The sequence below is a fragment of the Loxodonta africana genome, chromosome 15, assembly GCF_030014295.1.
Source record: "Loxodonta africana isolate mLoxAfr1 chromosome 15, mLoxAfr1.hap2, whole genome shotgun sequence".
Lineage (NCBI taxonomy): Eukaryota > Metazoa > Chordata > Mammalia > Proboscidea > Elephantidae > Loxodonta > Loxodonta africana.
In genome coordinates, this window is record NC_087356.1 from 1662982 (window position 1) to 1946500 (window position 283519).

At 48.9% G+C, this 283519-nt stretch overlaps 6 protein-coding genes and 1 long non-coding RNA gene across 14 annotated transcripts; 5 read left to right on the plus strand and 2 right to left on the minus strand.

Annotated features, from left to right (window-relative positions):
* The first annotated feature begins 842 nt into the window (after positions 1-842).
* On the plus strand, positions 843-13498 carry LOC100661584 (zinc finger protein 2-like). Of its 2 annotated transcripts, none has more exons than XM_010601351.3 (5): positions 843-928; positions 5859-5943; positions 6687-6813; positions 10274-10387; positions 11839-13498. In XM_010601351.3, exons 2-5 carry the CDS (start codon positions 5911-5913, stop codon positions 12852-12854), a joined length of 1290 nt encoding a protein of 429 aa, XP_010599653.1. In that variant the 5' UTR covers positions 843-928; positions 5859-5910; the 3' UTR covers positions 12855-13498. The 2 variants fall into 2 exon arrangements, with proteins under 2 accessions (XP_010599653.1, XP_010599652.1); XM_010601350.3 differs by lacking the exon at positions 843-928 and adding an exon at positions 936-1608.
* Positions 13499-22384: 8886 nt separating this feature from the next.
* On the minus strand, positions 22385-34999 carry LOC111748586 (uncharacterized). The gene is made up of 3 exons (XR_010317881.1): positions 33622-34999; positions 33451-33535; positions 22385-33214 (listed from the first exon to the last, which is right to left on the minus strand). It is a non-coding gene; the product is annotated as an uncharacterized LOC111748586 (long non-coding RNA).
* A 252-nt stretch (positions 35000-35251) lies between these two features.
* On the plus strand, positions 35252-50536 carry ZNF892 (zinc finger protein 892). 4 transcript variants are annotated; one of them, XM_064268395.1, is made up of 5 exons: positions 35252-35411; positions 36831-36919; positions 41118-41223; positions 41703-41789; positions 43931-50535. In XM_064268395.1, the coding sequence occupies exons 1-5, from the start codon at positions 35375-35377 to the stop codon at positions 45199-45201; spliced, it is 1590 nt and encodes a 529-aa protein (XP_064124465.1). In that variant the 5' UTR covers positions 35252-35374; the 3' UTR covers positions 45202-50535. The 4 variants fall into 4 exon arrangements, with proteins under 4 accessions (XP_064124465.1, XP_064124466.1, XP_064124467.1 ...); XM_064268396.1 differs by having other exon boundaries at positions 35287-35411; positions 36757-36919; XM_064268397.1 differs by having other exon boundaries at positions 35287-35411; positions 36774-36919.
* A 41640-nt stretch (positions 50537-92176) lies between these two features.
* PROM2 (prominin 2) lies at positions 92177-108213 on the plus strand. Its single transcript, XM_010601371.3, has 23 exons — positions 92177-92495; positions 93222-93271; positions 93714-93922; positions 94020-94140; positions 94413-94476; positions 94766-94855; positions 95097-95296; positions 95683-95757; positions 96597-96660; positions 96912-97071; positions 97419-97571; positions 98431-98554; positions 99122-99213; positions 99326-99410; positions 100090-100236; positions 101263-101334; positions 102324-102416; positions 102926-102979; positions 103306-103386; positions 103601-103669; positions 105042-105131; positions 105366-105472; positions 105791-108213. Exons 1-23 carry the CDS (start codon positions 92177-92179, stop codon positions 105852-105854), a joined length of 2583 nt encoding a protein of 860 aa, XP_010599673.1. The 3' UTR covers positions 105855-108213.
* Positions 108214-128707: 20494 nt separating this feature from the next.
* KCNIP3 (potassium voltage-gated channel interacting protein 3) lies at positions 128708-214423 on the plus strand. Of its 2 annotated transcripts, none has more exons than XM_010601352.3 (8): positions 128708-128949; positions 202629-202753; positions 203122-203191; positions 203482-203552; positions 211925-212032; positions 212700-212804; positions 213569-213631; positions 214376-214423. In XM_010601352.3, the coding sequence occupies exons 1-8, from the start codon at positions 128790-128792 to the stop codon at positions 214421-214423; spliced, it is 750 nt and encodes a 249-aa protein (XP_010599654.2). In that variant the 5' UTR covers positions 128708-128789. The 2 variants fall into 2 exon arrangements, with proteins under 2 accessions (XP_010599654.2, XP_003422044.1); XM_003421996.1 differs by lacking the exon at positions 128708-128949 and adding an exon at positions 176465-176567.
* A 24965-nt stretch (positions 214424-239388) lies between these two features.
* LOC100656830 (fumarylacetoacetate hydrolase domain-containing protein 2B) lies at positions 239389-247408 on the plus strand. 3 transcript variants are annotated; one of them, XM_023541100.2, is made up of 8 exons: positions 239389-239566; positions 241424-241671; positions 243075-243291; positions 245046-245102; positions 245383-245545; positions 246623-246731; positions 246871-246958; positions 247096-247408. In XM_023541100.2, the coding sequence occupies exons 2-8, from the start codon at positions 241430-241432 to the stop codon at positions 247156-247158; spliced, it is 939 nt and encodes a 312-aa protein (XP_023396868.1). In that variant the 5' UTR covers positions 239389-239566; positions 241424-241429; the 3' UTR covers positions 247159-247408. The 3 variants fall into 3 exon arrangements, with proteins under 3 accessions (XP_023396868.1, XP_003422045.1, XP_023396866.1); XM_003421997.4 differs by having other exon boundaries at positions 239392-239566; positions 245043-245102; XM_023541098.2 differs by lacking the exon at positions 239389-239566 and having other exon boundaries at positions 239682-241671; positions 245043-245102.
* On the minus strand, positions 247324-259548 carry GPAT2 (glycerol-3-phosphate acyltransferase 2, mitochondrial). The gene is made up of 21 exons (XM_064268399.1): positions 257636-259548; positions 257375-257488; positions 256263-256336; positions 255747-255851; positions 255340-255468; positions 253109-253208; positions 252599-252732; positions 252202-252301; positions 251891-252103; positions 251436-251558; positions 251168-251250; positions 250667-250785; positions 249967-250037; positions 249633-249891; positions 249393-249541; positions 249064-249141; positions 248748-248876; positions 248544-248664; positions 248324-248389; positions 248072-248127; positions 247324-247722 (listed from the first exon to the last, which is right to left on the minus strand). The coding sequence occupies exons 1-21, from the start codon at positions 257702-257704 to the stop codon at positions 247606-247608; spliced, it is 2409 nt and encodes an 802-aa protein (XP_064124469.1). The 5' UTR covers positions 257705-259548; the 3' UTR covers positions 247324-247605.
* Between the last annotated feature and the right edge of the window lie 23971 nt (positions 259549-283519).

Sequence of the window (283519 nt, forward strand, 5' to 3'; positions counted from 1 at the left end):
TGACACAGCGGCTCCAACGATGGGATCAAAATAATGATGGGTGAGGATGGCGCAGAACTGGGCGGTGTTTCTTTCTGTGGAATATAGTGTCTCTCTGAGTCTGAATCGACTTGATCACACCTAACAACAAATAATTCTGAGTAGTCTGGCTTTGATGAAAGGGAATGACAGCTGGAGAGGGATGTGAGACAGGAAAGGTTTCTTTAAGGATGGAAGAGATGAACATTTCCATCAGAATGTCTATAGGTGCAGAGGATGGAAAATGCAACCCCACACCCTGCTTAAGCCTGAAGGAATTTATTGACTTACACAATTGCGAAGTGCAAGTGTAACTCTTTGCTTTTACAATAAAGAGAGAATAAAGGCAAATTTGTAGATTTGATTACAGGAAGTTGTGGGACGTGAAGGTGGAGACGAGCAGCAGAGACGGTCTAAGAGAGCTGGGTAGAAAGCTGCCTAGAAAGCAGAGGCATGGGTGCCAGTGTGGAGGGCCCAGCTGGGACAGGCGAACAGTTTCAGCTTTTCTCTCGTAGGCTTTCCTCCATTTTTACTATAAATGTCCCGGTTTCATCATTCAAGCTGCTTCCCTGAGTACCCCGTTCCTACGCTAAGTGAGGCAGGCCCGCAGGGGACATGGACTAGGAGTCCGCCGCCACTTCGGAAGCCTTCTAGGAACCGTAGTTTCCCCCGAGGCCTTCTGGGAGTCGTAGTTTTCCCCGAAGCCTTCTGGGAGTCGTAGTTTTCCCCGAAGCCTTCTGGGAATCGTAGTTTTCCCCGAAGCCTTCTGGGAATCGTAGTTTCCCCCGAAGCCTTCTGGGAGTCGTAGTTCCCCCCGTAGCCTTCTGGGAATTGCGGTTTTCCGAGGGCGGCTCGCTCATGCGTTCTGCAGTTTCTGAGTCCTGGGAACGCGAGCCGTGTGGCGCCCGAGGTGAGGACAGAGGGCTAGGTGTGGTGGGTCCGGCGGCCAGAGGGGAAGGTCGAGGAAGGGACGTAGGGAAGGCATGCGCAACGCGGCCGCGTGAGGATGGAACCGAAACGGGGTTGTTGCGAGCTGCTCCCGGCCGCCGCGCCTGTCGGCCTCGGTCTGGGGCTGAGGGCGGGCGCCCCAGCGTAGCCGGAAGGCCGGGTGCGACCGCCGTAGCCCGCCCTCGGGCCCTCTGCTGACCTCCGGGTGTGAGCTGACGGCTTTGGGGTGCAGGGCCGCGCTCCCCACGCCTGGCCTGGACCCTGGGGCGGCGCGTTCCCCGCCCAGCCTCCCCGCCCCCGAGGCCGGGGGCTCAGTGGACCCCGAGGACCGACCCCGGTGAGGCCCGAGCGCTGCTCACCCGTCTTGCCCCGCAAGCGCTTCGGATGGCCGGGGCCAGGGTTTCATCCCTTCCCACCGACAGCGGCAGCTGACCAGAGCCTCCCTCCTCTCTGTGCGGCTTTCCGACACCAGCCAGACCTTCCTGCAAAACTTGGCATTTCGATTTGTCTGCAAAAGTTTCCTGAGCGAACGGGAAGCTAGCAGTGTTGGTGTGAGGCGAGCAAAGCTTGGCTCCCAAGATTCGTCAGCTACTTGGAGAGAAAGCAGCGACACGACAACTGTTGTATGAGACAGTATATATGGTAGGTGACTGACTCAAATTTGAAGGTTCAAAGAAGACAATGAATGACTGATTGTTTCCTGATATTTACACAAATGGGAGTTAATTGGAAAAGAGCTTAGAGCCTCGAGAAAGAGCTTAGCCTGTGTGGGTTTTTTCAGGAAATTTGCTTATGGGGCTCGCCTTGAAACATCCATAACTTATTTTCATAACACTGGTAGTCAGATCAGTATTTCATGTTTCCTTCTCACTGCCAACTGGTTTTTTCTGCTTCTCAGATGGCATGACAGAATATGGCTCTTGGGGGATTCCAAGTTTACATGCCCTCAAGTGGCATCTGCTGGGAAAAAGACTGACCTCTTTTTCATGGTTCCACTTCCAAAATTCCAGGGGAGGTACTCTAATTGGGTCAGATACCAATCAGCTTTGGCCAGAAAGTAGACTCAGTTTTTACTAATGTGTGAATGGAGAAAGAGTATTTCCTGAAAAGGAGTGAAGTATTGGCAGAGCTCAAGAGGCAGATCAGTAGCTGCAACTTTGCTGCATATTACTCGCCTTGAAATCCTGCTTTTAAGGAAACTACATGGTCCCCTTCTCAGCACTGCTCCTGTTCGTGCTCACGGCCACCGCTGATTAAGCAAGAGGTGGAAACATGACCTGAGGTCATTGCCCTCTAAATGGCTAACAGTTAATAAGTATCTCTTGAGAATTCCAAGCAGGAGTGGTCTGCTATGGTAAATTGGTGGTGGACGTTGGATCAGTTAGTCCGGGAGAACTAGGGGATAGAGACCTCACTGAGCCTTGTCACTGCAGAGAAGAACAAGAACATGCCACTCCAGATGGATGGAGAAATCAAGACCCATGTAGCTCGTGATGGCTGTAAAGAATAGCCTTGGTTCAAGCCCAGTTCCCACGTGGTCATTCTCAGGCACTTGCCCTGCATGCACGCACAAAGCGTAAATATAATTTTGCCCTGGCTGTTCTAAACGTTCACAATGGCACATCCAGATTATTTGTCTAGAGATCTTAAGGAGCAAAAAATAAACGTGTAACACACCACTGTCCCCTCAGTATCCAAAGGGGCACACAAGACTGTTGGAAAAGGAATACAGTCTGATTGGTAGTAGATTACAACCATAGTTGGAATCCAGAACGTGGTGCCAAATAAGATATATCCCATTGGATGGCATAGCAGTCCACGTAGAGCAGCCTCAGATGGACACTGATGGGTCCGTTTGCCCCTAATTCCTTTCCCTCCTTCCATTTCTACTCTTTGTCCCACCCTCTTGGGTCTTGACTCTATCTTGCAACAGCCTTTGTGATAAAATCCCAAGAGAACATTGTTCTGGCATTCCATGTGGGCAGCTGGGGAGACCACTGTTCCTGGGTCCACTCCTGGAAAGGTCTTTCAGATTCCCACAGTAACGTTTCTGTCAGACGAACAGACCTTTCCATGGAGAGTATTATCACCTCTAATGGCTTCCAGATGCTATCCTGTCATAAAGTTGTTTCCATATGAGGCCCAAAGATGAGTAAAACTGGAGAGGAGAAGGCGGTTGAGGTTTTCTATCCTGTCCCATATATTCTTACCCTGGAGCCCTAGTTCTTTGATAATACTGTATCTCCTATAGTCCTCTGTGATGCTAGCCAATGCTACAAGGGCAGAGGCCAGTCATTCTATCCTACGTGGCCCTGCTGCCCTTTTCTTTTGCTGAAGGAGCAATTGCATTTAATCTTGGACTGACCATCGCATAGCTGGTTATCTTTTTGAGTGCAGCCTTCTAGTTACCCAGAAACTCTTAAAAAATGGCCCTAGCAAAGAAATTTCTAATGTCTGCTTCTGATTTCCCTTTCTTGGCTAGATGTGACCCAGTCAATTTCTTGAGCCTATACGTGGAACCTTTGGCACCAAGCATGAATTAGGGCAGGAAACACTAGTCGAGGCCACAAATGTCAGGAGGCCTGATATAGTTTGCTTATCGTGTCTTTACAGTGCCCTTTGTACCCTAAAAATAACCTTTCACTTACCTGAGCTGACTCGTGTGTGATCATGTAGTCCTGTCCTTAGAGCTGAATGAAACTTAGCTAACAGTCACCTATTTTACTTTTTTATGATTGACCTTGATTTCAAAGGATGGCTTAAGAAGACAAAGTATTATAATGGAATCTGCAAAGACCTCAAGTTAGAAAACCAAAATGGAAGAACATGCTTGGCATTTCTCAAACGGAAAGAACTGAAGAGAAAATTCAAGTCTTGAGTTGCAATACTGAAGGATTCTATGGGCACAATATTGAACAATGCAGGAAGCTTCAAAAGAAGTTGGAAGGAATACAGAGTCACTGTACCAAAAAGAACTGGACAACATTCAGCCATTTCAGGAGGTAACATATGATCAAGAACTGATGGTACTGAAGGAAGAATCCAAACCAGACTGAAGGCACTGACAAAAAACAAGGCTCCAGGAATTGATGGAATACCAACTGAAATGTTTCAGCAAATGGATGCAATGCTGGAAGCATTCACTTGTTTATGCTAAGAAATTTGGAAGACGTCTACCTGGTCACCCAACTGGAAGAGATCCATGTATGTGCCCGTTCCAAAGAAAGATGATCCACCAGAATGTAGAAATTATTGAACCACGTCATTAATATAACACATAAGTAAAATTTTGCTGAAGATAATTAAAAAGCGGTTGCTGCAGTACATCAACAGGGAACTGCCAAAAATTAAAGCCAGATTCAGAAGAGGATGTGGAATGATCCTCTGACATCAGGGTGACTGCTGATGTCAGAGGGATCCTGGCTGAAAGCAGAATACCAGAAAGATTTTTACATGTGTTATATTAACTACGCAAAGGCATTTGACTGTGTGGATCATAACAAATTGTGGATAACATTGTAAAGAATGTGAATTCCAGAACACTTAATTGTGCTCATGCAGAATCTGTACATAATCAAGGGGCAGTCATTGAAACATGAAAGGTGTACATCAGAGTTGTATCCTTTCACTATACCTAGTCAATCTGTATGCTAAGCAAATAATCCGAGAAGCTGGACTATATGAAGAAGAACGGGGCATCAGGATTGGAGGAAGACTCGTTAACAACCTGCGTTATGTGGCTGACACAACCTTCCTTGCTGAAAGTGAACTTGAAGCATTTACTAAAGAAGATCAAAGATCACAGCCTTTAGTATGGATTACAGTTCAGCATAAAGAAAAGAAAAATCCTCACAACTGGACCAATGAGCAACATCATGGTAAATGGAGAAAAGATTGAAGTTGTCAAGGATTTCATTTTACTTCAGTCTACAATTAATACCCATTGAAGCAACAGTCAAGAAATCAAATGATGTATTGCACTGAGCAATCTGCTTGAAAAGACCTCTTTAAAGTGTTAAAAAGCAAAGATGTCGCTTTGAGGACTAACGTGCACCTCACTGAAGCCATGGTACTTTCAGTCACCTCACAAGCATGTAAAAGCTGGACAATTAATAAGGAAAACCGAAGATGCAATTGAAAGATGATGGTGAAGAATACTGAATGTACCGTGGACTGCCAGAAGAATGAACAAATCTGTCTTGGAAGAAGTACAGCCAGAATGCTCTTTAGAAGCAAGGAGGCTTTACTTTATCTTATGTACTTTGGACATGCTTGGTAAAGCAGAAGGTCAACGAAAAAGAAGATCCTCAAAGAGATGGATTGACACAGTGGCTACAATAACGGGCTCAAACATAGCAACAATTGTGAGGATGGCACAGGACCAGGCAGTGTTTCATTCTGTTGTACATAAGGGCTGCTATGAGTCAGAACCGACTTGACAGCACGTAACAACAACAACATGATTCACCTTGTATGCTTTGCATTAGACCTTTTAAGAAAATTATTAATATAAGCATTCTCCTGGCCACACCAAGTTTAAAATTCAAACTAGTTACAGCCATTTATTTAATTGCTTATTTATGACTAATTACTATAGAGTACAATGTTGATTGTACCGTAAAAAGGTGTAAGAATTTGCTTTGGTATAAATTATTTGATTTTTAATCATGTCTGACTTGGGAACACAGTTCTGTTCCTGGAGTCTGCTACCCTGGGGAGAAAATTGCAGCAATATCCGTAATATCCATCCCCTGGGAAGAGGTGGGTTTGCTTCTAGGCTTATTCTTAGTAGGATATTGGAAGTAAGGGCTGTTTCACACCTAATCGATAACGTGGAGTTTTTAGCCTGTTTCTGCCAATGGGATTGGTCTCTTTCATGTTTCCTTCTGTAGCTCTGCCATCTCTGGATTGGACCTTTTTTAAGGGAACACAGAAGAGGAGGGAATGGCAGCTGTGCTCCTAACGGCCAGATGGCAGGTGAGTTGGATTTTCTCGTCTGGAGCTTGCTCGCCAACCAGGGAGTGAGTGCATTGGAGACTGGAGCCATTCCTGTAAAAGATGGACTCTCCTTCCTCCCCATATAACTAACACACTTGCAGAGACCTTCCTTCTGAATGGCTCTTAAAGTCTTGGCTCTGGGCTCCCACCCTGAATTTGTATGAAATGGTTGGGGACCAGAGGGTTGAGACAGCTCTGCCCTTAACAGCCTGATGGTTCAGGGAGGACTTGAAGAATTTTCATCAGAATATACAAATCCTGAATCTTCTAGTCTGGGCAGATGTGATCTTCCCTTTCGAAGGGGCATCACATCTTTGATCCCTTTTCAGTTTTGGTTCTTCTGCCTTAAAGTGTCTTCTGTTACCCACACCCTCATCATGGGTCTTCCCTTGACTTGAGAACCAGTTGGTCAGGCTGAGATCTCATGAGCCCATTAATGTTAGAGCTGGAAGGGACTTTAAAGATCATCTGATCCAGCTCTTTCGTGTACAGTTAAACTGAGGCTGAGTAACAGGAGGTTCCACCGTGGGCATGAGGCCACAAGCGAGGCTTTCACACCTCAGGTCACAGAAGTGTGCCTCTTCGCTAAAACACTGACTGTCCTCGACACCATCAGAACCATTTCTTCGCCATTCCGTCTGTCTTCCAGCGTTGTAGTCTTTACTCCTCGGTGAGCCATAAACAGAGGACACAGATGAACAAGAGTGTGTCTGTCTTTTCAGAAGTCACTGAAGTTCAAGGATGTGGCTGTGACGTTTTCAGAGCATGAGTGGAATCAGCTCGTCCCTGCTCAAAGAGCCCTGTACAGGGAGGTGATGCTGGAGAACTACAGGGGTTTCGTTTCTTTGGGTAAGCATTATTTCCTCAGTGACTCGGAATCTGCCTTTCTTTTCTTTGTGTAAAGAATGTGGCCCTTCTTAGTGGGGCAGGATGGTCTTTCTTTGGCGAGATCCCCAGGAGAGGCAGAAGAGTGGTCTGTGGGTTTACTTGCTTTTCGTTGTTTGTGTTTAATCAAATGTTTTCGTACTGGGATTTTGTAGATGTCTCAAAAAGCCGCTTCGAAAATGTATTTACGTACAGGGTCACTATGAGTTGGAACTGATGCCATGGCAATGGATTGGATTTTGGTTTTGTTTAGCGAAGCAGAAATGAAACCCTTCTGCTTACACAAGAGGTAAAGAATGGGTTCCTATGGATTTCAAAAGCCAGACCTCAAGGTTCAGGGAAGAGAACAACAGTGAAGGGGAGGGAAGGCAGAGAGAGAGAGCATGCAGATTCTTGTGGGAAAAGGAGCCAACAGACAGTTTTTTTAATGAGAGAAGAAAGCCAGAGATAATGCCGCCTTAACTCCCTGGGCCACCTTAGATGAATCAAAAGGACAGCCAGCAGAACAGGATATCTGGATGGCATAAGGAAGACTGCTGAATCCCATTCACAGAAATTCCTGAGGCAGGTGGCAAGGAAGTAAGCCAAGGTGGCAAAGGATGTGGCTGTAATGTCAGTAAAAGCTCACTTGCAGCCCGAGGGGCCCCTGGGCCAAAGAGGAATGGCTTCTGATCTGGGTGAAATCTATGGGCTAAGTGAAGGTTGGACTGAGGCCCTATTTTAAGGTTTTAAAAAAAAAAAAAACTATTAAGTAACACTGGAATCGAGCAGCCTTCTGGGAATTGTCTGAGAAAAAATTAGATAAATGTTTATCTCAGCTTTGCATAAAATTGTGAAAAAAATGGAAGCAACATAGATACCTGATAATACGGATTTAGTAAATACATTATTGTGCATTCATAATGCAATACGGTACAGTATGGCCCTTGACAATGGTGATATTTATAGAGTTAGAAAGATCTTAACGATGCATTGTTAAATGGTAAAAGCAGGTTACTGGTGGGGAGGGAGAAAAGGGGGGTTAACAGTGATGGAAAAGTTGTATTGATTAAGGGTAGTGTTGCACAGCTGATCGTGTAACTGATGTCAGTAAGTTGTACACCTGTGAAAAAGGTGAACCGGCAAAAGTTGCGTGATACAGATATTTACAACAACAACAAAAAAGAGTAGCTGCTGAGGTGGCTTATGTACAACCAGACACCTCATGGGACTTGGTTCTTTGGTTTGGAGGTTTAGGGTCATGGTTTCATGGGATGTCCCAGTTAATTGGCCTAATAACGTGTTTAGTGTTTCTGTTCTACCTCCTAGTTCATTGTGCAGTGTCTGGCATCTTAAAAGCTTGCACACAGCCATCCAAGGCACAACAATTGGTCTCTGTTCACCTGGAGCAACAGAGGAGAATAAGAGTCAGGAATAGGAAAAGGATATGGCATGTGTGGCTAACTGTGCCTCCACGAACAGCTGCCTCCTTTGCCATGAGATCAGAAGAACTGGCTGGTGCTTGGCTACCATTACTGGAGATTTTGATCAAAGCTTCCATAGGAGAATCCTGATCAAAAGGAGGAAGATGCAGAAGAAAATTCAAATTCTCATGGGTTCTAGACTTTCTAGAGCGATGGAGGGTGAATGAACCCCTGAAACTACTGCCCTGAGATAATCTTTAAATCTTAAACCAAAAATATGCCCTGAAGTCTTCTTAAAACCAAACAATAATATAGCTTAACTAGTAAAGAATGTCTGCCTTGAGCATTATGCTCTTTTAAGAACTATGTATATGGGATCAAATTGACAACAGCAGCTTGAAATATTAGATAGGAACCTTAGGGGGCAGTGAGTCTATGTTAACAAGGGAGAAACGACTCAGAAAAGGAGGGTGAGATTGGTTGCACAGCTCAAAGAATGTAATCAGTGTCACTAAATGGTACGTATAGAAACTCCTGAATTGTGTGTGTTTTGCTGTGTATATTCTCAACAACAACAAAATAAAATTTAGAAGAAAAAAACCCCTTTTTTCAAGACTATGAAAAAAAAAATAGGTTAAAAATATTTGGAGCTTACGACCATGTACAAAACAGTGAAATGTCCGGATCTGTGTTTCTATATTCAGTGAGAAGGTCTGGAAGGATTGGCACCAAAACATTAAATATTTTTGACTACTAGGCTTACAGGTGATTTTTCCTTTTCTCCTTTTTATATCTTCTAATAGTCTACAGTGAACACAGAATATTTTGAAATATTGTAAAAACTACATAGAAAATGAGAAAGCACATTTTTAAATGGATGGGAGTAATCAACAGCAGATTTAGTATAATGGTTACCTCATGGGGGGAAGGAAGAGGGCGCTAGAGAGGGGGCTTCAGTCTTAATGTGTTGGGTAGTGGGTTCATAGGTTTTTACTTTAATCTTTGTACCTTTTTTATATCTTAAATATTTCATGTCCATTGCCGTCAAGTTGATCCTAATTTACAGCAACCCTATAGGACAGAGTAGAACTGCCCCATATGGTTTCCTAGGCTGTAATCTTTACGGGGAAACCCTGGTGGCCTAGTGGTTAAGTGCCATGGCTGCTAACCAAAGCGTCGGCAGTTCAAATTCGCCAGGCGCTCCTTGGAAACTCTATGGGGCAGTTCTACTCTGTTCGATAGGGTCGCTATGAGTTGAAATCAACTTGATGGCACTGGGTTTGGTTTTGGAATCTTTACAGAAGCAGACTGCCACGTCTTTCTCCCGAGGAGTGGCTGGTGGTTTTAAACCACCACCGTTTTGGTTAGCAGTGGAGCTCTTAAGCACCGCACCACCAGGGCTCCTTAAATATTTCATAAGGCACTTAAACACTAAACGTAGAAAATTAAGACTTTATAAATGTCACTAGTTTAAATTTCTAAAAGCTGAAGGCATCATAATTTATCTTTATAAGAATTTCTAAAAAATTGTTAATGTTTTCAGATTTAAGTATTTCATATCATCTGTACAGAAATTGAATTACATTTCGAAAACTTCTAGTTTGATTTGTAGTTTCATCAAATTGAATAAAATTATACAGAAGTAAGATTAAGGAATGTAAATATATTATTTAAATTTAAAAGACTACAAAAGAAAAGAAAGTGAAGTGCTTCATGGTGCTGCCCCTGAGTACAGAGCCTTCTCCATATTCTGCCCCTTTAAACCAAGAACTTTCCCTCAACCTATAAGAACACCTAGTTCCATTCTGAGGAGGTTCCCAGGAACAAGTGAACCGCTTCAAATAAGCTAATTTAGATGGTAGAACATTGGACCTAACTTTGGTCATAATCCTGGAAATTCAGCATGTACTTTCTGGACAGTCCCATTTCCTCCCTAGAGGGTCGGGAACTGGTACTAACCCTGAGATGGCTATGGATTTCCATCACAGAGAGCTATTTCTCATTTTATTCTTTGTAAATAGGACTTCTAGTTCCTAACCCAGATGTGATTTTCCAGTTGGAAGGAGGTGAAGAGCCATGGACGCTTGATTTTCCGGAAGCTGAAGAAAAAGAAGGTCCAGAGAGTACTTGCCTAGGTAAGTGTGAACTGGACATACAGCCCTTAGCCAGAAGCTCACTGGGGGTCTCATGGGGCTGTGGAGATGGTCGTTGCCATGCTGGGCCTTTGCTTGGCACCGCCGACATTCACACAAGGTGGTCTGTTGCCTTTCTTCAAGTCTTTGCTCTCAGGTGTCCCCTTCTCAGGCCTTCCCTGACCGTGCTACTTCCCTTCCTCTCCAGCCCCTACACCGCTGATTTATTCCCAGCTATATTGAGTCTTTTTTTTTTTTTAATATTGAGTCGGAATCGACTCGACAGCACTGGGTTTGGGTTTGGTTTACATTGGCTGCTAACCAAAAGGTCAGCAGTTCGAATCCACCAGGCGCTCCTCGGAAACCCTGTGGGGCAGTTACACTCTGTCCTCTAGGGCTGCTATGAGTCGGATTCAACTCGACAGCAATGAATTTTTTGTTTGTTTGGTTATATCTTCCTGACATACTAATATAAATATTTTATGTCTTTGTTTATTTTGTCTGCCCCCTAATTAAAATGTAAAACTCCATTAGAGACGTTTTGTTTTATATTATTTAGTACTGTACCCCAATGCTTAGAGCAGTACCTGGTGGTAGCACACACTGATATTTGCTGGGTGAATGAATAAGTGAAGCTGTGCACAGCAGGGCCCTTACTGGTTTGTTTCTTTTTTTTTTGAGGGGGAGGGGAGCTGAGAAGGTTGAGATTTATCTTTAATTCAACTCTGATAGTTCTTCTCCTCGTTCCTGCTTATCCTTTACCATACTTCCTTCCTCTTCTTGTCAGCAACGCTCAGTACTCGCTGGCGTTCGCTTCCTCAGATACTAGTCTGTCTCCCGACTTGCTCCCTGCTGTTCACACGCTGACACGCAGCAAACTGCCCTCCTTGTTCCTGTGCATCTCTGTGCATCTCCTGTTTCTCTGCACCTGCCTTTCCCTGAAATGCCCTTGTTTGGGCTGTTTACATGGTTAACTTATTGTCGTTCAGATTTCAGCTTAAATGTCATCTCCAGGAGACCATTTCTGAGGGTCCTTCTAAAGAAGCTCCCCACTCCAACTCCTATTCATTATTTCCTTCAATGTACTTATCACCATCTGTTTTATTCTTTGGCCTCCCTAGTAGACTGTAAGCATCATGAGAGCAGGGACCATGTCTGTCTTGTTTGTTGTAGACTTTTACTATGCCTGGCACTGAGTGAGCACCTAGTAAACATCTGATGAATGAATAATTGAAACTTGTTTAAGGAGCTAAATGCCCATCTCTGACTTCTAGTCTCTATTCCTCTCTTTTCCTCTGCCGTTTTCAACCTTTCCCTGCTGTTTTTGTTTTAGGGGGCTACCAGTGAACTAGCAATATTTTGTATTCTTTTTTTTTTTGGTTTGGTTTTCTTACCATTTTTCTTTTTTACTAGTGCTAAAAGCCAGTTATATCTGTGTTTTCTATCTGTTTTAGGTCAGAAGGGTAGACCCGAGAGCCAGGACTCAACTCAAAGGCAGGATGTATCTAAAAATGCAAAGCCACGAAATACTTTAATGGAAATAATTAGAAAAAATGGTCCCCTGGGTACTACACTTGGACTTGATAAACCTGAGGGCAGGTTGGAGATAAAGAAAGAAAATCCTTCCGAGGAGACCTTGAACGAGTTCTCTCCCAAGGAGGACTCAAGGCAAGTATCTACTCCTTCTCAGAAAACCAACAGTGTGCGGAGAAACTTTGACTGCAGGCTATGTGGGAATACCTTTTATGACCCCTTATCCCTCAGCCACCATCAGAGGACTCACACTGGAGAGAAGCCCTATGAATGTAAAGGTGGGGAAGTCTTCAGTTATAGGAGCAGTCTTAATAAGCACCTGGTGTCTGAAACTGAGGAGAACCCCTACAAATGCAATGAATATGGGAAAACTGTCTGTGACCAATTAACCCTTACTGAACATCAGCAAACTCACCCTGGAGAGAAACCTTTTAAGTGTAATGAATGCGGTAAGGCCTTCTCTATCCGCTTTTCTTTAGCTCGACATCAGAGAATTCATACTGGAGAACGACCTTTTGAATGTACAGAATGTGGGAAATCCTTTAGAGAGAAAGCTGTTCTTGCTCGCCACAAGCTCACTCACATTGGAGAGCGGCCCTATAAATGTAAGGAGTGTGGGAAAGCCCTGTCCAACCGCTCCTCCCTCATCCGCCACTGGAGGGCACACACTGGAGAGAGCTCTTTTGAATGCAACGAGTGTGGGAAGGTCTTCTTTGACCGCTCATCCCTTACACAGCATCAGAAAATTCACAGAGAAAAGCCCTACAAATGCACTGAATGTGAAAAAGGCTTTATTCAAAAAAGGCTGCTTATTTTACATCAGAGGGTTCACACTGGAGAGAAGCCCTATAAGTGCAGTCTGTGTGGAAAAGCTTTCAGCTGTAAGCCATCTATTGTCCTACATCAGCGGCGTCATGCCAGTCAGGCTACAGGATAGCATCGCTCAGCCAAGTGAGCAACCCCTGTAGAGACTTCATATAGATTTGTACAAAATGATGATTTATTTTGAGCACCTTCTAAATACAGCTTATTTTCATGCCTCCATTTTCATACACTCTCAATAAACAGTCTTAACAGATCATGCCATGGACTTCCTCTGGGATGCCTCAAATATTAGATAATACTTTTGACCAAATTGGTCAAATTGCTTTATGAGAATTTTAAGGAACCTGTGATGCCATTTTTTTAAAATGCTGTCTTGACCCAGTTTTGAGGCCCTTTCCTGAGCAGCTGATTAAGCTCCCTCTCCAACCATTCCCTGTATCAGGCTCTTACACTCCTGGGGCACTGTGCACCCATCCTGATTGCCCCGGGGCCAGAAACCCAACAGTTAGGGACAACCTCCATGCTCCCTGATTCTGCAGAATTATTCAGAATACCCAATCTCTACGAAGCTTGTGTGACCTAGCTAACTCTACCTGCTTGCCATACATACGCTGTCTTCTACAATTCTAGCTTGTTGCCTTGTCCCTGGGTGCAACTCCCTATGGGCCCTGCATCCTGGTGTGCTATACCTCCCTGCCTGGGCGAACCGAATAAAGCTATTTACTTTTCATGGCCTTCCTGACTCCTCTTTCCTGTGTCGTAATATATATATATATATATATATTTCTAGACTGCGTGCTCCATGAGAACAGGGACTGTTTCCTGTCTGTGCACTGCTGTGTCCCCACTGTGGTCACCTGGCATATCATTGACACTGCATGTTTCCTGAATGATTTAACACCTTTGTAGCTGTAAGAACTTGTGCCTCAAATCGATTACACCTTCTAGAACTAGAAGCTTCAGAAAGACACTTCAAGTCGGAATCAACTCGACAGCCAACGGGTTTGGTTTTTTTTTTTTTCCGTATCACCTACATAGCCTGCAAATGCCTTCACTATAGCTGTGTTTTAGCTCCTAAGCTATCTCTCTTGGAGCTTTCTGGAGCTCTCATTTTGGTTATATGCTTTTCTTCACTTTAGCTCTCAGGACTCTTAGTGTCCCTGAACTTTGGCTCTTCTGACCCTGTCACCTGACCTCTGGGTTCTGGTAGACTAACCCATCACCCAACTATTCTTGATTCTTGGATAGTGGTCATTGTGTTTATCTTTGTTTTAATCTCATTGATGGCTAAGATTCCTTGGCCTGGCTATAGGGGATCTGGGCTGGGTCTCCCATTTGACCACTTTGGACATACTGCTTTCCTTTTCTCATCATAAGCTGAGGTGAAAAATACTCATGCCAAAAATTTCCAAGTCCAACTTTAACAGCCAGCCGTAGCCATGGCATCCGGATGGGGCTCCTGGCTGAAGAAGTCAGCCACAGTGAACCAGGAAATACGACTAGGTCTAATCTCAAAGAATACCAAAAAGCCAGTTTGACCCTAGACATAGCTCATGCATGAATGTTGCATCTTCAGTACCAAAACAACAATCATGAGAATGAAACTGGAAGCCAGGCCAACAAATCCTATTAGATGCATGTGGTATCCATGTTCCCCTCAAAGTGTGTCTATGAAGTGATTTACATCCACACATGGGAAGTGTGGGTTGGCTTCCTCACATCCAGGTCTTTGAGGATTCCTGTTTAGTTGTGAAACAAAGCAATGATTGCAGAGGGCAGGTGAGAGACTGAGCACCACAATGAGGACAGGCTCCTGATGTGTAGGTAATGAAAAAAGCTCAGCAGTACCATTAACTTCTTGTGCCATCTTAGTACTCTAATCTTTCATCCCCTGGACAAAGGATAGAAAATGTGGTCCTCTCTCCTTTTATCCCATTAATAAGCAGGAATCTGGAATTTTAGGCAGGGTATATGGAGATGATGAAGCCCAGCAGCAGAGTCCACAAAAGAAATAAGTCCTCATGGTGATGAAAGATCTGGCCTTTGGTATGCTGCCCAGCCTGCTGGCCGTGGCAGCAGTACCACGCAAGGACGCGGCTTCCTCTCCATCACAAATGTGTACAAAATCTGTGCACAGTACAAATGACTAAATATCTTAGGATCAGCAGTACAGCTTATTTATCCATTTTATAGAACCTCATGATAAAGTCATTTGCAATAGCCACAATATTAGCAATAAGAATTGAGTGAATGCTAACAATGGAAGAGGCTGTTAGTTGCCTACCCAATAGTCATTCTTCCCATCCTTAGTAACAGGAAATCTGATTTCTATTCTGGACGGCACAGTGCCTGGCAGTATTTCACTCCCTTTATGGAAACCCTGGTAGCGTAGTGGTTAAGAGCTACAGCTGCTAACCAAAGGCTCAGAAGTTCAAATCCACCAGGCGTTCCTTGTAAACTCTTTGGGGCAGTTCTATCCTGTCTTATAGGGTTGCTATGAGTCAGAATTGACTCGACAGCAACGTGTTTATGGAAGCTAGGCATAGCTAATCATGCCAATGAAATGCTGACAGATAAAACGTCAGGCCGATGATGATATAAACTGGATTTGTTGGGTAGGACTTCTGGGAAGGTACATTAGAGACTGACAGTAATGAAACTTATTTTTTGCCTTTTCTGTCTTTCTACCTGGAATGTGAATTTAATGGGTGGAATTGCAGAGTTCTAGCTAGTTGTGGCGGAGTAAAGGTGACAGGAGAAAAAGGTGTGAGCTCCTCTGTCCTTATGTTGTTCTAGTTGCCGTCAAGGGGCCTCTGATTCATGGCAACCTTACATAGAACAGAAGCGCTGCCCAGCCCCGAGCCATCCTCACAACTGTTGGTATTTTTGAAGCCATTGTCGCAGCTATTGTGTCCGTGTTTTTACTGGCCCTCAGCTTTACCAAATGGGATGTCCTTTCCTAAAGACTGACCTTTCCTGATGATGTGTCCAAAGTAAGTAAGACAATTAAGTTTAGCCATTCTTGTTCCTAAGGAGCATTCTGTCCATAATTCCCCCAAGGCTGATTTGTTTGTCCTTCTGGTAGCCCACAATATACTCAACATTCTCCGCCAACACTACAATTCAAATGTATCATCAATCTTCCTTTTCCAGTGTCCGGCTTTCACATTCACATGAGGCCAGTGAGAATATCATGCTTCGGTCAGGCGCACTTGAGTCATCAAAATGACCTCTGTGCTTTTTAACACTTTAAGGAGGTCTTGTGCAGCAGCTTTTCCCAGTGCTGCTTCCATGGGCATTGATTGTTGATCCAGGTAGAATGAAATCCTTGACGACTTCAATTTCTCTGCCATTGATCGTGATATTGCTTATTGGTCCAGTTGTAAGGAGTTTTATTTATGTTTAGGTGTAATCCACACTGAAGGCTGTAGTCGTCAGTAAATATTTCAAGTCGTCTTCACTTTGGACAAGCAAGTTTGTGTCATTGGCATATCGCAGGCTGATAATGAATCTTCCCCTATTCCTGATGCCGTGTTCCTCTTCATTTAGTCTAGCTTCCCAGATTATTTGTTCAGCATAGACTGAATAAGTAAAGTGAAAGAATACAACCTGGCCACACACCTCTTCCATGAAGTATCCCCTTGTTCTATTCAAACGGATGCCTCTTTTATTTTTATTGTGTTTTAAGTGAAAGTTTACAAGTCAGTCTCTCACACAAAAATTTATATACACCTTGCTGTATAATCCTAGTTGTTCTCCGCCTAATGAAACAGCACAATTCTTCTCTCCACCCTGTATTCCTGTGTCCATTCAGCCAGGTTCTGTCCCCCTTTGCCTTCTCATCTCCCTTCCAGACAGGAGTTGCCCACATAGTCTCATGTGTCTGCTTGAGCCAAGAAGTTCACTCCTAACCAGTATCATTTCTTACAGTCCAGTCCAATACCTGTCTGAAGAGTTAGCTTTGGGAATGAGTCCAGTCTTGGGCTAACAAAAGGTCTGGGGACCATGACCTCTGGGGTTCCTCTAGGCTCAGTCAGACCATTAAGTCTGGTCTTTTTTATGAGAATTTGAGGTCTGCATCCCACTGCTCTCCTGCTCCATCAGGGATTCTCTCTTGTGTTCCATCAGGGCAGTCATCAGTTGTAGCCGGGCACCATCCAGTTCTGGTCTCAGACTGATGTAGTCTCTGATTTATGTGGCCCTTTCTGTCTGTTGGGCTCATAATTACCTAGTGTCTTTAATGTTCTTCATTCTCCTTTGCTCCAAGTGGGTTGAGACCAATTGATGCATCTTAGATGGCCCCTTGCTAGCATTTAAGACCCCAGACACCACTCTCCAAAGTGGGATGCAGAATTTTTAATAAATTTTATTATGCCAATTGACCTAGATGTCCCCTGAAACGATGGTCCCCCGACCCCTGCCTCTGCTACTCTGGCCTTTGAAGCATTTGGGTTATTCAGGAAACTTCCTGCTTTTGGTTTAGTCCAGTTGTGCTGACCTCTCCTGTATTGTGTGCTGTCTTTCCCTTCACCTAAAATAGTTGTCTACTATCTAATTAGTGAATATCCCTCTCCCTCTCTCCATCCCCACTCTCATAACCATCAAGAAATATTTTCCTCTGTGTTTAAACCATTTCTTGAGTTCTTATACTAGTGGTCTCATACAATATTTGTCCTTTTGCAACTAATTTCACTCAGCATAATGCCTTCCAGATTCCTCCATGTTATGACATTTTTCACAGATTCATCATTGTTCCTTATCAATGCGTAGTGTTCCATTGTGTGAATATACCGTAATTTATTTACCCGTTCATACGTCGATGGGCACCTTGGTTGCTTCCATCTTTTTGCTATTGTAAACAGTGCTGCAGTAAACACGGGTGTGCATATATCTGTTCGTGTAAATGCTCTTATTTCTCTAGGAAATATTCCAAGGAGTGGGACTGCTGAATCGTATGGTAATTCTATTTCTAGCTTTTTAAGGAAGTGCAATATTGATTTCCAAAGTAGTTGTACCACTTTTTACATTCCCACTAACAGTGTATAAGTGTTCCAGTCTCTCCACAACCTCTCCAGCATTTATTGTGTTTTTTGGATTAATGCCAGCCTTTTTGGAGTGAGATGGTATCTCATTGTAGTTTTGATTTGCATTCCTCTAATGGCTAATAGGAAGCCCTTGTGGCGTAGTGGTTAAGTGCTACGGCTGCTAACCAAAGGGTCGGCAGTTCAAATCTGCCAGGCGCTCCTTGGAAACTCCGTGTGGCAGTTCTACTCTGTCCTATAGGATCACTATGAGTTGGAATCGACTTGACGGCACTGGGTTTGCTTTTTTTTTTTTTTAAATGGCTAATGATCATGAGCATTTCCTCATGTATCTGTTACCTGCCTGAATGTCTTCTTTAGTGAAGTGCCTGTTCATATCCTTTCCCAATTTTTTAATTGGAGTATTTGCCTTTTTTGTTTTCAAGTTTTTGCAGTATTATGTAGATTTTAGAGATCAGACACTGATGGAAAATGTCATAGCCAAAAACGTTTTTCCCACTCTGTAGGTGATCTTTTTACTCTTTTGGTGAAGTCTTTGAATAAGCATAGGTGTTTGCTTTTTAGGAGCTCCCAGTTATCTAGTTTCTCTTCTGGTGTTTGTGCATTGTTAGTAATGTTTTGTATACTTTTTATGCCATGTATTAGGGCTCCTAGTGTTGTCCCTATTTTTTCTTCCACAATCTTTGTCATTTAAAATTTTATATTTAGGTCTTTGATCCATTTTTACTTTTTTTGCATGGTATGAGGTATGGGTCTTGTTTCATTTTTTTGCAGATGGATATCCAGTTATGCCAGCACCATTTGTTAAAGAGACTTTCTTTTCCCCGTTTAACTGACTTTGTGCCTTTGTCAAAATCAGCTGCTCATATGTGAATGGATTTATGTCTCGATTCTCAGTTCTGTTCCATTGGTCTATGTGACTGTTGTTGTACTAATACCAAGCTGTTCTGAGTACTGTGGCAGTATAATAGGTTCTAAAATCAGGTAAAGTAAGGCCTCCCACTTTGGTCTTTTTCAGTAATGCTTTACTTATCTGGGGCCTCTTTCCCTTCCGTATGAAGTTGATGATTTGTTTCTCCATCTCATTAAAAAATGTCGTTGGAATTTGGAACAAACTTTCATTGTATCTATACATGGCTTTTAGTAGAACAGACATTTTTACAATGTTGAGTCTTCCTATCCACAAGCAAGGTATGTTTTTCCATTTGTGTAGGTCTTTTTTGGTTTCTTACAGTAGTGAGAAACCAAAAAAGTAGTGTAGTGTCTTGTAGTTTTCTTTGTATAGGATTTTTGCATCTCTGGTTAGATTTATTCCTAAGTATACCATCTTCTTGGGAGCTACTGTGAATGGTATCAATTTGGTAATTTACTCTTCAACGTTCTCTTTGTTGGTGTAGAGGAATCCAACTGACTTCTGTATTTTTATCTTGTATCCTGATACTCTGCTGAACTCTTCTATTAGTTTCAGTAGTTTTCTTGAGGACTCTTTAGGGTTTTCTGTGTATACGATCATGTCGTCTGCAAATAGAGATAATTTTACTTCTTCCTTATCAATCTGGATGCCCTTAATTTCTTTATTTAGCCTAGTAGCTCTGGCTAGGACCTCCAGCACAATGTTAAATAAGAGCAGTGATAAAGGGCATTCTTGTCTGGTTCCCATTCTCAAAGGAAATGCTTTCAGACTCTCTCCATTTAGGATGATGTTGACTGTTGGCTTTGTATAAATGCCCTTTATTATGTTGAGGAATTTTTCTTCTCTTCCTGTTTTGCTGAGAGTTTTTATCAGGAATGGGTGTCGAACTTTGTCAAATGCCTTTTCTACATCAATTGGTAAGATCATGTGCTTCTTGTCTTTTATTTATATGATGGATCACACTGGTTGTTTTTCTAGTGTTGAACCATCCCTGCATATCTGGTATGAATCCCACTTGGTCACGGTGAATTATTTTTTTGGATATGTTGCTGAACTCTATTGACTACAATTTTGTATCTAAGTTCATGAAGGATATAGGTGTGTAATTTTCTTTTTTCGTGGTGTCTTTACCTGGTTCTGGTATCAGGGATATGCTGGCTTCATAGAATGAGTTTGGGAGTATTCCATCCTTTTCTGTGCTCTGAAATACCTTTAGTAGTAGTGGTGTTCACTTTCTCTGAAAATTTGGTAGAACTCTCTAGTGAAGCTGTCTGGGCCAGGACTTTTTTGTTGTTGTTGTTGGGAGTTATTTAATTACCTTTTCAATCTCTTCTTTTGCTATAGGTTTATTTCGTAGTTCTACCTCTGTTTGTGTCAGTTTAGATAGGTAGTGTGTTTCTAGAAATTCATCCATTTCTTCTAGTTTTTTCGAGTACAATTTTTCATAGTAATCTGATATGATTCTTTTAATTTCAGTTCGGTCTGTTGTGATATTGCCCACCTCATTTCTTATTTGGGTTATCTGCTTCATATCCTATTTTTCTTTTGTCAGTTTGGCCAATAGTTGATCAATTCTGTTAATTTTTTCAAAGAACAAGCTTTTGGTCTTGTTAATTCTTTCAATTGTTTTTCTGTTCTCTATTTCATTTAATTCTGCTCTAATTTTTATTATTTCCTTTCTTCTGGTGCCTGAGGGTTTCTTTTGTTGCTCTCTATTTGTTCAGGTCATAGGGATAATTCTTTGATTTTGGCCCTTCCTTCTTTTTGGATGTGTGCATTTATTGCTATAAATTGACCTCTGAGCACTGCTTTAGCTGTGTCCCAAAGGTTCTGACAGGAAGTGTTCTCATTGGTTTTATGAATTCCTTTGTTCCATCCTTAATTTCTTCTATAACCCAGTCATTTTTTAGCAGGGTGTTCTTCAGTTTCCAAGTGTTTGATTTCTTTTCCCTGCTTTTTCTGTTATTGATTTCTACTTTTATGGCCTTACGTTCAGAGAAGATGCTTCGTAATACTTTAATGCTTTGGATTCTGCTAAGGCTTGCTTTATGACCTAATTAACATGGTCTATTCTAGAGAAAAAAACCCAGTGCCATCGAGTCAATTCCAACTCATAGCGACCCTATAGGACAGAGCAGAACTCCCCCACAGAGTTTCCAAGGAGCGCCTGGCAGATTTGAACTGCTGACCCTTTGGTTAGCAGCCATAGCACTTAACCACTACGCCACCAGGGTTTCCGAAAAACCAAACCCAGTGCCGTTGAGTCGATTCCGACTCATAGTGACCCTACAGGACAGAGCAGAACTGCCCCATAGAGTTTCCAAGGAGTGCCTGCCTGGCAGATTTGAACTGCTATCTTTTGCTTAGCAGCCCTAGCACTTAGCTACTATGCCACCAGGGTTTCTGTCTGTTTGCCGTACTGTGGGGGCTTGTGTGTTGCTGTGATGCTGGAAGCTATGCCACCGGTATTCAGATACCAGCAGGGTCACCCATGGAGGACAGGTTTCAGCTGAGCTTCCAGACTAAGACAGATGAGGAAGAAGGACTCGGCAGTCTGCTTCTGAAAAGCATTAGCCAGTGAAAACCTTATGAATAGCAGTGGAACACTGTCTGATATAGTGCTGGAAGATGAGCCCCCCAGCTTGGAAGGCACTCAAAAGATGACTGGGGAAGACCTGCCTCCTCAATGTAGAGTTGACCTGACGTGGATGGAGTGAAGCTTTCGGGACCTTCATTTGCTGATGTGGCACGACTCAAAATGAGAACAGGTGCAAACATCTGTTAATAATGAGAACCTGGAATGTACAAAGTATGAATCTAGGAAAATTGGAAATTGTCAAAAATGAAATGGGACGCATAAACATTGATATCCTAGGCATTAGTGAGCTGAAACAGACTGGTATTGGGCATTCTGAATCGGACAATTATATAGTCTACTATGCTGAGAATGACAACTGGAAGAGGAATGGTGTTGCATTCATCGTCAGAAAGAATGTCTCAAGATCTATCCTGAAGTACAACGCTGTCAGTGATAGAATAATATCCATAAGCCTACAAGGAAGACCAGTTAATAGGACTATTACAAAAATTTACGCACCAACCACTAGGACCAAAGTTGAAGAAATAGAAGATTTTTATCAGCTGCTGCAGTCTGAAATTGATCGAACATGCAATCAAGGTGCATTGATAATTACTGCTGATTGGAATGCAAAAGTTGGAAAAAAAGAAGGATCAGTAGTTGGAAAATATGGCCTTGATGACAGAAACAATGCTGGAGATCAAATGATAGAATTTTGCAAGACCAACGATTTCTTCATTGCAGATACCTTCTTTCACCAACATAAACGGCGACTAGACACATGGATCTCGCCAGATGGAACACACAGAAATCAAATTGACTACATCTGTGGAGACGATGGAAAAGCTCAATATCATTAGTCAGAACAAGGCCAGGGGCCAACTGTGGAGCAGACCATCAATTGCTCATATGCAAGCTCAAGCTGAAACTGAAGAAAATCAGAGCAAGTCCACGAGAGCCAAAATATGACCTTGAGTATATCCCACCTGAATTTAGAGACCATCTCAAGAATAGATTTGACGCATTGAACACTAGTGACCGAAGACCGGGCGAGTTGTGGAATGACATCAAGGACATCATCCATGAAGAAAGCAAGAGATCACTGAAAAGAAGAAAGAAAAGACCAAGATGGATGTCAGAGGAGACTGAAACTTGCTCTTGAGCATCAAGCAGCTAAAGCAAAAGGAAGAACTGATGAAGTAAAAGAACTGAAGATTTCAAAGGGCCTCAAAAGAAAACAAAGTAAAGTATTATAATGATATGTGCAAAGAGCTGGAGATGGAAAACCAAAAGGGAAGAACACGCTTGGCGTTTCTCAAGCTAAAAGAACTGAAGAAAAAATTCAAGCCTCAAGTTGCAATAGTGAAGGATTCCATGGGGAAAAAATTAAACGACTCAGGAAGCATCAAAAGAAGATGGAATACACAGAGTCACTATACCAAAAAGAATTAGTTGATATTCAACCATTTCAATGGATGGCATATGATCAGGAACCAATGGTACCGAAGGAAGAAGTCCAAGCTGCTCTGAAGGCACTGGCAAAAAACAAGGCTCCAGGAATTGATGGAATATCAATTGAGATGTTTCAAAAAACAGATGCATCGCTGGAGGTGCTCACTCGTCTATGCCAAGAAATATGGAAGAGAGCTTCCTGGCCAACTGACTGGAAGAGATCCATGTTTATGCCTATTCTCAAGAAAGGTGATCCAACCAAATGTGGAAATTACAGAACAATATCGTTAATATCACACGCAAGCAAAATTTTGCTGAAGATCATTCAAAAACGGCTGCAGCAGTGTATCAACAGGGAACTGCCAGAAATTCAGGCTGGTTTCAGAAGAGGAGGTGGAATCAGGGATATCATTGCTGATGTCAGATGGATCCTGGCTGAAAGCAGAGAATACCAGAAAGATGTTTACCTGTGTTTTATTGACTATGCAAAGGCATTGGACTGTGTGGACTATAACAAACTATGGACAACACTGTGAAGAATGGGAATTCCAGAACACTTAATTATGCTCGTGAGGAACCTTTATATCGATCAAGAGGGAGTTGTTCGGAAAGAAGAAGGGGATACTGATTGGTTTAAAGCCAGGAAAGGTGTTCGTCAGGGTTGTGTTCTTTCACCATACCTATTTAATCTGTATGCTGAACAAATAACCGGAGAAGCTGGACTATATGAAGAACAGGGCATCAGGACTGGAGGAAAACTCATTAACAACCTGCGTTATGCAGATGACACAACCTTGCTTGCTGAAAGTGAAGAGGACTTGAAGCACTTACTAATGAAGATCAAAGACCACAGCCTTCAGTATGGATTGGACCTCAACATAAAGAAAACAAAAATCGTCACAACTGGACCAATGAGCAACATCATGATAAACGGAGAAAAGACTGAAGTTGTCAAGGTTTTAATTTTACTTGGATCCACAATCAACAGCCATGGAAGCAGCAGTCAAGAAATTAAAAGGCGCGTTGCATTGGGCAAATCTGCTGCAAAGGACCTCTTCAAAGTGTTGAAGAGCAAAGATGTCACACTGAAGGCTAAGGTGTGCCTGACCCAAGCCATGGTATTTTCAATCACATCACATGCATGTGAAAGCTGGCCAATGAATAAAGAAGACCAAAGAAGAGTTGACGCCTTTGAATTGTGGCGTTGGTGAAGAATATTGAATATAGCATGGACTGCTGGAAGAACGAACAAATCTGTCTTGGAAGAAGTGCGGCCAGAATGCTCCTTAGATGAAAGGATGGCGAGACTGCGTATTACATACTTTGGACATATTGTCAGGAGGGATCAGTCCCTGGAGAAGGACATCATGCTTGGCAGAGTACAGGGTCAGCGGAAAAGAGGAAGACCCTCAACGAGGTGGAATGACACAGTGGCTGCAACAATGACCTCAAGTATAATAACGACTGTAAGGATGGCGCAGGACCGGGCAGTGTTTCAATCTGTTGTGCATAGGGTTACTATGAGTCGGAACTGACTTGTCAGCACCTAACAACACTCTAGAGAATGTTCTATGTGCACTGGAAAGAAAGTATACTCGTCTACTGTTGGGTAGAGTGTTCTGTTTATGTGTATGAGGTCAAGTTCGTTGATTGTGGCATTTAGATCTTCCGTGTCTTTATCAATCTTCTTTCTGGATGTTCTGCTCTTCACCAAAGTGGTGTGTTAAAGTCTCCTACTGTAATTGTGGAGCTGTCTATCTCACTTTTCACTGCTGTTAGAGTTTGTTTTATGTGTCTTGAAGCCCTGACATTGGGTGTGTAAATATTTCATATGGTCATACCCTTCTGGTATATTGTCCCTTTAATTATTATATAGTGTTCTTCCTTATCCTTTGTGGTAGATTTAAAAGTCTATTTTGTCAGAAATTAATATTGGCACTCCTGCTCTTTTGATTGTTGTTTGCTTGATATATTTTTTTCCATCCTTTGAGTTTTGTTTGTGTCTCTAAGATGTGTCTCTTGTAAGCAGCATATAGACGGATTGTTTTTTTTAATCCATTATGCCACTTTTTCTTTATTGGTGCATTTAGTCCATTTACACTCAGCTCAACTATGGATAGATATGAGTGTAGTGCTGTTATTTTGATGTCTTTTTTTTGTGCGTTGTTGAGTTTCTTTTTCCCACTTAATGTTTTGTACTGAGTAGTTTATGTTGTCTTTTTCTCTTATTCATTGTTGTTCGTTGTTTTTTGCTGAGTATGTTTTTCTTGTATTTTGATGAGTAGGATTATTAGTCTCCTTTATGGTTTTTTTTTTTATGGTTACCTTAATATTTACCCCTATTTTTCTAAGCTTAAACCAAACTTTTCTTTATATCGCCTTGACTTCCTCTACATATGAAATATCTATGTTTTTTTAATCCCTCTTTGTTTTAATGTTATCTTTTACATATGACATTGCTGTTTCCCTGTTTTGAGCACTTTTTTATCTTGGATATTTTGTGATTTCCCTATCTGGGTTGACATCTGGTTGTTCTGTCCTGAGTTCTAGTCTTCAGTTGGTATCTGATATTACTGATTTTCTAACCAGAGAACTCCCTTTTGTATTTCTTGTAGTTTTGGCCTAGTTTTTACAAATTCCCTAAACCTCTGTTTATCTGGAAATGTCCCAATTTTGCCTTCATATTTGAGAGACAGTTTTGCTGGACATCTGATTTTTGGCTCACAATTTTTTTCCTTCAATGGTTTACATAAATAATCCCATTGCCTTCTTGCCTGCATGGTTTCTGCTGAGTAGTCCGAGCTTATTCTTATTGACTCTCCTTTGTAGGTGACTTTTCTTTTATCCCTAGCTGCTCCTAAAATTCTCTCTTTATCTTTGGTTGTAGCAAGTTTGATCACGTCTTGGTGACTTTCTTTTGAGATCTACTTTACGTGGGGTTAGATGAGCATCTTCGATAGATATCTTCTCATCTTTCACAATATCAGGGAGGTTTTCTGCCAACAAATCTTCAACGATTTTCTCTGTATTTTCTGTTATCCCTCCTTGTTCTGGTACTCCAATCACTCATAGGTTATTTCTCTTGACAGTGTCCCACATGATTCTTAGGGTGTCTTAATGTCTTAAATTTCTTTCATCTGATTTTTGCTTGAGTATATTGGTTCCAAGTGTTTCATCGTCAACCTCAACTAATTCTGTCTTCCAGTTCCTCAATTATTCGTCTCTATTGAGTTGTCTAATTCTGTAATTTTTTTATTCTGAATTTGCAATTGTTGTCTCTCTATGGGCTCTTGCATCCTATTGTCTTTCATTGTTCTTGAATAACCGCTTTAATTTCTTCAACTGCTTACCTGTGTGTTCCTTGCCTTGTTCTGCCTTTTGCCTGATTGCCTTCCTGATCTCTTGAAGAGCTCTGTGTATTAATCTTTTGTATTCTACATCTGATAAATTCAGGAATACACCTTCATCCAGAAGATTCCTTGATTCTTTGTTTTGAGAGCTTGTTGAAGCAAACATGGTCTGCTTCTTTATGTGATTTAATATTGACTGTTTTTTCCAAGCTGTCTATATTACTGTATTAATTTGTGTTTTCTTACTCTATCCTTTTTTTTTTATCCTAGCTTCTTGCTTTGTTTCGTTTTGATATGCCCAAATAGGCTGGTTGAGTGAGCTAGCTCGATCATTTTCACCTTTGAAGCTCTAACGTCCTGTCACCATATGGCTAGAGCTGTTACCAGGTATAAGAGCTAGGAGTCCATTTACTTTCTTGTATGGATTCAGCTCAGGTGTCCAGGTAGTTGGTCATCAAGTGTGTAGCACCAGCTCTGTTCTACAGTCTTACAGGGGCAGGGGTGATTAGTGTAGGCACAAGTATCTGGTTGCAGCGGGGGTGGGGGTCAAACTCTGAACAAGGCAGGGGACTGACAACCATCTCCTAAGTGTCTGTGAGGAAAACGTGTCCCTGTTCCCTAGAACTCACTGGTGGGTGGGTTCTGCAGCCAGACCATGGGTACCCAATATCTTTAGCTGTAAGGACTGAAGAGGCGCCACTCATCCTTGGACCTCTGTTGTGGGTGGCTAGGTGATGTGGATGGAGCCACCAGTCCTCAGTCCCCTGATGTGGGTAGGTGAGGACCCTGTTTAATAGGCAAAGCAGTGTCAAACATCAAAAACCCACCTCTCCACGGCACAGCTGAAACAGCTGAAGTCAGATGTCAAGCACATACATTCTTGCAGTCTGCTAACAAGGGCCTAATCTCCTGAAATGGGCCCACACAGGTCCATGCAGGGGTGAAAGGTATTTAATTCCAAAGACAGTTTGTGCCTGGGCAGAAACTGCTTCTGTCCTGAGCACTCCAGCTTAGTGGAGCAGGCAGATTATCTTTCCCCCCAATTGTTAATTTATTCCTTCTCCAAGGCCTGGAGAACTGCTCAGGGCACGCAGCAGACCTATCTCAGGCCCCGGGAAGTCGAAAGCCAGTGAAGCCAGTTTGGGGGCTGGGGGCATGGTAAGATAAATGCAAGTACTTAGCTTTTGCTGAGAGCACTCTTCTTCTCTGGTTCCAGAGGCGTGAGTAGACTGTGTGGCTCACTGTCCCTCCCTGAGGAAACCACGTGCCAGACGCTACTGCCAGCCCAGCTGCCATGGCTCCAGGGGATTGTGCCTGAGGCGTGCCAAGTCAGGTCTAGCCAACTCCTTGTGGCTTTTGAACCATCTCTCCCTCTCCCTGCCGCTCAGTCTGATTTCCTAACTTTGCCTTTGATGTTCAGGGCTCCTAGCTTATCATATATAGAATCGTTCCACTCATTTTTTCAGGTCTTTGTTATAAGAGGGATCACTGGAAGTGTATGACTACTCTGCCATCATAGCCCTGCCTCCTGTGTCAATTTTTTGACCGTAGTACCTTTGACTATTGCAACTCAAGGCTTGAATTTTCTTTTCAATTCTTTCAGCTTGAGAAATGCTGAGCATGTTCTTCCTTATTGGTTTTCTATCTCCGGGTCTTTGCACATTTCATTATGTTACCTTGTCTTCTCAAGCTGTCCCATGAAATCTTTTATTCAACTCTTTTTTTCATCACTTCTTCTGTTCTCTTTACTTTGTGCTCAAAATCAAGTTTCAGAGTCTCTTCTGATATCCATTTTAGTCTTTTATTTATTCTTTTTCCTGTTCTCACAGCTCAGCATTATTCTTTGCAAATCCTTCATAAGGAAACGCAATCCCTTCAAATGTCTTTTTTTCTCATAGCTGATTTCTTTATGCCAACTTCTCTGCAACTCTTACTAAAAATTTATGCATACTCAAACTATCTTTTAGTATGCAGAGAATGAATTATATATACGTGTATATATGTGTATGCTTATATAGAGAGCATGACAGAGAGCGCCTTGGTGGTGCAGTGGTTAAGCATTTAGCTGCTAACCAAAAGTCTGGCAGTTCAAATCCACCCGCCACTCCTTGGAAACCCTATAGGGCAGTTTTACTCTGTCCTAAATGGGTTTTTGTACACACACGCACATAAAATCACATTACTTGAAATTGACTAACCTGTTGCCCAGAGTCAGATCAACAAGTACTCCTGACTGTTAGTAAACATGGCCATGAAGATGCCTAATAATCCTCCAGGTTTACTACTTGTCTCTTTGTTTTGTTCAGGGCTGTGTGAAAAGTAGGAACACGGTGTATCTTGATGGAAGAGAACAGCATGATATTGGCTGAAAGGTGTTCCTCATCTAAAGGTCTACTGCTTTCCTAACAAAGATGCCCACTCTCCCACTATTTCTTTCCTATCAACCCCTCAACATCTACCCAAATGGAAAGTGGGAGTTTTCTAGAACTCCTTTGAAAAATCTCACCAATAAATCTAACTTCTTTGAAAAACTTAATTAATCTATTTGATAGATTACATGGTGAGATTGTAACCAAATGCCTCTTGGGTTCTTGTTCTGTCCGATCAGCCAACTGAAGTAAGCTGAACACCAGTTGCAACAGAAACAGAAAGTGGCAAATTTATTATCTGTGCAGATAAGGAGCAAAGTGGGGTCTAGGGACCAGAGGACTGCAAGCTCCCCGAGCTGGGGATCTGGGGATCTTTTATGGGGGGAATGGTTCCAGGTCTAACATCTCAGTCCCCCTTAACCCGCCCATTCTTGGAATTCGCCTACCCTGTCCAAATTTGGGAGTCCAGTTGCCGAGTCATCTTGGGCAGATATAGTGGTGGATGGACCTCTTGCTCCAAAATGGGCTCCCGGTACAATGATGGGCTCCCCCGCCCCAAAGGAAGGAAGTTCTGAGGTCAGGTTCTGTGTAAACGTGGGTGGCCACTTGGAGCTGGTCCTCAAGGTGCAGCCTTCTGGCCTGGAAAACGTTACTAAGAAAATGTTGCCTAAAGCATATCAGTGGTTAGTTACGAAGAAACAGAAGTTAACGGACCTCGCACAACAACTCTATCTTATCTTGAGGTGCCTCTCAGGAGCCTTTAGCCTTGGGGTTCCTCCCAGGAGCCTCTAGATAGAGTTCAAAATTAGAGAAATTTAAGAATGATAAAATGGAGTAAGAATTTCCTCAACTGAATTAAAACCAGGGACAGGCTGAAAACCACCCTGAATGTCCTGTGTCTGGACAAAATGCATGCAGGCCACTATACCACTTGGCTTAATGGAAACTACCTAGACAGACTTCCATAACGCAGACACCTTCAAATTCTTTGGTTTTCAGGGTTGTGCCTTCCAAATACCACATAAAATTCCAGATCAGAGCAAGTCTGACAATTATCAGGTTCTAGGAGTCTACCTCGGTTGTTACTTTTGACATCAGCAGCCATCTTGCTTCATTCTGTGGTTTTCCTGGACTGCTATTTGCAACAGCTACTCTAAGATCAGCGAGATTCCTCCATTCTGATGCATGGTCAGACATTTTACATGTAAATTCCTGCTACTTTATATTAAAGAACATATTTGAGATTCCTTAAGCTCTGACCACTGACATTGAGGCATCTGTTTCCCCGGACTCCTGATGCTGGAAGTTCTCCCCGTGGCGTGGCTCCAGGCTGCAGCCTGTGCGTCTGCTTTCATCACCTGGTCCTAAGCATCACTTCTGTCTCCACCATAAATCACTGCTCATGACTCACAGTTCTCCCTTGAAACAACACTGTCATTACAGGAACCAGGGGGTCATAGAAGGACACTTTCCTAGTTTTAGCTGAAATTCCCTAGGGAACAGAGCATGAGGCAAGGATTAAGAACTGGTGCTTTACAAGGTACAAACCTAGGGCATCAAGAGTGAAGAAAGAGGGAAGAGAAGCAGGGAGGGATAGGAAGAAAAGCAAGATGATATATCACCCATTGGCTACTGCTTCACCATGAGCTGAGAAGAGAGAGAGATTATTCAAAGTGCATCTGCTCGGCTCTACGAGAAGTCTCTAGACGATCTACGTGGTGAAATCACGTCTTGGAACAGTTGATAGGAGATTTATATGAGCAGGTCTCACTAACCAGATGTGTGTCATTTCAACACGACAGTAAGTGGTGAGAGGGGCCAGAAACTTGATAGTGCTGCTGTTTGGCCTGTGGTAGGCAAGGTAAGAGCCTGGCACTGCCAGGCAAGTAACTGTCTAGCTCCAGGTGTCACAATCATTACACTGAATGGGCTCCTAGCCTCTGGCAACTGAGATGGAGCAAGTGGTGAGAGTCTGTACGGAGGCCCTAAAGAAGTGAAACTAGATTCAAGATATATGCCTGATTTACTCCCCTTTATTACTTCGCTCCAAGCCTGATTCCCTGTATCAAGTCTGCCTTTCCTTCTACCTGAGACTTTTAACACCTTTCTCTTCTGTTCAGTTTCATGTCCACACCAAGCCTCCACCTGTTTGCCACCACATTCTTTCTCGCATTTTAAGTTTCGCCCTGTGCCAGGGTGACTAACAGACTCCTTCCTCAGTTAACATCTACTTTCACATAAAAACAGATGGCCTTCCATGACACTAGAGCTTCTCAGACAAGGAAGGCTTCCTGACAGGACTTTGTGGCAAATATAAAGATCAGAAGGAAAAAGAAGTCCAGAGTTTAGAAAAACTTGAGAATCCACCCTTTTGAGACAATAAGAACTCCATGGGGTACCAGGTAATTTTTATACCAACATGTTCCAACTCCATTCCGTGACACCAATTTGTGTAGCTGAGTGGGTTACTAATGTTTGGGCCACATTATTCTAAAGTAGAGTCTACATAATCAAAAGGGTTATGAAGAAAGTCCAAGTTTTCCCAAAGGACACAAATGAAAGCCAAAAACAGTAATGAATATCATATTAGTTTCAGGCACTCATTTTTATCTTCTCTACAAAGTAGAGAGAAGAACATTTACCATTTGTGTACAATGAAACGCTCTGGAGATACTCCATGCCTCAGGGAGTTTAAACTCTGCTGTATGTGTTGGGGGACACTCAAAAAATTACAACATTAGAAAGATAAATGCTATGGAAAAAAACAAAGTAATATGGTCAGAGAATGCTTCACAAAAACAGGGAACAAAAGCTTAAAGAAGCTGAGAGAGCAAACCCTATGGATATCTAGGGGAAGGATAGCCAGGCAGAGGAAACAAGTATGAAGACACCATAGTGAAAGCCTACTTTGCTTGACTGAAGAATGGCAAGGAGGCCAGCGTGGCTGCAGCACAACAATAAGGGGAAAGTACTAGAAGATGACATCATGCAGGGCCCTGTGGGTCACTATAATGGTCCCTCGGTGTGCAGAAGATTTGCACCTGACTACTAACCTGAAAAGGAGCCCTGGAGGTGCCATAGTCAACTGCTCAGCTGTTAACTGAAAGGTTTGTGGCTTGAACCCACCTAGTGGCTTCACGAGAGAAAAACCTGGCTATCTGCTCCTATATAAAAATTACAGCCTAGAAGATCCTACAGGGAAGTTCTACTCTGTCACATGGGGTTGCTATGAGTCGAAACTGACAGAACCTAATAACAACTAAAGGCAGTTCAAATCCACCAGGCAGCACCATGGAAGAAAGGCCTGGTAATCTGCCTCTGTAAAAACTATAGTCAGTAACACCCTGTGGAGCTCAGCTTCTACTTCTTAACACATGGAATTGCCCCAAGTCTGGATGGACTCTACAGCAACAGGTTTGGTCGTTCTGGTTTTGTGGCCATTGTAAGGACTTTGGCTTTTATTCTGCATGAGACGGGGGAGCCACTGTGTTAAGAATACAATGTACAGGGCAAGTGTAGAAGGAATGCGACCAGTTAGGAGGCATCTGCAGTAATCCAGGCAAAAGACGACAGAGACTTGGGTGAGAGGGATAGCGAGAAATGTGGTAGTAAGCGGCCAGATACTGCATATATTTTGAGGGTACAGCCAACAGGATTTACTGAGGAACCAGATGTAAGGAGTGACATAGAGAGAATGATTCCAAGGTTTTTGAACTGAGAACTAAAAGGATGGAGATGCCATTTAGTGAGATAAGAAAATGTGGGAGGAGATATGGCAAGAGGGAAAAGGGAGATCAGAAGTTCAGTTTTGAACAGGCTAAATTAGAGGTATTTATTAAACATCCAAGTATGGAGATTGAGGAGACAGGTGTCTATGTAAGTCTAGAGATCAGGGGAGATGCTCAGGCTGGAGATATAAAATTGGGAGTTGACCACATTTGGATGGTATTTATATCTTTTTTTTCAGGCTAAATGAGACCATCCAGGGAGTCAGTGTTGACAGAAAAAGGAAAGGCCCAAGGCTTGAGCCCTGGGCATTCTAATACTTAGTTGGTTCGCAGATCAGCAGTTTAAGCTATCACAGGGGAACTAGTAGGAAATGCAAATGCTCAGCCCAGCCCCAGACCTCCTGAATGGGGGTGGAGTCCAGCAATGTGGTTTAAGAAGCTCTCCAGATGATTCTGAGCATGCTGTTGGAGAACCACTGGTTTAGAAGTTGGAGGGAAGAACTACCTAAGTAGACCACGAAGGAGTGACCAGTCAAGTAGGAAGAAAACCAGAGAGTGTTTCCAGGAGGTAATAATCAGCTTTATCAATGCTGTTGACAGGTCAAGTGAGATGAGAACTGAGAACTGGCCGTTAATTTAATAGCAAAAGAGAAGGGATTTCTGTGATGGGGATGGTTAGCAAAAGGAAGAAAGGTACTTGCTGTCGTTCCAGACGCATCGGTTGGTGGTAGCTTCCATACACATCTTCTTCTGAAGAGAACTGTCCATCCCATAACTCCTGCTGATGGGACCAAAAGTAATTGTAGCTTTTGCAAAACACAAGTTTACATCTTTCATCCAAGAAACTCAAGGTCTGTTTCACCAAACTGCCCAATGCTCAGTTTCTTCTATCTTGCTGGTTTGCCATTCCTAGGATGTTAAATTTGTCCACGTGGTCCATGATGAATTATCATTATGTCTGTGTTCCAACCAGCATGAAGGATGGGGCAAGAGGAAGGCTTCCTTCTTCTCTGTAAGAATCACTTCTGCTTTCATTCTCTCTGAAAAGAAGCAGGGATGATAAGTGTAATCTTTATTTTGGGAAGCATTATGTTTAGCTAAAAGCCGAGAAGCCTATTAGAAAAAAGACAAACAGATATTGTGGCTTGTACCCAAACAGGCCATAGGCTAATTTGATTGTCTCTTTTTGGAAGTTTAACTGAATAGAAAATTAGCCATTTGACTGTTGGAAGATAGCCAAAAACATGCACTAGCCTGAAGATCTACAGACACCTACGGCAATTTGGGAGTATGGATGATTTTCAGGTGCTTGTCTCCTTGAGGTCAGCAGTAGCAGTAACTGGTTCTTCTCAGGAACATGACTGTTTGTGGGTTGAAGTGAAGAGAGGAGTGAGATTTCGGTTTTCCTTATTCCCAGTTCCAACCTCAAATAAACACTCCTGGTTACCTGAAGTAAACTGAGGTAATCGCTGCACGCTCTTCCCACCACCAAGCCCAGCTCCAGAGGACCTCCGATGATGACAACAACAATCAGCCTCTGGCCCCACTTCCGCTCAAGACCACGCGTGAAACGCTAGATGACTGAAGATCTGGACTTTCGTTATAGGCTAACTTTACCCTACCCTAATTCTTCTGGTCTAAATGAATGTCTTGTTGTTACCACCAAGGTCACAGAGGCCCTCCAAACTCCATGGCTTCTTGTCTTTCTCTTGTAAGAATACTCAAAGGAGACAATTTTGAGTTCAGCTCTAGCAGATTTTTTTTTTTTTTTTACTTGTGATAAGTAAAAAGAGTCAGTGGGGGCTCATGCCACTCCAAAAGCTTATATCCGTTTGGTGGGAACAGTAGAGCAATAAAAACTCAGTGGGTTTCTGTGAAGTGGGTTTTTTTGGAATGGTGTGCATACTAATTAGGCTGCTCCAGCATCTGGAATCCAAAATGAAACCCCCTGATATTCAAGATGGAGTTCTCACAGAAGCCCTTGACATCGCTTATCATGCAATATAGCACAGGCGTGCTGATCTTCTGCACTACATGGCACCCCCCTTCGGAGGGCCAAAGAAAGTAAAACAGCGGTCACACTTTGTTCTGCACATGTGAAGCCGGTAAAGGTGGAAACCAACACCCAAACCCAGTGCCATCCAGTTAATTCCGACTCACAGCGACCCTATAGGGCAGAGGAGAACTGCCCCATAGTTTCCAAGACGCCCCTGGCAGATTCGAACTGCCGAACCTTTGGTTAGCAGCCGTACCACCTAACCACTATGCCACCAGGGTTTCCATAAAGGGGGAAAGGACTAGAAAAACACTAAGAAGGGAGTAGTAATTCACGAGTTGTTTTACCCTTATCTCATGCTGACAGAATGTGATTCCTCTTTACCCAACTTCCAAGTGGTAATCTTTTAACAGCTCTTCTACTCCGCCAGCACAATTAGCCCTCCCTGTCTCACTGGGGTCTTACCTGTGTGCTGTGCCACGGCTATCTTGTAATTACATCGCTTTACGCATAACAAACCTCAGCATTTCTCTACTTACTTTAAAATAAAACCCACTCAAGACAAGCGCCTCCTCTCCGAGGGGCTACAGCGGACGAGGAAGCAATTCTAGACACAGAGACTCTGCCCTCCGCGGGTTTCAGCTGTGGAGGAGCGATTGTCTCACGCGGGTTTGACGCAGCCGAGAACGTCCCCTGGGACCAGAACCAGAGTCAGAAAGAGGGACAGCGCCAGTGAGGGGCCCGGCGCTCTCGGAGGCCGAGCCCGCGTACAACGTTGCAGGGAAGCAGGAGAGAGGGCGAGCCGCGGGGAATCTCTGGGAAGTGGTTCCGGGGTCGAAAGCCTTGCTCCCTGGAGTATTCTGGGAATTCTGGGAAGTGGCGCCCGGGACGAGGAGGATTCTGGGAGTTGTAGTTCAGCCCTGCGTCGGGCCGGAGAGACTGGGCCCAGGCGGCTCTTCAATGTATTGTCGCGGGGCCTGAGCTTTGTCCACGTGGGGCGTGAGGTGGGGCCTGTGGTAGAGGGGGCTGAACACGTGTCGTCTAAGTCTGAGTGGCCGGAAGGAAAGCGGCAGGAGGACTTCCGGGTGGGGTTCGCCGGGCTGCCGGGCGGGGTCGCGCGCCACGTTCCCCGGCCTCTGGGGTAACCCAAGCGGTGGGGCCTCTGGCCCCGCGCGGTCGCTGTGCCCTTCTCCCCGAGGTGGCCATGGAGAAGGGAGCCACCATGGAGCCTGGGGGCAGAGGTGAGCGTTTCAGAGGGAGAGGACCTGGGTGCCCGTGGGGAGAAAGAACAGGAGAAGGGCTGCCCTCTGGCCGGGCTGCTCAGGAACGAAAAGGCACGTCTTTGGGGAGGGGACCCGCCCTACCAGCTGGTCTCATGTCGGGGTGTTGAGGGACAGCCCGCTGCCTCTCTTGTTCTCCTGGTCCTCAGGGTGTTGTATGCATTCCTCAGAGCCCTGGTGGCGCAGTGGTTAGGAGCTCGGCTGCTGACCACAAAGTCAGTGGTTCAAATCCAGCAGCCACTCCTTGGAAACCCTATGGAGCAGTTCTATTCTATTTTATAGGGTCACTATGAGTTGGAATCGACTCGATGACAGCGGTTTTGGTTTGGCTTATACTCCCTTCAGCAGATCTCTGGGTGGTGCAAAGGGTTTGTGCTTGGCTGCTAATTGAAAGGTTGCTGGTTCAGACTTACTCAGTGGCACCATAAGAAAGGCATGGCAATCTGCTTCCGTAAAGATAACAACCAAGAAAATCCTATGAAGCTCAACTCTACTCTGTATCGCATGGGGTGGCCAGGAGTCCAGATGGACTCCATGGCAGTGGGTTTGGTTTTGGATACCTTTCTTGCCCTCTAAAATCAGCAGATCTGACAAGTTAGCCTTGGATAATGACTTACTTTGTCCTCACAGGGACTCCATAAGGCAATAGAAAGGAGACTATTGTACCCATTCGACAGATGAGAAAAGTGAGGATTCAGGAAATCATGGGTTTCGTTTAAAGCCTTTGTTTTTTTTTCCCACAAGACTTAACAGTTTTTCTGAAAAAAGCCAGTGTCATATCTGAAAAGCTAGTTTTCAAAAGATAATTTAAATAGTTTAGCTTTAATTCAGGAATTCTGGTGATGCAATCATTAAGCACTCGTTGCTAACTGAAAGATCAGCAGTTCAAACCCACTAGCTGCTCCTCAGGAGAAAAGACCTGGCAATCTGCTTCCATAAAGATTACAGCCAAAGAAACCCTATGGGGGCAGTTCTACTCTGTCCTGTAGGGTTGCTGTGAGTTGGGACCAACTGACAGTGCACAACAACAGTCTTAGATTTTGTTGAGCCTGGAGTAGAACAGGAATCAATCATTAAGTGAAGCACAGATTGACAGAAATTTTGAGTGTTATTCTATCACTGAGCAGAAGAGAAAAAGAAATAGATATTTAGTTTATGCATCCAGGTTCTCATAGAAGAGTTCTGCAGGAGCTTAAGAGCAGAGGAGGATAGGGGGAACTTCAAGGCAAAGTGATCACAGGTACCTTGATTCTGTAATGTGGGACTACCCTTTGGTTCCCTCTGTTGACTCTTCTTTGGCAACAAGTATCTGGTGTATGGCAGTTTCTGAGTTTACTGCAAGGCAAGATTAATCATCACGGCTCCTGTCTACGCTGGTAGGATCACTGCCTGAGGACTCAGACCTTCCCAATACTGGAAACCCAAAAGAAAACGGCATGACCACTGTGCTGCTGACCCCTGGTTCCCAGGTGGGTTTGGATTTTTGTCTTTTTTTCCTACTGTTCTCAGAGCAGGGATGTTTTCTTCCATTGTTATGGAATTGCTCAGTCCTGATGCCCGGAAGACTGGATTCATCTTGATAAGATAGTGAATGATGAACTTCACAGGAAATGTTCCTCACCTACAGAACTTCCTGTCATTGCATCTTCTCTACCCGTTAAGTGCTTAGTGGACACTTACTGTCTGTGCAGCCTGTAAGTGATCTTGTGTTGAATGCAAGAGTAGTGAAGGCAGTTGCCTCTTGGAGTTTACTGAGGAGGTAAGATATAAATAAGTAGTAAAACAACATGAAGAAATACATGTTTTAAAAACGCAGAAATGTTTTTTAAAAACAGAGAAGCCATAAAGGACCAAGGGGAAGATTTCCCATGCTCTAGTGTATTGGGGAAAGGCATGGGATAGAAGCTGCACTTTGACAGACGAGAGAGTGGTCAGTTGGAGAGTAGGATAAAATGCTATTCCAAGAGACACGACAACGTTGATGAAAAGAAGTCTTTAAGTGATGAGACTTGGGGGTCTTGAAAGGGTGTGTGCATACCTGTGGAGCGAGCTGGCATGTGGTGAGGGAATCTTGGATATATTGGCCAAGCCACAGGAAAGTCTATATTCGGTCGTATTCCAAAGGCAAATAAGGCCCCAGGAAAGTTTTTAGAGGCTCAGCCAGATGAAACGTGCTGTGACTGATGGGAGAGAGGAGCTTGGTCAGAATGCTTCTGTGGGACCTGGCCTAGCACGTGGGAAAAGGGAGACCCTGTGGTACAGGCACTAGGGTCCCTCGTCTGTCTCAGACCTGGCCTCATAGCATACAGGTGCTGAAGATCCACATGAAATGTGGGAGAACAAGTCAGTATTGATTGTAATCTGTGGATGTGCGGATCGCTTTCAGAGGGAAGAGGAGAAAGTCAGTAGCATCTGCTGGACAGTGTCTGTGTCATCCAGTGCCAGCGCACTCGCGCTGAGCAGCAGCTCCAGATATGAGCTTGATCGTGGAGGTTTTCTCAGGGAACTACAGTTGGAAGGAAACCACCAGTTAGTCCGTTACTCTTAGCATTGTTTATAAAGCAAGAAGACTGTACAGATTACGTTGCTTGTGTTGATCACTCCTGAGGCAAATGGCCCTAAGGGACAATAAGCTTAAATACAAAAGATGGTGATATATTTCAAGTATTAGAATAAAACAAACAAACAAAAAACTAAACTCCTTGCCATCGAGTCAATTCTGACTGATAGCAATCCTGTAGACAGGAGAACTACCCCATAGGGTTTCCAAGGAGCAGCTGGTGGATTCGAACGGATACCTTTTGGTTAGCAGCCGATCGCTTAACCATTGTGCCACCAGGGCTCCCAGTATTAAAGAGTTAAGTTATTTTGGGCAGGGTTTTTTTTTTTACATATATAATTTTTATTGTGTTATAAGTGAAAGTTTACAAATCAAGTCAGTCTCTCACCTAAAAACTTATATACACCTTGCTACATACTGCCAATTGCTCTCCCCCTAATGAGACAGCCCGCTCTCTCCCTCCACTCTCTCCTGTCCATTTCGCCAGCTTCTAACCCCCTCTACTCTCTCATCTCCCCTCCAGACAGGAGATGCCAACATAGTCTCAAGTGTCCACCTAATCCAAGAAGCTCACTCCTCACCAGCATCCCTTTCCAACCCACTGTCCAGTCCAATCCATGTCTGAAGAGTTGGCTTCGGGAATGGTTCCTGTCCTGGGCCAACAGGAGGACTGGGGGCCATGACCCATCGGGGTCCTTCTAGTCTCAGTTAGACCATTAAGTCTGGTCTTTTTATGAGAATTTGGGGTCTTCATCCCACTGCTCTCCTGCTCCCTCAGGGGTTCTCTGTTGTGCTCCCTGTCAGGGCAGTCATCGGTTGTAGCCAGGCACCATCTAGTGGGCAGAGGACTTTTAAAATAGGTGGTTCTTTTAACTTTATTTCATCATGTTCATTGTTTTAGCAGTTTTTGGAGGGCTGTGTCATAAACATTAGAATGCTGAATATAAATAAAATTAACTATTATATTCAGGTGTATGTTCAGGGGACTATGTCAAAAGTGGTGGTTCAGAGAGGGATAAAGCTGGCTCATTTGCTAGCAGCCCAGGAACTGGTCTGTTTTCATGTGACTTGATTGAAGTGTCGTTGTGTAGGAACTCTTTTATAGAATTAGAAAAACTAGTAAACGTTTGGGCAGTACACAGATTCAACTGCGTATTCAACGGAGCATTACTCACCCTGTCTTCTCTGCCCACATTTTAGTAGAAAAACTAAGCCTTGTGCCTGTCATCTCGACCTAGGTTAGGCCAGAGCAAATGTTCTTACAGTGTTTTCAGTGTTAGGTGAAACATGTGTGTTTTCTTCCCCACCTCTTTTCCCATGCACCTTTTATACAAAACCCCATTGAAACTTGTTTCTACTAATTCCTGTTCGTTTGTTCCTTTCTTCATTGAAATATTCAACAGATATTTACAGTGTTCCTGTTCTGTGCCAGGTCCTAGAACGGCTTTGGTGAGTGTGGCCTCTGCTGTCATGGAGCTCGCCACTTAATGGGACACACAGACATTAATTAAGAAGCCCCCTCCATGTGCACATAACTCGAGAGAAGGGAAGGAATGTGATGCTACAACCCAGAGAGTCAGGGAAGGCTTTCCTGAGAAGATAACACCTGAGCTAAAATTTGAAGGGTGAATAAGATTAAAATAGTGAAAGGATGGAGCAGGAGGGAGAACATTCAGGAATAGGAAGCAGTGTGTTAAAACGGACGGAAGGGAATTTGGCCCTGTGGTATGTGCAGCCTTTCCAGCTGTGGTCTTCTAACTCTCACCCAGTTGATTGTGTAATAGGGCAATTGTGGCCCACACAGGGGATTGGTCAGTTTTGCCTTAAAAGAGAGCCAATTCCAGAGCACAGTGGGAGAGCCCACCACCACCAAAGAAGGAGAGACCTGAAGGAGATGGCGCAGTGGGTTTCCTGGCCCACAGGGTGAGAAAGCTGAGTACCTTTGGGCAGGGACCGAGAGCTAGGGAGAAGCCTATACCTGACCCACGAATTGGGGACTTGCAGGCTGTACGACTGTGTGAGCAGTTTCCTTCATGTGGTTCGTGAGTTCTGTGAGTCATTGCAGTGAATTAGGGAACCCACAGACGGGAGGGAGAGAACTGAGGTAGAGGGAGTAGTTGATGTTAGAGATGATAGAGTGGGACAGCAGCTCGGAAGAGTTAGACAATTGGGACGTCTTTAATCTCCGCCTCATAGGAATGGCTTTGTGCTGATCCTTTAAAAGAAATGACTAGTTTAGGCACACATTCAAGCAGCTGAAAGAAGGGCACCAGTTGGAGCACAGAGAACGAGGGAGGAATGGTGTGTGATGGGACAGAGTAGGTGAGGGCCACACTAGTCAGGGCCATTATGAGAAATGACAAGGCTGCTGAGGGCCATTGTGAGAAATGACAAGGTTCTCTTTGGAACTTTTGTAATCATTTGGGCTTGAGATACTCTTTCACAAATGTCTATATTTTGCAATATGTGTAGAAAACATCTTAATTTTTATTACACATTGCATCGATTTTATTTTCAAAGGAAAACTAGAGAGAAAAATATTTCACATTTCTTGAATCTCTTATATTTAAAAAAAAAAAAAAAAACCGAAACCAGCTGCTGTCGAGTCGATTCCAACACATGGCGACCCCATGTGTTGCAGAACTGTGCTCCATAGCGTCTTCAAGACTGACATTTCAGAAGCAGATTGCCAGGCCTTTCTTCAAACGTGTTTATGGGTAGGTTTGAACTGCCAGTCTTCCAGTTAGTAGTAGAATGCTTAATTCGTAATTGTATTTTCTCCACTTTCCATGTCTAAATAGCTAGAATTTCTGTGATTCTATAATTGAGTTTATTGATACATAAACTAGTAACTTTGAACCTTCAGAATTTACATTGAAGGTACTTTCCTCCCTACTTGCAGGTAACATGCAGTTATGATGTATGTAGGCAAGGAATTGGTTTATAAATACAACAGAGAATCTGAGTGTTGGAAGGGATGTTAGGGGTCGTTTTATCTAACCTGCCTGCCCTTCCTGTCTTCCTTCTGTACTGTCAGTTTTAATTCTTCCCAAAGGCCTCTGGAAGGATGGCCTGTTGGTGAGCACTTGCATGTTTGGTTTTTTCAGGAATCATTGATGATCCAGGATATGGCTGAGGCTCTCACCCAGTTGGAGCAGCTGAACCCTTCCCAGGGAGATGTGCCCAAGAAGCATAGGAATCTGTTCTTGCTGGGTAAGGATGGCTGTCCCTTACCCTGCGAATTTATCCAACATGGCATCTTTGCTTCCTCAGTTCCTGGGATCCCTGAGGTTCTTAGGTTCAAAGATCCTTAACCCCATAAGGCCTGAGACAGGTAACTTCTGCTTTTTGTTGCTGGATGTAATTGTAATATTCTTAGAGCTGTACTATTTTCTTCCCTATTTTCCGACCAAGGATGTTGAGGCAGAGTTGAAGCAAAAATACCTCTTAAGAAAATAAGCACTTATTCTTTTAATGGGGAGAGGTAAAAACAAGCCACTTAATTGTTGTGAACTTAAATAAGCCCATATCCATCTTTCTGCCTTCTTCCAGGAGAATAAACAGCACAGAGCACTGTTGAGAAAGAAACTCAGAACCAGCATCTCTCTCTTTCTCATACTGTCTTCCTTAAAGACCTAGCAGCTAGCTAACATTGAACTCTACCAGATTCCCTTTTCATTCTCCATGAACAGGGCTTCCAATTTCCAAGCCTGATGTAATCTCTCACTTGGAACGAGGGGAAGAGCTGGAAAGAGAAGCCCCAAAAGCAACCAGCCCAGGTGAGTGATTGCTGCGAACAAGAAGTGGTTAACATAGAAAATAAAACCCAGATGGTCAGTGGGGAAAGCATCTTTGAAATGCTGTGGAGGAGCTTTCCAGAGTTTACCAGACCCGTGGGAAAGTTGAAAATGGAACCGCGTCCTCTGTGCCACACTCCAGTTCCCTGGACGATCATCTGTCATAACCTCATTTTTAGACTGCAAATACTTCTCACCCTTTCAGACCAGTTCATTTTCCCAATTAAGGTGAAGTGATACCAACATTTTAATGTTTATTAATAACTTGTTTGGGTGCAGTGCTCTAAACCAGGCTTTTTTCACGTGTTATCTTATCTCGTATTTTATCTCAAAGCTGAATAATGCTATTTTTGATTCTCAGACCAATAACTACAAATTGAGTTTTCCCTTGCTTTCCTGTCTATCTAAGAGGAGACAAATAGCATAGTGGTTAAGAGAGCAGACATTGGAACCAGTCTTCTGCATTCAAAGCTGAACTCAGACTCTAACTAGCTCTGTGACCTTTAACAAGTGACTTAGGCTCTCTATACCTCAGATTACCCAGCCGTAAAATGGGGATAATGATAACAACGCATTGGTTAGTGTGAGGATCAAATGAAATAATACAAGAGAAATGCTTGGAACGGGACCTGGGGCTATATGCTAAACAAATGATAGCTATTGATTAAGTCCTGGTAATTTTTTTTGAAAGATGTCATGGATTTGACCCTGTGGCTTGTGTCAGACAGAGTTACCCCAACAGACTACCAACTAATTGTATTTTATTCTTTTCCTTGTGTAACTGAGGTAGTATAATACTTCCAGATTCCCCACGGTGAGTTTGTGTTGCTTTCTCTGCCGGTTCTGTATTCTCTGCCTGCTTTGTTTTCAATTCTTTCACTAGCCTATCTGCCTAACCTATTTGCTCTCTCTGTTCTCCAACTGGAACCTTTAATAACAGTCAGACAAGTTCCTTATTATCTTGCACTAACCATTTTTTTCTCCATGAACATTTGGGGCTTTAATTCTTCCACTCCCCTTAGCCAGAAGTTCCTTTTCTTTACGCCTGTTTCTACCTATTCATCCTTTAAGATCTTAGGCACTTGTTTGAGTATGATGATGCAGTTGAGAAGATTGGGTTGTATTGATTTGTTTCGTATAGGTTTATGGTTGGAATGGATATTAAAGATCATCTAAATAGTGGATGGCTTTAACAAACAGGAATTTATTTTCTCACAGTTTAGGAGGCTAGAAGTCTGAATTCAGAGCCCCAGCTCTAGGGGAAGGCTTTCTTTCTCTGTCGGCTCTGGGGGAAGGTCCTTATCTCTTAAGCTTCTGCTTCCTGCTTCTTTGGAGGTCTCCGTGTGTCTTGGCATCTGTCTTACCTCATCTCTCTTCTGCTTGCTTGTTTAATCTTTTATATTTCAAAAGAGAATGACTCAAGATACACCCTGTACTAATCCTGCCTCATTAACATATGAGATTAGAGGTTAGGGTTAATAACATATTTTTTGGGGACATAACTCAATCCATAACACTAAGCTCTGTGATCATTTGAATTTGTAGATATGAACCACTTTGAATGATTGCTTCCAGAATTTGTGTCTTATCTCAAAGACCAGTGAAGTGAATAGAGATTGCTGCATAATGTGATGAGAGGAATGGTTTGGAAAGATTAGTCTCTTATCAGGATTGGGGCATATTAGATTGGGAAAAATATGATGGCAAGGAGATCAGCTAGAGATGGTAATTCTCAAGGCATGAGATATTGAAGCTCTGGTGAGGTGGTAACAGTGGGCAGTCCCTGGGAAACTGCCTTTCTCTGATCCCTATCCTGTCTCTCCAAGACCCTGTTTTGTATCTGCTATTTCCCCACATCACCTCTGCTTAGTCTTTTTCTCTATTTTTTTTTCTAATTTCCTACCTTTCTGAATAGAGGAATTTGAGTACCTTCATCCCACTGTAGTTGTATGCTCAGCCATCTTTCTATTTTCGTCTTCTCTCAAGATTGCAGGGCTGCTTTTTGAGAGTTGAAGTTCATGTTCCCTGTAAACATTGTTTTTTTCTTTCATTATTTTCCTAGCACAGCAGTTAGCTTGCTTTCAGTGTAGGAAATAGTACATATGTATTTTTATTTCTTGCAGACTGGGAGGCAAGGCCAGAAAGCAAGGAACTGACCCCGGAGCAGGAAATTTTTGAAGAGGAATCAGCCCCTGGGGTGTTAACAGAAAGATTTCCAAAGGAAGGTTCCAGTGAATGTGGGGATTCTTTAGAGAGTCAGCAGGAAAACCATGAGAAACGTTTAATAAAAGAGGTTGTCACTCAGAAGAAATCTTCTGGGGAAAGAAGTTACCAGTGTGATGAATTTGGAAGAAATTTTAGTCGGAGGTCATTACTTGTTCAACAGCAAGGAGAGAGACTACATAATTGTGATTCACTTGAAAAGAACTTAAAACAAAATTCAGATCTAATTAGACATGAGAGAATTTATGCAGGAAAGAAACCTTGGAAGTGTAGTGAGTGTGAGAAAGCCTTCAGTTACTACTCAGCTTTTGTCTTGCATCAGAGAATTCACACAGGAGAAAAACCTTATGAGTGTAATGAATGTGGCAAAGCCTTCAGCCAGAGCATACACCTTACTTTACACCAGAGAATTCATACTGGAGAGAAACCTTATGAATGTCATGAATGTGGGAAAGCCTTCAGTCACCGCTCAGCCCTTATTCGACATCATATAATCCATACTGGAGAGAAACCTTATGAATGCAGTGAATGTGGGAAAGCCTTTAATCAGAGTTCATACCTCACTCAACATCAGCGAATTCATACTGGAGAGAAACCTTATGAATGTAACGAATGTGGGAAGGCCTTCAGCCAAAGCACATTCCTTACTCAGCATCAGGTCATTCACACTGGAGAGAAACCTTATAAGTGTAATGAATGTGGGAAAGCCTTTAGTGACCGTTCAGGGCTTATTCAGCACCAGAGAACTCACACTGGAGAGAGGCCATATGAATGCAGTGAATGTGGGAAAGCATTTGGTTACTGTTCAGCCTTGACTCAGCACCAGAGAACTCACACTGGGGAGAAACCCTATAAATGTAATGATTGTGCCAAAGCTTTCAGTGACCGCTCAGCCCTTATCCGTCATCAGAGAACACACACTGGTGAGAAACCTTACAAATGTCAGGACTGTGGGAAAGCTTTTAGCCAGAGCTCATCTCTCACCAAACATCAGAAAACTCACACTGGAGAAAAACCCTATAAGTGTAAGGAATGTGGGAGAGCCTTCAGCCAGAGTTCATCCCTTTCACAACATCAGAAAACTCATGCTGGAGGGAAAACCAAGGAGTATGGGAAAGCCCTTAGTGAGCATTCAGCATTTGGCCAACAAAAGAGAATTCATACTGGATAAAGATGATTGTGCATATGTGATGCATTCAGAACATATTTATCAAGCATTTATTATACATGCTGTCAGGGCTACAAAGAGATTTAAGACTGTGTTACTATATATATATATAACTCACTGCCGTCGAGTTGATTATGACTCATAGCAACCCTATAGGACAGAGTAGAACTGCCCCATGGAGTTTCGAAGGAGCGCCTGGTGTGTGTGTGTGTGTGTATATATATATATATACACACATATATAAGACATCGTTGGTACAGGGAATCGCTTACTTAGAATGTGAAAGAAAGGTTTTACTTTTGTTTTTTTAATGTCCTAATGGGAGACATTGTGAATTTCCCTGGGGGAAAAAATATTTCTAGCACCCTAACGTAGCAAACCAAACCAATCCTAGTGCCGTCGAGTTGATTCCGACTCATAGCGACCCTACAGGACAGAGTAGAACTGCCCCGTAGAGTTTCCAAGGAGCACCTGGCAGACTTGAACTGCTGACCCTTTGGTTAGCAGCCATAGCATTTAACCACTACGCCACCAGGGTTTCCCCTAACATGTATATAAGCTACCAAATCCTTGAGAGAGGAGAAATGGGGTGTGCCATGATAGAAAGAGAATATCTTGACTGGGCCAGGTCATCTCATAATCCTAAGGGGATGAAGTTTTAAAGAGGCAAGTGGTCCTTTTAGAGAAATGGCAGGGGTAGAAGTAAGAGATGGAGAAGTTACAGTAAGTCCAGGGTCAGGGGTGCTGGTGGAAGGGAAGTTGCCCTTAGTCTTAAGTATGAGGACATAAAAAAAGAAGAATGAACCCCAAAAATGTCAATTGAGATAACTACTCAACTGAGTACTCATAACCAGGAAAAATAGTAGACTTGTTAGTAGGCAGAATTAGTCACAAAGTTTCCGCATTGGTAGCTTTATACTGAAGCAAAATAATCTTGACCTGGGGATCTACTTCTCCACCCTTTGTCTTTTAGACCTTCCTTATTGAGCACACGGCCTACTAAGAATCACTTTTAACTCTAAGAGCCAGGACCCACAGCTTAGGAGGGGAGAGTACAGGAGGGACTTTTGATGTTTTAAATCTTTTAAGCTATTCCAGTCATCTGAGAATGTCCTTATTTATAAAGATTAACCTCAGCTGTATGTAGTTTGTACCCTAGACTTTCTCATAACGTAGTAAAATACCATAGTTGTAGACTTGAACTGTGGACTTGAACTGACACTGTGTATTAGATTGTAAAAAGCTTGAAAACACTTGGAGATACTAGCTTCTCATCATCCTACACTTGGTTAAAGGCAGATGACATCTTTATTTTTTTCCATTGAAACGTTTTCATTATGTAGTATCTGAATGTGATTATCTGTTCACTTTTATTTGATATATAACACATGATACAGAGAGCCAACAAAATTAGAACAAAAATAGTTGGATCTGAAACAAATAACTTTGTCCTTTTACATTTGTTTAAATTCTCATTTATATACATATATGTGGTCATGTGTCGGTTAACGTCCACAATGCATTCTGTGAAATAGGACATTGTGTGATTTGGACATTGAGACCACCATATTGTATACAGGCAGTTCCCGTACAATCCGTAGTTATGAACCAACCCCCATAAAGCCTATTAAAATCTTACGGGAGCCCGCTGGGCAAAGCCCAAGAGCTGTATCCACTGAATATAGGAGGCCGGCCTTGCTGGGTGTGCAGCTGCGGGCTGCTTGGGCACTGCACCAGCAGCCGGATGGGGACTTTGCACATGTCCCAGCACAGAGTGGGGGCCACGGGAGGCCATGGAGAGGTATCTTGGGGGACCAGAAATGCGGTTAGCCTGTTGGTGCAGCCACTTCCTGATCGTGTGCAGCTGCTGTGGACGCCTAGAGTTTGGAACCCACGAGCACCCCAGGCCCACCAGTGTGTGCGGCAGGAGCAGAGGAACCGAGCAGGCACTGCTCTGCTAAGGGAGTGAATGGCTGCTGGGCAGGTGGATAAAGCCAGGATGAAGGGAAGGAAGAGGAAGAGGCGCTTTGGGAATTGGGTTGTGCCCTGGAGCCCCACTGCTCTTTCACTCTAGGGGTTTGGGGTCTTTAAAACCACTAGGGGAAAAAATAAAAAGGAGAGCTGCTTTCCCTTTAAAAGCAAAAAACCTTATGGGATCATGGTTGTATATGCGGTTGTACATTGTGGGTGGATGGATGTTATGTGGCACATGCTGTGTATATACATTCTTTTAATGTAATACCTTTTTGAGAGCGGTTAGAATTAAGTAGATGATGGTTGCAAAAGTGTAAGCTATCAAGTGCTGTGTAACTAGTAGCTGTTGTGGATGTGGTCATCTATATGACCTGTCACGTATGCTTTGTGGTGGTGTAGCCCATTAAACATGACTGAATATAATGGAATGTGACTGCTTACCTTTCTTAGAAGTTCTCTTGGAAAGTAGTATAACCTGCACTTTTTGTGATAATCATATGGTTTTTTTTTAATCTGTTAATGTGGCAAATTACAATTGATAGATTTTATAATGGTGGAGAATCCTTGCATTCCTGGAATTTACCCAGTTTTGTGATCTTTCCTGCCTCTGAAAGAGATTGTGTTCCTTGAATGTTGAGTTGCATTCACCTACTAAACTCTTGGATTGCTGTGTGTGTGGTGTGTGTGTGTTGATTGGTTTTAGGAGCTATTCAGATTTAGTATTTCTTCTTGAATTTTGTTTAAGTTAGACTTTTCTAAAAATCTTTTTTTTTTTGCCATTAAGTTCAAAATATTTATTTTCTTTTAAGTCCCCATTCTATCTGTAATTCTTTTTCACTCCTAATAGCTTATTCGTTATGTTCTCTTTTTCTCTTGATTGTGTTCCTTGTGTTCCCAGAGGTTTTTCAATTTACTAGTCACATAAAGGAACTAACTTGGCTTTTTAAGAAAGTCAACTTTGTTGAAGTTTACATACAGTAAAACTCACCCATTTCAAGTGTCCTAGGAGTTTTGCCAAATGAAATACCTGCGTAACCTCCCATGTAATTGTGAGTGTGTGTGCGTATGTGTGTGTGCTTATGGTTTCCCTTCCTCCCTCCCTTCTTTCCTTCCTCCCTTGAATTTTAAGACCTATATATAATTGTGTAACCATCACCACAATCAGGATACAGAACACTTCCTTTGCACCCAAAAAATTCCCTTGTGCTGCTCCCTTATAGACTGACTTTTTCCATGAAGTATAAAGCCTTTGAGACTCATTCATGTTGTTTTGTTCCTTTTTATTGCTGAGTAGTTTTCCATTGCTGTGAATGAACCATAATATTTTTATTCATTCACCTGTTGCAGGACATTTGGGTGGCTTATAATTTTTGGTGATTATGAATAAAATTGCTGTAAACATTTGTGTACAGGTTTGTGCATGTATATAAATTTTCAGTTCTCTAGAATAAATACCTAGGAGTGGAATGAGCGTGTCATATAGTAAGTGTGTGTTTACCTGTGGAGGAAATGACCGAGGTTGCAGAGGGGCTGTACAATGTCGCGTTCCCACCATCAGTGTATGAGAGATCCAGTCACTCCACATTTGCACTAGCATGTGGTATCATCAGTATTTTTTATTTTATCCATTCTCTGACTGGAAAAGATGCATATTCGTGCCCATTCCAAAGACAATTAAACAACGCAGAAATTATTGAACAATGTTAATATGCTTGCAAAATGTTGCTGAAGATAATATGAAAAGCGGCTGCAGCCATGTAACCAATGGGAAACTGCCAGAGATTCAGGCTGGTTTCAGAAGAGGACATGGAACGAAAGGTGTCACTGCTGATGTCAAATGGATCTTGGCTGAAAGCAGAGAATGCCAGAAAGAGTTTATATGTATTTCATCAACTATGTGAAAGCATTTGGCTGTGTGGATCATAACAAATTATGGATAACATTGCCAAGAACGGAAATTCCAGGAAAATCGTGCTCTTGTGGAACCTGTACATGAATCAAGAGGCAGTTGTTTGAACAGAACAAGGGGATACTGCATGGTTTAAAAATTGGAAAAGGTGTGCAGCAGGGCTTTATTCTTTCACCTTACTTGTTCAATCTATGCTGAACAAATAATCCAAGAAGCTGGTCTATATGAAGGACGTGACATCAGGATTGAAGAAAGACTTCATTAACAACCTGGGATACGCAGATGATACAACCTTGCTTGCCCAGTGGATTTTTTTTTTTTAATTTTTAATTCAGGTTTAACAAAACTAAGAAGTATAAGTTGTCAATATAAAAAAAAAAACCCGTTGTCAACTTCTAAGTCAATTGGCAAAATAATTCTATTATGAAAACATTCTGCATCCCACTTTGAAATGTGGCGTCCAGGGTCTTAAATGCTAACAAGCGGCCATCTAAGATGCAACAATTGGTCTCAACCCACCTGGATCAAAGGAGAATGAAGAACACCAAGGTCACACGATAACTATGAGCCCAAGAGACAGAAAGGGCCACATGAACCACAGACTTACATCAACCTGAGACCAGAAGAACTAGTTGGTGCCTGGCCACAACCGATGACTGCCCTGACAGGGAGCACAACATAGAACCCCTGAGGGAGCAGGAGATCAGTGGGATGCAGACCCCAAATTCTCACAAAAAGACCATACTTAATGGTCTGACTGAGACTAGAGGAATCCCAGCGGTCATGGTCCCCAAACCTTCTGTTGGCCCAGGACAAGACAACTCATCAGACACGGAAGGGACTGGACAGTGGGTAGGAAAGAGATGCTGATGAAGAGTGAGCTATTTGTATCAGGTGGACACTTGAGACTGTGTTGGCATCTCCTGTCTGGAGGGGGGATGGGAGAGTAGAGGGGGTTAGAAACAGGCAAAATTGTCACAAAAGGAGAGACTGGAAGGGCTGACTCATTAGGGGGAGAGAAAGTGGGAGTATGGAGTAAGGTATATATAAACATATGTGACTGACTTGATTTGTAAACGTTCACTTGAAGCTCAATAAAAAAAAAAAACCCATTGCCGAGCTTGACGAATTTTTACATACATATACAACCCCATGTAATCATCAACCAAATTGGATCAAGATATAGAATATTTTTGTTATCCCTGAATGCTGCTTCATGCTCCTTCCCAGTCCACCCCATCCTACCTCATGCATCCTCCTGCCTCCCTAGATAACCACTATTTTGAATTCTATTATCCTTGACTAGTTTTACATGTTCTTGAACATCATTTAAATAAAATCATAGAATAAGTACTCTTTTGTAACTGGCTTCATTGCTGTATATTTTGTGTGACTGAGTCATTTTCCATGTATCAGTAATTTGTTTTTCACAGATGGCACAGTATTCCATTGATGAATACCCTACATTTTGTTTGTCCATTGACTGTTGTTTTCAGTTTTTGCCTATTATGAACCTACCTCCTGGGAACATTCCTGGTGGACATACGATTTTGCTTGGGTCTGTATACCCAGGATAAGATCCGTGGGTCATAGAGCAGGCATATATCTAGCTTTAGAAGATAATGTCAAGTGGTTTTCTAAAGTGTTTTTACCAATTTACGAATTAGTTCCTCTATCAGGAAAGTAAAGCAAAGCAAAGATGACGCTTTGAGGACTGAGGTGCGACAGACCCAAGCCATTGTATTTTCAGTCGCCTTGTATCCATGTGAAAGCTGAACAATGAATAAGGAAGACTGAAGAAGAATTGATGCCTTTGAATTATGGTGTTCTTGAAGAATATTGAATATACTATGGACTTCCAGAAGAGTGAACAAATCTGTGTTGGAAGAAGTACAGCCAGAATGTTCCTTAGAAGCAAGGATGGCGAGACTTCATGTCATGTACTTTGGACATGTTACCAGGAGGGACCAGTCCCTGGAGAAGGACATAATGCTTGGTAAAGTAGAGGGTCAGCGAAAAAGAGTAAGACCCTCAACAAGATGGATTGACATATTGGTTGCAACAGTGGGCTCAAGCAGCAATGATTGTGAGGATGGCGCAGGACCAGGCATAGGGTCGCTATGAATCGGTAGCGACTCAACGGCACCTAACAGCAACAACAATTAATAAAGTATGAGAATCCCAGTTCATCAACACTTGGTAGTTTTAGTCCTTTAAATTTTAAACACCTGGTTCATATGTAGTGGACTGTGATGGTGGTTTTAATTTTTCTGATAACAAATGATATATGAGCAGTCTTTTAAATGCTTATTGGACATTTGGATGTACTCTTTTTAAAAGTCCGTATTCAGGTGCCTTTTGCCCATTTAAAAATTCTTTTATTCATTTGTGGAATTTCTTTATATATATTTTAATACAAGAACTTTGTTAGATATATGTATTGAGAATATTATCTAGCATCTTTTTTTTAATGCTAGAATGTGGCAAGTGGAAGCCCTTTATTTTGGCTCTTCTGTCCTTTTCGTTGAGTGCTGTCTTTCTTTCTGGCACAACAAGATGTTCCAGGCTCACTTTGTCCTTTCCTTGCCCCTAATCTGGTATCAGTCATTCTCCAAGGACCCTTGGTTCCTTGCAGTGAAGAATAATCCTGTTTTTGTTTGTTTTGACTCCTGGAGATAATGCTTACATTTTTATGAGCTGGTTTATTATATTTTAATACATTTCCATTTTAAAGTGTAGGGAGTCTTATAGAATATCCAGTTCACCTAATGCTGAAATAATAGTTTATATTAATGCGTATTCTTTCTATTATGCTGGCTGCATAACCTCAGGCTACATGACCACTTTGGGAAATGGTTTGACAGTTTCTTATAAAGTTAAATATATACATACGCATTGACCCAGTAATCTGACCCCTAGATGTTTACCCAAGAGAAATGAAAACGTGTGTTCACAAAAACACTTGTACAAGAATCTTTGTAGTGGCGCTATTCATGATAGCCCCAAACTGGAAACAAGAGTCCATCTGTCCATCAAGATTATAATAGAAAAACAAATTATGGTATATTCACACAATAAACTACACAGCAATGAAAAAAATGCGCTACTGATACACAATGAATTTCAAAAACATTATGTTGAGTGAAAGAAGCCAGAACACTACAGTATACACTGTATGATTCCGTTTATGGGAGACTCTAGAAAAGACAACGCTGATCTATAGAGACAGAAAGTAGAAGAGTCACTGACTGGGAGAGGGCACAAGGGAACTTTCTAGGATGATGAAAATGCTTCTTATCTTCATTGGGATGTGAATTACACAGGTGTGCATCTGTTTGTTAAAATTGTACATACGTACATTCCTAGAATTTTTTTTATAACTTTTATTGTGCTTTAAGTGAAAGTTTACAAATCAAGTCAGTTTTTCACACAAAAACCCATATACTCCTTGCTACACACTCCCAATTACTCTCCCCCTATTTTTTTTTTTTTTTAATGAGACAGCCTGCTCTCTCCCTCCACTCTCTCTTTTCGTGTCCATTTCGCCAGCTTCTAACCCCCTCCACCCTCTCATCTTCCCTCCAGACAGGAGATGCCAACATAGTCTCAAGTGTCCACCTGATCCAAGAAGCTCACTCCTCACCAGCATCCCTCTCCAACCCATTGTCCAGTCCAATCCATGTCTGAAGAGTTGGCTTCAGGAATGGTTCCTGTCCTGGGCCAACAGAAGGTCTGGGGTCCATGACCACTGGGGTCCTTCTAGTCTCAGTCAGACCATTAAGTCTGGTCTTTTTATGAGAATTTGGGGTCTGCATCCCACTGCTCTCCTGCTCCCTCAGGGGTTCTCTGTTGTGTTCCCTGTCAGGGCAGTCATCGGTTGTAGCCGGGCACCATCTAGTTCTTCTGGTCTCAGGCTGAAGTAGTCTCTAGTTCATGTGGGTCTTTCTGTCTCTTGGGCTCGTCATCACCTTGTGTCCTTGGTGTTCTTCATTCTCCTTTGATCCAGGTGGGTTGAGACCAATTCATGCATCTTAGATGGCTGCTCGCTAGTGTTTAAGACCCCAGACTCCACTCTTCAAAGTGACATTCCTAGAATTTTAAGGAAAATTTAAGATGTATGCATGCAATGTATGCAACATTTTCCTTCAAATTCTACAAATGTACGTGAGTTTGTATGTGTCTGTGGTTTATGTCTCTGAAGGTGTTATGGATTGAATTAGGTCCCTCCAAAAGGTAAACTGAAGTCCTAACCCTGCCTAGTACTTGTGAATGTGACCTTGTTTGGATATAAGGCCTTTGAAGATGTTATCAGTTAACATGAGGTCACACTGGGTTAGGCTGAGTCCTAATCCAAAATGAGCAGCGTCCTTATAAAAGAGAAGAGACACAGAAGAAAGATGGCCGTGGGAAGACGGAGGCAGAGACTGAAGTACTGCATGTCAGGGAACGCCAAGGATTACTGTAACCAGGTGAGGGTGGGTCCTGCCCGATGTGAGCCCTCGGGTCAGCTGAGAGATTCCAGGCCTTTAGGAAAGAGAAAGTGGACTTTACTGCAAGCCGGTCAGGCGAGGAGTCACAGACTAAGTCTTAGATCAAGCTCCCTGATGTTGGGGATTCCAGGGTAGTTAGAAGGTTTGGGATAGGGAAGTTATCCATAATTCAGGAAGCTTCTGAGAATAGGTGGGCAATTCCAGGAACTAACTGACATGTGGGGGTACAGCATCATGGTGGCTAGGGGGTGTGTTTTTCGGGACATGACGGACGAAGTTCATTCATCTAAGGACAGCTTTGCGGCTTATTGCACATGTCCGAATAGAGGGGGAACAGTGAGGTGGCCTTGGGCTGCCATACAGGAGGGTGTGTCAGGGAAGATAGCAGTGAGGTGGCCTTGGGCTAGTTGACCATGGACCTTGAGTGTAATGGATGGAGGGGGAACAGTTTAACTCCATTGGTTACATTACCAGAAGGTAGGAGAGAAACATGGGACAGATTCTTTCTCAGAGTCTCCAGAAAAAATTAACATGGCCGACAGCCTGATTTCAAACTCGTAGCCTCCAGAACAATGAGACAATAAATTTCTGTTCTTATAAGCCTCCCAATTTGTGGTTCTTTGTGATGGCAGCCCTAAAAACTTCATACAGGAAGGGAAGGAGATATTAACTGCTTGAAAAAAAACGAGTTAGCTGAGTAGATCAGCATTAACTTCAGGGAAACACTTTGGTGAAAGGGGAAAAGAGGGACTCTCTTCAGTGTTGCTAGACGCCAGGATGCTGAGGTCCAGGAACTCATCTTCGATTTTTCGTTTTTAAATGGTTTATTAGGAGCCCTGGAGCGCAGTTAGGCACTCAGCTAACTGAAAGGTCAGCAATTCGAACCTAACAGCAGCTCCATGGGAGAAAAGACTTGGAACTCTGATCCTGTAAGGTCTACATCTTGGGAAATCCTATGGGGCAGTTCTACTCTGTCCTACAGGGTCACTATGAGTTGGAATCTACTTGATGGCACAGAGAAAGGGATTAGGTTTTTAAGAACAGCCTCTGTGTTTCCTTTCTACTTCAGCAGGCGGCAGTGTTGTATCAGTCAGCCAGGGACCTACCAAGAGTCAAGTAACAGGAGAGCACTCTGTGGAGCCACTAAAGAGCACTGGTTTCATTATGTCATAGTCATAATTCACCTTTGAACAGACAGTATTACTCATCTTGATTACCTATTTAATTCATCAGGCTTAACTGAAAACAACTTTCACCTGTTTCCAAAAATTATCTCTAGGACTCAAATGAGCCACCATTGCCAGCTTCAAGAGAAAGTGCTCAAGGCTGTGTCGAAAGATGGGCAGAAGAGTTCCCAAAATGCAGAAACGTAACCTTCTGGCATGGTTGACTTGTGGCAAAGGGGAGGGCGGGGCTTTGGAAAAGTCTAGATGATTTACCGTCAATGTTTTTTCTTCACAGAGCCGTCTTTGTTATGTAGTTCTGACTCACCGGGACCCTATGTACAACAGAACAAAACACTGCCTGGTCCTGCGCCATCCTCACAATTGCTGTTATGCTTGAGCTGATTGTTGCAGCCTCTGTATCATTCCATTTCATTGAGAGTCGTCCTCTTTTTCGCTGACCCTCTACTTTATCAAGCATGACATCCTTCTCCAGGGACTGGTCCCTCTTGATAACATGTCCAAAGTACATGAGATGAAGTCTCACCATTCTTGCTTCTAAGGAGCATTCTGGCTGTACTTTTTTCAAGACAGATTTGTTCATTCTTCTGGCAGTCCACGGTATATTCAATGTTCTTCACCAATATCATAGTTTAAAGGTGTCAATTCTTCTTTGATCTTCCTTATTCACTGCTCAGCTTTTGTGTGCATATGAAGCAAATGAAAATACCATGGCTTGGGCCAGGTGCGCCTTAGTCCTCAAAGTGACATCTTTGTTTTTGAACATTTTAAAGAAGTCTTTTGCAGCAAATTTGCCCAATGTAATATGTCATTTGATATCTTGACTAGTGCTTCCATGGGCATTGGTTGTAGATTGAAGTAAAATGAAATCCTTGATAACTTCAATATCTTTTCCAGTTATCATGATGTTACTTATTAGTTCAGTTGTGAGGATTTTTGTTTTCTTTATGTTGAGGTGCAATCCAAGCTGAAGGCTGTAGTCTTTGATCTTCATCAGTAAGTGCTTCAAGTCCTCTTCACTTTCAGCAATGAAGGTTGTGACATCTGTATAATGCAAGTTGTTAATGAATCTTCCTCCAATCCTGATTCTCCGCTCTTCTTCATATAGTCCAGCTTCTCAGATTATTCGCTCAACATACAGATTGAGTAAGTATGGTGAAAGGATACAACCTCGATGCATCCCTTTCCTGACTTTAAACCATGCAGTATCCTCTTGTACTTTCTGAACAACCGCCTCTTGGTCTATGTGCAGGTTCCTTATGAGCACAATTAAGTGTTCCGAAATTCCCATTCTTGGTGATGTTATCCATAATTTGTTATGATCCACACAGTTGAATGCCTTTGCATAGTCAATAAAACACAGGTAAACATCTTTTTGGTAGGATCCATCTGACATCAGCAGTGATATCCCTCGTTCCATGTCCGCTTCTGAATCCAGCTTGAACTTCTTGCAGTTCCCTGTTGAGGTACTGCTGCAGCTGCTTTTGAATAATCTTCAGCAAAATTTTACTTTTGTATGATACCAGTGATATTGTTTGATAATTTCCACATTCTATTGGATCGCCTTTCTTTGGAATGGGCACAAATATGAATCTCTTCCAGTTGGTTGGCCAGGAAGCTGTCTTCCAAATTTCTTGACATAGATGACTGAGCATCTCCAGAGTGACACCTGTTTGCTGAAACATCTCGATTGATACTCCGTCTATTCCTGGAGCCTTGTTTTTTCCCCATCTCCTTCAGTGCAGCTTGAACTTCTTCCTTCAGCACCATCGGTTCTTGATCATATGCTGTCTCCTGAAATGGTTGAGCACCGACCAATTCTTTTTGGTACAGTGACTGTATATTCCTTCCATCTTCTTTTGATGCTTCCTGTGTCGTTAAATATTTTCCTTGTAGGGAGTTCTTCAGTATTGCAACTCAAGGCTTGAATTTTTTCTTCAGTTCTTTCAACTTGAGCAATGCTGAGCATGTTCTTCCTTTTTGGTTTTCAAACACCAGGTCCTTGCACATTTCATTATAATACTTTACACTGTCTTCTTGAGCAGCCCTTTGAAATCTTCTGTTCATCTCTTTTACTTCCTTGTATCTTCCTTTTGCTTTAGCAAATTTCAGAGTCTCTTCTGACATCCATTTTGGTCTTTCCTTTCTTGTCTTTTTAATGACCTTTTGCTTTCTTCATCTATGATGTCCTTGATGTCATTCCACAGATCGTCTGGTCTTCAGTCATTGGTTTTCAATGCATTAAATCTATTCTTGGAATGGTTTCTAAATTCAGATGGAATATACTCAAGGCTGTATTTTGGCCCTTGTGGACTTGCTCTAAATTTTTTTCCTCTTCAACTTGAACCTGCATATGAACAATTGATAGTCTGATCCATAGTCACCCTCGTTCTGACTGATGATATTGAGCTTCTCTGTCATCTCTTTCAACAGATGTAATCAGCTTGATTCCTGTGTATTCCGTCTGGCAAGGTCCATGTGAATAATCACCATTTATGTTATTCAAAAAAGATATTTGCAATGAAGATGTTGTTGGTCTTGCAAAATTCTGTCATGTGGCCTCTGGTGTGGTTTCTATCACCAAAGCCATGTTTTCCAAATACCAGTCCTTCTTTGTTTCCAACTTTTGAATTCCAATCACCAGCAAATTATCAATGCATCTTGATTGCATATTTGATCAATTTCAGACTGCAGAAGTTGGTAAAAATCTTTAGTTTCCTCATCTTTGACATTAGTAGTTGGTGTGGGAATTTGAATAATAGTTGTATTAACTGGTCTTCTTTTGTAGGCATATGGCTATTACTCTACCACTGACAGCATTGTACTCTAGGATAGATCTTGCACTATTCTTTTTGATCATGAATATGCCGCCATTCCTCTTCAATTTGTCATTCCTGGCATAGTAGACCATATGGTTTGTCTTTCTTCCTAGTGTGTCTTAGTCTGGAAGCTCCACTGAAACCTGTCCACCATGGATGACCCCGCTGGTGTTTGTAATACTGGTGGCATAGCTTCTAGCATCACAGGAACGTATAGGCCACTGCAGTACTACAAACTGACAGACTTGGGTGAGGTCACAGAGCCATAACCCCCATGATTTTCCCAGAGAGCCCCAGGGCTTCATTGATAATTACAAACATTTGTTGAGCATTTGCCACAGGGCAAGTATTGTTTTAAGTGTTAGATTAAATCATATCATTTCTGCTTTCAAAGGTAGGGACTATTATTGCCCCAACTTTACAGGTGAAGAAACAAGTGAAGGGGGATCACGTGCTGTCCCAGCACTGGAAGAGGGGAGCTGGGCCTAAGCCTGGCAGTCTGTCCCCAGGGCCACAATCAGGGTGGCGGATCTGTGTTTCCAAGGGTGCCCTTGGGACTCTCCTAGTGGCTGAGCCAAACAATAGTATACATGTTTTGGCTAACATTTCCATTACACTGTTATGTTTTTCATCCCTTCAAAATTCTTGGGTAGATTCACTAGTTCAATATCTGTCATTCTTAGTAGATCTCAGGTACCTTTTTTTAAAATGTGTTTTAGATGAAAGTTTACAGTGCAAATTAGTTTGTCATTCAAAAATTTACACACAAATTGTTTTGTGACGTTGGTTGCAACCCCTGCAATGTGTCAGCACTATCCCCTTCCCCCTTTCCATCCTGGGTTCTCTGTGACCAATCGTCCAGTTTTCTTGTTCCTTCCTGCCTCTCATCTCTGCTTTTGGGCAGGTGTTGCCCATTTGGTCTCATGTGCTTGATTGAACTAAGAAGCGCGTTCCTCATGCATGTTATTGTTTGTTTTATAGGCCTCTCTAATCTTTGATTGAAAGGTAGACTTCAGGAGCGGTCTCAGTTCTGAGTTAGTAGGGTGTCCAGGGGCCATAGTCTCAGGGTTTCCTCCAGTCTCTGTCAGAGCAGTATGCCTGGTCTTTTTTTGTGAACTTGAATTTTGTTCTACATTTTTCTCCCACTCTGTCCGGGACCCTCTATTGTGATCCCTGTCAGAGCAGTTAGTGGTGTTAGTCAGGTGCCATCTAGTTCTTCTGGGCTCAGGCTGGTAGAGGCTGTGGTTCATGTGGTCCATTAGTCATTTGGACTGATATTTTCCTTGTGTCTTTGGTTTTCTTCATTCTCCTTTGTTCCAAACACGATGGGACCAATAGACATTTTAGATGGCCACTCACAAGCTTTTAAGACCCCAGATGCTACATAACGAAGCAGGATGTAGAACATTTTCTTTATGAACTATGTTATGCTGATTCAGCTCCATGTCCACTGAGATCTCAGGTACTTGGTGACATTTGATCTAGGACTTTCAGCATGTCTGCTTCAAAAGAGAGTAAGGCCAGGAAAACTAGAGCCCTGGAAATGAAACAACCAGAACACAATTAATGAGAACCCTGACACATGTGAGAAATGTAGCCAATGTCATTGATCAATTTGTTGGGAAATTGTCAAAGGGGAACCTAACTGCTGTGTAAACTTTGACCAAAAACACAATAAAATATTATTTAAAAAAAAAATGAGAGCGAGAGAATAAGGCAGTTGGTCTCTCCAGAAGCCTTGTCTATGGGAAAGCAAAAACAAAAAAAGATCCTATTTTCTTTTTTTTCTATTTTCTTGTTATTACTTAGCATATCTTTCTGTACGCTGATTCCTTTGATGGCTCCCACTAATGCTCCCTTTTCCACTTTTTAAAAAATACACAAAAGAGAATAGAGTTACAGAAATGTTTCTCTATCCATTTGTGCCTCTTCGTGGTGGTGAATACACAGCAGACGCTACGTGAAGGTTTGTGGCCTGAGCGCCTTTTACACCCCTGACACTGTTGGTAGCCCTCCCATTGTTCACCTCATCATATGGGGACACTGTTGGTAGCCCTCCCATTGTTCGCCTCCTCATATGGGGACACTGTTGGTAGCCCTCCCATTGTTCGCCTCCTCATATGGGGACACTGTTGGTAGCCCTCCCATTGTTCGCCTCCTCATATGGGGACACTGTTGGTAGCCCTCCCATTGTTCGCCTCCTCATATGGGGACACTGTTGGTAGCCCTCCCATTGTTCGCCTCCTCATATGGGGACACTGTTGGTAGCCCTCCCATTGGTCGCCTCCTCATATGGGGACACTGTTGGTAGCCCTCCCATTGTTCGCCTCATCATATGGGGACACTGTTGGTAGCCCTCCCATTGTTCGCCTCATCATATGGGGACACTGTTGGTAGCCCTCCCATTGGTCGCCTCCTCATATGGGGACACTGTTGGTAGCCCTCCCATTGGTCGCCTCCTCATATGGGGACACTGTTGGTAGCCCTCCCATTGTTCGCCTCCTCATATGGGGACACTGTTGGTAGCCCTCCCATTGTTCGCCTCATCATATGGGGACACTGTTGGTAGCCCTCCCATTGTTCGCCTCATCATATGGGGACACTGTTGGTAGCCCTCCCATTGTTCGCCTCATCATATGGGGACACTGTTGGTAGCCCTCCCATTGTTCGCCTCATCATATGGGGACACTGTTGGTAGCCCTCCCATTGTTCGCCTCCTCATATGGGGACACTGTTGGTAGCCCTCCCATTGGTCGCCTCCTCATATGGGGACACTGTTGGTAGCCCTCCCATTGTTCGCCTCCTCATATGGGGACACTGTTGGTAGCCCTCCCATTGTTCGCCTCCTCATATGGGGACACTGTTGGTAGCCCTCCCATTGTTCGCCTCATCATATGGGGACACTGTTGGTAGCCCTCCCATTGTTCGCCTCATCATATGGGGACACTGTTGGTAGCCCTCCCATTGTTCGCCTCATCATATGGGGACACTGTTGGTAGCCCTCCCATTGGTCGCCTCCTCATATGGGGACACTGTTGGTAGCCCTCCCATTGGTCGCCTCCTCATATGGGGACACTGTTGGTAGCCCTCCCATTGTTCGCCTCCTCATATGGGGACACTGTTGGTAGCCCTCCCATTGTTCGCCTCCTCATATGGGGACACTGTTGGTAGCCCTCCCATTGTTTGCCTCATCATATGGGGACACTGTTGGTAGCCCTCCCATTGTTCGCCTCCTCATATGGGGACACTGTTGGTAGCCCTCCCATTGTTCGCCTCATCATATGGGGACACTGTTGGTAGCCCTCCCATTGTTCGCCTCATCATATGGGGACACTGTTGGTAGCCCTCCCATTGTTCGCCTCATCATATGGGGACACTGTTGGTAGCCCTCCCATTGTTCGCCTCATCATATGGGGACACTGTTGGTAGCCCTCCCATTGTTCACCTCATCATATGGGGACACAGTTGGTAGCCCTCCCATTGTTCGCCTCATCATATGGGGACACTGTTGGTAGCCCTCCCATTGTTCACCTCATCGTATGGGGACACTGTTGGTAGCCCTCCCATTGTTCGCCTCCTCATATGGGGACACTGTTGGTAGCCCTCCCATTGTTCGCCTCCTCATATGGGGACACTGTTGGTAGCCCTCCCATTGTTCGCCTCCTCATATGGGGACACTGTTGGTAGCTCTCCCATTGTTCGCCTCATCATATGGGGACACTGTTGGTAGCCCTCCCATTGTTCGCCTCATCATATGGGGACACTGTTGGTAGCCCTCCCATTGTTCGCCTCATCGTGTGGGGTATCCTGTTTTCTGTTAGACTAATTGTTTTTGAAAGATGCACTTTCTCCAAAGATGACTTCAAGTCATGTTCAAGGCCTTTGGTTTTATTTATTTTTTAATAATTTATTTTGTTGTTTTTTATTTTTTTTTTTTTAAAGTACACCTTTGTCCAGGTTTTCCAATAAGGGCTGCAAATTATATTTTTTAATTTGTTTTAGCTTTAAACACACACAAACACACACACACACGCACACATACACACCAGTTTTAAATACTTATTTTCTTTTCAATATACACATTTTCTCCCCTCAGGGCAGGTTGTTCCTTGGTGATGCCTGCTACAGTCTGGACAGGACAAGTGGCTGACACCCTAGCTCATCACCCTGGTTCCCACTGCTTCAGGCATGTAAATTTGTTGCCATAGAAACAGCTCTCCTCAGGATGTGGGAGGTAGATCTTGACCATGGTGGGAGACGGGGCTGACCCCTGCTTTTCAGAGGGAAGAAGGAGGACTTCATGAAAAGTGCCTTGGAAGGGGCTGAGGGACTCTTGTGGGACCCCTAAAGAGTTGAAGCTCTTCCTGGATGTGTGCAGAGGTGAGACCTGAGGCACCTTCTCCAGAAATGTGCTCTCAGGTGTTTCTGTCCTGAGTGAGGCCCTTCAATCTGGAAACCTCCCCTGAGTCGCATCCTGTTAAGCCTGTTTCGAGTTCTTGCAACGATAGATTTGCTTCTCAGCAACTCACTGTCAAGTGGAGAAATGAACACAAACATAATTGCACCATCAGAGGACAGGTGCTGCTGTGAAGATAGGTACCAGGCCTTGGTTCCCTGGGCACAAGCCTGGGCAAGCTGACGAAGGCTGAGCTGAAGTTGGAGGCTTACTGGACAGAGAACCCTGGAAGGGCATTTTAGTCAGGGAGTAGCATATTCAACAATGGGGAGACAGAGGCATGAAAGATTGTGGTATGTTGGGGATGGAAATAATTTCAGTGTGGCCGTACTGTGGGGTTGAAGGGGTGTGACAGATATCACTGGTGATAAAGTTGATGCCAGATTGTGGGAGGTTCAACCAGCCTGTGAAATAGCCTGGGTGTTGCTTGATACATACAGGTGGTTGTATTTAGTTAGGAGAGCCTAGGTTATGCCATAGTAATAGATTAACTTCAGGATTTATTTTTCACTCTGGTCAATGTCTGATGGCGGTCAGGATTAGTGGTGATGAAAGTTGGGGAAGACAGTGTTGCAATGGCAGCTCTGCTAATACAGCCACCCAGGGATCCAGGCTGATGGAGGCACTGCCATCTTGTAACTTTGCCATCTCAGCATGCAGCTTTCAGTGTCCCCACAGCAGGGGAAGAGAGGCATGGGACCTGTTGTGGACTGAATTGTGCCCCCCAAAATATGTATTGAAGCCCTGGCCCCTGTACCTGTGATTGTGATTCTGTTTGGAAATAGGGCTTTACTTTTGTTATGTTAATGAGGCTACACCAGAGTAGGGTGGGTCCTAAACCTAATCATTTCTGAGTTATAAAATCAGCAGAATAGACACAGACACACGCACACACACACAAGGGAAAGATAGACGTCAAGGAACGCCAAGGAACTCACAGAGCTACCAACAAAGAAGGACCTCTCCCTACAGCCATGCCCTGAATTCAGACTCTAGCCTTCTGAACTGTGAGAAAATAAACTTCTGTTCTTTAAAGTCACCCATTTTTGGCATTTCTGTTATGGCAGTGCCAGAAAACTAAGACAGGACCTCGAGTTTGCTTTGCTGTCTGTTAGTCAGGAAGTAACACACTTTACTTGTACTTATAGCCTATTCCTCTTGCTTTCTTCGTGTATAATGTCTTTGATGTCATCCCACAACTCTTTTGGTTTTCAGTCATTAGTGTTCAATGTGTCAAATCTATTCTTGAGATGATCTCTAAATTCAGGTGGGATATACTAAGGTCATACTTTGGCTCTTGTGGATTGTTCTAATTTTCTTCAATTTCAGCTTGAACTTCCTTTATGAGCAATTGGTGATCTGTTAAACGGTCAGCCCCTGGCCTTGTTCTGACTGATGATATTGAGGTTTTCCCTCATTTCTTTTCACAGATGTAGTCGATTTGATTTGTGTGTATTCCATCTGGCAAGGTCCACGTGGATAGTAGCCATTTGGGTTGTTGAAAAAAGGTATTTGCAATGAAGTCTTGCAAAATTCTATCATGCAATCTCCAGCATCGTTTCTATCACCAAGGCCATATTTTCCAACTACCAATCTTTCTTGTTTGTTTCCAATTTTCGCATTCCAATCACCAGTAATTATAAATGCGTCTTGATTGCATGTTTGAATCAATTTCAGACTGCAGAAACTGGTAAAAATCTTCAGTTTCTTCATCTTTGGCCTTAGTAGTTGGTTCATAAATTTGAATAATAGTCATATTAACTGGTCTTCCTTGTAGGTGTATGGATATTATCCTATCATTGACAGCATTGTACTTCAGGATAGATCTTGAAATGTTCTTTTTGACAGTGAATGCAATGTCTTTCCTCTTCAAGCTGTCATTCTCAGCATAGTAGACCACATGATTGTCTGATTCAAAATGGCCAATACCAGTCCATTTCAGCTCACTAATGCCCTCTATCGATGTTTATGCAAGAGGTCATTAAAAAACCAGGAAAGAAAGAAAGACCGAAAAGGATGTCAGAAGAGACTCTGAAACTCGCTTGCGAACATGGAGTAGCTAAAGCAAAAGGAAGAAACAATGAAGTAAAAGAGCTGAACAGAAGATTTCAAAGAGTGGCTCAAGAAGACAAGGTAAAGTATTATAATGACATGTGCAAGGACTTAGAGATAGAAACCCAAAAGGGAAGAAGACGCTCAGCATTTCTCAAGCTGAAAAAACTGAAGAAAAAATTCAAGCCTCAAGTTACAATATTGAAGGATTCTACAGGGAAAATACTAAACCATGCAGGAAGTATCAAAGGAAGATGGAAGAAATACACAGTCACTGTACCAAAAATAGTTGGTCGACATTCAGCCATTTCAGGAGATAACATATGATCAAGAACTGATGGTACTGAAGGAAGAGGTCCAAGCTACACTGAAAGTGTTGGTGAAAAACAAGTCTCCAGGAATGGATGGAATACCAAATGAGATGTTTCAGCAAACGGTGCTGCTCTGGAGGTGCTCACTCATCTATGTCAAGAAATTTGGAAGACAGCTTCTTGGCCAACCAACTGGAAGAGATTCATATTTGTGCCCATTCCAAAGAAAGGTGATCCAATAGAATGTGGAAATTATTAAACAGTATCATAAATATCACACACCAGTAAAATTTTGCTGAAGACCATTCAAAAGTGACTGTAGCAGCACATCAACAGGGAACTGCGAGAAGTTCAAGCTGGGTTCAGAAGAGGATATGGAACGAGGGATATTAGTGCCAATGTCAGATGGATCCTGGCTGAAAGCAGAGAATACTAGAAAGATGTTAACCTGTGTTTTATTGACTATGCAAAGGCATTCGACTGTGTGGATCATAACAAACTATGGATAACATTGCCAAGAATGGGAATTTCAGAACACTTAATTGTGCTCATGAGGAACCTGCACGTAGACAAAGAGGCAGTTGTTCAAACAGAGAAAGAGGATACTGCATGGTTTAAAGTCAAGAAGTGTATGCATCAAAGTTGTATCCCTTCACCATACTTATTCAATCTGTATGCTGAGCAAATAATCCAAGAAGCTGGAGAATCAGGATTGGAAAAAGATGCATTAACAACCTTCGATATGCAGATGACACAACCTTGCTTGCTGACAGTGAAGAGGACTAGAAGCACTTACTGATAAAGATCAAAGACTACGGACTTCAATATGGATTGCACCTCGACATAAAACAAAAATCCTCACAAATGGACCTATAAGCAACATCATGATAAATGGAAAACATGTTGAAGTTGTCCAGGATATCATTTTACTTGGATCTGCAATCAATGCCCATGGAAGCAGCAGTAAGAAATTTAAAAATGCATTGCATTGGACAAATCTGCTGCAAAAGATCTCTTTAAAGTGTTAAAAAGCAAAGATGTCACTTTGAGGGCTAAGGAGCGCCTGACCCAAGCTGTGGCGTTTTAAATCGCCTCATTTGCATGTGAAAGCTGGACAGTGAATAAGGAAGACCAAAGAAGAATTGATGCCTTTGAGTTATGGTGTTGGCGAAGAATATTGAATATACCATGGACTGCCAAAAGAACAAACCAATCTGTCTTGGATGAAGTACAGCCAGAATGTTCCCTAGAAGTGAGGATGGTGAGACTTCATCTCACATACTCTGGACATGTTATCAGGAGGGACCAGTCCCTGGAGGAGGACATCATGCTTGATAGAGTAGAGGGTCAGTGAAAAAAGAGGAAGACCCTCAAGGAGATGGATTGACACAGTGGTTGCAACAATGGATTCAGGCATAACAACAATTGTGACGATGGTGTAGGACCTGGCAGTGTTTCATTCTGTTGTGCATGAGGTCGCTATAGTCAGAACTGACTCAACAGCACCTAACAGCCTGTTCACCAGAACCAGTCACAGGACACTGACCCAACTACAAAGAGGCTGAAATGCAGTCATCCTCAGCACCTAGAGAGGAGAATGAGCCTGGACTTGATGAACATACAGCATTGTCTTGCCATAAAAATAAAATAAAATAAAACCAGTTATCGTAGAGTTGATTCTGACTCATGGTGACCCTATAGGACAGAGTAGAACTACCTCATAGGGTTTCCAAGGAGTGGCTGGTCATTCGAACTGCCAACCTTTTGGTTAGCAGCTGTAGCTCTTAACCAGTTTGCCAGTGTTATCCATAAATATTTGACACAGAACTTACTCATGGGCCACTGAGTAACACTAAGGATTTTTAAGTAAGGGGATGCTGGGATCAGATCAGTCTGCCTGTGGGCTGTTTTTCGTGAAGTCAGAGCGTCTGGGCTCCAGGACAGGTAGGTTGGTGCCTTCTCCTGACTTGGAAGTGGGGAGGTGCAAGGAGGTACTGCTAAACCTCAAGGATCTTCTGCCAGAAGGGGCATTCTAGGAGACTCCAGCTGTGCCTCCCTGCTCCTGAAGTGAAGGCCATTTCTCTCAGAACATTTGACCCCAAGGCTTCTTGTCAGAGTTCTGGCTTGGTGACACCTCAAGCTCTTGAGCTGACCCCACGAGCTCCTGCCTCCAGGGTATGTGCCAGACTCTGCTGCTTTTGGTCTCCCAGCCAGCTACCATCCTGTGGTCTGCTCCTCCAAGCAGCCCTGTGTCTGTTTTCCTGTCAGTCGGTTTCTGTGCATCTCCTGGCTGTCTGCTGCCTGCTCAGGCTTGTGTTCACTTGCCCTGTGCGTTGTTATCTGGGCTCACCTGCCTCTCATCTGCTTATCTAGTTTCTGCTGTGTACAGACCGCTGCCACCTGTACGCCAAACTCCTGTTGACCCATCTGCTTGCTGCCTTGTTGTGTGACGCTGACTTAGAAATAATGTGTGTGGCCTCCATGTTACCTGCTTGGCCCCTGATTTAGCCTACATTCTTAGCCCTTCCCCTCCTGGCTCCATTCTGCTGACACCCATAATTCCTATTTTGTCACACTGTCTTATCAAGAGCCTGCTCTTCCTTTTTTTTTTTTTAATTATGCTTTAGGCGAAAGTTTACAGAGCAAATTAGTTTCTCATTCAATAACGTATACACAAATTGTTTTGTGACATTGGTTACAATCTCCACGATGTGTCAACACTCTCCTTTTCCCCACCCTGGGTTCCCCCTTTCTATTTTTCCTGTCCCTTCCTGCCTTCTCATCATTGCTTTTGGGGAAGAGTTGCCCATTTGGTCTCGTATACATGTCTGAACTAAGAACCACATTCCTCACATGTGTTACTGTTTGTTTTATAGGCCTGTCTAATCTTTGGCTGAAAGATGGACTTCGGGAGCCTATCTTCATTTGAGCCCACTGCCTTCCCCACCAAAGTATATTTCCTCACTTGCCCATCCAAGAGAAGTCAGCCTTGCCAGACTGTGGTCATTTACACCATGCATCACCCCACTGGTATGTTGGCAGTCACCCCAGATCCTCTCCACCAAGGCCTTGGTTTTCCCAGTCTCTTGATTTCTCATCCTCTTCTTTCCTTATGAGGCCAGGAAGACCCCAACTGCAAGAGTAAAGAGACCAACCCTATCTCCCTCAGCCCTGGCAAACTGGTGTCTTTTGCCTCTTTTGTCCCAGGCTCTGCCTTATCTCCAAGAATGATGCTGTTAATGAATTAAACTGTGTCCCCTCAAAATATGTGTTTGAATTCTAACCCCTATTATAATCACCTTCTCATAATGCAATCTATATAATGTAATCAGTTGATCAGTTGTGGTCATACTGGTGTGGGGTGAATCCTAAACCTAGTAACTTCTGAGTTATATAAACAGCAGGATAGGTAAGGTGACATGAGTGCATAAACGGGGGAAGACAGATACCCTGTGAAGATTGTCTACAAGCTAAGGAACCAAGGAACACCCAAGACTACTGACAAGACAGGAATCAACACAGCTGAGACTGTGATTTTGACTTTCAGCATCCAGAACTGTGAGAAAATAAATTTGTTCTTTAAAGCCACTACTTATAGTATTTGTGTGCAGCCATTTCAGGAGGTAGCATATGATCAAGAACCACAGTATTGAAAGAAGAAGCCCAAGCTTTACTGAAGACGTTGGGGAAAAACAAGGCTCCAGGAATTGATGGAATACCAATTGAGATGTTTCAGCAAATGGATGCAACAAGGGAGATTCTCACTCATTTATGCCAAGAATTTGGAAGGCAGCTACCTGGCCAACTGACTGAAGAAATACATATACGTGCTTGTCTTAGGCTAGGTTCTCTAGAGAAGCAAAATTAATGATTACATGATATGTATATGTATTTATATATATATATATACACACACAGAGAAATATATATACATTTATATAGAGAGGGAGATTTATGTAAGGAAATGGCTCACATGGTTGTAGCAGCTGGAAAGTCCCAAGTCCCTGGGTCAGGCTGGAGGCTTCTCCTGACTCACATAGTGGCAGGTCAGACGGTAGGCCACTGGCTCACAGGCTGTGGAGGCTGACAAATCCCAAGATTGTCAGGCAAGCTGCTGGTTCAAGTCCCAAGAACTGGAGGTCAGGTGAGGAGCCAGCTGCAGGATCCAGAGTGAGCAAAAGCCACTGAATTTTGCTAGAAAGTCCACCTATATTGGATGCAGGCCACACCCACAAGGAAACACCCTTTCCACTGATTGGTTGCTCATAGCAGATCTCATCATGGAAATGATTACATCATTACGTAGCTACCAAACTCCATCATAACCACCAAACCACTGAGAATCACGGCCCAGCCAAGTTGACACACACTCTTGAACATTGCAGTGCTCATTCTAAAGAAAGGTGATCCAACCGAATGTGGAAATTATCAAACAATATCATTAATATCACACATGAGTAAAATTTTTCTGAACATATTTCAAAAAGGGTTATAGGAGGACATCAACAGTGAACTGTCAGATGTTCAAGTTGGATTTAGAGGAGAACATGGAACAAGGGATGTCATTGCCAATGTCAGATGGATCCTGGCTGAAATCAGAGAATATCAGAAAGATATTTACCTGTGTTTTATTGACTGTGTAAAGGAATTTGACTGTGTGGATCATAACAAATTATTGATAACATTGCAAAAATGGGAATTCCAGTACACTTAAGTGTGCTTATGCAGAACCTGTGCATAGACCAAGAACAGTTGTTCAAACAGTACAAGGGGATACTGTATGGCTTAAAGTCAGGAAAGGTGTGTGTCAGGGTTGTATCCTTTCACCTTCTGTATGCTGAGGAAATAATCTGAAAAGTTGGACTATATGAAGAAGAATGTGGCATCAGGATTGGAGGAAGACTCATTAACAACCTGTAATATACAGAAGACACAACCTTCGTTGCTGAAAGTGAAGAGGACTTGAAACACTTACTGATGAAGATCAAAGACTACAGCCTTCAGTATGGATTGCACCTCAACATAAAACAAAAATCCTCACAACTGTACCAATAAGCAACATCATGATAAACAGAGAAAAGATTGAAGGTGTCAAAACCAAAACTCTTGCCATCTAGTCGATTCTGACTCATAGCGACCCTCGTGGGCAGAGTAGAACTACCCCACAGTGTTTCCAAGGAGCAGCTGGAGAATTCCAACTGCCTATCTTTTGGTTAGAACCTGAGTTCTTAACCACTGCACCACCAGGGCTCTAACCTTGTCAAAGACTTCATTTTACTTGGATCTACAATCAATGCCCATGGAAGCAGCAGTCAGGAAATCAATGACTTATTGCAATGGCAGATCTGCTAGAAAAGACCTCTTTAAAGTGTTAAAAAGCAAAGATGTCACTTTGAGGACTAAGGTGTGCCTGACCCAAGCCATGGTATTTTCAATTGCCTCATATGCATGCGAAAGTTGGCCAATGAATAAGGAAGACCGAACAAGAATTGATGCATTTGAATTATGGTGTTAGTGAAGAATATCAAATGCCAGAAGAACAAAAAAATCTGTCTTGGAAGAAATACAACCAGAATGCTCTTAAAAGTGAGGATGGTGAGACTTCGACTCACTTACTTTGGACACATCATCAGGAAAGACTAGTCCCTAGAAGAGAACATCAGTTTGGTCGAGTAGAAGGTCAATGAAAAGGAGGGAAACTCTCAGTGAGGTGGGTTGACACAATAGCCACACAATGGACCCAAACATACCAAGGAGCAGGCAACGTTTTGTTCTGTTATACATAAGGTTGCCTTGAGTCGGAAACCAAGAGATTCATATTTGTGTCCATTCCAAAGAAAGGCGATTCAACAGGATGCAGAAATTATTGAAAAATATCATCAATATCACACACAAGTAAAATTTTGCTAGAGATCATTCAAAAATGGTTGCAGCAGTACATCAACTAAGGGAACTCCCAGAAATTCAAGCTGGATTCAGAAGAGGATGTGGAACAAGAAATATCATTGCTGCTGTCAGATGGATCCTGGCTGTAAGCAGACGATGCCAGAAAGATGTTTACCTGTGTCTTATTGACTATGCAAAGGCATTTGACTGTGTGGATCATAACAAATTATGGATAACATTGTCAAGAATGGGAATTCCAGAACACTTAACTGTGCTTAGACCAAGAGGCAGTCGTTTGAACAGAACAAGGGGATGCTGCATGGTTTAAAGTCAGGAAAGGTGTGTGTGAGGATCATATCCTTTCACCATACCTATTCAACTTGTATTCTGAGCAAATAATCTGAGAAGCTGGACTATATGAAGAAGAATGGGGCCTCAGGATTGGAGGAAGACTCATTAACAACGTGCATTATGCAGATGACACAACCTTGCTTGCTGAAAGTGAAGAGAACTTGAAGCACTTACTGATGAAGATACGAGACCACAGCCTTCAGTATGGATTACACCTCAACATAAAAAAAAATGAAAATCCTCACAACTGGACTAATAAAAAACATCATGTTAAATGGAGAAAATGTTTAAGTTTCTTAAGGATTTCATTTTACTTGGATCTACAATCAACGCCAATGGAAACAGCAGTTAGGAAATCAAATGACGTGTTGCAACGGGCAAATCTGCTGCAAAAGACCTCTTTCAAGTGTTCATAAGCGGAGATGTCACTTTGAGGACTAAGATGCGCCTGAACCAAGCCATGATATTTTCAATTGTCTCATATGCATGTGAAAGCTGGACAATGAATAAAGAAAACCGAAGAAGAATTGATGCCTTTGAATTATGGTGTTGGTGAAGAATATTGAATATACCATGGACTGCCAGAAGAACGAACAAGTCTGTCTTGGAGGAAATACAGAGTGCTCCTCAAAAGTGAGGATGGTGAGACTTCATCTCATGTACTTTGAACATGCTGTCAAGAGGGACCAGTCCCTGAAGAAGGACATCATGCTTGCTAAAGTAGAGGGTCAGGGAAAAAGGGGAAGACGCTCAACGAGGTGGATTGTCACAGTGGCTACAACAATGGGCTCAAACGTGGCAATGACGATGAGGATGGTACAGGGCTGGGCAGCATTTCATTCTGTTGTACATAGGGACTGTATGAGTCTGAACCGACTGAATGGCACCTAACAACAACAACTGTGTCCGTATTTATGAACTGTAGATTTTGCTTATTAACTTCCTGTTACGAGAGATTAAAATCTAGATGTTTCTTCTTCCTCTTTTCTCATTACACCAAATGGCTATATGCTAAGTTAATTCCATATTCAGAGTTGGCCTGACTCTTCTTCCCTGACAGTTGTATGTGTGTTATGATTGTATCTCCTTTCTTATTACATATGACAATTTCCCTTGTTTGATAACTTGCATAATTTATTAGGCACATATCTTTATTTCCAAATGCTCTATCAGGAACCTTCTATAGAGCTTTCCTTATTTCTAGAAAGCCTTCCTTTAGGTACCACCCTTCCCTACATACACACACAGACACACGTGTGTGCACACACACGCACATGCACAGACAGACACGCACACATGCACGTGCTCACACACTCTTGCTTCTCCTGTCCTAAGCTGGCTTGGACTGTCTCCAGGCTCGCCGAAGAGCTATCATTCTACAGCATGCCTCTACCTCTCTTTTGGAATGAACCTCTGTTTCCTGATTCCTGTGTCTTCCCCATTCTTGGCTTGTGCCATCATTTTTCAGAAGTACATCCTCCAGCAACTTCCACAGAAAGGATTCAGGATATATTAATTTTTATGTCCTTCGGGCCCGAATTTTTAGACCCTTTAGGCCTAGAATTGTAATCCTTATGCCACTTTAATGATAGTTTAGCTAGTAATAGAAATCTGGTGGGTGATCACATGGCCTCTGCATTTGGAAAGTGCTGTTCCATTGTCCCCTGCACCTGGACATCACCGACACACATTGCTCTGCGTTTGGAAAGCGCTGCCCACTCTCTTGTGCCTTTGGAAGCTGCTGACCCACTGTCATCTCCATTCACAAGCCAGCGGTCTGCTGTCCTGTGTACGAGAAAGGCACTGCTCTGCTGTCCTCTCTCAGCATTGGAAGGCACTGCCTGCTCTCTCTGTGTCCACAGGCACTCCCTCCCTGTCTTCTGTTCCACTCACCTTTGCATTTAGATGGCACTGCTCCCCTGTAAAAAATCTTGCCTGGTCCTGCGCTATCCCCGTGATTGGTCTCACATTGATCTGTTGTGATCCACAGGGTTTTTAGGAAGCGGATCACCAGGCCTTTCTTCCTAGTCCACCTGTGCAGCTGGGGTGCTCCCAGGCTGAGGATGGGGCCCGAATGCGTCAGGGCTCTCCCAGACCATGGAAGCAGAACTAGGAACCACCCTGACACCCAAGAAGTCACAGGTACTCCTGCACCCCCAGGGCAGGCCCGTCAGAGGTCTGTCCACAGTGGTTAGAAGCTTTGCTGAAGACTGTTTAGCGTCACAAACAGCCGCTGACAGATGGGTGGTGGCTATGCATGAGGTGTACTGAACCCAGGTCTCCTGCGTGGAAGGTGAGAATTCTATCCCTGAACCACCAAAGCTCCCACAGCTCTGAGGTGGGACCCACGCATCTGCAGGTAATTCTGATGGGCAGCCAGGTGAGACCCATGGGGCGCTGTGTGGAAGCTCCTTTGCTCTGTTCTCGTTGTGTTCTAGCTGAGCGTCGAGGTTCCTGCACAGACGACAGCTCCTCCACGGCCCCAAAAACCAGTCTTCCAACTGAGTCCTGGGGCATTTGCACATCATCCAGAGAGAAGCTCTTGTGTGGGAATGAACAGCTTTGCCGTTGCCCCTGTTCCTCAAAAGCTGGCATTTCTCTGGGTAAGGGGATGGGATTTGGAGGCCCCTCCCGGTTTTATGTTGCTCACTTACAGTTTGGGGACATAGACTGACATGCAGTTCATACCCCCACGTTTGCCACTTCTAGGGGTGTGTTGCACATTTTATGTTTGTGATGCTTGTGTTTCAATGAGCATTAATTATTCATCAGACAAGCACACAGCATGACACCTGTCACAACGAGACAATCATTTTTGAGTTGACCTTCTCTAATGAAATGGGGAGGAGGGGGAGGTGACTTTGCAGGCCACCCAGAGTGGAAAGAGCTTCCCTTCTGGAACAACTCAGAGAAGCAATGGTCCAGCTCCAGTTCCTCCCGGCATACCTCGTCCTGCTTCCTGTGGTTGCCACTGTGGGACAGACTTCTGGGGGGCCTGCCCTGGAGGAACAGGAGTGCCCATGACCTCCTGGGTGTCAGGGAGGTTCCTACTTCCTCTTGCATAGTCTGGGGGCCCTGTCCTCAGCCTGGGGAGCACACCAGCTGCACAGAGAAAGGGAGTGATGCTGCCAGTGGACCACTGAGAGGGATGTGCTCTGAACCAGGCTTGGTGGCTGTGGCCGTATAGGTTCAGAGAACATAGAGTGGAGCGGGTGGAGGAGAGAGGGTCAGTCCTCTTGGCTACTTCCAGTGTGGAAGCCCAGAAGCCAATGCAGCCTTTCCCTGTCTTCCTGCCCCTCCTCCTGACCCTTGGCATAGGTGGCTGCCATGGCTTGGTGCTCTTGGCCCTGCCTGGAGACGAGCCCGTGCCCTGTCTCATCTGGTCATGGCTGTCTCCAGAGGGCGCTAACGCTCCAGAGGCAGGCTGAGTTGCCAGGACAATGCCCCTGCCTCCTCTGACCTCTCAGGCCATCTAACATGACAAAGGCAACTTTGGTGGCTTGTCTGTTTATAGCTTGTGGTCAGCTAACCCATTATGGACCTTTTGTTTCCAAACAGTTATGAATCTAGGAATCTGCTTCTGAGCTGGCCGTTAGGTTTCTCCTGGCTCCATTTCATGCTGTGGGTTTGACCCACCATTCCAGTCAATCGAGATTCTCTTAAGTCCTCATTCTGTCATCAGGACCATGCCCCTTTCCTCCTAGTTTGGTGTTGTCTGCTGTTTTGATGAGACTGGCTTCTAGGTGTTGGTTCTTATCCAGAGCAGGTGATATGTCACCAGAAACTTTCCTTTATACTTTGGAACCCAGCGGTGGCGTCAGCATCTCAATGTCCTGGTTATGGTGGGGGAGGCTCATCATTAAGCCCTAATCCCCTCTCCAGGCTCTGTTGACCAGGAGCCCCTGTTCCCATATCCTGTCTTCTCCCAGTGGTCTCTCAAGGGGACATCTTAGAGCCTGCTGTGGACAGACGTGTGGCACCTCCAAAGAGAGAAACCTTCCCTTTAGCTTATTGTTATGATGGGAAGAGGATGAATCAGAGCAGGTGTTAGGATATGGCCAGTGGCACATCTCCAACATGTACATGTTTCCTTTCTGAGTCAGACTTGAGAAGGGGTATATTATGTTCCTAGGGCTGCTGAAACAAAGTACCACAAAGTGGGTGACTTTAAACAACGAGAGGCCAGAAGTCGGAGTTCAGCATGTCAGCAGAGCTACGCGCTCTCTGAGGGCTCTAGGGGAAGACCCTTTCTTATCTCTGTCAGCTTCTGGTTGCCCCAGGCTTTTCTTGGCACGTAGATGCACCTTCACATGGCGTTCTTCTGTCTGTGTCTCTTCTCCTCTTTTATAATACACCACTCATACTGGAATAGAAATCACCCTACTCCACTTCATGCTAACTTAACCGATAACATCTTCAAAGACCCTATTTCCAAACAAGGTCATGTTCACAGATACCAGCTAGGGGTTAGAACTTCAACATGTCTTTTAGAGGAATAAAATTCAATCCATAACAGGGTGCATAGCCTGCTCCTCTGATGCTACCAGGCAACATGAGGCCCCAATTGCCCTGAGGTCCTGCAGACAGAGTTCTGTTTCTCCCCAGGGAGTCATGGCTTCAAGTGCCACAGTGGTGGGGAGAGGGTCCTGATGTGTCAGTGTCAGACGCAGCCTAACCCTGGCCCCTGACCTTGGATACAGAAGGCAGCCAAGGAGGCTCTGGGTAACGAGGAAGAGTGTGCAGGTCTCCCTGACCCTGCTGAGTGGACCTGAGGAGGTCTGGCTCAGGCCAAAAGATGGTGTCCTCCCAATTGCCACGGTGACCAACAACTGTCGAGATGGTGACCTGTACCCAAGGAGACTCACCTGGCTACAGAGTGCGCATAGAAAGCACACAGTACTCCCGTTGAGCCTGGACTTCCACAATGGAACCCTTTAGCTGTCCTGAAGCCTCTCCTACAACAAGCCTTTCTGGAGGATCAATTCGATACCAGGCTGCTTCTTCCAGAAGCCCATGCTGCTGCAGCAAACGAGCGCCCAGCCGTCGCTCTCTGCCTGGGCCCTGTGCTCCTGCCTCTGAGCACTTCTGACAAAGCCCAAGGTCCCGCCACATACGCTGTCTTCCTGGCCCTGCCCAGACATCTATGTTGAAGCCCTTACCTAGCCTGTAAGAGTTATCACAAGCGAATCTCTATCATGTTGCTGAAACCTACACGCACTTCTAGTGCCCTCTCTTTGGGCTGTAACCAGTTCTTCCTCTTGACAAGGCTCATGAAGCTGTCCCCAGGAACATCTACTTGCCTGAGAGGTTTCTCTCTTCCCTGTCCCGCACCACCAGCTCCTCACCAGTTTTGCTTTCCACTGCAGGGGCAGAACTTCAGTTGGGGGGATTTCCCCTCTATTCTTGAATCGCATTCACTTTCAGACCTGTGGCCATAAGATGTCTCGTCTTAAAATGTTTTGAACTCTGCTCCCCTGGAGTCTAGAGAAACATCCACAGAAAGAGCTCTGTCTGCTGCAGCTGTGACAGGCGCTGAGGAGGCTGCAGAGGTGAATAAAGCACAGATTCCTGGGGAGACAGACAGACTCCTGAACAGGAATCGCATGCACTTCCTTGGGCTGCCGTAGCGAAGCACTACAGACGAGGTGGCTTAAACAACAGGAATTTATTCTCTTGTAGTTCTGGAGGCCAGAAGCCCCAAACCAAAGAGTGGGCAGGACCACACCCTCTCTAAAGGCTCTAGGAGGGTTGCTTCCTTGCCTTTTCTTAGCTTCTGGTGGTTGCCAGCCATTGTTGGAGGTCCTTGGCTTGGAGACTTACCACTCCAATCTCTTCTTCTGCCATCACATGGCGTTCTCCCCGTGTGTCTGTATGTCTCTGAGTCTAAATTTCCTTCTTCTCAGAAAGCACCATCATACTGAATTTAAAGACCAGTTGCCATCAAGTCAATTCTGACTCATGGTGACCTCATGCAAGTCAAAATAGAACTGTGCTCCACAGGGTTTTCTTTCTTTTCAAATTGTTGTTGAAAATATACACAGCAAAACATACACCGGTTTAACAATGTCTATGTTGTTTTTTTGTTTGTTTGTTTTTAATGTTAATGTTGTTACATGTACAATTTTTTTACATATACAATTCAGTGACATTGATTCACTCTTCAAGTTGTGCACCCATTCTCAACCTCCTTTCTTGAATTGTTCCTTCCCCATTAACATAAACTCACTGCCCCTAAGCTTACTATCAAAAATTTAGAGTTGCTACTCGACGGCAACGGGGTTTATTGTCAGTTTGATTCCATATAGATCATTCTTTTCAAAAGCATGAAGTGAGGGGAGATGAGAGGGTGGAGAGGGTTAGAAGTTGGTGAAAAGGACACGAAAAGGGAGAGTGGAGGGAGAGAGCAGGCTGTCTCATTAGGGGGAGAGTAATTGGGAGTGAGTAGCAAGGTGTATATTGGTTTTTGTGTGAGAGACTGACTTGATTCGTAAACTTTCACTTAAAAACAATAAAAACTATTAAAAAAAAAGCATGAAGCTTGTTATAGATTGAATTATGTCCCCCCAAAATATGTGTTGTAAATTCTAACCTCCATGCAGGTGTCTATGATCCCATTTGGGAATGGGCTGTCTTTGTTATGTTAATGATGCAGGATTAGCATAGGGTGATCTTCAGTCAACCTCTTTTGAGATATAAAAGAGATTAGGACAAGCAAAAAAGCAGAGATGGGAGAAGAGAGATGCAAAGTCACATGAAGATAGCCTAGGAACACAAGCTCAAAGAGACAAGGACCTTCCTCCAGAGTCAGCAGAGAGAGAAAGCCTTCCCCTAGAGCTGGCACCCTGAATTCAAACTTCTAGCCTCCTATATGGAGTCCTGGTGGCGCAGTGTTTGAGAACTATGGCTGTTAACCAAAAGGCTGGCAGTTCAAATCCACCAGCTGCTCCTTGGAAACCCTATGGGGCAGTTCTACTCTGTCCCGTAGGGTCACTACGAGTCGGAATTGACTCGACGACAATGGGCATGTGTGGTAGCCTCCTAAACTGTGAGAAAATAAATTTCTGTTTATTAAAGCCACACATTATAGTATGTCTGTTAAAACAGTATTAGATAACTTAGACAAAGCTCAAAGCAGACATTCTTTACTAATTAAGCTAAACTATTGTTTGGTTTGGAGCCCTGGCGGCACAGTGGTTAAAAGCTTGGCTGCTAACCAAAAGGTTGGCAGTTCAAATCCACCAGCCACTCCTTGGAAACCCTATGGGGCAGTGCTACTATGTCCTGTGGGTTCACTATGAGTCGGAATTTACTCAACAGCAACAGGTTTATTATTTGGTTTAAAGAAGACTGCAGAGAATATTTCTGGTTTAAGATTTAAAGACTATTTTAGGGCAATAGTTGTCAGGGGCTCAGCCTCCACAGGGTTTTCAATGGCTGATTTTTGAGAAGTAGATTGCCAGGACTTTCTTCCGATATGCCCCTGGATGGACACAACCCTCCAACCTTTCAGCTGGCAGCCGAGCAGGTAAACCATTTGCATCACCCGGGGACTCTTACTGGATTTAGGGCCTCCTCTTATCCAGCATAACTTCAGCTTAACATACATCTTAATCACATATGCAAATAAGATCTCATTCACAGGTACCAGGGACTAGGACTTGAACTTATCTTTTTAGGCATTATGGAAACAGACTAGAGGAGCTCTAGCTCAGCCTGGGAAGGAGTTGGGGAGCATCTGAGGGAAGGTGACCACTGAACCAAGTCTTAAAGGATGAGCAGAAACTGGGTGAAAGAGAGAGGACAGGGATGGAGAAAGGCAGGTCACTATGGGCAGGGACAGGATGCAGGAGTGACAGCGAGGGCCGGCGTGGCCAAGAACAGCCGGGGGAGTGGAGACAGGCTTCAGAGGGGAAGGGCTGCGAGACAAATTAAGAAACTTGGTCTTTGATGATGAAGCTGTGAGGGAACCATTGAAGGGCTTGGATCCAGGGAGCCATATGACTAGATCTGTATTCACGACGACCCATTCTGGGGAAGTACTTCAGAGGTGACCCAGTAAGGACACAGCTGAGTGACTGGGTGCAGGAATGAGGGACAAGAAGTCAGGAATGATTTCATGGTGGTCGGAATTCTCCAAAATATTCCCATGAAGGTACCCCTCCTCTCTTTCTCTCATTGAATCTCACCCAAATGTTTTCCAGGACGATGCACTTTGGGCGGCCTTCATGTTTGAAACAAGAGTTCTGCTTCTATGACTGTAATCAACATTATCCTTCAGATGTCACCTCCTCCTCAGAGAACTGTCCCCACACACACCCACCACCCCCTTGTGAGGTCAGGCCCAGCAGCCACATATGTACCACACGATGCTGTCGTGACGGGCTGGACCATAGTGACCTGGTGGTCGGCTGCCTCGGGTCAGCACAGTCAGGTTTAGAATGGGGCCTGCAGTGCATATGGGACTGTCTTTGCAGTAGACCCAGGAGAACAAGTAAATGGGATTGGTAGGATGGCCACCTCTGCCATCTGTGGAGGCTGATCTGCACAGGAGGCCACGGTGCAGTGGGGAGAGGCCTTGGACCTGAGAGAGAAGCACTGTGGGTATCTGCTGGACTTCCTGTTCTGGGCTTCTAGCCTTCCTGAGGTCCAGTTCACCTCCCATCCTTAGTCCCTCCAAATGTATCCTTATAATAAATTCCCACTTTTTAAATCCATCAGCTGGCCTATGGGAGTTTTTGATTATTCTTGCTGTTGAAAGAGCGTTGACTAAGACATGGCTGTCTTCTGGCCTCAATGATCTGATAAGTAGTTCTTTGTCCCCTTATATTGTTTTATGGCCCAAGACATGGTATGGTCACCTGAAGCCTGAGAAAAGAGGAAGCAGCCTTCTTGCCTGCTGTTTCCTTGAGGACTGCAGGTACCTCCTCCTCTCTGTCCCCAGTGGGCAGCATGTGAGGCAGCCAGAGGGCACTCCTGGCTTTCTGAATGGCAGAGTCCCCACCCTTGCTCAGTTCCCCACCTTCACCACCACCCACCACTCCTCAGGGCTGTTAGAGTTTTTGAGGAACAGCAAACTTCTGGGGATGTGTGAGTCAGGGGTGCAGTGGCCCAAGGAGCTGTCCCAAGGTAACCAGGGCTACTTATCCCAGGTCACCCAAAGAATTTCCCACAGAGGGCAGAAGATTCCTGGGATCAGCAAGAGGGCTACTTATCCCAGGGTGATCTGAGAATTTCCCACAGAGGGCAGAAGGTTCCAGGGGGTCAGCAGGAGAGCTGCTTATCCCAGGTCAACCAAACAATTCCCTGCAGGGGGCAGAAGGTTCCAGGCGTCAGCAGGAGGAAGAGAAGTGCAGATGTGCCTGCCGGAAAAGAGGAAGCAGAACAGGCCCTCATTTCCTGAGCAGATAAATATCAATCCCACTTTTTCTGATACCAACTGTGAGGATAATCAATCAGGCCTTTGAACCAGTTCAGTCATGACTGATGAACTGAAACCAGAAGAGACTTGAATTTTTAAAATTTGGATGAACCAGAACAATAATGGGAATAGGAAAAATTATGTGTTGAAGCCCTGGAATGGGAGACTCAGAAGAGGCATATAGTGAGCCCTTTCAGGAGCCTGATGCTGGAGATTGGATTATTGGCAGGACTGTGGAGAGTGCCACACACTCAAAGCAGTATGGTGGGCTGCCATCTTTGAGCAGGGCACTGCTGTTTCTGGCTCTGCTCAAAATCTGTCGGGCAAGAGATTTGGTTGCTATGCAACGTGTATGCTGCACTTGTTTTCTAAGAGGGAGGTTAGGTTTCTAGCAGGGCTTTGACCTGTAATTTTTCCCATTCCAGTTATCATTCTACTTCACCCAAATTTTAAAAACTCAGGTCTGTTTTAGTGTCACTTCCTGGGCCATGACTACACCAGGCAGAACCGGTTTGAAGCCCTGTAATAAACATAAATCTAAATCTCCACTTTTCATGGCTCTCCCACTCTTGTTCAGTTCTAACACCAGCTGCCTGTTCAGCACTTCTTCCTCTGACCTTAACCACCTGGAGCAAGATTAGTGAAAGGCCACAGTCCTCCAGATTGCCAATTAGGTCCAAGACTTTAGATGCCAGCCTCTAGCTTGAGAATCCTCTCTGGGATTCCTCACTTCTGACTACAGATTTGGGATTTTTCCACTGTTTCTTCAGGATGCCACCTGAAAGATCAGGGGCCTCCCTGGGCTCCCTCACCTCTGACCTGCTGGCTACAAATTTGGGGGTGCCCTCTACCCTCTCAGTATACCAACCATAATCTCAGGGGTCCCCAGGCCCCCTCACTTTTGACTTGCTGGCTCCTATTATTCCTTTGGATTTGTTAATATGCTGGAATGACTCACAGAAATCACTGAAAGTTCTCCTCTTCAATAGATCAGGAAGGAGATCAGGCAAAATGCAGAACAAGCCAAGGAACACTCAGATAAAGCAGTTGAAGAAATTAAAAAGGTTATTCAAGAACATAATGAAAAATTTAATAGCCTGCAAGAATCCATAGAGACCACAATCAGAAATTCAGAAGATTAACAATAAAATTACAGAATTAGACAACTGAGTAGAAAGTCAGAGCAGCAGAATTGAGGAAATGGAAGGCAGAATTAGTGAGATTGAGGATAAAACAATTGGCACCAATATATTAGACGAAAACCAGATAAAAGAATTTTTAAAAAGTGAAGAAACCCTAAGAATCATGTGGAACTCTATCAAGGGAAATAACCTACAAGTGATTAGAGTACCAGAACAGGGAGGGATAACAGACAATACAGAGAGAATTGTTGAAGATTCATTGGCAGAAAACTTACCTGATATTGTGAAAGATGAGAAGATATCTATCCAAGATGCTCATTGAACACCACATAAGGTAGATCTCAAAGGAAAGTCACCAAGACACATTATAATCACACTTGCCAAAACCAAAGATAAAGAGTTTTAAGAGCGGCTATGGATAAATGAAAAGTCACCTACAAAGGAGAGTCAATAAGAAGAGGCTCAGACTACTTGGCAGAAACCATGCAGGCAAGAAGGCAACGGGATGACTTACATAAAGCACTGAAGGAAAAAAAAATGCCATTCAAGAATCATATATCCAGCAAAACTGTCTCTCAAATATGAAGGTGAAATTAGGACATTCCAGATAAACAGTAGTTTAGGGAATTTGTAAAAACCAAACAAAAACTACAAGAAATACTAAAGGGAGTTCTCTGGTTAGAAAATCAATAATGTCAGATATCAGCCCAAGACTAGAACACAGGACAGAGCAACGAGATATCAACCCAGATAGGGAAATAACAAAAATAAATCAAGATAAAAAAACACTTAATACAGGGAAACAGTGATGTCATTATGTAAAAGATGACAACATTAGAACAATAAAGAGGGACTACAAACTGTAATCATAGATCTTTCGTATGGAGAGGAAGTCAAGGTGATATAAAGAAATAAAAATTTGGTTTAAACTTAGGAAATGGAGGTAAATATTAAAGTAACCACAAAGGAGACTAACAATCCTACACATCAAAATAAAATACAAGAAAAACATAAAAACTCAGCAAAAACAATGAATAAGAAGAAAAGACAATATAAAAACTACTCAGCACAAAAAAATTAAGTGGAAAAAAGAAACGGTCAGCAACACACAAAAAAAGTCGTCAAAATGACAGCACTAAACTCATACCTGTCCATAATTACACTGAATGTAAATGGACTAAATGCACCAATAAAGAAACAGAGAGTGGCAGAATGGATATATGCTGCCTACAAGAGACAACACCTTAGATTTAAAGACACATATAAACTAAAACTCCCAGGATGGAAAAAAATATATCAAGCAAACAACAATCAAAAAAGAGCAGGAGTGGCAATATTAATTTCTGACAAAATAGATTTAAAGTTAAATCCACCACAAAAGATAAGGAAGGACACTATATAATGAGTAACAGGACAATATACCATGAGGATAAATGATATTAAATATTTATGAACCCAGTGACAGGGGCTCAAGATACATAAAACGAACTCAAAATGAGATAGAAAGCTCCACAATAGTAGTAGGAGACTTCAACAAACCACTTTCGGTGGAGGACAGAGCATCCAAAAAGAAGCTCAATAAAGACATGGAAGATCTAAATGCTACAGTCAACCAACTTCACCTCATAGACATATACAGAACACTCCACCCAACAGCAGACAAGTATAGTTTCTTTTCCAGAGCACATGGAACATTCTCTAGAATAGACCACATATTAGGTCATAAAGCAAGCCTTAACAGCATACAAAACATCAAAATATGCAAAGCATCTTCTCTGACCATAAAGCCATAAAAGTAGAAATCAACAACAGAAAAAGCAGGGGAAAGAAATCAAACACTTGGAAACTGAACAACACCCTGCTCAAAAGTGACTGGGCTCTAGAAGACACTAAGGATGGAATAAAGGAATTCATAGAATCCAATGAGAATGAAAACGCTTCCCATCAGAACCAGTGGGACACAGCTAAAGCAGTGCTCAGAGCTCAATTTATAGCAATAAATGCACACATCCAAAAAGAAAGGGCCAAAATCAAATAATTATCCCTACGACTTGAACAAATAGGAAAGGAGCAATAGAAGAAAATCTCAGGCACCAGAAGAAAGAAATAATAAAAATTAGAGCACAATTCAATAAAATAGAGAACAGAAAAACAATGGAAAGAACAGAAGCTGGTTCTTTGAAAAAATTAACAAAATTGATAAATCATTGGCCAAACTGACAAAAGAAAAACAGGAGAGGAGACAAATAACCTGAATAAGAAATGAGATGGACAATATCACAACAGACCCAACTGAAATTAAAAGAATCGTATCAGACTACCATAAAAAATTGTTACTCTAATAAATTTGAAAACCGAGAAGAAAGGGGTGAATTTCTAGAAACACATTACCTATCTAAACTAACACAAACAGAGGTAGAACAACTAAATAAATCCATAACAAAAGAAGAGACTGAAAAGGTAATTAAAAAACTCCCAACGAAAAAAAAGCCCTGGCCTGGGCACCTTCACTGCAGAGTTCTACCAAACTTTCAGAGAAGAGTTAACACCACTACTACTAAAGGTATTTCAGAGCATAGAAAAGGACAGAATACTCCCAAACTCATTCTACGAAGCCAGCATATCCCTGATACCAAAACCAGCTAAAGACGCCACAAAAAAAGAAAATTACAGACCTATATCCCTCATGACCGTAGATGCAAAATTCCTCAACAAAATTTTAGCCAATGGAATTCAACAACATATCAAAAAAATAATTCACCATGACCAAATGGGATTCATACCAGGTGTGCAGGGATGGTTCAACATTAGAAAAACAATCAGTGTAATCTATCACATTAATAAAAAACAAGAAACACATGATCTTATCAATTGACACAGAAAAGGCATTTGACAAAGTCTAACACCCATTCATGATAAAAACTCTCAGCAAAATAGGAATAGAAGGGAAATTCCTCAACATAATAAAGGGCATTTATACAAAGCCAATATCCAAAATCCTAAATGGAGAGCATCTGAAAGCATTCCCCTTGAGATCGGGAACCAGACAAGGATGCCCTTTATCACCCCTCTTATTCAACATTTTGCTGGAGGTCCTTGCCAGAGCGATTAAGCTGGATAAAGAAATAAAGGGCATCCAGATTGATAAGGAAGAAGTGAAAGTATCTCTATTTGCAGATGACATGATCTTATACACAGAAAACCCTAAAGAATCCTCAAGAAAACTACTGAAACTAAAAGAAGAGTTCAGCAGAGTATCAGGATACAAGATAAACATACAAAAATCAGTTGATCCCTCTACACCACCAAAGAGAAAGTCGAAGAGGAAATCACCAAATCAATACCATTTACCCTAGCTCCCAAGAGGATAAAATACTTAGGAATAAATTTAACCAGAGATGTAAAAGCAGAAAAATTTAACCAGAGATGTAAAAGCAGAAAAACATACCTTGCTCATGGATAGGAAGACTCAACATTGTAAAAATGTCTATTCTACCCAAAGCAATCTATAGATACAATGCAATTCCAATCCAGATTCTAACAACGTTGTTTAATGAGATGGAGAAACAAATCACCAACTTCGTATGAGAGAGAAAGAGGCCCTGGATAAGTAAAGCATTCCTGAAAAAGGAAAACAAAGTGGGGGCCTCATACTACCTGATTTTAGAATCTGTTACACCACCACAGTAGTCAAAACAGCCTGGTACTGGCACAACAAGATACCTAGACCAATGGAACAGAATTGAGAATCCAGACATAAATTCATCCACATATGAGCAGCTGATATTTGACAAAGGCCCGAAGTCACTGAAGTGGGAAAAGACAGTCTCTTTAAGAAATGGTGCTGGCATAACTGGATACGCATCTGCAAAAAAATGGAACAAGACCCATACCCCACACCATGCACAAAAACGAACTCAAAATGGATCGAAGACCTAAATATAAAATCTAAAACAATAAAGATCATGGAAGAAAAAACCGGGACAACACTAGGAGCCCTAATACATGGCATAAAAAGTATACAAAACATTACCAACAATGCACGAACACCAGAAGAGAAACTATATAACTGGGAGCTGCTAAAAATCAAACACCTGTGCTCATCCAATGATTTCACCGAAAGAGTAAAAAGATTACCTACAGACTGGGAAAAGTTTTTAGCTATGACATTTCATATCAGTGTCTGATCTATAAAATCTACATGACACTGCAAAAACTCAACAACAAAAAAGGCAAACAAACCAATTAAAAAATGGGCAAAGGATATGAACAGGCGCTTTACCAAAGAAGACATTCAGGCAGCTAACAAACACATGTGGAAATGCTCACAATCATTAGCCATCAGAGAAATGCAGATCAAAACTGCAATGAGATATCATCTCACTCCAACAAAGCTGGCATTAATCCAAAAAAAAACACAAAATAATAAATGTTGGAGAGATTGTGGAGAGACTGAAACACACACTGCTGGTGGGAATGTAAAAGGGCACAACCAATTTGGAAATCAATTTGGCACTTCCTTAAAAAGCTAGAAATAGAGCTACCATACGATCCAGCAATCCCACTCCTTGGAGTATATCCTAGGAAAATAAGACCCTTTCCAAGAACACACATATGCACACCCATGTTTGTTGCAGCACTGTTTACAATAGCAAAAAGATGGAAGCAACCAATGTGCCCATCGATGTATGAATGGATAAATAAATTATGGTATATTCACACAATGGAATACTACACATTGATGAAGAACAATGATGAATCCATGAAACATTTCATAACGTGGAGGAATCCGAAAGGTATTATGCTGAGTGAAATTAGTCTGTTGTAAAAGGACAAATATTGTATGAGACCACTATTATAAGAACTCAAGAAATAGTTTAAACACAGAAGAAAATATTCTTTGATGGTTACGAGGGTGGGGAGGGAAGGAAGGAGGGGGGTATTCACTAAGTACATAGAAGACAAGAACTATTTTAGTTGAAGGAGAAGACAACGCACAATACAGGAGAGGTCAGCACAACTGGACTAAACCAAAAGCAAAGAAGTTTCCTGAATAAATTGAACAGGGTAGCAGGGGTGGGGGTCTGGGGACCATGGTTTCAGGGGATATCTAGGTCAACTGGCATAATAAAATCTTGTAAGAAAACATTCTGCATCCCACTTTGGTGAGTGGCGTCTGAGGTCTTAAACATTAGCAAGCAGCCATCTAAGATGCATCAATTGGTCTCAACCCACCTGGAGCAAAGGAGAATGAACACCAAAGATGCAAGGTAATTGTGAGCCCAAGAGACAGAAAGGGCCACATAAATCAGAGACTACATCAGCCTGAGACCAGAAGAGCTGGATGGTGCCCGGCTACAACCGATGACTGCCATGACAGGGAACACAAGAAAGAATCCCTGATGGAGCAGGACAGCAGTGGGATGCAGACCTCAAATTCTTGTAAAAAGGACCAGACTTAATGGTCTGACTGAGACTAGAAGGACCCCAGAGGTCATGGCCCCCAGATCTTCTGTTAGCCCAAGACAGGAACCATTCCCAAAGCCAACTCTTCAGTCAGGGATTGGACTGGACTAAAAGATAGGAAATGATACTGGTGAGGAGTGAGCTTCTTGGATCAAGCAGACACATAAGACTATGTGGGCAGGTCCTGTCTGGAAGGAAGATGAGAGGGCAGAGGGAGACAGAAGCTGGCTGAATGGACACAGGGAATACAGGATGGAGAGGAGGAGTATGCTGTCTCATTGTGGGGAGAGCAACTAGGAGTACATAACAAGATGTATATAAATTTTTGTATGAGAGACTGACTTGATTTACAAACTTTCACTTAAAGCACAATAACAACAACAAAAAAGAAATCAGAAAGTTCTATATTTAACGATTATGGCTTTATTATAGCAAAAAAGGATATAAACAAAGAGGCACATAGGGTGAGGTCTGGGAGGGTTGCTAACATGAAGACTCCATGTCCCAAAAAGGGCCACACCACCCTTCCATATTCATCAACGTCTATCACCAACCAGGAAGCCCATGAACCTCCATGTCCAGAGCCTTTAACCGGGCCTCAATGCATAGGCATGGTTGGTTGAATCATCTCCCTCCCACCCTTGGCCAGGTGTTATAAGCCACATGGTGGTCTTTCTGGTCAGGCCAGTCTCCACTCCTTAGCTCAAACCCTCAGGTGTGGTCAGCAGGCCTTAACAAAAGCACTTCAATTATTCAGAAAATTCTAAGGGTTTAGAGTTATCTCCCAGGGACCAAGGGTAAAGACCAAATTACATTGTTGGTGTTGTTCAGTATTGCAGCTTGAGTTTTTTCTTCAGCTCTTTCAGTTTGAGAAATGCCGAGGGTGTTCTTCCCTTTTGATTTTCTATCTTTAGGTCTTTGCACATGTCATTATAATACTTTGTCTTCTCTAGCCGCCTTTTGAAATCTTCTGTTTAGCTCTTTTACTTCATCATTTCTTCCTTTCAATTTAGTTACACAACATTCAAGAGCAAATTTCAGAGTCTCTTCTGACATCCATTTTGGTCTTTTCTTTCTTTCCTGCCTTTTTAATGACCTCTTGTTTTCTTCGTGGATGATGTCTTTGATGTCATTCCATAACTTGTCTGGTCTTCAGTCAGTAGTGTTCAATGTGTCAGATCTATTCTTGAGACGGTCTCTAAATTCAGGTGAGATATACTCAAGGTCATACTTTGGCTCTTGTGAACTTGTTCTAATTTTCTTGAACTTGCATATGAGCAATTGATGTTCTGTTCCGCAGTCAGACCCTGGCCTTGTTCTGACTGAGGATATTGAACTTTTCCATTGCCTCTTTCCACAGATGTAGTCGATTTGATTCCTGTGTATTCCATCTGTCGAGGTCCTTGTGTATAGTCACTGTTTTTGTTGGTGAAAAAATGTATTTGCAGTGGAGAATTTGTTGGTCTTGCAAAATTCTATCATGCAATCTCTGGGGTCATTTCTATCATCAAGGCCATATTTTCCAACTACTAGTCCTTTGTTTCCAACTTTCAAATTCCAATCATCAGTAATTCTCAATGCATCCTGATAGCAAAAGTTGGTAAAAATCCTCAATTTCTTCATCTTTGGGCTTAGTGGTTGGTGCATAAATTTGAATAATAGTCCTATTAACTGGTCTTCCTTGTTGGTGTATGGATATTAACCTATCACTGACGACATTGTACTTCAGGATAGATTTTGAAATGTTCTTTTTGACAATGAATGCAATGCCATTCCTCTTTAAGTGTTCATTCTTGGCATAGTACGCCACGTGATTGATGCAAAATGGCCAATACCAGTCTGTTTAAGATCACCAAGGCCTAGGATTTTGATCTTTAGATATTCCATTTCATTTTTGAGGATTTCCAATTTTCTCAGATTCATACTTTGTACATTCCACGTTCCAATTATTAATGGATGTTTGCAGCTGTTTCTTCTCATTTCGAGTCGTGACACATCAGCAAATGAAAGCTTGACTCCATCCACGTCATTAAGGTCGACTCTACTTTGAGGAGGCAGCTCTTCCCCAGTCATCTTCTGAGTGCCTTCCAAGCTGGGGGCTCATCTTCCAGACTGTATCAGACAATGTTCCGCTGCTATTCATAAGGTTCTCACTGGCTAATGCTTTTCAGAAGTAGACTGCTGGGTTCTTCTTCCTAGTCTGTCTTAGTGTGGAAGCTCAGCTGGAACCCGTCCGCCATGGGTGACCCTGCTGGTATTTGAATGCTGGTGGCATAGCTTCTAGGATACAGCAACATGCAAGCCCCCACAGTACAACAAACTGACAGACACGTGGGGGAAATTACCTTGGGTAAAGTTAAAATCTTTTCCCTGTACTTTGCCTCTTCTGGAAGCCCTCCAGCCCGGCTGCCTGCCAGCCCTATGCCTTCCAAGGCTGCCCCAAGAGCACCCCTGCTCTGAGAGGCCTACAGCCAACTTGGCCTGCTCCTCCCCCCCCACTGCCCCCCCCCCCCCCGCCATGAGTTCCATTCAACAGAAGTTTCAACTCCTCCTCTCACTAGTGCCCAGGACCAGCCCTGAGTCCTACCTGCTCTTCCAGCCTGGGGCTGGGGGAGGGGGAAGGAGGAGCCTGAGGCTGACTAGGCAGCCTGAGGGTGGCTTGTTCCATCAGGTATCCTACCTGGGAAGAAGAGGGCTTGTGGCCTGGACTCCTGGTTTGTCCACTGCCTCAGGAAAGTCCTCCTCTGTGCCTCAGTTTTTCTACCTGTCAAATAGATTAATTCTCTTCATCAACTCTTCTGCCTTCAGGCTGAAGAAGAGGCTTGGTATGTTTTGTTTTTCTTGGGGAAATTTTACTGTTATGGACTGAATTGTGTCCTCCAAAAACATGTGTTGTAAATCCTAACCCCCATACCTGTGGCTGAGGAGCCCTGATGGTGCAGTGGTTAAGCACCTGGTTGCTCATTGAAAGCTCAGCAGTTTGAGCCCACCAGCTGCTCCTCGGGAGAAGGATGTGGCAGGCTGCTTCCTAAAGATTACAGCCTTGGAAACCCTACGGGGCAGTTCTCCCCTGTCCTATAGGGTTGCTATGAGAACCCACCATGGCAACCGGTGGGAGTATCTGTGGTTGTAGATGGGTTTTCTTTTGGGAATGGGTTTTCTTCGTTACGTTAACGCGGCAGTATTCACGTTGAGCGGGTGTTAAGTCATTCCCTGTTAAGACATAAAAGGGCAAATTAAGCAAGCACATTCTGAAGGAATGATGCGGTCACCAAGGAACCGAAGAACAGAAGCTGAAAAGAGACAAGGACTTTCCCCCAGAGCCCACGGAGAGAGAGCTTTCCCCTGGAGTCACTGCACTGAATTTGGACTTCTAGCCTCCTAAACTGTGAGAAAATAAATTTCTGTTTGTTAAAGTCACCCACTTGTATTTCTGTTACAGCTGCACTAGACAACTAAGATGCTTACCTGCAAAGTACAGTGTTTTTTTATCATAGACACTTACGAAAACAATAGCAGTAGCATTTGATTGAGTTAATTAGAATAATTGGGAAGACAGAAAAATTGGGAGATGAGCCCTAGGGGCCTGGTGGCCTGGAGGCCTGGGCTGCTTATTTCCCAATGTCCCCAGGCTTTCTAGAACCCGTCAGAAAGCTGTGGAGCTAAATGCCTCCACCACAGGTGCACTCAAGTCAGAAAACACAAAAGGCTAAATGGCAGCTCCTCATTGCACTGTCAAGTTCCTGGGTGGTGCAAACAGTGAATACACTTGGCTGCTAACCTAAAGGTTGGGGGCTCGAGTTCACCCAGAGGCCCCTTGGAAGAAAGGCCTGGCGATCTGAAAAATAAGCCACTGAAAACCCTGTGAAGCGCAGATACACGTGGGGTCACCAAGAGTTGGGGTCGACCAGATGGCACCTAGTTAAATCGTACCACATGTGGACTATAACAAGCAGGGAAAGGGTTATTTCCTTCCTGTTGGTGAGTAAGGATGTCCCTGGATGGCAAAAATGGTTTAAGATCGACTACTAAATTCAAGATTGTTGATTCAAATCCACCCAGCAGTGCCACAGAAGAAAGACCTGGCAATCTGCTTCTGTAAAGACAACAGCCAAGATAACCCTATGGAACAGTCCTATTGTGTAACCCACGGGGTCGCCGTGAGTTGGAATGGACTGATGGCTTGGCTTGGCTGGTGAATGAGGATGGGACTAAAGTTGGCAAGTTATCGCCAGGTGAGTAACTCTAACAACTGGATCTGGAGGAGGGGGGAGAGAGCAGGGGCAGGCGGGCCCTGGGGAGTCCAGCCCTTCCTGACAGCAGCCTCCAGAGGGGCCAAAATATCTCTAGCCCAGATGCCAGGCTGGGAGATGAGCCAGGTGGGGAGGGTGAGGGGGGGTGCAGTGGGAACACCTGCATTTAGCTTTTTGGCACAGTCACAGCACAGAGTGATCAGGGAGGGGCCTCCTTCCACGCAGTGCTGGCCCTGGATCCCCCACCCCGGGGTCCGCAGCCTGCTCCCCTGGAAGTGTAGTGCCTCCCTTGCTGCAGCCTGATCCTCATCTCTGAGTCACCCTTTGATGAGGCCCCATTTCCTGTCTGAACCCCGTTATTAGGGGGATGATTCCTCTGTGCTGTGTGTTCTCGTGTCCGGCTCTGAGAACTGTAGGGGCAGCAATGAGAGGGCTCAAGGCTCCCTGCGTCCCACCTTGGTCACTGGGACTCATTGTGGCACCACGAACAGTGCTCCCAGGGACATCCTCCACTCATTCAGCCACGTTTCCTGACACCTGCTTGTCTACAAGCGCCTTTCCGGGCACTGGGAATATAGCAGTTTACAGAACAGCCAGAGGCCTGAGCAGGCACATCCCTGGGTATACCCTTGCTTTTTCTCTCCATTGACATGACTGCATGGGGGGATGGCTCGGCCAAAGGGTTCACCTTTGCTGGGATTCACCCTCCCAAAGGATCGTGCCTCAGTGGGCCGCGTGTGGGAGGGCCAACATCGGCCCTCTAAAAGCCACCTGGATGAAGCCTGGCATCCTCTCTGCTACAGACTGGCCAGGCAGTGGGCAGTGGGCCCACCCCAGAGGAGACGAGGAGGGCAAGCCTGGTTCCGGGGCCTCAGTGTCTGGTCCCCTTGGCAAAGAGCTTCAGGAGGTGGCTGTGTTTTCCCAGCCCCAGACTGGACTGCTGGATCTTGGCATAAAAAAAAAAAACCCACCATAGAATATGTTTTTCTAAATTGGGGCACCCCGGATAATCCAGAGCCACTGTGGTCTTTCTCCCATCCAGCGGGCAGGCCACCCTTCCGAGGGAGATCCTGTGAGTTGGGCTGGGGAAGGATTCCACCCCAGGCCGGGAAGGCAGGTCCAGGCCAGGCCCAACCCCCTTCCCCAGGCCTCCACCCTGCCCTTCTTGTGCTCTGGGGCGGGCACCCAGGTAGCTCAGGAGCCCAAACCTGTCCTGCCGGTTTTGAGAGCAGGCAGCGATCGAGGGAGGAAGGCTGGTGGAGGATGCATGCCCTGCCTGCTGCCCTTCTGGCAACCCTGGCCGCCTGAGCCGGCTCCCGCCTGCCCCGCTGCCCACCCACCCAGCCCCATGACACAGACTTGGGGCCTCCTGGCGGCCCTGCTGGGCCTGGGGCTGGGCCTGAACCTGCAGGGGCCCGGGGCCACGGACTGTGGATCCCTCAGCCCAGCGGAGCACCTGGTTTTCACCCCAGCGGCCAGAGCCCGGTGGCTGGCCCCTCGTGTCCGTCCTCGGGGGCCCTTGGACCCCCTTTATGGCACCGTGCGCCGCTTCCTTTCCATGGTGCAGCTCAACCCCTTCCCTGCCGGTAAGTGCACGCTTTTCTCCTACCCACCCCTCCGTGGGCCTCAGGAGGTATTGGGCTCCCAGAAGGCCCCCCTTTGCCCCTCCACCATGGGGTGCACCCACCCTGTCAGCAGGCACCTGGAGGGCTGGGCGCCCAGCGGCTCCCTCCCCATCTTCCTTCCTACATGTCCCAGTTGCCAGCGGCAGCACCCAGAGACCTTGCTGTGTGACCTTGGGGAGACCCTTTCCTCCCTGAGCCTCAGCTTCTCTGTCTGTAAAGTGGAGGCGTCTGCATTAGACATTCCCAGAGACCTGGTTAAGACATCCTCTGGGTCTAGTGGCGCTGAGGGCTAGACCCGGGTGGTGTGGCGGGGCTGGGGGGGGGGTGGAGGGTGGGGGGGGTGGAGGGCCCCTCCCAGCCCTGTCCCCTGCCTCCTTGAAGGGAAGGTCTGCTAGGCCAGGCTGCCTTTCTGCTTTTGCCCCAGTTGATGGCTTCCCTCCTGCAGGGCCTACCTGTAGGGTCCAGGAGGGAGATCCACCAGGCCTCTCCTCAGCTCCCCTCTGCTGTAGCAGCATTGTGGCCCTGGCAGGGAGCAGATGGCCACGAGACACTGCATTTTCTGAGGGTGCCCTGAGTGGGAGGAGGCCTCCCAGGGACCCATTTTGGCCTGGCAGTGGTGGGGGCGGGTGCTGGACACGGGCAGGGCGGACACTGCCCCCGAGTCCCCAGCTTGGTTCTTTCTGGTAGAGCTGGTAAAGGCCCTGCTGAATGAGCCAGCCTCCGTGAAGGTGAATGAGGTAAGCCCTGGAGGGAGGTGCTGGGGGAAGGAGTTTGGGGGTGAGCGCAAGGGGAAGAAGTAGAAAAGTGTCCCCCCAATCAGCTCAGCCCAGCCCAGCCCAGACTCTGGGTGTCTGCCAGAGTGGGGGTCTGGGGCTGGCACTTTTCCCCTCCTCCATGAGTACTGTGGTTTTCAGGCTTGGGGTCAAACCAGAACTCTGCCATTTATGGGCAGTGAGGTTTGCAATGAGCCCTTAATCTCCCCGAACTTCAGTTTCCCCATTTATAAGACGGTAATTAATAATAAGGACCCCGACCACCTCTTGCCAGGGTTTGGCCTGATGCATGTAAAGGTCTGCCACTTTTGGGTTCCCTGCCTTTCTGGTTTCTCTCTGGAGTAGGAGGGAGCAGGGCCTGGGATGCAGGGTCGGGGCAGCCCTCACGCCTTGCCGCCCTGCCCAGGTGGTGCGGTATGAGGCTGGCTACGTGGTGTGTGCGGCAATCGCAGCCCTCTACCTCCTGGTGGTGCCCACTGCCGGGCTCTGTTTCTGCTGTTGCCGGTGCCGCTGCCGCCGGCGCTGTGGGGGTCGTGTGAAGATGGAGCACAAGGCTGTGGCCTGGGAGCGAGGCACCCTCATGGCCTGCCTGCTGCTGACTACCCTCGTACTGCTGTGAGGGGCTGCCCAGGACAGGTGGGAGGATGGGCCGAGGCCCGAGGTGCTCACGGGCACCCAGCAAGCCCCTTCCTCCTCCCCTGGATCCCCGCAGGATTGGCCTGGTCTACGCCTTTGTCACCAACCAGCGAGTCCATGAGGAGATGCAGTCTGGTGTTGAGGCCGTGCCCGAGACTCTGCTCAGCCTCCGGGGCCTGGTCTCTGATGTCCCCCAGGTTAGCCCTGATTAACCCCCTCACCCAACTCACCCCCTGTGCACCAGGCCCAGGCAGGACTGACAGAGTGGGTTCTCTGGTGGCCGACAGCAGCCTCTGTGCAAATTGGAAAGGGGGCCCTTCCTCCACGCACCTGACTGTCCCCTGGTGGAAAGTCCGTGTAACGAGTAAACACACCTGTGATGTCCTCAGGAAGGGGGCCGGCTGTGGGGTGATGACAGGGCGGTGGGTGGGGGGAGGGATGCAGCCTCACGACCCCCATGTTTGCCTAGGAGCTGCAATCAGTGGCCCAGCAGTTCTCCCTTCCCCAGGAGCGAGTCTTGCAGGAGCTGGATGGTGAGGGTGACAGCTGGCTGGCCAACTCTCCAGCCTCAGTGACCCCTTGTTTAGTCCTGCCTTGGGGGCCTTCTCACTCCCTTGCCCCTGACTCCCCCAGAAGCCCCCTCACAGAGGCAGAGATGGGCCCAGATGCACGGGTCCAGGGACGAGCTTCCACAGGTCTGCAAAGTCAGCTCCCCCCTGCAGAGCTGGCACTGGGACCTGGGCGGGTGGTGCTGGGGGACATATGGGGAGGCCCCTCAGGCTCCTGGAGGGCCAGCCGTGCAAACTGCCCCGTGTTCTCCAGGTGTTGGCGTGAGCATCGGGCAGGCCATCCACACCCAGCTCAGGAGCACCGTGTACCCTGCACTGACCTCTGTGCTCAGCCTGGGCCAGGGTGAGCCTCAGCCAGCCCCTCCCCTGACTTTCCATCTGCATTATCCCTGGCTCCCACATCCTGTGGCATCCCTGCCCACACCCTGGCTCAGCCTGCCCCAGGGCAGTTTCCTTTGTAACTAAAGAAGTTTAATGACTGCATACCTCTTTGGCTGGGGAGTGGGGTGGTGTTCGGCCCCCTCCAAGGCTCTGAGGCTGCCTGGAGCAGTGGTGTCTGCTCAGTCTGGATATGGGTCTCTCAGCCCTGCAGGTCTCTGTGGACCACCTCCGGGTCCTGAACGCCACCTCAGTGGAGCTATGGAAGGGGCAGGAAGAACTGGAGCCAGTCCTCGTGGAGAGCCGGGAGCGCCTCTTGGCCGTGCTGCAGCAGCCCAGCTGCCAGGGTTGCTCAGGGGCCGTGAGCCAGGCCCGCGCCCTGGAGCTGGGCGCTGACTTCAGACAGGTGCAGGCCCAGGACAGAGCCTCTGGGAGCTAAGGGGGGCCACTCTGCCTGCTTCCCAGGACCCCTGGGCATCTGAGCTGTCCCGTGTTTCCTAAGGAATGGTCTGGCTGCTCCTTCTGCCTCCTCCGTGTCTCCACACACCCAGGGTTCATTATGGGCATCCTGGCAACGTGTCACGAGCTCTCCTCGGGCCACACATTGGGCCATGAGTTCCACATGTATTGACTCCTTGAGTTTCCACTGCCATCCAGAGCAGCTGGGGCTGTGCTGGTCCCCATTTTACACATGAGGGCTCTGAGGGTTCGGAGGCACCCACCTCTCCCATCCTCCTCCAGAAGTCCCTTTCAGGCCTCTCCGTGGACTTCATCATAACACTCCCATTTCAGATGCCCCCCGTGGACAATGTCCTGCAGCGGCTGAAGGGTGTCCCAGAGGCCAACTTCTCCAGCATGGTCCAAGAGGTGAGCGTCTGCCCCTGCCATCTACCTCACTCTTCCCCAACTGCCTAGGAACTCAACGGCCAGTGAGGGGCCTCAGTTTTCCCTTTTTGGGGTTGGAACCCGTTCAGACTTAAGACTTGGGTCCAGTGAGGTCCTCACCTACCATCTGGCTGGAGGTTCGTGATACCTGCCCTTGGGGTGCATGTGGTCTGAGGGGTGCAGACAGCAGGCGTGGAGCTCGGAAAGAAGAGCCAGAGCCCTTGAGGAGTTGGGGGCCTGGGGCAGGAAGGGAGCACTCAAGTAGAGCCCTGGAGGATAGGCGGGCTGTGGAGAGGAGGGGGGGGCCCAGTGTGAGTCAGCACATGTGACCCGAGGCCTGGAAAGTGCCTGGCATGGGGGAAATGGTGAGTCAGCTGAGCTGGGTGGTTGGAGCGGAAGGTTCAGAGAGAAAGGAAGTGAGAGATGAGGCTGGAAGTGTGGGCTGGACGTGGACCATGGAGACTCTTGAGTGCCACTGAGGAATGTAGATGAGGAGCCATCGTTCTGAGCAATGTGCAGGGTGCCTAGAGCTGGGCATCGGAGAATGGGCCTAGCAGTGGTGTGTGGGATGGACAGTTTGCTACAATGGTCTAGGCAAGAGGTGGAGGGGGACAGAAAGGAGGGCCTGCAAGGAATAATGTTTTGGGGAGTTGAGTCAGGCTGGGCCGAGGGAGGCGGGCAGTGACCAGGAGAACAAAGGGAAGCCTATTCTTTGAGCTGAGAAAGGATTCCCTCCCTCTGGGTCTGATGGCTTTGGGGTACCCCTGAGCTGGGGAACCAGGGCAGAGGGTGGGAGGCACAGCCCTGCTTGGTTCCCACAGGAGAACAGCACCTTCAACATCCTTCCGTTCCTGGCTGCCCAGCAGACTGCTGATGTGGTCAGAGGTGAGGCCTTGCCTAGCGTGCCACCCCTTCACCACCCTGCAAGGAGCCCATGTTGAGGGGGAGCAGGGCAGGGGCTGCTCCTGGGCTCTCTCAGAGCACTGGCTAGGGGGATCAAAACAGGTTTCTGGGGTAAGGGAGGCTGGACCCTACCAGAGTGGGCCCTCCCTGTGCATCCCAGAGGTTCTTCCCACCCTCTCCTCCCTGGGCCTGGGATCCCTCCCAATCCCATAAACACCCATTGTTTTGGGAAGAGCTGAAGAAGACAGTGGCACAGGAACCCGAGGGGCTGAGGACACTGGCCAAAGAGTTCCCAGGCTCAGAGGCTGCCTCCCGCTGGACTCAGGCCCTGGAGGACATGGAGCAGGACAGCCGTTCCTACGTGCAGGAGGTGCAGAGATACGAGAGATACAGGTGCCTGGGAGTGTGTGCGGTGGGTGCATGGGCAGCAGAGCCTCTCAGCCCCAATTCCAGCCTCCATCAGCCACCGGTTGTCCTGAGCCTCTCCTCCAGTTAAGCCAAGACCCCTTATGTTTCAGGACTCTGTGCCCTCGCCTGGCTATGTGCCTGTGTGGTCTGAGCCTGGGGACCCCACAGGAGCAGTGAGGCTCTGGAAGTGTCCACCCCTAGCTTTCAAAGCCCCAGGCTTGGAGCTAGTGGCCTCACCCAGCCCCCACTTACCCCTGTGTGTCTTTCACCAGCCCACCCCCAGTGCCCAGATGCCTTCCTTCTCTCTGATATCCCCACCCTCTCTGTGGCAGGTGGATTGTGGGCTGCGTGCTGTGCTCCGTGGTCCTGCTTGTGGTGGCCTGTAACCTTCTGGGGCTTGGCCTGGGCATCTGGGGGCTGTCAGCCAGGGAGGACCTTAGCTACTTGGAGGCCAAGGGCAAGACTGGAGCCCGCTTCCTCATGACGTAAGAAAGGGCTAAGCAGAGGGGAACGGTATCTCCTCACTGGACTGGCCAGATTCCTCTCCCTGCCATGGAGAGCTCCTGGTGTGGCTGCAGAAACCATGTCCTGGGAGTTGAAAGACTGCTTCAGTGCTGGCTGGTATACCAGCTCTCTAGGTGGCCCACCCGGGCCTCAGTGTCCTCATCTGTGTAAAAGATTGTACTAGAGCAGGAATGGCAAATAAGAACCACTTCCCTCCTCCATATCAGTGCTGACTGCACTTATCAATGAACACTTCCACTGAGTCCAGACACAGCCTCCGAATCCTTAACCCAGCAGCCAGGTAGCACCGCCAATAGGAGGCAGCATCAGAGGTGGAATCTGCCATTCCTGGACTAGGTGATCTCTAAGGCCAGGGCTACCACATACAGCTATGCAGGCTGTTCACTGCACAAGGGAGTAAGGAGGGGCTGAGATCCCACCCATGCTTCACTCTCCAAGCCTCCGAGCCAGCACAGGGCTGTGCCAGTCCACAAAGAATTACTATATGCTGGTGGCACCCTGTCTGAGGGTCCTTCCCTCAGGGCACTTGTCCTGCTGATGGCAGGGGAGGGTCTCTGCTGGGCCAGGATGATGCAAGGCCAGGCTTGGTGGCTCTGTTGAGGGCTGGGCCCAGAGGTAGGCAGTCCTGGCTTTTTGAGCAAAACAGCTGCCCTCTCCTCTAGGCTGCGACACGGTGGGGCCTGGGTGGAGACTGTTAGGAGTTCTGAGTTTCTTTCCCCAAGGGGCTCTGCTCTGGGGCCAACTTGACCCACCCTGGGATGTGGGAGGGAACCCCCAGTCTCCACTCTTCCCCCTCAGCCCTGTGCTTTCCTCCCCCAGGGGCATGGGCTTCAGCTTCCTCTTTGCTGCGCCTCTCATCCTCCTGGTCTTTGCCACCTTTCTGGTGGGTGGCAATGTGCAGACACTGGTATGCAGGAGCTGGGAGAGCAGGGAGCTGTATGAGGTAGGCTTGCCCCCACTCCAGGGCCCAGGGTGGAGGGAGGTGTGGGCACGGGGAGAGGGTTAGGAGGAACTGGGAGCCCGAGGGGCCTGGAGAGGGGAGGGGGCCAGACAGAGAGGCAGAGAGAGGCAGGCGGAATGAGGCCAGGAATGAGGACACAGGTGGCCTGGAAGAGACCGAGAGAAAAGCCTCTGATGGATAGGAATGGGAGGGCAGGAAAGCCTGTGTGTCCTAGGGGTGCTGCGGAGGGTCTTGAGGATGGAGCCTGAGGGACTGCTCCCAGGCCTGACCCCTCTCCTCTCACCCCACTGAGCTGGTGAGTCGGGATACTGGCCTGGGCTCTGTGCCAAAGGTCACGCTGGCCACCTCTCCTAGAAATTGGTGGGAAGAGGCCCCATGGGAGCTAGGGCCCAGTGGTCATTTGAGTTAGAGGTCAGGTTAGGGTGGTGTCCCGGGTATTTCCCACACCTGGCCTCTGCTGTGCTGGGTGGCATGCAGCCAGGCCCTAGGGGAGCTGGGTAGTCTTACCTCCACCAGCTCCAGCCCCACTTCTTCCTGACCCTTCACCAGTTTGTGGACACCCCGGGGAACTTGCCCCCATCACTGAACCTGTCTTACCTTCTTGGCCTCAAGAAGGACATCAGCATCCTCATGGCCTATGAGTGAGTGTGAACCTGGGCTGGGGAGCCAGGAGGGCCGGCACCAAGGAGCAGAGGCGGGCGTGCAGCTGCCACCCCTCCCTGCTCATCTTGGCTGCCCATCACTCTTCCCCAGGCAGTGCAAGGAAGGGGCCGCGCTCTGGAGTGTCCTGCAGCTCAACAATTCCTATGACCTGGAGAAGCACCTGGACATCAGCCAGGTAGGGGAGACTTCTAGGAGATCCCCCCTTCTCTGGCCTTGCCTCTATGGAGGCATGGCTCCTTGAATCCAAGAAGTCTTCACGTCCAGCTGAGGTTCCTCAGGGGCAGAGGCCCCAGCCACAAGCTCAGGGCCTGGAGAAGGGCCAGCACCCAGTGAAGGTTCCAGGTGTGTGGGTGAGTGGGTGGGTGAGTGCCTGGAGGCTGGAGCCAGCTCTGAGCACTGTGCCGGGGAAATAGCACAGCTGAGGTGGCAGGGGAGGATGGTGACCATGAGTGAGAGGAGTGAGTGTGCTGACTGAGCGGGGTATCAGGTGGGGAGCCAGGTGGCCGGGAAGGGTATGGCAGTGATAACAGTGGTGATGACGTTGGGTGATGATGCTACAGGGCTCACCGCAGGCGCCCTGCTGAGCTCCCATTCTACCTCCCCCCACCCCACCGCCTGACCCCAGAACCTGTTTCTTTAACCACTGGACTTTCCCAGAACGTGGTGTGTGGGACTGGAGAAACTTGATGTTGGCTAGGAACAGTTGTAGGACAAAGAAAAGGAAGAGCCACTTCCCAGAGGGGACGTACTTTGAGAATATGGCTGTTCTAGGGGTGCACCCCTCGCCCAGGGGAGCAGCTCTGGGTCCTGGCTCGGTGACCAGGCATGGCCCGAGCCAGTCCCCTCTCTCCCAGTATACTGCCCAGCTGCAGCAGGAATTGCAGAGCCTTGGGGTGGACGTGCATGACCTGGACCTGCTGAGCCCTGCTGCCCGCCGGGACCTGGACGCCCTGCAGAGCAGTGGGCTGGAGAAGATCCACTATCCTGGCTTTTTCGCTCAGGTCTGAAGTGGTGCCCCAGCCAGGCCCAGGCAGGACAGAGGGGCCCACAAAGGAGCTGGGTGTGCCTTGGTCCGGCCTCGACTTTTCCTCCATTCCTCTGCATGTCCCAGGACACCTGGTCCCCAGCCCCCAGGGCTCTTCCTGTCCGGAGTGTCCCCAGACCACGTGTTCCCTGTCCTGTTCTGGTGCCACCACTGGATATGGCAGGAATGAATGTGCCCCCACCTGACAGCACGTGTCTCTGTTCACGGTTCTGAAACCACTGCTGCAGAAAAGTCTGGGGGGACGTCTCCTACCTCCTCATTGACTTACACCAGAGGGTGCCTCGTTTTTTTTTTTCAGTCATGATGGGAAATGTCTGCTGTATTTCACAGTTCCAGGTCAGACCCACTGTGACGGATGTGTCACCGTAGCCTTAGCTGGCCTGGGGGACTTTTGTGTGTGTGTGTGCTTTAAGTGAAAGTTTACAAATCAAGTCAACCTCTCATAAAAAAACTTATACACACCTTGCTATGTAACCCTAGCTACCCTCCCCTAATGAGACAGCACACACCTCCTCTCCACCCTCTATTCCCTTGTCCACTCAGCCACCTTCTGTCCCCCTCTGCCTTCTCATCTTCCTTGCAGACAGGAGCTGCCCACATTGTCTCATGTGTCTACTTGAGCCAAGAAGCTCGCTCCTCACCAGTATCATTTTCTGTCTTATAGTCCAGTCCAATCCCTGTCTGAAGAGTTGGCTTCGGGAATGGTTCCAGTCTTGGGCTAACAGAAGGTTTGGGGACCGTGAACTCCGGGGTCCTTCTAGTCTCAGACCATTAAGTCTGGTCTTGTTATGAGAATTTGAGGTCTGCATCCCACTGCTGTCCTGCGCCAGCAGGGATTCTCTGTTGTGTTCCCTGTCAGGGCTGTCACTGGTTGCCCTTGGGTACTTTTGCAAGACTGGGAATTTGGGGGCTGAGGGTAGGCAGAGGTGGGGGCTGGGGAAGCGAAGTTCATCCCGGCATGGCCTGTCCTGTCTGCCCCCAGATCCAGGAGCCTGTGGTGAAAACCAGTGTAGAGAAGCTGGCTCAGGAGCTGGAAGGACTGGCCCAGGCCCAAGTGAGAGGGAGCAGAGAGCCCAGTGGGAGGGCAGGAGTCAGAGGGAGGCCTGGAAGGCCGGAGAGGGTGGGGGTGCTTGGATTGGGGAGGGCGCCAGGGCAAGGGAAGGGGAGCAAGGGCCCCCACCAGCAAGGGCTGAGGCTCCTAATGTCAGGCAGACCTGAGGGTCTCACAGCATCCATTCTGACACAAGTTCTACCACCAACTGGTTGTCTGGCAAGCAGAGCCCTCCCCACCTCTGGGCCTTGATTTCCTTGTCTGTGAAATAGAATAGGGAGTGGTTAATGTGCTCAGCTGACAACTGGAAGGCTGGTGGTTTGAGTCCACCCAGGGGCATCTCAGAAGAAAGGCCGGGTGATCTAATTCTGAAAAATCAACCATTAAAGACGCCACGAAGCCATTTTACTCTGACACGTGGGGGTGCCAGGAGTCGGACTTGACTCGACAGTAACTGGCTTTTTTTAAGGTGAAACACCTGCCTGAGGGCTGTCTGGCTCAGGTGGACTACCAGCCTGACATGGCCCACCTGGGCAAGCACTTTTAAGTGCAGGCTGCTTGCGAAATTGCACTGGGACAGGAGCCGTGAGGACAGAGCGATGAGTCAGACAGCATGGTGGTTGCTTCAAGGAGCTTAAAGTCTACCAGGGAAGAACAGCATTTTGAATTTATAAAATGTATAGAAATTCTCTCTGAGACATCTCACAGACTGCCCCCATGCCCAACAAGGGCCCCACGGGGTTGGTGGAGCAAGCAGCATTCCGCAGCTTCGGCGGGTGGCGCTGCCGCTGAGACAGGCTCTGTAGCTGGTGCTGCACCCAGCAGGCCAGGGCTGAAACTCGGGCATAGGCCCGCACACCCCAAGTCCTGGCCCAGCTTTCTGTCTCTGACCCCGGCACTTTCCACGTCGCCTCAGTGTGCCTGGGAAAGACTGGGTACAGGATCAGTTGGCAAAGCCTTTCTGACCTCTGTTCCCCCCACCCTCACCCCAGGGCAACGCTTCAATGGGGCGGCAGCTGCAGGAGGAGCTCCAAGCGCTCAGAAGACTCTATCAGGACAGGGTCCAGCCCCAGCAGACCCTTGTGGTAAGTTTGGGGGTTCAGGGAGCCTGGGAATGGTGCAAGCGGTTTGTGCTCAACTACTAACTTAAGGTTGGCAGTTCGAACCCATCAGGCAGTGCCACAGGAGAAAGACCTGGTGATCTGCTTTGGTAAAAGATTAACCAACAAAAAAACCAAACCCAGTGCCGTCGAGTCAATTCTGACTCTTAGCGACCCTATAGGACAGAGTAGAACTGCCCCATAGAGTTTCCAAGGAGCACCTGGTGGATTCAAACTGCCGACCCTTTGGTTAGCAGCTGTAGCACTTAACCACTACGCCACCAGGTAAAAGATTACAGCTAATAAAACCCTATGGAGCAGTTCTACTCTGTAACACGTGGAGTCACCATGAGTCGGAGCCGACTTGATGGCAGTGAGTTTTTTCATTGTTTAGGGGAGAGGAGAGACGGGTCAGCAAGAGAGGAGGTGGGCACCTGAGAACCTCTCCTTCCCTACCCACCCCTACTCTCACCATCCCTGGTCTCTCTCTGCAGGCGAAGCTCAACGGCAGTGTCAGGGTCCTGGCATCCTCTGCTCCAAATCTCCAGGTGGCTGCCGAGGAGGAGGACGGTGGGGGGTGGGAGTAAGGGGGCCTGTCCCCACCCCAATGGGCAGCAGAAGGAGGCAGGAAGGCAGGGCCTAGTTGGCTGGGGACCTGGTCTGCTCTGCCCAGACCTGCTGGAAGTTGAAGGTGGGGATAGGAGGAAGATGGGAGCAGGTGGGCATATGGGTGAGGACCACCGTCTTTGACCTCTGTGTCCACAGGGCCTAGCCCCACACCCTAATGAGCATGTTGAGTTAGTGAGTGGGTGAATGAACGAGGGGTGCTCCTTGACAGGTCAGGGCCCTGAGTTGAGCCCCCTTCCTCCCCCAGCTGGAGACTAAAGGCATCCTGGACCAGGCCACTTACCTGAAAGGGGAGCTACCTGCCTGGGCCACCCGTATCCTGAGGAATGTGAGTAGATGCTGGTGGGAAGGGGCAGCAGCTGCCTCAGAGCTGAAGGCAGTTGCGGGGGCTGAGGCACGCGGGGCTCCCACCTCCAGCCTTGCTCCTCTCCCTGTGGCTCCTAGAAAGCTGTTGGGCCCGTCCTTATAGTGCCAGGCATGGGGGTCGGGGGCAGTGCTGATTCCCAGGCCCTGTCAGCCCAGGCCTCCTTTCTTCTCTGCAGGAAAGTGAGTGCTACCTGACCCGGGAGATGGGCTACTTCTCCCAGTATGTGGCCTGGGTGAGAGAAGAGGTGAGAGGACCTCAGACCCTGCCTGTCCTCCGGGCAACTACTGATCACCTACCTCCAGTGGCACCAGCTCTGCCCTTCCCTGTCCCCTAGAACTCTTTGGGGGTGCTCCAGGCCTTCAAGATTGAACCCAAACTCCCAAACCTGGCATCTGAACCCCCTCCTTGCTGGCTGGGCTCTGCCTGCCCAGCCTCTGCTGCTGGCCCTCTGTGAGCCCTGAGTGTGAGCTGTGCTGGCCCTGGCTCTAGAACAGGTTGTCCTCACCTTGCTCCCACACCTTCCCATGCTGGCCCCCTTGCCCATCTTGTGTGAGGCCAACCCAGCCCTCAAATTCTGCCTCCTGGAGCCCTTGCTGACCACAGCCTCTGGAAGCTGTCTGGGCACCCACACTGGGGCTGCAGGGAGCCTTGCTTAACCCCGAGCGTGTGTGTGTGTGTGCACAGGAGCATGTGTACATATGAACACATGTGCACATGACACATCTGTGCGTGCACACTGTATGTACACAGGACATATCTGTGCATGTATGATCCATGCATGTGTGCACACATGACACATGTGGATATATGTACATGACACATTTGTTCGCACATGATGTATGTGTATGTGTGTGCACATGACACATCTGTGCCTGCATGACATATGCATGTACACATGTATACACAGGCATACATGTGTTGCTCTCCAGTGAGAGCATGACTTAATGCACAGTGCTGGGCACAAGGGTTGGTAAATGGGAAAAAATGGGCAGGAGGTGAGCAATGAGCCTGTGTCCAGGTGTCTGTGTAAGGCTGTGTCCCTGTCACTAGGTGTACCTGTGTCCAGGTGTCTGTGTACAGGTATTTCCCCATCACTCTGTGTACCTGTGTCCAGGTGTCTGTGTACAGCTGTGTCCCCATCACTCTGTGTACCTGTGTCCAGGAGTCTGTATACAGCTGTTCCCTGTCACTCTGTGTACCTGTGTCCAGGTGTCTGTGTACAGCTGTGTCCGCATCACTCTGTGTACCTGTGTCCAGGTGTCTGATTACAGCTGTGTCCCCATCACTCTGTGTACCTGTGTCCGGGTGTCTGGGTACAGCTGTGTCCCCATCACTCTGTGTACCTGTGTCCGGGGTGTCTGATTACAGCTGTGTCCCCATCACTCTGTGTACCTGTGTCCAGGTGTCTGATTACAGCTGTGTCCCCATCACTCTGTGTACCTGTGTCCAGGTGTCTGTGTACAGCTTTGTCCCCATCACTCTGTGTACCATATCAGGTGTCTGTGTACACCTGTAACCTGTGGTCTCTGCATCCCTGGGAGCCTCTCTCTGAGCATGGGTATACACCTGTGGATCTAGGTGCCTCTGCATGTACCTGCCTCACATTAACACCACAGGTGACTCAGCACATCGCCACCTGCCAGCCCCTCTCCGGAGCCCTGGACAATGGCCGTGTGATCCTATGTGACATGATGGCTGACCCCTGGGTGAGCGTCCCTGGCTCATCAGGGCCTTGTGGACATTGAGGGCACCTGTGGCAGGGGGAGCGTGGGCAGGGCCCCTGCTTTCCAGGTCCATACCCCAGTCCCTCCCCAAAGCCCCTCAGTTTTGATCACCCCTTCACCGTGCCTCTCAGTGACTCTGCAGAGGAGGCTGGGGGTGAAAGGAAAGTAAGGAGTCTCTTTCCAGCCAAGGTGGGCTGATCCCGCCCCCTGTTCCAGAATGCCTTCTGGTTCTGCCTGGCATGGTGCACCTTCTTCTTGATCCCAAGCATCGTCTTTGCTGTCAAGACCTCCAAATACTTTCTCCCCATCCGGAAACGTCTCAGGTGAGGGGGCTGTCAGGATCCCTGTGGGCAGTAGAGCCCCGGGTTGGCCACTCCTGACACCTCCTAGGCAGAGGATGGGCATGGCTGAGTACTGAAGAGCCACATACTCTGAGGAGCTCCAGGGTCAAAAAGTTCTCCCAAGTGTCTGTCCCATATCCTTCCTGCTGCTACGAATGCACCCAGGCATAACTTCTTAGACCTCTTCCTATCCCCTGGAGGACTTCTCAGGGAGGAAAACCAGAGCTCTAGGCTTTGTCCTTGTGTCCAGGGCTAAGGGCCTAAGGCTAGGGCCTCACTCCCTTTCTGTGGATGTCACAGCTCCACCAGCTCGGAGGAGACACAGCTCTTCCACATCCCCCGAGTCACCTCCCTGACGCTGTAGCAGCCCAGTGGGTGAGTTCCATCTCCCCTTTGCTCCTCAGTCCCAGGGAGGGAAGGGACCAGGCTGGAATCAGGAGCCTTTGGGCTCCAGGAGAGCAGGAAGGTGTGAGAACTTGGCAGAGCCTAAGTGTTGGGCCTGGCTCAACAAGCTGGTTGGCTGCTGGACTGACAGGTCTGAGCCCTGCTCTCCCACTTCCTCCCCCATCTGTTTCCTTCTCAATCTGCAGCAGGTGTGTTTGCTGATTGCAAGGCGATGTCCCTGGGGCTACCTGTCTGGGTCAAGAGCTCTTCCCCCTTTGACTCAGCCTGGGGATTTCTGCAGCCCCCAGAGCTGGATGGGCACTCAGGCCTGGACTGTCCTTCCACCCTAGTTTATCACCACTCTCTCCTCTCCCTGTGCGCCACCCCCCAACTCCTCTCCAAGCCCTTTGCCTCTTGTCTTCATCTGGCCTCCCCACCTGCCCCAACTTCACACCTGGCCCCTCCCCAGTCCTTGCTTCCTCCCCCCAGGAGCCTCTTTTTCCTCCTTTGTCCCCTCTTTACCTTATCGCCATCACTGCCTGACCCAAACCATGGTGTTTTGAACCACCTCATATGCCTGTGAGAGCTGGACCGTGAATAAGGAAGACGGAAGGAGAATTGCGACATTTGAATTGTGGCATTGGTGAAGAATATTGAATATACCATGGACTTCCAGAAGAACAAATCTGTCTTGGAAGAAGTACGGCCAGAAGGCTCCTTAGAAGCAAGGATGGTGAGACTTTGTCTCATCATGTACTTTGGCCATGTTATCAGAAGGGACCAGTCCCTGGAGAAGGACATCATGCTTGGTAAATTAGATGGTCAGTGAAAAAGAGGAAGACTCTCGATGACACGGTGGCTGCAACAATGGGCTCAAACATAGCAACAATTGTGAGGATGGCACAGGACTGGGCAGTGTTTTGTTCTGTCGTACATAGGGTTGCTATGAGTTGGAACCTACTCGATGACACCTAACAACAACAACCTTGCTGGCTTCCAGAGACCCCTCCAACCCAAACAAACAAGCAGGCAAGAGGCTGATACAGCCCAGGCATGGACTTGGTAAGGAAGTGTCCTGCTCACTCCAAGGACTGGCTGCAGGCTCTGCCTCACAGCCCCTGACCCTGCATTGCCCTGGGGCCTTGGCCCCCCAGCTGGAGTAAAGGAGGCCTGCCTGTGAAGACCCAGCCTCCGTGCCTTCCCGCTGGGTTAGAAATAGCACTACTGTCCCTCAGCCCCTTCCTAGGAAGGGAACTGGGACCTGGGGGCTGGGCAGGAACTCCTCTTTGGCTTCCTGGGACCTAGCATCTTCCACAGCCCCCACCCAGATTTCCAGGGAGGGACCTGGGGGCCAGAACAGGACATTGCAGTATGGCCCTTACCCTGTCTATCCTGTGCATGTGGCCTGGGTCATCCCTATTCCATCCCTGTGTGCTGGACCCGGAGTTATGGAAACAAGGAAGAGGAAGAGCAAAGAGAAGATGGATGGGTCGTCAGATCCGTTAAAGTCTTGCCACTTTCTTAAGGCTTGGTCTTGGGTCCTTGAAAACAGATCTCCCAGGCTGGGGCCCTGTACACAGTTGGCACGTAATGAATATTTGTAGAGAAGAGAATCCAAAGACCTCCCCTGACTAGAGGCATCCAGTGATTGTCCGAGAAATCAGCAGAAGGGGAGTAGGGCCCACTCTGGGAGCAGGTAGTCAGGAGCAGGCAGACCTGGGTTCACATCCTGGCTCTGACGGTTTGCTGCCTTGAACACACTGCTTATGTCCCCTAAACCTCAGTTTCTCCATTTGTAAAATAGCGAGAATAATCATAGCCTCCCCAAAGGGTTGTGAAAATTAAATGTGATAATGCATGGAAAACACTTGGCAGCGGCCTGGCCCAGCACAAATGCTCAGTAGGTGGGGGCCAAGACAGCTGTAGGCCGGGGCCAGAGCCGGGGTCTGGGCAGGTACAACAGAAGGAGGAGACAGATCTCTGTTCTCAGAGGTGGAAGGGGCTTTATGGTTGTGGTCTGCTGAGTTTCAGGGCATGTCTGTTTTTAATCACATCTTACAAACCAGAGACAAACTTGCTGCTGAAATTAGGACAGAGCACACACAATGTATGGTCACGACTGCAAGCAGAGTCACCAACAAGCATCCTTGAATATAGCACGATCCCCTCTTAGAGGTTTTTTATTTGATACTCATCTGTTCAGGGGAAGTAGCGCCCTGCATTTTAAGAATGCAATTGATGTGATAGAAGAAATTGAAATTAAGCAATTTAAAAAATTTTCAGTTCTTTATCAAAATTGCCTATCTTATCTTTTATGTATTTGAGCATATTAAGCATAAAATCAAAACCAAACCCATTGCCACTGAGTTTATTCCAACTCATAGTAGCCATATAGGAGAGAGTAGAACTGCCCCATAGAGCTTCCCAGGAGTGGCTGATAGATTCGAGCTGCAACCTTTTGGTTAGCAGCCAAAGCTCTTAACCACTATGCCACCAGGGCTCCATATTAAGCATAGTTATTTAAGCTTAATGACTCCTTTATATGGAGTTCTCTTGGGCCTGTTTCTAGTGTCTATTGTTTCTCTTGGCTTTTGGTACTTTTTTCGTGTCTCATATATTTGACAATTTTTTTAATTGAATACCACACATTGTATCTGAAAACCTATAGAAATAATTGAGGCCATCCCCCAAGAGAATTTATGTTTACTTCTGTTGGGTGGCTTGGTGTGCAGGCAAACTGGGCTCGTTTTAATCTACTTTCAGGGACTTACGTGATTTGGAGCTGGGTTGTAGCCCCTTGGAGGGCTAATCTACTCCCAGTTCATTCATATCCTTAGGATCAAGCTCTCTGGGGTCCCAACAGAAGGCATGAAAGATTTGCCATTCCCTCCGTGTCTTGTGGAATCAGCAGAACCCCCCTAAGGGGAAAGTAGCCCAGGTGCCAGGCACATGTCACTGGGTCCCCTTCTTTTCCTAAATCTTGGCCCTGTGATATTTCACTGCCTGTCTGCTCCCCAATGCCCTCAATCAGACTTAAAAAACGTTTTGTGTAGCTTTTTCAGTTGTTCTCGGCTGGGAATTTGGTCCAAATTACTTAGTCCAGTGTTATCAGAAGTAGTGGTCCTGAAAAATGAAGGTTGTTTTCCCCCCCGTGAATTGGGAAAAGGCCGCCACTGTTTGAATTCAGCATCCAGAAGCCTTGGCTCAGCCACCTGAACACCGGCTTTTCAAAGGAACTTAGTTTGGAGACCATTACTGTTGGCCCCATAATCTGGAAAGGGGTAGAACTCCAGCAATTGATAAAGAGACAGAAGCAGCCACAGAGAAAAATATAATACATATTTCCCTGGTTTAAAACGCTGGAGCCCTAAAATGCTAATCCCACCATACGTGTATAAGGACTTCACATTTGACAAAGCCCCGTCACGGTCCCTGTCTCATCTGTCATCACGATAGTGGCTAAAGGGGGTGAGAATGATCACCCTTGTTTCATGGGCGAGCAAACTGAAGCTCAGAGAGTTACATGGTTGGTTCAAGGTCATGTAAATTGAAGCCCAGCCAGGCTTGGGATTCAGGCCTCCTGGTCCTGGTCACCCTGGAGGTTTCCACCAGGATGCACTGCACTGCTACTCTGTTCCCTGTGGGTGTGGGATAGAGGCCCTGTCTCCAAGGAGACTTGACCCAAATGTTCTTGCTGTCCCCGTGGCAGGAGGGATGACAGATTGGGGGCCTTGGGACTTCTGCCAGACACTCCAGCCTGGCCATGCCAGACTAAAAGGCCCCATGAGGCACAAACGGCAGATTTTGCCAAAGAAATACCACCTGGGCCAGCGCATCTGAGGTCTGGGGTGGCTGGCGAGGGCGGTTCCAGCTGGCATGAGGTGTACAAAGGGAAGCCACATGGCTGAGGCCAGAGTCTGTCCTGGCTACCTGAGGGGACAAACAATGAGCGGTAACATTGACTTACTGAACTATGAATACAAGCTAGAAAGTATGCTGTGCACTCAACATGAGTTAACTAAGAGGTAAGCATTGCTATTCACCTGTTCTACAGTCAAGAGGCTGACTGTGGGCTGAGTAGAAAGACCTGTATTTACCCAAAGGAATAAACTGTCACCGGTGGCCTTTCAGGGAATACTGATCCTGCTGGGATCCGCCTGAAGCCCTGGTCTGGGTGGTCATGGCTGGTGTCCCTCTCCACCCTCCCAGAGCAGGGCCTCCTCCCCTTTAGCTCCTGGTGCACTCTCTCCAGGCCTGAATGCCGGGTACTGAACCGGGAACCTGGTGGCTACCTGTCCACACACCACCTGCTGCTGGAAGGAAGCCCCTTCTCTGTGGCTCCCAATCCTTCCTCGCGCTTCCCTGGTTGGCCCATTCTCCGATTGGTTCTCATCTATCTTATAAACACCATTGCAGCTGGGGAGGGGATGACCTCGCCCTGACCTCTGCCCATGCATGACATAGAACTTAGGGAAGAGGTGGCCTAAACCCCCACCCACAGTGAGGGGACCAAGGTGTCGTGTGATGAGGTTAGAGAACAGGAACTTTGGGGAGCTGAGCTGAACCCTAGGGGAGGAGTGGGATGCCTTCCTTTCGCTTCAAGGGAGAAGAAGGGGCTTCATGGTGTCCCCTGAAGTTTCAGGAATCCAGTGGACTGATGCCTCACCCCTGCCTGCAAAGTTTGGAGGGTAGGAGACAGGCTGGCTGCTTTGATGGTGGAGCTCAGGAGAAGGCTGATGTCAAAAGACTTGCTTTCCACAGCCCACGTGACAGCCTTTTATGAGAGAGTTGGCGTGGAGTTTCTCAGGCTATTTCTAGGAGGCCTCCTGGAGAGTGGACAGACCTCAACGGAAAGAAGGCTGAGGTGCCGTGGTGTCAGGGCTTCTTGGCTCCCTGAGGCCCATGTGAAATGCCCTGGTCAGGGAGATGGCAAGGAGGTTTCCGGTAATGGCCAGGCTCTGAGGACCCTTGAAGGTGACCACAAGAAGAAGTAGCTTGAAACCTCTATCAACCCCAAAGAGCAGTTCTAGAAACAGTTTCAGCTGGAGGCTGACCATAGCCCCTGACCCCATCCCACCAGGTCCATGCTGGGCTGGGAGGAGCTTTGACTTCAGAGCAAGGGAGTTGACAATGCCATGGACCTGGACATGGGATGAGACTGTTGTGGGATGTGAAGTGACCGTTTGTGCTTCCCTACCAGGAAGCATCCTGGGCCTGCCATGTTTCCATCCAGCCGAGTGGAGGCCAGCTCGTGAGAGATAGTCTTAAAGGGCCAGTGGAATAGAGAAACTTGGTTGCTTCCCAGTTCCACAGCTGTGCTGGGTCAGCAGCGGGTGACACTTTCCGAGTTCTGTGGCGTCCAGCGGAGGGCTTCTTCGGGGCAACAGGAGTTTCTTGTGCTCATGTGAAAAGAGGGCTTGACAAGAGTGGTGAGACCCATCTCCACTCCATAGAGGCTTCCTCACAGGCGAGCGGTCCAAACTCTGAGATTGTTTAATAGCTCTCTCTCTTGTGGGCCTCAGCCAGGTGTGGGCAGGGCCAGGACCCAACCAAAGAAAGGGCCTGGGGGTGCGTGAGAGTAAGGGTCACTAAAAAAAAAAAAAAAAAAAACACCAAAAAACGTAAAGCAGTTGCCAGCAAGTTGATTCCAGCTCATGGAGATCCCACGTGTGTCAGAGTAGAGCTGCGCTGCATAGGGTTTTCGCTTGCTGATTTTTGGAAGTGGATCACGAGGACTTTCTTCCCAGGTGCCTCTGGGTGGACTCAGATCTCCAACCTTTTGGTTAGCAGCCAAGCTCATTAACTGTGCCACCTAGCCAGCTGCAATGGCTTGCCACTGCCCCCTCTCAACATGCCTCGTACTGGACGTTGTAACATAAGGAAACTCACTCCGCACCCAGGCTTGAAACGATCCCTTCCTTCCCCCGCTGCCCTGTGGGAGGAAAACCACAGCTGAAACCCCTCAGACTGAAACATCTGCGGCTGACAAGTGAGGCCCTCCTGTAGCCTTTCTGAACCTTTTTTTGGGTCTGATACTCTGCCAAAAACTCTTTGGAAAATGTAAGGTTCTCCTGAGAAGATTTGCCGACAGACATGTGCCCACACCACATCCGCTGAACAGGCCTGCATTCCTCCCGAGGGAGGCAGCTGAGGAGCCAGCTGGAAGTGCCTGGGTTCCAGACAAACCCTGAAGGCAGTGAGGAAGCAAGAGGCATGGATGGAGCAGGGGGTGGTGGACAAGGGACACAGCAGAGCGCACACTCCCCAAATCTGTGTGTTAGGAGGAGCAACCCCTGGGTGGCAGCTGTACTGGCAGGTTCCCTGCTGAGCCTGGGAAGGGGGGCCATTGTCCTCAGCCCATTTTGTCCCAGCTTGTTAGCTCCAAAGAAGGAATCTCTTAACAGTGGAATTTCAGAGAGCGAGCCAAGTGGCAGGGTGCATGGTTTTCCACACAGGGTGGTGCTGGTTTGGGGGCGGTCTTCTCTAGTCCACTCTCTTCAGACCATCGCCACGAGTAAGGGCAGGCCTGCCCTGGAAACTGTGATAGGCAAGTTTTCTTTATTGTTTGTTGTTGTTAGGGGCCGTAGATTTGGTTCCTACTCACGGTGACCCTGCGTATAACAGAACAAAACACTGCCTGGTCCTGCGCCACCCTCGCAATCGTTGCTATGTCTGAGCCCATTGTTGCAGCCACTGTGTCAGTCCATCTCACGGAGGGCTTCCCTCACTTTTGCTGACCCTCTGCTTTACCAAGCTTGGTGTCTTTACCAAGCATGTTTCTTTATTACCTGTGTGTTTTCAAGCTGGGTATATGAAACCTGGGTATGGAACTGGCTGGGGGAGATCTTACCCACAGTTCTCACTTTGGAATGAAAGGAGCAGGCTTTAAGTCCTGCCTTTGTCACTTTGAAGCCTATGACCCCAGGAAAATCCTTTAACTTTTCTGGATCTCACTGTCATTGTCTACAGAGTGAGATATTAGACAACTTCGTCCCTGGGCCACCTCGAGGAAGACCAGGTGGGGCAGTGCCACCCCACCGCCCCCCCCAGCTGACCCCTTCTCTCCACGGCCAACAGCTCCGGGGAGCTTGGCCTCTGGTGGTAAAGCCTGCAGGAGGGGCTTTCCAGGATGCAGCTGGGCTGGGGTTCACGGTCCCCGGAGCCCCTGCTGTCCTGGATGTGCAGGGGGGACAAATGCCTGGGCTGCCTGCCTGCCTCCTCCTCTGCTGTGGTGGGTCCATAACTCCAGGCTATTTCCCCCCCGAGGGTCTGAAAGTTGGAGCTAACTGGCTGGGGAAACAGAGAGAGAGAGATGGGCGTGTGTGCACGTGTGCTCCTGTTGTACACAGTATGGGGGAAGGGTGTCACAGGGCTCTGTTTCCATGGGAACCGGTGGTACAAGCTGGCTCCCCTGGGCACTGCAAAGGGAAACTTGGTGGAGGGTGCGGAAGGTGTGGAGGGTGCAGGGCACCTGACTTCTAGGTGGTTTCCCAGGGGCTGAGCAAATGCCCAACAAGAACTGCCTGTCTGGGATGCAAGAAGGAGCCCTTCTCCCCAGGATGCCTAGGGCCCTGCAGCCTTCCTCTACCACCCCTGCAGGAGATGGGGTGGCTCCTCACTGTACCACGTGCCATCTGGCGACCTTCCTCTACTGCCCCTGCAGGAGATGGGGTGTTCCCTCAGCTGTGCCACATGCCATCTGCAGACCTGAGACCCAGGTGTGGACCAACTCGAGTCCTCAGGAGACCTGAGAGCCACTTGTGTGATACTGCCCCTGGCAGCCACCACCTTCTCTGGGCTGTGAGCCCACATCTGTGAGGCCAGTGGGGAGTCATGCACCCACAGAAAGGTCCCATGGGGAGGATGTTGCAGAAGCCAAGGGTGGCCAGAGGATGACCAGTCTGCCAGGAGGCAGGAGGGGCACAGGGGAGACCCTGTCCTCATACCTGAGCCGGGTCTTTCTCTGTGGCCTCAGCTTCCCATCTGGACCTCAACAGCTCCCAGCTGCCCTTAGGGACCCTGAGACTGAGGTGGTCAGAGGGTTGCTCCACACCGCCGGCCGCCCCCGTCTATGAGGAGGTGCTCATAAGTCAGGGGGAGGGGTAGGGAGTAGGGGAGGGTATAGCGTGTTCTGCAAAATACCTCCAGGAGGCTCTCCAGGCTGGACTGCCGCCCATGCTCCCACCCCTCATTGGGCAGGAACATGTGCCCTGGAGCCCCCTACAACCTCTCTCTCCCATAGGCGGTAACCAAGAGGAGAAAGGGGAGGAGCAGAACATATGTGTGTGTGGGTGTGGGGGCGTTAGAGAAAGAAAAAGACAGGGAGAGGCACAGGGAGAGACAGCCAGTGACAGGACTGGAGGGAGGCCAGGAAAGCCAGATGGGCTAAGAGGTCAGGACCAGGAGCCGTATCCACAGAGAGCAATTGGGACATGGATTCTGGGAGGGGGGCAGAAGATGGGGGGGTAAATATGTGTGTGTGCATGAGAGAGAGTGAGAAAAAGAGAGAGGGAGCGAGAAGGAGAGAGAGAGAGGGAAGGAGGAGGCAGAGCAGGGGGGTGGAGGGGTGGAGCAGTTAGAAGCAGGAAGGGAAGGAGGGAGGGGTGGGCAGGGGGCGGGTGAGAAGCTGCCAGTGACAATCACGTCTGGTCCAGCAAACATGAAGCAGCTGCCAGCCGGCAGTCCCGTTCTCCTTGGCTGGCTTCGAGGGGGGAGGCCGGCAACAGTTCCCTTCAGTGTCCAGGATGCAGCGGGCCAAGGTAGGCACTGGCGGGGTTCACCTGAGTGGGGAATAGGGGTTTCTTGAGGCTGCCCTGGACCCAGGTAGCCTTGTTATGCCTCCTTCTTGGACCCCACCCCCTGCTGTACCTGTAGAGTTGCTTTGGGGACAGGGAGTGTTGGGTGTCCTGGCTGGAGGTGAACTCCGGGGCCTCCTTGGGATGGGAGAGACTTTAGGTGTTTAGGAGAAGAAGCTGGGCAGAGGAGGCATGTGGGGCCCGCCCCGTGGCTGGTCCTGCTCAGCTATGTCCCTGAGGCAGGTGACAGGGCAGCTGACCTGGAGCTTGGGCCCTGCAGCCTTTAGAGTTGAGGGGGTCGTGAGTGCTGGGAGGGGGTGTCTTATGCATCATTTAATGAACCATTCAGGTAATTAATGAATGCTCATTTTCCAAAAGGGCTGGGAGAAACTAACATGCTAATGGTCCTTTCTCTGGGGCTACTGGGAGCTTGGAGACACGCTGCAAAGAAAGCACCTGGCATAGAGTGAGGTTCAAGAAGTAACGGTGGGGGTGGGGAAGGATATAGAGAAGAATTGATTGAGGAAGAACAAAGGAGAGGAAAATCAGCTGAAGCCCCGCAGAGGGTTCGATCTGTCCCGAAGGCCTGCTAGCTTCCGCATGCTTGGGACAGTCTTGCTTTGGAAGCAAGAAGAGGGCTCCAGGACTAGGTCCGGTTGCTCAAGCAGAACCCCCCAATAATGGTGCTTAAACAAGGGTGCCTGCATTTCTCCCCCAGCAGAAGTCGGAGGGAGGCAGGCAGGCAAGAGGGAGCTGGCATGGAGGCTCTGCGAGGCTGCAGGGCTCCGTCTGTCTCTTGGCTCTACGATCCCGGTGCTGGCTCCCATCCTTGAGGCTGCGGTAAGCTCCAGCATCGCTGCCGGAGCCCCAGCTGGCAGTGCAGGCGCCAAGGAGGAGAAAGAAGGAAGGGCAAAGGGGCCCGACCCGTCTCAGATCAAATCACAGTCTTGTGAGTAAGGAAGGGTCCCCGGGAGGTACAAATGGCTAAACTCTAAACTGCTAACCAAAAGGCTGGCAGTTCGAACCCACCAGAGGTGCTACAGAGGAAGTCCCGGCAATCTGCTTCTGAAAGATCACAGCCACTAAAAACCTATGGAGTGGTTCTCTTCTGCACACGTGAGATAGAGCTGACGGTAACTGGCTCGGGTTTGCTTCTAATTTGTTTGTTTTGTGAGTAGGAAGAATGGTCACTGGGCTGGCATCTTGCAGTCTCTGTCCCTGAGAAACAGGTTCCTGCCCCTATTTCACCCAGGAGGGAGGACAAGCAGTCCGGAGCAGGCTTGTAGCTGCATTCAGGCTACCCAAAGAATCTGCCCCAGACCCCAGGCCACCTCCTCCCTGCCTGGTCCATCTCCCCAGTGCTGGGAGGACTGACAGAGGTGATGGGCTTGAAAGTCCTTTGCATACAGTGGTGGGGTTATCTCTCCTCTTATGGTAGGTCCCTTCAGCAGCTGCCAGGGGATAGGCAGGGCAGAGCCTGAGAGAAGCTTCACCCCACCTTGTATACTCAGGTCCTCGCCACACACATGCCCCACCCAGCACAGGCCACATGCACTCACAGCTCTGAATGTCCTGTGAGTGTGTACCGAATAGCCACAGAAGCACGCCCTCACACACGCCCTGCCACCGTGCCCACAGTCTGACCTGTGCCACACAAACATGCATGTGCACGGAGGGGGTGTTCGTACAAACGTGCACACAGCCAACTCTCTGTCCACCACACGGAACGACCGTGCTCCTCCCCTTGCTGGCTCTGACTGCCAAGAGGTCACTTCAGAGGTTGGCCATCCCTGCCCCTGCTAAATGAGCAGAGTGAGGGGCTCAAGTCCTGCAGGTACAGCTGGCCACTGCGACCACGTGCGTCCACTCTCCCCCACCACCAGCACTAAGTGCCCCCCGGGCCCTAGTGGGTCTAGCTGGGCCTTATCCTGCCATTTGCCTTCCAGTGGCTGCCTGATCAGAGGTGGGAGCAGGTCCCGTATCTCCTGGTGCTGGGCCAGGCAGGGACAGTGGCCCTAGTGGGAAGTCACTGCAGGGTCCCTCACCAGGTCAGCTGGGGAGTGTGAAACAACTTCCTCTCTCATGGCAGCAGGGGTTGCACTCAGAACAGAGGCTGGCGATCACACAGAGAGCTGCCTGTCACTCAGGACATCCCCATGGGTGTAGTGGTCAGGGGCTGTCTCCAATAACACCCCACGGTGTTGAGCCCCTCGGCCTTCTCCACACACTTCCCTGTCGGTCACTAACATGACAACATCCCTGGAAGGCAGGCAGTGCCTCTGTCCATTCTGGAGACCCTGAGGCCCAGAGAGGGGGAGCTGCTTTCCAGCACAGCACCGGGACCCCCTCAAGTCAGCCCCCCAACTCTGGAGCCTGCAGGGCCCCTTGGTTCTCTGCCTGTCATATGGCTGCTCTGTGGTGTGCTAGGCCGTGGGCTGAACAGCTGACAGACACACCTGTTCCAGGGAAACCTCAGTCAGCTGGGAACAGGCACTGAAGGGGGAAGGGGGGCTGCCGGGGAAGGGGGCTGACCTCTGAGCCCAAGGCCAAGAGAAAGAGGCGGTGAACTCTGTGAGGCCCTAGAAGGGAGGAACAACCAGAACCGCAGGTTCCACACTAGAGGTCAGGGGCTATTGTCTTCACGGCGCAGCAAATCCACTGGAAACTGCTTCCTGCCCAGCGGCCAGCCTTCTTGTGGGAGAGGGACCTTAATTGGCTCCTTTATTTGCAAAGATGGTAACTGGGGCCCAAGGTTGGGGTGGGAGAGGGAAGTGGCCCTGCCTCTGGTCTCCAGGTGGAGTCTGGGGGACGGGCAGGCCCTCCATGGATTCCGAGACACCCCAGGTTCTGGGCCGGGGCTTCATTTGCATTTTCTCCCTGGGCCACATGGCTACCCCCAAAGAAGTCCCTGGTATTGTGCCCACTTTACAGGTGAGGAGACTGAGGCCTGCCCTAGATCGTCCCTGGGATTTAAACAATGCCCCGTCTTACACCAAAGCTCAGTTCCCTAGGGCTGGGGCTGTGGGAGAAGGCTACAGGGAAGGGGGGCATGACTTCAAGCAGGCAGCCGGGGAGGTGTCATATCCCAGCATGGCCAGGCTCCCACAGGCTTGTGGCCTCAGCCTTCCAGTGGCCACACACAAGCCAGGTCCACCCGGCCACATCACCTGGACTAGCTATGTGACCTGAGCCGGCCATGGTCCCTCTCTGGGCTGCAGGACCAGGGCTACAGAGGAAAAGATGCCACTGCTGTAAATTCAGAGCTTCTTTTCTGATCAGAATCTTGCTTCCCTGACTCGGGCTGGCGCTTGGGGCCCATTGCTCTTCCATCCACCCCCCACCTCTGCGACTGCCAGGAGCAGCTGCAAGGACCGGGGTTTCCAAGGCAGAGAAAGAAAAGGGGGGAAAAGCTGGCAAATCACCCTCTCCTCCCTGTAGACCTGGAGCGGGAAGGAGACTGAGGGTGAAAAAGAGGGAGGCATGGGTGAGTCACTGGAGGCCCCCCGCCCCCTTCAGCACCCTTTCCCAGCTGACTGAGGTTTCCCTGGAACAGGTGTGTCTGTCAGCTGTTCAGCCCACGGCCTAGCACACCACAGAGCAGCCGTGTGACAGGGAGAGAACCGAGGGGCCCTGCAGGTGCCAGAATTGGGGGCTATGCTGAGCTAAGGCAGGAGAACACCTCAGAGGAGGGCCTGTCCTGGACCTCAGGCCCCAGTTGGCCCAGGCTCCCCCCTCTGATCTCCTGACTTGGGTCTCTGCCTCCTCCTTCAGGCTGGGTTCTGCCTCTGGGTCGCTGCTGGTCTTCACTGACCTGGTCTCTAGCCCTGCCCACCACCCCTGGCCTTCCACCACACCCAGCTTGGGGGCGGTGGGCAAATCTCCAGAGCCGACCCAAGCCCCACTCTGCTGCTGAGGCCACGCCCTGTGCCCAGCATGTCCTGGCCCTGTTCTAACATCCTCTCACTAGGGGACACTCTGGGCAGTGGCCTGGGGGAACCAAGTTCTACCCCCAGGTCTGCCCTGCTGACCCTGAGCTTGGGCAGGCTATGTCCCCTCTCCAGGCCTCAGTCTCTCCATTTGTTCTGGAGCTATGCTTGCAGCCTCTTCCAGGATCCGCCTGAGCTCAGGAACCTGTGCTGACTAGTGGGAGTCCGGGCAGCGGAGATCCAGGGGCCGCAGGGCTAAGGGGGGCCAGCAATGCAGCTGTACCCTTAGACACCCCCCTCAGACACGCCAGCTGCCTATCACAGCCTGGGTCCCCCACATTTGGGATGGAAGGGCCCTGACCAGTAGAGGGCGGTGACCCCTCCTGGTGATCAGACAGGTCCGGCTCAGTCCCGGCCTTTTCACCGCACTAGCTGAGTGTCCTCGGAGAGGCCACTTTGCTCCTGGTGCCGTGGGCTCCCCGTTTTCCTGGGGGCACTATCACCGGCCTCCCGGACCAGTGGGCTCCTATACCACCCCTGAGCCCTGTCTCTGGCTCCTAGCAAGAGCTCCATGAATGGCGGGAGTGACAGTGTCATTATTTTCTGATTACCAAGTAGAGCAGGACAGACAAGGGAAGTTTGCCAATGAACAGCTGGGTCAGCCCCTGGGTGGAGTGACCCCTCACTGCTTGCAGCCATCAGGGCAGGGCAGGACAGCCTGGCTCTCCCCTTTCCTGCCCCAGCTATCCTTGTTCTAATAGGGTGGTGCCCAGGGCCTTGTGTGCCCAGGGCCTTGTGTGCCCAGGGCCATGTGTGCCCAGGGCTATGTGTACACAGGACCTTGTGTGCCCAAGGCCATGTGTGTACAGGTTCTTGGAGATACATGACAAACTCAGCCCCCCTGGCAAGGCGAGCTGCCTGGTCCTCGTCTGCCAGTGCCCGGGGGAGGGTAGAGAAAGAGATTCCCCACAGCCTCCCTGTCCCAAATCCTTGGGGCCTGCGTGACGTGACGCCCACCACAGCTTCCTGCCATCTGTCCCAAGTGATGGAAATAGAGTGAATGACGATGGGAGTGGGTGTCCAGAGAGCCAGCCGGCTCTGCAGCAGCCCCCGCCTCCATGCCATGGACTGGGAAGGGGGTGCAGAGGCTGGGCAGCTCCACATCTGAGCCCCTGGGATGTCCCCAACCTCAGAACAAGCCCTCCTGAGGAGGAGGGGGAGTAGGAGGTTGAGAGCACCTGGCCAGGCCCAAATTTGGAGACCCCTTCTCCCCACAGGCAAGGCACAGAACTTTTTATCTCTAAACCTTAGCTGCATTTTCAAATCTACCAAGGAGCTTTATAAAAATAGAACAGCACCAGCCCTGCTGAATGAAATAATGCAGCCCCAACAGGCGGAAGGTGGAGAAACCGCCCAGGTGGCTCTGAGGTGCAGCCAGTTGGAACCATGGAAGTTGGGTCTCCCTGCAGGACTGGCCCTGCCCCCGGCACCGGGCAGCCAGGCCCTCGCTGGTGAGGAAGGTGAACCATCATCACCATCGCCCTGGTTGTGTGCCCAGAGCCAGGCTGGGTGCTTTGTAAGTCACCTCACTTAGCCTTCCCTATAACACTGTGAGGGCATATGGTTATCCCCATTTTGCAGAGCAAGAAACTGAGGCTCAGAGCAGTGAAGTACTGCTTGTCCAGAGTCGCCCAGCCAGGAGGGGAGGGCTCCGACCCACATCCCTGTCTGCCTGACCACAGACCTCTCCCTACTACTCGGGCTTCTTGAAATAGCATCAACCTTCCTGAGCCACCCCTGCCATGCTGCCCCCCAGGTCAGATGCGTCCTCTGAACCAGCGTTCAGCGTGTCCTGGCAAGCCTTGTGAAGCCATTCAAGGCTGTGTCTCATCCTCAGATGCCTGTAAACGTTTGGGTTTTGCATATGTATTTGCTCATGTGACATTTAAGCCCGGTTTGCCAGGACCCCCACCTCTGCCAAGCCTTCTCTGGGCTGCTCTTTGGGGGAAGCCTGTGGAGCCCAGCTGACAAGACCCACAGAGACTGAACAAGCTGCTGAGGGTCTCACCTCAGTGCTTCTCAGTCAGATGAGCCCCATGGGACGGCGCTGTGCCCTGCTGTGCAGGTGGCAGGGAGCAGGGCCAACAGCTCGCTGGGTGACTTGGGTTTTCAGGGCCCTGCGGGGAGTTGAGGTCCACGAGGTAGGACATTCAGGTCTAGGTCCTGGTGTTCTGCTTCAAATGATCCAGCCCCTCTCTGTGGTGTGGCAATGTCCCTCAGGATGACGGTGGTCCTGGTGGAGAGTCAGGGCAGGACTCTGGGGGAGCTGGCAGGGATCCTGGAATCAGATCCCAGACTGGGACCTTAAGCTGGTTGCTGAGCCCCTGGGAACCCCCAGTTTCTTAGTCTGCAAAATGGGGGTGGGGACACCTAACTCAAAATGTTGGCATGAGCATTAAATAAATAACATGGTTTGATTTGAGCATTAAATTAAATAAACTAGGGCATCTAATTCAGTGTCCTGAACATATTAGGTGCATTGCCAGTGTGGGGCCCTTTCTGACACTCCCTGACTGCCCACAGCCCAGGGAGTCGTGGAGGGAAGCTGAGAGCTGCCGTTGGCCCGGCCCTGTGGGAGCTGCAAGCCTCTGGTCTGGGGCGAATTGTGGGGGCCTGGCCCACCTGCAGCCTCTGCCCTTGAGGGAAGCTCGTGAGCTTCAGAGCAGGCTGCAGGTCCCCAGGGCCAGCCTGGGGCACATTTCTGGGACATGGCCGTGAACACCTACCACTGCCAAGGCTGCCCACTGGGGACTCTATGTGACCCCAGGGCCCAGTTCCTCTGGCTTCACCGGTCTCTGCCACCCAACCCTGGCCATCCCCTGAGGCCTGTGCAGGATGGACAGCTCTGTCTCCTGTAACATGATGCCTGCAGCAAGCAGGGAACAGGAGAGAGATTCTCAGGTGGGTTGTGGAGAACGTCAGGGAGCTTCACCCAGTCAATTACAAGTGTTTATTTAGGGTTCTGCACCCGCACGTGTGTGTGTGTGTGCATGCGTGTGTGTGTATTTTTAATTGAAATTTTTATTGAGATAATTATAGATTCACGTGCATGTAATAAATAATATGTAATTAATATAGCGCGATCTCATGTACCCTTTACCCAATTTCCCCAATGGTAACATCTGGCAAAACTGTAATAGTGTTACGGTACCACTGCTGTGGAGCCGATTCCAGCTCATGGCGACCCCACGTGTGTCAGAGTAGCGCTGTGCTCCACAGGGCTTCGGTGGCTGAATTTTCAGAAGTAGATCACCAGACCCCTCTTCTGAGAAGCCTCTGGGTAGACTTGAACCTTCGACCTTTCAGTTAGCAGCCAAGTGCTTAACCCTTAGCACCACCCAGAGACTCCTTAGTAAATATTACGACTGGGATACACAACCCACCAATCTTGTTCCTATTCCCCCAGTTTTGCATGAACTCCTTTGTGTGTGTGTCTGCGTGTGGGTGCACGCGTATGCACGTGTGAACACTTGCAAACATTTAGTGCTCTAAACTTTACCACGCGTGTAGGTTTACGTACCCGCCACCAAAGCCAACATACTGAACGTTTCCATCACCACCAGGGTCCCTCTTCTTGCCCTTTTTACAGCCGCACCCACTTCCCTCCCCCTCCTGCTGTCCCTAACCCTTGGCAACCACTGAATCTGCTTTCCATTTCCAAAATTTTATCATTTCGAAACATTATAACAGTAGAAACATACTGTATGTGCCCTTCTGAGCTCGTCTGTTTTCACTTAGCCTGACCCTCTGCAGGCCCAAGCACGTCCTTGCGCGTGTCCATACTGTGTTCCTTTTTATTACTGAGCGCTGCGTCATGTCACGGGTTTACCAGTTCCTTTAACCACTCACCTATCGAAGGGCAACTGGGATGTGTTCCCAGTTTGGGGCCATTATAAATAAAGTTGTCATGAGCATTCATGTACAGACTGTGTGTGAACAAAAATTTTCATTTCGCTGGGAGAAATACTCAGGACTGCACTTGCGGGATTGTATGGTAATTGCGTGTTTAGTTTTTTAAAAAACTGCTCACTGTTTTCCAGAGTGGCTATAGTGTTTACATTCCCAGCAGCAACGTATGAGTGAGCCGGTATCTCTGTCTTCACCGGTGTTTGGTGTTTTAGCCATTCTGGTAGGTGTGCAGCTGTATGTCGGCAAGGTTTTAATCTGCATTTCCTGAATGGCTGATGATGTTGGCCATCTTCTCAAGGGCCGATCTGCCATCTGCGTGTCCTTCTTGGTGGATTCTCTGTCCTTGTCCTTTGCCCATTTTCTAACTTTTTTTTTTTTATTGCTGAGTTTTGAGCTTCCAAGCCTCTTGGGCATGAGGCTGTGTGTTGCGGGAAGAGCCACACATAGCTTGGGTGAGCCCCTCTCTCACAGAACTGACTGTATTAGCCATAACAAATTACCATGAACTGGGCGGCTTGTAAGAACAGGAATTTATTCCCCCACAGCTCTAGAGGCTAGCAGTCTGAGTTCAGGTGTCAGCAGGGCCATGCTTTCCCAAGGGCTGGCTCTTCCAGCTTCTGGCAGCCCCTGGCATTCCTCGGCCGTGGCAGCACCCCTCAGTCTTCGCCTCTGTCGCCACATGACCATACTCCCTCTGTCCTGGGTCTCTTCTCCTGTCACAAGGGCACCAGCCATCTGAGCTGAGGGCCTACCGCGTGCCAGTGCGACCTCATGCTCACGGACCACATCTGCAAAGACCAGGTGCAGGGGATAAAGACTTCAACATAGCCTTTGTGGGGGGCACAACTCAACCTGGAGCCTGACATTCTAGGGAGCAGGGACAGAAATGGCACCAGAAAGCCAATGTGCAGGGTAATTTCAAAAACCGGTCAGTGCTGTGGAGCAGTAAGGCGGGTGAGCAATGGAGCGTCCGCGAGGAAGGCAACCTCGAGAGGAAGTCACAGGGCCTCTCCAAGGACCCACACTTGAGTGAACCCTGGAAGAGGTGAAGGGGTCAGCCCTAACGTCCATCCGGGGGGGAGGAGTGTTCCAGGCAGAGGGAAATGGAGTGCAAAGGCCGAGATGTGGGAACAGCCTGGCGCGTTCAAAGAGCAGGTGGGGTGGGGTGGGCAGATGAGGCTGATGAGGACCCTGCAGGGCCTGACCGAGGGGAGCTCTGTAGCCCCAACCAAGGTTTTGGGGTTTTGCTGTAAATGCAGCAGGAGGGGGAGGGATTTAATTTCTGTTTTAAAAACATGACTGCAGCGGGCACGCTCCCAGCCCTCACTGCCTGCAGCGGGCACGCTCCCAGCCCTCACTGCCTGCAGCGGACATGCTCCCACCTCTCACTGCCTGCAGTGGGCACACTCCCAGCCCTCACTGCATGCAGTCGGCACACTCCCTTATCAACTTCCACAGGCCGCTTACCCACCTCACAGAGTGAGGCCATCACAGGCCCTGCCCCATGGGGTTCGCAGGTTGGGGTGGGGCTCGTGGCCCCTCAGGCCAGGTAGGGGTGCTCTCTCCACCACCCCACCCTGGGGCTTCTTAGCTTCTTAGCTCTCAGAGACTGTTAGCACGTTCGTAAACGGTGACTCTTGGAGGATTGTTGACATGGTTAATGAGCTTAAGATGCCCCCCTGAACTTCTGAGGCCTCCCCAAGGGCTGGCCACTAGGGACGGGGTCAGCATTCAGCGTGGCCTTGTCCTAAGACTCCTCACGAGGGTGGTCTCCTCACCAGTAAAATGGTGTGATGTTGCCGACCTCATGGGGTTGCTGTGAGGACAAGATGACACAGCCCAGAGTAGACCTGCACTAAAGGACGCCCTCAGCCCTGCCCTGTGGGCCTCTCCCCACCTCCCCAGGCAGCTAGAGCCTGGGCCACCAGCTGGGTCTCTCCACATGGGCCCAGGCCTGGGCTGTGGACAGAGTCCCTGTGACTACCACAGGTACATGAGGGTAGATGTGCCCGCCGGCACCAGCTCTGTCCTGGCATGTGGGGGCTCCCACAGACGGGTCCGGTCAGAGGCTGTGGGGCCCACCTTGGTTCCTCTCTCAGAAATCCTCCAGGCTCCTTGCACAGACAACAGCAGAAAACCCATGCTTTACTGAAGCACCAGCTGCCCGTCTGCCCCTGCCCCCGTCCCGGGCTGAAATAAAAACTTTATTCATTAAGGCCATTTCTCTCCTTAATAAGGTCATTAAGAATGGAGAAAACGCCCCTGATCACAGCCTGAGCAGGACTGACGTGTGTGCATATGTGTATGTATGTGTGTGTACATGTGTACATGCAGGTCTGTGTGCACATGTATGTGTGTATGTGTGTGTACACGCATGTGTGTGCATTGTGTGTGTGTGCACATGTATGTGTGTGTGCGTGTGCACCCCTCTTTCTGCCCCACCCAGAAGGTAGTGCCTACCCTTGATAGAACTCTGGGAACCACTGATGCCCCACTTTGCAGGGGTGAGCCTTGGAGAAGGGGAGGGGTTGGGGGTTTGCTGAGGGTGTGCTTTGAGAGGTGGGGGTGACGGCTGTGGGATGGGGGACTGGCAGGCTGGGACCTGGCTGGGGAAGGCCCTGAAAGCCAGAGTCTTAATTATCTAGTGCTGCTGTAACTGAAATGCCACAAGCTGATGGCTTTAACAAAGAGAAGTCTGTTTTCTCACTGTGAAGTAGGCTAAAAGTCCCAATTCAGCATGTCAGCTCCAGGCAAAGGTTTTTTCTCTCTGTCAGTCTTTTCATCAATCTTCCCCCAGACTAAGAGCTTCTCTGCTCAGGAACCCCAGGTCCAAAGGACGCGCTCTGCTCCTGGTGCTGATTTTTGGTGGTATGAGGTCTCCAACTCTCTGCTTGCTTCCTTTTCCTTTTATCTCTTGAGAGATAAAATGTGGTGCAGACCACACACCAGGGAAACCCCTTTTACAGTGGATCAGGGAGGTGACCTAAGTAAGGGTGGTGTTACAATCCCACCCTAATCATCTTAACATAAAATTACAATCACAAAATGGAGGACAACCACACAATACTGGGAATCATGGCCTAACCAAGTTGATACACACATTTTTGGGGGACATAATTCAATCCATGACAGCCAGGATAAGAGGTTTGGACATCGCCCTGCCAAGCTGTCCGGGAGGGCTGGATGAGGCCACCCGGTCGCCCAGAAGCTGACCGGGTGACTGACTATCTGGCCCCAAATGTGAGCATCTAGTGGTTCACCCCACCTAACTCTAGTCTGCAGGATGGAACAGACCAGCTCCCCTTCCCACAGCCATTGTTTAAGCTTTATAATTTAGGGAACATTTGTAGGGCTTTTCTTTCTCCCCGTGTTCAGGAAATTCCCCACCAAGGTACCACGAGAGCCTGAAAGGCCAGGTGCTTGCTCTCCCCTCTGCCCTGGTAGGCACGGAGCGGGCGTGCGACTGGGTCTTGGACATTGGTCTCCTTCTGCACACTTGACTTTGAATGTGGAGCCAGGAACTCAGCAGAGATGGCCCAGCAGCAGCCTCCAGCTTCCAGGAGCAGCAGGGCTGTGAGGTCAGTGGGGCTCCCAAGCCCTGTGTCCCTGGGAGAGGCAGCGCCAGCAGTGGGGTCAGCAGCACAGAGGGGTTCTCACTGGCCTGTTCTGTGGTCTGACCATGACCAGGGTCTGGCTGTCCTGCCTCCCACTCTTTCCTCTTGTCTGATTCCAAGCCTTGCTCTCTGTCCTTCCTGGGGAGGCTGTGACTGGCCTGGGATCCCTGCTGCCGACTGCTTTCTGGTTTAAGTCAGCCTGGGTCACTTTCTGTCACTTGCACCTTGGAACCCTGACCGGTGCAGGGGCTGAGTTTGGGCTCCACATCTGCAGAGCTGGCCCATTTGGACATCTGCCTGTTACTTACAACAGCCTAACACTCTTCAGGACAATGTGAGAAGTAGCACATGCGAAACCCCACAGTCCCATAAGGACCTCACCCACCTCCTGCCCAACGGCAGTTCTGGCTGGCTCGAGTGCGTACATACCGATCCCAACCAAAGCCAGTCAGAACCGGTGCCCACACGGGTATGCTATTCCCTCCAAGCCTGAAACTCAGGCAGCACATTGTGGACAGAATGGAAACAGGAACTACCAGCACGCAGTGACTACTAATCAAGCAGCCAGGTCACGCCTGTCACAGAACTGCCCCTGAGCCAGAGAGAATGGGGCAAAAGCAGCAAATTAGACTCAGTGGACAAATAAAGAAGCCCTGGTGGCCTCGTGGTTAGGGGCTTGGCTGCTAATCAAAAAGGTTGGCAGTTCAAATCCACCAGCCGCTCCTTGGAAACTCTATGGGGCAGCTCTACTCTGTCCTATAGGGTCGCTATGAGTTGGAATCAGCTCGACAGCAATGGGTATGCATGCGTGGATGCCTTGGCCAACTGCCTCTGCCTGTGCGCGACCTTCTCCTGAGCCTTGCCGACGAGGCGCTACCTCTGCAGCCAGCAGTGGGCACTGGGGAAGGTGGGTGGTTAGGAGCCAGGAGTGAGGGGCTTGCCTCACTAGCTTTGCAGGGAGGCAAATCTTGCTGCTCTGGTCCTTTTCTGGAGCTGCAGTCCCATGCTAGCAGCTTCGTGTCTCTTAATGAGCCGCCACCACAGCCACTCCTCGAAGGCCCCGCCAATCAGTTGTTTGTTTAGATCATCACACACAGGGTGAAGTGTCTGTAAATTTGCCCCCTCCAGGGTGGTCGCCTGGCCTTTCATTCTCCCTGAGCTTACCTCAAGGTGAAAACTCGGGCAGAGCGAGGGCATTAGAGGGGCGTGGGAAGGCCCACCTTTGCTGTGTGGTGGTGTGCGGGTTCACTTCCTCTCTGGGCTGCAGTTATGGAGGGGTTGGTACTGTGAGCTCTAAGGGACCATCTAACTCTGCAATCTGGCCTGTGCTGGGGTGAGGGGGTTGATGAGCGAGTCTGGGCTCACCCACAACCTCCCCCCTCTGGGCCCCCCTCCCATCATCCCACAGAGGTTTCCCAGGGGTCCAATGCTGTGTTGGACCCAGGGTACAGAGTGGGGGAAAACCACAGGCCTTGCCCACGACCGGAAGTTTCCATCACAGACTGAAGAAATCCTGAGAGTATGGCCCCTGGACACTGTTTTAACTCCGTGCTGAAGTCACTCCTGAGGTTCACCCTTCAGCCAAAGATTAGACAGGCCCATAAAACAAAACAAGACTAAACGGGCACACCAGGCCAGGAGCAAGGACGAGAAGGCAGAGGGGACAGGAAAACTGGTAATGGGGAACTCAAGGCCAAGAGGGGGAGTGTTGACATGTCATAGTGTTGGCAACCAATGTCACAAAACAATATGTGAATCAATTGTTCAATGAGAAACTTTTTTGCTCTTTAAACCTTCATATAACATACAATTAAAAAAAAAAGTTTCTGTCAGATTTATCACCACGCAGTCTGTGAGTTATGGAAGTACGGACAGGGACAGACAATGCTCTGTCAGCTCTAGCAATCAGGGAGGGCTTCCTAGCAGAGGGGTCCCACCAACTTGATCTTCAAGTAGGAGTGGGCTCCACTGAGGAGCCCCTGGATGGCATGAATGGTTAAGTGCTGGGCTACTAACTGGAAGGTGGGTGGTCCTAACCCACTCAGAGGCGTCCCAGAAGGAAGGCCTGGTGATTTACCTGGGAAGCTCACAGCCTTGAAAACCCCGTGGAGCACAGTTCTGCTCTGCACACGGGGGGCCGCATCGGTTGGGATCACTGGTCAGGGGCCACTGGACTGAGCAAGGGAGGCTGCCTGTCCACACCGTGGGCAGCGGGTGTGGCCCTGGAGGGGAGTGTGTGGGAGGCCGGGGCTGCGTTCTCAACCCACCCCTCCATCTGGGGGCATTGAGCTGCTTTTCCAGTGGAGGCTGCCTGTGTCTGCAGGGTGGCCGCTGGAGGAGGAGTGGGGCTGGTGAGAGGTGGGCGGGAGATGCCCAATGCGAGGGGCAAAGGAGGCGTGCGGAGGCGTGATCCGGCTGGTGGGGCGGCAGAGCCCCAGGAATTCTCTGGCCAGGACTGGCAGCCTCTGGCATGCATGCCCTGGAAAACGAGTGCCTGGGGTGGTGTTAAGACCAGCCTTGCCCAGAAGGTCAGTGCTGGCCAGGGGGCGATCTGGACGTCCCCTCTGTGAGCCATGGCTCAGGGCTGCTCTCCCTTTCCCCGCAGGAGGCGATGAAGGCGTCGGACGGCAGCCTCCTGGGGGATCCCGGGCACACGCCTCTGAACAAGAAGGAGGGCGTCAAGTGGCAGAGGCCGCGGCTCACCCGCAAGGCCCTGATGAGGTGCTGTCTGGTCAAGTGGATCCTATCCAGTGCTGCCCCGCAGGGCTCAGGTAGGGGCCCGAGGTGGGCCGGGGGTGGCGGGCCGGGAGTGGGGCTATCCTGAGCCCCGTTCTGAGAAGCGTCCCTTCTGAGTGCTCACAGGCCACCTCTGCCTCTGCTGGTGGATGTCTCTGTTCACTCAGTGAGTGTCCCACGAAGGGCACTGAGCTCAAGGCAGGACTTGTGGAGGGTGGGGACAGAGGACCAGGACCACTCTGAGATTTCTGGCTTGGGTAGCTCTGCCAGCCCACCGCTCACCAGGTAACCTCATCCTTATCCTAAGTCCTCCGAAAGAAGGAGGGCTGACCCCCATCCAGAAGGGCATGTCTGAAGCTGGGCAGTAATGTGTGCAGGGGCTGGCAGGAGGAGGTCCACCTGGTCACTCCAGGGGCTGGTACTGGCTCTCGCCTCAGGCTGAGAGAACTGGCAGAAATGGTTCTCATGAGGGAACTGGCAGAAATGGTTGCCCCGTACTCGCCGTGGGTGACGTTTGGTGCTTGTTGAGTGGACATAGCAGGAGAGGCAGACTCGGCCTCACAGCCTCCGTGTGCTCACACACATGTACACGCACCACACACCCACACCTGTGCACACCCACACACATGTGTAGCCTCCCCAAGTGTGCACACACATGCACGCCTGCTCACCATGCACACATGGGCACACACACCACACACACACGTGCTCACATGCACACACACACGCAGGTACACACCATGTATCCTCAGGTGCTCACACACACACACACACCACACACAGGCACACACACATCCACACACAGGCACACACACATCCACACACCATGTACTCTCAGGTGCTCACATGCACACACAGCACACACGGTCATGTGCTCACACACACACACCACACACTCATGTGCTCACACAGGCACACACACCATACACATGCACTCACACTCATGCTCACACGCACACAGTCACACCACGCACACGCACAGGTACCTACACCTGGAACGCTCGTGTGATCACACGCACAAGGCACGATGACTTTATTAAGAAAAAGGTGAAGATTTGAGCCTTGACAGCTGCCTCTTGTTTGTTGCCCCAACCACCCTCTGGCTGTGTGATTTCCAGAGAACCTCCGTTTTGCCGACTGTAGAATGTGATAATACCAGTCCCTGCCTCCCAGGCTTGATGGGCGGTGGGGCATGGAGGGGGTGGCCTGAGTGACCTGAGCAGCAGGCACAGAGGTTGGCAGCTGGCTCTGCCTGTGTACAAGTGACAATGGCTCCTGTGTGCTTGGTCCAGTCCTCCACCTCAAGCCTTGCTCCAGGGCGCTCCCCAGCACGGCTCCAGCAGCTTCCCTCTCCCTCACCAGCTCAGCCTGGGCCTGTCTGATGCTGACAGTCCAGTGACCTCCCTGCCTGTTTGTCCCCGCCCCTCCTCTTTCCTCGGAGGCTCCCACAGAAGTGTTTGTGCTTGTGAATACACGCCATGGGGTCCATGTGCACCCCGCAACTTCCCAGAGGAAAACGGTTTCTCAGATTTCAGAAACATGAACAAGGCAAGAAAAAACAAATGCAGATTTTCTCTAGAGCGGCGGTTAACGGTGGGCACCAGTTTCGCTGGCCACGTGTGTTGTCTGCACACGCATGATGGCTCTTGGCCACTCAGAAGCAGCTTTGCGTGATTCGGGGCTTGAATCTCCCACTGGCCCTCACTCAGTCTTTCAGTGCTTTCTTGGTAGCAGCGATTATTTGAGGAGAACGCTGAAGCAAAATCCTCCTTTCTTTCTGGGTAGATCTTGCAGGTGCTCGGCTTTACTTCCCAGGCCCCCTCTCTGTCTCTCCTTCCCTGATCGTCTCCATGTCACGTGCCCCACAGCCTCTATCCTTCTGAGCCTACGGGGCCCATGCTGCCAATGTCCACCTTGGTGGAGAACCGCCTGGCAAACCACGGTGCTTTGGGATGGGGCTGGGACGTGCTATGCCCCCCTTGTCCGAGGCGCTGGGGTGCACCTGTGCCAGCCAGGCTGCAGCACGGGTGGGAGCCAAGAAAAGCAAGCTAGGGAGCAGGCGTGACTTGTCCAAGGTCACACAAGAGGGGACAGAGCCGGGACATCACACGTGTCCCACCTTGAGTTCAGGATAGGCTTCTAGGGGGCAGGGGGCCTTCTCGCCTTCAACTCCCACAGCCTATTTGCTGAATGGCAGTCGGAGGCACACTGTTGGGGTGGGGGTGGGAGAAAGAGAGGGCTAGGGCGGGATGGGGAGAGCCAGCAGACCATCCCCATGCGCTCTGACCAGCCTGCTGTTTCCTCGTGAACACCTGCCACACACTGGGAGGAGATTTTAAAGGAAAGAAAAACAAAATCTTATTTAATCGTGTGAGCTGGGCATTGCAGACTTTATCGTCTTGCTTTACTGAAGACTCAACTGAAGCCCAGAGAGGTCAAACAACTCACCAGGTCCCCAGGGAGGGAGGGAAGGGAGGGTGCTGGGTGATGGACTCACTCCAGGCAAGGTGCCAGATCTGTGGTGTGTCTTCCAGGATCCCTTCTCTTGGGGACCTGAGGGAAGAGCGAGCCCAAAGACCTGGTGGCAGGGGTCCGCTGGGGCAGCCATCACCCACACAGACTGGAGAGCCAAGGCTTCACTCTGTCCCTCTCTTCACCGGGCATAGTTCCCTGGCCTCCTCTCCTCAATCCAAACACGTCCTGTGCGTGTCCCTAAAGGGTGACACCACTGGTATGGGCACACCGAGGGCTTTGTGGACGTGTGAAATGCTCAGCTGTGCAGACAAGGCCACTCTGCTCCTCAGGAGCCTCCCAGGCTCTGGGTGCAGAGAACAATCGCTGCAATTCAGCAGCTCCGCACACGTGCGCGTCCAGAGGCCCAGCTGCTGTGTCCTGAGCTTTGGTATCTGTGAAAGTCGGGCGGCACAGACACTGTGCCCTTGTTGTTGGGGTTTTTCCATTCAGCAGAAGCCAGGCCAGAGACACAGATTTCTGGGAGAGCTGGGAGAGGAAGTCGACACCCAGGCACAGTAAAACGAGCAGGTGTCTCCGAGACTTGAGCCAGGGACCCAGCCTTGGCCAGGAGTGGGTGGGACTCTGAGCTGGGAGATGAAGACAAGGGCTGGACCAGCCGGGTCTGTTCCCTTATCAGGTCTCCCCTGAGCTGCGAAGGTTCTGTTCCTCCATCCACCTGCTCACAAGATGGAATCTGGAGCAGCTCAGCCTCAGTGGCCCCGTAAGATGGTGTATTAATGGGTGGTTTAAGATCTCTGTTGAAACAACAGAGATTTATGATCTCACAGTTCTGGAGGCTAGAAGTCCCAAATCAAGGCGTCAGAGAGCTGGTTCCTTCGGGAGGGCTCTAGGAGAAGGTCTGGTCCGTGCCTCTGTACCAGCTTCGGGAGGTGGCCGGCACTCCTTGGCCTGCAGACGCATCGCTGAATGCAGGCTCTGCCACTGTCGTCACATGGCCTTCTGCTCTCTACGCCATTCTGTGTCTCTTCTTTTTTATGAGGTTATATTGGATTAGGACCTCTCCACTCCCTCTGGGATTCCCTGGGTCGTGCAAACAGTTAAGGGTCATGCAAACACTTAAACCCTCAGCTGCTAATCAAAAGGTTGGAGGTTCATGTCTACCCAGAAGTGCCTGAGAGGAAAGACCTGGCAATCTAATTCCAAAAGATTGGCCACTGAAACCCCTGTGGAACACAGTTCTAATGTGACTCACTTGGGGTCGCCATGAGCCAGAATGGACTGGATGGTAACTGGTTTTTCTTTTTTTGTTTATTCCATCATGACCCCATGTTAACTAGTAACATCTTCAAAGACCCTATTTCCAAACAAGGCCATGTTCACAGGTGTCAGGGTTAGGACTGCAGCATAAGTTTTTGGGGGACACAATTTAATCTATAACAGATGAGGTGAGCCCAGGAGGTAGGGAGTGCAGGGCAGGTGGCAACACCCCACCCCACCCAGGAAAAGCACCCCATCCTCAGCCTAGAAGTAGACCCCTCCCCAGCATTTGGAAGCCCCTCCTCAGTGACCCATCCGGCTGGTTTCACCCACTCTGCCTGTCTGCCCCAGCATCGAAGCGTCCATGCTATCAAGCCACTGCGCCAGGGGCGTGACTGAAGCCGGCAACGGGACACACCTGCTTCTCAAGCCTGGCTCCCACTGAGGGCTGTGAGATTCGGATTTCTTCAACCGTAAACTGGGGTAGTGATGTTGTTCGGTGCCGTAGAGTCAGTTCCGAATCACAGTGACTCCATATGCAACAGAACGAGACGCTGCCCAGTTTGTACCAGCCTCCCAATCGCCGCTGTGCTTGAGCCCATTGTTGCAGCCACTGTGTCAATCCATCTTGTTGAGGGTCTTCCTCTTTTTGCTGATCTTCCACATTACTAAGCATGATGTCTTTCTCCAGGGACAGGCTCCTCCTGATAACACGTCCAAAGTACCTGTGACGAAGTCTCGCCGTCTTCGATTCTAAGGAGCATTCTGGCTGTAATTCTTCCAGGACAGATTAGATCCTTCTTCCGGCAGTCCCTGGTATACTCCATACTCTTTGCCAACACCGTAATTCAAAGGCATCGATTCTTCTTCGGTCTTCCTTATTTATTGTTCACCTTTTGCAGAAATAGTGACAGTACCCACGAAATAGCCTGGGCTCTTGGATGGATGCAGACAGCAGAGTACGGGTCAGCTGATTTAGGCAGAGAGGTTGCTATGAGTTGGAATCGACACACCAGCAATGGGTTTGCGTTTTGGTTATTGAGAAGTTTACAGAAACTCAGGAAGACCGGAGAGCCTGCCATGGAAGTGGCAAGCCCAGGGCCCTGCAGCAGCCACGTGCTTCTGTCATGTAAACAGTCCTCCACAAAGGGACACACTCCCTCCGCCTCCCCAAAAGCTTTACCGGTTGCCATAGACTCAATGCTGACTCATGACAACCCCTTGTGTGTCAGAGGGTAACAGTGCTTCGTAAGGTTTTCAGTGGCTGATTCTTCAGAAGCAGACTCTTTGGCCTCTCTTCAAGGCACCTCTGGATGTACTCAAACCCCCAATCTTCCAGTTAGCAGCCAAGAGCATTAACCGTCTTGAATTGACTCGATGGCAACTGGTTTCCACAAAAGCGGAGACTTCATCCATCTCTGGGAAGTACTCGTTCCCTCCATGATTCTATCACGACCCACGTCAGATTATAAAGTCCACCAGCACCATCAGCACCCTTTATAGAAAGCGATAGAGGAAAGGTACGGGGAGAAAAGGTCAATTAACTTGTTTATAGTATATAATAAGGAGGCCTGGTGGCACAATGGTTAAGCATTTGGCTACTAACTGAAAGGTTGGTGGTTTGAGCCCACCAGCTGCTCCCTGGAAGAAGACTTGTCTACCTTCTCCTGCAAAGATTACAGTCTAGGAAACCTTATGGGGCAGTTCTCTGTCCTGTGGGGTCACTATGAGTCGGAATCAACTCAATCGGCACACGGCAACATAATATATATATATATATATATAAAACCAAACCCGTTGCTGTCGAGTCAATTCCGACTCACAGTAATCCTATAGGACAGAGTAGAACTGCCCCATAGGGTTTCTTTCCAAGGAGTGGCTGGTGGATTTGAACTGCCAACCCTTTGGTTGGCAGCCAAGCTCTTAACCACTGTGCCACCAGGGCTCCATCATAACATATAATGCTGTATAAATGTATTATCAACAAAACGTTCATTCGTTTGAAGTACCAGGATGTCATCTACAACATGTTTCAAAGTGACCTGCCAGATTGGATGCAAATTCTCAAGGATTTGTCAGAAAACTGGTTACGTGACTCCTGAAACTCTCACCCTCATCAAAAGCATAGAAGTTTGAATGACTGAACCTGGGGAGAGATGACTTGTGAAGAGGGTTCTCTGGAGACAGCGTGTTGTGAGCGCATTCCTAAAGCTGAGGGAGGGTGTTTCTTGTTTTTAGACTGAGGAATTGCTAATTTTTTAAAAAGTAGCCTGATAGCACCTCTTTACTTACTAGGTTTCAGCATTCCCTATGTCCTAGGCACTGCCCTCAGGGCTCTACTTGTCTCCTCTCCTTTCCCAATACGCCTATGAGTTTAGAAAGTATCTTAATTCCCATTTTTAAACTTATTTATTTTATTGTGCTTTAGGTGAAGGTTTACAAAGCAGATTAGTTTCTCATTCAGCAACTAATATACATACTGTTTTGTGGCTTTGGTTGCCAGCCCCGTGACATGTCAACACTCTCCCCTTCTCTATCTTGGGTTCCCCATCCATTAGTCTAGCTTTCCTGTCCCAACTGGCTTCTTGTCCTTGCCCCGGGTTTGGTGTGCCCATTTAGTGTCATATACATGGTTGAGCTATGTGTATTATTGTTTGTTTTGTGGGCGTGTCTAGTCTTTGGCTGAAGGCTGACCCTCAGGAGTGACTACAGTACTGCGGTAAAAGGGTGTCGGGGGGGCCATGCTTTCAGGGGGTTTCTCCACTCTCCGTCAGACCAGTAAGTGAGGGAGGATGTTTCCATTACCTTTTGTTACATAACAAAACACCAGAAAACATGCTTAAAACAACAAGAATTTTATTTGCTCTTGATTCTGTGGGTCAGGAATTTGAGCAGGTCTCGGCTAGATGGCTCTGCCACTCCACACAGCATCAGTTGTGGTAGCTCACTTGCTTTCATTTAGCTGGTGGCTCTGAAATGTCCGAGAAGGTTTCTCTCACATGTCTGGTGCCTCCACACAACCTGTCTCCACACGGTCTGTCTCCTCCTGGCTGCTCGGGCTACCTCACAGCCTGGTGGTCTTGGCTGGCTTCCAGGAGGGGGTGTTCCAATAAGTAAAGGCAGAGCCTTCACGGGCTCTTCAGGACGAGGTTCTAGAACTCACGCAGTATCACCTGCACTGCCTTCCGTTGGTCAAAGCGAGCTGCCGTGGAGGCGAAGCACACTGTGCCTCTCCGTGGAGCTGTGGTGTAAAATCTGTGGCCGTCTTTAATCTCCCACAGGGTCCCCAACTAAAAGTCCTTTGTGGAGTGATCGAAAGCCTCATTCCTGAGGGACCTGAGCCCTTGGTGGTCCTGCCTCAGTGGGGTTGCTGTGTCTTTTATCACTGTAATTGGCAGTATTAACATGTTCCCTGGTGAAGTCACTAGATTTGAGACATAGTCCTCCCTGTCCCCACCATGTAGCCGCAACACCCTTTCCCCTTGATAGTCAAGGCCATTCAACCCAGCCAACACCTTTTTGTGCCCGTTGGTCTAAGTGGCATGAGGAGAGCCAAATGACCAGGAGGCAGTCTCAGCTCCCAGTTCAACAGATCCACCCATGTTTCCCCTTTAGGGGTGCATTCTTCCTTTGGATCTAAAACCTCTGATCTACAGCCCAGAGTATGGGAGATAAGAAGCAAAAATGTTGCAAAAGGGTGGTTGGGGGTGGAGGGGGTGCCACTGCTGCCAACTCCCTTGGTTCCTGGACCCGTTATTCTGGCTGAGGGATGAGCAGTATGACCAGTAGCAAGTCCAGCATCCTCAAGGACAGCACTGGAATCTCCAGCTGGTGCAGGAACTAGGTCTTCAGGAGGCCTTTCCACTGTTCTGTAAGGCTCGCTGCTTCTCGGTGATGGGAACACAATAAGGCCAATGGCTCTTGTCTGCACTGGCTTTGGCCACACTCCTTTGCTGTGATCCGAGTCCCTGGGTCAGCAACCATGGATGTGGGATGCTGGAATGGGTGGTAGTGTTGGCACAAGCATGGTGGGCAGGAAGGAAGGTCCATGTCCAGCAGGAGCATAAAATCCTGTGAGGATAAATGGTGGTTGCTTCCATGACAGAAGGGATGCAACAGAGCTGACCTGCCACCTGGTGGCTGGCTGGTCACCCTGCTGGCAGATGGAGCACTTAACAGCAGCGGCCAGATCACCTTGGTGAGATGAAGTCTTTTATTGAACACACAAGCAATCTTCACCCACCCCACCGTAGATTGCTCATGAGCAGGCACAGGAGTGACCAGAAATAGAAGCTGACTGACATCCACAGTGCAGGCCATCTCGTCCACTCCTCGCCCCTGCGTGGCCTTTGGAGAGCGTTCACAAAGGACTCTGATATTCTCACACCCTGGGCCAGTTCTTCCCTAGACCTGCCTGTCACCACTCCCCCACTCTCCTTCCCTCCAACTCCCTGACCCCTGGACAAATGATTAACGCTGCCCATGACTAATGTAAACGCACTAACGAAGCCTCAGGCCGCCTCTCCCTCCAGGCAATGTGGGCAAGCAGATGGGTCCCAAGGGAGCTCAGCTGCCCCGGGAAGGTTTCCCTTCTCCACTGTCCTCCCTCTGAGTGGGCTACAGTGTCCACTTACTGCTGGGCCAGCATTTCTTACAGCGCTGTGTCTAAATTACATACGAGTGTTTTCTTCCTCAGACAGTCTAGGTGCTTCCCATGGGGCCATGGGTGTGGGTAGAGGGGAAGGTGCAGCGGGAATAGGGGCCATGGGTGTGGGTGGAGGGGAAGGTGCAGCAGGAATAGGGGCCGTGGGGGTCTGAGCTACCTGCTTATATATGACCTCCTTGAATCTGGCCTCATACATAAACCAAAAATAAATAAATAAATAAACCTGTTGCCCTCAAGTTGATTCTGACTCATAGCAACCCCATAAGACAGAGTAGAACTGCCCCATATGGTTTCCAAGGAGCACCTGGTAGATTTGAACTGCCTACCTTTTGGTTAGCAGCTGTGGCTCTTAACCACTAGGCCACCAGGGTTTCCAACCTCATATATGGCACCTTAATATGGTGACGGAGTGCTGCTCACACACACACCTTAGGGCTTGGTGGGGAGGATTAACACTCAGTGCCTGATGGGCAGCTCAGGACTCATGGTCACCTGGTGTCCCATGGCAGGCAACCCATTCCCATGACAGCCCAGTAAGACCACTAGCTATACGTCAAAACGATGAGAGATCTTTGCCAACGAAAGCACGGCTTTGCTAGAAGCCTGAGGGACCCGTGGAATGTTCCTGCTGGGGCCTGCCGTGGGCTCCACAGAGCACCCCAGCTTACCTTAGACACTCTGTGTGCCTTTGAATGTCCCAGGTCATTAGGCCCAAGGGGCAGAGCTGTTTGTACTCAGCCTGGCCCCGCTGCAGAAGCTTTGCTTTCGCTCAGTAAGTAGTTTGGAGCAGCACACTTAACTCTAGTGTATAATGAAGTCCAAACACTGTGGCGTCTTCCGCTGGCAGGGGTTGCAAAGTGCAATAGTTCATCTTTCACTTTAGAGGGAATATTTTGACTTCTCTGAACTTGTATATAACAAAACCCAAAAATAGTGGCTTTATCAAGATGGACATGTGTTTATCACCCATATGAGAAATCTAGGCCAGGCAGAGGTTGGCATAGTTTGGCAGCTTGGGGATGTCAGAGTCAAGGCCCTTGATTCTCTTGCCCTTTCCCTCATGGTTGCAAGGTGGTTGCTTTGGCTCCAGCCATCATGGCCTCATTCCAGGAAAAGGGAAGAAGATACTGGGTAGATGGAGGAAGCCGTAGTGTATGTACAAAGAAGGTAACCCTTTCACAGAAATCCTGGGAAAATTTATGCTTGTATATCATTGGTCAGAACTTAGCCACCATGACTGCAAAGAAGGCTGGGAAATGAGTTTTTTTTTCTTTTTTTTTTTCCAGCTGGGCATGTTTCCACTTCCAATAAAATCTGAATTCTGGGAGGGAAAACGAACACCGAATTTGCGTTCTCCACCACACACATCTTGTAGGTTGTCTTAATGGCTGAACGCACCGGTGCCCAGAAGGACCCTATCATTGCTGCTAAGCCCACACAAAATGCTCAATACCTGGGGGGCTGGGGGCAGCGGTTCCTGCTCCAATCACATGCTTGGCTTTCCCTTCTCCTTCTCATCAGAGGGACCCCTCCCCACCTTCCCATTCTCCACTCTTTAGAGGCACCAGCAGGGCTTGGGGGGCAGGTCACTGAGCGGAGGTCACAGGTCAAGAGCTAGCCAAAGTCAAGGGCCCCACCCATTCCCTCAGCTCTGCCCAGGGCCCCGCCTCTGAGCCTACCAGGCAGGGCCTATGTGGGAGCAGGGCTTCTCCAGGTCTGACTGCAGAGAAGCCCGGGGACCTGGGTGTGGCCCCTCTGCAGTGAGATCACACCCTTGGCCCAAAATCACACCAGTGGCACCTCCTCCACTGGTGTTGGGAGTGCAGGAGCAATGCCCACCCCTTCACAGCCCAGGAAGTAGAAGGAGCCCTTCTGCCTCCAGGAACCGTGAGCTTCAGGGTCCTGAGGCTGAGGAGCTGGGCCACGGTGGAGGGGCCAGCTCTGGGACAGGAATAGGGGCTGAGTAAGGCGTCAGGGGCTGAGTAAGGCGTCTGACCCCAGGCAGAGGGGGCTAGCAGGGTGTTGGCCAGGCCCTGGGGGCTCTGGGCTGAGGGCTGAGGGCCAGGCAGTCATTGGAAGGGCCAAGAGAGCAGGAGGCAAGAACAGAGAACTGAGGTGAGAAGGACGGGCCCAGAGAGGCCGAGATACACCAACAAGAGAAACACTGAGACTGAGAGACAAAGAGAAATCGGTCAGAAGTGGGAGAAGAGGAGGGGAGGAGAGAATTCCAGAAAAGGAAAAACAAAGGTGCTGAGCGGCAGGCTGGGGAGAGGCAGGCAGAGGAGGGAGGGGAGCAGGGTGGGGTGGCCTGTGCTGTGGCCGGTGAGGGCAGGAGCCTGTGCCCTGGACGAGCCAGGCCCAGGGATGGCAGGGCGCAGAGAGGCCCCAGGCTCGGCCCAGGGGCCCGGACTGAGGCTGTGGGAGTGCCAGCACGGCTGCAAGAAGCACCTGGGTGACATCATCAGCTTCTTCTTCCGGTTCATCTCTGGGAACCTGGCTCGAGGTGAGAGCTGCTTCAGCAGGATGGGGCCGGGAGCGCGGGGAGAGGCAGCTTTGGGGGCCAAGCGTGGGCCTCAGGCAGCTGAGGGCTGTGTCTGCCTTGACGGAGGCAGGGATGGTGGGAGGGGGCAGTGGCCCTGGGAACAGGACTGGAAGGGCCCCCAGTGTCTGACCCCTGTGCCCCCACTGTGACCTGGGGGCAGTGAGTGCCAAGCCAGGGCTCACCTCACTAATGAGCCTGGGAGGGGGCCAGGAGGGGGCCGGGAGAGGCCAGGCTTCCTTCTCCAGGGGCCACAGACTCAGGTTGGGAGGTTGAGGGGCAACTCTCTCCCATCCCTCCTTCCTACCCTTCTCCACGACCTGCCCCCTCCCCTCCTCCTCCCTCTCTGAAGACCCCTGCAATGCCTGTGGGAGGATTAAAGGAACAGGCCAGTGCGTAGAAAGGACCTGGTGTATAGAAAATGCTCAATAAAAGACAGCCACCTTTCAAAATCTGGAAAAACCAGCCTACGAACCTAGAATTTCTGACAGGGGTTCAAGGGGTCTCCCCAGGAACCTGTGCTTTCAGGCTCCGGCCTGGGGAGGAGCCAAGATGGGGGTGACTCTCCTTACTTCTGCTCTGCCTCCTCTCTCCCTACCTGGGCAGGGGCCCAAGTGGGGCACAGGATCAATCCAAGGCTCTGCCACGGGGACAGCAAGGCTGGCACAGGGAGAGGATGGTGAGAGCTGGCCTGGGGAAGGGGGTAGTGTCGGGAGCCGCCCGTCTCGTTACTAGAGGGATGCAAAGAAAAGCTGGGAAAGAGCCACCTCATTCCCTAAGACCAAACAAAACCCATTACCCTCGAGCTGATTCCGACTGACAGTGACCCTATAGGACAGAGCAGAACTGCCCTATAGGGTTTCCAATGAGCAGATGGTGGATTTGAACTGCCAAGCTTTATTGATTAGCAGCCAAGCTTTTAATCACTGGGCCACCAGGACTCCATGATTCCCTAAAGAGATATAAAACTAAGACCCTAAAACCTACAGACAAGTCAGTGCAGACATGTGACATGTGAACCTAAGAGGCTCAAAGCCTCTTGCATTGCCCTGAGGTGCGTCTCACGCTAGGCAGTGATGAGCTGAGAGGACTGGGCTGGAAAGGCTGAACCTGACTGTCTCTCTGGGTCGGGGGACTTGTCCCCACCTCCTGTTCCCCACCCTGTCCTGAGTCCCTAGCACAGAGCCAGACACGCTCAATATCTGTCAAGTAAACGAATGACAATGTTAAGAGGAATTTTTGTTGGTGTTGTTGTTAGGTGCCATCAAGTCAGTTTTGATTCATGGTGACCCCACATGACAGAGTAGAACTGCCCCATAGGGTTTCCTAAGCTGTGATCTTTACAGAGCAGATTGCCAGGTCTTCCTTCCATGGAGCTGAAGAGTGGGTTCACACTGCCAGCCTTTTGGTCAGCAGCCAAGCACTTAACTTTGGGCCACCAGGGGTCCTTTAAGAAGAATAACAACATAAATATGAACAATCATCACAACATTGGTCAAATAATAATGGCTTAACATACCGGAGAGCAATCATAAATCTCTGGGAATAAGAATACAAGATTCTAACGTGGTGCGAGTGTGTGGCGGGAGGTCTGGGGTCTGCACCTGAAGCAGGGTGGCAGGCTCAGATGCCTCCAGTGGGGACTCAGCCAATGCTGCTGCAAGGGAGTCCCCGCCTTCTGGTTTTCAAAAGAAAGGAAAACCTGAATCTTCACCTGAAGTCTCCCAATTTTCAAATGTTGGTGAATTAGAAAATAATTGCAAACAGAAAGGTCTGGCCAAGTTCAGCCTTGGCCTGAAGCCTTGGCCCTCACAGTGTGGCAGGGGCCAGCCTGTCCCTGGGCTGCTTTCTGTGAGGACAGATGGCTGGGGGCGGGCGGGCGGGAACGTGCGGGTCACCACGTCACCGGCCCGGTTCTGCTCCTGGTAGCTGGGGGCGTGGAACATCTCCCCCTGCCCTCACCTGGCCTCAGCTTCCCCCTGCTCGCAATGAGGATACAGCAGTGCCTGCTTCATAGGGTGGCTGCAAGTGTGGCAAAAGTCCTCGCCAGTGTTTCAGTAAGCAGGAGTCAGTATTGCCTGGCAGCTTTATGAGACGTGCACCTTCACCTGCCTAGTGTGCGTGCCGACTTGGGTGTTTTCTCTCGGCCCCTCACTGGGTCTGCCTCAGTCTCTCTCTCTTCCTTAGGAACGCTGTCTTTTCAGGATGAGACAAAGCCACGTCCTGATTATGCAGGCAGTGACTTGCTTCCAAGGCAGACACTGAGGTGGACACTCCCACTCGGAACAAGGTGGGCGGGGGGACTGCTGGTCTGTCGCCTGAGGGGCAACCTGCCTCCCTGGGCCTAAGTTTCCTCGTAGGAAAAACAAAGGAGGCTTGGGCTCGAAGGCCTACCTCCAAGCTCTTTCTGGCTGTGGATTCTCAGTACAGGCGGGGAGAAGGGAGAGCAGGCTGGGTGTGAACCCCGTGGTGCCCCTGAAAACCACATGGGTGGCTGCTGAAAACACCAGTGCCCCACAACCTGGAGAAAACTTGAATCTCTGACCCTCTGATCCTCTCAATCTGCCCTGTGGAGTCATTCTTTCCACCTTTTTGGATGAAATTCTATGCAGATCCCGTGGACATCTTTCAGGTGTTAGCAACTACTCAGGAGTCCTTGGGTGGTGTAAACAGTTAAGGTGCTCAGCTGCTAACCAAAAGGTTGGAGGTTTGAGTCCACCCAGAGGCACCTAGGAAGAGAGGCCTGGCGATCAACTTCCAAAAAATCAGCCACTGAAAACTCCATGGAACACAGTCCTACTCTGGCACACAGGGGGTCGCCATGAATAGAAGCCGGCTCCATGGTAACTGGAGGCAGCAAGCACTCAGGGGATCCTGTCTGGTCCGGCGTCAGAGCCCAGACCTTCACTCACTTTGGAACCTCCCCTGCAGCGGGCCAGGACGGAAGGCAGGGCTGTGGGCAGGGCCATGACTTTTCCGCGCCTTCTTCTAGCTTCTCCCCACTCAGCTCCAGTGACCAGGCCCGTGCTGCCTCCTTTCGGCTGCTCACGAAGCCCCCTCAGCCCTGGCTCCCAGCTGTGGAGCCTTCACCTCCCCTGGCGGTCTCTTTTTGGGGAGGCTGGGACTTTGGAGATGGAGTCCTGCAGGCTCGCTCCCCCAGGGTCCCTGGGAGCCCCGCGGAAACACAGCTCCTGCCTCAATGGCTGCAGCCAGCAGCTGTGCGGTTCACGCTTCTCACCAGACTGCCCTGGGCCAGTGTAGCCGTAGCTACCTCTCGAGATGCTCCAGGCGTGAGTCACAGCCACCTGGCCCTACCTGCCCTAAACTCCAGGCACACATGGCCAGATCCCACAGGCTTCTCCCTTGGACAGAGGTGGGAACTGAACCGCCCTGAGTAAGAGAGGCAGGCAGACACCCCAACACACCAACCAGCCTTTCCAAAACACCCTTCTTTCGCCTCCCCAGCTTTCCTCTGTTTGGAGGGGCCATGGGGAGCCGAGGAAAGGCCTGGGGAAGCCCGCCAGGGAAAAGAGGGCTTGGGCGCCGTTCGAAGCAGCGGAGACCTGCGTTACAAAGCTGGGCCCATCTGACTTGAACCGTCAAAGTGTTATTCCCGAAATGTTAAAAATACAATTCTCATGCAAACAGATAAAGAGTATGTGTCAAGGTTTTATTCAACTCATTAAGCAGGGAACCAACAGAATGTGAGAATGAAGGTGGGAATGAAGGGCACCCTGAGCTGTGACTGCTCGTTAGACAGGAAGCGAAGGAGGCAGGCAGTGCAGCCACGACCTGGGGGTTATCCTGTCCACTGAGGGAAAGGAAATCACCACAGCTTATCAGTCTTACGGACTTGTACGATGTCTGGGCCCTAATCAACCAGACAGCTTAGTTATGCACCCCTGGAGAGTGAGATGCCCCAGAAGGCTTGTTAGACCGTGCCCTAGCAGGACATCAACGGTCACACGATGACCTTCCTGCTTCTGTCCACAACTCTTTGGCAGAATCTCATCTCAGCCACTCAGCTCTGTGTGAAGTCCATTGTTCCTAACCTGTCTGAGCCTCAGTTTCCTCATCCATCAAATGGGAATAATAGAAGGTAGTTTTGAGGATTGTTCAAGACAGGCTGTAGAGGGCCAGGGCATTGTTGGCTGGCCTCAGTGGCAGCGCTGGTGATAAAGGGGACTTGTGTGTCCTGAGCTGGGGCTTCCCCTCTCTGGGCCTCAGGTTCCTTGGCCATGAAATGAGAGCGAGAGGGAGATTTTTAAGGTCAAGGGCCAGCTGTAATGCCTGTGATTTCTCCCCACCCTGCTTACCCTGGCAAAGAGGCCTGGGGGTTGGGGTGCTTTTGTGGCTCCAGGACCCCATGACGGGGCCTGCCTTCAGAGCCACTGCCCGATCCCGCCTCTCCCTTAGCGTTTTCCCTACCTCCTTGTTCCAGGGTTCGCAGTGCCTTTCAAACCACTCCTCAGGGCCTTCCTAATAAGGCGGAGTTCATTAAAAGCCAACGGTGATGGCTCCATGCTCTTCCTTAGCAGGTAAAGGGCTGCTGTGGTCCCTGCCTGGGCCCACATGGCCTCCTCCATCGCCCGCCTCCAAAAGGCCAGATCAGGATGGGTAGAGGGAGGAACGGGTGTGGGCAGGGGGTCAGCCGGAAGGGCCCCTCCCCCAGCAAGCTGTGTGTGTGATTGAGGAGGGGTCTCTGCATCTGTGGGGTCCAAGCACCCACCCTGTAGGGTGGCAGGGCATTTGGGGTTATTTGGGGTAATAAGGAGGGAACAGGAATAGCTTCCAGATACCCCAGAATGGGAGGAAACATCTCTGTGCCGTGGGGCACTGCTCAGCGGAAAGGGGAACCAAGGTGGCAGGGCAGGCGCCCGGACAGACGCCAGGCCTGCGAGCCTGGCAGCCATTTGCCTGGCCGCCCCCTCCCACAAAAGGGGCCTAGAGCCCTCCTCTTCCCTCTCCCTGCCCCCCTCCTTTCTGGCTGAAGGTGTCTTCTGGACAAGCTTTCCCCCATCTGCCCACAAGGGGGCACCAGGGGCCGGTCCGCCTTCTGCAACCTTTTAATCTTTGAAGTCACCTGGCTCTGCACCTTCTGACACCTTCCCTCTCTCCCTCTGTCCCCCATGTTCACACCTTTGGGGCTTAAGGACACGGGGATCTGGCGTTCCCAGGCTGCCGTCTCTCTTCCAGCACGCATTCTGGCTCCTGAGGCCTTGAGCTAAGCTTCAGGACAGGCTGGGACCCCCTCCCCACCAGCTATCCCCTCTTCTCAGCTGCCCGTGAAGTACTTGCCTGGTCGGTGGGGCTCTGGGTGTCTTGGGGTGGCAGTGGCTCCTTCTGGAGTCATACCCAGAGGTCTCAGGAGGGCAGGAGTGAGTCCTAGGATGTCACATAAGAAGGCCTTCTTCAGCGTGTCTTCCTTGTTTATGGATGAGAGAACAGGCTCAGAGGGGTGAGGGTCACCCAGGGTCACACAGCCAGGGCCTCCTGACTGACTGTCTTCACAGCTGAGCCTGGACATGACCAGGGGAACAATGGCTCTGTCGAATCCAGGGATGCAGATTGTAGGGGGAAGCCCGCAATTATCTAATACAAGTGGTCCCCAGGACAGAGCACAGACCAGGGCTCCACCCCTGGTCACAGGCCATGTGGGTCTCTGGTCATCTTCTCTCCTGCCTGAGGTGACATGAGATGGCAATGAACTGAGTTTGTCAGTGAACTAAATTTATTCCCTTTCAGTAGTTAAAATGTTCATTCTCTTTTGAAATAATGCTAAAGATAAAAAAAATAAAAAGATAGAGAGTTAAAAAAAAAAAAAAAACTTGTTGCCATCGAGTTGACTCCGACTCATAGTGACCTGATAAGACAGAGAAGAACTGCCCTGGTGGGTTCCCAAGGAGCAGCTGGTGGATTTGAACAGCCAACCTTTATTGGTTAGCAGCCATAGCTCTTAATCACTGTGCCGCCAGGGCTCCAAGATAGATAATAGTTAGCTTTTTGGTTTGTTTTTAGTGCCCTTACTTGGCAAAATAAAAGATGACACTTTATGGCCTCTTTCAAATTTGGGGGGAAATAGGAGGGATCTGTGAAGGTCTGAGGACTACAGTTGCAGACCCCTCCTGGGCTGAGGCTGGGCTGGAAGTCTCAAGGCATGGCTCAAGTCCTTGAGTGACAGAAAGAGGCCCAGGGACAAGATGGGCAGGGAAGGTCTCCATGACACAGAGGCTTCTAGCTGGAGCCCAGGGAGGACATTCTCCTCCATCTCCCTCCAGAGTCTCTGCAGCTTGCTCGTGGGGCCCACAGGCCAGGGTCCCCCCATCTAGTAGCTGAGAGCTGGCCCTCCTGGGAAGGCGTGAGGACCTGAAGCAGTGACCAGAATCCTGGGCCTGAAGTGGGCACACAGCATGGGCCTCAGAGCAGCAGCTCAACTAAGAGTAGATGAATGAATGACTGAACGAGGAAGGAAGGACTGACACAGGACGCGATAGGTAGGGAGTGTCAACCACTGTGTGCATGTGTGTGTGGACTCAGTGTGTGCATATCCTCTGTGATCATGCGGCTTCAAGGCTGCCTGTGTGCTGGGAGATGCGTTCTTGCAGCTACACCCTCAGTCCACACTCAGTCTAGAGACTGGCTGACCGCATGCCAGGACAGCTTGGCGTGTCCAGGCCCCTCAGCACCGCTGGGTGGCTGTGGGCAGAGCACGCCCAGCACAGGGGTGGAGGAAACAGAAGTGGGCTTTGTTTCTGGCTCTGGCCTTTGCTGGCTGCGTCTAGGGACCCCTCTTAGTAGTCCATAAAGAAGGAGGGGAAGGCAGGAATGGGTGGGTCCTGGTGTCATCCAAGGGGTCTGAGAACTGGGTGGAGGGCTCTGGACTGCAGCCCTGGCTCTGCCACTCACGAGCCATGTGCTCTTGGACAAGTCACTCCTCTCTGAGCCAGCTTCCGCCTCATGAAATGGGGAATGGTAATAACAGAACTCACCTCTGGGCTGCCGCAAGAACTAACTAAGACACAGCACTTACACTTAGCCCCAGAGAGCCAGCACCCAGTAAGTGCACAATAAATGGCTTACAGAGCCCGGCTTAGGCTGAGCCACAGAGGGGGCCCATGCCGCCCATCTCCTGCTTATGGGACCCCTGTTTAGAGTACCCCACTTCTAAGACTTAAGCTGATCCTGTGTTTTAACTCAGGAGTGAAGGTGGTAAGATGAGCCCCAGGTGTCTGCACCCATGTGGGCCTCCACCCCCAGACATACGAGGCCAACAGGTCATGTGTGCTCAGCGTTGGCTGACCCCCGGGACGGTGCTGGGCCTGCTCGCATGTGATGAGGTGGGCATCACCAGCCCATTTTACAGATGGTCCTGAGATCCAGGTGGCTAATAAGGCCCTGTTCTGTGTGACTCCAGACCCTCAACACGGCGCGCTCCCCACTGGTCTCCCATGGTGCTGGCCAGGGAGCAGGCGGGACGGCAGCAGGAAGTGTTGGAGCTGTGCCCCTCTGGTCGCCCCAATGTGGCTTCTGTGGGGCAGCGACCCCCGTGTTTAGTATGTGGCTGGCGCACACACTCACAATTAAGCCGAGTAAATATTCACAGCCATTATGACGATTGATCGCCTTCGACCCTGCGCTGCCGTGAGCCGCTCTGCTTACTCATGCTTCTCCTTAAAAACAGCCTCTCCCCTCGCGCGCCTTTAATAATTCAGCTCCTAATCGGCTCCCAGGGCGAACCCAAAAATGCCAACTCAGGGCCTTCCTCGCAGCCCCAGTCCTCCTCCCTTCCTCCTCGCCGGGGCCCTCACCCCTTTGCTTCTTTAGGCCCTGGCCTCCCCAACCAGACTGTGACCACTTCCAGGAGGGGCTGGGGACCTGGGTCGGTGCCAGCTGTAGCCGCAGCAGCTGGGAGGTGGGGAGCCCTGAGAAATGGCCTGCAGGGCCAAGTGAGGAGGAGGCGGGGCAGGGAGTTCCAGCCCCCAGGGACCCGTCAAGTGCTGAGAAGTGAAGAAGGGGTGAGGCGGTGGGGGTGTCTTGAGGTGAGGGGGGAGGCCAATCCTGAATGGGCTTCTGGACAGGCCTCAGGCCAGAGACCAGCCCTGCCATGGCTGGGAGCGGTGGGGGAGGGGGTCCTGAAGCCAGGTCACAGCCAGGTGGTGTCTCCTGCACACCTGCCCCTGGCTGGCCGTGCTCCCAGTCACCCTCCGAGGTCTGAGGAACAGCTCCGTATGGAGTGGTAATGGGGATTGAATGGTGTCCCTCTAAATATGTGCTGTAAATCCTAACCCCTGTGTTTGCGGATGTAAGCCCGTTTGGGAGTAGGGATTCTCTGTTGTCTTCATGAGACCCTAGCAGTGTGGGGTGTGTTTTAAACCAATCGCTTTTGAGATATGAGAAGAGCAGATTGGGTGCAGAAGCCAGGACGCACAGGTGGGGGAAACAGACGCCACACAGAGATGGCCAGGGAGCCAAGGAGCAGCAGCTGAGAAGAGAAAGGACCTTCCCCAGAGCTGACAGTGAGAGAGCCTTCCCCTAGAGCCAGGACCCTGAATTCGGACGTGGCCTCCCAGACTGTGAGGTGGCAAGCTGGCGTGGGGGTGCTGAGCAGGCGGGGGCGGGGGGGCGAGCAGTGGTGGCGTGGGGGAAGGTCATAGGCCACGCTGGGGGCTTGGGTGTTCCTCGGAGGGAGGCGGAATGCTGGGAATTCTGAGCTCTGCCACCGGAGCTGACAAAGACTCTAAATCAGCTGCTGGGCTGAGAACGAGCCTGAAGGATGAGGACGGAAGTGGGGCTCTTGCAGTAATTTGGACACCCCTGGGCTGGGCTGGGTGGATTCCAGAGGCATTTTGAAGGTGGAGCCTGAAGGATTTGCTGATGGGCAGGATGCAGGGTGTGAGAGAAGTTGAGGGTGCCTCCGAGGTTTTTGTCCAGAGTGATGAAGAACTGAGCTGTTATCTACTGTGATGGGAAGAACAGGAGGAGCAGACCTGGTGTGTTTTTGAGGGGATCAGTGGAAGGAAGCTTGGTTAAGCACGTTAAGTTTGAGACATCAGAAGAAGTCTTAGTGGAAGTATCCAGGAGGCAGGTGGGGCATGCGAGAGGTTGGATTTGAAGAGGTAAAGTTGGGTGCCGTCAGCACAGAGATGGTATTTAAAGTCAAAAGATGATGCACATGGCTGAGGACTGAGCCAGTCATGCACACTGACGATGTTCAAAGGCCTCTGTGGCCCATTTTCTGTGCCCACCGCCCAAGCTTGGCCCTTGACATCTGCAGAACCCATTGCCATTGAGTCGATTCCGACTCACGGTGACCCTGTAGAACATAGTAGAACTGCCCCATAGGGTTTCCAAGGAGTGCCTGGCAGATTCAAACTGCTGACCTTTTGGTTAACAGCTGTGCTCACCATAGCTCTTAACTACTGTGCCACCAGGGCTCCATATGATGTTTGCAGAAGACCTCTACTATTTATTCTATCCAGAAAAACAGAGCCCTGGTGGCACAGTGGTTAAACACTCAGCTGCTAACCAAAAGGTCGGCAGCGCGAACCCACCAACCACTCCAAGGGAGAAAGATATGGCTGTCTGCATCCAAAAGGTTACAGCCTTGGAAACCCTATGAGGCAGTTCTGCTCTGCTCTATAGGGTCACTATGAGCTGGAATTGACTTGAAGGCACACAACAACAACATCCAGAAAAACACATATCCGTATTCCAGGAAGCAACCTCCCTCCTGTTCCAACCCTTGCCTGGAATGGGGGCTCCCAGTTTCTTACATGCTTATTGATCTAGAGGCAGGCACCTGGGCCAGCCAGGCCAATAGTAGCAGGAATCCCCACAGCCAGGGCAGGACATCTGGGCCAGGCTGGCCAATGCACTCCCTTGACAGATCTCTGACCTTAGGATCAATGAGAGTAGTTATTGCACATCTAGGGTGGAGAGGCTGTGGCATGCAGGCCTGTCAGCTTCTAGCAGCCAAGGATCAAGCCAGGTGGAAGAAGCTAACATGCCGAATCAGGATGTGAGAGATGGAGAAAATCAGTTCAAGCCCCCAGTTCTGGTCACCCCTGCCCTTTCTCTCCCTGTGTTTTGGTTTAAGGTCCAATAAATTGTCTTTGCTTGAGCAAGTTCATCCAAATGAGCCCTGATCAGCATCGCAGCAGTCAGATGGAGAGAAGAGGCAAGGGCAGAGGAACCTGGGGGACCTCAGGGGCCACAAGGGAAAAGCTCATTCTCCTAAGCCCTAGACCAGAATGCCCAGAGCCAGGCCTATGTCGGGCATACTGCTCACAAGCAGCCGCAGAGACCAGGGCAGATGCAACACTGATTGGGAGGACACGGTGATGATCTGATTCTATTCTGAGTCAATTGTTTTAAAATATATGTAAGGCCTATTTTGGTTCATTTGGGTTCCTTATAGAGGTTTACTATTTGTTTCCTTATTTGTTAATTTCCCCCACTAAGAATCTCAGGGGAGCCCTGGAGGTGCAGTGGTTAAGAACTTGGCTGCTAACCAAAAGGTTAGCAGTTCACATCCACCAGCTGCTTCTTGGAAACCCTATGGGCAGTTCTACTCTGTCCTATAGGATCACTATAAGTCAGAATTGACTCGATGGCAATGGGTTTTTTTTTTTTTTTTTTTTTTTTAAGAACCTCAGGCTTGGTCTGCGATTCAGTGGAACAATGAATATACAGGTAATGCGACAGTCAATGAGTGTGGTTGGCTCTGGCTTTGGGGTTCATGGCGAGGGGCCTGACAAGGGCTCCCTTCTCTCCCACTATATTCTGGATGCAGGCAGCATCTGTACCAGTGGATAAACCAGACTGCAAGTAACTGTGCAGGGGTACCCAGTGGACATCTCTGCTCAGGGTCCATCATACACATGGGCTCGGCAAGTGTCAACTTCAGGAGTATTTATTGCATACCTGCTGCAAGAGGAAGGAATTACTGCGATTAAGTGCTTACTGGTTTTTACATGTGATAGTGCAAGAGATTGGGTGACGACAGTGCCATGCAAACCTGCTTCCTGGCCTCCTAGGAAGGACAGAAAAGAATCAAGAAGGAGTGCCCTCAGCAGACCCAAAGTTATAAGCAATCTCTGAAAGGTAGAGGCAGATGGAATCACACTGAAAGAGGAAACTGCAGCTTCAAGGTACGGAGACCTCCACCACCTTCAGACTTGGAGGGGTAGCAGCAGAGCAGAAGGATGCCAAAGTAGGAACACCCCGTCTCTGCACAAAGGTGCCTATACCAGACCAGAGCAATGGACCCGAGAGGCAGAGCAGTGCCCTGAATGACTGGCAATGTCCAAGAAGTACAGGGAGCCTAGTCCCAGGAGGCGAGCTGTGGGAACACCCCACACACCAGCCCACCTCCATCTCACCATCTCAGCAAGTTGGCAGAATTAAACAGAGGTTAACAAGGACAGAGCCACACCGCACTTCAGAAACACACGTGGACCAATGCCTGAGAATCGCCCACCATTGGAGGAAAAACCAACAACATCAAAGAGAGGCATTAAGCTCAATGAAAGAAAGAGGAAACACACACGGAAACAGAGTTACTAAGACAAACAAAAGAGTAAATATGGAATAGAATAAATTATTAACAGTCTCAGAGATTTGAGAGAACATTATATGTCTACAAAGGAATCGATAATCTTGGGAGTGAAACAATGATTGTTTGAAAGGTAGAAAACTTCAGGTTGTTCGTAGGTGCCCTTGAGTCGATTCCAACTCATAGGGACCCTCTATATACAACAGAACGAAACACTGTCTGGTCCTCTGCCATCCTCACAATCATTGCTATATTTGAGCCCACTGTTGTAGCCACTGTGTCAATCCATCTTATTGAGGGTCTTCCTCTTTTTCACTGACTCTCTACCTTACCCAGAAACCCTGGTGGCTTAGTGGTTAAGAGCTACAGCTGCTAACCAAAAGGTCAGCAGTTCGAATCCCCCAGATGCTCCTTGGAAACCCTATGGGGCAGTTCTACTCTGTCTTGCTGGGTCACAATGAGTTGGAATCGACTCAGAGGCAGTGTGTTTGGTTTGGGTTTTCTACCTTGCCAAACATGATGTCCTTCTCCAGGGACTGGTCTTTCCTGATAACATGTCCAAAGTACATGAGACGAAGTCTTGCCATCCTCGATTCTAAGGAGCATTCGGGCTATACTTCTTCCAAGACAGATTTGTTGGTTCTTCTGGCAGCCCACGGTATATTCAATATTCTTCACCAACACTACAGTTCAAATGCATCAATTATTCTTCAGTCTTCCTTAATCATTGTCCAACTTTTGGATGCCTAGGAGGCAATTGAAAATATTGTGGCGTGGGTCAGGAGCATCTTACTCCTCAATGTGACGTCTTTGTTTTTCAACACTTTAAAGAGGCCTTTTACAGCAGATTTGCCAAAGGCAGTACATCATTTGATTTCTTGACTGCTGCTTCCATGGGTGTTGATTGTGGATCCAAGTAAAATGAAATCCTTGACAACTTTAATCTTATCTCCATTTATCGCGATGTTGCTTATTGGTCAAGTTGTGAGGATTTTTGTTTTATTTATGTTGAGGTACGATCCATACCGAAGGCTGTAGTCTTTGATCTTCATCAGCAAGTGCTTCAAGTCCTCTTTGCTTTTGACAGGCAAGGTTGTGTCATCTGCATATCACAGGTTGTTGACGAGTCTTCCTCCAATCCTGATATCCTGTTCTTTTTCATATAGTCCAGCTTCTCAGATTATTTGCTCAGCATACAGGTTGAATAAGCATGGTGAAAGGACACAACTCTGATGCATACCTTTCCTGATTTTAAACCATGCAATATCCCATTTTTCTGTTCAAATGACTGCCCCTTTGTCTATGTACAGGTTCTTCATAAGCACAATTAAAAAGTGTTCTGGAATTCCCATTCTTCACAATGTTATCCATAATTTCTTACAACCACACAGTCGAATGCCTTTGCATAGTCAATAAAACCCAGGTGAACATCCTTCTGGTGTTCTCTGCTTTCAGCCTGGATCCATCTGCCATCAGCAGTGATGTCCCTCGTTCCATGTCCTCTTCTGAATCCAGCTTGTGTTTATGCCAGTTCCCTGTCACTGTTCTGCTGCAATGGTTTTGAAAGATCTTCAGCAAAATTTTACTTGCGTGTGATATTAACAATATTGTTAGATAATTTCCACATTCTGTTGGGTCACCTTTTTTTTGGAATGAGCACAAATATAGATCTCTTCTAGCCAGTTGGCCAGGTAGCCGTCTTCCAGATTTTTCTGGCATAGACGAGTGAGCACTTCCAGCATTGGTATCCTGTCAATTACTGGGGCCCTGCTTTTCGCCAATGCCTTCAGTGCAGCTTGGACTTCTTCCTTCAGTATCATTGGTGCTTGATCATATGATACCTCCTGAAATGGTTGAATGTTGACAAATTCTTTTTGGTACAGTGACTCTGTGTATTCTTTCCATCTTCTTTTTTTTTTTTTTTAATTAATTTTTATTAAGCTTCAAGTGAACATTTACCATTCCAATCAGTCTGTCACATGTAAGTTTACATACATCTTACTCCCTTCTCCCACTTGCTCTCCCCCTATTGAGTCAGCCCTTTCAGTCTCTCGTTTCGTGCCAATTTTGCCATCTTCCCTCTTTCTCTATCTTCCCATCCCCCCTCCAGTCAAGAGTTGCCAACACACTCTCCACTGTCCACCTGATTTAATTAGCTCACTCTTCATCAGCATCTCTCTCCCCCCCGCTGACCAGTCCTTTTCATGCCTGATGAGTTGTCTTCGGGGATGGTTCCTGTCCTGTGCCATCAGAAGGTCTGGGGAGCATTGCCTCCGGGATTCCTCTAGTCGCAGTCATACCATTAAGTATGGTCTTTTTATGAGAATTTGGGGTCTGTATCCCATTGGTCTCCTGCTCCCTCAGGAGTTGTCTGTTGTGCTCCCTGACAGGGCAGACATTGATTGTGGCCGGGCACCAACTAGTTCTTCTGGTCTCAGGATAATGTAGGTCTCTGGTTCATGTGGCCCTTTCTGTCTCTTGGGTTCTTAGTTGTCGTGTGACCTTGGTGTTCTTCCTTTGCCTTTGCTCCAGGTGGGTTGAGACCAATTGATGTATCTTAGATGGCCGCTTGTTGGCATTTAGGACCCCAGACGCCACATTTCAAAGTGGAATGCAGAATGTTTTCGTAATAGAATTGTTTTGCCCGTTGACTTAGAAGTCCCCTCAAACCATGATCCCCAGACCCCAGCCCCTGCTCCGCTGACCTTTGAAGCTTTCATTTTATCCCGGAAACCTCTTTGCTTTTAGTCCAGTCCAATTAGACTGACCTTCCTTGTATTGAGTGTTGTCTTTCCCTTCACCCAAAGCAGTTCTTATCTACTGATCGATCAATAAAAAACCCTCTCCCTCCCTCCCTCCCTCCCTCCCCCCTTTGTAACCACAAAAGTATGTGTTCTCCTCCGTTTTTTCTATTTCTCAAGATCTTATAATAGTGGTCTTATACAATATTTGTCCTTTTGCCTCTGACTGATTTCGCTCAGCATAATGCCTTCCAGGTTCCTCCATTTTATGGAATGTTTCAGAGATTCGTCACTGTTCTTTATCGATGCGTAGTATTCCATTGTGTGAATATACCACAATTTATTTACCCATTCATCCGTTGACGGACACCTTGGTTGCTTCCAGCTTTTTGCTATTGTAAACAGAGCTGCAATAAACATGGGTGTGCATATATCTGTTTGTGTGAAGGCTCTTGTATCTCTAGGGTATATTCCAAGGAGTGGGATTTCTGGGTTGTATGGTAGTTCTATTTCTAACTGTTTAAGATAACGCCAGATGGATTTCCAAAGTGGTTGTACCATTTTACAATCCCACCAGCAGTGTATGAGAGTTCCAATCTCTCTGCAGCCTCTCCAACATTTATTATTTTGTGTTTTTTGGATTAATGCCAGTCTAGTTGGTGTGAGATGGAATCTCATCGTAGTTTTAATTTGCATTTCTCTAATGGCTAATGATTGGGAGCATTTTCTCATGTGTCTGTTGTTGGCTGCCTGAATATCTTCTTTAGTGAAATGTGTGTTCATATCCTTGGCCCACTTCTTGATTGGGTTGTTTGTCTTTTTGTGGTTGAGTTTTGACAGAATCATGTAGATTTTAGAGATCAGGCGCTGGTCTGAGATGTCATAGCTGAATATTCTTTCCCAGTCTGTAGGTGGTCTTTTTACTCTTTTGGTGAAGTCTTTAGATGAGCATAGGTGTTTGATTTTTAGGAGCTCCCAGTTATCTGGTTTCTCTTCATCATTTTTGGTAATGTTTTGTATTCTATTTATGCCCTGTATTAGGGCTCCTAGGGTTGTCCCTATTTTTTCTTCCATGATCTTTATCGTTTTAGTCTTTATGTTTAGGTCTTTGATCCACTTGGAGTTAGTTTTTGTGCATGGTGTGAGGTATGGGTCCTGTTTCATTCGTTTGCAAATGGATATCCAGTTATGCCAGCACCATTTGTTAAAAAGACTATCATTTCCCCAATTGACTGACACTGGTCCTTTGTCAAATATCAGCTGCTCATACATGGATGGATTTATATCTGGGTTCTCAATTCTGTTCCATTGGTCTATGTGCCTGTTGTTGTACCAGTACCAGGCTGTTTTGACTACTGTAGCTGTATAATAGGTTCTGAAATCAGGTAGAGTGAGGCCTCCCACTTTCTTCTTCTTTTTCAGTAATGCTTTACTTATCCGGGAGTTCTTTCCCTTCCATATGAAATTAGTGATTTGTTTCTCTATCCCCTTAAAATATGACATTGGTATTTGGATTGGAAGTGCGTTATATGTACAGATGGCTTTTGGTAGAATAGACATTTTTACTATGTTAAGTCTTCCTATCCATGAGCAGGGTATGTTTTTCCACTTAAGTATGTCCTTTTGAATTTCTTGTAGCAGAGTTTTATAGTTTTCTTTGTATAGGTCTTTTACATCCTTGGTAAGATTTATTCCTAAGTATTTTATCTTCTTGGGGGCTACTGTGAATGGTACTGATTTGGTTATTTCCTCTTCGGTGTTCTTTTTGTTGATGTAGAGGAATCCAAGTGATTTTTGTATGTTTATTTTATAACCTGAGACTCTTCCAAACTCTTCTATTAGTTTCAGTAGTTTTCTGGAGGATTCCTTAGGGTTTTCCATGTATACGATCATGTCATCTGCAAATAGTGATAGCTTTACTTCCTCCTTGCCAATCTGGATACGCTTTATTTCTTTGTCTAGCCTAATTGCCCTGGCTAGGACTTCAAGTACGATGTTGAATAAGAGCGGTGATAAAGGGCATCCTTGTCTGGTTCCCGTTCTCAAGGGAAATGCTTTCAGGTTCTCCTTTCCATCTTCTTTTGATGCTTCCTGTGTCATTCAATATTTTGCCCACAGAATCCTTCAAAATTGCAACTTGAGGCTTGAATTTTTTCTTCAGTTCTTTCAGTTTGAGAATTGCTGAATGTGTTCTTCCTGTTTTGTTTTCTAACTCCAGGCCTTTGCACATATCATTACTTTACATTGTCTTCTCGAGCCACCCTTTGAAATTTTCTGTTCAGCTCTTTTACTTCATCATTTCTTCCATTCACTTTAGGTGCTCTACGTTCAAGAGCAAGTTTCAGAGTCTTTTCTGACATCCGTTTTGGTCTTTTCTTTCTTTCCTGTCTTTTTAATGATCTCTAGCTTTCTTCATGTATGATGTCCTTGATATCTTCCCCAAACTTGTCTGGTCTTCCGTCATTAGTGTTCAATGTATCAAATCTATTCTTGAAATGGTCTCTAAATTCAGGTGGGATACACTCTAAGAAAACTTCATAGATGGGTCAAATAGCAGAATGATCACCCAAAATGCAAATTAGTGAACTATGTAACTCAGAAATTCTATCAGACTAAAATATACTAAAAGATGAAAATATGAAAAAAGAATTTAAGAGTCATGGGGGATAGCTTAGCACCTTTAACTTTCATCTGAAAGGAGTTTCAGAAAGCAGGTATTGAGAGAACAGAGAGGAGGAAAACTCGTTAATAGAAAAAATATCAGTGTCACTTCATTTACTCTTCCCGGCAATGCACTGAGGAGGTCATAAAGTGCACTGAGGAGGTCAGACTTTATAGTTGAGAACACCAAGGCAAGAAAGTAAGTGAGAACCCCGAGGACCACATGGACTAGTAGGAAGATTTGCTCCTGGGTCTGCCTGACTCAGAGTTTGATTTGTTTTAATGCGGTCTCCCTAACTAAGGCATGCTGTGTATTCCCCAAAAGTTCACACAGTAGAACAGTATTTCTCCAGGTGTGGGTCATGGGATACTAATATGTGTTATGTGAAAAGGGATTCTGAAGTCCAGTACATTTGGGAGGTGCTAGTCAGAAGAAGTTAAACAGATTCTCTTACTACAGGGCTTCTCAGAGCCTTTAGTCTGCACTCTTTGTATTCTGAACACAGTGTAGTGGTTAAAAGCACTGGCTTTGGAATCAGTCAGACAGGGTTGTAGACCCTTCTCTGCCTCTTTTTTGTCTTTGTGACGTTTGAAAAGACATTTTGCCCCTCTGGGCCTCAATTTTCTCATCCATTAAATGAGAATCATAAGTATATCTCTGACTGTCTTCCAGGCTTTGGGGGCCACAGGAAATGGTAGATGTGAGAACGCTTCATTAAATGTAAGATTGTATGAATATGAAATACCCTGTCTCATGCGGATCCTGTTACTAAATCCTCCTGCAGCTTGCTGCCTCAGGCTATGACGGATAGCTATAGAGTCTTCACTTTTCACATATGAGTATAAATTTGGGCTTCAGAGCCTGTTCTTTTGGTAAGTACATGAGCAATGAGAGGAGGCCAGGGAGCTCACTTCACCGAAAGCCCTGGGCAGTAACATGTGCCCTTCTTGGCATCCACGGGTCCAGAGCATGGGCAGCCAGAGGCCCCTCTTTCCTGCTGCTGGGGTGAGGGCCAAGGCTGTGCCTGCTCCTCTCTGCACCTCAAACTGCTACCAGTGTCTTTTATAAGTTCAGGTCCGTGGAGGTCAGGGCTGAGGAAGGAGCCCTGGCCAAGGAGCCAGGAGGCTGGGCTCTTGTCCCCATTATGGAAATCACAGCCCCTGACTGGGCCGCATTTGTCTCATCTCTCAAATTGAGGTTGGGAGGAAATCAGTGCAGCCTCTCCCATCACTGATTTGGTCATGCTGCAGCTAGAGTGGATGTTATAAAGAAAACAATATGAAATGCAAGCAAATGCTCCTTCGTCCAGGGGATAAAACCCTGTTCAGTTGCTAGAACAGGATATTGTGTTTGGTAGAGTAGAGGGCCAATGAAAACGAGTGAAACCCTCAGCGAAGTGGATTGACACAAGGGCTGCAACAATGGACTCAAACATGCCCGAGACCATGAAGATGACACAGGGCCATTTTCATTATTCTACATAAAGAAAAAACCGATGCCAACCAACAGCAACAACAACTTAGCTTGGCCTCCTGGTCACACTACCGGCCATGCCTTTCCTCTCTTTGTTCTCTGTACCCCACTATACTGGCTTACTTTCAGTCTTCCACCCCCGCCCCTGAACATGCTCTCCTGCCTTGGAGTGCCATAACTTGGTCTGTTTGCCTGGAAGTCTCTTCACATCTTTCTTTGCCTTCGGACCGCAGCTTGGAAGGGCACCGTGAGGATTACATGATATTACATATGTGAGTGCCTAAAACAGTGCCTGACACGTAGTAAGCACTCAACACACGGAGCTGCTAGTGTTGTTGTTGCTGCTGCTATTATTAGTAGTATTATTCCCAAATTCCCCCACTATGCTGAGCCTAGAGAGAACAATGGACAGTCTGAAGCTTCCCAACTCATTGGGAATCAAGGTGGAATTCAGATCCAGGACTTCCTAGTCCCAGTCCAGGATTCTGGCTTCTCCCCTTGGTGTTTTCCATCTCAGATCCTGAGATTGTGATTCCCAAGTCATTTGTCTGCATCCGGCTAACACAGGGTATCTGTAGTAAACATGCCTCCCTGAGCTGCCAGAAGACACCGCAAAAGCAGAGAGACTGGCACCAAGCATCCTGGATGGAAATTTCCCAAGACATCCTTGGGCCCCGGGCTTGAGTTCAAATGGAGAAATGCTTATGTCCAGACATCTTCACAGGTCAGCAACAAGAATGTGACTTGAGAGCACTTAGCATCACTGTCATAAAACCTGAGGATTGATGACCCCATGTGACTGGAGCAAATGCCAGGGGGAACAAGCAGACTTGGAGTTGCCCAACAATGATTCTTCCTGGGTACCCTTTGCACACACAGCCCCAGCCTAGACTCAGCAGGGGTTAAACTACCGCTACACCAGTAGAAATTCAGGCCGGTTTCAGAAGAGGACGTGGAACCAGGGATATCACTGCTGATGTCAGATGGATCCTGGCTGAAAGCAGAGAATACCAGAAGGATGTTTACCTGTGTTTTATTAACTCTGCAAAGGCATTCGACTGTGTGGATCATAACAAATTACGGATAACATCGCTAAGAATGGGAATTCCAGAACACTTAATTGTGCTCATGAGGAACCTTTACATAGATCAAGAGGCAGTTGTTCATACAGAACAAGGGGATACTGATTGGTTTAAAGTCAGGAAAGGTGTGAGTCAGGGTTGTATTCTTTCACCATACCTATTCGATCTGTATGCTGAGCAAATAATCCGAGATGCTGGACCATATGAAGAAGAACGGGGCATCAGGATTGGAGGAGGACTTATTAACAACCTGCGTTATGCAGATGATACAACCTTGCTTGCTGAAAGTGAAGAGGACTTGAAGTACTTACTGATGAAGATCAAAGACCACAGCCTTCAGTATGGATTGCACCTCAACATAAAGAAAAGAAAAATTCTCACAACTGCACCAATGAGCAACATCATGATAAACGGAGAAAAGATTGAAGCTGTCAAGGATTTCATTTTACTTGGATCCACAATCAACACCCATGGAAGCAGCAGTCAAGAAATCAAAAGATGTACTGCATTGGGTAAATCTGCTGCAAAGGACATCTTTAAAGTGTTGAAGAGCAAAGATGTCACCTTGAAGACTAAGGCACACCTGACCCAAGCCGTGGTATTTTCAATCACATCATATGCATGTGAAAGCTGGACAATGAATAAGGAAGACTGAAGAAGAACTGATGCCTTTGAATTGTGGTGTTGGCAAAGAATATTGAATATACCATGGACTGCCAGAAGAACAAATAAATCTGTCTTGGAAGAAGTACAACCAGAATGCTCCTTAGAAGCAAGGATGGCAAGACTGCGTCTTACATACTTTGGACATGTTGTCAGGAGGGATCAGTCTCTGGAGAAGGACATCATGCTTGGCAAAGTACGGGGTCAGCAGAAAAGAGGAAGACACTCAACGGGGTGGATTGCCACGGTGGTTGCAACAATGGGCTCAAGCATAACAACAATTGTATGGATGGCGCAGGACCGGGCAGTGTTTCGTTCTGTTGTGCATAGGGTCGCTATGAGTCAGACCCGACTCGATGGCACCTAACAACAACACAAGACCAGTTAGCATGTGCATGGACCCCTCAGTTTACAAACTACTCTCAAATGCATAGGTGTAATTGATTGCCATGACAACAACACAAGGTATGGGGGAGGTGGGTTAAGGAATGTCTCCCCGGCTTTGGAGTGAGAAGCAACTTGACTTAGGTCATACAGCTTTGGGTCTCCTGACTTACTACCCAGTCCTCTCGCCAGAATACAGAGGTTGGAAAGCCAAATTGAGCCAAGAAACAGAAATTTACCCAAGGAAACTCACAAACTGACATGGCAGACATTGTACAAACTCTAAGAGTCAGAATTGAAGTTTCTGAGAAAAGCTACAGCTGGCCTTATCTAGTCCTGCCATGCTAGGACTGGTTAGTTCCCCTGGGCTGGTCGTAGGCAAGGGCAAGGAAAGACAAAAGAAGAGATGACAAGTCTTCTAAGTGAGAAAGGGAATCAGAATCTTCCATCACAGGGGGCCACAGAGCAAGATAAGGGAGAAGCTGCCCCTATATGTCCCTCCTTTCCACACTGTTCAACATTATCAGACTCTCGTAAGTCCCTGGAACAATAAATAGACGAGAGATTTGGATGTTCCTTTTATGGGGAGGGAGGCATGAAGAGAGAGCCTCCCTTCCTGACCAAAGAGGAGAAGGAGGAGACTCAATCAGAAGACAGTTTCCCTGTAAGTAGCCATAAAGGGACCAACTGCCACAGTGACACTTGGAGTCCTGTCCACATGGCTGAGTAGCTCAGGCTTCTCGAGCCTTCCAAGTCCTTCCAGACCATAAAAACCGTAGGTACCAGAACTGTTTAAAGAGTGCAAAGTTCCTTTCCTTCTAGGGGCTACTGGCCATAAATCCGGCCCAAGATGCTGAGAAATTCCACGACTCCTGTGATGGGGAAAGACTTTTTATCCCCAGAAGCTGGTTCCCACGTGGAAAACTTCATCTCCTTACTGCTTCTTGTGAAACATACCTACTGATGACAAATTCAATTTTTTTTTTTTTAAACTCAATGTTTTAATTTATCCCTAATTTTTGAAAGACATTTTTCCTGGATATAGACTTCTAGGCTTGCCAGTTTTTGTTTACTTGTTTTTCTCCTTTGAGCACTTTGAAAAATGTTATTCCATTGTTTTCTGCCTTCCATAGTTTTTGTTGCAAAATCCACCATCATTTGTATTGTTACTTCCGTAAAAGTAATGTCTTTTTTTCTTTTGGATGCTTTTAAGGTTTTCTCTTTATCTCTGGTTTTTGGCAGCTTGACCATGATGTGCCTGGCTGAGGTTTTCTTTTTATCTATTCCGTCCAGGATTTATGAGCTTATTGAATCTGTGGTTTGATCAGTTTGGGGAAATTTTCTACCATTATTTCTTCAAATTCTGATACTAATCTGTTCTCACTATCTTCTTATGAGATTCCAATTACACATTTGTTAGGCTTTTTTAGCTTTGCCCACATCTTTCTTATATTCTTTTCTGTTTTTTATTCTTCCATTCACATTTAATGTAATTATTGATATTGCTGGATTTGTGTTTGCCATTTTGCTACTTGTTTACTATTTGTCTCATGTCTTTTTTGTTCCTCTGTTCATTTTTTACCATCTTCTGTTGCATTAAATAAATATTTTACTGTACCATTTTAACTCCTCTGTTCATATTTTGTGTATTATTTTGAGTTATTTGCTTAGTGATTACAATATGCATTTTATCACAGTCTACTTCAAAATAGTACTAAATTCCAGTAAAATATAAAATATTTTCCCCAATAAATTTCCATTTTCTGTCCCCATCCTCTGTGCTGTTATTGTCACATATATTACATCTATATATGCTATAAACCAAAGGTAAAGTGTTATAATTATTGGTTTATACAATCTTATGTCTTTGAAACCAATTAAAAAAAGAAATGAGAAAAATGTATTTATAAAGTCTCTAAATTCACCCATATGATTACCATTTCTGGCACCTTTCATTTCTTCCTGTGGATTTGAGTTGCTTCCTTTCACTGTTAAAGGCCTCATTTAGTGTTTCTTATAAGACAGGTCTGCTGGAAATGAATTCTCGCAGTCTTTGTTTATCTGAGATCTTTAATTTGTCTTCATTTTTGAAGGATATTTTTGCTGTGGATAGAACAATTCTTGGTTGACAGATTTTCTTCCCCTTTCAGCATTTTGAATATGTCATTTCACTGCTTTCTGGCCTACACAGTTTCCAGTAAGAAGTCAGCTATTAATCATATTGTTGTCTGCAGTTTTGTTTTTTAATGCTTTCAAGATTTTCTCTTTGTCTTTCAGTAGTTTGACTATGATATGTATAGGTACAGATCTCTTTGTGTTTATCATATATGGGGGTCATTAAGCTTCTTGGATCTGTGGATTATTGTTTTTAGCCAAGTTTTGAAAATTTTTGGCAATGATTTCTTTGAATATTTTTTCTGCCCCTTTCTCTCCTCTGCTTCTGGGACTCTCATTGTATTTGTGTCAGAATGTTTGATATTGACCCACAAGCCTCTTTTCATTTTTCTTTAATCATTTTTCTCACTTTTCTTCAAATTGGATAATTTCTGCTTTTCTATCTTTGGGTTCAAAGATTCTTTATTCTGCCAGCTCAAATCTACTATCAAGCCCCTCTAACGAATTTTTATATCAGTTACTTCACCTTTCATCTCCAAAATTTCCGTTTAGTTCTTTTTATAATTTCTATCACTTTATTGAATTCTCTACTAAATATTGGCATAATTTTCTTTATGTCTTTTTTTAATTATTATTTTATTGTGGATTAGGTGAAAGTTTGCAGCTCAAGTTAGTTTCTTATTTAAAAAATTTATCCACATATTGTTTTGTGACATCAGTTGCAATCCCCACAATGTGACAGGACTCTCCCCCTTTCCACCCCTGGTTCCTCATGTCCACTTGTTCAGTTTTCCTTCCCTTCCTGCCTTCTTGTCTTGCTTTTAGGCAGGAGTTGCCATATGGCCTCATATATTTGATTGAACTAAGAAGAACATTCCTCAAATGTGTTATTGTTTGTTTTAGAGGCCTGTCTAATCTGTGTCTGAAAAGTCGGCTTTGGGAGTGACTTCAGTTCTGAGTTAGCAGGGTGTTCAGGGGCATAGACTTGAAGGTTCCTCCAAGGTCTGTCAGACCAGTAAGTCTGGTCTCTTTCTGTGAATTTGAATTTTGTTCTACATTTTTCTCCCACTCTCTCCAGGACCATCTATTGTGATCCCTGTCAGAGTAGTCAGTGGTAGTAGCTGGGTACCATCTAGCTCTTCTAGGCTTAGGCTGATGGAGGCTGTGATTCACGGTCCTTTAATTTAGTCCTTTGGGCTAATATTTTCCTCATATTTTTGGTTTTCTTCATTCTTCTTTGCTCTGGACGGGCCAAGTCTTTAATTATTTAAGTGTGATTTCCATTAGTTCTTTGAATATATTTATAATAGCTGCTTTGAAGTGTGTTTAAATGTCTATTGACTGCTTTTTCCTCCTGCATATGGATCACATTTTCTAGTTTCCTGGTATGTCTTGCAATTTTTTGTCCAGTGCTGGACATTGTAGATAATATATTTTACCAGCTCTGGATTCTAACTTTTGTTCTCACCAAGGGTTTTTTTGTGTGTGTGTGTGTGTGTTGTTGTTGTTGTTGTTTAGTTTGTTTGTTTAGTGATTTGTCTGGACTAAAAATGTGAAGTCTGTCTCCCCTGCAATGTGCAGCCACCGATGATTACTCAGTTTTTGTTTTAGTTTTGTTTTCTTGTTTTTATTTTAAGCTGGGCTTCCTAAGCGATGTCTCTCTCTTGGCATAGTATTCAGCTGAAGTTTGGTCAGAGGTTGTGCTCTGTCACCCTAAACCACTAAGACTTCTACTCTCTGTGGGTGGACCTCTGTGTGGGCTGGGGAACACATTCAAACTTCAGACAATTTTCAAGTCTGCCCCAGCTTTTACTTTCTGCTGTGTTGTCTCATATGTCCTCTGCACATGTACACAAGCTTCACTGGCTAAGGGTGTGCGGGTAGATTGGGCCAGCTCTGGTCTCTCCTGCACAAGCACACAGCTTCTGATGTACCTAGATATTCAAAATGTGTATCAATCCCCTGATAGTGGCCTCATTTCCAGGAACTTCATGTTAAATCCCCCGCTCATCCACTGGTCCATTGCTTGCCCCAAACAGACCCTTAACCTTAGGCTAGTGGAGCCACCGACCCTCCCTGTTTACTCTCCACTGATATCACCACTTTAACTGACCATACTCCAGATCAAATTAGCACCCCTAGCAGAGGTAGTGAGACTGCTATTTTTATGGGCTGCCACACTCTGGTTGAACTCTTGTGCCAGGAAAGCTGCAGTGTGGGGATGGGAGCAGTCTCAGGCAAGAATACCACAGACTCACATGATTTTTTTCTTAAATTCAATAGTTTTCAAGAATAAATGTGTCTCAGGGTGTTGTACACCTTTGGTTGAATTCCGGACCACTAAAATAATTATTTCTTTTTACTGTTTTGTCCAGCTTTATAGTTATTTTGGAGAGAGAATTTGTCAACCTTATTCTGTCATGCTAGAGTCAGAGTCTCTTTCATCTCTTCCATTCTTTTTTTTTTTTTTTTTTTTCCCATTTGTGCTCCAACTTGGATATTTTCTATTAACCTGTCCTCAGGTTCACTAATCTTGTCTTCTGCTATGTCAAGGCTACTGTTAAATCTATCCAGTGAGTTGTATTTTTCATTTGTAGAATGTCCATTTGATTATTTTTATAGAGTTGTGTTGGTTTTGTACTGTGTCAATTTAGCTGAGCTGAAATTATGTTTCACAGAATTCCCCACCCTGGATGCTTCCTGAATAGTGCCGGCCGCAAGGGACAGTTATGTGAGATTTAGAAAGCGGAAGTTAAGCAGCAGCTATTACACTGTGAATGTCAGTATAGTGTCCTAAGCACCAACACAAATTGTACACATTGTCACTAATCTGCTGATTTCTCTTGGTGCGTAGTGGCAGGCAGGCCCATGGCTAAATGAATAATTTACTTTATAAGAATCAGCACAAAGTGGTTCCTATGAGGTGGAGGTTAAAGACTTTCTGAATGTCCAACTTCTTCAAACGGCGGTACCACTCCATCGTCTCTAGCACCTACTACTCCTCTTCCCTCAATACTCTTCCTCCTGTCTTTGGGTTTGGTAATTCACTGCAACATCTCACAGAACTCACAAACCATGCTTATAATTACGGAGTTTTTTGGGGAAGTAACAGGTTACAATTCAGAATTAGGATCAACTTGGAAGTAACAGGAACAACTCAGGATACAATTCTTCAATCAGGACAGCTTTTTCTTGGCCTGCTGCTGCTGGCCCCTGGTTGGGCCTTCATGCCACCTCACTCTGTGGCACAGGAAGCCCATCACAGGTATCTCTTGCTGGTCTCCTCGTTCTCATTGCTCATGCCGCTGCTGATCTTGCCACACCATCTCTCATGGTCTTCAGTGTTACAACCCCTTCTTCCCCCTCTCTCTCCATCTCTCTCTTTCAAACCTCTATCTAGAAAGCTGACTATATAGCAAGCTCTAGCAAGACTATGAACTAACCAGTCCCCTACAAGGGTTCCATTCACATCATTTGCATAGTTCTACCACCGCACGGGTTCCATGCACCTTATTTGCATTGGCAAAAACTCTCCATTCCTCTTGGTGGGTGTCATGGATTGAACTGGGTCCCCAAAAAATATGTGTATCAACTTGGCTAGGCCATGATTCCCACTATTGTGTGCTTGTCCACCATTTTGTCATCTGACATGATTTTCCTGTGTGTTGTAAATCCTATCTCTATGATGTTGATGAGATGGGATTAGTGGCAGTTATATTAATGAGGTGGGACTCAATCTACCAGATTGGATTGTGTCTTGAGCCAACCCCTTCTGAGATATAAAAGAGAGAATCGAGCAGAGAGACAGGGGGGACCTCACACCACCAAGAAAGCAGCTCTGGGAGCAAAGCACGTCCTTTGGACCCAGGGTTCCTGCACAGAGAAGCTCCTCAACCAGAGGATGATTGATGACAAGGACCTTCCTCTAGAGCTGACAGAGAGAGAAAGCCTTCCCCTGGAGCTGACACCCTGAATTTGGACTTCTAGCCTACTAGACTGTGAGAGAATAAATTTCTCTTTGTTAAAGTCATCCACTTGTGATATTTCTGTTATAGCAGCACTAGATGACTAAGACAGTGGGCTACAAGCACTTTATTTGCATAATCCCACCCAATCATTTTGTGGGAGTTACGAAATGGCTAAATGGACCATATTAAGTAATTAACTGCACTACAATTTTTTTACAATGGTTCATTCAACCAAATCTCCTTCTGCTTCTGTGAGCCCCAGTTCAAGCACTGGTACGGCTCTGTGTGGCAGATTGTGTCAACTTCTTCTGCAGGTCTTCAGTGATTATTGGGGTTAGAGGCAATGAGAGGCAGATGTTGGTTTCAGTTTGCCCTTTTGAGTTGCAGTTTGTTTTCACTTTCTCTCACTTTATGTCCAAACTTTCTTCCCATCTTCTGCTCTGCTGACCTACAGCAATTTCAGGCTCCATCATATGCAGAGGTAACATCCTTCCATAGACTTCATCATATCTCCTACAATTGTGGATGGTCTAATTCTTATAATAAAACCATTATTCTATATCACACATAGTGGTTCTGCTTTCTTAATCAAACCCTCACTGAAATAAGATCAAAATTGTCTGTTAAAGCACTCATTTTTTCAATTATTTTGGTCATTTCTTGTTCTATTTAAGAAGTATACATTAATCAGTGGTTTTGAAGTCCTTCTCTACTAACACCAACATCTGGATCATTTTTGGGTTCTGTTTATATCGATTCATGATCCGTCAATTTTTTCTTCTTCTTCTCATGTCTAGTAATTTTTTATTACATGCTGGACATTGTGGATGATATGTCATAGAGGCTCTGGATTAGTTTATCTCCCTGTAAAGAGTGTTGAATTTTGTTTTCATAAGCAGTTAAATTCCTGGATGATCACCCCAGTTCTGTCAAAGTTTGGTTTTAGGCTTTGTTAGGATAGGTTTGTTTCATTATTTTCCTCATTCATAGGGTGGAGTTCTTACTCTTAAAACATGGTCCTTAATCCTAAAGTGTGGCCATTCTAGGATCACAATTGAAAGCCCAGGTGTTTGCCAGCGTTCTTTATTTTGAACCTCAATATTTCCTCACAGATGTATGCCGTCTGAGATCTTTGCTCAGCTCTCAGCTTCCACAACCACTGCTCTCTGGAAGGCCTCCTGGAGTCTCTCCCTGGTTACATGCAGCCTAGGAATGGGCCAAAGACCCAAGGGGTTTTTATGCAGATTTGGGGGCTGTCCCTTCCTTTCCAGACCCCTATGCTTCAAATCCCAACTACTTTAGAATCCCTGAACTCTCTTCTCTTTTTCCTCCACTCAGCCTGGCCACTACTGCTGGGTAGTTTTGCTGCCCAGTGTTTTGGAAAATAGCTTTGGGAACAAAGATGAAATGAACGTGAGGCTCACTTAATGTGATTTCTGTCCCTCAAGGATAATTGCTTTGTGTTAACTGCAGCCCAATGCCGGCATGTAGTTGCTTTACATATTTTATCTAGGTTTTATAGTTGTCTTCAGTGGTGGGATAAGTTTGAGCCAGATACTCCATCATGGTTGAAACCTTCCTTCCCTGTATCTGAAGGATACAGGTGGGAAAAGAGGGGATGGTGCTTATATAGTTAAAAACAGACGTATTCAAACTAGTTCATGGTCCTGCTTGGTTTCCAAATGTATCATTTGCACGTACAACAAGTCCTTTCTCTGTAACACCAATAGAAGTTACCGTCTTTACTGAATACCTCAAAAGGGCCAATACACTGTTCTAAGAATTTTACAAAAACAAAAAACAAACTCATTTTCATCGAGTCGATTCTGGTTCATAGTGACCCTATAGGACAGAGTAGTACTGCCCCGTACGGTTTCCAAGGCTGTAAATCTTTACGAAAGCCTATTGCCACATCTTTCTCCTGCGGAGTGACTGCTGGGTTTGAACCACTGAACTTTGGGTTAGCAGTTGAGTGCTTAACCACTGTGCCACCAGGGCTCCTTAAAGTATTTTACGTATACTAGCTTAGCTTATTTCACTCTCACACCTAATCTGTGACATGGGTGACCTTATTATTCCCATTTTATAGTTGAGGAAACTGAGTCATATTGAGGCTAAGTTCCTTGTCCATGGTCACATGGCTAATATGTGGAAAGCTAAGATTTGAACCCAGGAAATCTGACTGCAAAGCCTGCACTATTAGCCACTGCAAGTACTACCATTTAAAAAGGATCTTAATCTGTCTATAATTTTGTTATAAATATAAGTAGTAATAATAATAAATATAAATATCATCAAAGCCTTACAACCATGGATTTTCCTCCCAGACTACATTGGGGACGTGCAGAATCTGTTGGCTTTATTGATTTCTCTTGCTGATGTTCCCTCTTTTCTAGTCCTGCCTCTACCTCAGTCCCAGCCATCTCCCTCCCTCACCCAAGCTATTTCCTGGCCTCAGAATGGGCTTCTCTGCCTCCAGTCCTGTTCTCTGAGCAGTAGGGCCAGAGAGGAAAAGCCAGCAGCTAGGCTGGGGGATTCTGGTGAGGATTGGGGCCAATAAAACCTAGTCCAACCATTGGTCCACAGGGTGGGGCAACCTGGAGGTGGTGGAGAGGGAAGCGGGACAAACAGCAAGAGCCCCTCAGTTGGGGTTGAACCTTTGGAAGCAAGCCCCCACCCCCAAGACTGGGGACTGTCCAGGAACAGGTAGACACCAGGCAAGACAGAGGCTCTGAGGAGCCAGTGTGGCCAGGGCAGGAGATGGAGGCAGAGGGCATGGAGAACACCAGTCACCTCTCTGTGGCACTGCCCTCAGAGTGAATGCAAACCCCAGCTGTGCCTCCTACCAGCCATCTGCGGGTACTTTGGTATATCTCTTAAGCCTCACTTTCTCCACCTTTGGGTCCATCTGGGCTTGATTTTGGTTTCATGGGACAAAAAACCTAAATAATGGTGACTTAAATCGGACAGGGATTTATTTTTCTCAGGAAATGATAAATCCAGAGATAGGTAGTTATTAGATTTAGGTCAGCAGCTCAAGTCACCAGAGCCCAGGACCCCGTGTTCTTATCTCATGATTGCAAGACAACAGTTTCAGCCATCATAACCCCACTCCAGAAAGGGGTAAAGAGAAAGGACAAGAAGGTGTACGCCAGGGAAGCTTGTGCCACTCCCTGTAAGACCTTTTCCTGGAAGCCCTGCCTAATGACCTATCTACATCCCATTGGCCTGAGCTATGTCACATGGACAAGCTATCCACAAAGGAAGCTGGGAAATGTAGGTTTTTAGTGGAGCACATTCTTGCCCCCCAAAATTAGGATTCTGTTAAAAGAGGAAGAAGGTAAAAACAAATATTAGGTGTGTGCAACCAGAAGTCCCTGCCACAAAGATAAATGGTGTTATTGCTTCCATCATTAGGGTAAACATAGGAGCCCTGGTGGTGCAGTGGTTAAAGTGCTTAGCTGCTAACCAAAAGGTCAGCAGTTTGAAACCACCAGCAGCTCCTTGGGAGAAAGGTGCGGCAGTCCGCTTCTGTAAGGATTTACGGCCTTGGAAACCCTGTGGGGCAGTTCTCCTCTATCCTATAGGGTCACTATGAGTCTGAATAGACTCAACGATAGTAGTTTGGGTTTGGGTTTGGGTTTTGGCAGGGTAAACATGAGGGTGAAATCAGGTAACTCGTAAATCACCTACGGCCACCTGGCCTGGTAAACAGAAGCTAGTATTGTCAAGTTTAAAACACTTTTCCAATGACCCGTCTAAGAAATGTCTTCACGAGAGGCCGAATCCTCGGCAGGACCTTCACCAAGACCACCCACAGAGAAAAGGTCCAATAAATACTTATGGTATTAACTTGTCTAAGTCCAACTCAAGGAGAGACCCATCAGTAAGGGCTTTGGAGAAAGCTGACTCTAGCTTTACTCAGTTGGTGGATGGAATGAGACTTTGGGCTTTGTGTCTAGATACTATACCTGTTGCTGTAGTCGATTCCAACTCACGGCGATCCCGTAAGGAGCGCAGTATTAGTGCACCGTTGCTTGCCCGCCCCAGTTTACCCCTTAAGTTCTCCCTTTTTATGGAGCTCCAGTTTTAGGACGTTTCAGGTGTCTCGCTCCTCCTCAGCCACATGTGGGTGTTGTTCTGACTGATCTGAGCCACGCTGTTTGTATTAATCAGGTGGGTTACATACTGTAAAAATGAGACCCCCAAGCCCAGTGGTGTAAGGGACAAAGACATTTATTTCCTTCTCATGTTATAGTCTTGAGGTGAGTTTTCTAGGTTGGAGGTGCCTCTGCTCCACACAGACATTCAGGGTACCTTGTGGCTCTGCCAACTCCTACAGCTGTGTCACTGCCTGCCTGATTAATGCTGGTCACCGCCATCGCTGGGTTCCAGCTATGGGACAGAGGAGGAGAAGCTATGCCCAGCACTTCAGAGGTTCTGCCCAGAATTCACACACATCACCTCTGCCCGCACTTCACGGGGAGAACTTAGTCACACGCAAGGCCAGAGGCTTTTGGAAATGTGGCATCTAGCTACATGTGTTCAGGAACAGCTCTGGATTTTGGTGGACGACTGGTGGTCTCTGCAATTGTCTACCAGTAAACCTCTGTGCACATCCTTCTTCTGTGTGTATAACACATTGATCCCTCCCTAAGGGAGATGAAGGAGAAGCAGACAGTGGCCCACAGCAGTTATTAAATCCTGCTGGGCAGAAACTGCAAACACAAGTATCATTACTCTCAGGGCTCTCCCTACCCAAACCAGAATTGCACCCATTGAGATTAATTTTCTAGGCTATCCATCTTTCATGAACTCTCACTGCTTACCATCCAAAACTCAGGAATCTAATAGATTTGGATAACGTGGCTGGGGCCATGTAAGCCAGGGTGAGGAGAAGGAAGGAGTCAGACCCCACAGCACCTAGAGGCAGGGTAGTATTGGATTAAAATCACAGGCTCTGGAGCCAGGCTGCTTGGATTCAAATCCTGACACTGCAATTTATCAGCCGTGGGAAAAGCATTAACCTCTCTGTGCTTCGATTTCTTCCTCTCAAGTCCCTACCTTATCAGGAACTATGAGGAACGAGAGAGGTGGGTTGTGTTGAAGTGCCTGGTACATAGTAAGTGTGCTGTAGCTGTCAGCTACCCTAATTATGGGCCTTGTTTAGGATTTCCATCTTTGTTCTATGGATAATGAGGAATGTATTCATCAGGACCATCTTCGTGGCAAGGGACAGCAATTCCACTCACACTGGCTTAAGAAACAAAAGAGGGATTTATTGGCTCACATAACTGAAAGATATAGATTTACACATGTCATCAGGTGCAGCTTGATCCAGGCACATAGTATTGTCAATTGGATTTTTTCTCTGCATCTTTGCTTCTGCTTTCTCTTGAGATAACAACATTCTCAGGCTCGTTGTCCCCACACGGTGGCAAGGTGGCCACTTAGCTACCATAGCAGAAGAGAGCACCTCTCTCCTGCTTGGCCTGGGGACATCTCATGGGGCTCTCACTGGCCGGGCTCCCAGACCATGCCCATCCCTGACGGAAACACTGTGGCAGTGGAGGCGGAGTGTGGAGTGGGAAAAGGGAATTGATGCCGACTGGCCAGTGTTACATTCCCAAACCTCTGAAATCACAGGACTGAGGCTGGCAGGGATGTCTATGTGTTGGTGGAGGCGGGGGTGGTGAGGATCCTACAAAGGAAATCCGGGTGCTGTTACCAAATCAGGGGATAGGCAAACACAACCAGCATTGAGTCAGAGAGCCACTGGAGGCTTTAAACAAGGAAAGGGCAGGATCTGCTTTTCCTCTTGGGATCATCACTCTGGCTGCTGAACAGACAAGACAGAAGGAGGACCAGAGTGAGGTGGGATGTCAGGAGCCTGGGAGAGAGGGCCAGTGGTGTGGACGGGTTGGTGGCAGTGAAGCAGAGATGGCTGAGAAGGAGGTACAGGGCCACGGCTTGGTGAGAGGCTGGGCAGCAGGGGAGGACAGGCAGATACAGAATACGAGGCAGGGTTGTGGCCTGAGCAGCTGAGATGGGGAGACGGGAAGATAAATAGTTCAGTGTTGGATATGCTGAGTCTGCGAAGCCTTGGGACATCCACAGGGAGGAGGGGAGACCTCTGAGAAGCAGTTATTTGGGGCACAGAATTCCATTCCTGGGCACTCTAGTCTGGTTCCTATAAAATATAAAAAGGACAAATAAATTAAATTACGCACATGGGTCATCATGCGTTGGAACTGACTCGATGGCTCCTAACAACGACATGCCTGTTTTGCCCAGTAGAATGCACTGGACCCAAGGGAGGTCTTCCCCCACCCCACCAAGGCTGCTGGCCCCAGGAGAGCTGGGACTAGAACAACCTTGCTGAGCTGTTTTCAGGGAGTGGGTCCGCAGAACATCGTGTGTCCGGCCTAATCCCCCCGTAAAATCAGAAGACCTTTTGGAATCCTTGGGCAGGTAGGTGGCAAGGAAGAGTAGCATGGGGACATCCAGTGAACGGTGATCAAACTGACGGGGTCCTTGCCCTCAGCAGCTCACGGTGCAGCTGTGGTGAGAAATAAGAGGAGCACGAGAGGACACTGAAAACGGCAGGCAGGCGACCAAAGAGAACAGAGAATCATGTGGCTCAGGGAGCAAAGGCTGTGAGAGCTTAGCGAGGGGATCAGTGCAAGGCTGGGATGACCTGGCCTGGCTTCCTGGAGGCAGAGCAGGAGGGGTGTCTCCACTATTCCAGGCAAAAGAATGATCGAGGGCTCAAGGGGAGGTGCAAGCCTAGGCTCGGAGTGTACCCCCACACCGACCCCAAAGCAACCTGGGTCTCTGAAAACTGGGCAATCATTGAAGCTCTCACTGGGAACCCGGAAGATGCCCAGGAGCATCAGTAGAAACCGAGGCAGGGGCAGGGGTAGGTGCTAGCCTCAGAAGAGCCCCTGAGATGGCTTCCTTTGCTTGCTCCCAGGGCCTCCCAATCATCCTGAAGTCTTCAAGTGGGGGCCCCCCAGCCTTCCCTTATCACCTAAGGAAGGGCGAGCTGCTGCCTCCACAGGGCCTCCTCATCCTTGTTCCCACCTCTGTGACAGTCCTCATATCTTGTTCTACAGAAATTTGTATGTGCCCCACCCCAGCCTGTCCCCCTCCAAGGCAGGGAGCTGTGAAAGCACCACCAGTGCCCAGCATATGGGGCGCAGGGGTGTTGGGGAAGGGGTGAATGCAGGCCCTAGCAGACGGCCCTCTGGGAAGGGATACATGGGGCTGGGGTTTGTCTCCCAAGCTGGGCAGGTACTGCCAGCTGGCTTCCCTCTCCAGGTCCCCGGGAAAGGGGGTGTGGTGTGGCCTTCGTTCCAGCCTCAGTGGACCTTGTTGGCCCCAAGGCTGGCAGGCCCCAAGCTGGTGAGCAAGCAGGGGAGTCAGCTTCCCATCCATTAGGCCCATGGCCCACGTGGCTAATTCCGAGCGGACATTCTGCTCTCAGCGCTGGTATCCACTTAGGCATCTTTAATATTTTACGCTGCACAGCTAGGGGATCGATGTCTCATTTATAGCTCGGTGTTTATGGGCACCAGTTGGAGCTTTCACTGGGAAGATGCTCAGGAGCACCAGGGGAAACCGAGGCAGGGGCGGGTGCCAGCCCCAGGAGAGCCCCCGAGATGGCTTCCTTTGCTTGCTCACTTCTCTAGCCCCCCTGGCACTTCTGTCATCCGCTCATAAGGGGCTATCACAGTCCCCTCCACATGCCAGCCCTGGTATCATTTAATCCTTACAAGCCCCTGGAGGTCGCACTATCACCCCATTTTATGGATTAGGAAACTGAGGTTTAGAGAAGCTAAGTACTACTACTAAGTGGTGGTGCTGAGCTCTTAACCAGGCCACTGATTTAGGGTTGGTGGTAAGTAGCTGGAGTCCTGATGGTGCAGTGGTTTGGAGCTTGGCTAGTTGAATCCACCAACCGCTCGTAGAAAACCCTATGAGGCAGTTTACACTGTCCTATAGGGTCGCTATGAGTCGGAATCAACTCCAGGGCAGCACGTTGGTAAGTAGCTGGGACACAGCTGGGTTTTGCTCAGCACTCAGGTCGCCTCCTAGGTAGGTAGGCTTTTAAACACCCCTTGTGTGCCATGACAGCCATTTTCTCTGGTGACTGTTAGCCTCTCTGCTTAGATCTCTTACCTTTGGTCAGTGGAGATTCAGTGGGGCCACCAAAGAAATGGAACTAAAAGTTGTATAACTACCTTTCTTTAAAAACATCTTCAGTGACTTAGACCTTTAACCAGCTGTCTGAATGGACTGTGTGCTGGACGAAAGGCACTCCTGGCCCCTCTCCTCCTTGGGTTTCCACGGAAGCTGTGCAGTGCCCTGGGGACCCTCTGTTGCCTTCGCCAACTCACTCTCTGGGTTTCCGTTTCCTCGTCTGTAAAATGGGAAAAGAGGAATACCCACTGGGAAAGCCCTTCTGGGGATGACGAGTCCACGTAAAGGCTTGGCCCACACACGCGAGCTCCGGGAAGGCCCCCAACAGCCCCACGCTGCGGTTTCCCACCCGGCCCAGCACCTAGCTCTGCGCCTGGGGGCAGGACTTCGCAATGAGCATTTGTTAAACGACCCAGAGGATAGCAGTCTCCATAAACGGAAACGCTATTGTCCAGGCCCTAGGTCCAAACAGAGCTCACACTCACAGGCGGGAAGCGAAGCAGGGCAGACACGAGGAAGACGCAAGGACTTGGTGTTCTCAGCGCCCCGCGCTCCCCGCCTTTGTCCCGGGTGGGTCCGGGGGAGGGCAGCAGAGAGTCACGGCTCCGGCTCTCAGGTCCCCGAGCTTCTGGGCTGGAGCATCCCAGGCTCCGCCCCGCCACGCCGTCCCCCTGCTGCCCCGGTTCCCCACTTCTTCCTCTCTGCGGCTTCCCTTCACCTGCCCCTGGACGGGAAGAAAGCCATCCACTACCTAATGAGCGCGCTGCGTCCGCTCAGCTCTTCCCACAGCCCTCTTTACGGGGCCCGAGGCGGGGGGGCTGCGAGTCCTAGAGAGGAAGCGACTGGGCCAAGGTCAAGCGGCAAAGTTAAGGCTCGGACTCTGGAGACTGCGGCCGGCGCCCAGACTCCTAAACCTCTCCGATTGCACGCGGGTTTCCACAACCGGAGAACTTTGGGTACCAACTTCTCCGCTTTCAAAGGGGCCAGACCAGGGCAGTTTCATCTCCGGCCGAGGGTGTATGGTTGTGGGAAATAACACGGGGCGAGGGGCTCCCCGGGTCTCCGAGTGCCAGCTCTGCGCAGGCCAGCGGAGCAGGACCGAGCGCAGCGGTGGCCCCCCTCCTCGCGGAGGTCACACCAAGGGCAGCAGCGCCCCGACTCCCCGCACAGTGTGGCCGCGGTTCCCTGCCTCTCGGACACCGGGCCCCCTCCCCAGCCACTTGGTGCCCGCCCTGCGCGGGCGCATCGGTAAACCGCGGACCGCGCGGTCTCCCCGGGGACGGCCGTGTCGTCGTGGCGAAGCGCCAAGCCCCGTCCCGGGCGGGACTGTGTGGGGCGGGGCCGCCTCCCTCCGCCCCCTGCTCGGTTCGCGCCGGGCGGGGGCCTCCGGGTGCGCCACCCCGTGTGGTCCCCGCGCCTAGGCCAATGAGCGCGCGGGGAGACGCGATGGAGGCTGGGGCGGCCGGGAGTGCCCGGGACCCCCGCCGCAGCCGCCGCGCCCCCGCGCCCGCAGGGTTGGAGAAGGGGGCGACAGAGGCGCGGCGCCCGCGCCGGGCATGGAGGCGCCGCTGGCCCTCGCCGGCCGCCCAAGCTGCGCTCCGCGCCGCTGCGCCTCCAAGTTTGCCGGCTGACTCGGAAAGTTGCGCTTCGGCTCCGCAGCCGCACCGCGTCCAGCCTCGGGAACTGCCCGGGTCACCACTGCCGCCGCCCCCCCTGCCCGGGGCATGTGAGCCGCCGCTGCTCCGAGAGGCCAGGCAGCCTGGGCCACCATGGGCATCCAGGGCATGGAGCTGTGTGCCATGGCCGTGGTGGTGCTGCTCTTCATCGCCGTCCTCAAGCAGTTCGGCATCCTGGAGCCCATGTCCATGGAAGGTAATGCGGGGCGACTCCGCCCCTCCGCTGCTCTTTTCCAGGGACTGGCGGTCTATTGGGAAGGATGGATCAGCACCCACGCCCTGGGCTCGGGTACGCTGCGCTCCGCGGCCCTGGCAGCCTCGGTCGCCGGCTTCTCCAGGCTCCCGAGGGCTGGGCTTTGGACTAAAAGGGAAAAGAGGGGTCGGGCTCTGAGAAGCCCCAGAGGGGACAAAGCTGCGGCGCATGGAGTGGATGTGCGCGAGAGGTCCTTGGCGACCCCTTGAGCGGGCTTCTCCGGCCGTCTTAGGCGGGTCGGTGCGGGCCGCCCCCAGTAAGCACAACCCCGGCGGCGGGAGGTGGTGCCGGGTGAAGATGACAGGAAAGACCCTCAGCCAAAGGCGCCCGGCGGTGACGAGTTATGTGAAGCCCCTGCTGCGTGATGGGGCCGCCTTTTATCCAATTCTCCTTCCCCAGGCAAAGCTCAGGCCCACGGGATCAGTAACCAAAACCGCAGACTCCACGTTTCTGGGCCATTAAACCATTAACTGAGGAGCCAGATCTGCCCTTAATTCAGACAGTGGTTGCCTCCCTGGGACCCCGACAGACCCCCTGGTGCGGCTTCCCAGCCCTGTGGTACTCTCTTCCACTTCTGGTTAGGCGAGGAGGAGGGAACTCCTCCGGGACACACCCGGTTCTGAAGGGGCTTCTGACCCACGGGGCGGGAGCTTCCCCTTTGGGCAGTTTCTGCCCCGCGGCTCCAGACCTGGGGAAGGGGCCAGGCTGCCCTGTTCCTGCCACCTGTGCCGCTGGCTGCCCTCTCAGAGGAGGATGGGCATGCTGCCTGCCTCAGCGCTCTGCTGACCTTGCCCAGGCTCCGGCTCCTGGGACTGCAACCCAGAGGCCCGCAGCGGGGGGCCGGAGAACCTGGCCTGCGTTTCAGGCCACGGGAGGCTCCCTCCACCCCTTTCTGGGGACTGCGGAGGGCAGGAAAGGCACTGGGCGCAGAAGCAAAGCCCTCCCTCCATTTTGCCTTCAGAGGCCTGTGAAGTACACCCCCACGTGTCGCACAGAAACCAGGGTTCACGTCACCTTTTCTCTAGGCGAGCTCACTGAGCTGAGAGAAGGAGCTTGCTCAAGCCATCTCTGGGAGGCGCCACAGTGAGCTTTGGTGAGGGAAATAGCCCGTTGCTGGGCCTGCGCCTGACTGGACCCTGACCCTGGTGGAGAATCTGTAATAGGGAACTTGATGGGAAATACAGGCTCTTGGGATGGGTGCTGGGTGAGCATCCTGTACTGCTGAGCCCCTGAGGACCCGTGCCTCCCTGCTGGGTGTTCCATCCACTCGCAAGGTCCTTTCCCACCTGTGGGGGTGAGATGGTTGGTGCCCAGAGCAGCCATGGCACCTCCATTGCTCTTCCATGTTTCTGGGGCTTACTGGGACCACCAGGGGCAGGGGCGCACAGCCAGCCTCACTTCACTCGATACTGCAGAACTTTCCTCCTGACTCACAGTCCGTGGCCGTCTAAAGTTTCCCTTCCTGATGTCTAAGGAGAAGGGACTTCTTTACAAGATGAGTAGTGTGTATAACACCTGCTGAAAATTCACTTCAAGCTCAACGAGTTTCTCTTTTCTGGAACATGTGCCCAAACCTTGGACTTCCAGAGTCTGGACACAGTGGAGGGAGCACAGAGCTTCAGGGTCAGCTGTGTTTGGGATCCTGTCAGCCATACATAATTCTGAGCCTCGGTTTCACAACCTATAAAGTGGGGCTAATAATAATACCTGCCTGGCGGCCTATGTACTGCAGAGCTTTAGCCGGTCCAGGGACTTTAATGACACCCAGCACCATTCTTGGTGTGGGATAAATAAGCAGACGTTGTGAACCCTTGCTGTCACTGTAACTAGCAAGAGGACGATAACTTGCAATAACAATCGATTCACTGTGGAAAATGTCTCACTCAGGTCTTTCCCCCACCTGGGTGAGAGCTGTAGGCTCTAGCTGTTCCGTATGGATGGAGTGATGCCTGGGGGCAGTGTCTAGGGCTTGCCAGGTGGTCTGGGAGGAGCCCAGCCTGGATGGGGGTCATCCTCAATGCTCTATGAGGGCAGGAAGGGGGCTGCTGCCCCAGCTCCTCTCCAAGCATGCGCGTGTGCAGTTGGACAAGTCTCTTGTCCTCTCTGAGCCACCATGGTTCTCATCTGTAAAAGACCAGAGTTATGATGCTCCTGGGATTGCTATGAACTAATGGATCTAGTTCTTGGAATGCAGCCATCTAGAAGTAGATGAAGAAATCAAAAGGCATTCATCTCTCTGCCCTGGGTGATACCATGGGTGGGGGGAGTCACCCTAGTCACTTCTACTGAGCAGTAATTGACCAGGGAGCCAGACACTTGATCCAAGACAAGGGGGCTAGGTCCAGGCTGGTTGTTTGACCATCCTGACCACTGGGGCAGATCAGGCAGCAGGGCTTTGGCCTGGCAGGAGGCCAGGCCACCTTCAGTGCGATTGACTCCAGGTGGTAGAAAGGCAGGCCATACACTGCTTAATCGAGCTTTCTCCTTCCCTTCCCCAGTGGCCTATGGGATATCAGAGATGGAGTGATTGTCAGTTTCTACCAGCCTTGCCGTGGCAAAGGCACAAGAGCCTGGAGCTGTCAGGATGGCCCAGAGTTTCACCAAGAGAATCTTAGCTTGGCTTTGGGACACGGACCCCACAGGGGCTGGACTTGGGGTGGGGTATTTGTCTTCCTTTTGATCAACTGTAGCTTTCTGAGTGGTACCTGCACTCAGTGTTTAACAGTGGGGCCTGAGGCCCAAGAAGTTTATTGATTCTGACTCACAGTGACCTTATAGGACAGAGTACAGCTGCCCCATAGGGTTTCCAAGGAGCGGCTGGTAGATTCGAACTGTTGACCTTTTGGTTAGCAGCTGAGCTTTTAAGCACTTTGCCACCAGGGCTGCAAGAGATCCATACAGCCCCTGAAATTATGGGCAAGGTTGTGTGTTTGTGTGTTTGTTTTTTCTGGAGTGCGGGGTCTGTTGCTGTGAGTTCATGTGCCGGAAAGGTTTGGAGGTTGGGCTCTAGGACTCTCCCTTGGAGCCTTGTTAGGCCCTGTAGGAGGGGCCTGGGTCTGAGCAGCTGTGACATGAAGAGATCATCCTTGTCTGTGTCTTCTGGCTCCCAGCATGGCAGGCAGTTTCCCTGCAGGAGCTCAGACACCTTGACTAAATAGAACCCCTGTCACGCTGGTCTCCCTTACAAGCTTTAGTTTTCTTCACAGCCCTATCCCTACCTTAAAGTAGAGGATATCTTGGTTTCTTGATGATTTTATGATCTGTCTCCACCAGGTTCAGTTCCATGAGCACAGGGCTGTGGTCTCGTTCACTGCAGCACCCCAGTGCCTAGAATAGGGCTTGGCCCCAAGCAGCTGCTCAATAATAAGTGTTGAATTCACAAGGAAATGAATCTTGCCAATAAAGAGGGAGAACTGGAGGTTTCTCCTGGCTCCTTACCTCAGCCCCTCTACAAGCTGTGTCCTGTGAGGGCTACTGACCAGATGGGCACAGAGCGTGGGGCTCAGAGCAGAGGCGGGGGCAGGGCAGGGCCTGCTGCTGGGATTGCAAAGGCTGGGAGGTGGGAGTGTGTTTGGTGGAATTGGGGAACAGTGGGGAGACTGGTGTCGTGTGGCTGGAGCAGAGGACGAGAAGGCCAAAGCAAGAGAGGCAGGTGGAGGGAGGAGGGCCAAGCTGTGTAGGGTGGCCCAGTTGTCATCAAGTCAGTTTCTATGCATGGCAACCCCATGTGTGTCAAGAACTGTGCTCCGTCCAGTTTCAAGGACTGATTCTTTAAAAGTAGATCACAGGCGTTTCTTCTGAGTCTGTCTCTGGATGGACTGAGCAGCCAGCCTTTTGGTCAGCAGCTCAGCGAGTTAGCCATCTGCCCCACCCAGGGCCTCCAGTGGTTCTTAAGGAGGCTGCATATTGAAATCACCTGGAGAGCTTTAAAAAAACCCCACCGTGGCTACCCCAGGACATTTGATCCTGAGCCTCTGTGGGTGGAGCCCAGGCACTGGACTGTTGAAAGCTCCCAGGTGGTTCTAATACGCAGCCATTGTTGAGAGCTACTGGTGGTTCTCAAAGTGTGGCCCCTGGACCAGCATCGTTTGGAACTTTGTTCCTTGAGTTGGTTCCGACTCATAGTGGCCCCAGGTACAACAGAACAAAACACTGCCTGGCCCTGCACCATCCTCACAGTCATTGCTGTATTTGAGCCCATTGTTGAAGCCACTGGGTCAGTTCATCCTGTTGAGGGTTGTCTTCGTCATCTAGTGCTGTTATAACAGAAATACCACAAGTGGATGGCTTTAACAAAGAGAAGTCCGTTCTCTCACAGTCCAGTAGGCCAGAAGTCTGAATTCAGGGCGCCGGCTCCAGGTGCAGGCTTTCTTTCTCTGTTGGCACAAAGAGGAAGGTCCCTGTGATGCATCAGTCTTCCCTCGGTCTGGGAGCATCTCAGCACAGGAACCTCAGGTCCAAAGGATTTGCTCTGCTCCCGGAGCTGCTTTCTTGGTAGTGTGAATTTCCCCATGTCTCTCTGCTTGCTTCTCTCTTTTGTATCTCAAAAAAGATTGGCCTAAGATACTACCTAACCTTATAGACTTCATCAGTGTCATCATCGATAATCCATCTTATTAGTGACAGGACTTACAACATATAGGGAAGTTGCATCATAAGATAAAATGGTGGACAATCATACAGTCATACGAGGGAATCATGACCTCGCCAAGCTGACAGATATTTTGGGGGACACAATTCAATCCATGACAAGGGTCTTCCTCTTTTTCACTATCTACCAAGCATGATGTCCTTCTCCAGGGACTGATCCCCCCTGACAACATGTCCAAAGTATGTGAGACACAGTCTCGCCATCCTTGCTTCTAAGGAGCATTCTGGCTGCACTTCTTCCGAGACAGATTCGTTGGTTCTTTTGGCAGCCCGTGGCATATTCAGTATTCTTTGCCAACACCGTATTTCAGAGGCATCAATTCTACTTTGGTCTGTCTTATTCATTGTCCAGCTTTTGCATGCATATGATGCGATTAAAAACACCATGGCTTGGGTCAGGCACACCTTAGTCTTCAAGGTGACATCTGTGTTTTTGTAACACTTTAAAGAGGTCTTTTGCAGCATATTTGCTCAATGCAATATGTCATTTGATTTCTTGACTGTTGCTTCCATGGGTGTTGATTGTGAATCCAAGTAAAATGAAATCCTTGACAACTTCAGTCTTTGTTTATCATGATGTTGCTTATTGGAAACTTGTTAGGGACGCAGATTCTCAGGCCCCACCCTGGACTTGCAAAGTCAGAAACTTGGGGGTGGGCACGGCAGCTCGTTCATGATGAGCTCCAGATGGGATTGTGATACCACCCACATTTGGGGACCCCTGCTCTCCCCTAGGGTATAGGTTGTAAGCATCTGGCTTTTACTGTCTGGGAAACCAGGAGTCACCGTGAGCTCTGAGTTGAGATGTGACATGATCTGCCTTGAATTCTAACAGGGTCACAGAGGCTGCTGTGTGGGGAGCTGACTTGGGACGGAGCATGAGAGGGCAGTAGGGAGTCCTGATAGAGGCGTTTTCAGTCATCCAGGAGGGGACAGAAGAGGAGATGCGAGAAGTGGTCAGCTTCTGCGAAGGGGAAAGAAGAGAGGAGGCAGGGAACTCCTGAGCATGTGGAAGGGTGGAGCTGCCATCACCTGAGATGGGGAGGATGGGGGGAATAGGTTTGGGGGGAAGGTCAGTAGTTCCATTTTGGATGTGGTAACTTTGGGATGTTGTATTAATTTTAATCACTGCTGTGACAAATTACTACAAATTTAATGACTTAAAGCAACACAGATTCATCACCTTACAGCTCTGTAACGGATTCCTGGGTGGCACAAAAGGTTAAGAGCTCGAATGCCAAAAGATGCACCTCGAAAGACAGGCCTGGTGATCTGCTTTCGAAAGCTCACAGCCTTGGAAACCCTGCGGAACAGTTCTCTTGTGCACACTTGGGTTGCCATGAGTTGCAGTCAACTCGACGGCAACTAAGAGCAGTTGTGTAGGTCCCAAGTGTGCAGCGGGTCTCCCTGAGCCAAGATCAAGGCGTCAGCAAGGCGGCGTTCCTTCCTGAGGGCTCTGGGGAAGCACTTCCTTGCTGTACAAATGGTGGGAGGAGGAGCGTCAGAACCTGTCTAGCTTCAGGGGGAACAATGACCAGGTTCAGCCCAAGGCTGATTCCTGCGGGGTGGAGTTCAGACACACCTCCACTCTCAACGTTTTTCCCAGTTCTGACACCAGCCATCCCTCCCATGGCACTCTCTACATCTCTTCTGGGTTTGATAATCCATTGCAATGGCCACATAGAACTCACAGACCATTAAAACACAAAAACAAAAAACCAAACGCATTGCTGTCGAGTCAGTTCCAACTCATAGCGACCCCATAGGACAGGGTAGAATTGCCCCATAGGGTTTCCAAGGAGCGCCTGGTGGATTCGAACTGCCGGCCTTTTGGTTAGTAGTTGTAGCACTTAACCACTATGCCACCAGGACTTCCTCACAGACCACACTTACATTTATATTAAGGAAATAACAAGGTACAACTCGGCATCAGGGTAAGGAAGCATGTAGGCAAAGTCTCCCTTCTGCAGTGCAGTACAGTTCTCTCAGCTCCTCTGGGCCGTGCAGGCCTCCTCTGGGACCCCTGAGGAGAGCTTTCTCTTGGTCCTGCTGTCTGTCAACACTGGCTCTGCGGCTGGGCCCCTTCCTGGCCTCTCGCTGTCTTAAGTGTTATAGCCCTTGACCAGTGTTACAGTTCATTTACGAGCTTCCTTGCCTCCATTCTCTCTGCTTCCTTCTTCCTTCTGCTTCTTCCTGCTGCTTCTCTTCCTGCTTTCTGTCAGAAAAACTTCTGTCAGGCTGGCTATTTGAATATACAAACTCCTTGTTATTTTCAAGGGATGGCACTCCTACCAGGGCCACGAACTAACCAATCCCCTCTAGGTAGGCCATAGACATTTCATTTGCATAGTAGGCTATAACTCACCTTATTTGCATAGTCTGTTGGCCAATCCCTACAAGGTGCATACCAATCACAGTGCAGGCCGTACCCTGTTGTTGTTGTTGTCAGGTGCCACCTAGTCAGTCCTGACTCGTGGTGACACTGTGTACAACAGAAGGAAAGGCTCTTTGGTCCTGCACTGCCCTCACGGTCATTGTTACGCATGAGCCCATCCTTTCAGACACTGTGTCAGTTCATCTCATCGACGGTCTTCTCTTTTGCTGACCCTCCACTTTATTAAGCATGATGTCCTTCACCAGGGACCGATCCCTGCTGATAGCATGTCCAAAGTATATGAGACCAAGTCTTGTCATCCTTGCTTTTAAGGAGCATTCTGGATCTACTTCTTCCAAGAGGGATCTGTTGGTTTTTCTGGCTAAAACAGTCCACGGTATATTAAATATTCTTCTCCAATACCGTAATTCAGAGGCATTGGTTTTTCTTTGGTCTTCCTTATTCACTGTCCAGTTTTTGCATGCGTATGAGGTGACCAAAAATGCCATGGCCTGGTTCAGGTGACCTTAGTCCTCAAAGTGACATTTTTGCTTTTTAATACTCTGAAGGGGTCTTTTGCAGCAGATACGCCCAGTGCAACATGTCGTTTGATTTCTTGACTGCTGCTTCCATGGGTGTTAATTGTAGATCCAAGTAAAATGAAATCCTTGACCACTTCAATCTTTTCTCTGTTTTATCACGGTGTTGCAGTTGTGAGGATTTTTTTTTTTTTTTATGTTGCAGTGCAGTCCGTACTGAAGGCTGTGGTCTTTGATCTTCATTAGTAAGTGCTTCAAGTCCTCTTCACTTTCAGCAAGCAAGGTTGTGTCATCTGTATAACATAGGTTGTTAATGAGTCTTTCTCCAATCCTGATGCCTGGTTCTCCTTCATAGAGTCCAGCTTCTTGGATTATTTGCTCAGAATACAGATTGAATAGGTACGGTAAAAGGATACAACCCTGACGCACACCTTTCCTGACTTTTAACCACTCAGTATCCCCTTGTTCTGTCCAAACCAGTGCTTCTTGATGTATGTAAAGCTTCCTCATGAGCACAGTTACGTGTTCTGGAATTCCCATTCTTCACAATGTTATCCATAATTTGTTATGATCCACATAGTCAAATGCCTTTGCATAGTCAATAAAACACAGGTAAACATCTTGTATTCTCTGCTTTCAGCCAGGACCCATCTGACATCAGCAATGATATCCCTCGCTCCATTTCCTTTTCTGTATCTGGCCTGAATTTCTGGCAGTTCCCTGTTGATATACTGCTACAACCATTTTTGAACAATCTTCAGCAAAATTTTACTTGCATAAAGTTTTTGATTTTTGGTTATGATATTAATGATATTGTTTGATAATTTTCTTATTCTGCTGGATCACCTTTCTTTGTAATGGGTACAAATGTGAATTTTTTTCCAGTCAGTTGGCCAGGAAGCTGTCTTCCATATTTCTTGGCACAGATGAATGAGCACCTCCAGCGCTGCATCCATTTGTTGAAACATCTCAATTGATATTCCGTCAATTCCTGGACCCTTGTTTTTCGTCAATGCTTTCAGAGCATCTTGGACTTCTTCCTTCAGTACCATCGGTTCTTGATCATATGCTGCATTCTGAAATGGTTGAATGTCGACCCATTCTTTTCGGTACAGTGACTCTGTATTCTTTCCATCTTCTTTTGATGTTTTCCGGGTAGAATCCTTTTCTAGGCTTGAATTTTTTTCTTCGACCTGGCTTGTTCCTCCCTTTTGTAGCCTAGGATTAGACAAAGCGTATCAAACCAAGTTGTTTACAGGTTTACAAAGTAAGTGTCAATCAAAAGTAACCAACCCTCTGGGGTAGAAAACTAGGGCAAAGGTAAGTCCTCAGGGCCTAGGAGAAAAATCTCCCCAACTGTTTACCAAAAAACCAAGGCAAAAGCTACATAAAGGAACTCATTCGGACATACTTGCCTTTTCCAGCTTCTAGAAGTCATAAAAAAAAAAAAAAAAAGAAGTCATAGCACGTTCTTTTGGCTCAAGGCCCCTGTCTTAGTCATCTACTGCTGCTGTAACAAATACCACAAGTGGATGGCTTTGGCAAAGGGAAATTTCTTCTCTCACAGTTCAGGAGGCTAGAATCCGGAATTCAGGGCATCAGCTCCAGTGGAAAGCTTTCTCTCTCAGTCAGCTCCAGGGGAAGGTCCTTGTCATCCATCTTCCCCTGGTCTAGGAGCTTCTCAGTGCAGGAGCCCTGGGTTCAAAGGACATGATCAGCTCCTGGCTCTTCTTGCTTGGTAATGTGGTCCCTCTCCTCTCTGCTCAATTTTCTCTTTTATATCTCAAAAGAGATTAACTCAAAATGCAACCTAATCCTGTAAATTGTGTCCTCCCTCATTAACATAACTGCCTCTAATCCAGCTTCATTAACATCATAGAGATTAGAATTTACAATACATAGGATGATCACATCAGATGACAGAATGATGGACAATCACACAATTCTGGGAATCGTGGACTAGCCAAGTTGACACATTCTTGGGGGACACAACTTAGCCCATAACAGCCCCCCTCATCTTCAGAGCCAGCAACATCGGTCTAAGCCCTCACACTACTCTCCTTCTGAGTCTCTCTTCCTGTTCCCTCTCCCACTTTTAAGGCCTGTGTGATGGCATGATAGCGCAAATGGTTAACATGCTTGTCTGCTAATTGAAAGGTCAGAGGTTCAAGCCCTTCTCAGTGTGCCTCAGAAGAAGGCCATGGCAGTCTACTTACGAAAAATCAGCCATTGAAAACCCTGTGGAGAACAGTTGTACTCAGACGCTCACGGGGTTGCCACGAGTCAGAATCAACTGCACAGCAAGTGTTTTGTGATGACATTGGGCCCACCCAGATAACCCAAGATTATTTCCTTTTTTAAGGTCAGCTGACTAGCAACCTTAGCTCCGTCTGCAACTTTACTTCCCTTCTACCTGTAACTGACTATTCATAGGTTTAAGATGTGGGTGTCTTTGGGGTGCCATTTTTCTGCCTGCCGCAGATACTTACAAAAAACCGAAATGGAAACACCAAGGAGACACAGGATGTACACGTCTGGTATCCAGGGGAGCAGTCGGTTCTGGAGAGGGAGGTTTGGGAGTCATCGGCCGCGTGGCTGGAGGGGCTCCAAGGGAGTGAGAGAGAAAAGGGACCAGGTCTAAGGACTAAGCCCTGGACTCTCCAGTGTTCCCAGATCAGGGAGAAGGGGCGTGAGGAGGAACGACCCCTGAGGTGAGGAGGCTGGAGGCCTGGAAGCAGAGGTGGAGTGAGTGGGGAGGGGCGGCGGGGGGGGGCCCTTGCCCCGGGCACAAGTCCAGCAGGGCGCCAGACAAGGTGCAGAATGACATTCCAAGGTGCCTCAAATAAGAAAGGCGCCTGACTGAGGCAGCCGGACAAGAGGGGGTAAGGCATTTAGTGGCTGCCATCAACGTCTGTTCACCTTGAAACTGGGGGGAGGGCATTTAGATTTCCCTTGGGCACTTAGCCTTTCCTCAGGTCCCTGCCTGGAAGCCAAGGGCAGAACAGGTTTCCATGAGGACTGAGGGCCGGATCTCTGGGTCAGAAGTCGCTGCCTGGGCAAGTCATCTGAGCATGAGACCTCACCACCGACTACATAGCCCCCCCGGGAACTAACTGCCTGCAGTTCAGACCACCTGGCTGCAGGTCAGGGACTGACTAGGTAGCCTCCCAAGGCCCTCACCTGCGGGCGGACGTCAGGCCTCTCCTGGTCGTTATGGCTGCTGGTGGGGTGGTTGTGGGCCCCAAACATCAAAGGGGGACTGCTGCCCTGTGTGGGGTTGGTGCAGCGTGGCCACCGAGGCCCCATGTCAGTGTCTGAGGAGGGTGTGTAAGCATCTGCGCCTAAACCTGGTGCTGTGTTCCAATGCCTGGGACTGCACCCTTAGTCGTTCGCCGTTTGGATTAGCGAGCAGATATGAATGTATGGTGGGAACTGGGGATGAGGCCTGCTGGGGGCAGGGGCTGTGTTCTAATGGACGAGTTAAGGCCCGGGCATCACATGGCCCCTAGAGGCCTTCAGAGCCATCCTTCCTCCAAGCTCGTCTCCAGCCATCACAAAAGGCTGGATTCTGTCCAGCAAGCCCCGCCCCCCCCTCCACCGCCACAATCCCCAGCCTTAGCTGGGAAGAATAGCACCAAAGCACCTTCCAAGGCATGCAGAGACACTTGACCAGCAGCCACCCTGCAGCCTTCCTGCACATGCTCCAGCACTAGCGTGTGACGTAAGTGACTAGTTCAGGGCTACGGTAGGACTCCCAGAGGCCCCAAGTCTGCAAGGATTCTGGGGCCTCCCTTCAGTAAATCAAATTTTGTATTGAAAGGCATTATTAGTGCACCGAAGACCATGAGTTTTTGCTTGGTGACTACGTTGATGCTTTTTGAAATATCAGATTGTTAAGAAAACAAAGCCAAGCACAGTGGCCCTGCCTCGCGGGTCACCTCAGCAGGAGCTGGTCTGCCTGTTGGCTCCACCGGCCCTGCCAGCCCCTGGCTCCTACTGTGTCCCAGGCACTGGTCACAGGAGGGGGCACACAGGTGACTTCGGAGCATGGGTCTGAAGGGGCGGGCGGCAGCGTGTGAAGGTGCTGCAGTGTGCCTCGAGACCTTGACCGGCAGCTTGGAGAGCAGTGGCCGGGGTAGGGGGAGAGCCGATGGAGTGAGCTCAGGAGGGACTGGAGACACAGAGTGTAGATGGTAGGGCGAAAACCTGATGGGGTGAGTTCAGGAGGGACTGGAGACAAAGAGTGCAGACGGTAAGGGGAAAGCCTATGGAGTGAGTTCAGGAGGGACCGGAGACAGTGTAGACGGTAGGGGGAAAGCCAGTGGAGTGGGTTCAGGAGGGACTGGAGACAAAGTGTGTAGACAGCAAGGGGAAAGCTGGATAGAGAGAGTTCAGGAGGGACTGGAGACGAAGTGTAGACGGCACTTTGGGAGAGTTTTGTTACAAAGGGAGCAAAGATGGGTGTCAGCAGGCAGAGGGAGTGGGCTCAGGAGGTTATTAAAGATTCCACCGCTGTCTTTGCTTTGTCCTTCCCTGGTGGAAAGCTGCAGGCAGCCTCCAGGGGAGCCTCGCTGAGGGGTGCGGGGCAGCCCAGGGAGGCCTCAACAGGCTCATGCATTGGAGTAGGCAAAGACCCCTTTCCCACCCTCTTCCAGTGCCCGGTGCGTCTTCGCTCAGTGAGGTAAAGATTTGGAACCCCTTTCCCAAGCCCCGTTCCCAAGCCCCTGCAGGGTGTGTGGGAAGTCCCCAGCCTTGAGGGCCCAGTGGGTCCCACACAGAGCGGAGTGGCGTAGGGCATGGGACAGGAGCAGGGACTGGGGATATTATGCATTTGTAATCTGTTGGGCAATTGTGCAGCTTTGGGACGTTCAACCTGAAAACAATTTCGAAAAAACCGGTATGAAACTAGTGTTATGAATTGAATTGTGTTGCCCGAAGATATGTGTTGGCATCCTAACCCCTATACCTGTGGATGTAATCTCATTTGGGAATAGGGTTTTCTCTATTATGTTAATAAGGTCATAACAGTGTAGTGAGTGTCTTAAATCTAAATGAATTTTGAGATATAAAAGGAGTAGATTAGACCCAGAGAGAAGCAAGCACAGGGCGGGGGGCGGGGGGGGTTAGATGCCATGTGGGGATCTCCGAGGAACACCAGGGCTAGAGAAGCTGAGACGAGGATTTTCCCTAGAGCAGACAGAGCCTTCCCCTAGAGTCGGCACCCTGAACTTGGACTTCTAGCCTCCTGAACTGTGAGAAAATAAATTTCTGTTCCCTAAAACCAGCCCCTATGGTATCTCCGTTACAGCAGCGCTGAGAAGCTAACGCCACTGGCCTTGGACAAAATACCTGTTTGATAGAGGGGTTAAAACCTTATCACTGACTCCTTGGCTCCAGCGGTCACTTGGGTGGGTGGGGGGTGTCCAGGACTAGCCCTGGAGAAGGGAGGAGGGCTGAGCCCAGGGAGAGAGAAAGGAAGAGTGGAGATTGCAGGAGCGTGTTGACTTCACAGCTTTGCCCTGAGCAGGCTCCTGGGCTTGTTGAAAACGGGCTGTGGGAAGTGACTTCTTGGGTTCATTAGTGCCCAGTGTGCCCTGTAATTGTGAACTTGGGGAATGTTGCCTCTGGTAGCTCCTAAAAGATCTGGCCAGGGTCTCTGCTGAAACAAACCCAAGAGAGACTTCTGGATTTCTCCTGTGCAGGACCCAGGAGGGCCCCAAGGGTCCCTGAGAGCACGTGGGATCCCAGTGCTGGGCCAGGTGCTGCAGGAATCAAGATGAAGGAGCTGGGCTCTCTGCCCCTAAGACGGGTCCAGCAGGTGTATTGTGGAAATAGTCTCTCAAGGAAGGGCAGCCAGGCCCTCAGGAAGGAGGGGTGGGGAAGGGTCTTCAGAGCCTGGGAACAGGGAATTGGCACTTGTACCCCAGGCAGGGAAGATGTCCTCTGCCCATCATATTCTGCCTATCAGTACAGTTTTCAAAGTTAAAAACATGACTCTCACTTGTTGACTCATTAATAAGGGAACCAGAAGGGTAGCAAAGCTGTTCCAGAAACCGGTGCTGTAATAAGGTTGCTAAATTAGAATAAAAACTAGCTAATGTCCTACAGAGCAATAAAACCCAGTAACTTTGGGGATTATATTTTCTGAGAACGGAAACATTGGCATGTCTAGTGGACATCAACCATCTGCAGTTTATCAGTCTTCTACGAGATGAGGTCTTGGGTTAGAACCAGGGCCCATCGGTCGTGATAGTAAGTTACCTTTACACGGTGCTGTAGCCCGGTGTTGGAAATCAGACAGCAATCTTTCTGCCTTATCTTCAAGTTCTGGGTCGTCTACCTCCTGTGTCCTGGTGGATGGCACCAGCAGTCCCCAGATTCCCCGGTCATCTGCCCACCCTGCCCTGGCCCATCAGCGGTTCCTTCCTCTCCAGCCTCTTCATCGCTTGACTGAGACCCCCATGGCCGTCCTGGAATGTAGATCAACAGCCTTCCTCCTGCTTTGGACCTTTCAGTGGCTCTCTGTGCCCACACGTGCCTTGACGCACCTTGGTCCCTCTGCCAAGAATACCTTTGACCCCTGCCTGCCTGTTGTCACTGGACCTGGGTCTTGGAATGTCACCTCTCTCTGATTCCCCTGCCCCCTCCATGCCTACGGGTGTAAGCAACAGGGAGTGTTGGGGCCTGGGGCAACCACAGGAAGTAGGCCCTGCCTCTACAATAAAAACAAAAAGCCCAAACCCTTCGCTGTTGAGTCGATTTCGACTCGTGGTGACCCCACGTGTTACAGAGCAGAACTGAGCTCCCTGGGGCTGTGACCTTTACAGCAGGACATCACCAGGCCTTTCTTCTACAGCACCACCAACCTTTTGGGCCACCCGGGGCTCCAGACCTTGTCTAGAGACATTACAGTTAAAACCCGAGACAGGAGCCCATGTACCCACCCAAAGAAACATAGCTGTGATCCATCCCACCTGGTGTGTGTTCCAGGGTTGGGTGCAGCAGCGAGCGGACCAGAGTCCCTGCTGAGGTCAGCATGGGGAGGGAACGACAGTAAGCGGAGAACTGTGCACAGGTCAAGGAGCCCTGGTGGCACTACTAATAGCTAACTAGGTCTCGGCTACTAACCAGAATGTCAGCAGTTCAAACCCACCAGCTGTTCCTGAGGAGAAAAGACCTAGCAATCTGCTCCCATAAAGATTACAGCCTAGGAAACACTATGGGGCAGTTCCCCTCTGTCCTATAAGGTCGACATGAGTGGAATGAACTCAATGGCACACAACACACACAGGAAGTGGAATGAATTAAAGCAGGGATGGGAGATTGTGGTGGTGGGGCTGCCACCTTAGAGAGTGTGGCCCGCCTCAGGAAGTGACGTTTCAGCAGAGCCTGAAGGAAATGTGGGTTTCAGGAGAAGGACATTCCAGCCAGATAGACCAGCAAATGGGGGCCCTGAGGAGAGAGAGTGCCTGGTGGGCTGAGGGGCAGCAAGGAGGCCGTCATGGCTGATATGGAGAAAGTGCAGGAGACTTGGGCCATGACGTTGAAGCTGGGGACAGGGAGACACTTCTGGCCATTTAGGGACTCTGATTTTTTACTGAGTTGGTCGAGGTTATTGAGCAGAGCTGTGACATGTTCTCAGAAGTTTCTTCCAGTGCTATTTGGAGGATATTCTTCAAAGTCAGAGCAGGGGGACCAGGGCAGAGGGATGATGGGGGCTTGGGGCTGAGTGGGGTTGAGGAGGTGGGAAGGGGTGTTCAGGCTCGGGATGTAGGTTGAAAGTAGAGTTGGCAGGATTTGCATGTGGATTGAGCGTGGGAGGAAGGCAGACATCCCCGGATTTTGTCCTGAGCCTCTGGCATCAGTTGGCACAGAGTGGAGCAGGCTTTGGGGGCAAGGTCAGGGGCTCAGGGTGGACATGTTCCGTTGGAGACACCTCTCAGACACCCAGGTGCAGATGGCAAGCGGGCAGCTGAGCACGGAGTAGAGGGGAGAAATGAACCCCCACTCACCACCCCCCACACTGAGGCCTGGCTTTGTGTGTAAGCTGATTGTGCAGTCTACTGGGTGTAAGGTTTTGTCTTGTTGTTTGTATCTGCAATTTTCATTCTCATGATCTTCACCACCTCTACGTGCGCTTACTAGCTTTTCTGGTTCCTCATCTATAAATTGCCTGTTCATACCTGTTGACCAATGCTTATCTCTTAGAATTGCTGTCCTTTTCCTGTTGTTTCCCAAGGGTCTGGTGTTTAATCTAAACCAAGGGGCTCTCTCTGTCTCTCATTTTCTGTCTCTTATTTTCTCTTTCATTCTCTGTCATTTTCTCTTCTCTCTTGCTCTGGGTACATTAGTTATTTTTAAATATTTCAATTGACTTCTAATAAATGTGGGTATATATGTATACATACATACATGTATAGATATGTATTTAATGTGTGAGTTACAAAGAACCATACTTAAGAACTAGAACATAACCAACCTGCGTCTACCTGTGAGTTTCTCCCTATCTGCCCCCCAGTAGAGGTTATCACCAGCCAGATTTGTGTTTATCAGTCCTTGATTTGGGTTTTTATTTATAATTTTATCTCTTATGTATCCCTACAAATGTATTGTTTAGTTATTCTTGGTTTTGACTTTTATAAAAAGTAACATTGTACAGTTTCTCAGGGCTGTCTTTTGATTCGACGTTATTTTTCTGAGACTTACCCATTTGTATGTTATGATAGTTCATTTTTCACTGCTGTGTTTCGTCAAGTATAGATTTATCTGCTCTGTTGTCAGTGGACGTTTGGGTTGATTCAAGTGATTATTATTTTAGAGTGCTCCAGCGACTATTCTTATACATGTCTCCTGGGCACTTAGGCTTGAGTTTTTCTAGGGTGTGGATTGCTGGGTCCTAGGGTATGCAAAGCGGAAACCCTGTTGGCACAGTGGTTAAGAGCTCGAACCAAGAGGCTGGCAGTTTGAATCCACCAGGCGCTCCCTAGAAACTCTATGGGGCATTCTACTCTGTCCTATAGGATCACTATGAGTCGGAATCAATTCCATAGCAGTGGGTTTTTTTTTTAGGGTATGTCGATGTCAAATTTATTAATGTGAGAAATGCAAATAGTTTTCCAAAGTGATTGTCCTGGTTTGCACACTCACTAGCAGTGTTTAGGAACTATCGTTGACCTACTCCGTCCTCTCCAGCACCTGCCTTTGTCAGATTTATTTCATTGCTATTATTTCTTGCCAATCTGAGAGGTAGTATGTTGTCGTCATAATTTGCATTTCCCTGTTTTTTAGTGGAATTGAGCCATTTTTCGTGTGTTTGATCATTGTTCTGGTTTCCTTTTCTGATGACTGTCTGTTCCAGACATGGCTTTTTGTCAGTGGTGAACACTGCAGATTCCCTTCTTCCGCTCTCCCGTCCGTGGAACTCCAACTCTGGCCACAGTGTCCTTTGTGGAACAGAAATCCTGAATTTGGATGTAATCAACTTCATCATTTTTTTTTTCCTTTATGGTTTGATCTTTCGAAGTTTTAAGAAATCCGTCCTCACCTGTAGGTCAACAGGAGACTCTTTTGCATTTTATTTTAACTCTGTGGTTTACTTTTCATGTTGGGGTCTTTAATCCATCTGGAGCCTGCTTTTGCATCTGGTGTCAGGAAGGACTCCACTTTTTTGGGCGTTTCTTTTCTGTTTATGGTGAGCCAGGTTTCCTCAGACCATCTACTAAACAGTCTGACCTTTCCCTATAATGCGTGGTGCCACCTCTATCTTTTATGACGTTTCCTTCTATACCTCAGCCTCTTTTTGAGCTTTCTGGTCTGTTGGTGTTTGTTCTTGAGACACAATTTTTAGTTACAGTGGCTGTGCCATATGTATTAGTGTCTGGTGGGGAAAACCCCCTCTTCACTGTTCCTTTTTTAGGTTTTTATGACTATTTTATTCCTTTGTATAAATTTTAGAGTAAGTTTATCAAAGTTCTGAGAATGTCCAACTGAGTTTTTTTTTTTTTTTTTATTGGAATTGCCTTGAATCTATGCATTACTTTGGGGAGAAACTATGTCTTTGTAATATTAAGTGGCCCCATCTAAAATGGAATGTCTGATTTAGTCAGGTTATCTTTCTATATAGATGTCTTTTGATTTTGGTTAATACTTAGATACTTCTTTGTTTTCGTTGCTATTATGATTGTATCTTACTTTTTATTATGTTTTTCTGGTTGGTTATCACTGGTGTAGAGAATTGCTATTGATTTTTTTAAGTTAATCTTGTATCTGGAACCTTACTGAACTCTCATGTCTGTTGATGCTTTTGGTCCCTACAAGGACATATCAGCTACAAATAATGTTAGCTTTATCCTTTATTTCATAATTCTTCCACTGTTTGTTTGTTTTTCAAAATTTCCTTAGAGCACGGGGAAGACGTCAGTTAGTGGTGATCATGGCTAACCTGGGCTGGTCCCAGATCTTAAAGGGAATGTTGTCTGAGCCTGTGCCGTTAAATGTAGTATTTTTTGTAAATTTTGGCCCATCAGTTTCACCAAGTTAAGGTGTGACATGGTAGTGTCAGACCTCCTCTACATTCAGGAGAGGGGAGGATCAAGATCAGCCCAAAGCTGATTCCTGTGAGGTGGAAGTCAGACATACCTCCACTCTCTAGCTTTTTTTTTTTTTTTTTTTACCCATTCTGACACCAGCTGTCCCTTGCCACCGCACTCTACTTCTACATTGGGTTTGATAACTCGTCGTCATGGCCACACAGAACTCACAGACCATACTCACCATTATGTGATTTATTAGGGAACAGGCTACATAAAGTTCAGGATTGGGATCAACTTGGAAGTAACAGGATACGGGATACATTTTGTCAGTCAGGACAGCTTTCAACGAAGACAGCTCTGGACTCGCTCCTCAGCTGGGCCTCTGTGGCTGGGTCCCTGGTCGCTGCCCTGCTTGGGCAAGTGTTACAGCTCTTTGTCTCTGATGACAAGTGCCAGGAGGGACCCCACTCCACCAGCAGGCCTCCTGCCTGAAGACGTTCTCTTCCTTCGTGGGTTGTGGGTCAGCAAGCCCACCACCACCGTCTTGCACTGGTCTTCTCTGTTACAGTTCCCTCTATCTCCTGGGCCTAGGAAGTTCTCAGTATTAGGGACTCCGAGTCCAAAAGATGCGCCCTGCTTCTGGGTTTTTTTCTTGACGGTAGTGAGATCCCCCCAAACCTCTGTGGGATTGGCTCTTATAAGCCTCCACCTTCCACCAAGACTACAAACTGACCAATCCCCTCTAGAGGCTGTAGTCACCTAATTTGCATAGTAATCAACCAATCCCCAGATGGATTTTACGATCTTTATTTCCATAGTAAACTGTCTAATCCCTTTTGTTTTTGCAAGACTGTGGCCTAGCAAGTCATCTTGGCAGAAATACAAACCCAGGATCAGAAAGGCCACAGATAAAGAGAAACCCATTGCACTGCAAAAGGAAATTCCCTTTGACTCTTAGTTTGTTAAGAGTTCTTTTTGTTGTTGTTGTGGTTGTTGTTTGTTTTAATTATAAATAGATGTGGCTGTTGTTGGGTGCCTTAAAGTCAATTCAACTCAGAGCAACCCAATGTGACAGAGTAGAGCTGCCACCATAGGGTTTACTACGCTGTAATCTTTACAGGGAAACCCTGGTGGCGTAGTGGTTAAGTGCTATGGCTGCTAACTAAAGGGTCTGCAGTTCAAATCCGCCAGGCGCTCCTTGGAAACTCTATGGGGCAGTTCTACTCTATCCTATAGGGTCGCTATGAGTCGGAATCAACTCGATGGCGCTGGGTTTGGTTTTTTTTTTTTTTTTTTATTAATCTTTACAGAAGCAGATTACTGGGTCTTTCTCCTGTGGAGCAGATGGGTGGGTACAAACTGCCAGCCTTTCAGTTAGCAGCCTAGTGCTTATACCTTTGTGCCACCAGGGCTCCTTAATAGATGTGGAAGCTCATCAATTTTTTTTTTTTTTTTTTGGCATTTTCATGTAGTTTTTCTCCCTTATGCTCTTAAAGATAAAGCCTTCTTGCCCTTGGTGCACTTAAAAAAATATATACAGTTGGATTCAGTTAGCTAACATTTGGTTTAAGGTTTTGCATCTATGTTCAAAAATGAGATGGGCATATAATTTTCATTTTTGTGTTGCCCTTATGTGTCTGCTAACTAAAAGGTTGGCAGTTCAAATCCACCAGCTGCTCCTTGAAAACCCTATGGGGCAGTTCTGCTCTGTCCTGTAGGGTTGCTATGAGTTGGAATCGACTTGATGGTAGTGGGCTTTTTGTTTGGTTTTATTTGATTTTGAAATCAAGATTATTGTATTGCTCCCTGGATTCCCAAAGTGGAGCTCTTTGGTCACCCTTTTAAGAGCAGCTTGGGTGGAGTGGTGGGGCAAGTGCCCCAGGAGTAAGTTCAAGGGGAAAAGGAGAGTGAGTGTAAGAAAGGGGAAAAAAAGGCAATAGTGAGGAGAAGAGGGAGTCAAGAAAGGTTTTTGTTTGTAATGGAAGAAATAGCAGATTTGGCATTTTTGTTTAGTTTCGTTTTTTGGTCCTCAGAGTCAGAGGATTAAGTTAATAGTTTTTTTTATTCTTTAGTTCATGGGACATTATAGCACCAACTCATTTAAATCTCCTCTTGTTCTATATATTTACTTTTTCTCCTTTATTCTCCTATTTTCCTTCTCCCCTCTGGGCAGTTATTCTAATTTTTAATTTGATTTTTTTAATTTGCGTATAGTAAAATTCACTTTTTGGCGTCTAGTTCTCTGAAGGTTGACAAAGCCGTAGTCATGTAACCATTACCCCAGTCAAGCTACAGAATAGTCCATTGCCTCAAAAGTTCCCTCATGCTGCACCTTTTGTAGTCAGCCCCTCCCTCACCCCCCAGCCCCTGGCAGCCACTGATCGGCTCTCCATCCCTTTAATTCTGTCTTGTCCAAAATGTCATTTCAGCCTGGAAATCAGATAGACTGATTGCTCCCACTTCATTCCTCTTTTAAAATTTGTTTTAGCTATTCTTTTTTTTTTTTTTCTTTTGCATTTCCATATAAATTTTAGAGCCAGCTTGTCTATATCTACCAAAAAAAAAAAAATCCTGCTTGGGTTTTTATTGAAATTGTGCCAGATCTGTAGATCATTTTGGAGAGAATTGGCTCCATTATGATGTTGAGCCTTTGGATCCATGAACATGGTATGCCTCTTCACTTATTTAGGTTTTCTTTGATCTTCCATCAGCATTTTGTTTTCAGCATACAGATTATATGCACGTTTTTTCATCCTTATACCTAGGAATCTCGTTCATAAGGGGAGCTGTTTTAAATGATATTGTCTTTTAAATTTTGGTTTCCATTTGTATATTGCTGACCTATCAATATGTGATTGATTCTTGTATGTTGACTTTGTATGCCGTGACTTTGATGAACTCAATTATTAGAGGTTTTTTTTTAATAGATTCCTTGGGCTTATCTACATTGACAATCATGTCATCTTTGAATAGGGCCACTTTAACTTTTCCTTTCTAACCTGTATGCCTTTTATTCCTTTTTCTTGCCTTACTGCACTGGCTAGGACTTCCACTATGATGTTGAATAGAAGTGAAGAGAACGTTCTTGCCTAGTTCCCAATCTTAGGAGGAAAACTTTCAGCCTTTCACCATTAAGGATGATGTTAGCTATGGGGCTTTATAGATGTCCTTTATCAAGTTAAGGGACCCGTTACCATCAAGTTGATTCAGACTCATAGCCACTCTATAGGACAGAGTAGAACTGCCCTGTAGGGTTTCCAAGGAGCAGCTGGTAGATTAGAACTGCCCACCTTTTGATTAGCAGCTGCTCTCTGTTAACCACTGCACCATCAGGGCTAGGGAAGTTCCCTTCTAATCCTGGTTTACTGAGGATCTTTATCATGAACGGATATTGAATTTTGTAAAATGCTTTTTCTGCATCAGTCAATGGGATCTTGTGTTGTTTTTATTTTTTTTCTTCAGACTATTAACCTGGTAGATTATATTGATTTATTTTTAAATATTGGATCAGCCTTGTGTCCCAAGAAAGCCCCACTTAGTGTGGTGTATTATTATTTTTATACATCGGTAGATTCAGTTTGCTCATATTATGTTGAAAATTTTTGCATCTGTGTTCATGAGGGATATTTATTAGGACTATTCAGGTTATGGAAACCCTGGAGGCATAGTGGTTAAGAGCTATAGCTGCGAACCAAAAGATTGGCAGTTTGAATCCACCAGGGACCCCTTGGAAACTCTATGGGGCAGTTCTACTCTGTACTACAGGGTCTCTAGGAGTCGAAATCGACTTGATGGCAATGGGTTCTTTTTTTTTTTCTTTCTTTTTAATTCAGGTTGTATGTTTCATATTGGGTTCTTAGTTTGAGTAGTTTGTGATTTTTGAGGAATTGCTCCATTTCATTTAAGTAGTGAAATTTATGTGCAAGGACTTGTTCATAATATTTCCTTGTTATTGTTTTGACATCTGGACAGTCTATAGTTACTCCTTGTTTCATTTCTGATGTTGGTAATTTGTGTCTTTTTTCTTTGTCAGTCTTACTAGAGTTTTATCAATTTTATTGATGTTTTCTAAGAACCATCTTTTGGGTTCATCAAGGTTCTCTATTGTTTTTCTGTTTTCAATTTCATTGATCTTTGCTCTTACCTTTTTCTGTTTTCTTCCTTCTGCTTGCTTTTGGGTTTATTTTACTCTGCTATTTCTAGTTTCTTAAGGTAAAAGCTTAGATTATTTATTTAAAACTTATGATTTTCTAAAGAGAACACTTAATGGTTTAAAATTTTCCCTAGTTACAGATTTAGCTGCATCCAGCAAATTTTGATGTTATATTGTCATGTGTTTAGTTCAGACTATTTCTGTTGGTTTTGTTATTTTTTTGCAGATCTGGATTTCCTTTCAGTATCATGTCCTTTTATCCTGAAGAACTTCCTTTAGTGTTTCTTGTAATATGGGTCTGCTGGCAACAAATTCTCTAGCATTCATTTATTTGAAAATAGCTTCTTTCACTGAATATAAAATTCTAGGTTGACAGATTTTTTTTTTCTTTTGATAATTTAAAGATGATGTACTATTGTCTTTTGGTTTCCATCATTTTTCACATTTGGCCATTTGTATATCTCGTTTTGTAAAGTGTCCTAGTCTTTTCCCTTTTTTTTTTTAAATTGAGTTGTTAGTCTTATTATTGTTAATTTGTAGGAGTTCTTTATATATTCTGGAAATAAATCATTTGTCGGATATATGTACCACAGTTATGTTTACCAGTCTGTGGCTTACCTATGCTGTGTCCTTTCTTCCACTTACTTTGGGCTTAATTTGCTCTTCTTTTTCTAGATTCTGAAGATAGACGCTCAAATCATTGATTTTTCACCTTCTAATAAAGGAATGTAAAGCTATAAATTTTCCTCTAAGCAAAGCTTTAACTGCATCCAGCAAATTTTGATGTGCTATGTTTTCATTATTCTTTCAATTCCACATTATTTTTAAATCCTCTTGTGATCTTTCTCTTCTGACCTAAGAATTAATTAAAAGTGTGTTCTTTGATTTCCAAATATTTGGAATTGTCTAGATATCTTACTGGTTTTATTTTTAAACTGTTATAGTCAGAGCCTTGTTTTGTGGCCCAGTATTTGGTGTATCTTGGTAACAGTAGCATGTGTTCTTGAAGAGAATGTATTTCCTACAGTTGTTGGGTATAGAGTTCTATAAATATCAATTAGGTCAAATTGGCAGATGGTTTTTCAAATCTTTCATATCTCTACTTGTATTTACTGAGAAAAGGGTGTTAAAATCTTCAACTATGATTGTTTATCTATTTTTTTCCTGTAGTTCTTTATTTTTAATGCTTTGGATATTTTAAAAGTCTGTTAATAGGTTTATATACACTTCAGATTTTTATCGCTTCTTGATGAATTAATCTTTGTATTGTAATGAAATGTCCCTCTTTGTCTCTTGAAGTCTACATTTTTTTGTTATTAACATAGCCACTTCAGCTCTCTTATGCTTTTCTAACCCTTTTACTTTAAATCTGTCTGTGTCTTTGTATTAAGGGTATGGTTCTTTGTAAATAGCATACCAAAAAAAAAAGTCCCCACTGAGTCATTTCTGACTCCCGGTGACCCCTTCTGTGTCAGAGGAGAACTGCTCCACAGAGTTTTCAGTGGCTGATTTTCAGAAGTAGGCCACCATGGCTTTCCTCCAAAGTGTCTCTGGATGGACTGGAACCACCAACCTTTTAATTAGCAGCCAAGCACATTAACTGTTTGTTTGTATGACCCAGGGACTCCATAGACAATATATTGCCCATTGCCATCAAATTGATTCCAACTCATAACAACCCCATAGGATAGAGTAGAACTGCCCCATAGGGCTCCCAAGGAGCAGCTGGTGGATTCCAACTGCCAGCCTTCTGGTTAGCAGCCAGGCTCTTAACCCCTGTACCACCAGGGCTCCAACAACGTATAATGGGTCTTATTTTTTTGTGCATTCTGAAATGTCTACCTTTTAATTGAAGGAAGCACCTTGCCTTTAGTACTGGTGCATGCTGCCGTGTTACATTTCATCATGGCATAGTTCTCCTGTGTGCATCGGCATATTTTGCCGATTCCTCTCTGTAGTGGACCCCTGGCTTGCCCCACCATAAATTCTGTTGTGAGCTCCCGTGTACAGGGCCCTTTATGACGCTGGGTGAGAATCTATTTGGAATATTTGCCTAGAATGAAATTGCTGGCATACAGCCTTGTCCTCTTCTTAACTTCACTAAATATTGCCAGATTTAACAGTATGTCTGTGTGCTGGTGGGAATGGTCCAGAAGGATGGGAAGAAACGACAGTGAGGAGAGGGTGGGGACAACTGCTATAAGCACACGCTGTGGTAGGTGAGAGGGCCCACTGAACAAGTGGAGGGGCCACCTCAGCCAGGACCAGGGACAGTTCATGCACAGAGAGGGAGGGAAAGTGGTGTCATCCTGGTCCAGACGCAGGCAGTGGGTAGATATGGTGGAATGAACTCTGGGAATTTTCTTCTGTGGCTTCTGTTTTCTCAGCTGAGTAGGAAGCAACCCTAGAGTAAGCGTTGGGAAGGAGGTACTGGCCGTTTAAAAAGAGAAAGAAGGTATGAAATTGTTACCTAGGAGACCAGGAGAGTGCAGGACCAAGGAAACAGAGCCTGGCTGCCCACAGCTTTCGGGGACCACTTGAGGTTAGTGTGAGCAGGCCACACAGGCCGTGTCTCTCCACCGTGCTCATGAAGAGGCCTGGGCACAAAGCAGACTCAGGATAGGGCTTAGCGACCCAGGCTGAGCAGTGCCCTGTGCTGGGCACCATCCCGGGCGTTGCGGGCACAGCGCTAAGCAGTGCAGTGAGTCATTCAAGAGCTCACCTGCAGGGGCGAGGCAGCGGCAAGCAGATAAGTGTGCAGATATCATGGACTTGCGGCTCTGCCAGGTATGGAGGCTGGGGGCGGTGACAGGCAGCGGGCACTCTGCTTCCCCAATTCGGTGGGAAGGAGAAGTCGTCGTTCTCCGAGCATGCTGCTCCGTGAAGTGTTCTCAGTGCTGTTTGTCTATGGCTTTATTTCGTGTTCTACAATTTATGCATTCCATACCAAAAAAATTATGAAAATGTGAATAAATAAAGATCACTTGAAATTTTTATCTTAGCCCCCAAAGATAACTACAATTAGTCAATGTTTTGTTGTGTTGTTTTTAAATGAAAGGTCTGGTGTCTGACCCCCTGTTCACAATGATCCCCACCTGCACCAAATGCAGCTGCTGTGGAGTACCTGGGTGGTGTGAAGGGTAACGCACCCTCTGCTAACCAAAAGGTTGGAGGTTCAAGTCCACCCAGAGGCACCTTGGAAGAAAGGCCTGGCGCTCTGCTCTGAAAAATGAGCCATTTATTGTGCTGTAGAGCACAGTTCTTTTTTCACACGCGAGGTGGCCGTGAGTTGGACCTGACTGCAGGGCAACTGGTTTTTTTAAAGGCTGCCGTGGGCCAAGAGGGGGGCCCTCCTCACTCCTGGGGGAAGTCAGGGTGGGCTGCCCAGAGGAAGTGGCCTAGGAATTAGGTCTTTAAGGTCAAGGGTCCCTTGTGCCTTTCTGCTGTCTGTTGCCCTCCCACCTCCCCAGGTTCTCTCTCTGTCTAGGACAGGACCAGCTCTCACCCCCATCCTGCCATGTGCCTTCAGGGTTGGGCACTACGCAGGCAAGTGAGGAGGGTCCTCTCTGTGTGAGGAGCAGGGAACCAGGGCAGCAAAGAGGCGCAACTCCTGGGGGCTGCTTCCGTGAAGCCCCTCCACCTGCCTTATACATGGCCTGCGTGGCTGGATGTGGCTGTCCCCTACTTCCGCCACCCACAGGGGCAAGTGGAGGAGGGGCCGCTGTCCCACCCTCCCGGGTCTGTGTCCCCCTCCAGACAGCAGCGACAGTGAGCTGGAGCTGTCTACGGTACGCCACCAGCCAGAGGGCCTGGACCAGCTGCAGGCACAGACCAAGTTCACGAAGAAGGAGCTGCAGTCCCTCTACAGGGGCTTCAAGAACGTGAGTGCTCCCGCCCCGGCAGGAGGGAGCCTCTAGAAATCTCCAAGGCACAGTCAATATCCCAGGGCCGTTTGTGGGACAGCCGCCTGGGGGTGGGGTAAGCCCCATATTGGTCTCTGAAGGCCCCTGCTCCCTTCCTGGTGTCTCTGATGCTGGCACAGGGGGTGGGAGTCTGGAGGGACCAGCTTGGCATGAGGGGCCTTCCTGTCTCCCTGCTTCCTGCCTTTCGTCCTGCCCTCACCCCCACCCCCAACCCTCACCCAGCGGGAGGCTCCCCCAGAGGGAGGACCGAGGTCAGGGTCTGCAGAGTCCTGGCATTGGAGTAGGGGCTGGGGCCGAGGTCGCTGACGGGTGACTTCCTGCTGCAGGAGTGTCCCACGGGCCTGGTGGATGAAGACACCTTCAAACTCATTTACTCACAGTTCTTTCCTCAGGGAGGTGAGTCTGAGGCCAGGCCCCCAGGGTCCCCCTGGAAGCCCCTACAGTGGGGCAGATCTGCAGTGGGCCGGCGTCCCTTCTACCCTGGGACACGGTGCAGGGAGGGGGGCTCACCTCCACCCTGCCATCCCTGATGCCTTTGCCCTTCGGAGGCCTGGTGCTGCCCCTGTCGTGCTGGAAGGGAGGACTCCCACTCAGGACACAGCTGCTCCAGCCCGGGTGGGTGCCCAGGTCGGGGCAAGGGCTGCCAGAGCCCCAGACATACCCAACCTCGCCCCCAATGTCCCCAGATGCCACCATGTACGCACACTTCCTCTTCAACGCCTTCGATGCCGACGGGAACGGGGCCATCCACTTTGAGGTAGGTCCCTGCTGACCCCCTCTGTGTCCCCTGCCCTTTCAGCCTGCTGGCTCCTGGGGCGAAGGGCCTGGGGGAGCTTCCTGCCTGCTACCCTCTCGGAGCTGTCAAGAGGCTTAGACAGGATCCAGGGTGTAGGCTGTCAAGTGTGTTACCTGGAGGATGAGTGGACTGTGCTGGGCTGGCCCCCCACCTGACTGTGAAGCCAGTGAAGTTCAGTTTTGCTGTCTGGTCACCTGTCTCGGCCTTATCTTCCATTCTAAGCCTTTGTGTCCCACCCCACCCAGCAAAGGGGGCTGCGCTTTGAGGTGTTAGTGACCAAAGCAAATTTACATTTTAAAAGGGGGGGGGGGCGGGTTTAACTCACAGCTGAGGCTTGTTGCTGGTGGGATTTCAGGCACCCAGCCCAGAATTTACACCCTTGCTCCAAAACAGGCAGGGTATCCTAGCCTGTGCAGGCTGCAGGGGGTCCCCCAGGTGGGCTGGGTCAGCAACGCCAGGTATCCCCCGTCAGGAGGAGAATTCGGCCCCCAGGAGAGAGCAGAGGCTTTGCCCAGGGTTGTCTGAGCCGGTGCCGCCTGTCTCCGCCCAGGCCTGGCCACACAGGATCACTGGGAGACACCCGGCTGTGGAGTCCAAGCACCTAAAAATAGCTGCAGATCAAAAGCTAAAACCTGTTCAGAGAGGAAAACCTTGGCAAGAGCCAGGCCGGATCGATACCCCACCCAGCTCAGCTTCCAGGGTCAAGGGCGGCTGACAGGAAAGCAGTGAGGCCCTGGCGAGCTGTGGTGTAATAATAACCAGTCAATAATGCCACCGGGTTATTTTTATGCTGCGGGCACATGGGTAGGGCGGGTCGGCGCAGCCCAGGCCCCCCCCCCCCCCGCCCAGCTCTGACTGCAGGCCCACCCGCCAGGACCCTCGTTTAGGACTTTTGCTTTGTCAGCATACAATGGTTTCATAGTTTTCATTTTACATGACCCATGCCCACCGTGAAACGCCCAGTCAGTACAAAGGAGTAGGCAGAGAACACGCATTGCCCCCCAAACCCCCGGCCCCTGGCCCGGGACCAGCTGCTGGTGTGCCTTTAAGAGGCACCTGAGACTTCTTGGAATAAAGTGTGTGAAGGAATCCGGTGTAATGGGCCCACCAGGGTTCTGTCTGGTGGTCCTTGTTTTTGTTTTCCCTTAGTTTATTATGGTAAATATACTTATGACAAGACGTTTGTCATCCCAGCAGTCTTCACGTGTACAATTCAGTGACATTAGTTCGGCTCACCATGCTGAGCGGCCATCGCCATTATCTGTTTCCAGGGTTTTCCGTCACCCTTACAGAGGCTCAGTGTTGCCTCAGCAGTGAGCCCCCTTTCCCCTCCCTCCTGCCCTTTAGTCAAAACTGGATGATGAATAAGGAAGACGGAAGAAAAACTGATGCATGTGGAATATGGCGTTGATGAAGAACACTGGATATACTGTGGACTGCAAGAAGAATGAACAAATCTGTCTGGAAGAAATACAGCCAGAATGGTCCTTAGAAGTGAGGATGGTGAGACATTGTCTCACTTTGGACATGTTGTCAGGAGGGACCCGTCTCTGGAGAAGGACATCGTGCTTGGTAGAGAGTCAGCGAAAAAGAGGAAGACCCTCAACTGATGGATTGACACCGTGGCTGCAGCAGTGGGCTCAAACACAGCAAGGATTGTGGGGCAGTGTTTCGTCGTGCTATACGTAAGGCTGCTGTGAGCCAGAACCAACTCGACAGCACCGAACAACAGTAACTCCTGCCCGTGGTAACACTTGCCTATTCTAGAGATTTCATGTAGGTAAGATTATACGATGTTTTTCTCTTTGTGACTGATTTAAGTCACTCAGCGTAATGTTTTCAATGTTCACCTGTGTTGTTATGGATTAAATTATGTCCCCAAAACTAGGTGTTATAAACTCTAACCTCTGTGCTAGTGGTTATAATCCCATTTGGGAATGGGTTGTCTTTGTTGTGTTAATGAAGCAGGATTAGTGTAGCCTGGATCTTGAGTCAGTCTCTTTTGAGACGTGAAAGAGATTAAACAAACGAGCAGAGGACAGCAATGGAGTACGACAGATGCCAAGACACATGGAGATCTCTAATGAAGCAGGAGCAGAAGCTGAAGAGACAAGGACCTGCCTCCAGAGCTGACAGGGAGAGAACGCCTTCTCCTGGAGTTGGCACTCTGAATTTGGACTTCTACTGGCACCGGATTGGGTTGGGTACCCTCCTAAACTGTGAGAAAATAAATTTCTGTTTGTTAAAGCAGAAATGTGTGGTATTTCTGTTACAGTAGCACTGGATAGCTGAGACGCCTGTCATGGCATGTATCAAGACTTGATTTCTCCTTATGGCTGAGTAGTATTCCATTGTATGTGTAGACCACATTTTGTTTATCCATCATCTGTTGATGGATGTTTGGGCTGATTCCATCTTTCGGCTATCGTGAATAGTGCTGCAGTGAACGTTGGTGTAAGGTGTCTGTGTCCCTGGTTTCAATTGTTATGGGTATACACTTAGCAGTAAAATTGCTGGCTCATATGGTAATTCTTGTTTAGCTTTTTGAGGAACCTCCAAAGTGTTTTCCACGACGGCCGCACCACTTGCCGTCCCACCAGCAATGGATGCAGGTTCCAGTTTCTCCGCATCCTCGCCAACACCTGTGGTTTTCCTTTTTTTCTGAGCTTAATGGGTGTGAAGTTCAGAAATGATATGCTTTAATACTTTAGCAAAGCTCAGGAATGTCTCTGCCACCCTCCTCACCCTCCCTGTGGTCGCTGCTTCACCCGCAGAGGGAGGGCCTGTGGTCCCTTTAAGGTGGTAGAAGTCTTGGTTGGGGGGTGCGGTGCTGTTAGAGCCTGAGCTGGGAGCCCTCTGCTAGGCGCCATCCCTGGCCTGGGCCTTCCCACCTGCTTCTCTGCACCTGAACTTACTCTGATTTCATACCCAGGGCTGGATTACCCAATAAGCAAGGTAGGCACAGACCCAATTGGGCCTTCCCACCAATCCACAGTGCACAATTTCACCTGTCCTGCACCACGTCGGAGATAAGGCGAAACCCACGTGAAATTCCTCACCACAGATTAGCAAGTAAATACCGTCAAACCCGTGCGTCCCCGGCTCAGTGTAAGCCAGTGCGTAGGTTGCTTACTGGTTAATCCGCCCCTGTAATCGTACCCATACATTTACCTTGAGGAACTTCTTGATTTCAAGCGCTCTGTTCTACAGTAAAGGAGCCCTGGTGGTGCAGTGGCTAAGCGCTCAGCTGTTAACCAAAAGGTCGGGGCTTCGAACCTACCAGCTGCTCCAAGGGACAAAGATGTGGCAGCCTGCTTCTGTAAAGATGACAGCCTTGGAAACCCTATGGGGCAGTTCTGCTCTGTCGTATATGGTCGCTGCAAGTTGGAATTAACTCAACAGCAACAGGTTTTGTTTTGTTGGGGTTTTTTTTTGGTTCTACAGTGGCCGTTCTCTCCCAAAAGGAGAAGGGCCTGTATTGTCCCGGGACCTCCTAACCAGCTCAGCCCTGTCCTTGTAAACCTGCATGACAGTGGGGAACCCAGTGGTCAGGGGAGAGCCTGCCTTGGGGGAGAAAGACAAAGCACAACTCACTGCTGTCTAGTCACTTCCAGCTCACAGCCAGCCGTGTCAGAGAAGAATTGGCCACAGAGTTTCCAGTGGCTATGATCTTTCAGAAGTGAATTGCCAGGTCTTTCTTCTGAGGCACCTCTGAGCGGATTCAAACCGCCAACCTGTCAGTTGGTAGCTGAGTGCTTGGCCGTCTGCATCACCGTGGGACTCCTCTGCCTTGGGGTGGGGGCACAAAACCTGGGTGTGTTTGGAAGTGTCCAAGGACATTTAGCCGTTCTTCATTGCCAGGCCTCAGAGCCGTTCAGCGTACCCTGAAATCAGAAAGGAAAGTCTGAGCGTCATGACTTACAGTGATCCGGATCCTTTTTATATATCGTTGAGAGATTGACGCGTATTTATTAGTTTACTTACATGGTAAAATACGGTGACTTCCTCTCCCCACCAAGAATGAGTACCAAAAATCAAAGGCAGAGCCAGTGAGCCTTACAGAAGCCGAGCTGGAGACAAGCACCCACGTCAAACCTCAGGGTCTGGCTCCCCCTTGTCCTCAGGGGGCCTCCAGGATCTGAACAGGAGGGAGCCTGGTATCAGCTCCTCCTCAGCCCAGGGCCTTTCTAATTCAACCAACTCGTCTTGCCAATTAGGAGCGAGGTTTAAAGGGTTATTACAGTTGATGCTCATTACCTGCAAGTTCCCGACGTGTGAATTCGCCGACTCACTGAAACGCCTCGTGGTCATTCAGGGATGTGCAGAAGGGTGAGAACTCTGAGTTGCCCGGCTGAGGTTGAACAAAGCTCATACTGTAAACAAGTGTCCCTTTCGCCATCTGTTTAATGCCACTTCTTTTGCATTTTTGTCCTTTTTGTGGGTGATTTTGCTGTTTAAAGTGGCCCCCAAGAGTAGTGCTGAAATGCCGTCCAGTGTCCCTGAGCATAAGAAGGCCGTGATGTGGCTTACAGAGAAACGTGTGTTAGATGAGCGTCATTCAGGGATGAGGTATCGTGCTGTTGGCCTTGAATCAACACACATTCAATAAGGTGTCTTTAAACAGAAACACACATGCAACAAGGTTACATAGTGATTGGTTGACGAAAATACTGTGACCAGAGGCTCGCAGGGCCCTAACCCTGTGTCGCCCCGGGGAGCGTGGCTCAGGGCTTTCTAATTCAGCACTTGCAGTGACTCTGTAGAACATAAAAGCTGTGAATAACCCGAATGTCCTGTATGTAGAACGTTGGTGCCTTTTCAGCGCCGGGATAAAGCCAGGCTGCCCAGTGGTGGCCAGGCACATGTGTGGAGGAGGGTGTGGTGCCCCTCTGCCATCCCCCGCTGCAGTAGGCATCCTCCCCAGTGCCCAGTGGCCAAGGCAGAACCTCTGTCCACCAGGGCGAGTGCAGCAAGCACAAGGAAAGATTTGCCTGCATCCACGTACTCACCACCAAGTCCACTACGGTCACAGATCTCCTTCTCGGGGCTCCACCAGCCACCTCCCGTGTATGCTTTGGATCGTCTTAGCATGGAAACCCAGGCCTCATAGTGTCGCCGCAGGAATCCCTCACCCTGGCTGGGCCCTGCCTCAAGGATGGCTACGGAGCAGGGGCTGGGCCAGTTCCAGGGCTCCCTGGGCTGCGTGGATAGTAGGCTCCATTAAAACAAGTGGGTCACACAGTGAAATTGCCATGTGCAGCCAAGGAATTTAGAAATAGCATGCACTTGGACATGGGCTAGCTGAACTTGGGTCATTTCTGTGTCACCTTTACAGATGAGGGAAGGATCTCTCTCCTGGCACTGTTACCATGTGACACACAAGTCCACAGCCTCACTCCCCACCTCACATGCTAAGGGACACTGAGTGGGGACATGTCTTGGTTGCCAGCAGACAGACGAGCCATCTGACAGGCCCGGACACAGTGGGCACGTGTCTGCTGAAGAAGCAGTCTGTGGAGATAAGATGGAGAAGATGGTGGTTCACACCAGAAGGTGGGGTCTCATGTGGGACTCCCCGTCCCCCACGCCCCTACACCTTTGCCTCCCCCCGGGAAAGCCTGTCAGACCTCAGGGGAGTGGGGCGACAAGTTGAGGGATAACTTTGAGTCTCTGCTACTTATTACAGCCACATGCCTGCTTTAGTAACTGTCATTCCCCAGACTCAGGTGTAAAAAAGATCACGTTGTTTCTCCTTGAAAATTGTTTTATTTTCAGAAAACAGCTTGGCAGATCCTCAAAAGCTGAACAAAGAATTACCATATGACCAGCCATCCCAATCCTAGGTATATACAAAAGAATTTAAAGCAGGAACCCAAACAGAAACCTGTACCCCAGTATCCACTGCAGCGTTGTTCACAATAACCAAATACTGGAAGCAGCCTCAATTCATCCAGAAGACGAATGGGTTAGCAAAATGTAGTACAGGCATGCGATGGGATATTGTTCACCCAAATAGAGAAATGCAGTCCTGACACACACCACAACGTAGATGAACCCGAAAACATGATGCTAAATAAGTCAGATGTAAAAGGGCAAATGTTATATGATCCCACCTACATGAACGGGCAAATGTCTAGAAACCAAAATTTATTGGTATACAAGGGTGAAGGAGCCCTGGTGCCACAGTGGTTAAGCACTTGGCTGCTAACCAGAAGGTTGGCAGTTCAAAACCCCCAGCCGCTCCATGGGAGAAAGATGTGGCAGTCAGCTTCCATAAAGAGTACAGCCTTGGAGCTGTGTGGGGCAGTTCTCTGCTGTCCTATAGAGTTGTTATAAGTTGGAATTGACTTGACGGCAACAGTGTAAGCAGGGGTAGGAGGGGGGAAGTGGGAGGTCTTTGCTTAGGGGGCACTGAATTTCTGTTAAAGGAGGCGGAACGATTTGGAAACAGTGCCGATCATTGCAGAGCACAATGAACGTGATCAGTGTGGCTGAATTGTACATGTAACAAATGTTGAATTGGCAAATGTTTTTTATATATATTTTTACCACAATAAAATACTAAAAAAAAACTGGCAAAACAGTCACAAAAGGAGAGACTGGAAGGAGGGAGTGGGCTAACTCATTAGAGGGAGAGTAAACGGAAATATGTAGTAAGGTGTATTTAAGTTTATATGTGACAGACTGACTTGATTTGTAAACTTTCACTTACAGCACAATAAAAATTATTTAAACAAACAAACAAAAATACTAAAAAAAAAATTTTTAATTTCTTCATTTGTATTCATACACTCATGACTTAAAGAACCTGATAGATTTACAGGAAAAGAGCAATTACCAATCACTTCTCTCTGAAAGCTCTTAGGATCCTCTCTTTGTACTGTTTTCTGAGGTTCCACAAGGATCTGTGCCTGCAGGCTGAACTACAGACTGTTCTGCACTGTGCTATGCCCTCGGTGGAACCTGGAAGCTCACAGCCTTCCACTGTAGGACATACTGTTTCATGATTTCTTTGACACACTTTCCTTCCCATGTTCTCTGGTTCTTCCTGGGAGTCCTGGTGTTCCAATATCAGAGTCTCTGGAGGGGACCTCTCCTCGTTCCATCTTTTCTCTCCTATTTTCCAGCCTTTGGCCTTTTCACACTACTACTTTATGGAAGATTTTTCAGCCTGCTCTTCCAACCCTTCTCTGGAGTTTGTAATTTTGCTTGTTTTTAACTCCCAAGAGCTGTTTCTTGCTCTAAGTTATTCCTTTTTTTTTTTTTTTTTTAATAGCATCCTGTCCTTATTTTAGGGATGCAAGACATTTAATCTCTGAGTCTAATAATTTTAAAGTTTTTTTTTTTTCTCCTGACATAATCCTTGTTTCTTCCAAATGGCTTTCTCTGTTTCCCTTGGCCTTTATTGTGGTACAGGTTCCCTCAGTTCAGAAAATCTGACGAATATTTGAGTGGAGACTAGAGCCTTTGGTGCACCATCCTGTCCCTCTGCAGACTAGTTATTCTCTTCCCCCCACTACTTTCCTGGGATGCCTCTGCTCCCCTTCTCCCCAGTAGCCCAGGAGGACCCCATGGGGCATGGAGGGCTTAATCTCCAAACCTTCTAGAAGGTGAGGAAAAGACGTGCTTTCCACCAACTGTTTAACAAAATAGTTGAAGTATTCCCATTAGAACCATTTGAACATCCATGTCTCGTCACACAAGTGACATTGTAAGTTATCTGTGTCTCACTTTAGAGGGGATTCCAGCATACAGGTATGCCACGACCCAGCATTGAACACTGTCCATTCAGCTTTTTAAAAGGGGGGGAAAGTTTTCAGGCACCTTTGACGTGCACATGCTTGATAAACTGAAAAAAGAGCACCCTTGTTATTAAAAAGAACAGCCTCCAGGTCTTCTCTGTCACCAGTGATGCATTAAATGGGTTCAGAAAGCCAAAAACCAAACCCGCTGCTGTTGAGTCAATTCCGACTCATAGCAACCTTATAGGACAAAGTAGAACTGCCTCAAAGAGTTTCCAAGCAGCAGCTGGTGGATTTGAACTGCCAACCTTTTGGTTAGCAGGCAATCTCTTAACCATTGTACCATCAGAGCTCCTAAATGGGCTGAAGACCATACATTCAGAGGTCTTCATTTGAGAAGATCGGTGCCAGCCACCTTACCCCATCCCCACCACACTCATGCCAGTTTCGCCTGAGTGGCTGCCATCTGTCCCATCTATTTGGAGGCTCCTCCCCTGTAGATTTCAGTGGAAGCCACATAGCAAACTGGAAGTAGAATCTGGGCATTGAATTTCCACTCCTTGCCCTCCCTGTCCTCCTTTCTCACCTTAGGACTTCGTGGTGGGCCTCTCCATCCTGCTGCGGGGGACAGTCCACGAGAAGCTTAAGTGGGCCTTCAATCTGTACGACATTAATAAGGATGGATACATCACCAAAGAGGTACTAGGGTGGCTGGGGGGCTGCGGCCCATGCCCTCCTCCCTTCCTATTGCCTCATACTTTCTTCTTCTCCTCCCTCCTGTGGCCCTATCTGTCCCCTACCCATCCAGAGATGTGGCTTTCAGCCTGGCCCTGGGGAACAGATGGCCCATGGGCTCCCAGCCTCCTCTCCCCATGTCCTCGGTCCTGGACAACTGGGTGCAGGGGTGTGGGGTGGGGTGTGGGGTGTTCCCTTCACCACGTATCTTGATGTAGTTCAACGAGTGTTCTTAAATCATCCTTTCTCACGGGGAGAGCCTGGAGAGACCCCCTGGAGAAGAAGGGACTGTCCTCGGCTCCCGCTGAGCAGAGGAAGGGGGTGTGGCCCCTTAAGCGAGGGCTGCAAACAGAGGTCTGGACACACGGGGTCCAAAACTTTTTTTAGTATCTGAAATAGTTACTGCTGTTTCAAAGTTTGGAGCTTGCATATAGATACCTATCTCCACCTTCTCTTGGAGCATCAGAGGCCCTGATGCTGGCGTGACTGGACTGGTGCACGCTCCTCTCTCCCTGGCTCGCACAGCCCCTCCCACTCACCACTGTCCTGGCGGTGCCCTCTGCCCTCTGGTGCAGCCCCTTCCCCTTGGGAACCTGGTACTCCCTGATGCTGACCCCACCGGCCCCTGCAGGAGATGCTGGCCATCATGAAGTCCATCTACGACATGATGGGCCGTCACACCTACCCCATCCTGCGGGAGGACGCGCCTCTGGCACACGTGGAGCGGTTCTTCCAGGTGAGGGCGCTCCGGTCCGGGGCAGTCGGAATGGAGGCAGTGAGGGGAAGCCTGGTAGAGGAAGGGACTTCTGTTCTTGGGGCAACCCCACTTCCCTTCCCTGAGCCTCCCCCTGTGAGGAGGTTAAACTTCATCCCATACCTGGCTGGCTGGCGGAATCCACTGAATTAAAAATGTTGAAGCTCCAGTGAACCACATCTCAGGGGCAAGCTGCCCACCCCCCCAGGCCAGTGTCCTGGTGCCCCCCAGGACACTTCTCGCTCGTACAGAGAATCTCCTGCCGGAGCAGCAGCTTGGGAGTCGACTTTGTCCAGTGTCTGTGAGGGTGGGGAACCCCACCATGCAGGTCGAAGGGGCTGAAGGCTCAGACCCCCACTTCTTGGGGGGCCTCTAGACATGTGGCCATTCTATGCCTCAGTGCTCCATCTGCCCTGGCTGCCTTTCAGGGAAGTGAGAGGGTCACCTAATGTGGGGACACACGAGAAGTGCAAACCCAGGTAGGTGGTCAGGGAGGTGGCTGAGGTGACCCAGACTGGGGAGACGCCAGAGAGGTCAGCTGTGGAGGTGAAGGTTGGCCTTGGAGGGGCCTTCACATGGCCTGGATCCAGAGTAGGGCCTGAGGGGATGAGTTGGGTGGGAATTTGGCATTCTGTGGTGAGGGGCATAGAGCTGGGCATCACCTGGCCACAACCCTGCCGTGCCTACCCACAGACACACCAATCCTGGTGGTCCACAGACTCACTGTGGCATGGCTTGTGTTGCAGAAAATGGACCGGAATCAGGACGGCGTGGTGACCATTGACGAGTTCCTGGAGACCTGTCAGAAGGTAGGCAGCCTCAGAAAGCTTGGAGCAGAATCATCTGCAGGCTCTGGCCAGAAGGGGGTGGTTGAGGGTCTCACACCCACCCAAGGACCCCACACACCCAGTCCCACCACTGCCAGTCCATCAGCTATCTTCAGGCCCCTCCGAGGTGGGCTGGAGCAAGAGGCTCCAAGCTTCAGTTAACTCTTTGGTCGGGTTCATCCTCTCCCCGGCCCCACCCTCACCCATTCCTCCTGCCCACAGCCCACTCGGACACTGTCCCTTTGTCCTGCCATTGCAGCATCTGGAGTCAGAGGGGGCAGCCTTGGGGCCAGCAGGAGGGGATTGGTTCTCAGGAAAGGGTCACGCTGGGGGAACAGTGCCTGAAGCCTCCCCCAGCATTGTTGCTGACCTGCTCTGCAGAGCTTGCTTCCAGGGGCAGGACACTGGGCTCCTCTGGCCTTGGCCACCGGCCTCACTCCCAGCACAGCTACTGCTGCCTGTGGCCTCTGTTGGGATGTGCGGCCAGGGAAGTCTTGCCATCTGTCAGGCGTGGAGTTGGACGTCTGGGTTGAATGCAGGCTGTGCCTGACCAGCTGGGTGGCCCCAGGCAAGCTCCTTGCCCTCTCTGCTCCTCAGCACCCCCATCTCAGCCCAATGGGACAGCAATCACTGCAGGGAGCTGAGTGTCCAGGTGGGCTCGGACTAGGGCGCATCCCCCACCTTCCCCTGCTGCCTGACCAGGCCTGTCCTCCTCTCTTCACCCAGGACGAGAATATCATGCGGTCCATGCAGCTGTTTGAGAACGTCATCTAGGACATGGATGCGGGGCCCTGGACTGGCCGGGCCACTAGACCCCATGTCACCTAGGACGTGGATGCAGGGCCCTGGACTGGCCATGCCACTAGACCCCATGTCACCTAGGACATCGATGTGGGGCCCTGGACTGGCCGTGCCACTAGACCCCATGTCACCTAGGACGTGGATGCGGGGCCCTGGACTGGCCGTGCCACTAGACCCCATGTCACCTAGGATGTGGATGCAGGGCCCTGGACTGGCCGTGCCACTAGACCCCATGTCACCTAGGACATGGATGCGGTGCCCTGGACTGGCCGTGCCACGCCATCCCAGAGAAACTCCATCCTGCCAGGAACAGCCTCCATGAGAAACATTTTTTCTAATATATTGACAAAAATGAACTGTTTGCTCCACACACACACACATGCCCATGCACTCCCTTACATACACACTCACGAGCTCACACGCTCCTTTACATTCACACTCACACATGCACACTAACAACGTTCACACACACTCCCTTACATACACACTCATACACTTACATTCACACACACACGCTTACACTCTCCGTTACTCAAACATTCACACATTTCACACACAAACACCACTCCTCTGGGCTGGCAGAGTGCTGAGTCTGGCTGGGAGCTAGGTCTAAGCCGTGAGAGCCACAGGTGCTGGCCGGCCACCCCTAGGCCAGCATGGAGAGACTTCCTCCAGGGTGAGCAGCAGAAAGAGCAGTGTCTGTGGGCGCTGGACCGCTGGGTGGTACCAGGAAAGGGGTTCACATGCCTCTGCAAAGCCAGCACCCTCCTGTGTGGGCCCCACCTCCCCGCTCCTGCCTGGCCCCCTTCTTCCCACCACACAGCAAGCCAGGTTCTGGGGACTCCTCTGTCTTTGTGGCCCCCTTCTCCCCCATCCATTCCCTCTGCCCCTTGACCTACACCCGAAGTGCCCCTCACCACAGGACACTGGAGGGTAGATCAGGGACCAGGCAGGTCTGACTGGGAAGAGGTGGTGATAGAGTCAGGGTCTTTCCTGGATGCCTGCCTTGGGTCCAGGGAGGCCTGCTGCTCCACTCACCTGGGCAAGCTCTCCAGCTATAGGCAGGCCACTGTGGGGGACACTGGTGGTGGGGGACATGGGACTTCTCTGAGAGGAAGGGGCACTTTCAAGTTCGGGAACCAGGCTTCTTGATGCAGAAGCCAAGGGGAACTGTTTCCCATTTCTGCTGGGATGGGGAAGAAGCCCTCCCTGCCCTAGTCCTGGCTCAGGGAATACAGTGGGTGAGGCCACCCACAACCCTCAGGCTCCAGACTTTGTTCACCCTAAGGTCCTCTTCATCCTAGGAGGAGGCCTGGTGGCTCAGGGGCTGGCAGCAGGAGCCCAGGGGGGCTTGGAGCCAGGCCTGGAAATGGGGCTTCTCCCTCCCTTTTCCCCGTCATTCCTGTCTCCCTGGCTCAGTAGCGTGGCTGAGCAGACCCTCCTGAAGCAGTGTGGCCTCCCCCTGCACAGGCTCACCCAGCTCTGTACAAAAAGCACAAGCAGCCCTCAGCTAGGCTGCGGCCCACGAGGGGAGCCAAGGACACAGATTTTCTGAGGCAAGGCCCTCCTGGTGGGCTGAGGTGGTCCCAGCAGCCCTGATACGAGTGGCCACCGGGAAGAAGCAGAGGTCAGTCTGTGCTACAGAGCGAGGGGACTCGGAGCCCAGCCCCAGTCTAGCCCAGCTCACCCCCACTCAAAAGCACAAAGCCTGGGGACCCAGCTGGCTGGTTCTGCTTTAGGGATGAGGCTGGTGTCGGCTGGAGCCAGAGCCAACAGTGAGGGCTGCAGATTCCTGCAGGCCAACAGAAACCTCCAGGAGGAGAGGGGACGAGCTGCTTCCACCTGCCCAGGCCACCCCAGAAGGTGCCCAGGCCATCCCAGAAGGCGCCCAGGCCACCCCAGCAGGCGCCCAGCCCCAGCAACATGGCCCTTCCGCCTCGCCTGGCCAGGGGCTCTCGAGGGGGACAATCCGACATGATACATTCCATCAGCTGCTGCCCTGTCTCTGCTCAGGCTCCAGCCCAGGAGCCCCTGGGCCCCCAGAAGGCACCAGCCAGGTGGCCCAGGGTGAGCAGGACCCCCCAGAGGAAGTGGAAGGAGGTGGCCGTGGGGACCCCGCCAGGCTTGGCCTCGGGAGCCCACGGCACCCCGTGCGGGTGGTCTTCCCCCTTGGAGCTGCACTGACACCGTCCCTCTCACCTCCTCCAGGAGGGCTTCGGCTGTCCCTGGCTCAGGGATCGCCCCCTAGCCCAGTCCAGCTCTCACGGAGCCAGGGCCCCATGTTGGGGGCTCCAGCAGGCCTGCCCCCCTCGGCCCCGGGCTCCCACTAGTAGGGGTCTGTCCATGCTGGGCGGATGGGTGCGGACTGGCCGCATGTCTGCATGGCAGAGCATCTCCCCTGGTTGCAGCCTGGGAGTGGTTCCTGTTTCCAGCGCCCACCGGCATTCAGTCCGATATATTTTAATAAAATAAACTTGACAAAGAGACGGGCTGCTGTCGGCGCTGTTGCCCCTGAATTTCCAGCCCCTCTGGCCCCTGCTGCTGTTAGCCGCGGCTCCTGCCCAGTGGTGTGCTGGCAGCTGGCCCGGGGGACGGGACACCCCGAGGTGCCGCATCCACCAGTTTCCACACTCGACTTCAAGTCCAGACGGGATGGCGCTGAAGGCAGAGCACGGGCCCTCGAGCCTGGCCAAAAAGTGCCGAGCCTGTCCAAGGAGCGCCGGGCCTGTCCGCAGAGAAGCGCTGAGCCTGTCCGAGAAGCTCTGGACCTGTCAGCCGAGCCCACGGGGCAAGGTGACTTGTTGAGGTGCCATTTATGTTTCATGCCGGATCATTCTCCTTTCCCAGCTCCGGGAAGTCAGTTCTGGCTGTCGCCTCCCTGGAGGGTGCAGGTCGTAGGGCAAAAGCAGAATTTGGCTTCCTGGTTTTTATTTCCAAAAGCATAAACTCAGAGAGGAGTGATGATCCCCCATCTTGGGGAGGGGAGGAGGGGGCTCTGGAAGAGGAGCCCGTGGCGGTACCTCGGGGCCAGACCCCGGTCCAGGTGACACCCGGCAGAAGCGCGCCCCAGCTCCAATGGATCACCAGGTTCGGCTAATGGGCAGGTGGCGGTGGCTGGGAGGACCGACATCAGGAGCCCCTTCCGACCCCGTGTAACCCCGCGTACAGACGCCAGATGTTCACCTGGACGGCGGCCCTTGGCACAGACCGGGCATGGGGCCCTGACGTGGACGTTTGCTGTGGGCTGCCGCTGTGCTGAGCTCGTTCACCCACAGCAGGATGGGCAAGCTGAGGCTGAGCGATGGGAGGGTCTCTGACTCACTGCAGGGAAGAGGGGCCTTCAGGCAGGAGGGCTAGCGAGAGCCAAGCCACAGGGATAGGAAATGCAGCCAGCTTGAGAAGCCTGGAGGTGGGCTTGGAGGCGTGTGGGGAGCTCAGAGGTGGAGGCTTCAGTGACTTTGGTGCCACTGAGGACTTAGGACTTCATCCAGAGGCCACGGGGCCATGGCTGGTGTCGGACAGAGAGGTGTTTTAGACAGCGCGCTCTCTCTTTCTCACTGCAGACTGTGCAAAAATAGGTGGGTGGGGTGGGGCAGGGAGAGGCATGAAACCCTCAGTGGTTCAGGGGCCCACTCAAGGCAGCAGGGTGGAAGAGAGGGGCTGAAATGATAGCTCAGAACCGCCCCAGGCAAGCAGCCACCTAATAAGCTGCATGGCACTCAGCTACTGGTGATGATGACCACAAGGAGCAACGCTTATTGAGCAATTTCTACGTGCCAGGCACTGCTCTAAGCATTTTACATGTTTCAGTTCATTCGTTGCTCACAATCAGCCCATTTCCCAGATGAGGAAACTGAGGCACAGAAAATAATACCTCGTTCAAAGACATGCAAGTAGTGTATGGTGGAGCCAGAACTCAAGTGGTCCTTCCCCACGCTTCCATCATGTTACATCCATCTGGGTGCCAGCTTCTCATTGACCCCCGACACCAGCATTCAGGGGGTCAAGTGGTAAGGGGACCTCACACCAGTCGCTTCCCCTTGCAGAGTGCTTCTGTTTCTTCATCACAAACGGGACTAATGACCCCAGCTTGGACGACTCCCAGGCTCTTGGGTAATTTGATGTGGACTATATGCAAGCCTTCTGTGGTGGGCACAGCACTGCCATCAGCAAGGGCCTTGCCAGCCCTGCCTCCCTGGTGGCCTGCAGCCCCATGCACAGTGCCAACTGGGCAGAAATCACACAGCAGCTTTCCCATGTGCTCCGGCCAGCAGCCTCTCAGTCTTGGGGCCTGTCTTAGGCTGTGTTTTCTGGAGATGCAAAACCAGTCAAGTGTATAAATATACATAGAGATTTACGTCAAGGAAACGGCTCCAATGGTTGTAGAGGCTGGAACGTTCCAAGTCTGTGGATTAGGATAAAGCCTTCTGATTCACGCAGCTGCAGGGGCTGGTGAAACCAAGATCAGCAGGTCAGAGAGCAGGGCTCCACTCACAGACTGTGAAATTCAATGAATCCCAAGATCTGCAGATAAGTTGATAGCTCAAGTCCCAAGAACCGGAGGTCAGATGAACAGGAGGCAGCTACAGGATCCAGAGTGAGCAAAAAGCCAGAACGTCTGCTTATATTTGGTTGTAGGCCACAGCCTCATGGAAACTCCCTTTCAACTGACTGGCTACTCACAGCAGATCCCATCATGGGAGCGATCATATATAAACACTGAGAATCATGGCCCAGCCAAGGTGACACATAATCTTAACCATCACAGGGCCTGAAGATTCCTCTAAAGGAGCCTAACCAAGCACTGGGCTCCTAACCTGGCTCCTGGGAACCCCCCAGCTCTATGGGGCAAGGTTCTTGTTAGCAAATGATGGGGGGTAACTAACTACAGGCCTGCCCAGGCCACACCAAGGTCAGTGATTCTTGCTTCTCACTGGGCAAGGGGCATACATACACCTCCATCTAGTACTAAATGGATCCCAGAGCAGAGTAGCCGGGTGAGGCAAAGCTGACCTCACACACGGATCACTGCCCGCAAGAGGGACACTGGCCAGTTCTTACCTCAAGGAATCTCTGCCAACAGGCACTTGTTCATCTTTCAATGATGACTTCCTTCACTTTAGAATTGCTTCCTCCCTATGGTGCTTGTTTACATGCATTTATTGAGCAATTAGTGTGCTAAACTCCATGGATAGAGAGATGGTGACTCTTAGGGTTCTCTAGAGAAACGAAACCAGAAAGACAGAGACGACAGAGATGTTTATTTTAAGGAATTGGCTTATGTGATTGTGAGGGGCTAGCAAGTCCAAAATCTGTAGGTCAGGTGATGGGCTGGAGATTCCTGCTGTCTTATGTCCCCAAATCCATTGGCCAGTCAAAGGAAAGAGGGAAGAGTTCTGGCAATGTGTCTATTTATAGTATGGAGTCAGACTGTACCCTAGGGAAACTCCATTTTTCTGTTCAACTGATTGGTTGAGGCCCACCTACATTACGGATGGTGTGGAGGGTACTTGAGGCCAACTGATTTAATCACAAGTAACTACATCATAACAGCATCTAGACTAGTGTTTGACCAAACAACTGGGCACCAGAACAGAGCCAAGTTGACATATAAAATTAACCATCACAGTTACTAACCCTGGCCCCTGTTTCAAGGACCCACCAGCTGAGGGCTGTGGTAGATGTAAGCGGTTACTGCCCCATACACCCCGGTGTCTTCCCTAGGCCTCCTTTTAACACACCCTCCTTAAAGGGCTTTTCTTCTCTCACCGACTGTAGCCCTGTGGCTTTACTGGGAGTGGGCATCCTCTTATGTGACCTTGCTCCTCTGACCACCATGATCAGTTGAGGGAAGGGAATCTCAGCCAAATCATTCCATTCAGAGACCTTCCTGGGAATTTTTTAACTGAAACTGGCAGGGATGAGCCCCACCATGTGGAGAAAGGGAGATTCCTTCAAGTCCTTGGTTCCAGTTCCCAAGGTCTTTGCAATTGCTGTGTTCCTGCCTTCTCAAAGTTTTGCTATACACTTCTTTCTTTGCTTCTGAGAGATAGTCCTCTGTTCTTTCAACCCAATGCCTTTTCTGGCTTAAGCTAGATCAAGCTGGGTTATGTTACTTTTCACCAAAAAAGTTCGGATAAGTACAAGAGCCTATGATGTACCACACAACTTGCATGCATTATTGGGCATACGATGGCGATATATTCTGTACAGGCCTCCTACTGCAAAACACCTAGGTGCTGGGAGAACTACAATGATCACACATTGCTTTTTACAAGATGGTAAGACAGGGAGGGCAGTGCCATGGAGCTGGGCAAATGTAAGTATGAAGATCCTAGGGCTTTGGGGATTAACCATTTTATCAGAGAGAAGGGGAAATAGCCCCCGAAGGTGTGTAAGGTATGTAAGGTGTGTAAGGTGGGCAGCTTAGCTTGACAGCCAAAATAAAGCCAGGCCTTCAAAGGACAGTGATGGGTAAGCCAGGAAATATTCGCCTGCCAGGAGAGGGGACCGTCATGGAAATATGTCTCTCCCTGCCCTGGCTCTGGTTAGGGGAAATACCCCCTCCTGAGAATCTGTAAATGCAGGCCTGCAGCAGGTAGATCTGGGATTCAGAATTATATTACAGATGCACTATGGAAATTCCAGGACAAGAATTAAATTCAATTAAAATAACCCCAGGGCCAAACAGATATATGCACACCCATGTTTATTGCAGCTCTGTTTACAATAGCAAAAAGCTGGAAGCAACCAAGATGTCCATCAACGGACGAATGGGTAAATAAATTGTGGTATATTCACACAATGGAATACTACGCATCGATAAAGAACAGTGACGAATCTCTGAAACATTTCATAACATGGAGGAATCTGGAAGGCATTATGCTGAGCGAAATGAGTCAGATGCAAAAGGACAAATATTGTATAAGACCACTATTATAAGATCTTGAGGAATAGAAAAAACGGAAAAGAACACATACTTTTGTGGTTACAAAGGGGGGAGGGAGGGAGGGAGAGGGCTTTTTATTGATCAATCTGTAGATGGGAACTGCTTTGGGTGAAGGGAAAGACAACACTCAAAACAAGGAAGGTCAGCCTAATTGGACAGGATTAAAAGTAAAGAGGTTTCCGAGATAAAATGAAAGCTTCAAAGGATAGCGAAGCAGGGGCTGGGGTCTGGGGAACTTGGTTTGAGAGGACTTCTAAATCAATGGGCAAAACAATTCTATTATGAAAACACTCTGCATCTCACTTTGAATTGTGGCACCTGGGGTCCTAAATGCCAACAAGCAGCCATCTAAAATACATTAATTGGTCTCAACCCACCGGGAGCAAAGGCAAAGGAAGAACACCAAGGTCACACGACAACTAAGAACCCAAGAGACAGAAAGGGCCACTTGAACCAGAGACCTACAATATCCTGAGACCAGAAGAACAAGTTGGTGCCCGGCCACAATCGATGTCTGCCCTGTCAGGGAGCACAAGAGACAACTCCTGAGGGAGCAGGAGACCAATGGGATACAGACCCCAAATTCTCATTAAAAGACCACACCTAATGGTATGATTGCGACTAGAGGAATCCCAGAGACAATGCTCCCCAGAACTTCTGATGGCACAGGACAGGAACCAACCCCGAAGACAAATCATCAGGCATGAAAAGGACTGGTCAGTGGCGGGGAGAGAGATACTGATGAAGAGTGAGCTAATTAAATCAGGTGGACACGGGAGAGTGTGTTGGCAACTCTTGACTGGAGGGGGGATGGGAAGATAGAGAGAGAGGGAAGAAGGTAAAATTGGCACGAAACGAGAGACTGTAAGGGCTGACTCAATAGGGGGAGAGCAAGTGGGAGAAGGGAGTAAGATGTATGTAAACCTACATGTGACAGACTGATTGGAATGGTAAATGTTCACTTGAAGCTTAATAAAAATTTAAAAAAAATAAAATAAAATAAAATAACCCCAGGGCATAGCAGAAGCAAGCATAAGATTCCCTAAGGAAAGCACCCTCTACCAGGAAACTCCGAATTGCCACTGGTTAACATTCAGCCAAATATGAGGTCACATAAAAATTACCAACTACACAAGGAAGCACACCACCATGACTATACTTAATATGTTTAAAGAAAATGTGACAAGCTTGAAAATATATGCAGGAAACAAGCGTCTTCGGCTCAGTTCTCTAGAGAAGCAAAACCAGGGAAGCACAGAGAGAGAGAGAGAGAGAGGTTTATCTCAAGGAAATGGCTCACGTGGTTGTAGATGCTGGCAAATCCCAAGTTCGTGGGTCAGGAGTAAGGCTGGAAACTTCTCCTGACTCATGTAGCTGCAGAGGCTGACAAACCCAAGATCGGCAGGTCAGACAGCAGACTGCTGGCTCAAGCCCCAAGAGCCAGAGGTCAGATGATGACGAGGCAGCAGGAGAATCCAGAGCGGGCAAGTGAGCTTTGCCAGAATGTCCATATGTATTGGATGCAGGCCACATCCCTGAGGAAGCTCCCATTACAACTGATTGGCTGATCACATCATTACATAACTGCCAAACTACTGAGAATCATGGCCCAGCCAAGTGGACACACACCTTAAGCATCACAAAAAAAAACTCAGGATTGACCAAGCAGATTTGGGGTGGGGTGGGGGGGAATCAAATAAAATTTCTGGAAATGAAAAAAAATAGATATATAATGCAATACTCAAAGGATAGGTTTAACAGTAGATCAAACATAGCTGAAGGGAAAAGTCAGTGACCTGGAAGATAGAAGTGAAGAAATTCTTCAGAATGTAGCTCAAAAAGACAAAGAGATGGAAAATATGATAGAGAGGTTAACATAGAGAATAGAGTGAGAAAGTATACCATAAATCTAAATGGAATCCTAAAATAAAAGATAGTGGAACTGAGGCAGAGGTAATATTTGAATAGGTCATGGCTAAGAATTTCCGGAATTGATTAGACACCAATTCACAGATTCAAGAAACTCAAAAAATCCCAAGCAGGCTTAAAAAATGAACTCTTCACCTAGACACATTATAGTGAAACTTCAGAACACCAAAAACAAAGAGATCAGAAAAACAGAGAGAAAAGAACGACTGACCACCAACGTCTCATCAGAAACAAGAAAGCAGTAAGAAAGTGGAATAATATCTTTAATTTGTTTAGAGAATACTGCCAACCTAGAATTTTATACCAGGCAAAATTAATATATTTTCAAATATAACTTGAGTTTGCCGCTAATAGACACTCACTAAAGAAAGTTCCAAGGGATTTACTTCAGGTGGATGCAAGGCAATTTCCTGGCTGTGAGTTCTGAGATGCAGAAAGCATGAAAAACACACCAAGAAAACCAAATCTGTTGTCGTTGAGTAGATACTGACTCAGAGCGACCCTAGAGGACAGAGTAGAACTACTGCTGTGTAAAAACCACGCCAAAATGTAGTGGCTTAAGACAACAACCAAAAAAATCCCAAACCCATTGTTGTCGAGTTGATTCCGATCCATAGTGACCCCATAGGACAGAGTAAAACTGCCCCCATAGGGTTTCCAGGGAGCAGCTGGTGGATTTGAACTGCCGACCTTTTGGTTAGCTGCTGAGCTCTTAACCACTGCATCACTACAGGCTTAGAGGTTAGGATTTACAACACATATTTTTCGGGGACACAATTCAATCCATAACAGGGCCCATTCAGGTAATCCAGGATAATCTACATATCTCAAAATCCTATCCGCAAAATTATTTTTGCCATATAAGGTAACAGTCACTGGATCCAGAAATTGGGACCTGAATATCTTTGGGGGCCATTTCTCAGCCTACCACGACTTCCGCTTTATAGTAAGGCACTGGTCAACGACATTATAGCTAAGCCTGTAGGGTACCTTGGTCAAGGCCACACTGACAATGAGTGCCAAAACAGGGACTCAAAACCGCTCTGGCTGGCCCAAAGCCTGTACCCTTTCTGCACTGAGCAAGGAAGTTTGGAGTGATGGGACATGGACATGAATGACTATGATAGAACACAGACTCTAATGTCTGATTCAAAATCTTAAGTAGCACACAGAGGAGGGAGAGATCACTTTTGCCTGGGGAGGAAGTGAAGAAGTGGGCTTGAAGATGGTGGGCCAGGTGGGCAGGTGGTTGTTTTTGGCTGAGAACCCAACCTGAACAGATGCCCAGGGGCAGGAAGGTGGGAGCCATGCCTGACACCTGGATAGTGATCCCACTGGACAGAAGGAAGATGAATGGGACTTACAGTGGGCTGGGGGATGATCTGAGAGGGCCCTGAGTTGGTCTCAAGCACATAGGTCAGAAAGACTCACCACCCCCAAACCCACACCCACTACTGTGTGACAGGGTCATTGAGAGCATAAGCTCTGAAGCCCGTTTAGCCAGCCAGTCTGTCCCAGCTCAACCTGCGGCTTTACAATTCACAGTCTATACCATCTTGGGCAAATCACATAATCCCCCTGTGCCTCAGTTTTCTCACCTGTAAAACAGGCACAAGCAGAGAATCTACACTACAGACCAGCTCAGGCTCTGCAAGTTCCAGACTCAGCTCCAGGGGGGCCACTCCACGGCTGGGTGGAGGGGAGCAGACCTTCCCTGCTCTGAGCGCTGCTTCCGTGAAGTTGGGCCGCTCTCTCGTGCTGCCCTGAGGACCCAGCCAGTCTGCAGACTGCTGTCCCTGCCAGGCGGCTTTCATGCCTGCAAAGACTCCTGCCACCCTATGGACTGCCTGCCCTTAGCACAGGCATCAGGACAGGTCCCATCAGCTCTGGGGGTAGGGGTAGGCCACTTTCCCCCGGTTGTCAGCTCAGCAGTCTGGGTGAGAAGGGGATGAGGGCAGCCCAGCCTTGTGGTCGAGGGCGGTCTCTCTCTGAGTCACCTCCTCCCCTCCACCCTGCCCTGAGGGTGGAGAAGAGCTGTGTCCCCACGCATCCTCCACGCCCTCCTCACATACACCATGCTCTTAAAAATCACGGTGATATCGGGGCATGGGGCCCAGGCTTCAGTTCTAGAACTTTCTCTGTCATCTCGAGCATATCAGTTTATCTTGCCTCCATATCTATAAAATGAGCAAAGAAACAATTCTCTGAGGGCTGTTATGCTGATTCACTATAAACATTTACTGACCACTTAATAAATGTGTGCGCATTCTTTCTCCCAGTCTCACTGAGGTTTTCAAGCCTTTTTCCTTCCTAGAGAAAGGTGACACATACCAACAAGCCACCAGAGGAAGGTCTGACATTTTGGAAGGGGCTTCCAGGAGTGGAAATAAATCTGTGACAGTTCCTTGTTCTCCTTGTAACCCTGAGCCCCATCTGGAGGCCTGCTGGCTGAGGAGGGGCCGTCTGTGCCCACCTGGCCACAGCAGGAACCCACCAACCACACGCCCAGCACCCTCCTGGCACCACTCACGGCGAAGCCAAGATGACCTGCCACAGGCAGAAGGGCAGCCTGGCCCGTCTCACTCATCCTCACAACGGCCCTCGGGAATTTACAGCACAAATGGGAAGAGTGAGTCCGGTGGGCACCGTGCTCTCTCCATTTTTCCTCCACAGGAGATTTACTGGGAATGGGAACTGCCTGCGGCTCTAAGTGCTGTGTCCCCATTGACCACCAGGGGGAGCCTGCACCACACATGGGCCTGCTCCCTCTTCCCTGCACTCAGGTTCTGAGGAAAATGCTTTGAAGAGAAACTGCTTCTGCTTTCTTCGTAATCACCAAAGATGTTATATTTCTGCCCCATTTTCCATATGTTTCCCCCTAGAAAGGAGCTCTGATGATGCAGTGGTTAAGAACTCGTTGCTAACCAAAAGGTCAGCAGTTCGAATCCACCAGCCAGTCCTTGGAAACCCTATGGGGCAGTTCTACCCTGTCCTATAGGGTCGCTGTGAGTCAGAATCGACTCGACAGCAATGGGTTTGGTTTTTGGTTTCCCAGTCAGAAAACTGAATTTATCAACTAACAATTTCACATGGGCACCCAGAGTACATGGAGCTGGGCACTGGGGACAGGAGACACTTCCTGTTTTATGAGCTAGGACACACAAAACTACTCACCAGAGTGCGTGGCCTTTTACCACATTGAATTAATCTAAGCAAATAAAGTTAACTTTTGGTTTCGCCAGTCCAACCTTACTGTTAGGCTTTTTACACTCCTGAAAAGAGCTTGAGAACCCACATATGCCTTTCACAGGCCCCCAGGGGGCCCAGCCGCCCTTCAGGAGGCGGTGGTGTCTTACAGCAATGTCTGGGCTGTGAGAAAGGACATCTTCCTGTCAGGAGGCGGCATTCTCTAGAGATGGGCTTTCACACAGCTGAGGCTGGGACTCCCACAGAAAGACCTTCAGAAAGACCCCTGGAGGGTGGAGATCTTTTCGTGAAGTGTCCCGACTCTGTAGCCTCTGAACTTCCATCCAGTGGCCTGGAGCCTGAGGAACACCAGCACTGCCCTTCTTCAAGGATGCTACCGCCCTCGGAGCCAAGGCCTCAGAGCTGTGTGCCCTCCGTGAACACCTGGACCACTGGATCTTCTATGTCATTGTGTCTGCCCTCGGTGAGTTTTCTGCCTCCTCCTTCAAATTAGACTGTCCCACTGCAGCATCTCTCTTCCTTGCTTCTTACAAGTCCCCAGGTGTAAACTAAGGGAGGCATCATTCTAGACGTGCTAAACACCTTCAACACACCAGGAACTGGTGTCGAGTAAGTGTGGAATTCACCACAGGGGATAAGCCACAGTCTCTGCCTTGTGAGGAAACCAGAAGGCAATGAGAAGAATCCAAGGCAGCGATTTGGGTGGTTAGGGAAGTTACGATGGAGCACAGACTGGGGGGTGAGTAAGCTCGTTGGGGCGGATTGCTGGGGAGCTTGGACTTCCCACAGAACTGTGAATAAACTAGAGTAAACAGGCTCAAAGTCAGGAATTGAGGAGCTTTCCTTAGAATATGAAGTATCTGATATGTCTATCTAGAGAGCTTAGGAGCCTTTTTTCCCGTTGTCTATCCTGCCTTACCTGTTGGATACATTTCAGGTAGGAGATGTGTTACTGAGTCAGGTGAGGTTTTGCTTTGAGACCTGGTGCCAAGGACTTCCCTGATCTTTGTTCTGCCATCCTGGACACAGTTCCTTGTTCTTCTCATTGTCCCCATCAACTTTCTCCATCCCAGACAACCCCCAAAGCCCATGGTGCTGTTACCAGCCCAGAGCAGCTACTCAGCCCTGCCCCCAGCCTCCGGCTGCTCACCTGAGTCCTAGCCCTCCTGGTTAGGGGAGTCCAGAGGCCAGTAGTTCCTGAAGAGGAAATGACTAGTTATGAACTAGCCAGCTGCAATCGAATGGACTTTGTCCAAACTAGCTGATTGTAAAGGGAATGTGCAGACCCTAGCTGCCTGTAATGTGAGTTCTGTAGGGTTCAGCAACTGAAAAAGGGCCAGTCTGCACTGGAAAGGGTGCCTGTGGCCAGGACCAGATCCAGTGTGGCCAGGAGTCACCCTGTGCCTTGACAGGCTGAAGGGCCAAGACGAAGGGATATGAAAGAAACTGGGCGTGTGTTGTGAGCGACCCTCTCCACACACCCCACCCACACCACTGCCCACCCACACAGGGAAGACACAGATCTAGTTACGCCTTGGCCAGAGGTCCCAGGAGAAGAAGCAGTATAATGGAAGTGGACAGACAGGAAGGTCCAGTATGGCCCTGGAGGGGATTCAGGCTCCTCCTGAACAGGGCACCTGGGCTTAGGCCTCTCTTAGGCAGAGTGTTGTTGTTGTTAGGTGCCATCGAGTCAGTTCTGACTCATAGTGACCCTATGGGACAGAGTAGAACTGCTCTGGTGGATTTGAACTGGCGACCTTTTCTTAGCAACTGCAGCCTTAACCACAGTGGGACCAATCAATGGACACTCCAACCCATAACCCTCCCCCGACAGGTGCCCTGACCCACCGAGGATCTCAGTCTTAGAACTGGGCTCCCGGCCAGCTGCCATGCACCTTGTTGTTTGCTCCGTCTGCTCCTCAAGGACATCCCAGCTTCTCTCTAACTCCCCTGCCCTGCTCTACTTGTCTTTGTTCCTCATCTCAACCACGTTCGGCTCTCTTGGCTGGTTTCGAACATTATCTAACCTTCCTGTGGATGCAGGATCTCTGCCAACCCCACCCCTCTGTCTGGGATTGCCCCTCAACTCCCCTTTCATGTAAAAGACCTTCAGGAATTTGTCTCTCATGATGTCCCTGGGCACCAAGTGGGGTAATGAGGAAGGTGACCTGATTGGGTGCCAGTCTCTGTCTCCCCAGCATCCTGCTTCTCCTGGCACACCTCCACCCAAGTTCACCTGGGGACCCCCTCTTCTACTCCCCACCCATGAAGTCTGGGGTCCACCCTCACCTTCAAGGAAGAAGAGCAAGGCCAGGCCTAAGCCAATTGGCTGGCCAAGGAACGGCTGAGGGGCAAGCACCTAACCTGACTACAGCCAATGAGGCCCATGGAGAGTTGGCTAGGAATACTGGGAAAGGCACAGCCTTCTCACTAGGAAGCTGGGGGGTGTGAGCAGAAGTTGAGGGACTGTGGACCCTGGGCGTGAAGCCAGCACAGAGGACCTGCTGGCTGAGGGTGAAAGGGGGGCACGGTCCCTTGAGCTCAAAATCTAATGCCTTTTAAGCCATCCCCCCTAATCTCTGGACTTTCGCTTATAGGAGCCACTGAAAGTGCCTTTTTCTCCACCTTAAGCCAGTTGCAAAGGGGCTGTCTGGCACTTTTAATGGAATGATTCTCAACAGCTTCACCCTCAAGTCAAGCTCAGCTGTGGGGCAGTGAACCATGCTCTCCAGACCCTAGTGGGCCCTGAAGAAGTACTGTCCCTGCTGCCGGACCCTGCGCACCTCGCAGGCCGACTTGGGCTTCGTTCCTAGGTCCCAACACTGGTACAGAAAATGCATAGTCATCCCCAAGCTCTGAGTGCCCGCCTGAAGGTCCATCCTGAATATTCATGATGAATTTGCATCTCCTTGTCTGCTCTCTGTAAAAGCCCACCTCCCCAAGCTGCCTGTGAGCAGTCTTGGAGGCAGCAGCCCCGGTTGCTCCTTTCCTTTCTGACCTTCCACCTCGGCCTCTTGTTTATTGGCTGTAACAAGTCACGCAGAGCAAAACCTGGGGCTTTCACCCAGCAACAGTGAGAGCGGATTGCCCCAGGGCCCAGGCAGGGTTCCCAGGGTGTAGTCTCATGGGGCCTAGCACCTGCCAGGTCATGGAGCCAGCTCTCTGCACTCCGGGTCAAAGTCCCTTTGAAACATCTCCCCTGGAGGCATGCGTGCACCCCGCCCCCACCCCATCCTGGCTCCTTCTCCAGCCCCTTTCCTCTCCAGAACTCCTTTGGCCATGTCCTGATTCCAGGGAAAGAGCAAATTAAGCTGAGCAGCTTGTTTTCCCAGTTTTGAAAAACCACCAAATAAGTAAAAGTTCCAGAAACTAAAAATAAGGCCCCAAAACACAGGCATCAGTCAGTCCCTGCCAGCCCACTGCCAGCCAACCAGCATTACAAAATCTTCAAGGTCCCCGCTTGGTTGGCAAGCGTTCCCAGCCCTGAGTAGAACTTTGTCCCAGGCAGAGCAAGGGAGGAGAGCCTGGTCTTGGCTTTGTGCCGCAGCCTAACTTCCCAGTGTCGATCGTGTGGGACAACCATCAAGGCACTGGGGGAAGGGGCATCTTCTCTCCAGCTCATGTCCATCCGCGGGGGGCCTCCCTGGCACATTACTCCTATTCACTCACTCACTCATTCACTCACAAACAAAACAAAACCATGCACCCGACACTGTGTCAGGGTCTGGGGGTGAAATAGCAGAATATTTGCAAAACTTTTCCTGGTGGAGCCTATAATTTCTTGGAGAAAAGCAAAATAACCTGTTGCTATCTAGTCGATTCTGACTCACAGTGAACCTGTAAGACACAGTATAACTGCCCCACAGGGTTTCCAAGGCTGTGAATCTTTACAGAAGCCAACTCCGACGCCCACATCTGCCGTGGAGCTGCTGTTGGGTTTGAACCGCTAACCTTTCCGTTAGCAGCCAAGGGCTTAACCACTGTGCCACCGAAAACCAAGCCCAGTGTGACTAGAAAGGAGCAGTGTGAAGAACTGGGATTGTAACCGAACGCCATTCGGGTTCTTGTCCTGTCTTATTAGCCGATTGAAATAAGATGGACACTGATTGCAACGGAAACAGAAAGTGGCAAGTTTATTGTCTGCACATACAAGGAGCACGTGGAGTCTAGTGACCTTAAGGCCATGTGCTCGCTGACTAAGGGGGCTGAGGAGCTTTTTGTTTCCAATGGCGTCAGGGGGTTGGGTTTGGTACCCGGAATTTTCTGCCTTTAGCCCTCCCATGCCTACATTTGGGGTTGGGCGGGGGAGTCAGTTGAAGGATGTGATTTCAATCTGCGCGTGCTTCAAGGTGTAACTAGGGCTAGTCAGTGGACGGAGCCACTACCTGCTGCGACTTCCTGCTCAAAACAAGCTTGTGGTTAGCGAGACAAAGAGAGGGGGGAAGGGGTGTTAACTGGGGTTTTCAATATGGCTGAGCAGCCTGTTTCAGGATGAACGGGGTGGCAGAATCAGGAAACGTTTTACCTTGAGGTAAGCCTATTCTCAGGAAGGGCTGGTAAGGAGGAGTTACATGCTGGCTCAGGCTGCGGATGGGTCAAAGCTCAAGGACCTGGGGGAAGGAGAGAATCTTAACCAAAATTTGGTTGACAAGCATTTTGTTCTGATTGATCGGGGGGACAAGCAGTTCAGCTAGTCATTTATGAGGCAAAGAACGAGAATTTGGGGGAGCTGTGTCTGGCCTTGCCATAGATAAACAAGAGGTGCCCCCAGGAGTCTTATCCAATGCCTATGGGGAAGGTTGGTTCTTTGCAGTAGATTGTTTCCCAGAACACAAAGGGGAGGAGGAGGGTCTTGATCTTCAGTGTTTTCCAGGAGCACATTGTGGCTCAGGTAAAATTCAACATTGTCAATACCCAGGAGCGAAATGCATAAGTAGTTGTACTATTTCACAATCCCATAGCCATAGTACAAGCGTTCTAGTTCCTCCACATCCTTGACACCACTTGGTGTATCAGTCTTTTTAGCCAGTCTACTACGTGTGCTGTCGTGTGCTGTGTCATTTGCATATTACACGTTGTTAATGAGTCTTCCTCCAATCCTGACGCTGTGTTCCTCATATAGTCTGGCTTCTCAGATTATTCGTTCGGGATAAAGACTGAATAAGTTAAGTGAAAGGATATAGCCCTGCTGCAGACCTTTTCCAATTTTGAACCACGGATTACCCCCTTCTTCTGTTCGAATGACTGCTTCTTGATTCATATACAGTTTCCACATAAGCACAATTAAGTGTTCTGAAATTTCCATTCTTTGCAACACTATCTGTCATTTGCTATGATACATACAGTTGAATGCCTTTGCATGGTGGGTAAAACACAAATGAACACGTTTCTGGTATTCTTTGCTTTTGGCCAAGATCCATCTGACAACAGCAATGATATCCCTCGTTCTATGTCCTCTTCTCCCACGTGTCTGTCAGTTTGTCGTACTGTGGGGGCTTGCTTGTTGCTGTGATGCTGGAAGCTATGCCACTGGTATTCAGATACTAGCAGGGTCACCCATGGAGGACAGGTTTCTGCTGAGCTTCCAGACTAAGACAGACTAGGAAGAAGGACCCAGCAGTCTACTTCTGAAAAGAATTAGCCAGTGAAAACCTTATGAATAGCAGCAGAACATTGTCTGATACAGTCTGGAAGATGAGCCCCTCAGGTTGGAAGGCAGGCACCCAAAAGATGACTGAGGAAGAGCCGCCCGCTCAAAGCAGAGTCAACCCTAATGACGTGGTTGGAGTAAAGCTTTCAGGACCTTCATTTGCTGATCTGGCGTGACTCAAAATGCGAAGAAACAGCTACAAACATCCACTAATAATTGGAACCTGGAATGTATGAAGTATGAATCTAGGAAAATTGGAAATCATAAAAAATGAAATGAAACGCATAAACATTGATATACTAGGCATTAGTGAGCTGAAATGGACTGGTGCTGGCCATTTTGACTCAGATAATCATATGGTCTACTTTGCTGAGAATGACAACTCACAGAGGAATGCTGTTTCATTCATCATCAAAAAGAACATTACAAGATCTAGCCTGAGTACAACGCTGTCAGTGATAGAATAATATCCACCCGCCTACAAGGAAGACCTGTTAATACGACTATTATTCAAATTTACCCACCAACCACTAAGGCCAAAGTTGAAGAAATTGAAGATTTTTATCAGCTTCTGCAGTCTGAAATTGATCGAACATGCAATCAGGACGCATTGATAATTACTTGTTGATTGGAATGAGAAAGTTGGAAACAAAGAAGGATCAGTAGTTGGAAAATATGGCCTTGGTGACAGAAACAATGCCAGAGATCCAATGATAGAATTTTGTAAGACCAACAACTTCATTGCAAATACCTTTTTTTTTACCAACACAAACGGCGACTATACAAATGGACCTCACAAGGTGGAATACACATGAATAAAATCGACTACATCTGCAGAAAGAGACTATGGAAAAGCTCAGTATCATCAGTCAGAACAAAGCCAGGGGCCAACTGTGCAACAGACCATCAATTGCTCTTATGCAAGTTCAAGCTCAAATGGAAGAAAATCAGAGCAAGTCCACGAGAGCCAAAGTATGACTTTGAGTATATCCCACCTGAATTTAGAGACCATCTCAAGAATAGATTTGATGCATTGAATATTAATGACTGAAGACCAGATGAGTTGTGCAAGGACATCATATATGAGGAAAGCAAGAGGTCTTTGAAAAGACAAGAAAGAAAAAAAAGACCAAGATGGATGTCAGAGGAGACTCTGAAACTTGCTCTCGAAAGTTGAGCAGCTAAAGCAAAAGGAAGAAATAATGAAGAAAGAGAACTGAACAGAAGATTTCAAAGGGTGGCTTGAGAAGACAAAGTATTATAATGACATGTGCTAAGACCTGGAGATAGAAAACAAAAAGGGAAAAACACACTTGACATTTCTCAAGCAGAAAGAACTGAAGAAAAAATTTAAGCCTTGAATTGCAATAGTGAAAGATTCTACGGGGAAAATATTAAATGACTAAGGAAGCATCAAAAGAAGATGGAAGAAGTATACAGAGTCATTATACCAAAAAGGATTAATCGATCTTCAACCATTTCAAGAGGTAGCATATGATTAGGAAGCAACGGTACTTAAGGGAGAAGTCCAAGCTGCACTGAAGGCATTGGCGAAAAACAAGCCTCCAGGAATTGATGGAATATCAATTTAGGTGTTTCAACAAATGGATGCAGCCCTGGAAGTGCTCACTCATCTATGCCAAGAAATTTGGAAGACAGCTTCCTGGCCAACCGACTGGAAGAGATTCATATTTATGCCTATTCCCAAGAAAGGTGATCCAACTGAATGTGGAAATTATCGAACTATATCGTTAATATCACACGCAAGCAAAATTTTGCTGAATATCATTCAAAAACGGCTGCAGCAGTATATCCACAGGGAACTGCCAGAAATTCAGGCCAGATTCAGAAGAGGACATGGAACTAGGGATATCACTGCTGATGTCAGACAGATCCTGGCTGAAAGCAGAGAATACCAGAAGAATGTTTACCTGTGTTTTATTGACTATACTAAGGCATTTGACTGTGTGGATCATAACAAATTATGTACAACATTGCAAAGAATGGGAATTCCAGAACACTTAATTGTGCTCATGAGGAACCTTTACATAGACCAAGAAAGAGGCAGTTGTTTGGACAGAGCAAGAGGATGCCGAGTGGCTTAAAGTCAGGAAACCTGTGCATCAGGGTTGTAACATTTCACCATACCTATTCAATCTGTATGCTGAGCTGGACTATATGAAGAAGAACAGGGAGTCAGGATTGGAAGAAGACTCATTAACAACCTGTATCATGCAGATGACACAACCTTGCTTGCTGAAAGTGAAGAGGACTTGAAGCACTTACTGATGAAGGTCAAAGACCACAGCCCTCAGTGTGGATTACACCTCAACATACAGAAAATAAAAATCCTCACAGCTGGACCAATAAGCCACATCACAATAAACGAAGAAAAGATTGAAGTTGTCAAAGATTTCATTTTACTTGGATCCACAGTCAACACCCATGGAAGCAGCAGTCACGAAATCAAAAGACGCATTGCATTGGGCAAATCTGCTGCAAAGGACCTCTTTAGGATGTTGGAAAACAAAGACGTCACCTTGAAGACTAAGGTGCACCTGACCAAGGCCATGGTATTTTCAATTGCATCATATGAATGTGAAAGCTGGACAATGAATAAGGAAGACCGAAGAAGAATTGACGCCTTCAAATTGTGGTATTGGCAAAGAATATTGAATGTACCATGGAATGCCAAAAGAATGAACAAATCTGTCTTGGAGGAAGTACAACCAGAATGCTCCTTGGGAGCAAGGATGGCGAGACTGCGTCTTACACACTTCGGACATGTTGTCAGGAGGGATCAGTCCCTGGAAAAGGACATCATGCTTGGTAAAGTAGAGGGTCAGCGAAAAAGAGGAAGACCCTCAACGAGACGGATTGACACAGGGGCTGCAACAATGGGCTCAAACACTCTGGTCCTGTACCATCCTCTTGATCGCTGTGATGCTTGAGCCCATTGTTGCAGCCCCTGTGTCAATCCGTCTCATTCAGGGTCTTCCTCTCTTTTGCTGACCCTCTACTTTACTAAGCATGATGTTCTTCTCCAGAGACTGGCCCCTCCTAATAACATGTCCAAAGTGAGATAAAGTGTGTAAGACGCAGTCTCGCCATCCTTGCTCCCAGGGAGCATTCTGGTTGTACTTCCTCCAAGACAGATTTGTTCATTCTTTTGGCATTCCATGGTACATTCAATATTCTTTGCCAATACCACAATTTGAAGGCATCAATTCTTCTTCGGTCTTCCTTATTCATTGTCCAGCTTTCACATTCATATGATGCAATTGAAAATACCATGGCCTGGGTCAGGTGCACCTTAGTCTTCAAGGTGACGTCTTTGTTTTCCAACATCCTAAAGAGGTCCTTTGCAACAGATTTGCCCAATGCAATGCGTCTTTTGATTTCGTGACTGCTGCTTCCATGGGTGTTGACTGTGGATCCAAGTAAAATGAAATCTTTGACAACTTCAATCTTTTCTTCGTTTATTGTGATGTGGCTTATTGGTCCAGCTGTGAGGATTTTTATTTTCTGTATGTTGAGGTGTAATCCACACTGAGGGCTGTGGTCTTTGACCTTCATCAGTAAGTGCTTCAAGTCCTCTTCACTTTCAGCAAGCAAGGTTGTGTCATCTGCATAATACAGGTTGTTAATGAGTCTTCTTCCAATCCTGACTCCTTGTTCTTCTTCATATAGTCCAGCTCAGCATACAGATTGAAGAGGTATGGTGAAACGTTACAACCCTGATGCACAGGTTTCCTGACTTTAAGCCACTCCGTATCCCCTTGCTCTGTCCAAACAACTGCCTCTTTCTTGGTCTATGTAAATGTTCCTCATGAGCACAATTAAGTGTTCTGGAATGCAGTTATGTTACTTGGAGACAGTGTGATCATTTTGGGTTTGCTCAGTCTAGGATTGATTAATACCCACCACAGAGGCAAGACCTTCATGAGCTCTCTACCCAATGCCCCATGAAATCTGTGTTTTTCTGGTCTGTTATGTTGTTAGGTACTGTCAAGCCGCTTCTGACTCATAGTGACCCTATGTATAGCAGAACAAAACACTGTCCCATCCTGTGCCATTCTCATGATCTTTGTTTGCTATACTTCAGCGCATTGTTGCAGCCATTGTGCCAATCCCTCTTGTTGAGGGCCTTCCTCTTTTTCACTGACCCTTTACTTTACCAAGCATGATATCCTTCTCCAGGGACTGATCCCTCCTGACAACATGTCCAAAGTATGTAAGACGAAGTCTCGCCATCCTTGATTCTAAGGAGCATTCTGGCTGCACTTCTTCCAAGACAGATTTGTTCGTTCTTTTGGCAGCAGATGGTATATTCAATATTCTTCACCAACACCACAATTCAAAGGCATCAACTCTTCTTCAGTCTTCCTTATTCATTGTCCAGCTTTCACATATATATATGAGGTGATTGAAAACACCATGGCTTGGGTCAGGTGCACCTTAGTCTTTGAAGTGACATGTTTGCTTTTTAACACTTTAAAGAGGTCTTTTGTGGCAGATTTGCCCAGTGCAATATGTCGTTTGACTTCTCGACTGCTGCTTCCATGGGCGTTGATTGTGGATCCAAGTAAAATGAAATCCTTGACAACTTCAATCTTTTCTCCCTTTATTATGATGTTGCTCACTGGTCCAGTTGTGAGGATTTTTGTTTTATGTTGAGGTTTGTAATCCATACTGAAGGCTGTAGTCTTTGATCTTCATCAGTAAGTGCTTCAAATCCGCTACACTTTCAGCAAGCAAGGTTGTGTCATCTGCACATCACAGGTTGTTACAGTCTTCCTCCAATCCTGACGCCCTGTTCTTCTTCATATAGTCCAGCTTCTCAGATTATCTGCTCGGCATACAGATTGAATAAATATGGTGAAAGGAACCCTAACACACACCTTTCCTGACTGTAAACCACATAGTATCCCCTGTTCTATTTGAATGGCTGTCTCTTGATCTATGTACAGGTTCCTCATGAGCACAATTAAGTGTTCTAGAATTCACATTTTCACAATGTTATCCATAATTTCTAATGATCCACACAGGCAAATGCCTTAGCATAGTCAAAAAAAACACAGGTAAACATTCTCCTGGTACTCTCTGCTTTCAGCCAGGATCCATCTAACATCAGCAACGATAGCCCTGGTTCCACGTCCTCTTCTGAATCCAGTTTGAATTTCTGGCCCGGCTAGTGGAAATAGGCACTGTTCTTGGCCCTCTTGAGGCTGTTCCCTCTATTCCTTTCTGATGTTCTTTCCATGGTCTCAGGAAGTTGCTTTATGAGCATGCAATGCTCACTACTCTGCTGAGTATGTAAGGTGGTACTCTCTGCAAATCTCTGAGTTCTCCCTCTGGCCAGCAATCTTCTCTTTAGTAGTCTGTTCTGCAAACTCTAGCTTCCTTGGTCTCCCAGACTCTTCTCTTCATCTCCGCAACTTACAGACTCTCTCAGCTCTGCCTTGGTTCCCCCTCTTTGTCCTACCCCTGGAAATTCTTTCAAAGAATTAGGCTGGGATGATCATAGAGCTTATCTCATTTTCTGTCTCTCTGGAATCACTGTTCTTCATTGCCAGATATCCAATTTCTTGAAAACCACTGTGTTATAGATTCTACCTGGGTTTTTGGTTGTCTCATGAGGGAGAGTAAACAGTCCCGATTACTCCATCTTGTTCAGAGGCAGAAATCTTCCTCTCCTTGGCAGTGGCCTCCAAGTTACTTGTTTCTCCGTCTGCCTGTTCTCCTTGAGCCTCTGGGCACCCTTATATGGTGGGCCTCCTGACTGGGGTTTGTGCCCGGATCTCTTCAGCACATTACACCCACCACCATGGGTTCTATTCCCATCTCTGTGTTGACCTCTACCTTAAGCTAGACTAGAACCCCAAGCTCCAGACCCCTGTCTCCAACTACCCACCCTTCAGTACCCTTCGGATGTCCCACAGGTGTGTTGAATGCAAGCCATCCAAAACTGAGCTTACCGTCCTCTCCCCAACCTGCTGCCTCTCCAGAACGTCTCTGTTAATGACACTTCCATCTACGGCTTTCCAGAATGTCTTTGTTACTGACACTTCCATCTACCAGGCCAGATGTCTAGGAGTTGGACTTGCACCTCCTTCTCCCTCTCCCACGTCCTGTCATCACTGAAGGCTCTCAGTCCCACCTCCTGAACATCTCTGTACTCTGACCACCTTTCACCAACTCCATCACACACCAAGCCATCGTTGCTCTTACCTGCACCAGTCTTACCCACATACCCTTCTTTGGAGAAGAGGCCAGAGAAGAATTTCTCAAATATAAGTCTGACCATGGCACCTGCACTGAAGACCTTCCAATGGCCTCCTGTGTGCTTAGACAAGTCCCGATCTCTTTCTTGGGGCAGAAAAAGACCTTGGTGATCTGGTCCTTGCTCAATTATTGGGCCTCTTGCCCCAGGGCCTGTCACCTTGAACTATCTTTGCTCAGGACCCCAGGAGCCTGGAAAGCTGCGTTGTAACTGCCTGTTTAACCGCCTCTCCACCGGAATGCCTGCTCTCTGCTGGTGGAGATTATGCCGTTTCTTCCACTAACCCACCCTGCGCTCAACATGGTGCATAGGAAGACAGGGCTGCGGAGAGTGGGTGGAAAGCCCGGACCTCGATCGAGAGTCCTGCCTCCACTACTCGCTGCCTGAGTCGTCTTGGGCAAAACGTCTCAGGCCTCAGGTGCTCCAGCAAACATCCCTCCCCTCCCCAACGATGCATCAGAGTCAGAAGGCCCCACATCTGCCTCGGCGTCCAGCGCGCCCTTCTAACTTGGGCTCCGCCACCGCTGTAGGCCCGACGACCAAAACGGCGTCCGGACCAGAGGCCGCGCCCGGGCCAGGCTGAGGCCAGAGAGGCACCGAAGGCGCAACGTTTAAGGAGGACTCAACTCTCGGGGTCGTGTGGGGCCGGGCCGGTGCAGGGCCGCAGTTTCCCCGGCCCGGCCCGGCCCGGCCCGGCCTGCAGTCTCCCCGGCCCGGCCTGCAGTCTCCCCGGCCCGGCCCGCAGCCTGACGAGGCGCCGAGGAGACCAGCCACTCGCCCCGGCTGGGCCGGGACACTCCGCGCGCATGAGTTTGTCGTCAGAGGCCGAGCGCCCCTCTATTGGCCCTTGTCCGGTGACGTCACAGGCGCGCCCGCTCCGAGGACGTCTTAAGGGCTCCGGGGCTTGGCAGCGGGAGGAGCGCTGCGGGGCTCTCGGCCTTTGGTCCCGCAGGAGCTGGGGTTCCCGGGCGGCTGCGGCCATCGGGATCCCGTGGGCAGGGCCTGGCGCCCGCTCACCTTCGGCCCCGGCGGCCCGCCTGCCTGCTCCAGCCCTAGGCCGACAGCGCGGCACGCCCGCGGAGCCGACCGCCGCTGCTGGTAGGTCGGGCCTGGGCCAGGCCGGCGGCGGGTCGGCAGCGCGGGTCCTCCGGCCGGGGGCAGCCCTGGACCCACCCAGCCCTCGGCCGCTTCTGGCCGCGCGGACCTGGGGGGCCTGGTGCGCGCCCAGCGACTGCAGGGCCGGGGCTGGGCAGACGGGGAAACTGAGTCCCAGGCTGGCGGACGGTGGGAAGGGGCGTCTCCGGCTGCCAGGCTCCTGCCGCTGGCGCCTGTTTGCCCAAGGGCCCTGGTGCGGAGTCGGCCTGACCTCGGGCAGTGTTGCACGGCGGTCACGCTGTGACTGGCACCTTGGCAGGTGACTTCACCTTTGTAGTCCTCAGTGACCCCTTCTGTAGGGTGGGGGTGAGGAGAGGTACGGGTGGAATGAGAACCTGCATGTGCCTGTCACGTGGGGTTTATCTTGGCGAGCAGGCCACCGGCCTTATCCCTGACGCAGCAGCCAGCAGGCGGCTAGTTTCCCCGAGCATGGTGACTGCAAGCAGGGCCTCCGTGGGCCTCTGGAGGATCTCCTGCTGGAGGTCCCTACTTGGCACCACAGCCTTCTGGGCTAAAGTGCCCTAGGGATGATGGCGGTGAGGTGGGCCGAAGCTTGATTTTCTCGTGTGCACATCTGGTGTCTGAACCAAGAACTTCAGTGTCACTTGGACTTGGACTGAGGTTGATAATTGCCAGTCTTCCCCAAGTAGTGAGAGATCAATCCCCTGCTTCTGTCATTTGCTCACTTGTTCATTCCACAGAGAGTTCCCCAGGCCTCCTGGGTACGAGGCACAGTGCTGGGCACAGTGGACTGAGCGGTGGATGCGACAGCCATAGGCCCTGAACTCAGGGAGGAGACAGCTCAGGGCTGCCTGTCTGGCCTGGGCCTTGCCCTATATGTCTGCAGCCTCTTCCCTCAGGCAGCCTGGGCTGTTGTCTGGGGAAGCAGGTGGAGGGCTGCTCCTGAAAGACTTGGACATTGGTAGGGGTTCTGGCTTTGTCATGTGAACACTGGGAAGCATCTTAGACAGGCAGGTAGCAGGATCAAGTTTGCATTTAAAAAATTGCTATGGCAGCTGTGAGGCCAGTCTCACCAGGGGTCCCTTGCCCACACTGGGGCCCCACTCTTGAATTCACATTGTGTTCAGTAGCCTGTTCTGGGCTTAGCTAATTCCTTCTCCTGCTCATGTTAGCCCCGCTCAGCTCAGCATCACTTTCTCAAGGAACTAGACAAAGTCAGGGTCCCTGACCTTCTTCACAGCCCTAGTCACAAGGGCTGAGTCTTATGTCATCAGTCATTAACATCTGTCTCTCCCGTGAGCAGGATGGCGGGGCTGAGTTTGTCTGGCCTACATTGTTTCCCCAATGCGTATGGTGGTCCCAAGCACATTGTAAGATTTCAGGAAGTATTGGTTGAAGGAACGCTGGAATCTCTGGGACCTATTAGCACCTGATATGAAATAGTTGCTTCTCTCTAAATGTTTCATTACGTACACTGAACTGAGCAAAAAATCAACTTATAAAGTATATTAAAAAAAAAAAACTTGCCGTCGAGTCAGTTCTGACTCATAGTGACCCTATAGGACACAGTAGAACTGCCCCATAGGGTTTGCAAGGAGCAGGTGGTGGATTCAAACTGCCAACCTTTTGATTAGCAGTCAAATGCTTAACCACTGTGCCATCAGGGCTCCTATAAAGTGTAGCAGGTGGAAGACCTTGCAAATCTAGGCCACTTCCCATGTGGTGTTCCAGGAGTGAGTGGTGGGGTGAAGGGACTTGGGCTGCAGCTTGAGAAACTTTGGGGATCGTCATGATGGTCCTGGGCTCCCTCTCTCCCCATGACCCACTTTTTCTCTGCAGGCTCTGATGCTGGTCTCTGGTAGAAGGTTGCTCACAGCTCTTCTGCAGGCTCAGAGGTGGCCCTTTCAACCCTCCAGAGAAATGAGACTGGTACAGTTCCACGCACCCCACCTGGAAGGACCTCGCCTGGGCCTGGAGTTAGGGAAGGACAGGGGGGTCATCGACCTCAATGCCTTTGACTCCACACTCCCCAAGACGATGATAGAGTTTCTGGAGCAGGGAGAGGCCACCCTCTCGGCAGCCAGAAAGTAAGTGAACAGGCGGCATGCGCTGCCAGCTGCCCCAGTCCCCCTGCCTCCTCTCACCCCACCCTGGCCCTCTGAAACAGAATCAGCAGGCAGCTCTTCTGCAAGAGAGCAGGTAATCTTTCTCACCTGTTCTCCTCATGACACGCCTTAGAAATCTTATGGGGCAGCATCCTCAGCCTACAGAGGGGAAAACCGAGGCCTGGGGAAGCTGATTGACCATGCCAAGGCCACACATTTGGTGGTGGAGCCAGGACTTTGCTTCATCACGCTACCTTTCCCTGGGATTGAGTCCCTGCCTGCCTGAGGTGTATGGGGCCTGGGGCCCAAAGAGGCATCTTGGGGAGCAGGGGGAGTTACTGGCTTCTCGGAGGAGAGAGGACTGCAGAGGTTTTCACAAAGAGGGTTGGTTTTTAGGTTTGGGCTAGGTGAGGTGGGGTTTCCCCGAAGCAGGAAGGAGCCCTATGGACACTGACCTAAAAGTGTTGAGGAGGAGTACACTGAAACGACTCTGAGATGTCATTTTCAACTATTAAAAAGCAAAGCTACAAATGTTTGACAGCACACAGCCTTGGTGACAGCAGGGAAAAGCGTATTCTCCCATGTGGATGGTGGGCGTGTTTAAAGCAGTCAGCCATCATGGAGGGCTGTTTGGAAATACCAAAATTACAAGCACACGTGACGTTTGACCCACAATTCTACCTGAAGGACGTGTGTCTGCAGTTCCATCCCTACACGCAGATGCTCTGTGTCCAGGTTTTCACTGCGGCCTTCTCTCTTACAGCATGAGTTGGGAAACCACCTCAGGTCCCTTCTTAGGAAGTTGGCTATCTGTAGGACAGTAATGTGCAGCCATGAGAAAAAAAGAGGGGGCTCTCTGTACACTGTTGTGGAGAGATTCTAAAACACCCTGCTGTGTGTACACAGTGCACACGGAGTAGCTGTGAGGGGCTGCACAGGAAACTGGTGTCTCCAGGGAGGGAAACCGGGTGACGAGGAGGGTGGGAGGGAGACCTTCCCATTTATACCTTTTGACTTCTCTTACCCAGTTGGGGAAAAGGAAATTAACATTGGTAAATAGTAAGCAGTGCTCTGATTCCATAGGAGAAAAATGTGGCAGTCACCTTCCATAAAGATCACAGACTCGAAAACCCTACGGGGTAGTTTTACTCTGTCCTACAGGGTTGCTATGAGTTGGAATCGACTCAATGGCAACAGGTGTATATGTGCTCTGATTCCAAAGGACAATAGCTGGGCTTGATGTTCACACTGACTCTGAGGGTTGGTAGATCTGGAAGAAAATATTTTAAGAAGTAAAACTTGTAGTTGCTGCAGGGTGCCCCCAGCGTGCCCCCAGATTGCCGATCTGCTCCCAGTCAGGCCTTCTCCTGCTCTGTTCTCTGCAGAGCCCTGACTGCCTCACTGCCGGTCCTGCCATGGTCGGAGGTGACCTTCTTGCCCCCGGTCACACGGCCAGACAAGGTGGTGTGCGTGGGCATGAACTATGTGGACCACTGCAAAGAGCAGAACGTGCCTGTGCCCAAGGAACCCATCATCTTCAGCAAGTTTGCCAGCTCCATTGTGGGGCCCTACGATGAAATCGTCCTCCCGCCCAAGAGCCAGGTGGGTGCCTCCCCACTGCCCTCCCGAGTCACCAGCATGCCCCACAAGGGCAACTGAGCTTAGCGTTTAGCCTACAGATGTTCTGCCAGAAGCCACCTGCTGCTCAGCCGTGCACCAGACAGAAACTGCTAGGTATGAGATGATACAGTAGTAAGACTGGCCTCAGAAAAAAAAAAAAACTAGTGTAGCCTTTTCTGATTATAAAATATACCGTCATTATAAAAAATTAATAAAAAGTCACCCATATTCCCACAACCCAGGGCCCTTGATATTAACGTTTTGCTGTGTATCTTCCCAGTGTTTACTCTGTTCCTGCACATACTTGTACCTTTTACGTTAGACTCCATCGGGAACCCTCTTCAGACCACTCAGGCTTCCACCCTGACGTGTTTGGGTTACTGCACGGTGCTCGGTTGTAGTAATGGCCGTCGGTCAGTCAGTGGTCCCCGTGGCCGAATACTTGAGTTGTTTCCAGTTGCTTCTATAAGTGATGTTGCAGCGAACATTCTTATAGGAAAGACTTAGCACATCTATGGATACATGACTATTTCCTTTGAACAGACTCTTGGAATTCAGATGTCAGGGTCAAAGTATAGGCAGCGTTTAAACACTTAAGAAATTCTGCCAAACTGACCTTCAGAAAAGCTATGAAAGCAGTTCACACATCCACCAGCAGGAGATGTACCCTTGCCAACAACAGCTTAGTTCTTCCTTCAAATTTGTATTTTAGGAATATTTTGGAAATTAGTGGCCAATGAAGATTTACCTGCTTTTCACCTGGATTTACTGTTAACATTTTGCCACGTTTGCTTTTTCTCTCTCCACATACTTCGTTTTTTGGTGAGGGAGAACATTTCAAAGTAGGTTGCAGACTTTAAGGTAATACACTGTAAAAACCTCATGCATATCCTACAAATAAGGACAACTTCCCACCTGACCATAATACCATTATCGCAACTTAGAAAATCCACATGGATAGTATCTGGTTCTCTTTAGAGGGGCAGGGCCTCAGAGACTGAGATCTGGGTGCTGGGTATGTGCGTACCAACCCTGACTGGCCGTTAGAAACAGCGGTCAGTTTGAAAAGGCTAGACTCTGCCTGTGTCTCAGCAGCACTGCTTCGCTTATGGGAGAGGCCGAACATTCTCACTGCTCTGCCTCTGGGAGAGGCCGAGCGTTTTCACTGCTTTGCTTATGGGAGAGGCCGAGCATTTTCACTGCTCTGCCTCTGGGAGAGGCCGAGCGTTTTCACTGCTTTGCTTATGGGAGAGGCTGAGCATTTTTTCATGTTTTGTGGCAGGTGTAGTTCTGTGAATTGCTTATTCAAGCCCTTTGCCCATATCTGAGATGTTGATTTTTTCACACTGCATTTAAGTGAGTTAATACATTAAAGCACTTAGGATGGTACCTGGCACATGGGAGGGTTACAGACCATCAGCTATTATTATTGTTTGGAAATGCGCTTTACATATAAAGGATATTCATCCTTTGCTGCAAGACTTGAGACTGGCTTTTAAACTCAGTCCCGACAGGTTGCTCTCCTAGCGACAGCGGGGAGGTGCGCCCCAAGTCAGCGGTGTTGGCCTGCTGTTGCCCAGAGCTTATGGGTCCACAGGTCACGCCTCCCCTATTGCCCACTCCACTGTGGGTGGTGGTGATTGTAAACGTGGGCCGGCAGCTGCTCCCCACGGTTAGCGGATGGGAACTGGCCCAGAGCCGCGGCAGCTCATGCGTCTGTTCACACCCTCCAGCAGGTGGACTGGGAGGTGGAGCTGGCCATCATCATTGGGAAGGCAGGCAAGCACATCCAGGTGAGGTGGAACGGGTGGGCTCCCAGGTGAGAGTGGCACAGAGGCCCCACGTGTGCCTCTGCTAGTGCTGACCTTGCTCAGCAGCACGGAGGAGCCAACTATCCTGGCTGAGAGAGGTGGTCAGCACCCACCTGCTCCCTGATGCTCTTACCCTCCCTTACCTACCACACTTGGCTGGTTTTGGTACCTGCGGTGGGATAAAGGCTTGAGATCTTCTGTCACCGGCTTTGTTGTCGCCCGTGATCTAACCTCCAATATGGCCAAACTCCCTCCCCCACAGGCCACAGATGCCATGGCTCATGTGGCTGGCTTCACTGTGGCCCACGATGTGAGTGCTCGGGACTGGCAGATGGGACGCAATGGAAACCAGTGGCTGCTGGGAAAAACCTTTGACACCTTCTGCCCCCTGGGCCCTGCTTTGGTTACCAAGGATAGTGTACCAGGTAGGTCTCTATATGCCCACATGGTCTCTGCACCTGGCTTCTACCCATGCAGGGATACCTCAGTGTAAGGGTCTACCCAGGAAGCAGGCAGGCATGCTGGGTGCCATCAGAACAGAACCCGAACTCACAGCTGCCCTTCTGCTGCCTCCTTAGAGAGCACATCTCCCAGCCCCGGGCACGGGCTCTCCGCGGGCCTCCCCCCACCTACAGGAGACAGCCAGAGGTGGTGACGTGGCAGTTCCAATACCAACCCTGGCATTCAGGAAGTGGGTTATAGAGAGCAGTGGCCACTCACGGGTGGGCCAGGGTTCCTCTAGCTGCAACCACCTGGACAGCCTTTAAGTTGAGAGAAAGCAAAACTGGCTGTGGAGCATGGCAGAAGAGGCTGTCACAAAACCCATGCGTTTTCCTCAAGGGAAAGGCAAGGGCACCGACGGGCCCTAAGGGGGCTGCTGTGTGAGCCGAGCAGAACTGAAAGCTGCAGGGATGCAGCCTGCAGGAAGGACAGTGGGCAGAGTGCAACTCTAAACCCATAGCTGCTGCCGCCATCCGTACTAGGCAGGTCCAGTCCCCAGGACTCAGCCACGCTAAGGGCCTCAGTGTAGCCCAGCACCCCTGCAGAGCCAGAGTCATCAGAAAGTAAACCGTGTCCCAGCTTTCCTACTTAAGGAATGTATATATGTGTAAGCGAGTCGATTAGCCAGGGCTCCGTTACGGGTTACTCACACTACCAACGTCAGGTGTGTGGGCCTTCACCGTCCCTGCATGTGCTGTTAAGCTCTAGCCATTCTTCTCCTCTCCACATGGGGCCACCCAACACCTGGTGGTTATGAAGCAGGACTACTGCCGGGCACTGTGGGGGGTTGCGCGGCTGCAGGGAGAGTAAACGGGGGCCTCTGGCCTGAGGTGGCCAACGTGTACTGAGAGAATTACAGGCAGGGAGTGCCGGGTCACACGCAGGGGACCCGGAGGCACAGCCCGTTCACCCAACAAGTCAGGAAACCTCTTGATGCTTTCATGCTCTGAGGGCGGGGACTTGAAAACGTGATGGCTCCAAGGCTCTCCTTTGCACTTCAGACCCGCACAACTTGAGGATCTGCTGCCGCGTCAACGGGGAGCTGATGCAGAACAGCAGTACCAACCGGATGGTGTTTAAGACGGAAGAGCTGATCGCCTGGGTCTCGCAGTACGTGGGGACGGGGCCTGTCTTGGCCAGCCCCGTCCTGCCCCCACAAACACCCACGGCCTGAGTGACCGCCCCGTCCGTCTGTCCGTCTGTGCTACCTCAGCCAGTGGCCTCACCTGGCCTGTCTGCTTTGCTCCAGGTTCGTCACTCTTTACCCAGGGGACGTCTTCCTGACTGGGACCCCTCCAGGTGTTGGTGTGTTCAGGAAGCCTCCGGTCTTTCTCAAGGTAGGCTGCTTAAAAGGAACGGGAGCAAGCACCCAGGAGGCATGGCAGGCTTGGCTCGACTTGTGACGTTCCAGCCTGTGCGTGCATAGGGGCATGTGGGAAGCTGAAGGACTGACGCCCAGCCTGCTCTGTTACAGAAGGGAGATGAGGTCCAGTGTGAGATCGAAGAGCTGGGTGTCATCATCAACAGGGTGGTGTGAGGGCTCCTGCCGCAGGCCCTGGACTTACGAGCAGGTGCCCAGGGGAAGGCCCAAGGCCAGGCGCGGGTGCGTGAGCCCCTTGAGGCCCTCCTCCTGACAGAAGGGAGGGGGATGGCGCTCCCTCAATAAACTTCTCTGGCCAGAGCAGCAGCTGAGCTTCTGCGACTGTCTTAGCATTTGTTTCAAGGAGTGAGCTAGGGCGTTCTCACAGGGCTGGGGAAATAAAGAGCAGACACAGATACACCAAAAAGATGCTGCTGGGCTGGGGAAAAGGAGTCATCCAGTCCCCGTTTATCATGCCAAAGGATGGAGAAAGCAAGAAGCAAAGGACGAAGCCCAAAGATCTGACAGTCCAGCTTAGTATCTGCCAGGCGCTTCTCCGTCTTCTGGCTCTGGACACAGCTATGTTCTGGGCTGAGCAGTCTCAGCTTGGGCGCTGCCCGTGTCCTAGCTACAGATGAACTGCCGGATGAACCGCTCCAGCTTTTCCTGACTGTCTCGGCTGGCGAATGTCGGTGACAGGTGGAGTACAGGGCCTGCAGGGCTTGGCATCTCCTGCAGCACCTGGGGCAGGAAAGGGCTGTGAGCATGCTCACCAGGGGGAATGCGCCCAGGAAACCCCAGTGGAACTCTGGCCCCTTAAGCCTCAGTATGCTGCCTTATCTCAAACCACCCCAGGCCCCACCTGGGAGTGTTTCGGAGAACAAGAGGGGCAGGAGAACCATCCTACCTTCTCCAACCTGCTGTCAGCACACCTGTTCCTAGGAGACACTGGGTCAGTCCCAGGCTCTTAATGAGGCATCGTCAGGGTAAACCCCTGCACAGCTGAGTTTCGCTAAGCAGCTCAGTCAGGTGTATGGGGCTGGGGGTGGGAGGTGGGGCGACAGGCGGATGGTGAGCCTGGGCTTCTTACCCCTAAGTCTCTGAAGGTCCAGACAGCACTGGCAGCAAGTTTTGGGTCCACACACTCTGAGGGAAGAGAAAAGTAAAGGCTGGGGGGTGGGAGCTAGGGAGCCATGGGGCACAGGCTGGTCCAGAAGGCCCTCTGCTCAGCGGCCCTCCTTGCCTGGAGTTGGGCTGCCAGTGCCCAGCAGGGGGCAGCAGCCAGCAGCAAGGCCACCGTGGCTTCCTTCCCAGGAGCTTGGGCTCCCTGCTTGCTACTCACCAAAGAACCCTTCCTCCTGGGCGCTGACCTCTAAGAACTGGAACAGCTGCTCTGTGTAGCCCGCCTCTGTGGGCAAAGCAAGACCTAGACCTGGGCCCTGCACACGCCCCCACCACGAGCTCCCAGCCTGAGGACTGCAAGGGCAGTGAGGGCCTGCACCCGTGACAGGGCTCAGCTGGCCTGGGGACACTCCCAGGACTCAAGGCCAGGGAGGCCTCACCTGTATCGGGAAGCTGCCCCTGGCAGAGAAAGGTGGCAGCTTGTGCAAAGGCCCTGAGCAGTGGGCTGAGCAGGCGGCAGAGGAAGAGGAAGAAGTCAGGGCAGCGTGACTGCTGGCTGAGCTGGAGGAGACAAACACCAGAGTGAGGGGCGGCTCCCACTGCTGGCCTACACCTCCCTCCCTGGGTGGCTTCTCCCAGCGCACCCTGAAGTACCGGCCCTCGGCCTCCTCAAAGTCATCGCTGTCACTATCAGTGAAGTCCCCGGTTGGTTTCCACAGCAGCTTTGCACTCAAACGTCGCCCTGTGTCACAGGCCAGCCGGGACCCTGGGGTCTGGGGGCCATGGGAGGCACTGATCACTGCCAGGCTCTGCCCTGCTCCACCTGCTCGTCCGGGGCCTGTCCCTCCCCCCTCCCCACAAGCACACATGGAGCAGAAGCCTGTGGGCAGCTGTCACTCTGGGGGAGGCTGAAAGAGCCCATGCCCCAAGGAGGGTTTAGTCTCCACCCGCCCTGTCTACCTCCTCAGCAACCAGCAGGCCACACTGGATGAGCCGGTCCAGCACCTCCTGGCCGTAGCAGTAGGAAGACTGGCAGGGCTGGGGAGAGGGGCACCACATGGCCTCGGCAGAGCCAGGCACACGGCAGGGCTGGGGAGAGGGGCACTACGTGGCCTCGGCAGAGCTGGGCACACGGCAGAACTGGGGAGAGGGGCGCTCTTCCACGTGGCGCGGGCGCACGGCAGGGGCTGGCCAGAGGCAGGGCGCCATGGGTGGTCTCGGGATGGGGCTCCGCAGGGACAAGCAGGAGGGGCGGGACCAGGGCCGAGCTGGGCTGCAAGAGGCCTGACCTGCAGAAGCAACAGGTCCTGAGGCAGCAGGTGCAGCAGCAGCAGGACCTGGCGGTACAGCTCGCTCTGGCTCAGCAGCTCCGCGCCCTGCAGCTCCCCACGCCCCTCGGGTGCCGCTCTGGCTGCCAGCAGCCCCCGCACAGCACAGGCTGGGGCAGAGAGTCAGGTAGGAGGGTGGGCACGCGGCCGGAAGCCGTGCCCTGCGCCCCACACCCCGCCTGCCCCGGCCCCCCAGCTCACCGCCCACGGCCTCGCTCAGGAAGGCAGGCAGCAGCTCGGCGCTCCGGCGCGCTAGGTGCGCCAGGCCTGGGCCCGGCCGCGGCACCACCACCAAGTCCCCCTGGCGGACGCGCAGCAGGACCACGTGTGCCCGCAGCAGGCTCAGCGCGTGCTGCACGAGGCACCGGAGCTGCCCCGAGAAGCCCACGTCGAAGCCGCGCAGCAGGGTCTCCTCCGTCAGCCAGGAGAACTCGCCCAGCAGCCGAGACAGGAACACGCCCTGGGTTGGGGGGGAGGGGCAGAGGGCTGAGCGGGAGGCCGCACCCCGCCCCGGGCCCCTCACACTCCGCCCTACCTTCTGGTGCCTGAAGAGCAGCAGCGTCGCCATGATGGCCGTGCTCATCACCGCTGAACTCGCCACGCTGGCTGCGGCCAGGGAAGGGGGTGCCGGTCAGGGATCCAGACCAGCAGCCTGGTCCTTCCGCTGTCTGGCAGATTTTCCCAACCAAGAAAGCTCCCTGCCTCTCTGGCAGCAGCCACGACCCCAACCCCTGAAGGAGGCGGGCAAGGCCTGCTGCCTGGTCCCACCCTTCCCGGTGGACAATCACCATTTATCAAATACGGGCCGAGAGCAATCAGACAATTCTGTTCAAAGACCTCCGAGCCAGGCACCGTGGCAGCTGCCTTACATATGCGACTCTAGCCAGTTAACATCATCCCCATTTCCAGTAAAGAAACGCAGGCTCAGGAGGGGAAGTGACCCCACGACGGGCTGGGTGTGAGCAGCTAGTCGGGACCTGGCACCGCCTGCACCGCACGGCAGCACCCTGCGGGCAGGCAGCCCGTGTGCACTCCCTCAGCAGCCCCTCACGCCCTCCCTGGCTGCCTGCAGAGAAAGGAGGATGCTCCACGGGGCCGGGGGAGGACCCCATTCTTCCCTGATGACCCTTCCAAGTGCACCACGCAGGGAGGGCAGATCCTGCTGCAGAGATGCACTCGGAACGGAGGACCTAACAACTGGCCAGCCCAGAGAGAAGAGGAACCAGCTCCCCCACCATGCAAGACGTGACGGCTCAGCCTTCTGACCAGGAGCTGGTCCTCTTCCTTCAGGGCCAGGAGGGGCCCGGTCACCGGGGTCCACTCCTGCTCCTTCTCCGTGTCTGGGACAACGGTCCTGGGATAAAGACAAGTGACAGGAAGAAGGGATCAAACCTAAAAACAAGACTTCCTTCCCCCAGACTTCCAAAGGTTAAGGCTGTTTCCCCACCTTGGCCCTAGAGCAAAGGCTGTGTCCAGGGCTATGTACCATGCCCCAGACCCAATCACAGCAGGGAGAGACACCTGGTACTGTTCTGCTGGACAGCCCAAGGATTTCTGGTGAGCGAAGGCTGAAGCTGACGACACGTGTATGTGACACAGAGACGCGGTGTTTTGTGTGTGCACGCGCGTGTGTGTGTGTTGAGAGAGAGAGATGCGGCCCAGGGAAGGGCTTGTCAGCTACACAGCTGGGACCGGAGGGCTGCCCCACGCCCCAGCCCCACGCTGCTGGCTCCTACCACTGGCCCAGCACGATGGGCTGCAGCAGCTGCTCCAGGGTCTGCCTGCTGCCCCAGCAGCTTCTGGCGTTGTTGGTGTATTCCTGCCCAGAACAACAGGGCTCTCAGGTGGCCTGCCCTGGCCCACCACGACACCTGCACACAGCCCACCTGAGGAGGTCAGGGCGAGCCCTGCAGGGGCTTTTAGGACCAGACCACGAGAAGCCCCAGAACAGACTACTTGGAGTTCAAAGTAAGTATTTCCAGCCTTGCCTGATGGGCTCCCTACCTGCAGGGAGAAGGGCTGGGCCAGGTGCACGCGGACACAGGCCCGGTGGCTGTGGCCCCAACAGCTGCGCAGGCTCCGCAAGATGGCCAGGGCTCCTGTCCACAGCCCCAGCGGGGTCGAAGCCTGCAGGGCAGGAGAGGCTGAGCGTGCTGGCACGTGTGGGCTGCCAACCCCACCCCACTCTCCAGAGGCACGTCCTCTGGTCCCAGCCTGCTCGGCTTTCTCTCGGGCCCAGCTGAAGCAGGAGCAACCCTCCTTTGCAAGAGCCTTTGAAAATGAAATGAGACTATGACCACAGTGGCCTTGGCAAGTGCTGCAGGACGACTGCAGGGAGTAGATGCTTTGCACCCCTTCTGACCCCAGCCCTGTGGGGACTGAACCATAGGACACAATACTGTGCCTCCTGTCTGGAGCTGGTGTCCACCTGGGGGTCCCAAGGGGCAGGAGGGTCTCACGTGGTGTACGTCAGGCAGTACGTCTGGAGCCAGGTCATAGGTGACAGCCACTGGCAGCACCACGGCATCTGGGACGATGGCTGCCTGGACCGCTTGCACCACCACTCCCAGCCAGGCCTGGCCTAGGGCTGACAGCCGTGGCCCCCGGACCCCAGGGGGCTCCTCCAGGAAGATAAGCAGGGGCTGCCCGCTGACCAGCAGCTGCTCTATGGCCTTGGAGGCAGGGAGAAGGGGGTGGGCATGAAGGCCAGATCAGAAACAGACCCCTGTACCCTTGGCCTGCCCCATCCACAACCAATGTGGGCACTTACAGCCTGAACCACAGCCCTGGCAAGGACCCCCTCAGAGCTGTCCAGGGAGAGGTTGGCCTCTGGAGGCAGGAAGAGCCCCCCCAGCTTCCTCAGCAGAGCTCTGTGGGTACAGGGCAGAACTTGATGAAAGAAGGGGTTCCAGAAACAGGAACGAGCAAGTCACTGACAACCTCGGCCCACTGAGAAACAGCCTGGTCCTGCCTGAACAACCCACCCAGGCATGGCCCTAGAGCCTGTAGCTGACCCTCTGTCTGGGCCCCACAGACTGAAGAAGGTTGGGAGCAAAGAGGCCAGAAAAAGGGCCTTTGGGGAGGCACCAACTCCCCATGCATGCCCCCACGTACTCCTGTCTCAGTCTATGGACATCCCCCGTGTGTCTATGGGCACAGGCTTTTACCTGAGGGCAGGGGAGCAGGTGTGGGGGTTCCAAGCCACACGGAGCAGGCCCAGGCCCTGGGTGAGGAGCACGAAGGGCAGCAGGATCCCATCCAGGAGAGACTTGTGGGTGGAGAGGAGGACGAGCGGCGAGCCCTACTCCAGTGACAGGCAGAGGGAGTGCCAGGCTGCCCCCACCCTGAAGATAGGGAGCAGACACCCAGCAGCCTCCACACCCAGGGCAGCCCCAGAGGGAGAAGGCTCAGCGGAACACTTCTTCCTTCTGAGCACGTTTCCCAAAGTGGACCTTTTTCAACAATTGTCAAAGTAATACACTGATATAATGGTTAAGACCACGATGAAAAGACGTTAGAGACAGCCCCGTGGGAGCAGGACCGTGAGACACTATGAGGAGGTCGCCAAAGAGCAGAGGATTTTTTCCACCAGCTGACGGGGCTGGTCCTGATGTTAGGGCTTAGTCTAGTTTCTGCTCCCGCCATCCCCGTCCCAGTCCCGTGGAGGGCAGCCTTACCGCCTGGGCGGCCTTGTGAGCCATCTTCACGTGACCCTTGTGGAGCTGCACGTTCATGAAGAGGCAGTTCAGGAGCCGCAGCAGCACCCAGCTGAAGAGCCTGGGGAGCAACGCTCGGCCTGAGGTCTGGCAGGATGTCACCATCCAACAGGCACAGCACACAGCACCCGCTGACCAGCAATCCTCTAAGGCTCTCCCCATTTCATAGGAGAAGAAAGTGAGGCTCAGAAAGGGTAAAGGAACTGCTTTAACAGCAAAGAAAGCTAAGAGCTAGTGGTGCTGGCCTGACACCAGATCCCACAGCTGCTAGGCTATGGTGCTCTCTCCTAAGACCTCCCCGTCCAGCTGCCTCCCGTCAGCCTCAGAGCATCTCCCCACCTCCATTTGCCATAAAGCAATCTACAGGACCAAGGCACTCTCCCAGTATAACCCAGCCTGCGCTCTGCAAACTGCTGGGCAAAGCAGAATAAAAAGGGAGGGCTTGGTGATAGAAGAGGAATGGGGATAAACGAAGGGGCAAAGTCCTTGGGAGAGGGGCTGCCCAGAGGCCTGATGGGGAGAACAGCTTTACTGAGGCAGGAAGAGGACCACGTAGATGCAGTTAGTATAGAGACACGGTGGGACAAGCAGCACGTCCTCATCCGCTGGCTTCTATTTCTCTGTGAAGCATGGGATGATGACATCAGTCAGTAGTGGAGCGCTGTGTGTCCGTCTGAGAGTTGCAATCATAAAGGAAACTGGTCTACCTGGCTGTGTTTTTCTCTAACAATGTTTGGCTGCTTAGGTGAATGTACAGAGAAGGCAGGTAGCTGTGTTCAAACAGAACTGGGGTTCTGCCCGGTGACTTATTCACCAGGGGAAGCAGGTGGTGACCACAGTGTTTGCCCGCTCTGGTAAACACGCCATCCAGCTCCCTGGTGATGAACCCTGGAATCTAAGCTAGGCGAGAGGGGCCTGATGGCTGGCATCAAGGGGCTCGGTCAGGTCAAGGGACTGGAAGTCTCAACAAAGTCAAAGAACCATGGCAGTGGACGCCAGGGTGAGGGGACCAGCAACCTCCACTCCTGTCCTTGCTCAGTCCATCTCTCAGCACCTTCAAGACAGCTGACCTCGACACACGCAGTCCTGAGCTCTTTCACTTGGTGACTTCATCCGTCCCCTCGACTATAAACATCATCTGTATGCTAAACCTCTGTAAATGTATACCCCTGGCTCCAGCCTCTTCCAACTCCAGACTCACGTGTGCTACTCACTCCTCGGAGTCTCTGTGAGCATGCCAGGTATCTGAAACTATGTCCAAAACACCCTTCCTGGACCAGACTGGCTCGCTCCTCACCAAGCCTGTCTCCTCCGCATACACCAACAGTTGCTTGGCCAGAAATCCAGTTGTTCTGTGACTTCTCCCTTCCCCTCACTGCCCAACCCCACCATTCGAACCCTCATCCAGCTCTGTTATCTCACCTTGATCCTTCAAGCCACTTTTCTCAACCTCCACTGTCAGCACCCTATCTGAGCCATCACCACCTCTCACCTAAGCTAACAAAACGGCCTCGTGAATGGTCTCCTGTCTCTACTCCTGACCTCAATCCATCATGTTGTCACTCCCTGCTCAAAGCCCTTCACTTGGTTTTCACTGCACTTAGATGTCAAATCCAAACTTCTTCTGTGGTCCTCTGTGATCTGGTCCTTCCGCCTCTCAGTTACATCTCAAACAACTCTTTCCTTCCTTTGCCAGGTTCCAACCACATCAGCTTTCTTTTAGCTTCTAGAACAAACCAAGCCCTTTCCTGCCCAGGGGGCTTAGCTCAGGCAGGTTCCTCTATTAGGAACTGTTCCCCCATCCCTGCTCTCCTAAGGCAGGCTCCTTCTCTTCCTTCAGGCCTGGTTTACAAGTCTCTTCCTCCCCCAGATAGTCTCAGCATTTGCCTCTTTTTCCTTCTTCTTGCAGTTGTTTGTACCTCAGTATACTCTAACCTGTATCCCACCTCTGTGCCCTGAACAGTGCCCTACACCTAACAGCTCAGACACATGCTGTGTGAGCACGTGGTGGTGACCCCCTTCCCTCAGTGGGAAGGGGAGCCAGGTGGTGACCGCAGTGTTTGTCCACTGTGGTAAACACACCACCCAGCTCCCACAGGAGTGCAGTCCTCCCCTTCGTCAAGCCCAGACGCCCCCCACACGCCATAAGGGCAGAGTCCCCCCAAGGGATGAGTGTCCCTCAGCACAGTTACCTGAGCAGCAAGGGGCAGGGTGGGGCCTGGATGTGGTCCAGGATGCGTTGTACCTCTTTCTTCACAGGACCTGGCACCTGCCCTTCCCCAGCCCCTCCCGGGGCCCTCTCCGAGATGATGTTCTGTATCCTGTGGTATGGGGAGCAGGGGGAGGGTGTCAGGCTGAGGCAGGCCAGGCTCTTACTCTGATCCACATGCTGAGGCTCCCACGGCCTCTCAGGTCACTGCCCCCTGCCCACCGCCTCCCTAGGGCACATCCTCCACCCTCCCCATAATCTCTACGGAAGGGCCCCAGGCAAAGCTGTCACTCTAGAAACCTCTCCCCAGCCAGCCTCGTCAGCCACCCCTGCCTAGAGCCTTTGCCATCTCTTCAAGTATCTCAAAAGTACCAGCCTCTGCCTCCTTACCCAGGGCTTTCCATGATCTTCTGCGGGGCATCCCGGCAGGGGGGTATATGCTGTTCCATCGACCACAGAAAATAGCACAGCCTCCGAACCAGCCAGCCCCGAAACCTGGGCCCAGCCCCCAGAGCCAGCAGGAAGAACTTTTAGAGAGAGCCCACTCTCACCCACCAGGGCCCACAGAGGACTATCCAAGCAAGATGGGATACCACCCCAGGAACATCCCAGGATCTAGTTCCAGGAATGCCGGGGTTTGGCTCATCACAGAGCAGGAAACAGAATCGCCTGCCTGCACCCTATTTCCACCCCGCTCCCAATGAGTGGGTGGGGTTCAGGGCCTGACTTCCAGGGGAGCAATCAAAAGCTGCTCACAGAAAAAACTACAGGTGAGCACCAAGCCTGGCTCCCTGGCCTACAGGTGTGCAGCACAGGACTTGAGCCCTTCTTTTTCCATCAGAAAAAAATGGCACCCAAGCAGGGACCCAGCAGCCCTCAGCCCACCCTACCCGCAGCCCTGGCTACCTGGTGTTCTCCTCCTTCACCAAGATCACATCACAGAAGCCTAGATCCGTTATGCTTCTGTGGAAGAGGGATTCCTGCCCGAGAGAGGAAGAACAGCATGTCTGGGGGGGTCTTCACAGACCGGCAAAGGTACAGCCCTACCCCACTCCTCTTGTCTTTGCCTGAGTCTATCAGATCTAACAAGACACAAGGCTTTAATCACAGCGTTTCCCAAAAGATGTCTAGCCCCAGATCCTGCAGACTGGCTCAGGAAAAAGGTTCCCTGGTCAAACTGGGTAGCACTGTGTTCTGTACAGAACAACCTGTTTGAAGAGTAGCATATTAAGCACTGAAAGGCCCTGTAGGAAAGAGACCTTGACAACCCTGCTTCACTCAGCTTTCCCCAAATTTATTTTGATCACAGAACCCTTTTTTGGGTGATATTTATTAATAACCTATAAAACTGGTGAAATCTGGAGAAAGAGAGACAAATCTCCCTGCATCACTTGGGCACAAATGTTCATGGGTGTGCATGCGTGTGCACACACACACATTGCCCCCCTGCTCCCCTCTCCACTAGGGGAACAAATCCTCTTGTCCTTCAGGGCCCTCCTCTGGGTACTGTGTACCTGACACCCCTCTACTCTCCCGCGGAGCTCCTCACACTGCGATTGTGTGTTAACACTGTCCTTCTCACCAGTCTCAACAGCAGAAGACACATAGCCTGGAGCTCCACCAGAACCCTCGGCCCCATCGCACCAGCACATGGCACGGACGCACAAGGGGCCTTTAAATGGGCTGGATGCTGTGGGGAAGTCTATGAGTGGGCGAGTGTCCCCAAGCTGAATACCAGCACTCGTGCAGGCACAGACAGACCCCAACTCTCTGGTCATGCCCCGCCTTCTCAAGCCCTCTGCACTTCCCCACCTGACTTCCAGGCCTGGAGAGCCAGCCACAGCCCAACACCACACCAACACCAGTGCATCCATTGCCCTGAAAGGTGAGCAGAGAGGCGTGGGGCAGGGGACGGCCAGGGCTTGGAAGGACAAAGGAAGTGGCTTTCCAGAGCCATGGCTCCCAAAGCCAGGCTACCCCAAGCTTCCCATGGTGGGGCCTGGCCCACCATCACTCACCCAGCTCTTAGGAGTACAGGTCTGGCAGCAGCGACCCACAAAGGGACGGTACTTTCCCAGGAATGGGGTGACAGCCTCCAGCTTCATCCCAAAGCCTGAGGACCACAGGCTGGTCTGGAAAAGGGCCATAGGGAGAGGTGAGAGGATGAAAAGTGCTTGGCAGAGGGAGGGATGCTCCAGGAGTGGGGGCCCAACCAAGCTACAGGAGAGTGGGTAGGTGATGGGAGAGCATACTCTGGGAATGGGAAGGTACCACACTACCTCCTGGCCGTTGTGTCTCCTCCCCTCATCCTGCTGGGTCTGGAGCCTGGCTTCCAACATGGTGTCCATAAGGGCCCAGGAGATCCGGGAACCAGCTGCCTCTGCCTCTCTTCACAGGGACCTGAGCTGGGGACAGGTAGAAGGATGGCCTGGAGTCTGGGCCATAGTCCAGGGTCCCTGGACTGATTCCCAAGCCCCTAACCCCAAGACAGACAGACAACACCCAAGCTGAAAGTGATGAGGAGAACCTGGGCTAAAAGCTGGAAAACAGGCTTAAACCAAAGCCCCACCCCATTCCATACTAGTCCCACCAAGAAGCCAGCTGTCCTCAAGAGGCCTCACAGGGTCCAGGTTAGAGGCTCCCTCAGGCCAACATGAAGGGATCGGCTGTCCCAGCATCAAGACCTACCATGCCACTTCCCAGCAGAAACGGGGGAGTGCTGAGACCCAGGCCCCTCCCGTGCAGAGGGAGAGGACAATGGCACGGAGTTTGGCAGGAAAGAGGCACGGGAGTGCTAGGGCAGGACAGAACCGGCACCAGTGGCCCCAGGCTGACTCAGCTGTTCTTCCCCTCCCTGCCAGAGGGCAGCCCTTCACCCACTCCCTTATTACAGGGAGCAGGCCGGGCACTAGCTGGGGGGCAGCTGGAGAACAGAACACAGAGAAATGCCACACAGAGTGCTCACCTGGCTGGGGATAACACACTTCCACAATACACCGCCTCTCACACAGCACTCTCCACAGAAGACCCCATCTGGCATCTCCTCAGATACTTTCTGCCCAACATACTGTTCTAAACAAACATCCATTTCTCATACAATAGCACTGACCAACTCCCCAGATATCAGGCCCTAAACAACCCCTCTTGCCTTGATCTCTCTCCATATCCCTGATGGGTTCTGATTCACAGCAACCCCGTGTGACAGAGCAGAATTACCCCATAAAAAAAAAAAAATGGCCCAATTATTTATGTTAGCCGCACACCCACCCCACTACGCACATGCCCTCCTGGAAATGCTCCTCCTTTCCTCACCAGCCCATTACTCTCAGTCCGCGATATCTCTGACAACCCTCGAAGTTCTCCCTCTCCTCCTTGACTCCCCCAGTCCAAGCCTGCAGGGCAAGGGGCTATGTGACGCCCACCTCCAAGGCTGAGATTTCACCTCCCTCAAAGTGTCCAGACGGCCAGGGCTGCAACTGATCCATCTCTTTATGCCCCAGCAGTCTAACCTGCACAGGAAGTACCTAGGAAGCGCTCACTGACTGACTGTAACTTCCATATCCCAGAATTCCTCTGGGTACCCCCAATTAGCACAATCTAGAACCACTAACCATTACACCAAGCAATAAGGGAGTCATGGACACCTGAAGTGTACAGGCCCTGAGAGGCTCCTCCCACATACACTCCCTATTTTGAAAATGTTCCCAAAGCTTCATCAACAGACAGCAGGCACAGGGGGCCCCCGAGCTGAAGCTGCAATCTGGGGAGTGGTACTCACTCTGTAAGGATGACGGCTGTGGTCCAGCCTCAGATCACCTTTCCCTCAGACATCTAACCCCACTAGATCTGTGCTAGCCCCAAATGGGCAGAGAAACGACAGGGCGAGGGGCAACCCTGACCCGCCAACTAGGTCAACGTCGACTCAGCTCACACAATCGGGAGGTCAGTTCTGGGTTATAGCTTTCCAGCACCCAAGCCCCCAAAATGGGAACCTCTGGTGGCACAGGGGTTAAGGGCTCGGCTGCTAAGTGAAAAGACGGCGATTCAAGCCCACCAGCCACGCTGAGGAAGAGAGACCTGGCAATCTGCCCTGTAAAGGTTACAGCCCAGGACACCCGACGGGGCAGGCTGCCCCACAGGGTCGCCACGAGCCGGAACTGACCGGACGGCAGCGGTTTCTGCTTGCAGCTCCCGCCGGGCTGTCCCCACCCCCCTCCCTACAGCAGAACTTGCAAGCCGGCAGCCAGAGGGCCAAATTCAGTTCGCACATGGGTTTCCTTCGGGCCCCAAGGTGTTCTGAGGTGTCAGGAGTTAGTACCAGCACTTGAAGCCAGAGCCGGCTACCTACAAAGCGGGGCCCCCAGCTGCTGCGGGGAGGAATCTGCGTCCCGACACCTCCGGGCCTGCCTCCCGCGGGCAGCCGCTGTCCCCCCAGCCAGCCGCGCCCCCAGTTTGCCGCCACATCAAGTACCCTTGATGCCCGGCCCCCGTGCACACCTGAGTTTGCTGCCCTCCCTCAGAGCCTAAAACCCCAGCCTGTCTCCCCACGGAGAGCTCCACGTGAGCGCAACCCCTGGGCCGCCCGCCCGCCCGCCGGGGGTCCTCGGGCACGCGCCCCTCACCACAGGCCCGAGATGGAAGAAGGCACGCGCCTGAGTGGCAGGGCCGAGCTTCCGTCCTGGACGCCCCTCTCTGCTCCGGGCTGACGGAGGGCGATGGACGGCGGCCCTTCAGTGTCCCCTCAGACCAGGGGACGCGGACGGCGGCAGGCTCCCCTCGGCCGGCCTGCTCGTGTCCCACCTCCGCCCGGCTCCCAAAGGGTCGGCTCCCGGAGCGGGAAGGTCCCTGCACAGTTCCCGGCCCCTTCTGACCCGGCCCAGCCCGGGCTCTGCCCCGCCGGCCTCGCCTCACCTCACCTCACGTCGCCGCCAACTCCCACCGAGGCAGCGGCCTCTCCAAGCCGGAAGCACGCAGGTGCGGCCTCTGCACGCGGCAGGGAAGACAACCCTGAGAGCCAATGGGGATGCGCGCTGGGCCCGAAGCCCCGCCCCCGTGGCGCCCCACCCCATGCAGCGCTTCACAACGTGGCGCCCCGCCCAACGCCGAGCTTCATGCCACATGGCCACGTGGCCTCGTGGCCACATCCCCCTTGCCTAGGCGGGGGCGGGGGGCATGGGGGGGGCCGGGGAGCGGCCGGGGGGGCCGGGGGCCGGCTGGGGGGGGCGCTGGTCGGGGGTAGCCGGGGGGGCTGGCCGGGGGACAGCCGGGGGGGCGGCAGCCAGAGAGGCCTGCTGGCCAACAGTCTTCGCAGGCAGGTGGGGTAGTTGCACCGTGTGCCCCACACCCATGGAGTCTCAGTGGGCACCTGGCCTTGTTCGTGTTCCCAGGCAGGATTCGAGGTTGCGTTGGGACCCTTGGTGAGACCCCGGGGGTACCCGAAGGCTGGACAAGGACTCGCGGCAGCCAGGTTCTAAAAAAAGAGGATTCCAGGTGCACACACCCAGAGCTGGACTTCAAGCTGTAGCAAAATTTTGAGTTGGGGATCAGGGAAGAGCATCACCAGGAGCCAGTTTGGGGTCATGAAAAGCAAGTCTGGCCCTTTGCAGTGTCATCTTTTTGCTGTTGACTGGAGCTCTAGAACAGTCGGAATGTTCTAGAGCCATCTGCTGGGCCACGAAGTGTCTAGGTTTCAGCTGGGCCTACGGCCACTGTTCATTCGTGTGGCTGTTTGATTAATATTCGACTCCTGTCTCAGTCCAAGGCTCCGTGCGAGGGTAGACCGTATCTGCTCCCTCATCTTTGGCTATGTTCCCAGGGACAGGCAAGTGGCCCAAACCGTACAGAATAAATAAGTGAATGTGCCTTGTTCTTGTGCTGCCCCCAGGTAACGAGTCCACCTGCCACGCCAGAGGATTCCAGAGTCTCAGAGCAGACAGTGTGATACCGCAGGAGCAAAGCCACATCCTGGGCCCAGGACAGCAGAAAGCTGGTTCGCATCCTCCCTCTGACTCACCACCCACCCCATCCCCCATTCCCGCCAGGGTGTAGGTGTCTCCCTACCTTATTTGTGCCACTTTGTCCACCCAGGCAGCGTGCATGCCTGTGTCCACTGACTTTAACCCAAGTTTGCAATGATGTTCCAGAACTTGCAGAATCCATTTTGTCCCCCAACTTATTTTTCTTGTGTAACAAGGTGCATTGGCCACAACAAGACGCCAAGATTCTGAAGGGGAGGAGGGGAGTTGGGAGGAATCTTCCTTTAGAAGTTGTCACTTTCCTCCCAAGAATGTAGACTGGAACTTACCTGCAGGCTGATGCTCCTTTTTCCTGGGAACACCACTTGTAAAAGCAGTTGGGTGGCACAGATGTCAAGTCCCCCCTTTGCTCCTTAGGGAGATCAAAGCTGAGAAATAGGCAAGTGCTTCAGAAAGTGACCTGGATCATGTGAATCCAGAAACCACGTCTGTCTCCTAGCAGGGGATTGTCCTCAGAAGCACTGCTGCTTTGGGGAAAAAAATGTTTTTTTTTTTTTGCTTGCAATTTGGACGTTTAAGAGGAAGCATCACCTCCCAGACTTGATTCTCTGTTGGAGTTGCTGAGTAGTCTGTGTGCTTTTCTTCACGTAGTTTACAGAAGATGTGGAGCCGTGATGCAGGGAAAGCCGAAGGCCAGCTGCCAAGCAGACTGCTTATGGCTGGCCTGACCCTGGGAGAAACTGAGAGGAGCACATTTGTGCTTGGGCTGGCCAAACCTGGACTGGACTTCAGGAGCCCCACCCCGGGCTCAGGCCAGAAGGATTTACCCAGAAGGTCCTGACGCATGTAACTGACTCCCTGGGCCCAGAGGAACAAAAGCCCTCCCTGTGGTTGGGAGCCAGTGTTTGTGAGCACAGTGGGCCTTCCGGCTGTCCACCCTTGGGAGAAGAGCACTTGGGCTGACATTAGACTGGGGAGAGGGGCTTTTCCATCTTTCTCTCTGGGGACTATAAGGGAGGTTCAGGAAAGGGAAACTTGTTCAAAGGCCCCTTTCTGAGACCCCCATAGGCCCAGGAGCTCTGAGCACAGCCACCTTTAGAGGTAACCTTTGGTTGTACTCTGTGCCATTATGATGGGTCACGATGTGTGTCAACTTTGCTGAGCCATGATTCTCAATGGTTCAGTAGTTACGATGTAGTCTGGCAGTTATGTAGTGATAAATCACCTCCATGATGAGATCTGCTATGAGCAGCCGATCAGTTAAAAGGAAGTTTCCCTGGAGATGTAGCCTGGTAAAGCTTGCTGGCTTTTGCTCCCTCTGGATCCTGCATCCAACTTGTCATCATCTGACCTTAGTTTTTGGGTCTTGAGCTAGCAGCTCACCTGCTGATCTTGGGATTTGTCAGCCCCTGCAGCTGTATGAGTCAGGAGAAGCCTCCAACCTGATGCCTGATACACAGACTTGGGACTTGCGAGCTTCTGCAACCTCGTGAACCATTTCCATGAGACAAATCTCTCTCTCTACTTCACTGGTTTGGCTTCTGTAGAGAACTCAGCCTAGTTATAGTTAGGGGCCGTTGAGTTGGTTCAGACTCATAGTGACCCTAGGCACAATAGAATGAAACACTGCCGGGTCCTGCGCCATCCTCACAATCATTATTATGCTTGAGCCCATTGTTGCAGCCACTGTGTCAGTTCATCTTGTTGAAGGTCTTCATCTTTTTTGCTGACCCTCTACTTTACCAAGCATGATGTCTTTCTCTAGGGACTGATCCCTGTTGATAACATGTCCAACGTATGTGAGATGTACTCTCGCCATCCTTGTGTCTAAGAAGCATTCTGGTTGTACTTCCTCCAAGACAGATTTGTTCATTCTTTCGCCAGCCCATGGTATATTTAATACTCTTCACTGACACCACAATTTGAAGACATCAGTTCTTCTTCGGTCTTCCTTATTCATTATCCAGCTTTTGAATGCATATGAGGCGATTGAAAATACCATGGCTTGGATCAGGCGCACCTTAGTCTTCAAGGTGACATCTTTGCTTTTTAATACTTTAAAGAGATCTCTTGCAGCCAATTTGCCCAATGCAATGCGTCTTTTGATTTCTTGACTGCTGCTTCCATGGCTGTTGATTGTGGATCCAAGGAAAATGAAATCCTTGACAACTTCAATCTTTTTTCCGTTTATCATGATGTTGCTTACGGTTCTAGTTGTGAGAATTTTTGTTTTCTTTATGTTGAGGTGTAATCCGTACTGAAGGCTGTAGTCTTTGATCTCACCAGTAAGTGCTTCAAGTCCTCTTCACTTTCAGCAAGCAAGGTTGTGTCATCTGCATAACGCAGTATTGTTAATGAGTCTTCCTCCAATCCAGATGCCCCGTTCTTCTTCATATAGTCCAGCTTCTTGGATTATTTGCTCAATATACAGATTGAATAAGTATGGTGAAAGGATACAGTCCTGACGCACACCTTTCCTGACTTTAAACCATGCAGTATCCCCTTGTTATGTTTGAACGACTGCCTCTTGATCCACGTACAAATTCCTCATGAGCACAATTAAGTTTTCCAGAATACCCATTCTCTGAAATGTTATCCGTGATTTGTTACGATCCATACAGTTGAATGCCTTAGCATGGTCGATAAAACGCGGGTAAACATTTTTCTGGTATTCTCTGCATTCAGTCAGGATCCATCTGACATCAGCGATGGTATTCCTAGTTCAACGTTCTCTTCTAAATCCAGCTTGAATTTCTGGCAGTTCCCTGTCAATATGCTGCTGCAGCCACCTATCAATGAGCTTCAGCAAAATTTTGCTTGTGTTTGATATTAATGAGATTTTTCAATAATTTCCACATTAGGTTGGATCACTTTTCTTGGGAATAGGCATAAATATGGATCTCTTCCAGTCGGTTGGCCAGGCAGCTGTCTTCCAAATTTCTTGGCATAGATGAGTGAGCACTTCCAGCACTGCATCCATTTTTGGAAACATCTCAATTGATACTCCGTCAATTCCCAGAGCCTTGTTTCTCGACAGTGCCTTCAATACAGCTTGGACTTCTTCCTTTAGCACCACGGATTCCTGATCGTATGTTATCTCCTGAAGTGTCTGAATATCGACCAGTTCTTTTCGATATAATGACTTTGTGTATTCCTTCCATCTTCTTTTGATGCTTCCTGCATCTTTTAATATTTTGCAACTCAAGGCTTGAATTTTTTCTTCAAAAGGAAAAAAAAAGAAATTTTTTTTTTTTCTTTCAGCTTGATAAATGCTGAGCATGTTCTTCCCTTTTGGTTTTCTATCTCCAGGAATTTGCACGTGTCATCATAATACCTTTGTCTTCTGAAGCCGCTCTTTACATCTTCTGTTTTAGGTGTTTGACGTCATTACTTTTTCCTTTTGCTTTTAGCTCTTCGACATTCAAGAGCAAGTTTCAGAGTCTCTTCTGACATCCATTTAGGTCTTTTCTTTCTCTTCTCTCTTTTTAATGACCTCTTGCTTTCTCGGAAACCCTGATGGCAGAGTAGTTAAGAGCTACAGCTGCTAACCAAAAGGTTGGAAGTTTGAATCCACCAGGTGCTTCCTGGAAACTCTATGGGGCAGTTCTACTCTGTCCTGTAGAGCTGCTGTGAGTAGGAATGGACTCAAAGGCAATGGGTTTGCTTTTTTTTTCTTCTCTTTCTTGCTTTCTTCATTTGGAAACCCTGGTGGCCTAGTGGTTAAATGCTACAGCTGCTAACCAAAATGTCGGCAGTTTGAATCTGCTAGGCGCTCCTTGGAAACTCTATGGGGCAGTTCTACCCTGTCCTGTAGAGTTGCTATGAGTCGGAATCGACTCGACGGCAGTGGGTTTTTGGTTTGGTTTCTTCATTTTTGATGTCCTTGATGTCATTTCACAACTCATCTGGTCTTCAGTAATTAGTGTTTAACATGTCAAATCTATTCTTGAGATGGTCTCTAAATTTTGGTGGGATATAATCAGGGTTGTACTTTGACTGTCATCGACTTTTTCTAATTTTCTTCAGTTTCATTGTGAACTTGCATATGAGCAGTTGATGGTCTGTTCTGTAGTTGGCCCCTGGCTTTGTTCTAACTGATGATATTGAGCTTTTCCATCGTCTCTTTCCACAGATGTAGTCTATTTGATTCCTGTGTATTCCATTTGTTGAGGTCAATATGTATAGTCACCATTTACGTTCACGAAAAAAGGTATCTGCGATGAAGAAGTCGTTGGTCTTGCAAAATTCTATCATGCGATCTCCAGCATTGTTTCTATCACCAAGGCCATGTTTTCCAACTACCGATCCTTCTCTTCTTTGTTTCCAACTTTCTCACTCCAATCACAAGTAATTATCGGTGCATCCTCATTGCATGTTTGATCAATTTCAGACTGTAGAAGTTGGTAAAAAAACTTCAATTTCTTCATCTTTTGCTTTAGTGGTTCGTGTTTAAATTTGAATAATAGTCATATTAACTGGTCTTTCTTGTAGGCATATGGATATTATCCTACCACTAACAGCATTGTATTTCAGGATAGATCTTAAAATGTTTTTTATGATGATGAATCCAATGCCATTCCTCTTCAAGCTATCATTCCCAGCATAGTAGACCATGATGGTTCAATTCAAAATGACCGATACCAGTCCATCTCAGCTCACTAATGCCTAGGGTATCAGTCTTTACACATTCCATTTCATTTCTGACAATTTCCAATATTCCTAAATTCATACTTCAGACATTCAGGTTTCAATTATTAATGAATGTTTGCAGCTGTTTCTTCTCATTTTGAGTTGTGCCACATCAGCAAATGAAGGTCCCGAAAGCTTAACTCCTCCCATGTCATTAAGGTCTACTTTACTTTGAGGAGGCAACTCCTCCTCAGTCGTCTTTTGAGTGTCTTCCAACCTGGGGGGCTCGTCTTCCGGCACTATATCAGACAGTGTTCAACTGCTATTCATAAGGTCTTACTGGCTAATTCTTTTCAGAAGTATACCACCAGGTCCTTCTTCATAATCTGAAAGCTCAGCTGAAACCTGTCCACCATGGTTGACCCTGCTGGTATCTGAATACCTGTGGCATAGCTTCCAGCATCACAGCAACACTCAAGCCCCCACAGTACGACAAACTGACAGATGCATGGGGGTTCTAACCAATAGCATATTGCAAAGGTGATGAGCCATTAACCCCCTAATTGTACCCATACTCGTTGCCGTTGAGTCGATTCTGACTCATAGCAACCCTAAAGGACAGAGTATAACTGCCCCATGGTGAAGGAGCAGCTGGTAGATTCTAACTGCCGACCTTATGATTAGCAGCTGTAACTCTTAACTGTTATATGGAAAGAGTGAAGGGAGCTTGCTGATGTAATTAAAGTCCGTAATCCATTGACTTTAAATTCATCAATGGGAGATCATCCTGGTCTAACCTAATTGAGTGAGCCCTTTAAACGAGGATGTAGAGGTCAGATGCTTTTTCTCCTGCTGGCCTTGAAGAAGCAAGCTGTCGTGAGTTCCGCAAACATAGAAAACAAATTCTACCAACAGCCTAAGAGCTCGGAAGCAGATCTTTCTCCATTTGAGCTGCTGATGAGAATGCAGCCTGAGCAGAGCACCCAGCTAAGCCGCACCCAGACTCCTTGCCCACAGAAGCTACAAAGTAAAAGTGTGTGTTGTTTTAGGCCACCAAATTTGTGGTAATTTGATAGGGAGCAACAGAAAACTAATACAGTCTATTAAGCCAGCAAAATCTCAGTGGGGTAAAGCACGTGTTAGTGTTGATTGGAGATGCGGGGATCAGTGTTGTCACTAGGGTTGATGTCACCCAGTGAGACAGCTCGTGGTGTTACCCCCCCAAGCTAATTACCACAATATTTTGGCTAAAACACCAGAAAATTTGACAAAATCAGAAACTAAAAAACACTGGCAGCAACAAAAACAGCAGCACGAGATTGTAGCGCGTGCAGATGAAACTACCTGATTTGAAGCATCACTGGAATTGGGTAATAATGACAACTGTGACCGGAACTCTTTGGAAGGTTCAAAAAGTTAATTAGCGTAGAATTTTAGCCTTGTAGGCATGTTGCTCCGTGTAAGCTGGGCTTACGAAAAATGTTTTTGGTGTTATAATTAACTACAGGGGCGTTTTTATAAAAAATGGATTTCTGCGGAAACACTGCGCCAAAGTTTCATTGACAGTCATTTTGGTGTCACTGCCTCTGACAGTGTCACCCGGTTTAGTCTGCCCCCCTCCCCCGTCCCCCCAGTCCTCCTGGGAACACCACTGGTGGGGATGTTGGTGACGGTGCTGCTTGTGGGAGGGGAGACCAGAGTGACCATTGTAGAGGTATTTGGGTCAGTGGTGCACATCCCCTATGACCCTGCAATTCCATTTCTTAGTACAGATGCAACAGAAACGGACACAAGCTTGTAAGAATACGCATACCAGGACTTTCACTGCAGATTTCCTTGTGGGGGAGGGTGTGGGAGGGGAGGTGGAGGTTATTACAGACAACCTAGGTGTCTGTCGTGGGGAGAATGGACAGGTAAAATGGGAGACTCCACCACGTGGGATCGTACTGCGTTTCGAAAGAGAGATTAAAATGTACACAGAGCAGTGTGGATGGGCGTTAAAACCTGTGCTGAATTTAAAAAGGAAGAACATGAGAACTGAAATACTACCATTAGCAGAATAAAAAACACATAATATCTATTTTGCAAGGGTGCATACAAAGGGAGAAAAATACATTAATTTAAACCCATTAGCATGCTGCCTGTGGATGGGGAGAGGAACACAATTGGAGCATGGAGATAAAAGAGAATAGACAGGGGTTTGGTGTGGACCAAGAGTGATAATGTGCCAAGGAGCTTAACTCAGCTCAATAGTATAATGAACTGCATCAGAGATCCAGTGGAAGTTGAGGTGGCAGCAATGTCCCCTCCTTCTGAAGGGGTGGTTCAGCTGGGCAGGTAGAGAAAGAAACAGCTAATGTGGATATAAAGTGGGGTAAAGAGCAGCGTAAAGAGCAATGAAAAAGAGATTAATTCAGCCCAATAGGGAGTTATACCTTTACATTAGTAACAGCTTCTTTAATTGTGAGTGATAGAAAGCCTACCTCAAACTGATTTTTCTTTCTTTTAAGCAAAGGAAATTTATTGACTCAAGTGATTGAAAAGTTCAGGGAATGTTTCAGGCATAACTGGATCCAGGTGCTCAAACAACATCATCAAGAAGTCCCTTGGTGCCTTTCCAATCTGCTTTCCTCTGTGTTGGTTTCATTCTTAGGCTGACCCCTTGGGTGGCGAAGATGGTCCTCAGCAATGCCAGGCTTATACCCTCCAGCTTACAAACCCAGAACAGTGAATGCCCCTTTCCCAGAGATCCCACAAAAGCCCTAGGGCTGACCCTCATTGGCCCAGAAAGAGTCACATGCCCATCCCTGGACCAATCACTATGACTCTGGTGGCCAGGCCTGGGTTGCATAAAAAAAAAACTCCAGGCCTAGGGAATGGAAGTCTTGGGGGAAGGAAGCTGGAAAACAGGAAGTGGAGTTCCACCATGAAGGTGAAATCATGCGGGAATGAAGCTGGGAAAGCAGGAAGTGGAGCTCCACCATGAAGATGGAAGTTTTGGGGGAATGAAGCTGGGAAAGCAGGAAGTGGAGTTCCACCATGAAGGTGAAATCATGGGGGAATGAAGCTGGGAAAGCAGGAAGTGGAGTTCCACCATGAAGGTGAAATCATGGGGGAATGAAGCTGGGAAAGCAGGAAGTGGAGCTCCACCATGAAGGTGAAGTCTTGGGGGAATGAAGCTGGGAAAGCAGGAAGTGGAGTTCCACCATGAAGGTGAAATCATGGGGGAATGAAGCTGGGAAAGCAGGAAGTGGAGTTCCACCATGAAGGTGAAGTCTTGGGGGAATGAAGCTGGGAAAGCAGGAAGTGGAGCTCCACCATGAAGATGGAAGTTTTGGGGGAATGAAGCTGGGAAAGCAGGAAGTGGAGCTCCACCATGCAGGTGAAATCATGGGGGAGTGAAGCTGGGAAAGCAGGAAGTGGAGCTCCACCATGCAGGTGAAATCATGGGGGAGTGAAGCTGGGAAAGCAGGAAGTGGAGTTCCACCATGAAGGTGAAATCATGGAGGAATGAAGCTGGGAAAGCAGGAAGTGGAGCTCCACCATGAAGGTGAAATCATGGGGGAATGAAGCTGGGAAAGCAGGAAGTGGAGCTCCACCATGAAGGTGAAGTCTTGGGGGAATGAAGCTGGGAAAGCAGGAAGTGGAGTTCCACCATGAAGGTGAAATCATGGGGGAATGAAGCTGGGAAAGCAGGAAGTGGAGTTCCACCATGAAGGTGAAGTCTTGGGGGAATGAAGCTGGGAAAGCAGGAAGTGGAGCTCCACCATGAAGGTGAAATCATGGGGGAATGAAGCTGGGAAAGCAGGAAGTGGAGCTCCACCATGAAGGTGAAATCATGGGGGAATGAAGCTGGGAAAGCAGGAAGTGGAGTTCCACCATGAAGGTGAAATCATGGGGGAATGAAGCTGGGAAAGCAGGAAGTGGAGCTCCACCATGAAGGTGAAATCATGGGGGAATGAAGCTGGGAAAGCAGGAAGTGGAGTTCCACCATGAAGGTGAAGTCTTGGGGGAATGAAGCTGGGAAAGCAGGAAGTGGAGATCCTTTGCCGCCTAGCTCAGGCAGGGCAACCCCAAGGGTGCAGGGACCATTAGCATCTCGGGCAGAGGAATGGCATGATCAGATCTGCAATTTGCAGACTGTACTTGGAAGCTTGCAGTGGGTGGCCTGGGGGGGGGAGCGGTGACATTTGAGTCCCTTAGCATTTTTTCCAGGAAAGAAAATGCCTCAAGAAGTCCCTCCCTCTAGCACCTTCTCCCTGCCAAAGAGCCCCGTTCCCAGAGAGCAAGGAGGCAAGTGTGCTCAGAGTGTGTTTTCAACACAAATGGTTGGGGGAAGGGCCCTCTTGGGGTCCTAGGTCACTGCAAGAGAGCGCTCATGTGGAAGCAAGTCTATATAATCAGCTGCCAGGAAAGTACTTAACCTGCCTGTATTCATCCTGCACCAGGTGGGCAGCAGGCGACAGCGTGGTCACACACCCTCCACGAAAACCACTCCGTACCAGCCCCAGTGCCCGGGGCTTCTCCAGCACTTAACCACCAGCCGTTCTGCTCCACCCAGCCACAGGCGGCTGGTGGGTGGCTGCTGGTACTGTCTCCAGGGGGCCTGGGGGTGACGCTGGGTGGGCAGGGCCATGGTGGGGGACGGCGTGGGTTTGGAGGGTCAGGGAATGGCCTTCCTTTGTGCAAACCCCACAACACTTCCCCCACCCCAAACCACTACTCCCTGCTACCTGTGGTTTTGGCCTCTTTTTGGCTTCAGTGGGCAGCACAGTTACATAACAAGCACGAGGCTGCGCTCCAAGTTAGAGCTGTGTGGGCAAAGAGTGAAGGGTGCTTTTCCGCAGAGTGGGGCTAGTGAGCTTTGCACCTGCCCCTGGAGCAGGAAATTGAGCAGAGGGAACTGTGTGCATCAGTGAGAGTGCTTTCAGCTGCAAGGAACAGACAGCCCGGCTCCAAGGGGCCTAACCTGTGAGTGGGATGTGTCTCCTGTGAAGAAGCTGGAGATGGGACAGCCCTGGTGGTCCATTTGGTGCTGCAGTGACATGGATAGGGACCCAGGTTTTTCTGCCTTCCCGTGCCACCCTCCCCAGTGGGGCAGCTCTCGGATCACAAGTTGGCTACCGAAGTTCCAGCGTCATGTCCAGACACAATGCTATCCAGCTGAGAGACCACCTCTTCCTGGATACTTTTTTTTAAATTGTGCTTTAGGTGGTTTACAGAGCAAATTAGTTTCTCACAAAACAAGCAATGCACATATTGTTTATTATTGTGACATTGGTTGCCAACCTCATGATGTGTCAACACTCTCCCCTTCTTGACCTTGGGTTCCCCATGTCCATTCAATCCACCTTCCTGTCCCTTCCTGCCTTCTCATCCTTGTCTCTGGGCTGGTGTGCCCATTTAGTCTCATATACATGTTTGTTTTATGGGGCTGTCTAATCTCTGGCTGAAGGGTGGACCTTAGGAATGACTTCAGCCCTGAATTAAAAGGGTGTCTGGGGGCTATACTCTCGGGGTTTCTGCAGTCTCTGTCAGACCAGTAAGTCTGGTCTTTGTGAGTTTGAATTTCGTTCTACATTTTTCTCCAGCTCTGTCTGGGTTAGGTATGTCCTTTTAAGAGTGAGGCAGCTTTTCCCAGAATTCCCCCAACAGGTTTCCTGTCCTGTCTCACTGGCCAGAATTTGCATCGCACACCCATTCTTGGCCAGTCTCCTGGGAAACAGGCAAACCATGACTGGCTGGAGGAAGCACAGGGACATTTGGAGGGTGTGGACTACCCCAACAGCACAGGATTCTGTTACTCCAGGAGATGCCCCAGCAGCATCTGCCCCACCTGGGCACAGAGGTTCTTCCACTCAGGGGTCAGTATAGAGGGCTTTGGGGCTCTAGTCCCGCTTCCTCCAGCAATCACTGTCCAATCCTGGACAAGGCAGGTCTCCATGTGGCATAAAATATCAGTTGCCCACCCAACAGGCATTCTGTCTTCATGCCTCACCAACACAACCCTGATTTGGCTTGGTGGTCTAGGCAGAGGGTGGGCTGTGACTATGTAAGCAAAGTGGCAACACCATGGTCCTTTGTCAAATACTTGCCTAAGCAGACTCCACTACAAGTAGGGATAACCACGTGACCTGTTCCTGGCAATGGGGAAGAAGGGGGACTCTACTCCTCTATAAAGAGAGCCCCCTCCCCTCTTTCTCTCTGTCCCTCTCCCTTCTTTCCAGTTTTGGTCACTATTAAGTGAGAATGTGATGTTTGGTGTTACAGCAGTCATCTTGCAATAATGAGGGAAATATTAAAAAAACAAAACAAAACCAGACTTGTCAATTCTATGCTTTAACCTTGTTGGACAGTGAGACAATCCTGCGACCACCTAGAGTTGTTACATGAGTAAACTAAACTCCTGTTCAATTAATTCCCCGTTAGTTGAGTTTTTTTACTCGTAGCCAAACGCACTCTGACTAATACAGAGTTTAATTTCTTCACCAGTAAAGTGAGAAGAATGGCTCCAATGGCAGCCATTTTCCTTTGGACTCTGGCCCTCCGTGATGAGGGAATTCTCCTTCCAGAATTCATCTTTCGGGCCACTGAGGAAGACAACGTTGCCACTGACCTTCCATTCATGCATCCTTGCAAACTTGAGAGGAAATTGGCCCCTGAGCAAAACGGTAAGATTAGAGAGTCTCTGAGCCTCTCCCCCTCTCATCAGGAAACCACATCCATGACCAAAATCTCTGAAGACACAGGTGAGGATCAGTTACAATTTCATATAACAGAAACTTGACAACAGTGTCTTAAGTGAATAAAGGCTTTTTTTTTTTTTTTTAAAGTAACGAGAAGCCCCAAGGCCAAGAGACTACATCTAATCCAGGTGCTGGGGTGGGGGAGAAGTTTTCAGAAACCAGGGGCCTTTCAGCTTTCTACTTTGCCATCCTTGGCAGGTGCGTTCATCCTCTTGATGACAAGATGGCTGCTGCAAAGCTTCATGCCCCAGGTACGAAGAAGAGGAAGATGAAGGCGAAGATGAAAAGCCACTGGCCCCTCAGGTCCCTTTCATCAGGAAGGCAGAAGCCCCACTCAGTGAACATGTGCTTTCACGTCATTGGCTGTGCTGGGTCGTGTATCCATTCCTGGATTTGAGGAGAGGAAGGGGAGAATGCTGTTGGGTACAGTTAACTGTGTGGGAAGTGCCTGGAAAGTGGGAAAGACAAGAAAAGGGATTCTCCCTTAGAACTTCCAGAAAGGAACACAGCCCTGCTGACACCTTGATTTTAGCCCAGTGAGACCTGCGTTCTGACCTCCAGAGCTGTAAGATGAGAAATGTGTGTTTTAAGTCACTATATTGGTGGTCATTTGCTACAGCAGTGATAGCAAGGGTATCATTCCACGTGGCAAGAGTGATGGAGAAGCATCTACTGAAGCGCTATCCAGTAGAACGATAATGCACACCACATGTGTTAGATTTTCTAGTAGCCACATTTTTTAAAGTTAAAGGAACAGGTAAGTTAATTTCAGCAATATATTTTATCTTACTCAATATATTCAAAATAGTATCATTTAACATGTAATCAATATTAAAAATTATTGAGATATTTAACATTCTTTTTCCATACTGTTGTTAAGTGCCGTCAAGTTGGTTCCAACTCATAGCAACCCTATGCACAACAGAACGAAACACTGCCTGGTCCTGCGCCATCCTCACAATCATTATGCTTGAGCCCATTGTTGCAGCCACTGTTTCAATCCATCTTGTTGAGGGTCTGATTCTTTTTTGCTGACCCTCTACTTTACCAAGCATGATGTCCTTCTCAAGGGACTGGTTCTCCTGATAACATGTCCAAAGTATGCAAGACATAGCCTGGCCATCCTTGCTTCTAAGGAACACTCTGGCTGTACTTCTTCCGAGAGAGTCTTTTTCGTTCTCCTGGCAGTCTGTTAAGTGGCAATGGGTTTGGGCAGTCCATAGCCCAGCGTATATTTCACACATGCAGCACATCTCAGTATATCCTGCCACATTTCCAGTGCACAATAGCCACATGTGACCAGTGACTACTGTGTTGGACAGCACAAGTCTAGTGGCTACATGCCCGGCTGTAAGTGTGGCTGTAGCTGGCATTAGCCAGAACAAGGATTAATCTGTGACAAAGACAAGAGAAACCACCAACCTTGCTGATCTGTGTCTATCTGTAAGACACCTGAGGGTCATATTCATTCCCAATCAGGGATACTCAATGGACCTGAGGTCACTTCTCATTGTGTTTGTTCGTCTTAAAACCCAAAACTGTAGGTTCAATCATAGTGGGCTGGAAGGAACCTAGAGAAAAGGGCTGAGGCTGCTGGCTTTGCCAGGGAAATGGCATCTTGGGCTGAAGGGAAGGAAAGTCCCAATGGACTATGCAGAGGCTAAGAAGGAAATTTTAAAAACCTGTGCTTGGAATCTGGTGAGCTCAGAGCAGGGAGCAAACTACAGAGAGAAGGAGAGGGCTTCAGAGTGTGGAATGTGAACAGAAAGCAATTGCTCAGGCTTTGGAGGCAGCACATCAGAAACACCAGGAGGAATGAGATCAGCTGAAAAAATGGGTTTGATCTTGCAGACCAAACAGGAACAGTGGGGAACAGGCCAACAAAGGAGGGGAGGAGAATAGGCAGCCACCGCTAAGGCTGTATCCCTACTCCTCTTCAAGCGGAGGAAAGTGGGGCCAGTCAGGAGACAGGCTGAAGGTTTATGATGGAAAGGTGGCAGGGTCATGCAAATGGCCACAGGAAAGAGGGGGCAGAAGGAACGTTTCTGCTGGGGATGTAGCCTCAAGATTCACTTATGCCCTCCTACAGACCAGCAGCTCAGGGAGAAGAGCTTATTGGTCCTAGAAGTCTTGGGGAGAGCTGATCCAGGCAGCCTTCCCCATGCCTTCCCTGGAGAAGGTGGCATAGCACATTGTGGACAGGAAAGAGCTGGAGAAACCAGAAGGATACAGCCCAGGCCCTCACCATTCCATGGATCATGCCCACTCCCATGTGGGTTCAACAGCTAAACCCTTTTCTCTGCAGTGTACAGTTTCCACTGATTAGCAGTGGGCAATCAAATGTCCCTGGCCTTTGACCTTGGCCCGTGGAAACATTCTTCCTTTTTGAAGGGGGGTGTCATGGATTGAATTGTGTCCCACAAAAATATCGGTCAACTTGGCTAGGTCATGATTCCCAGTATTGTATGACTGTCTACCATTTTGTCATCTGATATGATTTCCCTGTGTTGTAAATCCTATAACTATGATGTAATGAGGTGGATTAGTGGCAGTTATATTGATGAGATTCACAAGAATAGATAGTATCTTAAGCCAATCTCTTTTGAGATATAAAAGAGAGAATTGAGCAGAGAGACATGGGGACCTCAGACTACAGAGATAGCAGGGCTGGGAACAAAGCATGTCCTTTGGACCTGAGGTTCCTGCACTGAGATGCTCCCAGACTAAGGGAAGACTGATGACTAGGACCTTCCTCCAGAGCTGACAGAGATATAATGCCTCCCCCTGGAGCTGGCGCCCTGAATTCGGACTTCTAGCCTACTGGACTGTGAGAGAATAGACTTCTCTTTGTTAAAGCCATCCACTTGTGGTATTTCTGTTATAGCAGCACTAGATAACCAAGACAGGGTGTATAGGGTTGTGGGATGACATCAAAGATATCATACATGAAGAAAGCAAAAGGTCATTAAAAAGACAGGCAAGAAAGAAAAGACCAAAATGGATGTCAGAAGAGATTCTGAAACTTGCTCTTGAACATAGAGCACCTAAAATGAATGGAAGAAATGATGAAATAAAAGAGCTGAACAAAAGATTTCAAAAGGTGGCTCAAGAAGGCAAAGTTAAGTATTGTAATGAAATGTGCAAAGACCTGGAGTTAGAAAACCAAAAGGGAAGAATATGCTTGGTGTTTTTCAAGGTGAAAGAACTGAAGAAAAAATTCAAGCCTCAAGTTGCAATATTGAAGGAATCTATGGGCAAAATATTGAATGATGCAGGAAGCTTCAAAAGAAGATGGAAGGAATACACAAAGTAACTGTACCAAAAAGAATTGGTCGATGTTCAAGGATTTCAGGAGGTAGCATATGATCAAGAACCGATGGTATTGGAACTAAAACTATTCCCGAAGCCAACTCTTCAGACAAAGATTAGACTGGACTATAAGACATAAAATGATACTTGTGAAGACTGCTTCTTAGTTCAAGTAGATACATGAGAATAAATGGACAGCTCCTGTCCAGAGGTGAGATGAAAAGGCAGAAAGGGACAGGAGCTTGTTGAATGGACATGGGAAATTTGGGGTGGAAAGGGGGAGTGTGCTGACAAATTATAGGAATAGCAACTAGGATCACATAACAAGGTGTGTATAAATTTTTGTATGAGAAACTAACTTGAGCTGTAAACTTTCACTTAAATCACACACACACAGACAAAAGAACGGATGATATTGAAGGAAGAAGTCCAAGCTTCACTGAAGGCATTGGTAAAAAACAAGGCTCCATGAATTGGCGGAATATCAGCTGAAATGTTTCAACAAACCAACGCAACACTGGAGGTGCTCACTCGTCTACACCAAAAAATTTGGAAGACATTCAACTGGAACAGATCCATATTTATGCCCATTCCAAAGAAAGGTGATCCGACAGAATGTGAAAATATCAAACAATCATTAATATCACACACAAGTAAAATTTTGCTGAAGATCATTCAAAAGCAGTTTTAGCAGTACGTCTACAGGGGACTGCCAGAAGTTAAAGCCAGATTCAGAAGAGGACATGGAACTTGGGATATCATTGCTGATGTCCGATGAATGCTGGCTGAAAGAAGACAATACTAGAAAGACATTTACCTGTCTTTTATTGTCTATGCAAAGGCATTCAACTGTGTGGATCTTAACAAATTACGGATAACATTGCAAAGAACGGGAATTCCAGAACACTTAATTGTGCTCATGAGGAACCTGTACATAGACCAAGAAGCAGTTGTTCGGACAGAACAAGGAGATGCTGTGTGATTTGAGGTCAGGAAAGGTATGTATCAGGGTTGTATTCTTTCACATACCTATTCAATCTGTATGCTGAGCAAATAATCCAAGAAGCTGGACGATAGGAAGAATGAGGCATCAGGACTGGAGGCAGACTCATTAACAATCTGTAATATGCAGATGACAGAACTTTGCTTGCTGTAAGTGAAGAGGATTTGAAGCACTTACTGGTGAAGATCAAAGTCTATAGCCTTCAGTATGGATTACACCTCAACATAAATAAAACAAAAATCCTCACAACTGGACCAATAAACAAATTCATGATAAATGGAGAAAGCATCGAAGTTGTCAAGGATTTCATTTTACTTGAATCTACAATCAATGCCCAGGGAAGCAACAGTCAAGAAATCAAAGGATGTATTGTATTGGGCAAATCTCCTGCAAAAGACCTCTTTGAAATGTTGAAAAGCAAAGATGTCACTTTGAGGACTAAGGTGCACCTGACCCAAGCCATGGTATTTGCAATCACCTCATATGCATGCAAAAGCTGGATAATGAATAAGGAAGACCAAAGATTTGAATTATGGTGTTGGCAAAGAATATCGAATATACCACGGACTCCCAGAAGAACAAACAACTCTGTCTTGGAAGAAGTACAGCCAGAGTGCTCCTTGGAAGCAAGGGATGATGAGACTTTGTCCTAAGTACTTTGGACATGTTATCAAGAGGGACCAGTCCATGGAGAAGAACATCATGTTTGGTAAAGTAAAAGGTCAGCAAAGAAAAGGAAGACCCTCAATAAGATGGATTGACACAGTGGCTACAACAGCGGGCTCACACGTAGCAACGATTATGAGAATGGGGCAGGACCGTGCAGCATTTTGTTCTGTTGTACATAGGGTTGTTGTGAGTCAGAATTGACTCAATGGCACCTAACAACAATAGGGTCCAGAAGATCTCTGGGTGGCACAATGATTTGCATTTGGCTGCTAATCTAAAGATTGGTGGTTGGAGCCACCCCGATGGGTCCGTGGAACTGCTTTTATAAAAGATTACAGCCAAGAAAGCCCTATGAAGCAGTTCTTCTCTGTAATACTTAGGGCTTCCTTGAGTTGGAATTTACTGAATGGCAGTGGGTTTGGTTTTCTTTTTTCACTTAACCTCACAATAATCTATCAAGATGGGGATCATTCTAACCTACCTTGTGGAAGAGGGAACAGACTCAGGGAAGTGAGGGTCACTCTGTGTATTAGTCAGGATAGTCTTGGTTGTGCTGCTGTAACAAACAACTCCAAAATCTCAATAACTTCACACAACGGAATTTACTCTCCCTCCCACTACCTGTCTCTCTGGAGACACCAGAGGAATCTGCTCCTCCTGGGTTCAGGCTAAACCTTCACTCTCTGGAACGGTGGCCTTCTCCACCTCCCTGGCAGGAAGACACAGCTGGAGGTTACACAATGGGTCTTTTATCTTGGGCATGACTTTGTCTAGCTAGAACGGAGCTGAGAAACCTGGGACAGCAGTCGGGCTGTCTGATGAGCACCTCTGAATCTGCCACCCCCAGGTAGGAAGTGAGAGTGAGATTTTAACCCAGGAGCATCTAATGTCCGAGTCCCAGCTCTCACCCCTAAGCAGCTCCCTCCCAAATGACTGTGAGAACAAGTGAGGGCCAGGGATAGATTACCCAATAAGCAAGGTAGCATGGCCTTACTTGGGCGTATTTACTAATCTGTAGTGAACAGATGTGAAAAATAATGTGAAGCTATTCACTAAAAAAAAATTAAAAATAGTAAATAGTAAATAAGCCCAAGTAAGGCCTTGCTTGCCTTGCTTATTGAGTAATCCGCCCCTATGTGAGGCTGTAAGGTGATGATACGCAAATTCAAGGGGGTTAACACCATGAACCCCCAGAAATTCTCATGAACTGCCTGCTAAATCCATCCAGGTTAGCGCTTGGCTGCTAACTGAAAGGTTGACGGTTCTAACCCACCTAGCATCTCCATGGGAGAAACGATTTGGCAATCTACCCCCGTACAGATTCCAAAAACAGAGTACAGTGTAGGAAACCCTATGAGGCAGTTTTGCACTGCCCTCTGGGGCCTCTATGACTCAAGGGCACACGACAACAAACCGGTCCACAGACAAAGGGCTCCACAAACCAAGGGCTAGGGAGCAGTCGGTTACAGGACCCCCATCCCTGCCCCGCCTATACTCTCAGCCTGCAGACTACAGCCACTGCTGCGTTCCATGACTCCCAGCTACCCTCTGGTTCCTGAGCCCCAAGATTCCTTTGCGTTCCTGAGTTCTCCCCAACCCCCCAAGCGCCTGCCCCATCCTTGCTGGCAGCAGCCTTGCTAACAGCCTTCTTGCTAATCCGTTAATTACGCTTCTAGTGGAGGAGCTTAGTGGAAAAAAAAAAAAAAAGAGGAGCCTGTTAATTGAAAACTCAGCCCCCTCCTTTAATTGGCCGCCTGCCTCTCGCTGTCTGGGCTCCCTCTCGGCTTCCTCCAGGCCCCAGGGCCCTCAGATCTTGAATAGCTTTCTGGTCAATAAGGGTGCTTGCTGCTGTTCTGCAGAACTGGTTACAGGACTGCAGAGGCCACAGTGTGAGAGTCTGGGAGTTACACCCGTAGCGTGCAAAAGAAACTTTACTCCTACCTCTTCTGCTGTGGGAGGCAGGAAGGCTTTTAAAGCAATTTGCCCCAGAAGTTAATGGGGAGATACTGGGCCAGTGGGAGGGCTCCGTGGGGGAAGAGATTTCTACTTAAAAGGCCCACTCCTCATGAGGAGAGCAGACCAGAGAGACCACTGTCAGTAAGGGCTTTTGGGGAGCCTTCGGGGGGGACAGCGCCAGGTGCCTGAGGGTCCTCGCCCTGGCTGACTCTCAAGCCACGACCGCCACCCTGCCTGGAGGGTTTTCTGACTTCAGTCCTTTGAATCTGGGGACACAAGGGCTCAAAGTGGCCCCTGACCTCATCCACCACTGGTCTCTCTGACCTATCACCAGATTGGCCAGGCACAGGTAGAATTTGAAAGTGTCAGCCATCTGGTAGGCAAAAAAAGCATGTTTCAGAAACCTGGGTCCAATCTGAGCCCCTTTTTCTACTAAAACTGAGTGTGGCTCACATAAATGTTTGTAAATACATTTGTTCAAAGGCCTGTTACAATGCCCACCGAGCTGAGAAGAGTAGCTACTTTTGAATAGTAGGTTGGGGAGAGGGAGAAGGGAAGATATACGTTTTACCTTCTTTGTTTGAATTTTTTTTTTACCAGGAAAGAGAGCGAGTAAACATTGGTTCCTGATGGCTCTGTGACCTTGGACGAGTCACTTGACCACTTTGAGCCTCAGCTCCCTCATCTGTAAAATGGGGGCTAGTCCTTAATCCCCTTTTATCTCATAACAAGATCCTTAGTCAAAAACAACTGAAACCAACCCAAGCTGATATTACAAGAAGGGGAAGTGTTTCATAAAAGGACAAGGGGATTTTTATGCCTCTGATGTCAGGCAGGAAATAGAAGACTGGGGATCCCTGTCCATCCCTCTGTACTGTATGCCTGCTTTCTTTTCTCTCTTTAATGAATAATTTCTCTGCTTCCACATGCACATTGTGGAAAATAAAGAGTCAAGTTTGTGTATTACAGACCCAGGCCACTGGACAGGCCTGAGTCCTAATTCTAAAGTCCTAGGCAAGGGTCTTATTGACCACCTTGGCTACTGTATCAGTTAAGATAGGCTGGGTAATGCTGTAGTAGCAGACAGCCCTCAAACCTCAGTGGTTTAAAACAGGAAAGGGTATTTCTCGCACATGCAACATGAGTCAGCGGGGGGCTCAGTATGTCACATCATACTCAGTGGCCTAGTTTGACGGGGACTTCATCTCAACAGGTGTGTCCAATATCGCAGACAAAAACAGAGAACATGGGGAACAGCACGTGGACCCCTAAAGCTCCTTCAGAAAGTGATACACATATCACTTCCTCTCACATCTAACTGGCCAAAGTAAGTCATACGGCCATCTCTGAGTCAAGGTGCATGGAGAAGTCAAATCCTACCACACACCTGGGACAAAAGAGACTTGACCATTTTTGGACTGCCCCAATCACCCAGAGTCTCGGCCAGCACTCCCCTTCCACCTGGTCCATCCCTGTAGGAATTCCCACCACGTAATTAAGTTTTGCCAGGGAAGGAGGTGGGGGTGCTTGGGGGGGCTTGGTTTCTAGCCATTTTTAACTGGCTCCTTTTCTGTGGCAAAAAAAAAAAAAAAAACCATCATCATGGGCAAGAGTTAGAAGTCCGACAGATCCTTAGAGACCCCCTTTGAATCCGGAGAGGTGCCAAGCCCATCCCATGAGACTGGGGTAGGGGGGCAACAGGACAGCCTTCTCCCCCGCCAATCCTTTTTCCTCCTCCAGGATGAAAGGCACACTTTTGAAGGTGGAGGCTGGGTGCTAGGTAGGTGAAGGTAGGTGGGGTGGAGGACCTTTGGCCGTTCCTGCCTGGGGACCCAGAATGGGGACCCAGAACTTAAACTGCAGCTACTGTTTGCTGTGTGGTCCCTGCCTGGCTTCACCTTCAGGGATATCGCCTCCTCTCGGTGGTTTAGCAGGAGGTACCAGACAGATAAAACCCACTGCTGTTGAGTCGATTCAGACTATTAGCGACCCTGTAGGACAGAGTAGAACTGCCCCATAGAGTTTCCAAGGAGCGCCTGGCGGATTCAAACTGCCGACCTCTTGGTTAGCAGCCGTAGCACTTAACCACTACGCCACCCTGGTTCTACTTTGTCCTGTAGGGTCGCTATGAGTCAGAATCGACTCGATAGCAGCGGGTTTGGGTTTTTTTTTTTTTTTTTTTTTTGGTTTACCGGGCAGATGTGCAGGGAAAAGAGTGGAGTTCAAAGACCTGGGTTCAAGCCCTGGCTCTACCACTAACCAGCTCCATGACTTGGCAAGTCAGGTGACCCCCTCGGAGCCTCAGTTTCCTCATCTGTAAACTGGGTTAACAGCAATGCCGCCTCCCGGATGTTCCCTTTGGACTCTTGTAAGGGCAGGCTGTTACAGCGGATGTCACAACTCTGTGAAGAGCGGCACTCTCGGCAAACAGGAAGGGCGATTTTGCTGTTGTGGCCTCCCTGGGGTCCTCACCTGGAACTGGCCTTGCCCTGCCTCCCTCCTTCCTCTGGGAATAGCCCACCCTGTCTCCTGCCTGCCTGCCCAGACATGAAGCAGTCACACTGCCTGCTCCGAAGACAAACTCATCTCTGAGATTTTAGACAGAATAATTTTCTGTCCCCCTCACGCCTGCCCGTCTGGGAAATCACGCAGCCCACACAGACCCCACACGTGAGTCCCACAGGCTCCCACAACAATTGTCTTCCTCGTCTGCCAGCAAAAAGCTCCATCTCTGCTGCAGAGTGAGGCATGGGAGGAGGAGGGGAGCTGGAGAACCGGGGTTGGGGGCTGACACCTCGAGTCCTGAAAGGGGCTCCTCATGCCAAGCCAGGGCTCCTGCTGGGTCTCCCCTGGCCCTCCCCCTGCCTGGTCTCAGCCTGGTGGACAGACAGCTTAGAAGGCCGGGGTCTGCTGCGCCCTTGACCCAAGCTGCCGCAGCAGCTGTAAGGGCAGCAGGCAAATACAGAGCCTGGTCTTACGGCTGAGGACGGGAGGCAAGGGCCACCCAGGATCACCCAGGAAGTCAGAGCAGAGACGGACGAAAACACCCAAGTCCCGTGCTCCTGTGTTTGCTGGAAGGGCCAGGGAAGGAGCCACACAGAAAGCCTGCTGGAGGGGAGGCTGGGAAGCCCCAACTCTGCCCACCCCGCAGGGGCCATGCCCACGTTCCTGCCTCTGCTGCCCACACTGCTTGGGGTGGAGCTCCCGGGGGCAGCAGAGGTAGCCAGGGTGTTGTGGGGTGGAGGTCTGGGAAGAGCCAATGTCACAGTGTCCAGCCGTGTTCCGAAGCCGCGTCCCACACTCTGTGAGGTGGACAGGTGTGGGTATAGTGGATGCCCACACCTATAGTTTCCAGAGGAGGAAACCAAGGCACATAGCGGTTCTGTCAGCTCCCCAAACCCACACAGCTAGTACAGAACTGGGGTTATCTGGGATGGATTCAAGGGGGCTCCACCCCCCAGCCAGTACCTGCCTCTCCAGCCATGCCAGGTGGTTACGATGATTCTACAGTAACCCAGAAGCCCCCAGTCCTTCAGGGGTCACCCTGTCCCTGCCACCCCACACCCTGCAGAAAGTTCTGAGCGATCCGGGCTATGCCCTGTCCTCACCTCAGTCTTGACAGGCGCCTCCCTGGCCCCCCGCAGTTCTCCTCCAACCGTGTCGGTCCCCTTCTCTCATCCCTCCAGTGCACAGTCTCCTGAAGGCCCCAGGTAACTCAGGGATTACAGCCAGGATCCCACAGCACAGCAACTTCAGTGCCCTCTCTGCAGCCATAATGGCCATCCTAAATGCCCTCAGCCGTTAGGACCACAGGGGACTTTTCACTCACCGTTCTTCTCCCGGGACCTCTCCTCACGCCCTCTACCGCCCACCCCC

What these genes read in the sequence shown, in the direction of transcription:
- LOC100661584 (XM_010601351.3), top strand. Translation starts at nt 5,911, where the DNA reads ATGGCAGCTGTGCTCCTAACGGCCAGATGGCAG. An exon ending in TCCTAACGGCCAGATGGCAG is followed by an intron (nt 5,944 to 6,686) that starts GTGAGTTGGATT and finishes CTGTCTTTTCAG; the next exon opens with AAGTCACTGAAGTTCAAGGA. An exon ending in TCCAGAGAGTACTTGCCTAG is followed by an intron (nt 10,388 to 11,838) that starts GTAAGTGTGAAC and finishes TATCTGTTTTAG; the next exon opens with GTCAGAAGGGTAGACCCGAG.
- LOC100656830 (XM_003421997.4), top strand. Translation starts at nt 241,430, where the DNA reads ATGCTGGTCTCTGGTAGAAGGTTGCTCACAGCTCTTCTGCAGGCTCAG. An exon ending in TCCTCCCGCCCAAGAGCCAG is followed by an intron (nt 243,292 to 245,042) that starts GTGGGTGCCTCC and finishes CACACCCTCCAG; the next exon opens with CAGGTGGACTGGGAGGTGGA. An exon ending in AGGCAGGCAAGCACATCCAG is followed by an intron (nt 245,103 to 245,382) that starts GTGAGGTGGAAC and finishes CCTCCCCCACAG; the next exon opens with GCCACAGATGCCATGGCTCA.
- ZNF892 (XM_064268395.1), top strand. Translation starts at nt 35,375, where the DNA reads ATGGAGAAGGGAGCCACCATGGAGCCTGGGGGCAGAG. An exon ending in CATGGAGCCTGGGGGCAGAG is followed by an intron (nt 35,412 to 36,830) that starts GTGAGCGTTTCA and finishes CTACGCTGGTAG; the next exon opens with GATCACTGCCTGAGGACTCA. An exon ending in TGCTGACCCCTGGTTCCCAG is followed by an intron (nt 36,920 to 41,117) that starts GTGGGTTTGGAT and finishes TGGTTTTTTCAG; the next exon opens with GAATCATTGATGATCCAGGA.
- PROM2 (XM_010601371.3), top strand. Translation starts at nt 92,177, where the DNA reads ATGCCCTGCCTGCTGCCCTTCTGGCAACCCTGGCCGCCTGAGCCGGCT. An exon ending in AGTCTTGCAGGAGCTGGATG is followed by an intron (nt 94,477 to 94,765) that starts GTGAGGGTGACA and finishes CGTGTTCTCCAG; the next exon opens with GTGTTGGCGTGAGCATCGGG. An exon ending in AAGGACTGGCCCAGGCCCAA is followed by an intron (nt 101,335 to 102,323) that starts GTGAGAGGGAGC and finishes CCCTCACCCCAG; the next exon opens with GGCAACGCTTCAATGGGGCG.
- GPAT2 (XM_064268399.1), bottom strand. Translation starts at nt 257,704, where the DNA reads ATGGACACCATGTTGGAAGCCAGGCTCCAGACCCAGCAGGATGAGGGG. An exon ending in CCTGTACTCCTAAGAGCTGG is followed by an intron (nt 256,337 to 257,374) that starts GTGAGTGATGGT and finishes TCTCTCGGGCAG; the next exon opens with GAATCCCTCTTCCACAGAAG. An exon ending in GGGGCAGCTTCCCGATACAG is followed by an intron (nt 248,390 to 248,543) that starts GTGAGGCCTCCC and finishes CTTTGCCCACAG; the next exon opens with AGGCGGGCTACACAGAGCAG.
- KCNIP3 (XM_010601352.3), top strand. Translation starts at nt 128,790, where the DNA reads ATGAAGGCGTCGGACGGCAGCCTCCTGGGGGATCCCGGGCACACGCCT. An exon ending in ACGTGGAGCGGTTCTTCCAG is followed by an intron (nt 212,805 to 213,568) that starts GTGAGGGCGCTC and finishes CTTGTGTTGCAG; the next exon opens with AAAATGGACCGGAATCAGGA. An exon ending in TCCTGGAGACCTGTCAGAAG is followed by an intron (nt 213,632 to 214,375) that starts GTAGGCAGCCTC and finishes CTCTTCACCCAG; the next exon opens with GACGAGAATATCATGCGGTC.